At 35.7% G+C, this 288,358-nt stretch overlaps 4 protein-coding genes across 13 annotated transcripts in view; 1 reads left to right on the forward strand and 3 right to left on the reverse strand.

Annotated features, from left to right (window-relative positions):
* Positions 1–11,356: 11,356 nt before the first annotated feature.
* IntS1 (integrator complex subunit 1) lies at positions 11,357–116,464 on the reverse strand. 3 transcript variants are annotated; one of them, XM_081742886.1, is made up of 35 exons: positions 116,030–116,464; positions 112,004–112,213; positions 106,392–106,894; positions 105,639–105,892; positions 104,470–104,605; positions 100,201–100,397; positions 97,014–97,176; positions 95,658–95,939; positions 90,589–90,702; positions 88,816–88,962; positions 85,382–85,557; positions 82,973–83,125; positions 80,223–80,400; positions 74,638–74,849; positions 71,966–72,239; positions 69,982–70,251; positions 67,231–67,362; positions 65,288–65,444; positions 61,566–61,797; positions 58,621–58,793; positions 54,347–54,433; positions 52,801–52,982; positions 44,876–45,046; positions 41,867–42,059; positions 39,670–39,968; positions 34,042–34,196; positions 32,206–32,335; positions 31,503–31,687; positions 28,623–28,741; positions 26,746–26,896; positions 26,244–26,436; positions 21,188–21,312; positions 17,951–18,156; positions 15,431–15,703; positions 11,357–11,700 (listed from the first exon to the last, which is right to left on the reverse strand). In XM_081742886.1, the coding sequence occupies exons 2-35, from the start codon at positions 112,167–112,169 to the stop codon at positions 11,585–11,587; spliced, it is 6,504 nt and encodes a 2,167-aa protein (XP_081599012.1). In that variant the 5' UTR covers positions 112,170–112,213; positions 116,030–116,464; the 3' UTR covers positions 11,357–11,584. The 3 variants fall into 3 exon arrangements, with proteins under 3 accessions (XP_081599012.1, XP_081599013.1, XP_081599014.1); XM_081742887.1 differs by having other exon boundaries at positions 54,347–54,415; positions 116,030–116,463; XM_081742888.1 differs by lacking the exon at positions 54,347–54,433 and having other exon boundaries at positions 116,030–116,461.
* Positions 116,465–116,547: 83 nt separating this feature from the next.
* Positions 116,548–170,214, forward strand: LOC145673304 (histone H2A deubiquitinase MYSM1-like). Its single transcript, XM_081742889.1, has 10 exons — positions 116,548–116,633; positions 126,553–126,847; positions 132,081–133,067; positions 144,423–144,579; positions 151,147–151,292; positions 154,373–154,552; positions 156,497–156,683; positions 159,359–159,575; positions 164,177–164,378; positions 169,953–170,214. The coding sequence occupies exons 1-10, from the start codon at positions 116,566–116,568 to the stop codon at positions 170,091–170,093; spliced, it is 2,580 nt and encodes an 859-aa protein (XP_081599015.1). The 5' UTR covers positions 116,548–116,565; the 3' UTR covers positions 170,094–170,214.
* Positions 170,215–171,372: 1,158 nt separating this feature from the next.
* Positions 171,373–230,596, reverse strand: LOC145673305 (cystathionine gamma-lyase-like). 7 transcript variants are annotated; one of them, XM_081742897.1, is made up of 10 exons: positions 230,572–230,596; positions 218,133–218,291; positions 213,871–213,952; positions 204,195–204,400; positions 196,000–196,131; positions 190,481–190,616; positions 180,733–180,885; positions 178,479–178,653; positions 174,619–174,757; positions 171,373–171,499 (listed from the first exon to the last, which is right to left on the reverse strand). In XM_081742897.1, the coding sequence occupies exons 2-10, from the start codon at positions 218,280–218,282 to the stop codon at positions 171,470–171,472; spliced, it is 1,203 nt and encodes a 400-aa protein (XP_081599023.1). In that variant the 5' UTR covers positions 218,283–218,291; positions 230,572–230,596; the 3' UTR covers positions 171,373–171,469. The 7 variants fall into 7 exon arrangements, with proteins under 7 accessions (XP_081599023.1, XP_081599016.1, XP_081599020.1 ...); XM_081742890.1 differs by lacking the exon at positions 230,572–230,596 and adding an exon at positions 230,304–230,540; XM_081742894.1 differs by lacking the exon at positions 230,572–230,596 and adding an exon at positions 230,266–230,540.
* A 46,083-nt stretch (positions 230,597–276,679) lies between these two features.
* The window catches only part of LOC145673307 (cystathionine gamma-lyase-like), a 183,845-nt gene continuing 172,166 nt past the window's right edge, over positions 276,680–288,358 (reverse strand). For both annotated transcript variants that reach the window (XM_081742899.1, XM_081742900.1), the window contains 5 exons: positions 288,323–288,358; positions 283,083–283,235; positions 280,422–280,596; positions 279,913–280,051; positions 276,680–276,822 (listed from right to left, as the gene is read on the reverse strand). The exon at positions 288,323–288,358 is cut by the window's right edge and continues 100 nt beyond it. In XM_081742899.1, the coding sequence (XP_081599025.1) occupies positions 276,814–276,822; positions 279,913–280,051; positions 280,422–280,596; positions 283,083–283,235; positions 288,323–288,358 (512 nt within the window). In that variant the 3' untranslated portion in view covers positions 276,680–276,813. The remainder of the gene's footprint in view (positions 276,823–279,912; positions 280,052–280,421; positions 280,597–283,082; positions 283,236–288,322) is intronic.

The following is a 288,358-nucleotide window of genomic DNA, read 5'->3' on the forward strand; positions in this document are numbered from 1 at the left end:
CTATTCCAGAAACTAAAACGTAATTTTACATAGTGTTGACTCAAACCGCTATGGAATAAGGGTAAAAACTGATTTTTCTTGTTTAAAAACTGATTTTTCCTCTAGACAACAAAGAAATTCAGACATATATTCGTGCCGCTTTTCGAACCACAGTCTACTAATGTGGAGCCATGGTTTCTCAAGCCGATGGAGATGTTGAATAATCCTTTGCACTCCAATTGAATGCTTTCAATGCCTTATATACAGTATTTAACCATTGTTGGTTTGAATAGCCGCCTTCATTGTCTCGTCGAAAGTTTGTGGACATCTTGTACGTGGTGTGTGTTGAAGCGATACATTACCGTTGTTATATTTGTTAAACTGCAGTTATAATTTTTGCTCATGTATCACATTCATGCCGAATGATCAGTCTTCGCTGATTTGGAACGCTTGTTAAGAACTTGTTGTGATGAGTTTGTGAAAAAAAAATGCAGAGTATAGATGATTCCAAAACGCATGATTTGCGTCACTGACTTAATATCATAAAATCAGTACGCGATATTGAATACTACAAACTAAAACGCAGATTGTACGTTGCGTTGAGGGCAAAGCGATACGCAATGAAGCCGCTGGTATATTTTCCTCCAATTTCATTAGCATGTGTTTACATGTGAAGTATAAAACTGGTAATGTAATGGTTTCCATATTTGACCTGCTATCGCTGATGTCCCTGGCGACCACAACCAATTCACTTCAAGATAAAACTCTCACTGACTTGTTTTCTTCCTTTTTATTGACCTCGAAACGAAATTGTAGGGAGCACGTTCAGTACCTCTACGTGGAATTTCGATAGAACTGTTTTGGTCACCTAATAATAATGGGACTGAGATAAATATTTCGTTTTGCATTATGGTTCTCTTTTAAAACCTGCAACTATTGCATTTATTAAGATACCGCAGACGCTTAGTAATGTGATTGTGAAAGATTATTATTATATAGTTTCATTTATTTGCTCAATTTGTAGTCTTACATTTATGTTATTTAGTGTGTAATGTGCCATATATCTTTATATTGCCATGTGTACTGCATACTGCAAATATGAAGTACTTACATGGAGAAGTCAAGTTTTTTAATTTTTTTAAGGGGGTACAGTTTGACGTGATTCATTGCTTTAAATGTATGATCAAACTTTTATGTGCAAATAGTGGTTGAAGTTTTTTTTGTGTGTGTTAATTATCAATATTATAAGATATATGTGACTATTGATGAAAAATGTAAAACGTACTTAACATTCAATATGTCGAGAAAATGTATTTTCAGAATAAATGTGTACAAAGGATACTATATTAAAGAATACAATTAATTTGTTTTTAAGCAATACGGGCCACAGTACAGTGAGCAAAATTAATGTGTAAATCAACGAAACTAAATACAGTACATTACTCTTAATGTACTTTTTGTTCTTTCTTCATGAGAGTAATGCGATTGTATTTGGTACTCACGTTGTCCTGTTTGTGTGGAGAGATGGTTGCTACGCTGTAAAATAAGACTTTTACCTTTTCTGAACTTATACTTTTCTTTGCTTTTACAATTATTGAATTTCGAAACTGTTTCGTAGAGCGTAAGAAAGCTTTTACCATTCGATACAACCGCTGTTTGCGATCTTTGTTCCACGATAACACTCGTGAAATTTATCCGATTTTAATGAAACTTTGGGTGTGCTTTTTTCCAACTTGAAGAAATAAACCTATTTGGATTGAAATCCATTAAGGGAGAATACATCCTATGTTGCAAGTTAACATACCAGGGTGTCTATCGGTCATGAAATCAGAAAACGGTCATGAAAGTCACGAAAAAGTCACGAAATTTAGCTTTTGGGTCACAATTTTTTAAAACTGTACAAATGTTCTATAAAACGTCAAAATTCACCACTAAAAATGTCTATGGTCGGCTTTAGATGCTACCAAATCGCAAGCAAAGTACGTTTCTGTCGCATGGATGAAAATTTGGCCTAATTCGCACCCAAATTCGCTCTTGAAAATGTTAGAAAATTTTGTGATTTGGTAAAGAAAAGGCCACGAAATTTCATTTTGGAATTTTAGTAGACACCGTGCATACATAATGTGATGACCATTTTCCAGTGTAACCTACGTAAAATTCATTTTAATACAATTTACCATGCATTACATATTTTTTAGGGTTCCCTGGGCCGCGATGGCTCAGTGGTAGAGCGTTCCCCTCTAGTGTGGGGTCCTTTGGTCCATCCCAGCTTGCAGCAAGTGATCTTTGTGGTGAACAAACACTTAGTGCGTGGATTTTCTTGGGGTTCTCCCGTTTTCTTTAACCTACATGGCATAAGCGTGGGACATAAAACTTAAAGATTCCATTTAATTTTTTTCTTTAAGGCCTCTCAATCATCTGTACTGCTTTTTATTTAAATCTATGAAGAAAATAGTTAACCTTCCTCCCTTGATTTTGGAAAATATTATATGATAATTTCTATTAAAAATATTTTCGAGTTTGATCCAATATGGTACCTTTTCTTTGAGGCTCGCTAATCATCCCCACTACACGGAGATAAAACAAGATTAAGGAAGGTAAAACTATCCTTACGTGGTTTTAAGAAATATGTTTCACAATTTTTGTAAAGCTATATGATTCTGATGCATTGTACAGTATATGTTTTTTGAGGCTTTCTCATAATCCCCGAAACTTGGGGTTGAAGGCAGTCAAGAATGTAAATTTCCCTCCTATCGATTCAAAGAAGTTGCACCATAACTTGTTAAAAATTACAATATGGAATATATATTTTGTTTAAAGTTCCCAATCATCCCTTCACTCAATAATGAAGGACTGAATGTCCCTGCATTCAAAGATGTTTCACGAAAATTTTGTAGAGCAACTATAATTTTTATGACGTAGCGTGTATTTTGTTTGAGATTAGAGACTTGTTACTACTTTTTAGGGTTGAAATTAGCCAAATGGAAGATTGTTTTACTCGCAGTTTTACTCCATTTGTGTACGCCTATGGTAACCACAACTTTTGTAAAAATAATTCTATTTTCATTACACAAAGCATTTTTTTAATGCTTCCCAATAGAGCATATTGCTCTTGGTTGATATCAAACAGGGAGATAAATCAATTTCTAATTTTAAGAATATGTTTCAGAGTAACTTTCGTTAAAGAAAATATGAAATTGGTTTTGTTTCTTTTGAAGCTTAAGAACTACTCTTTTAGTGGTTGGGATGGATGAGATTATGGGAAATCGTCAACTTAAAATAACACATAAAATCACTATTTTTACCTGTTTTTTTAGTAAATCAATATTACTTAGATATATTCACAATTCATTCTAACGTCTGAGTTGGCTAAAATTGGTACGTAATCTCTATTCTTGTTCCATAGCATTTGACCATGTTTTATTTGTATAATGGGTTCACTTTTAAATGACTTCTCACCGAGAATCTAACCTGGGAGCATGTGCACCGAAGGTGTACGCGCTAGCTATTAGACCAGCAGCCAGAACTGACCACGTTTTATTTCAACACAGTGGAGTATTAATTTGCATACATTACGGTAATTCGGAATCCACCTTGAACTGTAAGTCCACGCCTCAGCCTCGGTGCTGAAAATGGAAGCTAAACTTGAATAAACAGCAAGAGCGGAGCATAAACTATTTTGTAAAGTGTTAGTTGGACTATTTATGGTGGAACCTTTAACCAAACTTTGTAATTCTAATCCATTACAGATAATTGATATACACACAGCTGAACACAATTAGTACTGTGTGTTGGTTTTAGCTAGCTCAAGATGATATTGCAAATTCTTTCTTTCATATTGAATCAAATAACGAACACTCATTGAATAGAATAAATCTTTCGTTATAATTATAAACTCAAAATAAAATAAACTTTTATTATTATAAAATTTTCTAATTCTTTTGTTAGTGCAATTGTGAACCACTTATTGGTTGGAATCTCAAGCAGGTTATAAGGTGGTATGTCCCTTCAGCTTCTTGGAGCTAATATATAAAGGTGGAAGATGTTGTATGAGAAACTGGTCATTACGTGGAAAGGTTTTAAATTATAGGTTTTTTCCGGACTTTTGGGAACAAAGACAGATTTTGGTATATGAGGACTTCTTGATGAAATGAAAATGAAATATTTCAGTTTAATGTCCCACGATTATCCCCCTTAGGCTAATGGAGACAATGATTAAGGCAAGTGAATGATGGAAAAATGTGGGGGAACCGGGAGTATCCCGAGAAAACCCACGGACACAACGATGCACACAATACGAACACCTCATTTACATACACGAATGCTGGAAATTCCACCCCAAAGAGTGGGGAAATTTGATTTTATATGTTTCTTCTGAATCTTAGGCACAAAGCCACGAAATTTGGTGGGGAGAGAGTAATACATAAAATACAACTACGAGGTGCACACCAAAAGTACGTCCCATTTTTAACTGAGTCTACATTTGTTGTCATTTTAAGAAAGCAACTGCGGCATTTGAAATCTCCATCCTTCGTCTCCAAGCTGTTAGGACTTGGTTTACTAGGTGGCAACAGTTGAATCACAATGCTTGAACAAAGACAATTTCTAATGCTGCCCGGGGACATGGAATTTTCGGTTGAAGAGCAACGCGTAATTGTAAAATTCCTCACCGCAGCTGATATTCATCCCAATTAGAGGGTGTGTGTTAGTAATGCTCTTGCAGAAAATACTGTTAGGAAGTTGGCGCGTGAGCTCCAAGGAGGGCGAACAAGTGTGAAAGATGACTAAGGTCCGGACGTGCAAAAGCAGCATCAATTGACGCTAGCATTGCCCGTGTTGAAAATTTCATCATGGAAGATATGCGTGTCACCATGCAGGATATTTGTGATACACTGGGGCTAACAATGAGAACAGTACAACGAATAATTAGGAACGAATTGGATCTAAGGAAAGTTTCTTCCAGTTGGGTTCACGAATGTTTAATTACGGTCAAAAAGAGGCAAGGATTCGGTCAAGTGTTGCAAATTTGACATACTTCAGAAGAGAGGGACGGGATTTCTTGGAAGGAGTTGTGAAAATGAATGAATCACAAATGATTATTGAATCCAGAAACAAAAAGACAATTGATGTAGCGGAATTACACAGTCCCCCCTCAAAAAGATCGTCAGGTAGCATCCAATGAGAAGGTGCTGTATGCTATCTTCTGGGATTCCCAGAGAGTGATATTGTCCCACCCTGTTCCGAAAGGTCACACAATTACGGGCGAGTATTTTCGTATACTTTTCAATACAGATTTTTTTTTTTTTTTTTTACCAAAATCGACTGAGGAACGACCACAAATAGTAATTTCATCCTCCACATGGATAATGCACTGCCACACTATGCTAATGTTGTGTTCTCATTCTTGGCTGATCACGGTATTGAATTGCCACATCCACCCTACTTACCAGATTTAGCCGTTAGTGACTTCTGGTTGTTCTCAATCCTTAAGGATTCTCTTCGTGGACGCCATTTTGCCAGTAAATCAACCCTAGGAAGTGCTATTTTCCAGTATCGAAAACATACTCCAAAGATGACTATACCACATGTTACACAAAATGGACAGAGCGATGACAACTGTATATCAATAAAGACGGAGAGTTTGTTGAGTAATCGACACAGGTTAGTTCCCTGTATGTCCTTGTTCTTGGGAATTAGAACGATGTGTCACGTACTTTTCGTGTACACCTCGTATATCGTTCACTTGAATAAATTCAATATGGTGGAGGCTTTTGAACTGCTAAATTGAGGAGCAGAATTCGAACTCAACAAAGTTCCTAAACTAACGATCTGAGGGTTGCATACTTTGTGTTGCAAGCATTTTGCATTAATCTTCTCTCTTCGTCAACAAAGAACAGACGCGCTTCAAGTATTTTATAAAGCTGTGTACAGTTCTGGTTGCAAAAAGTCGGATTGCCTTCCAGAGACTAAGGCCGAACAAATGATCTTAGATCCTTACGAATTCCCTTTAAGTATGGCTCTTTTATCCTGCATTTTTGCTACAGTTAGGGGTTTGTTTCACTGCCAATTTGAGTGTCCTCAAAACATTCCTTTGTCCAGTTACCTTCCTTAGAGCCATAACTACGGAGAACTTACGAAAAACCCATTAAAGTCACCATGGTAAAATCAAGAATATTTGAAAACATTGTTTGTTTTTTGATATAATAACATGGGATTCATCCGACCGTCTTTTGAATAGGAGAGTGAAACTTTCAGAAACAAAGTAAAATCACATTTACCTCCAATGTCAGTATTACAATCTAGCAAAAAATAAACCAAACATGAATAAATTTTACAGCGCATACGACGAGTTACCTTTCTTTCATATTTTAAGCTGGGCTCTGAAAACGATATTTTTGTCAGATAAAGACTTGAAATTGATTTTCTGTAAAGTCCTTCAGCAATTAACTCTGTAACTAATCAAAATAAATATACGAACACGATGAGAACAATCTTTAAAATTATGAATCTGTACAAAACATTTATTGATTTGTTTGTTACTTCCATCTCTGGTGCGTGAGGTCCCTGAACTTTGTGGTGAACAACACCATGAGCGTGGATGTTCTCGGAGTTCTCTCGTTTCCCACCACTTTCTTCATTTTACCATTATCTTTCATCTCATTACCACCGTCTCCTTTAGCCTCGGTGCATATACGTAGAACGCAAAACAAAAATGTTCTTCAATTTTTAAATTAGACCCCAAAAGCTATTAAGTTAAATTTCTTAACAATTCTACCTTTGCCAGGAAGATAAATTTAAATATTTAAAATGAAAGAATAATGCTGATGTTTCATTATCTTAAAATAACCCTTACGCATTTTAAATTATTAGTATCCATCGATTGAAAGTAGGATTCTTATAACATTTCACACTGTAAATTTACCATATTACAATACTCCAATTACATACAGCGTAGTACTACTTTGAAATAATTATTTAGAAAATTAGTGGAAGATCATTTTTATATTTTACATGCTGATTAATGAAATATCATCATTCTCTAAGCAAAGTTAGGATGCTTCCTTCGGAGATCGATATGTTTTCATTACACTTTCAAACTATGCTATATAACGGCTGTCTATCTCTGAATAGGTATCAGAGCAAATACGGTAGAAATAGCGAAGAGCTTCTTTTTTAATCAATTCAGCGTTCCAAAAATATTTTCTATTTCCGGAAGGAGTAGGAACTAACCATTTCTGGTTTTAAACTTATCCCTATAGACCAAACACGATAAGAAATAGCGAGAAGGATTTTCTTGGAATCAATTCAGCGTCCCAACAATATATTCCCTCTGCACCTTCTCTCTCTTATAAAACTGGAAGTGGTAAAAATTCATTCCGGATTTCATGCTGATCTCCATGGAACAAAAACGGTATTATAGTGAGAAATAGCTTAATATGGACTCAGCATCCAAAGAATAAATTTCGTTCCGACCTTTACTTCTTTATTAAAATCTGAAGTGGACATTCAAGTTTAATTACCTCTGGTGATTATGCATCCAAGATTTGATGCTGCTGCTTTGAACTGTTTTAGCATAATGCTGCACCACATCATACTGGCGTCTTTTTACTCTTAAGTTCCATTGTAGAGGATCCAACGAGAACACAACTTTTTCACATGCCAATACCTAAATGTGCCTAAATTTCGCGACTGTCCGAAGGACAAGTTTCATACCAGATCTTATCCCTTCTTCTACAATCGGAAGTTATAGATCTATTACTATTGTTTGCAGTATTGAATTCACATAGTTAAGAAGTCTATCATAGTTTCGCACTGTGAAACGAAACTCGCCTGTCGATTATTTTGCAATCTTGATCAACGAGTGAACGATATATCTTCTCGTGTTTCTAACAAAGCTTGCAATCTGCTTGTATACCATAAAAATTGCAGAACTTAACGGCATTTACAGGGGTTAGACAAAAAAATCTAGAACGATTGCAAATGTGAAAATCATACATAGTATAGTGTGGGGCCTCCTTTTGCGTCCAAAACAGCTTTGATCCGACGTGGAATGGACGTATACAGCTCCTGAATCGTGGTGTGTGGAATTTTGTACCATTGTTCCTCCAAAATATGCTCCAGTTCCTTAAGGGATGCTGGTGGAGGGTAATGAGACCGAACACGCCTTTCTAACTCAGACCACAATGACTCAATGATGTTCAGATCTGGTGATTGTGGGACTCAGAGGAAGTGTGATAGCTCCTGGTCATGCTCCTCAAACCATGATTTCACCGTTTGCAGCGTGACAGGGTGCCAAATCATCTTGGTAGATGCCATCACCATCAGGGAACAATATTTGGGCCATGGGTAGAACCTGGTCCCCCAAAATGGCCTCATACGCCTTAGCATTTATCATTCCATGTAGGGCTATGATGATGGGACCTGCGGAAAACCACGATATCACTGCCCATACTGTAACAACCACCCCCATGCTTTACAGTTGGAAGCAGACAGTCTGTATCATAGGTCTGCGACGGTGTTCTCCATACGTAAACACGACCGGTTGTTGGAAACAAGGTGAAGATCGATTCATCGGACCACATTACATGTTTCCACTATTCATGAGTCCACGCCTTGTGGTCCTTGCACCACTGGATACGTCTCTTCGCATTTACTGCTGTGACCAGGGGTTTGGCGATGGCGGCCCTGCCATGAATTTTAATTTTATGAAGTTCCTGTCGCACTGTTTTCGATGAAACCGGGTTCTGTAGGCCGGAATTGAGTTCAGACGTAATTCTCATTGCAGTGGTCTTCTTTTTAGCTGCTACAATCCGTTTTAATGCCCTCCGATCCCTATCTGACAGGATTGTCTTTCGACCACTGTTGTGCTTTTCAGACGTCGTTTGCCCATGAATTGTGTATGCCCTCGTGACATTGGACACAGTGCCTTTTGATACCCCTACAATGTTCTCCACTGTTGCTACTGAAGCTCCAACCAGACAGGCACCAACGATCATGCCTCTTTGAAAGTCTGTCAGGTCGCCCATTTTACCGCACCACTTTCACACCACGACACTCACATGTGAACTGGTTACTGCTGACGGAAGAGAAAGGTCCACGACAAATTGAAAACAAACAAACGATCGGCAACCGCAACACGTGTTATACAGTGGTGGGCCAAACTTACGTGTCCTGTTTTTAGGTTTTTTTGTCTACCCCCTGTATTTGACAATATTGGGTATCTATATTAAAATGCTAGGTTTATATGTTTGTCTCCAAAGAAAAATGTATATGTTTGTGTCCAATCCTTTCAAAAATGAGATCTCGGAAACCACAAGTGCTAGAAACGTGTCGTTTTCACTGGTCGATTCCAAATTTTGTGTAGATTGTCAGTTATAATTAAATATTTAAAAAAATGGCCGTTATTTCTTTATTACATTTTTTAGAGGTACACTCATGTCCAAAATGATTGTCGCATATCTATAGCTGTCTTCTTATAAGAATATAATTTGATAATTATTTTGCAGGGTACTTTTAATACTAATATTATGTGTATAATCGGGAAATGTATATTTTGGTAAATTTCATAGGGAAAGAATTATAAATACGAAAATTAGAATGAGTAAAACAAAATGTTGCTAAATGGATAAGAAAGTTTTATTTTGTTTTATTGTACTTATTTACTGCTCTTTTGACATGAAGTTTGTCACATACATGTCTTTGCCGATTATACACATACTAACATTATAAGAAATACCGGGCGAATTCGTTATCAAATTATATTCCTACAACAACATATTTATAGACATGCGACAATAATTTTGGACATGAGTGTACATTGGAAGTTTGAAATTTAAAAAGAAAAAAGTGAAGCAACATATGAGTTATACATTTCAACACAACATAGTTGTGTATCCCTCAGGCGTACTTTCATGGGCAAATGAATGAAAAACAAAGGATAACCATTTCTCCAGTCTCAGCTGAATCTTTATTGTTTGGAGTGTTTTGCCCAATAAATACCATATAATACACATCAGTGACATTATATGATGTATTTGCTTATTATATACTGCATGCAAGAAGAAAGAAAATACTGATCATACATGAATTAGAAATTTCAACCGGAAGTAGGCTCAATTCTTGCAAACGGTGCGAGATATTGAAAAAAAATCTCCCCTTTATGATACCCCTTGCCGATTTTTATCAATATGTCCTTTATTTGTGTCTGAAAAGGAACATGTACAAATGTGAGGAATGACAAGGAGATTCTTGCTCATATGTGAATGATGCGCTGTGTAGATCGTGCAGGTTCAGCTAGTAATATATAACTAAATAGTAATTATAAAAGAGAAACATCTTACGAGGGGCAGCCGAAAATTCCCAGAATTCTGTTGTATCTCTTTATTACGAAAATATAAGTACATATTTACTTAATCAAAGTTGACGCCTACACACAATTGGTTCCACCGCTCCTGCGATTGGTAGAAACACTGACGAAAGGCCTCTTTTGGTATATTCCAAAGTTCAGTCGTCGCGTTAGTTTTGATCTTTTCTACGTTGGCGAAACGGAAAATGTCAATTTTGAGTTTTGGAAAGAGTCAAACATCCGATAGTGCTAAACTGTTTTCAAGGCTATCATACTCTCTGAATCTGATTTTTACCAATTTGCACATGAACTTGATGTTTGCGCGTTGCTCGATCTGTGAAACTGCATCGACTGATAACTGCACACTCCTCCGTTCAGCTACACTACTCATCCACTGCCTGTTACGACCTGTTCCCATTTGTCAATTTCATAATTGGGCAACCTAATGACTGTACTGTATAAGATTCATTGTAATTGCACCACAAATGCTAAAACTACAACAGCATTCCGGGAACTTTCTTGACTTCCTCTCGTAGTTTGTTCGTCATGCCAATAGCAGACGCTGCCTGCCTGCCTGACGTCAATACATGTTGCTAGAACGCAATAAATTTGATAACTTAGAACTATTGTGACGATTTAATTGCGGCTTAAAAACTACACGTCTCAATTTAATTATTTCAAAGTAGGACAAGGGTTGTAATTATATTTAGATTTTGAGTATTAATATTTGTGTATTTCTACAGTACTACATTGTGACGATTTAATAACAACTTAAACTGTACTGCTTTAATTCAAAATGCGTAGTGATGATACTGAACAAGAAAATGCTTTGCTATTTCTTACTACGACAAGACCTATAACCATATTTAAGTTTAAACATTAGTAGTTGTGTAACCGTACGTTGATTGGTGGACAAACAAAAAGTTAAAAGTAAACAATTACAGCTTTTAACTAAGCATCATTTTAACTTATTGTACACAGCAGGCCGATGACTTAAGCGCAACAAATAGTAGTTAATAATACACAGGAAAGTAACATATTTACAAAGTTTATTACAAAAGTAATACAAGAAAAATACTGTAGTTTTGGAATTATTAACATTACTCTCATTAATTGTACTCTAGTTAGGTCGTTTTTCTATTACGTAATTACAATGTACAAATACACAAATATCTTCATATCGCAATAAATAAAAGTATTTTTAGATGCGCCAAATTCACATCCAACCAAATACTAGGAATACTTTGTTCCTGAGTCCAATTAGCATCCAGTCTGCAGGTTCAACATGGCAATTGCTTTACTGATGTGAGGGGCTGTATTTACATTCGAATACATGCCCAACTGGAAAACTTTCTGGAGCAACATAAGCGCATATTCTAGAAAAGGGAGAGAAAATATTCAGAAATAGTAAATAGATAAATTTCAAAAAGGAACACTTTCAAATTTAAATTGTTGTGAAATCTATTGAAGGGAAAATTTTGTTTCTCACTCACATACATGGTTTCTATTTGTAAACTTAACACCGACAATACCGTACCTTTCATTTACTAATGAAATACAACATTATTGTTATATTATACGGTACTCTACGAAATAATTGCGAAATTCATTGAAATATCTTAGGGTACATAAATACATATCTGCAAACGAAAAATTAATACATACAATACAACCTCATTTATCCGGACTAACTGGGACCAAAGGCAATCCGGAAAATCGAAAATCCGGGTAACATAGGTAATAAGCATTTTAAACTTGTACACTGCAATATACTCCCAAACATTCTGCTAAAAAAAAAAAATAAAAGAAATATCTACATAAAAATATATAATAAAAAATAAAAACCACTGTTTACATAAAAAAAATGTAACCAGTAATCGAAGTTAAATTAAAATTACACCTGTAAATTGCAGCAATAAAGTTACACAAAAACAATTCTGTTGAACCATACACGATAAACAAATTCAAAGGTGCTATTTGAAAACAGCAGGAAAACGTAAGGAGATTGAGGGAGGGATTCAAGGTCAACCAAAGTCCAAGTTATTTATAGCTGGTGAGTCAATCCACTTCAACGGCCTGTGACACTGTAGTAAAGCTTTCTTAAACTCGACAAAAAGCATTTTATGTACAATATTACTGCAATTTATTCTACCATCTATGCATGAACTGTACATTAAATCAAAATAAAAAGCGAATGTTTGCCGTGCTTATAATTACGGTCTTGCTATCCTCGTTAAAAATTATTATCTATGTGAATATTAAATTTTTAAAATGTCTACAAATCTGATTTGGATCAATGAGGGCTGGATAAACGCTCATCGATCTATCTATCTATCTATATATATATATATATATATATATATATATATATATATATATATATATATATATATATATATATATATATATTTGGTCTAGGAATTAATTCGTGCGGTTGGTACGCACACATTGAAGCTGTAGTACAAACACAAAATACATAAATACCTTAAGAAAAATATTGTCCATCGCTAGCCACCACTTTCGCCCATCTGTCAGGCAATGTACGGATTCCGTGGCGAAAGAAGTCCTCATCCTTGGAAGCGATCCAGTCAGAGACCCATGTTTCAATATCTTCTGAAGAAGTAAACCGCTGTCCAATCAAATCGTTGTTCATGCAATCGAACAAGTAGTAGTCCGAAGGAGCAACGTCTGGTGAATACGGCGGGTGGGGTAAAACTTCCCATCCGACATTTTCTAAATAGGTTTTGACCGGTTTTGCGACATGTGGGCGAGCGTTATCATGTTGAACAATAAGTTTATCATGTCTGTTCTCCCATTCTGGTTCTGGTGTTCTGGCCAGAGCTTGCTTCAAACGCATTAATTGTCGTCGATAACGTTCTCCATTCATAGTTTCACCCGGTTGCAGCAGCTCATAGTACACCACACCTTTCATATCCACCATATGCACAGCATAACCTTTGCACAGTGAATATCTCGTTTTGGTTGTGATGGACCTGGTTCACCTAGGCCTTTTTTCGTTTAGGGTTCTCGTAATGGATCCACTTCTCATCACCCGTAATAATTCGATGCAGAAACCCCTTTCTGCTCTGTCGTTGAAGCAGCAATTCGCAAATGGTTTTTCGTCTTTCAACGTCTCTGTCTTTCAATTCATGTGGAACCCAATGGGACATCTTTTGAATCATTCCCATGGCTTTCAAGCGTTTGAAGACTGTTGTTTGATCAACGCCTAATGCTGCTGCAAGTTGTTCCTGCGTTTGACACGAATCCTGCTCGAGCAATGCTGTCAATTCTTCGTCTTGAAATTTTTTTGGCTGTCCAGCTCGCTCTTGGTCTGCCAAGCCGAAATCACCACTTCTAAACCGTGCAAACCACTTCTGACACGTTCGCTCAGCTAGAGCATGGTCACCATACACTTCCACCAAAATACGATGACTTTCAGTCGCACTTTTCTGCATGTTAAAGTAATGCAGCAGGACACCCCGCAAAAACACTTTATCAGGCACAAATTGCGCCATGTTCACTTAACTACAAACTGGTGTTGTTGACGCTTTAATCCACTGCCCTATACTACGAACGATACGCGATGACAGGGGTTTGCAACACATGTGTGGATACACGGAACTGTGGGACGCTCCGTTCGTTGCGCCATCTCTTGTCCACCCGCACGAATTAATTCCTAGACCAAATATATATATATATATATATATATATATATATATATACTTACTTTCTGTAATTAATACATGAGGTGATACTGTTGTCATAAACACGCCACGGGTGTGTTCAGAATATATGTATTTAAGAAAGGCCCTTTAAATGTATTTGTTTATTAAGCTCAACTCAATCTACTTTTTGGGGCCGCGGTGGCTCAGTGGTAGAGCGTTCACCTCTGGTGCTTGGGGTCCCGGGTTGGATCCCAGCCCCCGCCAAGTGAGCTTTGTGGTGGACAAATACCGTGTGCGTGGGTTTTCTCGGGGTTCTCCCGTTTCCTCCCACTTTCTTCATTTCACCATTTCATTCATTACTCATCATCAACGTCTCCTTTACCCTAACCGGCATAACCGTGGGACGTAAAACTCAAAGATTTTATTTCATTTTTTCAATCTACTTTTTGGTTTCCCATTTATCTCTGGAGATTACCAGTTAACTACAGTAGAATCCCTCTCGACCGCCCTCGGTTGGTCCGCCACTCCAGTTGATCCGACTGTGCTCGAGCCAAACTTGTCCCAACTCGTCGGTGCCTCACGAGGTCCATTGTCGTTTACTGCCACCGTGGTATTGTTGTTTACTTGCTGTTACCGCATATCTGCTTTTGTCTTGTATCGTTTCTTTGGTTGTGCGTGTTTTCTGCGCTGTACTGTGCAGTTTTAGTGCATTCTGTTCGCTTGTTTTCACTGTAGAAAACAATACAGTCATTTTTGAGTTCAGAGATTGTTTATTTTACTGTAAATCCGCATTTTTCTGTATTTTCTGATACTCCGACCTTTTTTGTGTTCCGACCATACCCCCAGTCTCAAAGGTGACGGATTAAAGGGGTTCTACTGTATTACTAATCCTGAAGACATTTTGATACCAAGATCGTGTGTTTCATATTTCATCTTAATACTGAAATTGAAGGTGTCTTAATAAAACCTTGCCTTTCCTTTTATGTAAATATCGACTATGAAATCAGAAAAGAAAACGATTCGTTAAATCCATCCTAGCACATACGACAGGTTAGAACAAGTTAATTTGTAATTAAATTAGGAAAATATTCGCGTAAGTTAGTGTATCTTGTTCGACAGAAAATATTTATCATAATTAGTATCTAAAAGGAATGAGGCACTATTCATCAATTCCAAAATTTAAGTAAACTTTGTACTGTATTACGGTATCTTAAGTTTTACCTAAAAAAAGGAAAAGTGTAAAATATGAAAGTCAAACAAATCCATCCTTGTAGATCTTGCTTATAACCTTCTATGGTTGTAACTTTGAATTTAACATTCCTAAAATTTAAATGTACTCATTCTTATAATACAAATATTCTACGAAAAGTTCATTGAGTATGGTTAGAAGGCCTTTGATATCCAAAGTTTGCAAGAATTATTTTATAAATGTATATCTTACCTTGTGTGCAGAGCACGATTTCCGGAAGTTTTTCGAGGGCAGAGTTTAAAACATCAGATTGGCCACTGTCCAGGCAACGCAAGAAAGCCGCTAGCCCAGCGCTTGCAGCTGAAGGGTTTTGTCGTAAATGCCTAGCAAATAACATATGGGCTTGAGAACGCACCGAACTACTCGGACTAAGCAACAATTCGGCAATTGCATCGAAGAAAACATCCAAAACGGAAGGTACTCGAGATGACATATGCTCAATATCTTGCAATGTGGCCAAAACATCTGAAAGCAAAAAGTTAAGAAAATAACTAATTGAACTAGGACATTATTTACTCCAAGTTACAGCAGTCTGTGTTCACACTCTTGCTGCCAACTTTGATTCTAATCAAAAATGCATATGGATTACAAATAGAATATCTATGTAACTTATGTTCTTCAAGAAGTTCTTGATTGATTATGATTGTAAAAACATATCTAGATGTGCATACTGTTTATTTCAATTCTGTTAATTCTTGAATGCGCTAAATAATGCCAATATAGTTTATATATATATATATTTTCAAATTCTACATCAAACACTAAATAACGTAAATACTATCCACTTTATCCGACACGATACATTAATAAACATGGAGTACATGAAGTCCTACAGGAAACTAGACTTCAATAACGTTGTAACTGTTATGTTTATGGGTGAGGGGAGGAAAGTTTAAAGTTTCGTCCTGACCACACTAATCAATAACGTTTGCAGTGATTCAAAATGGCATCAACACAGGAAAAGGCATAGTATGTGCTGTCGAGTTAAAATTCTGCGTTTCAGTGCGGAGAAAATACCATATAAGTTATAGGTAACTATTCCAGCAGAGACAAGTATCAAGAGATGGTATGAAAAGTTCAAGGCTACAGGAAGTATGATCGAGTTGCCACACAGTGGAAGTCAGCGTTACACAGATCGTAAGCAAGATTGTGAACGCCCGGCCCTACAAGTTTAAATTTGAGCACGATCTGATAGAGGAAGACAGTGATATGAGAATAGAATCAATGATCATCCTTTACAAGCTGTTAATAATCTTCTGTCTCGGATTTTGTTTTCAGATGAGGCGACGTTTTATGTTTTGAAAAATGTGAACAGGTACGACTGCAGACTCTGAGGTGTTGAAAATTTATATTAGTTCGAGGTGCAAACGCAGGACAGTCTGGAAGTCAGTATGAGGTGGGTGTTCCAGTTTTCTTCGAGAAAGATCAGAAGATGCTGGAGAAATTTCTTGTGCTAGAGCTTAAGAGGTAGGCATCATCAATGAAGTCCACGTGCAAGAAGATGAGGCCACCACATTATGCTTTTGAGATTTGGCAGTTTCTTAAGAAGCAATTTCGGGTGACCCACACTTGTCTTGCAAATCACCACACTTAAATCTTGTGATTACTGAGTGTAAGAACATGTAAAGACGAAGTGTACGAAGAGGAACCAACTAATCTGGGCAACTTGAATAACAAGATAAAAAGGATAAACGTAATTTTGAATATCCCGGACCAGCACTTTCAGCACGCAAATCTCGATTTCTGAAAAAGACTGCAACAGTTGTTAGACATGAATGGGGCACAATTGGAGGTTTGATGATTAACCTTAACAAGCAGAAAACATTTTGAATCTTACTGGAAATCTCCCAAACTTAATGGTTTTCTTAATTTCTTACTGCACTTTCGATTGTATACCCTCTTAAAGATAGTAGATGGATTTTCTTTTTAAAAAAGACTGTATACTCTTGTGAGACCAATTGCTTTTCGGTTGCCTTTCCTCAACAGAAGAGAAAAAGAAATAAAGAAAAACTGGGTGAGAATCTTCCATATGGAGATGATTTGGATTGCTCAAAACGTCTAGTAGTTTTAAGACAAATAACGCTACAGTGAACGACAAAGACGCTGAGCCAAATTTAATGTTTTGCCACCCCTAGACCAAAAGGTGTTTGCTGCCCCTCATCTTGATGTACAAAATTTTAACACAACAGAAGATTGAAAAAAAAGTTTATTATATTAAAAAAAAGTTTATTATATTAATACTTTTGTTCAATTATTTGTATAAATTTTAATGAATTTTGGTATGGGGATAGGATGTTGTGAGGAGCACATGCAAAGGACTACAACACACCACCACAACAGCGTTATGCGCTCACTTCTACACAACTGTCCACTGCAAGTACGTTAAAATTGTACTGAACTTCAATCATCAATGATCGAAACTAGTACACTCATTAAAGGAATGATTACTAGGACAGACTTTAATCGTTTATTTTATTATTATTATTATTATTATTATTATTATTATTATTATTATTATTATTATTATTATTATTATTATTATTATTATTATTATTCAAAATTTGCAATCTTTTTCGTGTTGCTGACGAAGTTTTCGCCCAACGTGCGCCCTAGTTGGGTTTAGTGGGAAACCTGACTACAAAAACGGTTTCTTTCACTTAGATAAATTAAGTGTTCTTATTTACAAATGTAATAATACATAGATGTACTTACCATCGCCATGTGACTTCTCCAGCTGCGCAAGAATAGGAGCAATCTGACTCTGAGTCCAAGCAGTGATATTTTGATCACTATTACTTGGTGTAATAGCTGCTACCAGAACCCCACCTTCTTCGGAGGAGCCATCTTGCTTTGGCAAAGAAATTCCAGATAATAGTGTTCGAAGACTGACTAGAGAAGGATGCATCATCTGTAGTTCACTGCAAGATAACCGAAACCCAGAAGCGTCAATTAAGTAATACAAATTAGTACAGTGCAAATTAGGTTTAACCCCGGACATTCACAAAATAGCTGAAACCTTTTCTAAAATGATCATGATATTCCATTCAGCAACTCAGAGGAAGCCCCAAAAAATCCCGCGTCGGGTTTGGACACTATGGCCGCCATATTGGGTAGCCTACTTCCAATGCCAAGAGTTTTCATGGAGACCAAGCATTTATTTTAACTGATTCTAATACAGGTTGTAAAGACAGCAGATATAAATTATACTTTGTTAAAAAGTAAATCAGTTTGTGTGAAGATTGAGGAGATTTACACTTTCCCGAAAGGGAGAAGAAAAGGGAAACAACCAGAACTCGACCGGAAAGGTCAGAAAGAGTCAAGAATGTTCACACTACAGTGCTACGTACATAATTATCCTTTGTGAAATTGGGATAGACCTATGTTCTTGAAATTAATTACTACAAAAAACAATACCAATTTATCCAAATTATCTTTAAATATAGACCACACTAAATCTGTCAAATACATGTACAATACTCAGATATATAAATTTAAAGACAGCATACAAAAGAAACTTCATTTCTAAAATATTCCCATAAACAGTGACGACAAAAATTTTTCTTCTTCTATTCTATCTATCCATATTTTTTTCCAATCCACTTCTCGTCAAAACCATGTTACATTAATTCATCTTCTCAACATATATACAACAACGTAACTGAATTCAAGAACGTGCTGGGAATAGAATTTCTGTTTGTTAGCACTAGGAACTTTTAGGGTAATTTAGATTATACAGAACATCGAGTTACTGAGACTCAAAATTTTGAGAATCCATTGTATTTAGATATCTTGATTCGATACCAGTACTTGAAAAGTCAAATAACTGTTGTATTAAACTGGTACAAAAATAAACATACTATGTCATAATAAATCTCTAATGAATGAAAATACAGGATGAGTCAAAAGTCTTTGGACACACATTTATTTTGAAACCTGAGAAAATACTATCAAATATGTTCATGAAAGTTGATGAGTTGATTTTTGAGTTTAACGTCCCGTTCAGCAGCCAGGCTATATGAGACGTGGACCTACTGATTAACGTGGAATCCGAACCACATGAGCTCCTCTGGGAATCGAACCCGGGTCTCCCACGTCAAAGGCGCGTACGATAACCGTTTAGCCACGGAGGAGCTCTACATGTATGTTCATGAGAGATGGTAGAAGGGGACCACACTTGTAGGATATATAGTGACCATTGCCACCATTTTGAATGAAAGTTCGAAATTTCAAACGCGAAGGGAAGCATGTTGCATCTGAAGTCACACTGGCTTTAGTTCAGGAATCCAAAAGTATAACTGTTTCTCTCATATCTTGAATGATTTGAAGGTTATGAACATTTTAAGTTTGAAAAGTCTTATTGTTAGTAACATATTTTCTTATTGTTGCTCTGATCTAAGATGCCTTACAACGGAACAAAAGACAGAAATCATCCTAATATCCGGGGAACACAGTTTCAGACACACTGCAATGGACTACAACAGACAGCGCAATAACAGACATCCAGTATCGCACAGCACGATCGTCTACGTAATCGGCAAATTTCGAGACACTAGCATTGTGGAAGATAGGGCATGTAGTAGGGGACCAAACACTGCCACTGGTAAGGAGACGGCAAAATCTTGTTTGTGAAGAGTCCCAAACGTAGTATTCGTCGTCTCTCACTGGAAAGTGGTATTTGCCTGTCTTCCATTGTCCAAATATTGCACATATTGTCGACATTCTTATAAGCTCTATACGCAACATTAAATAAAGATGACTTAGGTCGAGGGTAGAGTTATGTACGTGAGCTATGAACTCTAACTAAGTGGATATTTCGTTTAAAACGTGGATAATTTTCAGTGACGAAGCCTATTTCTGTTTGAATGGGAAAGTGAAATGGAATAAGTATCGGTACTTCCGTGTCAGTAATCTGAATTGGGTTGATCCGAGAAAGGAAAGTAATTCTGCAAAGGTAATGGTGCGGTGTGGCATATAGAACACGATATAATTGGTCAGTTTTTCATCGACACTACCTTAATGGCGCAACAGTACTTGACGTTAGTGCAAGAACATGCGTTTTCTTATCTTCTGAACCCAAATGGCTAACTTCTCTCTTATTTCCAACACGATGACGTTCCCTTCTACTACGGGGTTAGTATGCGTCAATGGCTCCAACTCCCAGGGAACTGGATTCGTCGCCGTGGTCCCGCTGAATGGATACCCAGATCACTTGACCTCATACACCTTGATGTCTATCTGTAAGGCCATGTAAAGCAGATGGTGTACAGTCCGCAGCAAAAAACTTGCAACGAGCATGTAAGTTTATTGTGAAACTACGCCTAACAGCGCAGGGAATCAACATAACGCTAAGTGGCACGAATCACCCAGGAGAAATTTCGGCGCCCTCAGCTGGACACTTATTTTGGAGCAAGAGGCTTCGTTGTTTCACAATCAACTTACATGCTCATGTTGCAGGGTTTTTGTTGTGGAGTGTACCTAAGAAACCCTGCGATATAAGGCACCTACAGGAACGTATTTAGCATCTGTGTGACCATATTTCACCAGACATCCTTCTGCATGTGCAGTGGGAATGGATACGGTGACTACAGTTGTGCATTAGACGAGATGGTCACTACATAATATATGTGCTGTAGCGTGCCATTGATAGGTTATTTTCAAACTGTCAATGTATATAACGTGCAAACTATAGACAATATGAAAGAAACAATTACATCTTTAGGTTCTCAGCTCACGCTAGTGTTACTTGATATGCGACATGCCATCTTCCCATTTGTAATTTCGAACTTCTATTCAGATTATCATGTGTCCTAAAAATTGACCCCTTACCCCTTGCATTAACTAATTTTACACTTTCCTCTTAGATTTTAAAATAAAAGGGTTTCAAAAACTTTTGACTCAACCTGTATATTGATAAAATTCTTTGTTACTCGTTTAGTGCATAATACTTACTTCAAAAGTGTCCCGTGCTTCTGCAGATATTTTAAAGCCCTCTGCGCGTCATGGGAAATAAAACTCTCAAGCAATGATACGCATCTGTTTAATAAATAAAACATATCCTTCCCCTGTCCATGATTCTGGAAGGAAATCAAGAACATAAAAAAATGTGATTCAGGAAAACCTGTTAATTTGATTACCTGCTTAATTTAGTCATATACCTTTGGAAACATGCATATACACCTATGTGGTATTACCTCTATTTTATATTGTGGCCAACCTCAATATTTATGTTTCACGACAATGATTTTCTTTTTATATTTTTTATGTATTTTCCTTATGTTAAGAAGTCTATTCTTATAAAACTAATATTAATTTTGGTTTAAAAGGAGTTTGAAATTCCGATGATTGAAATTAAGAATCTGAACTATTCTTTAAATCTTGTGAGACCTTGCTTTCATACAAAATTACGTATGTATGTTAAATGTTAGCGTATCCATGTTGCTATGATTGTAACTTTCTCTAGCGGAGTTTCTGAGGTCGAGATTTCATACTGAAGATGAAGATTGAATCCCCAAGTTGCGTAAGCTTTTGATCTTTAGAAAATTGTGGATACTTTAATCGTAAACAGTCACTAAAGCTAAAACATTGCTTTCATTCAGTTTAAGAAGTTTATTACCAGTTCTGAACAGTACATTTAAGCATAATTAGAAAAAAACAGCACCTCTTTTACAAGTTAAACATGTGGCTGGACATGTTTTCTATATAGTGAACTGAAATGTCAGGGAAGTTTGCATTTGGTAATTAAATAGATTTCGGATATTCGACTTTGTTGATTTCGAGACCAACAGACATTTGTTGTCCAATCAGACCCCTCCTGTGATTGGACAATCCTGTGTCGATATACCGAACACTCTATGACGGTTGTAATTCCGTATATATCAATCACAGCAGGGGTCTGTGGTACAATCCACGTGGCCCGAGATGAGAGCACCGACCTCGAGAGTGAGTGGCTGTTCTGGGAAGCGGATTGCGTGGCGTAGTGTGGTTAACGCATCGGCACAACATGCCGGAGGTCCCAGGTTCGAGTACCGGCCCATCAATCACTTTTTGCGTTAGAATCAGTATTAAATAATTATAAAACACCATGTCCAGTAATGATATAACCTAATTTATTCAATGAGAAACAAAAGGGTTTTGGTAGTTCCAAATTTACAGTTTATATAAAAAGAAGAAAATGTACATTACGATATATTTTGAACCACATTTCATAGTCTGAATTATCTCAAAATTGAAACAGAGAAAAGGTTAAGAGACATCATTACCTATGGAAATGTTGATGCAGTTGTCTTTTAACTAATTTTTCACTTTTAATAATTAACTTTTAACAATTTCCTTTTATTTTTGATAAGAAGAGTATTTACTTTACATGTATGCTAGCCTATTAGGCTATATGTGTAGATTTATTTTCTGACGCTAGAAAGAGTAATTAGTTAATTTTTATTCTGTGATTAAATAACGTAATGACAAATATGATGGTTACGTAAAATATGTATTGTATGAGAATTAGTAATTTAAGTTAACATTACAACGTAATTGAAGTAAGGAATATTTAATTATATAATCAGCTGGTATACCTATACGTTTATATTGCATAAATTTGTTCGTGGAAGCTATCAAAAAATGCAGTTAATGCATTTGCTTGATTTATGATTCATATGAATAATGTCCACTTAGAATGCTCTAGCTGTACTGTACGTATTCTTATTTTAAAATCATTGAAATATGAAAAAAAGAAAACTATTTGAATTAAAAATCTTGCTTTCCAATCGGTTGCTATGGTTATAGAAAATTAATATCGCGCCATCTGTTGTAAGATCTGTAATTAATTTATTGAAAAATTTCAATTTACTCTGTACCAATTTAAGTTTATTTGCTTTCCTACAGGTTTTTCTTATTTCTTTTATTTTGCTTTTGTAAAACGATTTGGATTAGTAGAAAGGTATATTTCATTTGAATTTCTATAAAATATATTTATTCAGCAGCAATACAGGGTCCATTCAAGTACTGGATTTGGATAAATCAATTTCTGATTTTTTTCTCTCTCACAAGTATAAATGAGGACGACTTAAAACAGTTATTGAATACGTTCATTCATTTGTTTATCGAATTTCGCTTGGATAATCCTCTAGTTTTGCATATGGCTAACAAAGTTAGGTTTCACTGTATCAACGTACATTATCTTTGTAAAAAAAAGTGACGAACTTTCTTTTACATCTTTATACATGTAGTAAGTCATGGTTAATTAACGCCTAGACCAAAGTGCTTAGGCATTTGGACAGTTCATATTATTTGTGACGTAAAGTACCACTAAGGAAGGATTTGTGGACATTCAACGTAGACAGGACGGAGGGGAACATGAGTTGCAATTATTATAATAAGATGTCCACATCTCGAAAGTTACAGGCATAAACGTAACTTTTTTTTTTACTTTTAATTTATTTAGTTGCTTATTTGATCTAAAACGGAAGAAAACAGCTAACGAGAAAACGGGGAGAATGTGGGTTGCAACAATTTGATAAGTTCCATATTTAGATCGGAATCCTTTAAGTTTAGAGGCATGAAATTTGATATTTAAACTTTTGTATTAAAATAATTAAACATGTGTTTCATAGTTTATTGATATTCTGACCGTTTTCCTCATGGAAACTCCTGCGAGTATGATTATATTTCGTAAGTAATGTTAATTGCAAACACGATTTGAAATTTAAATCATTAATTACAAAACTAAGTATACATAAAACACTTCAAATTCCTTAAAACGAGATCTATACTTACTTCTATTACTGACTAATTGAAGAAAATATAAATAATAATAACAATAATAATACTAATAATAATAATAGTTAAAAAGCACCAAAAGCGACATAGGTCCGTAAACCGACATACCGCCGTTTCTGGGCTGGAACACGCTGCACTCTGGCGGAGACATTATCAGTAGTTTCTACTCTCACCATTAGGCGGAGCAAGTACAGTTAAACCAGTTGTGAGGGTGGGTTAGTGTGTAAGGGGCATTGTTTTGTTTTTCATTGTACTAAAATTTCTGTTGGTAATTCTTCACCATCAGAAAACGAGAATTATTTAGAGGTAGGTGATTTACTCATTAGATACTTTCATTCTTTAAGTTATCAAGTTTGCAAATCACCGCCGTGGTTATTGTGCAAACTGATAGTATTTGGTGGTGAAACATGTACACATATGTAGGAGTAGGGTGTTCTATAAACCGACATACCCTTACATTTACATATCTCTAGTTCCTGGGAAGCGAAGGAAGATGTCAACCAGAGGCCGTAAAGCTACTCAAGTGGCAGTAATAACCTCGTCATCGTATAAAAAAGATCTATTATGCACGATGGAAAAGAAGGTACAGAGAGAAACAAAACGGAACCCAAGTAGACTAGAAGACTCAAAAGGAAATGCAAGTAGGGCTGAGTTCCAATCTATGCCCAGGTCAAGGAAGACGCTAGGTATGAACAAGTAGACAATGATTCATCATCAGATGAAGTTAAGTTTTAGTGTCCAGTGTACCAGAGGGTAATGATGCATTCTGAATTTTGCGAGAGACTTTTCAGAAGACACCAGGGGAGAAGAATGGGTTCAGTGTGTATCATGTGAGGACTGGGCACACACAGAACGTGGCGGTCTGGAAGGGGTCATTTACTTCTGTAATTACTGTTATTGATTTGGACTCAATCTGTATCACTTGTTTCTATTTTTAAAAAGCAAAGTATGGTGCAGATCTAATTATATCTTACAAATAAACCTACTATTGTGGTAACAGGACTTGTACAAGGATATCAAAATACAAATTTACTCTTCTTCTTCTTCTTCTTCTACTACTACTACTACTACTATTACTACTACTACTACTACTACTACTACTACTACTAGTAGTAGTAGTAGTAATAATAATAATAATAATAATAATAATAATAATAATAATAATAATAATAATAATAATAATAATAATAATAATAATAATAATAATTTAAATGTAATAAGGAGTATGTCTGGTACAGTCAGAAACAATATTTAGTATAGTTTGGAGCTATCATTTCTTATACCTCCAACCCAAGGGCACCCATTAGGGGTGGCAAGGTGGGGCGCTCGCCCCCCCCCCCCCCCAAGAGGAAATTGTAATTGGGAATATCGAAAGCCCAATAGAATTTTTACATTAGTTAGAGCAAAATTTGAAACTATATTTGAAACCTCGCTTATATTTGCCCCCATTGGAAACCACAACATGGGCGCCCTTGCATACTTAATATTGTTTCTGACTGTATACTGTTATTAGTTTATTACCCTTATAGTAAAACTTACTTTATTATGTCTGTATATTTATCCTGTGGAAACTTTCAAGAACCTTTCTCTTCCCTTTCTTCGTAGTCATAATGCATGAAGAAAAAAATAGCACAACAAAACACTCATTCCTAATAATCAGGATTAAATTCGAGATATAGCTCCGTCATATGAAAACACGAGTACTTTTTTGTCTAGAAAGGACTCATACAATTAATTTCTCAACACCTGGAACACACAAAATTATACAACTGAAAAGCGAACAACGATGAGCATTCACTGACTAGTAAGCAATTAAAGAACATAAACGCAGTACGTGTCGTACTTTACATTTTCTTAAGTCCAGTTGCTCCTTTGAGCATTTCTTTCTCAGAATATGAAGGTGTAATAAACTTTACTTAACTTCGAGTAAAATTGTTGACGATGACTATCTCAATCCTTAGCCAGATTTAATTTAGGTTTTCTTGTCCTAATATATTAAGATTCATATATGTTTCTCTCTATTGAAGGTGGAATAGAAAGATTCTTGAAAATTCTCAGAGGATAAATCTACAGGCACAATAAAGCCAGTTTCATTACAGGTACTTGGTTTCGGAAGATAAAAGACGTAAGTACAACATGCAACACATAGAGAGTTACACTAAGATCATCCAAATTAATGCAATGAACTCATGCAACTTTCTCAAATTGTTAGCATTAGGTTACAATTTACCCTAAACAAGGCGAAGTATGAGTCCAGTGTGTCTTCTAAAGCAGCTCCGTATTCTTTAGCAAAAATATGTGGTTGCAAAAGTTCTAATATTCCTAAAATCTGGACAAAGAGATTCCAATGATTTCTGTTCCGGAAAACGGACGTTTCCAAATGCACACGTCCACGAAGAGAAGCTGCCAACATAGGCAATTGTCTGGAACGAATAACAAATATATCTCATTGGTACATTTATGTAGCATAAACAGTTTATATCCACCACCAACAAAGTCAATTTTATTATATTCATTACCAAACAAACAAACAAAAAGAACTAAAAATTAAAACTACTAACTTTTGATTAGTGCATATAGAAACTGAACTACAGTTTGAACTTTACAGGAAAAAGAAAATGAGCAAGCCCACTCTAAACAAAATTTCTCACATGAAAATTCACCAACTACGAATACTTTTCTGTCACATTATTATTATTTATTTTTTCTTGGTGCATCAAGTAAAATCTTACCGTAGTACTAGCAGCGGATGAACAGAAGCCATTTTTCGAGCTGCTAGTTCAAATTCTTGAGATCTACGTGACCACTCTTTTGTTGCAGGCGTAGATGTAAGTGCTGTTAGCAGTGTGTGTGACATGCCATCCAGTATACTGCTGTTCCAATCTGAAGATGATAATATTTAATTAGTTACTTAATATAAAAGTTTTTCTTACTCTATGTTCAAAATTCCTGAACTACTTGCTACATTTCGATTACATGCCCTATATTATTCTTCTGGCGAAAAGGTGAGAAGTGATACTGAAACTACTTACTTCGATAATACGAATATAGGCACAAAATGATTCTTAAATTATCTTCTATTCTACAACAAATTATTTACATTGATTTTCCTTTAACATATTAAACAGTCATTTATATAAATAAAAAAAATGAAATATGGGTTGAAACAACAAAACGTTAATGAGTGATAGTTTAAATGTTTTAGAAAATTCAATAAAATATTAGTACTGTAAATGACTTTTCTTTTAGTACGTATATTATCGAAGTTAGTTCTTCTATCAATCCTCGTTTCTTCGCCAGATGATCAGAGGATATGTAATAAAAATATAACAAGAAATGCAAGATGGAAGAATTCGAAACACATAGTAGGGTTAGAAAAGGCTTTTTGGATTCAATATATATTCCTTGCGTTCAATCTAAAATTAATTATGTAACAAATATCTGGACAGTAAACAAGCAGAAAATTGGCCACATCATATCAATTTTGAAAAAGGAAAAAAAAAAGTTTTTAATGGATAAAGGCGTTCTTTCTTAATAGAAACTAAAAAAGAATTATTATATTTCTTCCATAATCTCGCAATGGAGGCCCTAGTATTATGTAATGTAATTATTGAATTATTTAGAAAATACCATATACAGGGTATATCAAAAAGGACTTTACAACTTTGAAAACTCGTATTGATTTATTCATTTACCTTACAGACATGATTTTGGTGTCATTTTGTAGCAAAATACATCAAGATTTGACTCACGTAGTACGCTAGTTCAGAAACAAGCCATCGCAAGTGCTAGCGGCAGTTGCAGCAAAGATGGCTGCATTTATTGGCCCCGAGCGTGCTAGCTGTGTGTTTTGGTTTGAAGAATCCAAGTCTGCAACAAATGTGCAACATAATTTTGATACAAAGTATGGCAAAGATCCTCCCAATAGGCCTACTATTTATCACTGGCATAAATGTTTTATTGAAACTGGATGCTCGGTAAGACACAATAAATTTTCAGGTCTGAAGACGTAGAGTTAGTAAGATGGATTTAGTAAGAGTTAGTGGATGTGTGTCGCATCACCAATGGAAGCCAAATTGTACCTCTTTAGGTATATTAAATATATATATATTGCTACAGAATGACTCCAAAACCATGTCTGTAGGTTAAATAAATAAATCACTATGAGTTTTCAAAGTTGCAGTCCTTTTTGATACACCCTGTATACAGTACATAAATAACATTTTCGTACAGTAAGTTTAATATAGAATTACTAGCCTCTTGATCTTCTAGTTGATACGCAAATTTCTAAATAACGAACGAAATTCGCTATCTTCAAAATTATTTCGTTTGGCTCTTAATATCATGTGGCTACGTAACAATGTTGAAAGAACACACCAATTATCTCACTGCTAGACCGGATTTTGATTTACCGTCAGTTTAGCATTCGGAATTTTCTCGTATTATTAATTTACCTTTCCATTCTCACATGGCTATAAAGTACCTAGGTATATTAAATTTATATTTTTAAAAAAATCTTTCATTCACGACTTTAGTTATAAGTTACCCCATCAACGACACTGACCTTACCATTATTTTGAAAAATATATTATTTTTGCTTTGTGTTTACCTGAAAGCACAGATCCAGTAAAAAATTCGTCTAACTCTATGTCCATTAGTCCTGAGATGATGCCCGGCAATCGCAAATACAACTGCAGTAAGAACTGACGTGCCAGATCTGATTTCATGCTGAAAAATAATTTAATACTTATTCATTTTACACAAATATCAGAAGCTGTTCATAACGTGAATTCAAAATTATACCACAAAAACATCGGAATTGGTGACTCAGCATTCACTTTTGAATTGCAGGGTCACGAGTTCAATAAAATCACACTATAACGGTAAGCTAAACATAGTCAGTTTTCCTGTGCTCTCCAGTTTCGATTCTTATTTCTCATTCTGGAAGTCATTCCAGTTGGCATTTAACACAACCACCTTTATCTTATATAGCACATATATAAATTTAGCACATATATAAATTTAATTTCTATTTCAGTTTCTAAAAAATAAATAAGATAATGTCTGACTTTTTAAAAAAAAAAATTTAACGACCACTAGCCTTTTTCATATCTGCACTGAGATTTCTATTCTAATCATTAGCAACTTAATGCGAGGTGCTGCTGAAAAATTCGCAGCCCAAGCCAGAAGGAGTGCAGGTAGAACGATGAAATTGTAGTTTTAAAAAACATATTTTCGTGTGTACAAATACAAATTTTGATATTAATAACGGAATTCTTATTGTGTTTTCAGTGTCCAAAGTGATCATGTGTGCCCAACCAACGAATATTACGAACATCAAGATCAGAACTATCATTAAACTTTTTTCCCCATCAAGGATAGTCACAGAAACCAATGAAACACTATGGGATTACCCTCTGTCATACGCAATAGTAAAGATCAGTTTAAGGTGATGAAGCTCCACGTGCACGAAGACCAAAAACAGTGACTGTCCCCAAAATCGTGGATGAAATTCACGAATTATACCTGAAAATTGCAGTATCTCAGCAAAACGTGTGGCAGAAATTGTGGGCATTTCTTGAGAACGCGTCGGTAGCATAATTCATAATAACTTGGGCATACGCAAGCACTTGGGAAAATGCGTTCCCAAAAATTTATCAGCAGATCAAAAGCGTGAAAGAGTGAGGGCATGAAGGGAAGTCATCTCCCATTCTGACAACAATGCCGACCAGTTTCTGTCACTAATATTAAACAACAGGCGAAACATGGTTGTACCACTATAATTCTGAAACGAAACAACAGTTAATGAAGTGGCGGCACTCAGGTCCCCCTCGCCCAAGAAGTTCAAGAGACAGAAGTTGGCTGGGAAAATGTTTGCAACATTCTTCCGGGATAAGGATGAGACTGTACTCATAGACTACCTGTCCAAAGGTCAGATATTTAATGCAGAGTATTCATGTGTATTACTCACAAAACTGAAAGTGCAACGCCGCGGAATATTGAAATAATAATAATAATAATAATAATAATAATAATAATAATAATAATAATAATAATAATAATAATAATAATAATAATAATAATAATAATAATAATAATAATAATATAATTTTATTATTATTATTATTATTATTATTATTATTCTGTTCCTTCAAGACAATGCTCCTGTCCACAGAGCACTACAAACACAACTGATATTGCATAATCTAAGGTTTCAATGTTTGGATCATCCTCCTTACTCCCGAAAATTAAACACTTGAAAGGACGTCATTCTGTAATTGATAAGGAGATGATTAGTGTTATGGAACAGTCTTTAGATTTTTTAAAATTGGTTTGTAAAAGCTGGAGCACCGTGCAAGGAAGTGTATTGAACTTCGAGGAGAGTATGTAGAATAACTGTAAAATTTCATCATTCCACGTCGACTCCTGGGTTGGGCTATGAAATTTTCAGCAGTTCCTATTATTTCAGTAATCAAGTTGCTATCATCTGGCAGAAACTAATTGAAGAACGTTCGTTTCTAACGATTATTACGTTATTCATCTTTAACCTTTTCCAAGAAAACATAGAGAACAGTCACTGTTTTAACTACTGACGATCACCTACACACAACTTAAAGCTTGAAGATGATAGTTATATGTATAAGTACTTTTAAACCAATATAACACGGAACTCTTTATAATTTGAAATACTACACTTTACTTCAGGTGCTAAATTTCACCTACAGACAAGCCGGTAACTGCAAAATTGAATTACCTATTCCACTTGAAATTGCTGAGACGGCGGTTTTGAATGAAACTGTTCATAACTTTATTCCAATTCATTTTTAAAGTTGCACTCTTCAAAATTTAACGTTGGATATTTGGTTCTAATATTAATTCAGACACATTTCTTCCTACTTGGCATTTCACTAATAATTTTGATATTCTTGAAGTTGTGTTTGGATACACCTAGGTACTTAGATACGCTAGAATTCACAGAATCTTAATTCTTTGTATATCTCTTTATGTTCTTTTATGCTATGCTCTATATTCCTCTTAGAGATCCAATGTAAGAACTATCGTAATGACAAATAAGCTACTAGATCTTTGGAAATACAGGGCTGTCAACAAAATAATTTGGGTTTGCTTGGTTGTTTGGTTTGGAGTTTAGAACTCCTTTCCAGCACCGAAGCTATATGAGACTTAAATCTACAACTTACAGCGAGATTTTAATTATATAAGTAACAGCCGGGAATCGAACCCGGTTTCCCGCAATGAAGGCGCGTACGCTAACCACCATAGCCATGAGGGAGCTCAAAATAATTTTTGTAGTCTGAAGAATGCCTTGGGGATTTTCAGTTAACCCAGAACCCATGTTTTATCGCAACTTTGTTTAGATTGACTGACATTTCAGATCAATAAGGAAAGGAGACCCACTTATTTTTGGACTTTGCTGCACCTTTATCAGCTAAATTGAGTTATTTAATATATTAATAGCAATTATACGTACCCAGATTTAGGAACTATGATGGAGATAAGATGTCTCACTGAACTTGCAGCTATATCCATGTCCTCTCCAAAGCATTGCAGTAACAAAGGAAATCTACTTTCCATTACAGAAACAGCTTGAGTTTTGCCTTCTGCTGCATTGATTGATATACCTTCTTCGATTATATATTCAATCAGAGACAGAACCTACAACAAATTAACAGAACTCAACAAGGTTATTTTATACATAATTCTTAGTTACTTTTACAAATAAAATCGTACATAAAAAAGATATAAGAAATAAAGAGAAGGATTTGTTTGAAACAACTGAACCTATATCCCTTCCAATAATAATAAAAATCAAGAAAAAGATCTTTTTAGTTTTAGAAACCTTCCCAAATGAATACAGATTTTTCTTTCTTTCTTTTAAAGCTTAAACTCTTATTATGATGACATGAAGAAAGACAACCAATAATCTCCTCCTCCCCTAGCAGCAAGTTAACTTTTAGTTTAATGTTAGCAGTACTGCCTAACTAGAAAAAAAGATTTAAGTGAGAAAAATATACACTTAGTTGCTTAAATTGAATAAGAGATGATTTACGCAAAATGCAACGGTCAAGCAACTTTGATTTTAACATGCCAGATACTTTTTAATCGGGTACTTTTCACATGAGAAAAGTATGAATATTTAAACAGTAACACATTACGAGTTAAACGTTATATACCTGTGAAAGAGGTAACCGTAATACATCTTCTGGTGAACGATGTTTAGGTGTGTATTTATCCTGACCTTGCCACAGTTTTGGATTGCACGTCAGGGCCCAGAGAAAATCCAGAACAGCCGATGGATCGTATCTACAACAAAAATATACAAATATATTTGTCAACGAAAGAAAAGACAAAGAATATTTTTCGTTGGAGGTTCCTTATCCGTATGCATACCTATGCTTAACCTGTCATCAGCATATCACTGCGTAATTTAAAGACAGAAAACTTCCAAAGGTACTCACTCATCTCTATACAAGCATTGTACAGATTTAACGTGTGTTCCATTTTAGTACCTTTCTTTTTCACTGAACACTCCCATATATCAAAAGAGAGACGTGCTAATAATAAGCATAATAATCCGACAAGCAATACTTTATCTGTAATAGTTAATGCATACATTTCACCCATTATTTTCCATTAAAAATAAAATTTTATATCGGTGTGATACGATGTACCGTTTGAAGAAATGACTATACTGTGTTGACTTTATTCTTATCAACTTTGACTAGGGTTGCCTTTACACCAACTACTATTCCTCTGAAAATAGTTTTTACAAATAAAGAGAGGATTTAGCTATGGACAGCTCCATCTCCTAACTTCTGTCAAATATTGTAATGAATCACTACAAAAGCAAAATACTCCAAGAAAAATTCAAGTTCGTTGACTCTATAAGCAAGCAGATAACTCTTCTGTCTACAAAAAGGACAAGGATCTACAGAATCCATTTTCAAAGTTTAACAAAATTCACTCTACAAAAATGTCACCACAGAACTAGAAAATAACAAAAAATCGATTTTCTGGACATGATCATCATCAGATTAATTCGACATGAATATTTAAAGAAAACCGAGTTAAACGATGGCGCATTCTACTCAAATAAGGTCAAATATGTGGAGTTTACAAAAATGATCACAAAACATCGATATTGATAGACAATTAAGTTTTGTTTACAAAACTGATCTCCAAAACGGTGATAGTAATTACTTTTTACATAAATGAACGAAAAAGCTCTAATCATTTACAGGGAACGGCAATATTTAAAAAAATGAAAAAAAAAAGTGTTTCTCGTTATGGTCCAGACTTTCCCACAGAATGCAAAAAGTAATAAAAAAACAGTTTTAAAGTTAGAAAAATAACCGATATGTACGATGTAGTACGTAATCGTGACCAAACCTATAGGAATGGTAAAGAGAAACATCGATACTAGAATCGAAATTACATTAGAGGGATTAAGAAAAATTTAGCAGTCTCAGAATTATCGAAATACCTAAGCGAATCCAAGCATAAAACAAATATTTTGCAATATTCTTCCTCGTCTATACAACGACAAGTTTGTGAATCCTACTACATCAGAACCAAGGACCCAGACTGAATCTGGATGAATGCAGCCCAGACAAGCAACAGGACTGTATCATTAACTACAATAAACACGAAAATACTACACTTATCAACAATGTACTACAATTTCCGTAGCAGCGGAATTGATAAACTTCTTACAACCTCTATCTTGTTCAATGTCAATGGGTAAGCAAACAGTACTAGTTTGATAAATATGGAAACCATTTTATATTCAGTATATAGTGTTTTATACTTAAAGTACCTCGTTTCAGAAGTGGACAGGCTACAAAACAATTTATTTATTGCTTTAAGTGCTGCAAGATACCTTTTCTCTGTATATCCTAAGAAATACAGATTTGATATAAGCAGTAAGAAAATGCTAGTCGAGGTTGACAGAGATGAACCACACATCTAAAATAAATAAATAAATTATTTTTACTCTATTATTTACTTACTCCGTGTTACAGTTTTTGAGTAAAGTCTCGACACAGGAATGTAAAGTAGCCCAACTAGCTCGATGTGTCAATAAAGTCAGAAGATATGGTCGACATGAATGCGAAGCTGGCTTATCATCTGATTCTTTTCCAGTTTTCGAAAACAACAATTTCATCTGAAAATGAAAAAGAAACTAATTAGAAATTAATTTAAATTCCGCCGTTAATACATGATTAAGGATTAAACTTGTGATTCCCAACGCGGCGTACACGCCCGCTTCAGGACTATTCGAAAATTGAGATACGTTAAACAATTCACAAAATTAAAAACGGTAGTTAAAATGTAATAAATACAGTGATGTAAAAATAAATAAATAATTTTTATTTTTGACACAGATATATATATATATATATATATATATATATATATATATATATATATATATATATATATATATATATATATATATATATATATATATATATAAGTCGTATTTATATAAACATAAAAGCAATGGTGAAGAACCTTTCATTGATGTCTTTACAATCGGTTTCACACGTTTTACAGCCAGAAAATTTATATATATCTATATCTATCTATTTATCTATCTATATCTAATATATAATGTACGATTATGACTTAGAAAAACCGAATTCGGTTGTAAAATCACAAATAAAAGGCGTCGTCACTATTCCCTCTATGGATACCTAATAACCAATGTAGTAATATTTTAGTTGTTTTGGAAAGAAACCTTATTACAAACACCTTCTGATTTTCAAAGGATACAATACTATTATTTCTATTTTTCCAGTTATTTCTATTCTAGTATTTTAACATTTTTAGTGCTTTATGTACTATAACATATACATATATGTAGTAAATATATGCACATTTATTTCCTTCAGTCACATACCCTTTGATTAAAATGGGTACTACAAGAAAAAAGTGTTTACAGTCGGGGACAATTATTTCGAGAGGCTTAGGTTGGTTATGGCCAAAGAAAGATTGAGAACCACTGGATTAAACTATTTATGGTTTTAAAACTCTCATTTCACTAAAGATATTTTTCTCAAAAACATGAGAAAAAAATATCAGCTTAATACTTATATTGTTACGATCACAAGCTGTGACCTCGTTCCAAAATACACTTATATTCAAAATAAAGACTGAAAGAAAGGGCAATTAGAAAACAGAAAACAGTACATCTGCACATTTTTCTAAAACTGGCTGTATTTAATGGTCTTTTTAAAACAAGAAGTTTAACAAGAAGCCAGCTATCAATTTTAGAACTCTCTCACCTAAAGAGCAAAATGTTTTCATAATATAGTTTGACCTTCATGAGACTGACTTCACCTGTTGAGAAGTATCACAGAAAATGAAATCTTTCTGTGTAACGTCCCACGATTATGCCCTTTACGTTAAGGGAGACAGATGATTAAGGCAAGTGAATGATGATGGAAGCATTGGTGGAATGATCATGTGGGAGCAAATGGGAATACCCCGAGAAAACCCAATGGACACAATGTAGTCCACCACAAACCTACTTGGCCGAGGATCAGGAAGATCACAGAATAAGTGACTGAAACCGTTCAGGTCAACTGTTTCGGAAAACACAATAAACAAGGTAGATTCATACCACCACTTTTAAAATAATAATTCAAAATGCGTCATTTACTTTCTCTAAGTAAATACAATTATTTCAAGTTACCTTTTTCCTTTTCCTGCATTGTTACTTACTTCATTTTAACATTATCTCTATAATCTACCATGTAAAGTTAATCTCATTTCAATTATACGCTGAATGACTACTTGTGTTACCACATCATCTTCTCTTATCGCTTTTCCGAATTCAGATTGTATCAGTGTTGTCAGAACGTTAAGTAACAAACTGAGGTAATTATAAGTAACCATCTATTTGTGATAAAATAGAAATCTTTAAAAAAAAATAATAAGGTGTATACCATTATATTTCATTCATTATTTTAATTTCCGGTCTTTTTATTATGATGCAGATTTTTGGCTCAAAAATTAATTAGTTACCAGTGAGTAGTGAATCATATTTTTTATTTATTTCTATATTTTACTTCGCGTAACCAAGCTATTTGGTATTCGGAGGTTTAGTTCAGAATACATAGATTCAAAATATATTATGCTGGCGCTACTTGTTTACAACTGTTTACAACAGTTCAAGAATAATTTTCCACACACAATATACTGTAGTTGCTTATACAGACACACACACACACACATTGCATTAAATTGCATATTAATTAAACAAAACAAAATTAAATGTAGAAAAAACGAAAATATTAATATTTAATACATGAAAACGAATAAAAACAGAAATTCCTGACTGTTCTCTTGAAACGCACAATATTTGTTTCATTTCTGAAGTCTGCAGGAAGATGGCTATAAATATTGATTTCTGTGTTCCGTGGACCTCTGTGTACTAAAGTGCACCGGCTAAAAGTAGGTTTTAATAGATTTCTATTTCCTGTGTTATGGTGTGCTCAATTACTGTTAGTGTCAATTGTCTTTTGGTGAATGCATCTAATTCTAGGATTACAATGATGGAACAGTGAGCGTTCCCCATTTTTTGAATAACCGTTTACATGTATGCGTGCGGTTTATGCAGCGATTATACGGATTCTTTTTGTTTTCTGAAAATGACTATGCTGTTATTATCGTTACCTTAGAAGACCACCCCACATCTTAATAATGAGTGAATTAGGCTGTAATAGACTTATATTACGGATTTTATATTTAAATTTTCTTTTAAAATTCGAAGATCATATAATTTTTTGTGATCTTGTTGAAAATGTACTTTTGGCATTGTTGATAGTATATGGTTCGACAAATCTAAGTTTTCGTTTATTTTCAAAGCCAAAAATGTAATTTCTGACACAAAATTGTGAAGTGGCTTATGTTGAATTAATACTTCTTTGGCTTTTTCTGTTTTGTTTGGAGTGGAAGAATACATAGTGTGTTTTTGACCATTTAATATCAATCAGTTTACTTCAAACCACCGTTTCATATTGCCTGTCATTTATGATGTTTTGTTTTAGGTCCTTTATATTTCTCCCCTTAACAAGCAGGATAATATCATTTGCATACAGTACAGTTCATACGGTTTTTGCGTTTGCTGGAAGATCATTCATGTAAAGGAGAAACAGCAAAAGTCTCAAGCATTAATCTTTACGGTACTCCGTGGCTTTTGTATTTGTAAGTTCATTGATATGTTTTCCCTACATTTATCATGTGAGTTATTCCTACTGTTTGTCTTCTACATTCTAACTTTCTTAGCAGAATTTTATGGTTTAAGGTCACTTAATTTAGTTAAGCGGTAAAATATTCTCAGTCATCATTTTGTTATCGATTACTTCTAATATATTGTTTATTAGTGTGTAAGGAGCAGTAATTGTGTATTTATTGAATGTAAAATCATTTTCTTGGACTAATATTTTACGCTTTTCTATAAAACTCATTCGCCTTCTTTTAATTAACTTTTCCAAAATTTTACTTAAGACACGTAATAAGGAAATGAGTATAATTTTCAGTAAGCTTCCTATCTCATTGTCTTGAAGACTACCTTAACTCTTGCTATTTTCACTTATGATGGAAAAAATTCTGTTTTCCATACATTCGTTAAATAAGTAAGTTATAACTTCCAGGATATGTTAGGAACTTTGTGTAAGCAATTTCACTAGGATATTATCGCCAACTGATTTTGAATCCCTTAAACTATTTAGCTCTTTTAATATTTCCCCTTCGCAAGTTGGAGTAAGGAAAGTGATATTCCTGATTCGAGAAATTCTTGATTCTAGCATCTCGAATGTCTCTTCATGATGGATTTTCCGCCTCACTAAAGTGTCGACTACATTTGTGTAATACCCATTAAAATGTTCAGTGATTTTCACAGGATCATTGGTTAGAAAATTATTTACTAAAGAGTCTTACATCCCGTTATTTAATTTGTGGACTATATTACCACTTGTAATTATCTGGCAAGCGTGGTCTGGTAATCTAATAATAATATCATTTTTTAAGTTACCTATGGATATATTTGTAGGGACATTATCTATTGCAGTCTTAGAATACTGAGCTGTTCTTTTCGGTCTATTAATTATGTGATTCATATTGTAAGAGCCAACTGATGTAAATGGCTGTTGTTTCTGTGTAGAATTCTTTTCAAAAGTCGATGTTGTGGTCACCGCAAAAGTGCACTTCTTTTTTTTATGAACATCACGAATGCTATTTAATGTGACTTTCAATTTTTTAAAAAAATATTTCGAAAGAACCCAATTGACTACGATAAATTGACGTTATTATAAGGTTTATTGATTTTACTAACACTATAGAGCATTCAAAGCTTAATTCGCAACTTTTAGGGTTAATTACATTGGATAACATTTTTTTTTTCTTAACTACGATTACTTAGCTCACCCTGATATATGCAATTCTACGGAAACTCTAAAACAAATATTCAATTAGTTACTGTGTGAAATTGTTTTCACTGCTGTTTAGTAAGTAATTCATTGTATGTATGTGTAGAGACGTTCAAATGAGTCCCGTTTGGTGAGCACAGCATACCTCGTGAGAATACACTGATGTGATTTTTTAATACTATGTACTAACAAGCGTACAAGTTAATGTACAATACTAATTCTGTATGTTACGTATCTCTTCAGGAATACACAGTGAAAGATGCCATTCGTTATCCAAAATTCCTCCAAAATAGGAGCAACGTGGCGATCTTGAAATTTCTCATTGTGGAAAGATGTCAACCCTCTGTGATTAAATGAATGAAGAATGTGTATGGTGATGCATGCGTCTGCAAAATAACTGTCATTGGTTGGTCCAGCATGTTTTGCAAAGGACGAGAAGAAGTAATAGACAAGCCCCATCTAGGCCAAATCCAAATGGTTGCAACAGACGATAGCCGTACAACGGTGAATGAAGCAATTCACTTCAATAAACGAGTGGGCATTTGTTCTCTCTGGAGCAACTGAATATGAGCGTTGGTACTGCTCATACGATAGTGAAGTAACTTGGATATCACAAAGTTTGTCACACATGAATCATCCACCGAATTCGGCGTTAGTCTTGCAATGTGACAATATATTTTTTTTCCCGATAAAGAGATGGAGGGTCAAAATGCTTCAATATTAAAATCCAAGAAGTCACTTTCATTATTTGATTGGGGAACGAGTTACATTTGAACCACTTGGAACTCTATATGCAAATTTTGGTTCTTTAGATCAATTAGGCCTAATTGATAAGTTCTAAACTGTCAAATAGAAACTGCAAGATCTGATTTAAATTTTCGTCAACTCCTCTCGATGAAATTATATTCCTCAAATATCCAAATAAAATCATATCCTTCGAATATCCAAGTTATTGATAATTTTTCAAGAACCTTTCTTTTTTCTTAAATACTGTTGAGCAAATAAATGATCCGATTTTTGCTATACGTCCTTATGCAATACCTAAATTAGGAACGAATCTAGTAATAAAGTGAGATCGGAACCATATTTATAGTTGGTATCCGACACAGGGTTTAATCCTGCGAACACTCACGCCAAAAACTATTGCACTACGACAGCAGTCCAATCTATAAAGAATTCTAATGAAATTAAATTGTAATTTACCTGAAGATTAGGACAAGATCCAATCATTTCCGGTTCAAAAGAACCTAACCAGTCAATGAATAAACCTGTTCGATCTGGTTTACTAGCCCATCTAACTACACTCAATCTACGTTTGTTTGGGTCATCTTCTGAACTTTCTTTCTCTGATAAACTTCCAACGTCTTTCTGGAGATGTGTATTTTCCAGGAGAAGTGTCGACATAGCCTCCACCAAATGATCAGTCTGTTTCTTTCTTAGGCCTTCGTCTAAAAGCTGTTGTCCAACATACTCCAACCTTGCTTGGGGACTTCTGCGCAACACTGGAATAAAAATATATATATATCAATGCATCTGTAATAAGATGAAATGGATTACATTACTTACTTGTAAGAAAAGTAAATTTACTTTTTGTTAGAATAATCTTTTAACTACTACTCGGATGTTCTACTAATTAAACTACACATCATGTGTTTGTGTGTGTGTATTTTTGGCGTTTTCTCTTTAAGCCCTCCTGACCAGTCATTTTGCTGACAATTTCTAGAAACAATTCATTAGCTGCGGAAACTTTTAGTATATATATACTTAAATTATTTTCTCGAATACATGTAAGTACAGAACAACACAGAAAAATCTAACAGTTATATGTCATTTGTAGCCCGATTTGGTAGAATATCCACTCGACAGGTGAGAGGTCGGGGTGAGAGTTCCTGTTACTCCAGTGGCCAGCTTTTCCTCTGTGATTCTATCATTTTTCTGTATTGGTACTTAATACACTAGACTTTAGTACAATCAACTCTTGAAAAATATGAACTTAAAAATGTGGACATAGGAACTTTGAAAATACAAACTGTATCGAGCTGTAAAAGTATAAAACGGGCTTCGCAACTGGAACCTAAAACTTATTTTCTACATTCCATGGTATCACAATCTACGAATTATTCTGGCTGGCTAGACAATTTGTTAATTAAGTCAGTACATCAAGTCCTATTACTTATATACCAGAGTTACGATTTCTTGATGTAAGTAGATTTTGTTTGTTTGTTGTGTCACTATGCTTCAACACAGAAAATCCTCTGAAAAATATTTCCATCTAACAACTGGTATCTTTGTCCTAGAGAAAATATGAAGTCAGGAGGAAAGAAGCTTAGACATATACATTTTCTTAATTCTATAATTGTTAGGAATTAGTTTGAAATAATACATCCTAAAATTCTGCTTGCGTACCTTTTGCGCGGGAGAACCGGCTTCGATTCTCGGCGGGAGCTCATGTGGTTTGGATTTCAGATTAAGCTATAGGTCCAGGTCTCATACAGCCCCGCTACTGAAAGGGATGGTCAATTCACATCCAACCAACCAACCTAAAATTTTGCTGCCTTTCGTTCTTAAGAAGTCTTCCCCTACATTTTCAGTGAATCTCAGGCTCGTTCCAGAGATTTTGTTATTTGTTTAATTTTTGTGACATTGTAAATAGGCCAATCAGTTTGCTAACAATATCCCTAGGGATCCAATATGTAAGATACGTAAGTGCGTATCTTCAATATATAAGTGCGCAAGCAGAATTTTAGGATGTATTATTTCAAAGTAATTCCTAACAATTACAGAATTCAGAAAATCTATATGTCTAAGCTTCTTTCATCCTGACTACGTATTTTCCCTAGGACAAAGATACCAATTGTTGGATAGAAATATTTTTCACAGGATTTTCTGTATAACCGATTTTATATATATACACGTTGCATAACATTAAAACTTCCGAAGATTTCAATGCATTTATATGAGATTAGACAACAGAAACCTTTTATAGGCATTGAAGTGGGAAGGGGAACACTAATGACATTAGTGTATCTAATTAATTTGAATTTTCCAATTATGAAACAAAATATGACTTGATTGTAGCAAGAAACTTACGTTCTAGTAACAATATATAATAAAATACAGTTTTACGTTTACTGAGCACCACGGTTAACCTGCTGCTATTGGAGAGTATGTCAAAACCATGTCCCCCTGTAGATATTTCAATCGCACAAATTTTCGTAATTTTTTATCTATCAGTTTAAAAGTTACAAAGAGATTTCAAAATGGTTCACCCTATATATTGATTATACATATAAATCACTAATCTGATTTTTTAACTTTCAAATAATATTGTTCTAACTATCTAGTTAGTAAGTAAGTAGTTTTTATTTTATTTATTTATTTATTTTCTTTTTCTTTTTACCTGACAATGGATCATTTGGTAGCACTTGTTCTTCCTGAGAACTACCTATGGAAATATTCAAAGAATGCTTCTGCAGGAAGTGTTTCAAAATGTTAGCTAATGGAGATCTTTTCTCGCTGGTATGATTCAAAATTATTCGACTAATTCTTTCTACTCCAGATACAATATCAGGAGAAGCCGGATTCCAATTATTCTGTAAGTAAGAAAGTACGCTTCACATGAGAAAAAACAACAATGTTACAATGAAAAAAATACACAAATCAAAACTAGTAACAATGAGAGTAACATCATAATAGCGCACGTGAATGTTGAATATTTTTTTTCCTAACGAATTTATTTATAAACTGTTACGTTATAGCTTCCTGTTAAAAACAAAATTAGTTGTTCTGCTCAAGTCTTCGACCCGCTGTACACTATAGTGTAAAGCTGTGCTTAATTAAAAGCTCTAATTCTTTACATTTAAGTTTTCTTTTACTTTGCCTAGCGTCTCCCTCGTATATACAGTTTGTTTCAAAAGTCCGGGAACACTTTCAAAAAATTATTGTAGCCAAACTACTAGCTTTGTGAACTAACGAAGTAAATAATTTGAAACATTGAAGTTGTAATTTTTTTTCATTGCAGGTGTAACGTGTAGTTCCATGTATCGCCACTAGGTGGTACCAAAATCTAGATGGCGCTTTCTGGAGGTGAGAAGGCTTTCTGCGTCCTACAATTTGACAAAACAAAGAGTGCAACAGATGTCCAACGAAAATTTAGGTTGAAGTACGGTAAAGCAGCACCAAAAAGAAAGGCAATCTACAATTGGCATGAGAAGTTCGTTGAAACAGAGTGTGTGTGTGCCAAAAAGAGAAGTGGTAGGCCAAGTGTGAGTGCAAATGACGTTGAACGAGTGAGAGAAGCTTTCACAAGGAGCCAGAGAAAATCGTTACGCACTGCTTCACTTGAGTTGCAAATGTCAACAACGTCTGTGTGGCGTGTTTTGCGTAAAAAGTTAAACATGAAACTATAAAGACTACAGTTAGTGCAAAAGTTATATCCAAAAGACCAAGAGGAGCGATTCCAGTTTTGTTGTGCATTGCAGGACAAAGAGGATGCTTTTGTGAATTCAATCATTTTTTCAGACGAGGCAACATTTCATACAAGTGGAAAAGTGAACAGGCACAATTGTATAATTTGGGGAACACAAAACCCTCATGCAATTTTGGAACACGAGCGAGATTCTTCAAAGGTAAATGTTTTCTGTGCCATGTCCCACAAGAAACTGTATGGACCTTTCTTCTTTGAAGAACAAACTATTAATGGAGAGTCCTTCCTTCACATGTTGCAGGACTGGTTATTGCCATTGTTGCAAACTGAATCAGAGAACTTTGTCCTTCAGCTGGATGGTGCACCCCCCATTTTCACCGTGATGTTAGGTCATATCTGAACTCAGAGCTACCAAATCGTGGGATTGGTCGTGGTGGATCAAAAGACCAATTCGTGTTCAAATGGCCTCCTAGGTCTCCAGATATCATCCCTTGCGATTTCTTTTTGTGGGGGTACGTGAAGGACCGTCTATACGTCCCTCCTTTGACAGGTGATGTTAGGGAATTGAAAAGAAAACTTGAGCAAGCAACAGCAACAGTTTCGGAAGACATGTTGAGTCATGTGTGGCAAGAGTTGGATTATCGCGTAGACATTTTATAGGGTCACACGTGGTTCCCACATAGAGTGTCTGTGAAATAAGCATTGTTTAAAACAAACTTTACAGTTTACCCTTTACAATTATGCAATTCGTTACTTTCCAATGTTACTAGTTTGCCAACAATAAAATATTAAAAGTGTTCCCGGACTTTTGAAACACGCTGTATATATATATATATATATATATATATATATATATATATATATATATATATATATATATATATATATATATACTACCGGCCAAAAGTATTGCATCACCCATGGAAATGCTGTAAATGGACAATGATACGTACAATGTGTACCTATTTTCATGCATATATGGTGTAATGTTATACATAAATCTTCGTGATCAATACTGAGTTCAAAATGAAGCAAGACCTTATACGCACTACAAAAACAAAAGTTCTTGATAACCGGCGGATAATATTTTTTAGCTAGTGTAAATATTTACATGAATATTTGTTTGCATGCAACATAAAATGTCCTTGTAAGTAAGAAACCATTACTAATTGTGCTTAATTTTCTTTTCCTTTCCCTTTTAGGGACCAGTGGTCATCAAGAAAAGTGGCCAGGTAAAATATACTAAATGAGTGACTAAATATACTAAGTGAGTTATAGAATGTACAGAAAAGTTTTCGATACTCTCTGCAGATTTTCTCCATAGCTTTGGAAAGTAAAAGATATCAACTTACGAAGAAAGTGAGCCATATAAACGAAAACTCGACATATATATATATATATAAACTAAGATGTTGCAACGCAACTTTTAATACATCAATCGTAAATTTCCTTTCCTTTTCCTTGCTAACTGCGACGAAGAACGAAACATAGTTCATAGCAAATTCAGTTGCTGAACTCTAAATCCTGAAACACAGCAATTCCCAATTCGTTAATTTTGTCTAATTTATTCACGTCAATTGCAAAAGCCAAATTATTCATATGGCACACAAGGTTCCAATGGCTTTTGTTTTGTGGGTTTTTGGTACTTATTTCAAACTATGTTTTGCAAAGAAAAAAAAAGTATCTGGAATGCCTAAAATATGTACACTTCGTTATATCAGAAAGTATTATCTTATTTAACCTCAGCTGAACTTAAAATAGCTAACCAATAATCATTCAATAAATGAGAATTCTGTGTGTTAACAGTAAAAATATCCATATAACTTTACAGATAACATAATAATTATGTTCATTACTCCTATTAACTGTTGCAAACTTTGAATGCAATATAAAACGAACAACTTTACCTCAGTTTCTTTCTTAGTTATTCCTAGCAGCAAGTAAACATTAATGTAATAATAAAATTTAAAGGTAACAACTTACCACGCCCACTGTCATCAAACGTAACAGCGGACAAGAGTACTGAGGTTTTCCAATCAAAGAATCCATAAATTTGGTAGATTTTGAGGAATCTAGCATCATATTAATAAAATTCACAGTCACTCCTAAAACAGGTTTGTTTTCTGAAGCTTCATTTAGTTCCATGGCAAGGGTCTGAAATAGAAAAAATTTAATTTTAACATGGGAGAAACTTCACGAATGAAGTAGGAAATACATTCATTTACTTAATGAGTTTAAGGAACCCAAAAGTTCACCGTCTTAGAAACAAAAGTCTGGCATTACATTGTAACTTGAAGCACAATATAGGATTTCCCTCCCTAAGATGTTTTAGTATTACCCTCTCATCATTATCTTGACTTACCTAGTGTTCTCAAGCAAAACTCTGTGCATACTACACGTTTTTAATGTAAACGCAGTGTTCCATCCATGTAAGACGCCGCAAGAATTACGACCCGTACAATATCCGATTACCTGAAGTCACAAGCAAACTTGGGCATGCAAATCTAACATATTGTTTTATCAACACCTTCAGTACAGGTCGACCAATTTTAATTAAATATCCTTTGACGTAGAGAGAGAATGCAATTTTGCATACAGAACTTGAAAGTTCCAATGTATTGCAATTGATTAATTTGTTCGGATGTTGGATCATTTCACCGAGTACCAGCCTGTTTCCCACAAATGGGTTGCATTACCATTTTTAAATATTCTGATAGTTTACATACAATTTCTTATGTTTTTCAGGTAGTCAGTGCGATTTTATACATTGGATTTCTTTGTATATGTCCATGGTGACCGTATTTCCAGCACAGTGTGCCAAATTGTAGTAAAATCAGTATTTCACAAATAAAAAACGGTACAGTGATCAAACAAACACTACTGCACAGGCAATAAACTGACATCTACTGCAATACTACAAATCTCAATTCGAAGTGTCTCAAAATATGTATTTGCCAAACCCATGGAAGAATAAAAAAAAGGAATTCAGTTGAGAACTTCACATATGGATGTATATTGTTCTTCACACTACCTATAAACGTATGAAAAACAAGATCTTAGAAATCATCATTGTGGTGTGTCAGATATGGCCATGTATGCTTCTGAGTTCGGTTCACTGACTATGTTCCCGTTGTTATAGTTCATCTTTAAAAAAATCTATAGTCAAGGTCAAAAATCTTACTTCCCAGATGCTCTATATTTAACCCTACATAAGATTTCAAAATATTAGTTATATCCGGTATTTATCTTTTCGATCTCTTTCTCTGTACCAAAATTTACAAACTATGGTTGCGAATAGAAAGTATTAAACAAGAAAACGAATCTTCAAATGAAATGCATACAGAATGACCCACACTGTTTGAATGTTAATAACAGAGAAGATATTAAGGACAAGCTGACCAAATTATTATTATTAGGACCTATCATGACTAGTGTGTATAGTCATTTATTTGTTTTTTCTTTCCATTCATTTTTTATTTCTCTTTTATTTTCAGTTCAGATTCTAGTAGCGACAAATAATTGACAAGGTGGCTGGGAATATCTTCTTTGAGCAACGAAATTGGACTTTAAAGTATTTCTGGAAATGTGAGAACATGAAAAAGTGCACAGACGATGGCAGGCAGAATTTGATACCGCGCTATCGTCACGTGTAATAATTATGGAATTACACACAAGTTTTAGAAGGAAGGAATTGTTTGTGATCTGAAGAAGGTACGGTGTGGCAGAAAGAAATCGGTAGCGAACGAAAGAGGAGTGGAAGTAGTATTACAAACTTTCACAAGGTCACCTCAGAAGTCCATAAGGCAAGCTTCGTGTGAATCATGTGAAAGCAAAGCAACTCTTCACCGCATTTTAAAGTAAGTAAAGTGAAGGGTAAGGGGAAAAAACAAGGAATGTCCATGTGAGTGCTTTATCGGGTCCTTTGTCCTATCTGTTAGTGAATCTTGGTAGTATTTGACTGTATATGCCATGAATACGTAGATGTAAAAATGTCCATGTAAAAAGGGTCAAAAGATGTAACTAAGCCTATTCTTCTTATGCGGTTTTCAATATTAAATCGCAGTTTTCTCGAAAATGAATTTTTGTGACATTCCTTCTTTTTTCCCCTTACCCTTCAAGTGGAAACTCTACATCCTCAATTTGCTTCACGCAATCAATGTGGACGATCCGGATCGACATTTCCAATTTGGTGCATGGATTTGTGATAATGAACAGCTGACTGAATTCATTGTTTAGTCTGATAAGGACACTTTTAAACTAAATGGAAATCGATCGCCACAGCCATGGATACTGGGCAAGAGATAATCACATGTTATGGAAGGACGAGCTGTTAATTTTTCCTGGGTTATCAGTGTGTTGTGGTATATTTGTCAGACTTGTCTGGCTATTTTTCTAAACGAACATGCCAGGTGTAAAGTACCTTAACTTTTTGCAGGAAAAAATGTGTCAGCTGTTCATCAACTGTACCCAGATGAAGACTTTTTTTCAAACAAGATGACGCACCACCACACTAACATCGAAACATGCGATAATTCCTGGATGAAACATTTGTTTAGAGATGGCTAGGCCGATGAAGAAATGTCGAGTATCCACCTAGATCTGCCGATCTATGCTGTTAGACTACTTTCTGTGACGAACTGTAAAGAACACTGTCTACGCCACAAAACCACGTACATCGGATATCATGAGAAAGGCGACTGAGACTGTCTGTGAATCTTTTCCAATGGAAACCATATCGCATGTTTGTCAGTCTGTTCCACAGCGCTGTCGACGATGCAATGCTGCAATTTGCGGACATGTTCAACCTATTCCGCATCAGAACATTATATTAACGTTGAATTCTCCACAAACTTTTTCTTTGGCTGGGCATGTAAATATTCAGTATCAGCTTTCTTTAGTTACACGATATTAAGCGAACCACTGATGAAATTTGCTAACAAATAGAAAAAGAAATACTAAGCCGGCCTTTCGTTACAGGTTCATAGAAGTCATCGGTTCGTTCAACTGGGTGATGAGTCTTCAGCGCATCGCCCTCAGTTAACTCCAGTCCAAAAAGCCAGAAACTGAGGGCGATGCGCTGAAGACTCATCACCCAGTTGAACGAACCGGCCATAGACCTTTATGAACTGTAACGAAAGGCGGCTTAGTATTTCTTTTTCTATTTGTTAGCAAATTTCATCAGTTTCTTAATATCGTGTAACTAAAGAAAGCTGATACTGAATATTACACTGCCCAGCCATTTGTGGCGCACACCACTGTTAATGATAGTGGTCAGGCCCAAATTAGCGCCTGCGCTAAGTTTGCTGGAGCCTAAAGCCACATATTTGACTTTCACTCTCTTAGACCTTAGATATTACACAATAAATTGATTTATTGTACTAGAAATTTCCTGTATGGGCGTTTCCATATTACAACGCTTTTCTCTTCTCGAACGATCCTGCCGTATACAACACGCATTTGACAATGATATTTTGTGTAGCCACGACTGAATGTTGAATCCATTGTCGGTAACAATTTGGTCATTGTAATTTACAACACAAGAACTATATTTTCCTGAAGTATAATCTTGGGCGCCAGAGTGTATTGATTCGGCCCTGTATGTGGTTAGCTTTTGTTTTCAAACTCTATATTTCTGACCTTTCCAGGCCGGTATATGTAATGGCTTCGATATAATTCTTTGCTATATATTACGGGCAGGACATGAAATTTTAGGTCTGAATCCAGTAGCCAAACCAGAGAGTTTGGTCGCTATTTTTTACTCGCACAGATGTAATTGATGCAAATGTCTATTGCCAAACTAAAATATTTAGTCTTCAATGACGACCGAAAATTTCTAGCTCGCGATTAATTTGATACATTGTCGTACATGTTTTGGCCTTAAATTATCTAGGCGCCAGAGAGCCCTATATATACATACATACTTGTGTGAGCCCCCTTGATGAGTTTCTGGCTACCTGCTGATATGAAAAAACATAAGTATTTCTAAAAATGGTCATAAAACTACCATCGGGTGAATTTCGGTAGAATAACTCAGCTATTAACAAAATAACATGTGAAATATACATATCTATTTTTGCTGGTGCCCATATTAATTACAAAGTATCCATTCACTCATTTTTCTTTTTCCAGTAAGTATTTTCCTCAAAATTTTGTTCTTGAAACTCCTTTTTAGTCTATATTCGTGTCCATGTCATAGTGACCAACTTTTTACAACATAATACGACAGGCAAAGTTATCTTTTTATAGATTTTCTTGAATTTCGTTTATAATGATCGCAACAATTGGTATTTGTACAGACTACTGTCATGTTTTTCCACCGTTAATATATATTTAATTCCTCGTTACCTTCGTTATTACTTGCTTTTACTACACCAATGTTTTGTTTTGATTCACTTCATCTACATTATTATTTATTAACCAAAATATAAAAGTATTAAAATACATCTTCAGATAAATAAAAATTGGAAATTACTTACAGACGTCTAGATTATTTTTCAGATTATTTCTGCTTCCTCTGCTGTAGCCTCCCGCTGGACTATTTACAAATGTTTGTTGATATCAAATGTCTTCTACACTCTGTAGTGATTTTTTTCTTAGCCCTTTCAGCCCTGATTTTTTGTTCACTCACTGATTTTATTTTTATTTTGTCCTATTATTCTTTTTGACTTACATATTGAGGGAATTATGGACGTACAACTTTGCGTGCATTAGGGTTGAAATACGTATGTAAAATCAAAAAGGCATTAATCGAAAAGATCATAGTGATCTACATAGTTTAGAAACTCAAAAAACATAACTAAAGCAGGAGGATGATTTATTGCAAATAGTTTGTTTCGCCAAAAATAAAACAGCCTACGTGGCTGAGCTTCGTCCATCATGATAGTCCCTGCAGGTACTCTACAAGAAATGTGCGTAGCTTTTGGACAACAGATGAAAGCATCAGAGAAATAGCGGAAAGTGATTTCGACAGGTTCAAAGAATACTGGCATGAAAACCCAACCATTTTGAATCCTCCAGAGTAATTATATTAATCTTAAAATATGATGTACACATATGTTACCGCCAGGGCCGAAAGAGTAGTGTGGTATAAACACTGCAGAGTTTATTTCACGATGACTGAAGAATAATTGATTTACTTAAATTAAAACTGTACAAAAATCAGAAATATGTTCGTTCCTATCGTTAGAACGAAAATATAATTAATAGTAAATAACAAAATAAATGAATATTAACATTTAAACGCCTATTGACGCACATGTGCGTCATGGCTTTAAACCATCATAGCTCAGCCCCTAATTAAGACATGAACATAATTTTGGTATCAATGTGTTCGCGAAGGATGAAGCTTTCCAAGGACATGTGTTTTATGTTTGTGGAGAGTGTCACGGCAGAGGGACGGAAACATAGTTTTTTTTTTTTTTTTAAGTTTTCTTGGGGGGGGCATCCTCCTTCCACCATTGGGGGTACAGTCATAAAAATTGATATACGAAACAATAAAGTAGTCCACTATACGCTAATGTCCCGCAAAAGTACTTGTTGGTTATGTGTGTGGAATAGGGGAGGTTCAAAGTTGACCAATTTTGGGTTGCCAAGGTCTCAAATTATATATTTTAATTTTTTTTCCGGATTTTTCTTTCTTCTTCATCTTTTTCGTCTATGAATGAAACGATAATTGCACAAGTGTTACCTCAGAATTTGTGATCCATAAGCTTTCCAACGACGTATGAATCATGACTCAGTGATAATTAGAGGGCTCACCAGGGCTGACAACGTGAAAATTTTCAACCGCCCTTCGAAAAAGATATACATGGCGTTTTTATTAGATATTTGGTTCTGAATTTTTTTTCTCGCTTTGTATTGCAGCAATGGCTATCATGTTTCCATATTGCTGTCACAAGTGTCTTGCCTACACATAAGCTTCATTTTGTCAGCGTAAGGTGATTGTAAGGGTTGCCACGACCTCCCAAATTCTACTTTTTAATTATTTTTTTTTATTTTTCTATTTCTTCTTCTTCTTTTCCTTCTATGAATAAAGCGGGAGGTGTACAAGTGTTATTTCGTTGAAATTTGCGATCCAAAAGCTTTCCAACGATGTATGATTCATGACTCTGTGTTAATTACGGGGGGCACTAGGGCCCCTAAGGTGAGAGTCTACGATTTCGTTGAAATCCCTGGCCGGCGCACAGTGGGGCGAAAACGCAAAAAGCTGGCCAAAAGTGAAAAAAACGAAAGTTAGTAATATAGGATTTTTTTATGTAGTTGGCTAGAGTGATGTTAGGAGGGCCCAAATCCATAAATAGAGTAGGGTTTTAACTTTATTCCGACTACCTGAGCCACTCTTAAGTAGACCCTTCAGCAGGTCCAATGCGTAGAGAACAATAGAAGAATTGTGACGCGTCCGTTGACTTTCGAACGCGTTCATAGTTTTTAAATCTGTAAAGTTTTCCTATATCGTACTGGTGAGTAAAATAAGTGTATGAAGTGAAAAATTAATAATAATGATGTAATAATTTATAATTTGAATCGCAAGTCAGGCAAAATTTTCACATTGTTTATATATTTTATTAACTTAAAGCGTTGAAAACATTATGTGCACCCTCGTGCACCACGTTCATATTTTGTAGAATGGTAGTCTGAAAATTAATTAATGCTGTCGACAAAAACGTAGCTGCCAAAACGTGCCAATTACGAAGCGTGTTGATGTTAATTATTGCTTATTAATGTTACAGTAACAAGCCGTTGCAGTTATCATAACCGAATCAAATACCAATAATTTGTGTCATTTAAGTAATAATACATTTCTAATAAATAAGAACGTAAGTAACAAGTAATTGTTCATCAAAATATGTGAAAAAAGTGAATGTTGTTAAAGATACATTGTGAAAATTATGAAGTATGTTGACATTCTTGTTATTCCGCCATTTTGGATCCGCCATTTTGTTTTTTTCAACTTTAGTTGCAGAATCGTAATCAGCAACCTCAATAACCCCTTTATCGCCACTTTTGAGAACATTTCTACGACTTTTTCGACTGTTGCAAATTTTATTCCGGCATTTTGGATCCGCCATTTTGTTGTTTTTCAACGTTAGTTGCAGAATCGTAATCAGCAACCTCAATAACCCCTTAATACTAAATTTCATTCAATCTGAATATAGCTACCATATTTTGGCCAGCTTTTTGCGTTTTCGCCCCACTGTGCGGCGTTTAAAGGTTAATAAAGAAATAAATAGGATTTACACAGAATCATGCTATATGCTATGGTAACATTGGTAAAATGACATTATGTAAAATTTGTACATTGACGTCCTACTCTTATGGCATTTAAGCTAAAGGAGGTGGATTGTGAATGACTGTGAAAGAATTGGTGGAACGATAATTTAGGAGGAAACGGGAGAACCTCAAAGAAAACCACGGACACGATGTTGTCCACCACAAACTCATTTGGCCTGAGATTGAACCAGGGATCCCTCACACCAAAAGTGTGCACTTTTTATTTTAGTTTAAGTGGTTCAAGTTATTCTTCAGTTGCCTAGAAATAAAATTTACGGGTTCAGACCACACTACTCTGTTTAAGGAAAAAAGTTACTAAAGGATGTAAACGAACTTTTTTTTGATATCAACAAACATCTGTACATAGACAATCGGAAGGCTACAGCAACGCAAGACAAAATATGGTGTGAAAAACAATTTAAACACATGTAAGAAATGTGTAATTTTCATTCATTAAAATATGCACACAATACGAATATTAACTTATTATAATATCTTCGGACGCTATTTCTTCCTCTTATTAGAAGAAAAAATAAATTGTCAATACAATACATAACCGAAATACTTATGTATTATATAAGACAAAATGAAAGGAAATGTAATATTGAACAAAATTAGTGAATTGCCAGCACTCATACCTTCTGTAGAGTACGGAATGAATTATGTTTTTCTGTTGCTGTCCATGAAGAAGGTTCATTTGCCATATCCAACAGTTGTTCCAGTATGGTCGGTATCACTGATGGACTTGCTCCCTCCTCTGTCAGTGGAAGAAGAACAGGAAGCGGCTTACGCGCTACAGGACGCGATATAGGCTTTACCTCTAGGGAAGAAAAAATGATATTATTAGCAACGTATCACTAACGAAATAAATACATCTAAAAAGTTTTGTACAGTTCCTTTAAGTGAAACATTGACTGACTTAGCATAAATATTAGTATTTTCACAGAAGGTTCTAGGGACAATTAAAGGCTTATATAATGTGATGTGTGAATTATTCCTTGCCTTAAGACATATTCGGTAAAGCATGCTCCCTCATGGCAATATATTTAGCGTACGAGCTTTAGGTGAGGGAGACCCGAGTTCGATTCCTGGCGGGAGTTCACGTAGTTCGGATTCCACGCTAAGCTGTAGGTCCACGTTTCATATAGCTTCGATGCTGAAAGAGATTCTAAACTCCAATCGACCCAACCAAACAATACTTAGTAAAACCGTGGAAATTAAAAATAAGAATGAAAAAGCTACCGTAATGCTAACCCCAATGTTGCGAGCAATTATCACGCTGTTATTCAGCTGATACTGTTGTTATTGAGATGGGATATCGGAACAACCTCCGTTCAATACCGATGTGTTACCCATTTTATATACAGTAATTTTGGAGCAATATCAGAGCTTTTTCACAAATGGTATTGAGAACTAATATATTTTGGCCTTAATGCTGAAGGGGACTAGATTTTGACTTACACAATCCCAATAATATGTACACATTCGGTAAATCCCTTCGTGAATACGGTGCACTGGAATACCATAAATGCTCCTAAATTCACTTTCGGTCTATTATGTATCGCTATGATCATTTTCTACCGTAATCTATTTCAATAGCATTATTTAAAATAGGGATATTACTTAGAAATTACCAGAAAAATCAGCGAAGAAATTTCGATCAAAGCTATGTATCTCTTGTTATCCATATTTTTACTTTCTGTACAAGAGATTCAGGTCCTATGAGAACTTGTGATTCGGATATCATATAGAGCTTTAAATGGTTTTCTATTTAAAGGTACGTTAAAACTAGAAACAAACTTGAGAAATGGTACCGTCAACGCTCTTACTATTATTATTAATATTATTATGTTTACTTTTAAAAAATTATAAAACTCTAATTGCGAGTGACACTGACTATAGTAGTCAGTTTCTTTTTAAGCTTCTAATTATCATCAATAATGATTAGAATACGATATAAAAGAAATTAATTTCGCGAAAGCTCTCAGCCGAATTACAAGGGTTTACTATATCTCGAGTATAACGCCGTTATCGAAATTCCAGGTCATAAAATTTACGTAACTCGATAATGAAGAGGAAATGAACTAGAAAAGAAATTTGATTGTACAGTGCTAATCTTCCGGCCCGATTTATTTAAGAAATAGAAAAAAAGGAAAATAAAGGGGAAAAAAACATGATTATTACCATCAGAAGAATTCCTAGGCTCTTGTATTGGGCAGCAGACCCTGCTCTTGAAACTCCTTTCTTCTTTATCTGTCAGTACATATGTATCTATATTGATCACATTTTAATCACGCGTTCGGAAAGAAAACAGAGCATTATAAAAATATATACATGTATATATAAATAATTTATGTTACCCAATGACCACGTGCATATCTTTAAAGAATACGCGGAAATGTGCGAAATTCGATAAGATCTATATTTCATTTGACATATCGTTACTTTTATGGATATTTAAGAATGCTTAAAAGGATGTTTATTAAAGTCACAACAAAACATTAGCTCTTATAAAAACCCTAGAGAAAGAAATACATGAAATTTTGGTAATTTCACTGTAACATATTACGTATTCACAAATTACATAATGATGTACAGAAATGACTTGTTATCTTTAACGATAAAGTTGATTCGCTGTGTAACACAAGACCATTCGCTTAAGGCACGTTATTCTTTAAAACAATAATTTTATGCAAGACAAAAACATCTTTAACTACATTATTTGCAAATAGAATAATGACATTACAAAACAGAGACGAAGCATTACGAGAATCGTTCGAAATATATGGTACGGAAAAGAATGAAGAAAGAAAGAAAAAAAGCTAGGTAAAACGGAAAAGCAATGGAATGAAAGATTGAGGAGAAAGTTACAATACTGGTGATGGCTGAAAAATGTTATTTGAAAGCAAACTGTCCTATTAGAAATACAGAGTGGCTCAAAAATCAATATCCCCTACGAAAGAACATAACTGAATCGTTGAGTTCGAAAACCGGTCATCTCCATCGAAGCTAATTTCAGAGGAGTGACAAAACTAAATTAAACAATATGTATCTCACATATAGGATTATTTTCATTTTGGGAAAGTGGAAAAATGTCAGTTCTACGGTCCGAAAATAAAAACAGCCCCATATGTCAAATACATATACACTAATTTAGTTTTGTTTGTCACTCTCTCACATTAGCTTCGATGGTGATGGCCGGTTTTCGAACTCAACGATTCAATTAAAATACTCATAGTTAAGGGCAGGAGTTTTTTCGCAATAAGAATTTGAAAATTTCGCGTTTCCTTTTTCATATTTCGCGTTTTGTCGCATTTTCCAAATAAAGTTTCGCATTTTGTAGCTCTCGTGGAAAAGAATTCCCTCACATGTTTAGAATTGTTTCTTTTATTCATAGATCACTATAAAAATAAACCATTAATTACTTAAAAACAAAATACACTGAATATTTCATTTGACATTGTCAATTTCACTTATAGAAAATTATATTTTTTAAAATCAAACTGAAGGAAAATCAGTAACTAAACTTAATACGAGTAGAAAAGTTGTGCTATCTCCTGAAAACACATTTAAGCATTAAACATAAGCATGTTATATGTATGTTTCCACATTTGACTCATTCATTTTGTACGTCTGTCACTTATCACCAGTTCATAATCGAAAAACTCTCACAATTGTCATTGCTTGTTGGAAGCCACACATATGTAAATGCATTTACAACAAACTTCAATCAATCATCACTTCGGAACTTCCCATCCAGCTGTGATGGTGATAGCTAACGCGCAACATGCTCCCTGTAGTCGTGTCCGAATCACCCAAAATGCACCGTTCATGCCGCGTTCTACCGTTCCGTTAGCGGAAAACTAGCGTTTTTAAAGTAATGAAAACGTATTTTTAAAATTTCGCGTTATATCGCGCAACGGAAACCAATGAAAACATACATAGAATATCATAAAACGTCAAGAAACTGAAAACAACTTAATTCTGACGCATTTTGTTTTATTGCGCATTGCGAAAAACTCGTGCCTCTACTCATAGTAAGGAAACCTGTATTTAATCAACAATTATAAAATATGTTAATTAACTGACACAACGTGACAATTATTATGCTAATTATTACAATGTGTTACATGCGCTCAATGAATAACTAAATCTGTATTTATTGTTGGAGAAAGGTAAAAGAGCCACAACCTACCCTACATGCTAAATATGTTTCCCACCATTAGCAATATTTTCTAAGCAATAACGATACACAGATTCACATATCTTTGAAAACAAACCTCTATTTGCGTTTAGTTTACCAAAAGCATTTTCAATGTCCTGTCGCAAATCATTCTAATTATGGTTTACAATGAAACTGATATTTGATTTTTCTCTGACCTGTGACACCACGAACTTATCATTTACGAGTAGGTTAGAAAAAATCATTTGTTTAAAAATCGGCCTACTGCATTCCCACAGCCGTCTAACGCTTCCCTTTTTACTTTTTGAATACATTCTAAATTTACTATCTTATTGCAAATACTTATTATGGGTCAAATTTTCTGTATTAATAGTACCACATAATAATTATACACTAACGATATAAACATAAACATACAGTTATAAACAAATTCATAATATGGCCTATCTCTTTGATCATTTACAACCAACAAACTTTTTTTTCTGTAGCAGTTAAATTTTTCATTTAATTTATTATTTTAAACCTTAAGTTTTAACACTTTTCGGCGTTCTTCACGCTTCTTTATTTCTAAAGCTAATTTTCGCTTTTCAGTCTTTTCCTCGCTCCCCTCCCCCTCTTTTTGAATCTGCCTTGATTCTTTCAAGTGTTCTTTATATCTTCTATGGGCAACTCTAATGTTTGTTAACGTCGCTTGAATAATAAGAACTTTCTGAATACTTTAGTGAAATCTGATGGGATTTTGCACTGTCCTCCTAGACACACCTAGACTATGTTCATGTAAATTTTCTGTAACTAATTTTTTATTTTGGGAAAAAACACTCATTACTACAGCGTTTGCATGTAATAATCTGCCACAGTTCCTAGTAAGTTATATTTTCTACGATTATAGGAGAAGAATCGAAATCATCATGTCCTGAAGATGGACACCAATTTCCTACAAATGTTTTGACGCTCAATTCTAAGATCGCATGAGTTTGATTAAAATGCAACTTACCACTGTATATTCAATTTTCATTATAAAGACTTTTTTTGCATTATAAAGACTTATAAAGACATTTTTGCAAAAACAAAGTTTTAAAAAATAACTGTTTCTTCTGTAAAATATGCCAGATTTCTCTGAATTTCGGCATATTTTCAAGCATTTCCAGGCTCATTTTGGTTTCCTTGACTTTCCAGGTCAGTGTGAATCCTGTTAATTATACTTCGTAAGGCAAAATCAAAAGTGTAAGATTGCTTGAGTGAGGAGGTCATCTGAATGTTCCGCAGCGTTCGATCCAATCAGGGAAGTGTAAATTGCGAACGGAAACCATGTAGTGCAATGGGGCACCATCTTATTGCTAGATAATAGGCAGAAAGTTCTGTTACATAGCATTGTTTTTAATTTCTGCATATCACATCCTGTACCATATGAAGATGCAACTCTATGTTACAGATGTAGAGAAAAAGTACAGCTCGATCAAATTATATAAGCAGTTTTTCTTTGAAAATTTTGGGCCACTCTGTGTAATAGAAGGTAGAAAACAGAGAAAGGGTATGAAGAAATTGCAGTTATGGGACACTATTAAGCGCCAAAACAAAGAGAATACGTGAGCTTCGTAGTGCATGAAAGGTTCCAAATAGTAAATAATCTGCTAGTAATGGAAGAGTACTTATGATGATGATAACAGACATTAGCTCATACATAACTATTAAAATATTATAGTGCACGTATAAACTGAAACTATGCCACAGTTATTCTTAACTTATATTCACAACTAGGTACCTGAACCTTCATAAGAGTGCGTTCCTTCGCTCTGAGTTAGGCTTAAATATCTGTACAAAACCAATTATAAACACATCATTTACTCAAGAGATATTTCTTACTCTCTACTTCCATATTCCACAATAGAGTTTCTGTTTCTAAACTTGCTTTCTCAACTAATCTTCACATAATTATATTAACGTAATGAGAGAAAGAGATTTCACTACATGAGAGAACGTAAGAGATTCGTTGAGTCCTAATCCATCTTGATCGGATCGCAATCCAACATGATTTGTTTGTACAGAATCTAACCTAACAACACATATTCAATGTATAGGCATGTGTCATTATTCCGTAACATTACGTGTGGGTAGTTTCATTCCCAACAATAACAAAATTGTAAGTTCATTCTCTTTCTTATTTACCTAATAAACAACAAAATTATAATTGCTTGAACTCAAAGAAGGAAATTTAAATATGTCAAATAACAGAAAACTTAAAGCTATAACTACATAAGAGAAACTGAATATAAACCTGGTAACTTGGGTTCCTTTAGCTGCAGAACTTCAACAAATTTTTGACCCCCTGTGGCACCTCGATGATGCTGCACCTGTACAAGTTGAGCCATGTATGTTTTATCTAATACAGCTTCATCCACTGAATATTTGTCTGCATGTACGGCCACATCCAAAGTATGAAGCAGTTTACTGGAGAGAAGAAATTTGAAAGTTCATCAAAGACATAAAAAAAGGAGACAGGAAAAAAGAGATAGCGACCCTATATCTGCTCCACTGGTCTCAGTTCCGAATATGCTAGAATTTGCCCTGGAGAGGAATACCTACATATATCCTTTACAACAATACACCTAATATAAAACTTCAATAATTTATATTAGACAGAAAACAGAAATTGCATTCCTGTAATTATGTTGCGGTCGTTAGAACATTTTAACACAAGGTAATTCTGCGCTGTTTCATACATTTTACTTTTAAGACTAAATTATGCATTTGATGATTTATAACTGACATGCAGCCAAATCAATTTTACGGGGAAAACACATAATGAAAATAAACTGAATTTTAAAAATGAACTCACTCGTAATTATTTAAACTTGATTTCTGTATTATTGTTATTATTATTAAAATGTGTAAAGTCAAGTACGAACATGCACTCCTTTTATATTCTTTTGCCAGTAACTCTTAAATGAAACTAGCAATGGCAGTAAATTCTTGAAGTCATAAATAACGACTGTCAGTCAAATGAAAACCTTAAAAGTGCATTATAAATTTGACATGTTAGTCTGCTCTTACGAAAGTTAACAATATTGTTGCTAACAATGTTCTTTTTCTCCAGTAGGTGACAGAAAAGTGTAGCGACACAAGCGCCGTCACAGGAGCAGTTTAAAGATGGCCGTCCAAGATGACTGCACGCATTTGTTCCATGTAAGTAATAATTAGAAATTCAATGTAATGAAACCTTAGTACACAGCTTACAACTAAGAAAATGACTATGATTCATTCTAATATTTGATTGTACAGCGGTGGACACTTCTAAATGGTACAGCCATATGGAGATTTACGGCTAAGGTGTACCATTTAGAAGTGTCCACCGCTGTACAAGCGAATGATTGTACACCATTACGATACTTACATAAAAACATTTATTACATATAAATGAAAACTTACAAAAAATCAACTTAAAAGCAAGCACTTTGAGGAATGACGTACTTCTGCTATCACTTGTACCACTTATCAAAACATTTTAACAGCTCATTTTGGGTGATCTAATTTAGGGTGAAATCGATTTGAGTTCTTAACGACCCATACTATTTTTAATCTCTTTCTATCTTGCGACACTGTAACCTTTCCTTGTGGCATTTCTATAATATACGCATTAATACGTTTGGATTTGCAACATTTTTTCCTACATCTTCATTTTATAAACCCACAAAAATTTGCAATCCTCCCGCCACAATCTTTCCTTACAGACTTGTGATCATTTGTAGTCCAGCAATAATTGACACAAGGGTGCAAAGAGAAACTTCCTCAGTTAACTTATTTTACTGTTACCTTGAACATATTTATAGACAACCTGTAACTGGCTATATATTTGAGTGCTGGAAACCCTCAATAGAGATTCAAAATGGGAGCAAAAAATAAAAAAGCGGAAGTAGCTTATTGAAGATACCATCTTGGTATTTGATTTCCTATAATTAGAAAAAAAAAAAAAAAGACTGATGACTTGTTTTTTAACTACCACAATAATACTCGTACTTTAACTATACCACTACTTCAAGCTACTTGCTAAATCCGAGTAGAATGAAATAGTAATTGCTTCCATATGCATCACAAGCAGAAAGCATACAAAACGGAATAAATTAGTGATTATGAATTTTTCGCGATACTAAACTGAACTGCCAATTTACGACAGCAAAGAGCAATAGGAATCAATGCTGACGTTTGAAGTATTTATTTTAAAAATTAAAAAAAGAAAAAAAAAAAAACGTAAAAGCAAAATTGGTTTAAGCAACAGTGATTTTACAAAAACAACTGGTTTAAGCCGTGGTGATTTAAACCAATGAATCCTGAAGCAAAGGAATAGAGCAATCTCCTTTGCAGTAAGGGAGCAACTCAGTTCCCACCATCATAGTGTCCCAGCATATTCGTCGCTTTTAGTGAATAAATACGGCACCAAGAACAAGACACTTGAACATCCAGTCTCCGTAGTCTCTGGATATCACTCCGGCTCATTATTACCTCTTTCACAAACTTACAAACTTGATTACCTGGTTCACTCATCGGAAGAAGTAGAAATATTCACGATAAAAGCAGTTGAAATTATACATGAAATGGCCTTCTGGATTACCCTGATACGTAGTACTGGTGCCTGCATAAGCGTGTTGCTGCTTAAGTACTAAGACAGCTGTTCAGGTTATGCTTTGTAAAGGAAAGATAATAAAAGCTTGCGGAAGTCATTGGCGGATCTAGAAGGTAAAAACTAGGGGGAGGGCAGCAAGAACCCAGATTATGGTAGGTATATCATAAGTTTACTATAAACTTTCAAAAATATATAAATAATAGCTTAAATTATTTGTCACTCGAAACACTGGGGGCATAGCCCCCCCCCCCCGGCCCCAGGTTAGATCGGCCAATGGCGGAAGTCTTCGTTTTGACACATTATCTTCCACTGCTAGGAATTTTGATTTTGATTTGATATTTAGTTTAACATTCAGCAGCAAGGCTATATGAGACGTCGAACTACAGCTTAACGTGGGATCTGAACCACACGAGCTCCCTCCGGAAATCGAATCCGGGTCTCCTACGCCAAAGGCGCGTATACTAACCGCTTAGCCCCAAGAGAGCTTGCTAGGAAATCTTTATTTAGGAAAAAACTAAAACCATGTGTATTAGAATTACAGCACAAGTTGGAAACAAAAACTAAGCGTAATCACATTTATTCAAAAAATGGTTAAAACGTACCTCATCGAAACGACAGGTATTCCAAATGATTGAATAAAAAGTACCAGCTGATGCGGTTCTAAGTCAATCAAGGCAGCATCAACTAATCTTTCAACATTCGATCGAATCATTCGTAGCTTCAGCCAATCTGGAATTAACAGTGCTTCTTCTGAAGTGTCAATCAGGAAAGCCTTTGGTGGATCCCGACCTTCAGGAAACCAAGCATCCAGGAGCTTCTCGAACAACTCAGAATCTTATATGAAATGAAAAAAAAAAAAAAAAAAAAAAAAATCATATACTTCGTGTTGAAAAGGCTCTATACCTATCTATCTATCTATTCGTCCTTATTAATACAAAAACATATTAACTTCAAAAAGCACTTACTTGCTCTTCTAAACTGTTCAAGATCTTCAAAAAATCACGATAAACGTCGAATTATCAATGGCAGTTGTCAGTATTATTAAAACATGGATAAGAAAAGGTTTTAGTACAGATATGATGTATGGAAATTAATTATTATATATATATATATATATATATATATATATATATATATATATATATATATATATCAGGTGTTCTAAAACTGGCACCCACAGACTACAGAACACTCTTCTGCAAGTCAAAATAAAGCGAAAAATATGTATTATTGTATACTTTTCAGGTCCTCGTCCGGAGACGGAATTGCACTATGTGGCAACGTCGCAGATAAAGAACCATATAATAGATCTACCAATCATCAAATAGTTACATCGATTCTTTCCAGGTGTCAGCTAAAGTTGATAGACGTTGACACTACTACTTATTAGCGTAACAATCGATGTACGAGCGTATTCGATTAGCGTAACAATCGTAACTTCTTGATGGATTAATAAAGCAACGCTAATGGTTTCAAGTTAATCTGCAACGTTGCCACATAGTGAAATTTTGATTCCTCGTAGCGGCTGAAGGGGGCTTCGGAGGGTATACCATTATATAGCATTTTCGCTTTATTTTGACCTGAAGACTAGCGCTCCGTTGTCTGTAGGCGCAACGTTTAGAACAGCCGATATATAACATATATATATAATTCTCACACTAGTAAATAACAACTGTTTGTTGCTCCAGAGAATACATCGAACGAAGAGATCAAAATTAAGTTTGGACAAAGCAATTTAACAAAGGTTGGCATAATATCATTGACATATTTACAATCATCATTACTACTGAAGAAGAAAAGGCACAAAGATAAGATCTGCGTTTTGTGGAGTAAGAAACTTGTTATTTACTGGTGTAAAAACTTTTTTTTTTTTTTAAATAACAGATAATTCATTCCCGTACATCCTATATTCATTAAAAACATTTTTTTATCTACGTCCCGACAAAGCTGTCAGCCGTCACCCACAATTCGACGTTTAACGTGATCAATCTATAATAGTTTAGAAAAGCAGGGTGAGTTAATTACAAGACTGTTCTTAAGCGGCTGACATAATATTGTATTAGGTAATAACTCTACAAGTAAGTGGACATCTATGAGTTACATTACGTAATACTATTACATTATGATAACAGGTAACTCGAAATAAATCAAGGGTTTAAGCGCTTAGTGGGAAAATACATAGTATGTGTACATTTTATCAAAGTTCACTCGCTTCCTCACTCTCTCTCCATTCTTACTCACTTGTATTCTCTAACATTGAACTCAGATTTTATTTTATTCAAAAAAAGGCAAATATACTGGAAGACATATTAAAATATTTAAATGAAATAGTATCCAATCATATTCTTTCAACATTGTTATACACGCTTAATGTCTTGTAAATATAATTATCCATTAAACTTTTATAAGTCCGTTAAGCTGAACACACTAATACTAATGATTAATGTTAACGAGCGTTGCAGAAACTGTCATCTCCCTTATTGAAATGTTAACTAATATTTAAAGTTATCTATTAATGATCTTTTATTTACGAAACACAAAATGATAACCTGTAGTGGTACTATAGATATTGAGGTTAGAGTGAGTTTTTGTGGTTTAAAACCTTATGCAACACCGAGGTTATGAAAGACTATTAAAGTGGGAAACGATACACGACCAGGGCTTGCATCTGGTGCAGAGACCGTCATGCAAGATCAGTCCTCATAGTGTAGACCGTTTTCCACAACCTCCCTAACACTTGGATTACAGGACCGCGCCACTGTCCCGACTAGACATTGTGAAGATAATTCTTTATGGTTATGCACTATAGGGTAAAGACAACTCGAGAAGGATGAAAACTGAAAGTGAACGAAGAAACAATGATTCTTACATAAGAGAAACGATAGCACCTCGAGAATATACCGACATCGTGTCTGCCCACTAGAAAATCCATTTGACCAAGAACATGAACATAACATTTTGCTCAAAAGAGGCGAACGCTCCATTGCTAGACAAATCCTTTCTAGTTTAATATTACATGACTTACCCTGTATGCTAATGGAGGTCACTCAAGTGAATCTCTAAGAAAGAATAAAAATTATAAAGTAAATAATATAGCAGAGAGCAAATACTATTATTTTATAGTGCACCTTGGGGTATTATTTCACTACAACATTTCGCAAACCTCACTGCTTATTCATGTAGTCTTATTCTCCGGATTACTTCTTGAACCGCTTCTTAATCCCAAGATGCACCACACATGTAAAAATATTTGATCTCTTTTATATACATTAGTGTGTTAACATGCATACATCGATGTATAAAGCAAATAATACTGTATGTACTGAAGTATGACTCCAAAAAGTCTTCATATATAGAGAAGATTTCAGTTAGGAATAAACTAAATGAAGTCAATATTCGGGAAATTGCAAATACTAATGCCGATAATATTATAATTACATGGGCGCATGAAGGGATATTCAAAATTAACAAAAAATTGGCTAATTACCAATGAATCCTCCCTTGAAAAATGTAAAGATTTTGACGTTTCGGAACTTTTAAATTTTTCAAGGGAGGATTCACTGGTAAGTAGCCCATTTTTTGTTAATTACTAATGCCGATAGTTTATTCTCTTTTAATACAAATCCACTTTTACTTAAAAGTAAGGCTCGAGAACGCGCGTTTTTTTAAGTGAGCAATTCATAATTTTCCCCTACGCTTTCAAATGTCAAATGAGAGTCCAGTAGCGTTACTATTGGCATTCATGCCTATCATTCCAATACCAAGCACGGTCGCATCTGTCGTACTGACGGAACATTGTATTAGAAGAAACTTGAAAATTCGCTGGTCTTATTTAGGACTGATAGCATGTGGGTTTTTCCAGCATACTGGTTGAATTTCTTCATATTGTATCAATAAACACTAGAACACCAAATCCATCACTATCGTATAACCCGGAATTAAGTTTTTTCCCTCTCCGATGGAGGTGTCGCTCCTATCTCGCAGTTTAATGATTAACTTCACCACTTATGTAAAGATTTTCTAATCCCGAAACAAGAATGCAACCGGAGGAAATTTTGAAAACTAAATTAAATTTCCTCGAATGACTATTCGCGAGGGTCTATGCTAGGCTCTAAAGTTCTTTTCCTAGAAAGACTTCCGCATGATATATTCCAACAAAATACTCACTGTAAGGAGACGTTTTTACCTTATATTTCGTCCGAATACTAGACAGTATTTTTTTTTATTTATACATATATATATATATATATATATCACTGCCGTTTTTGAAAACGTAACACACAATTAAGTGTAAAAACAATCGCAAATTTTCACAGAAACTTACCTTGCCCCTCTCCGTATGTTAGGAGAATAATCATAGCATGGACAACCAATATGTGCATTGTTGATTCCTCTGTTGTATCTTCTCCAGTACTCCAAGTAACAAGAATTTGGTCTTGACTTTCAGACCACGTGTAAGTTCCTCTCCTTGGTTCGCGAGCCTAGATGAAACACAAATAGTATTTTACATTACAAAGAACAGTGAAATATGAAATATATTACACTGTATTTTATGCGTAGAGGACATTTTTAAACTGTAAAGAAAAAGTATGCATCACTCAGATGAAAGAAGAAACAGTTTTCTGAGATATTTCATCTTTTCCTAAAGTCTTCCGTCGATTCAAAACGTTTTTGGATCAGACTTTGTTTTAAAATTTAAGAGGAGGTCCTTAAGAAGACTAAACGACTTTGCCTTTAATATTTTTCGATCAGAACGAAAAGAAAGAAAAATATATACGACTTATCATACAAGAAAGTCAAAAATACCCCGGAAAACAGATTTTTCTTTCTGTAGAGTGGTGAATATCTGTTTAGCTATGAAATCCAACATTCTTATGATTACTTTGAATGAATTCTCGGGAACCACGGCTTAAAAAAACGCGTAGAAGAAAACATGAACGAGAGCACATAGAAGCTCTTTGCTATGTGTCCATTTTCTTCTATAAAAAACTTGTGAGTAATGCAAAAGGAATGAAGTATATACGATCCTCAGTATGTACAAAATGGTATTAAATTAACAACAGGTAATGCCAGATGTTTTTATAGCCCGAAAACCTACCAAAACATTTAAAACACCACTCCTGTTAGGCATCAACATTTTAGTACCACATAAAAAAATCTTGAAGAAATGTGTTACTTATCTAATCCAGTTTAAACATCTTACTTTACACATATGATAAATGGCATATGATAAAGAATGACACAATGCATTACTGGACCAAGAAGCGAACCCAGGTTGCCAGCCTACCGTGCCCATATGTTAATCTACTGCGCTATCCAGTCCGCTCCCTAAGCTGCCACACATTCCATCTCTCAACCAATCACACTACTTGGTTGAGAGAAGGGCAAGATAACGTATGGTTAATGCATCGCTACTGTAAGCCGGAGACGCTATGTTCGATTCATCATCCAGTCATGCATTTAATCACTCTTAGCATATCATTATTTCAGGTAACTGTTACATTGTTCACTGTCGTTGCAGTACAGAAAGAAAACACAATGGGGAGCTCTAACGAAGAGCCTTAATAATTACAGATTTACACGAGATTATGTAAGTGTATTTAAAATATATATTATTGCGTAAAGGATTAATCTACGTACGTAGATAATTATATAGGATGATATGAAAGAAAGAGATCTTCAAAATGAAAAATAAAACACAGTTCCATAAAGTTCAGAATCCGGGTTTACAAACTTAACTACTAACTATTATTTTGCAGTCTTTATCATGCCTAAAATTCATTAAATGTGAAGTTCACAAGACCAATAACTTCAACGTCACAAAACCATAAGATCGACTTTTGATCCTATTCTGTGACAAGCGACACCGGTCACGATTAGTGACGACATCAGTTTAACTCAGGGTTATTTTTAGCCTCTTCTGTTGTCGGCACTGATCCAGATTTTCTTATCTGACAATGCAGAATAAAAACAGCACTTATTACCACGGAGGATGGAAAATCCTGAAAACTTAAGATGCAACCTTTAATAATAATTAAAAAAACGATACTTGTCAAAGATTATTTCAAGTTTTCATATGAACAAGTTTGATCTACATTTATTCCTTTAGCTTTATAAATATTTAAAAATACTCTTCCTTTCCTTATTGGGATTCATAATTTTAAGGAATAATTGCGTGTTTGATAGCTCCAATCTGTTTTCATTTCTCACGAAAATCTATATAATATATCAAGAAAAATCTCTCTAAATAAGAAAAATAATACAAACTTTTTGTAGGTACGACCAGAAGATTGACATCAAAGACTGAAGTGTAGAATTTGAATTTGAAGTAGAGTAATCGCTGGATGGTAGTACGGCTGCTATGATTGTGCTTCTCTCTACTATCAACTGGGCCATATCCTGTAAGATAAATTTTCATTTGTCACTTACTGTACATTACGAAAGCCTCAGTGTATGTTAATTATTACTAATTAAACATATAAACTTAACCAAGGAATAGGACTAAGAATTAGATTTCTGGGCTTCCGGCATTTATGACCATGTTAGCCCGTCATATATGAGGGAGGACGTCCCTCGGCAATCAAACTGCACGAGGAATTGGAGAGATGGAAGGAAATGGGGAAGGAAGGAAGGAAAGAAGAGGCCTGGGACCATTATGTGAGGTACCACCCCAACATTTGCCTGGTATTGATGAGGAAAATCTTACTCAGGATGGCTGGCCTGAAAACGTTTTTACACTTCTTTATCCAAATGTCCTCACCGGAAATCGAGCCCAGTACCGCTCGGATCAAAGGGTAGCGATACGCGGAGCTACAGAGGAACGTATATCAGCCTTAATTTTATTTCTTTGTATTTTCCACCTGCTTTCCACTTGCAAAAATGACATTACTGGAAACTACTAGCTACTGTGTTTTATTACTATCAAGGGTCCATATTAACGAATGTAAAATGGTTTTGTACACTTTACTGCCATTCACTAATAATATACACATTTAGTAAATAGAAATATACCTAAAAAGAAAAAAACTTTTTCGATTTTAGACTGAAATTCTATATTTTGATACACCTAGTACTTGTTCACAGAGACAAGTTGCAAATTAAAAAGTGAATGTAAGAAACGAAGAAGAAAATTAGAAGGACACTCTCCTACGCTCGCCACTACTTTCTTTAATTTTAATAGCTATCTTTTAGTAGACACACGAGCAAAGTGCTACTAAATGTACTAAGACAGTTATCTACAAAGTGCTACTAAATGAACAAAGACATTATCTACAAAGTGCTACTAAATGAACTAAGACAGTAACTACAAAGTGCTATTAAATGAATTAAAACAGTATCTACAAAATGCTACTAAATGAACTAAGACAGTATCTACAAAGTGTTACTATATGAACTAAGAAGTGATTCCAGGTTTCGTCTTAAACTAGAAATCTGGGGGTACATTTTATGATATCAAAATTGTCGTGTACTCAACTTCCTGCAGAATACGAAAGATCCTAAAAACTATTTTTAATTCGGCTGATAGTATTTACAAAGCACTAATATCTACTTTGAATAACTGTCATATTGTTTGTTATTGAGTTACTAAAAATAAAGTGGTGCGAAAAGTATTGAAGACAGTCAACAAAAACAAAAAATAATTTATGTAAAGAAGTTGGCACGGACTACATACAAGTTTCCAACAAGTGTATGACAAAGTATGTCTTGACTTTTCCAGACACAATTTCCCCATTTTCCCAGGTTTTAAGTAAATCATTAACTGATTTAGATAAATGGCCTGAAACCTGCCTTCACGCAAAACACCCAGTCAAAATAAGTCATTTCAACTTTAGTTACTCCAGTGACAACTATGAAAATAACACTTAATTTCTCTATTAATGACAGCAGGTTCGAAACACAAGTTTAACTATGTACCGTGGTGCACTACATAACGCTTTTCTTTTAGTGTTGACGATACGAGTGTCTACACGATCTTCAGTTCACAAAAATCTTAAATACTTTTCTTTACTTTACATTCTATAGTAAGTATTATCTCCATTCTTTGTACTGACCAGATTTGATTCCCGGTGGGGACAATCTGCCGAAATGATGTTAAAACATTTTTGGGTTAGCCATTATGAGTAACTTTTCTCCTGGGTTTTCCTCATTCACACCAGGCAAATGCTACAATGGTACCTAACATAACGGTCCCAGGCTGCTTCTTCACGATAGTATGCCTGCCGATGGACGTCATCTCTCATACGTGACAGGGTAAAATATATAATTCCTAATTTCCTTTGTACTGACTGATGGCCATATCACATTCAATGCATATTATGTCAATATCCTTTCCAGTCTCCAAAAGAAAGTATAAATATTAAAATTACTATGTACTATTAAACCAGTATACATTTAATTACAGTCAAAAAAGCACTTTATGTTTCTAAATACAAAACTTAGAAATACTATCTGCTCAGAAGTAGCGTTTATGAATAAATATAAGTAGGACTACACTGTTACGAATATTAAATTTTCTGTATAATAAATTCACTAGCAGAAACATTTTTTTTCCCTGGGAAATTAATGCCCTTATCTTACCCAGTTAAAGATATACCAGTATATATTCAAGGTATCATTTACAATTGTCTGCTGAGGTTAAGAACCTTAATATGGAAGTCCTGCCAAAGCATTCGAATTCTGAACCTCCCAGTTGCAAAGTGAGAGCGGTAACCTTTTACCTGAATCTGTTCGCTAGCAGGAACATATTGGTTGTGATGATTAACAAGTTTATTATTATTATTATTATTATTATTATTATTATTATTATTATTATTATTATTATTATTATTATTATTATTATTATTATTATTATTATTATTATTGACATTTGTTATAAGACTGAAAGCAATTTTTCAGCTGGGCAGTTCTGTTGCAGTTTATTATATTAAAAAAAAAAAACACCTTTTTAAGGCAGGAATATACATATAAAAAATCGCCGCTTTCGCCCACCAAAAATGTTAAGAAGCTAAATTGACGTACCACCACTAGATCACATAGATCAGAGAGAGGATCATTTGTTGCATGTTGAGCCAAGAAACATATATAAGCACCAACTACAGCTGGATCATTCTCCACCTGACACGCCTGTCGTAATGCTTGTACAATTTGAGGCCGCACAACCTCAAAGTGTGGAAGAGAGGGTAGTTGTTTCAACAGCCATGCGTGCTGCGATGCATCACCGTCCTGATCCACCTCCATCGGTTCTTCTTCCACAATTTGAGGCAAAGAAGAAAGAACCATTCTTAAGCCCTAGAACACACAAAACAAGAATATACTATTTATTATTTGATCACATTTATACTTTTCATTAGTTCAATTTATTAACACTTTTTATTATATTTTCTTCTATTTCTCCCTACTTTCTTCTACCGCTGTTTTTATCTCTCTTCCATCTCAGTTTACTTCCTATCTTGCTACTTACATACTGGCCGCTATTTCATAAAACAGCTATTACATCTACAAGTTATTCTAGAATGAATTTTTTTATCGGCACCCTCCTATCCTTTTATTTTTTCTTTCTTCTTCACACCTACTCAAACTTTGATTTACCACAAACCAGTGTTAGTTTGAGAAAATTTCCAACATGTATAAATGGCAACTTCCTAAATAATATCAGCATACAGCAACATCTACAAGATTCGATAGATATACAAACAGTTCAAATTCACAACTGATTGAGTGTATAGAACACATTATAAATTCTACAACAAAAATAATACCCTTTGTGTTTCTACAATGATGAGTAATTCAAACTCTTAAACTTCTCATCACTGTAGGAACACACAGGTTAGTACTTTTGCTGTAGTTACATTGTGCTAACTTTAATGTTTTTACGATATATAGATGAAAGCGACAATACTTCTACATAGCCTCATACTCAGGATGTTCACTAACTTCAACCAGGGAATGGTAAGGCTTTAGGACTTTTCTTTTCGCAACTTTACCAGCATTATTTTTCCCAATTTGAAACAGGACATTATAGCCTTACTTTTGTCATTATTATTCTTTTCTATCTTTGAGCTTTCTCATATGTATATTGTTAGCAAAAGCATCTGCGGTGCGGAGACTCGGATTCGATTCCTCATCTCATGTAGTCTTGGTGTTGAAAGGAATATTACATTCCAAACCTAATAATCCACAATAATCTTTCGAAATGAATGCACTGGCGGCAGTACACGAAAGATTATGCCGCCAAAATGACGTAGTGAGGGCCGCAGTAGTTCAGTAGTAGAACTTTACCTCTGGTGCACTGTTTTGATCCAAGCTTTCGCAAAGTAGGCTTTGTAGTGGACAAACATTGAGTCGGTGGGTTTTCTCGGAATACTTCCGTTTCCTTCCAATTTATTTACTCCACTATTTTCAATCATCATCATAATCACCGTCTACGTTAGCTTTGGGGCATAATCATGAAACATTAAAAAAAGGCATTACGATGGAAGATGACAGCTTTCTAGTTCAAAATTCGACCCAGTTACCTTACCTAACTCGGCTCATATCAAAATGTATTTGTTCCCAACGCAAATCAAATGCGTGACCTCGTACTAACTATACACTTACCAGGGAAAAAAGTAGCAGTGTTACAGTATACAACACATGATGAAGTTTGGTTTGTCACATTACCCTCATCCTCAATTTCCCTCTTAAAAACTTTAGTAAGATGAATGCACATTTGAAATTACAAAATACAGCACTGTGAGAGGTCGGATGGCATCCATATTTACTCCCATTGGAATACATGGAAAAGAGACTTTTGCTTGTCCATATCTTGAGATCAACTGAATGGATCAGCTACATCAATGAATTCAATTCCTATCGTTTGACCCTCGAAATCCTTTTCCAGCAGTGTCACAGTATATATCACGTGAAGTAGCAAAAATTGACAGTGATCCATCAAGTAGTTGTCGTTTTTGGTAAACCAAACTCTTTAAGAAAAATAAAATAAATACTGAAGATACCTATTTACCTTAATAGCCTGAACTCGGTTCGCCATTTGATGAGAGCTTAATCTTCGAAGGAAATATTCCAAAACTTCACATGACGCTTGAGGATCCTGTGTGGCGTCTGTGACAAGAGTTTGCAAATGTAGGAGCAACTGCTGTTGCTTATGATGCTTCTCTTGAGCTTTGGACTGCTGCTGTTGTGGGTCAGTAGAAGCACTAGCACGGTTTTCCTCTGAATCAATACTCTGCATCCCACCACTCAGCAAGAACTCACACAGGCACTGTACTGGAAGATGACTGAAAAAACAAAATAAATTCAGAATATCAAGGTTCTAAAGCAAGTGAAGGAAACGACATTTTTGAACTCTTAAGATAACGTATAAAATTTATATGTAAAATCTCACACTTTCCCGGATATCTGCAGGATTTTCAATGACTTTTAAGATTTCTCCAGAACAAATCATCACAGCACGATACATACTGTGCAGAGGGGAGATGCCAGCTCTTGTAGCTCAAAGGAGAACTCTAAAATTAAGGGAATGAAATTGACATATGTCTTATGCAACATTAATTACACCAATCACGGAATGGAAAGCATAAATGAAACACAACAATTACAAAATATGAGAAAACAGACTAGATTTGGTGCAAGGTAAAACGGAGAGTAATGAGAAAGAAGTTAACTTAGGATAAGTTTTAACACAGTACCACTACTCAAGTGCAAACAGAATATCCGTTCATTCTACCAAGTTTCAACAAGTAATCGATCTCTTCATTTAAGTGACTCCAATGAAGTCAGTCTTGTAGCACAAAGAAAACCGATTTTCCAACACGCGCTTTGGTCACCGACGAAAGTACGGATCTGTAATGTATATATTGGGTACCAGCAATGCGTTTATGGTGGACTTTGGTGACAAACAGGTTATTGTTTATATATATATATATACTAGTTGAACCTGCGCTGTTTACTCAGCACATCGTTCTGTTATGACCATGAATCGCCTTCCCACTGTGCATGTCTCCTTACTCACACAAGTAAAGGATAAGAGACTCACAAAGGAAGTGAATTGCTATGTATAGATGTTGGAGTAAGTTCATAGCAAATTTGTAGAAGTAACACGATATCAAGTGGAAATATTTTTTTTCTAATAAATCCATATCCGTCCCGAGTACACCTCATTGCGTCTCTTGAGGGCTTTGAAGTTGCCAGCGTGCAATAGGTTTTGCCATTCAGATTTAAGCAAAGCGCCTGCAATGTACGTCAACCCGCCGTACGTAACTTCTCTACTTGTTGCCTAACACCGTAATTTCGGCCTGCAACTATGTTAATCTTATGGGCTCAAAACAGTTCCTAAAATGTTGAATAGAACAATAACGACACGATTTTTGAAAATTTGAATGAGAACTGGACAATCTACACAAAATTTGTAATCGAGCAGTGAAAACGACACGTTTCTAGCACGTGTGGTTTTCGAGATCTCTTTGTCGAAAGGTTTGGAGACAAACATATAAACCTAGTATTTTAATATATACTAGCTGAATCTGCGCTCTCTACACAGCACATCATTCACATATGAGCATGAATCTCCTTGTTATTCCTCACATCTGTACATGTCCCTTTACAGACAAAAGTGAAAGACGTCTTGATAAAAATCGGCAAGGAGTATCACAAAGGGGAGATATTTTCGATTATTTTTTCTCAATATCTTTCACCGTTTGCAAAATTTAAGCCTATTTCCGGTCAGAGTTTCTAAGTCATGTATGACCAGTGTTTTCTTTCTTCTTGCAGGCAGTATGTAATAAGCAAATACGTTACATACATAATTAATTATAATGTCAGTTTATATATGCTGTTCATTGGGCAAAACACTCCAAAAATAAAGATTCATCTTAGACCGGAGAAACGGTTATCTTTCCTTTTTCAGTATTATTTGGCCAGGAAACAAATGCCTGAGACATATTCAACCCATATATACAACAATGTGGTGTTGGAATGTATAATGCGTAGGATATGATGCTTTAGTGTTTTTTTTTTTTTTTTTTTAATTTCAACACTCTCAGTGTACCCGTAAAAATGTAATAAAGAAATTATGGCCATGTTTTTTAAATATTTAATTAGAGCTGGACAATCTCTGCAAAATTTGCAACAGATCAGTGAAAACGTCAACTTTCTAGGGCTTGTAATTTCCGAGATCTCATTGTCGAAAGGATTGACCACAAACATGCAGTTTAAAAGAACTCCAAAGATGGCAGCACAATTTATTTGCACTGATTTTGGAGAAGGCTTATTAAAATAAAAAGGCTTTTAACAATAGCTTTAAAACATAAACTTTATATAAAAAAAAATTGCATTTAAATAATTTATTTAAGGTACACATACTTTAAAATATTGTCTTTGTTAAACGTGAAATCACAAATAATCGTAAGTCAAAGGTTTGAAATCCAAAGTTAGAGGTTGGACTTCAGGCGTTTTTATAGCTTTTGTAGCATTTTAATACATACATATATATATATATAAAACGTCTAAGTCCAAGTAGGAGCGCAATGTCTACGGTAAACTTCGATTTAGTGTGTATCTAATCTACTTTGCTTACTAAGAAATCCAATCAACATCAACACGACAATTTTACTAAATACATGAAAAAGATGGAGATGTTATGTGTGATCACGAAAATTCAACTACAAAACTTCTTACCTTAGTGCACCTTCTGAATTCTCAACCAAATCAGCAAGCCAAGGCATTGACTGGGACGCTCCTTGACGCTGAATGATATCTAGGAGAAAATCTGGATGACGACTGCGACACAGTAGATGGCCCATTCGATGTGTAACATTCAATGCTTTCATTTGCTCTAGTACAGATTGAGGCGGCTTGCGAGCTGTTCCTGTAGGGTCCATTGTTATTAACTACAATAAGAAAGTCCAATTTTAAGCTTCTCTGTAGCTCATAACACAAATACACATTCAACAATATACACACAGTAACATAGGTGTCGCTAGGCGGAGTCGAGTCATTTAAACAGATTAACACTATATAGTTTCATACGCGAAAGTAACCACTTAGCAAACTGAAAATATGTAGTATGGTCTAGCGAGTCGCATTTTTCTGCCTTCCAATGATGCAAGGCACCAAGCGCACCGAAAGCTCAATGAAGCATTTTACACGCGTATGTGGTTAAGCTGGGTTCTGTGATAGTGTGGATGACTTTCGTATCATAACTTAAAATCACACATACTGATGAATGTAAACATGAACCAGCACGCTTATTTGGACATTCTCAAAACTAGTGTAACATGTTCTCTAACATCATCATTATGAATAGCAGTGGGCACTCCCATTTTACAAGATGACAACTGCCGTGTCAACAAGGCTCAAAGCGTTTGTACATGGTTTGAGAAAAATTCAAATAACCTGCCGCACCTAGTCTCGCCTGTAAAGTCTCCACATTTAAATCCAGTGCCAACGACTCCCCATCTAGATATCATCATTACGAAAATTGGTGCCCTGAAACCACACGGAGCACCACAGAATAAATTACGGAAACTCGGATCTGAAGCAAGTTTTATATTTAACACCAGCCTGATTTTTCAACATTCCATCATGTTGGGTAGTTGCGACTCTCCGAACTTCATCTGCATCCTTAAAGGAACAACTGTCCAGTCTTCTATCACAGAGAAATTAACTCCTCTTTCGATCTGCAACAAATTACCGACACCCCTACAACGTTTAGATTCCCTATCTTCACTTCTGTTTTCCATTCTCAATCATTTATTTGTTACATATTTTACTTTCTAAAATTTTCATTCATTTCTACTATTAATTATAGATTTTTTATTTTTGATTATTATTACATGATATTATTGCTAGATTTCTTTTCCATCCACTATTATTCATTTTTCGATTAATATCCTTATCGACGAACCATTCCACGGATTTTTGTCCACTGCCGCTAAACTCTCCAGTTTTAACGTAGCAACGCTATTACGTGAACCTAGAAGCTGTCATGACGTGTACGTGACAGTCTTTTAGTTTCCTCTTCTTTAACAGATTTCGGACAGGCTACGGGCTTAACACGTGGTGATTAACGTAAACACTTCCAAATGAAAAAGCAATTATTGTAAGTACAAGTTATATAACAAGTTCTGAGAGCGCAAGCTTTTAGTTTTAAGAAATGCCTTTAAGATAAAAACATTTTTTTTAACGAATATTTGAATAATACCAGAAAACTTTTGTCTGCTGGGAAAAACACGTTCGTTCGCAGTTATTTTTTCTTCAACTTCTTTCTCTCTTGTCTACAGGAGAGTCAGCAAAAAGCTTATATTTCACTTTCCTCCGTGTAATTTTTCTCTTTTCTGGAAAATATGTAGTTTTTCACACTTGATTCGGAATTTCTTTTTTTGCAACTATGTACAGAGTGTTTCATAACTCCTATTCCAATGTTTGGGAGCTAAATCTACTTCTAAAAACAAGTCATATGTCTATGTAAAATAAAAGCTGAAGTCAACTTCGTTTGTAAGTTAATGCAGGTATATTTCGACTTCCCTTCACCTGCAATTTACGGCTCACTTTTGTGAGTAGAATCGCCTCCTAATTGTTGTAAAATGAATTCTAGAACAATTGTAACCAACAAAACGATAGCTAGGAGACAAATGTACATAACTGTCTACAATGTCTATCAGTTACATATAACTGATCCTCATTTCCTTTTCACCGGTGCCGGTTACGTAAACCTGTAATCAAACTTTCCAATATAAGGAAAAATACACTTTTGACATCATATAACACACTATTAGCTTTACAAGAAGCAGTATGAAAACTTTTAGACGAAGATGGAAGTAAATTAATTAACAGTACCCAATTTAGGATCTTGGTAACACTACGGATGGAACTTTTTAAAGGTGGTAGAGGATCTGGAATAATCTCTTCAGTAAAAGGTACAGCATTATAAAAAGCTTCTTGTGAAGCATTCTTACCGTTTCGACTTATTCGTATAATTGATTAGTTCATATGTAATGTGATTTCAATGTTTGCTTTTCCGCATACTGCGATGCTCTATTTCAGAAAATGCAGGTATATTTCGACATCCCTTCACCTGCAATTTACGGCTCACTTTTGTGAGTAGAATCGCCTCCTAATTGTTGTAAAATGAATTCTAGAACAATTGTAACCAACAAAACGATAGCTAGGAGACAAATGTACATAACTGTCTAAAATGTCTATCAGTTACATATAACTGATCCTCATTTCCTTTTCACCGGTGCCGGTTACGTGAACCTGTAATCAAACTCTTGGAGACAAGATAATGCAGTAAGAAACGGATTATATTGTATAAGTTGATCTTGCACGACGGTGCACCGACAACTGTAAAGGATTCAATCCCTAGTCGTAATTCGGAACCCACGCTTATAGTAAGTATCTATCGTCCTTCATGATCTCTGTTCTCGTGCACTGAGTTACGTTAAGGATAAAAAAAATTCCAATTATTTTCTTTGTCTTCGTGCACAGAGTTACATAAGAATGAAAAAAATCCGAATTCAACTTTTTTCTTTTTTTCTTCTGTTTGCTCTACACACTGACAATAAAGCACAATGATGTTCACCGGCATACAGCCCATATGACAACCGATTTTCAGCAGTCGTTTAACTGGGATGTGTTTGACATCCACTGTATAGCCCAGATCTTGCTCCGAGTGATTTTTATGTTATTACACTTCACGAAATTCCTGTTCGGTTAAGCATTTTCACAGTGATGACTAATTGCAGACAGCTGTCATACACTGCTTCCACTCTCAGGCGACTCACTTTTACGATATCGGAATACAAGAAGTGATTCCACGGTATGATAAGAGTCTGAATTCTACTAGTGAATATGTTGATAAGTAGTGTCACATGTGCTGTATCTGTGGCAATAAATGCTTCAAGGTCCCTGTGACTTCTTTGTGTTTACCGCCCTAACGAAATTTACTTTTTGGACACGTCTCGTACTATGTGTGTATAGTATATAGACAAAGGCCAATGTGAACACGGAAAAGTACTCACTTCTGAGAAATTATGGGAAATATCACTTCTCAGAAATTAAATAAATATAGATATAAATACAAAAAGGGCATTGACGTAATACAATTTAACAAAAACAGAGTATAATTGTAAGCTTCCCGAAATGCAACCATAACATGTACACAAACAGAAGTAAACTATAAATTCTTCTGTTTACCAGATAGGATGGGTAAGGGCAACGAAAGATACATTAAACAACAGTGCAATATGGACGGAACGTCAGTTTGGAGCCATATTGACCTCCAGAGTACCATGTTAGTTTCGCAAGTTGAGTTAAACAATTGTTCTCCCTAATTTTGTGGCAGCTCACGAGCTGCCTTTGGTGCACGATGACCAGAATTCGATTCCCCGTGGGAGAGTATCGCACGCATTAGGTTGGTTTATATCCTACTTACAATGTAGGTCTCATCCTATATAACCTCAATTCTGACGAAGGATGTTAGTGCAAATCAATCAGTCAACCAAAGTTAAAGAAATGCAATAGAGGAAGATAAAGGAGCGAAGAATCAGCGAAAGTATTTATAACCGTCGTTGTGCTCGACCAGTTTGGCAAGGAAGCATTCATTATACGATTCCTAATAGCAAAAATCCTAACATCGTTATCGTAACGTGTAAGCAGTATATGGTACGGTATTTTCCATGCCGTGGTATTTTCTCGGAGTTACAATATGCTGTATATTTCGTAAGATTTTTCGAGGGATTTCTTGGTTTGATAGCAGCGTCACAGAGCGTGGAATGAGATTATATATTGTATTGTGTAGGTGAAATGAATCGGAAGAAAAAGGAAAAATGAGATGGACCAGAGAAACTATTATTATTATTTTGTTGTAATAGACACAATAACCTCTGGTAACCATGGCTGTCCTCTTCTCTAATGTTTCGATATTTTATACGACACGAGATGACGCTAATCAAAATTCTATCGTGTAAAAGCTCAGCCAGTGTTTGGTGCTATAAAATATTGTACGGCTTTTATGACGGTATATTTACTATGAGCAATCGTACGATAAATGCTTCTGCATCAAATGGGCCTTATAGTGTTTCTACATGATTTCTAGCAAGTAGTTTGTCTTCTATATCCAATTTGCGATTCCTTTGTTTCTACCACGTGCTATGTAGCGCATATAATAGTAATTTGTATGAAATTAGTAACTGTAGTTCTACAAATATTTCATTTTATATATAAAGAAGTGTAACTCCTTGTAACGAACCAAATCGTGGCGGTTATTCATTAATAGGGGCACGAGTTTTTCGCACTAAGTATTTGAAAATTTCGCGTATCGTTTTTCATATTTCGCGTTATGTCGCATTTTCCAAATAAAGTTTCGCATTTTGTAGCTCTTGTGGAAAAGATATTTCCTGACATTTTAAAAATAGTTACTTTTATTCATAGATTACTACAGAAATAAACCATTAATGACCTAAAAATAAAATACACTGAATATTTCACTTGACATCGTAAATTTCACTCATAGAAAATTATATTTTTTAATCAAACTGAAGGAAAATCGGTAACTAAATTTACTATACGTAGGAAAGTTTTGCTGTCTTCTGAAAACACATAGGCACAAGTTACATTTAAGTATTAAACATAATCATATTACATGTTTCCACATTTTTCCCTTCATTGTTGTACGTTTCTCATTTATCACCAGTTCATGCCATTGGCTAGCTAATTAAATGGCTCCTTCCCATCCAGCTGCGATGGTGATAGCGATGGCGATAACGCGCAAAATGTTCTCTATAGCCGTGTTAGAATCACCCAAAATGCACCGTTCATGCCACGTTCTATCGTTCCGTCAGTGGAAAACTGGCGTTTTTAAATTGATGGAAACTTATTTTTAAAATTTCGTGTATTGTTAGAAATTTCACTCAAAACTGCTAATTTCGCGTTTTATCGCGCAACGGAAACCAACGAAAATACACATAAAATATCATAAAACGTAAAGAAACTGGAAATTACTTAATTCTGACTCATTTTGTTTTATCGCGCATCGCGAAAAGCTCGTGCCTCTATTCATTAACAAACAGTTGAATTATTGCCACAATATGCACACAACGATGAAAAGGGTTGACTGCATTTGTCTGCTTGTAGTTTAATGTCCACTTTCAGCACCAACATTGCATGAGATGTGGATCTGCAATATAATTTGAGATTCGAGGTCCCCCGGGTATGGTAATAAATTGTATTGGAATATTTTACGAACTAGAAACTGTACGTACCTGAGCAAGTAATAGACTTGTCTGTTCTGTAATTGTAGCTTTAGTAGATGCAGCAGCTAAATGGGACTCAAACTCAAGAATTTGTTGTTTCTCTAACGCTGTAATTTGTAATTCCTTTGCTCTGATTTCTTCAACTCGTTCTCCCATTGCCATAGTTGGAGGTGGAAAGGAAAAGTGGCTATAAAAATAAAATAAATAACTTCTCAAGATCTGTATATTTGCTATCGAATGATAAGCAATGCTAGCTAGAACTGAGAACTCTACTTAGTAGCAAAATGAGAATGCGTCTCGGTGTCTTCACAAAGTTTCAACACAATTCTGTGGCTCATATCGTGCATCACCTTTTGAAGAAAGTATAGGACAAAGAATGAGAGATAATGAGAAATATATACTATAAAATTAACAAACAAACAAACAAAAAAAAAAAAAAAAAAAAAGAGAGAAGTCTATAATACTAAACTCACGTTAGTGTTAGAGGAGTGTTCTGTCAAAATCACGTTTATCAACTGTTAGCTCTAGCATTAAGTCATTATACTACGTAATGGAGAAAAACAAAGAAAAAAAAAAGCGGGACGATTACTAAACGACCACGAAAATCGTTAAGTAATGTATTATTTGGACTGCCTGTATCGAGATTTTTTTTTCTCTTAATAGAAAATTATTCGAAAGCTATATTTATGATTCACTGTCAGTCTTCTTTAACTTTTTATTGATTTCATGGAAATGCTTTTGATAACCATGAAATAGTCACACTTTTATTTCTCGTATCTTCCCTTATTCGTATCGTAACACATTCCCTTATCCTCGTATATACACTTATTTTGTTTATGCCAATATAAGCCATTTCATAACCGCAAAATGCATTATAAATGCCGACGTGAAGTCTGATGTTACCGAAGTTACTCTTCTATTCCATAAAATATTTTTCAAAAAATTTCTTGGTGGTTTAATAGCAACTTGTATATCAAAATTCTCCGTAAAGGAACTTATCTGATATATTTGTAAAGTATCAGGTACGAAGAATTGCTTTTTCGGGGCTTTATTATCAGTATGAACTTATTGTCCTTAATAAGTTTATTCTGTGCTATTAAGAGCAAACAAAATGAAAAATAGCCGCTTTGGAAGTAGTTATTCTGCTAACAGCTGACTTGTATAATTTTGTCAGAAACTTCCACCAACATAGTATACATAAGTCTGTTATTGTAAACTTTTATTTATTTACATTTCTATAATCCATGTATTTTTGACAATTTGTACCAATTTCACCCTACATCTACTACTTCCTTGTCATATATTGGCGTTTTACTAACAGTATTGAAACAAGAAAAGAAGATACTTTTTTTTTTAAGTATAAATATGCACTTGTACAAATAAATGTACACTGCAGCTGTATAAAATATAAACTGTTTTATTGAAAGTGGACTGAATAAAAATCCGCTTATCAATTCTCTTATTCTATTCTTATACGAAATTTATTACACAATGAGATAAAGATTGCTAACGTAATATAAAATTAAAGTACAGATATTAACAGACACCCTGAAATAGCCAAGTATTTTTTAAAACTATACTAACGTACGTTCCATGAACATTAATGTCACCTAATTTTCTGGTGTTGTCTACATACATCAACGGATAGGATGAGAATTGTGATTATTTCAGGTCACAAGAAAATTCAGAGGAATATTTTTGATACCTCTAACATGTCCGCTAATCTTGACTGCACTTTCGTTATAGAAAACCAAACCATTTGGAGTAACGGCCCGATTTGTGGGCCTGAGCCTCTCCACGCCATCTGTTAGCGATTGGTGTTACTACGTCTAGCATAGTGACGAGAGCGTAGTGTGCGTGTCGTGTCGCCCTATCGCTAGCCCGTGTATCGGGAGTTTTCTAGACCTAGTGACCAGAGTTTGCCTTACAACGCTGGGTGGATGCCGAAAATTGGGGAAGCACCGGCAGGGAATCGAACCCGGGACAACGCGGACATGAATCCAACGCTCTACGGTGTCCCTTACTTTCGTTATGCCAATGGATTTATTCCTATTATTACATGTTTTCTTATTATTCGAAAACTGTTGGTCTCCCCTCCACCTAATAAAAATTGTAAATATTTACAATATTTACAGCAAACTATGTGAAAATATATAGCGTAATCCGGAGAACATGGGTTGTGAAGAGTAGAGGGTTTATATCTGAAAAGGCTGCACAAATTGGAGAACAACTGTGCTTTGAATAATAACAAAACAGGTACACAAATGGTATAAAAATATTTGTATGATAAAAAAGATGGAAGTCAGGATTAGGGAAAATGTTAGCCAAGTTGAAAATATTCCTCTGATATTTTTTCCTATAATCTAAATAACCAAACGACATCTGAAAAATTGGATGAAGTCATACCTTCAAGGAGAAGGTATGTACTGTTAATAATAATATGCTTTATTCTCTGCATTACACTCAAATATGAGTCAAGTTATTATTATTATTATTCACACTTCAAACTCTACTCCATCTTGTCGTTTCGCCTTCTTTCATAGTCACTATTTGCGTAACAGGAATACGGTAAATTTATACTTTTGTAAGTATGTACTGCACGCTGAAGAAATGGCTTTAAGTTAGTGCACTTCCATTCAACAGAATGTCACATTCTGAGATCTAGTTCAAAATGCTTTCTTGTCCGCGGTATTCCAATGGTATACTTAAAAATTACATCTACATTTTGGAAATTCAAAACGCAGAAATACAGAACTTACTTGGTAATACACATTTCCATAAACGTTCGAAGAGTAGGGTATTTATTCCAGGCTTCGCTTCCAATAGTAGCGGGATTGTGAGCTGAAAGGACTAGAAGCATTACCCAAGCTTTCCAGTAAAGATTTGAGATTGCCAGTTGAGGTGGACAGTATCTGAAAATACCAAATACTTTTATTTATTTTTACCAAGAATATATTAGTACCATATGTCATGTCAAAACCGTAGATTATGCGATATAATTATCATTTGCCCAGTATATCCTTCAAGTTCAACAGGATGTTCAATAAATTTTCGATGGAAAGAGTCCAGAATTATCCTTGTGAATATTTTTATCCTTGATAATGATGAGCAAAAATTAGAACTTGAATATTGAACATACTGTTGGAATTTGAAAAGTAAATCAGATAAGAGAGAATTATAATACTCTTCATATAATTATGTTTCGTTAACTACCAAAATAATAAAGTGATAAATAGTTGATGAATGCATAGGAAACACTCTATGAAAATCTAAGCGTTATCATATGATGTTTTTAATGGCAGCTTCACAAGGTTCACGCTAAATTTGTTAGATGGGTCAATGTCACACCGCAAGCGCGCTAAGTATTAAGAAGAGTTGGAGTTGAGTTGATTTTGAGTTTAACGTTCCTTCCAGCAGGGAGGCTATACGAGACGGGATCTACTGATTAACGAAGAATCCGAACCACATGCGCTCCAGCCGGGAATGTAACCCGGGTCTCCCACGCCAAAGGCGCGTACGCTAATCACTTAGAGACGACGAAGCTCTAAGCATTAAGAAAACTGTTGAGTTTCATGACAGATAGTATAGTGGCCCAATACCAAGGGCGCCGATCCTGGGGGGTCCGGGCCCCCCAAAGCTCATGTGGGCCCCCTATTGTATTTATGAATATACAATATTTGCCATAATTTGAATGCAATTTGTCTTAAAATTCTCATATATAAACCTTCTGCATCTGAATTCCCCCCCCCCCCCAAATTTACAGAGAAATCGGCGCCCTTGCCCAATACTAGAACAGACTTCTTTAGTATGCAAGATCTCAAGATGATAAACAGAAATGTGAACGTTTAAGTACTTCCGTTTTCTTCCACTTTGTCAAATCCTATCACTTTCTTCATTTTTACTTACATTTATATCGAAACCTATTGGACGTATTAGTGACAATTCTCACTGAAAATTTTAGCAACTACTATATGCATGGTAGCAATTTTGCAAATATCTCATTGCGTTCACTTGCAATATATAGTTCATGTTAGGATTACGATATGCTGGTATGAATACTATTTACTTTTAGGTTATTGAAAGTTACGCACAGAGAATTTATATATATCTTGCAGTAGAAAATCTGTATTTTGAGCTGACTAGTGATTAATGAAAATGTTTAGAAAAATATTCTTCCTAGATGGATAATTTGGTGATGCCATAATTATTGCATGAATACTAAAACCTCTTAAATCAGTACACATGTTCAATCTGGACGCATATCACTGGAATCAAGTAGATATAGCTACGTACTGTAACTCTTGGAAATAAAGAAACATGGTCAATGGATACAAACATGGCCAACTTATACAGATTAACTACCAGTACTATGATCTTTTGCTTTAATTTCTTCACTCAAATTCTATGATCGCCGCTCAAATTAAGGGACGTTCGTTAAAACAGAACGGAAGGACACTCAACGAATTGTATTTTGTAATTGTTCAGCGCGGTGCATATTTAATAACTAAGCAGAAAAGTACTTACCATCCTACAGCAAGGGAAACGACTTAAAAACAAATGGTGTACCTAAAGTCAATACATATTTATCGCTACTTAGAACAGAGTGATGTTTCTCTAATAGATGATTTTACGTAGCCAAACGCAATGTAGTCACAAAGAATCAGTGTTACTAAAACCCAAATTTTTTTTTTCGACGGATGCAGGCTTGCGGGAACGTTGAAATATCTAGAAAATCTCCATGGCAGTAAGTAGTTTCTCTACTTTGTTACAGAATATGATCCCCGCACGTGTTAAACTGTAATGTGTTGGGCGTTATTCCTCCTTCCTACTCCACCAAAATCCTTCGATAGAATGAACATTAAGATATAGCAAAAAGTAAAATGATAGCCACGGCTTGCTGATATTTTATAGTGTGTTAAAAACAATTTTTCTCATAAATTTTGATATTTATAAACTTTCCTTAAAAATACACTTTATAGTTTACGAAAAGGACACATTCAGCAAAACTGAACAAGTTAGTGTTCAACCTGCTTTTGCGGAATTGGCTTGTACATGGGTGTTGAATATTCAGCTAAAATAATCGCCGAAGATAAATTAAATTTATGCAATATAAGATAAGTTTTATTCTTTATTAAAGTGAATATATATATATTAAAATAAGTACTTACCCTGCCGGCAAAGTAATATTCTCAGGATGATGATACGCACACAAATTAAAAATGAGATCAATTATCTCTAACTTATCAACTTCCAACATTGGAAATCCTTCGCTTTGTAATGCTGCTGCTCTTTTTACAAGCTGATCTGCGAGTTCCAATATATCAGGAGCAGACAGTGGTCGTTCCTGAAATTTTCCACCACATTTTATGCAACGAACATACATACACAATTCATTTAAAATAAAATTAGAAACGAGAGTTTAAGAACATAAATTTGTACACAGTAACCCCTGACTTGCGTGACTAATGCGTTCCGTAAACCTTTAGCTAAGTCAAATTTGTAAATTATTAAGTATCGGATGGCGCATGAAAAACCGGCCCGCCACAGACAGGCAAACTGCGCATTATCGTTTATTGTTGCGACAACTTTTTTTTATCGTCTATTGTGGCGCCAACGTTTTTGTAGCGTGTTATCAGTTTTCAGTAGGAAAGCCGTAAAGACTTAAAACGTATGAAGTAAATCTCAGCGAGATATATTCTCTACAAGAAAGAATTGCAATACTGGGGGCGTACATGTCTACCGGTTCATTTAAGGAAACGCAAAACATTTTTGCAAGGAAGTTTTCTGGCGTTTTCGTACCGGAAAGAGCAGTATACAGGATTTGGTGAAGAAGTGGCGTACTACAGGTAGTGTGGACCCCCCCCCCCCAAAAAAAAAAATCCAGCTCCGTTTGTTTGTACACCTGCTGTGATCGCGGATATTCAAGAGCGAATGATCCAGAGTCCAAAGAAGTAGACACGGAAATTGTCGTATAACAAGTGAACATTTCGCGTAGGTCTCGTAAACATGTCTTAAAAGATCTACGGATGAAGCCGTACAAAGTAATATATGTCCGAGAACTGAAGGAGGGAACCAAGGATAAGCAAAAACTTGAGAATTACTGCACGTGGTTACTTGAAATGGTTCATAATCGAATGCTGGACCCAATGCTGTATTTTATGAGTGATGAAGCCTGGTTCCATTTGACAGGACATGTAAACACCGAAAACAGCAGATACTGGTCAACAACCAATCCCCATAAGATTCATGAGGAACCTCTTAACGATCAGAAAATAGAAGCCTGGTGTGCTGTGTCAGCAAGTCGGATTGTGGGTCCTATATTTTTTGAAACAACAGTAAACAATGATGTGTATATGTGAATATTTGAGGAATTATACGCGCAGTTGACGTTCCATGAACGTTCCTATGCATTCTTTCAACAGGATGGGGCGACCTGTCACACTTCACGCGAGTCACTAACACGAATTCATGAAGGATTCACAGAAGAAAGGACTGTCAGCAAAGGATTGTGGCCGCCGCGTTCGCCGATCCTGACCACTTCTGACTTTTATCTGTGAGATTATCTAAAGGGAAGAGTATACGCAAATAATCCAAAAACATTAGAAGACTTGAAGGACAATATTCGTAATGAGATCTTGGCAATTGATGCGGCAGCATTGCGCAAAGTGTATAATAACATGTTAGTGCACGCACAATAATGCGTTGAAACACAAAGTGGTCATTTTCAGCATCTACTGTAAAAGAAACAAAATCACTTCAGTAAATAAATAAATAAAGTAAGTAAGTGAAGTAAGTGCATTTCACTAACCAAATCTTTGCGCTTTGTATGTATTTTTGAATATGCTCGTGACGTGCTGGGTCGGTTTTTCGTGCGCCACCCGGTATAACTTCATAAGAAACTGCATTATATATGTAACTAACTGAAATACCCATTCTTCGCGTGGGTCAGATAAAATACCTATGTGAACAAACTGAACAACGAAAGAAAAAGATATCAGTCATTTTGGATTATTTTTATATGTCTCGGTAACCCCCTGCAGGTGACCCCGTGCCCGCATACAATGGTAGGTGAATTTGAAAGCCTACGCTAATGAAGTGTCATCATTGATCTCAGCGATCGCGAAAACTATGGATTTGACACACATATCGGTATTTTGGATTATCTTTACATGTCTCGATATCTCACCCCAGTGACCCCCGGCACGCAGCTGAATGGAGTGAATTTGGAAGTTAATGCGATCGGAGTTTCACCATTGATCTCACCGACCGTGAAAACTATGAATTCGAAACTAATATTGGTCATTTTCTACAACTTTTACATGTCCCGGTAACCTCCTCCCTGAGACCCCCTGGTTCGAATTTTAAAAAAAAAGAGAAAAACCCGCTTCGTCTTGGTCTGGGGCCTGGGCCAAAATTTGGCAACTCTTCGTCCACTCGTCTGGTCCCCAAGCCGCACACAGACAAACAGACACACAAACTCTTTATTTTATTTATATTAGATTAAATTACTTACATAGTATTATTTTATAAATGAAATATCATGCAGCAGTATTTATTCGGATATAAACCATAAAATTATGAAAAATATAAAATTATATAAAAAATGACAGTAAAATTAAATATTACTATTGTGGACAGAATTTGGATTTAAACGGCATCGTAAGTTTCACTCTTCATCTCAGCGACCAAGAAAACTATATCGGTCATTTTCGATCATTTGTATATATATATCCTCCTTCCCTTCCCCTACGTTGTACCGTCAAAGTGAAATGATAAAAGCACTCCCTGGCCCGAACTTCATCTAGGCTGAAAATTTGATCGAGATCGGTGATTCAAGCGGTGCGAAGTCACATGGTGACTTTCATTGATATATCTATATATAAACTCATTTTTGTTGGAGAGTATGGATTAATGTTTTCGTCTATTTTTTCATTATAGAAAATGCCATTCGTTCAATAACAATCTACATTTTACAGAAACGGAACAGCTTAAATTGTAACTAATAAATTACAATACATGTATGAGAGAAGCCATTAATTAAAACAAAGTAAATTCTGAATATTAGTTCAACTAATTTAAAATGTTATAAAATCGAATTGTCATTACGATGCTAGAATGCAGAATAATACTGATAAACACAACGACAAATGAAAATGAATACATAATTTTTCGATTACATTTGTCTCTCAATAGAAATAAAATGAAATCTTTGAGTTTTACGTCTCACGGTTATGTCGGCTAGGCTAAAGGAGACGATGATGATGAGAAATGAATGAAATGAAGAAAGTGGGAGGAAACGGGAGAATCCCGAGAAAACCCATGCACAAGGTGTTTGACCACCACAAAGTTCACTTGGTGGAAGCTGGGATCGAACCCGGGACCCCATGCACCAGTGGGGAACGCTCTACCACTGAGCCACCGCGCCCCTGTCTCTCAATAGAGAATTAAGAGAGACTTATTAAATGTTCGTATGTACTATTGTCCTGTATGGGGTAAATAAACTGGTTCTACTGAAGTCAGTTAAGAATTTGTTGATTTGTGAATTAGTATGTAATTTTACGTAGAAACCTGACTAATCCCATATTTAAAATTAGTTAATTACCTTTGAGTGACCAATAATAAATATCCTTAACAACGTTTCCTGAAGAACAGGAACTTCAGATGCCAACCGTAACATCATCGATCGATCACTCTCAATTGGCCAATTATCTTTATTGTAGTAGTGTTCCGGTTGTTCCATAAATAGAACCTGTAATAGAAAAAAACAACATGCTTACTTTATGTTTACAGTATTTATCGTAAAAATTAACATCATAGGTGAACTCGTAAATCGGAATGAAATGTATAATTTGGATATACTCGATATATTCAAGTCCAAACCAAATAAATAAATAATGATATTGTGAACAGATCAGAGTTGTTTACGAATGTTTATCTATAAATATTTGTTCATGAATATTCATCTGAAAATGTATGCTTTACTCGAACTTCGTTTTGAATATTCAGAGTTCATTCATAGCTTACCATATCTTAAACATACAATACACTTGATCTTTCACTCCATATCTTTGTGTAGCAGCATCATCTATTCTCTCTTTCCCGATTTGAAGGCGTGGTTAAGTAGTAGAACTTCTGATATGACACATCTTAGTTCGATAGGAAGTTTGTGGTGAACATTTGCATTTGATGAGTTGTGAGGGGAAGGGAGACAGTTCTCTCGTTTATTATTATTAAAGATTCAACAACTGAACCAGTTTCTATAGTAAAAACAGTCCTTCTTCTTCTTCAATTATTCCCCACTCAGGTGGGATGTGGTGTGGGATGGTGAAGAGAGTTCATCATAGTGATCTATTTAATGCCACTTAGGCATTCATTTTTTTCCTCTCAAATCCTCGTCCACTAGATCCTGCCATCTTCTTTTAAGCTTGCCTCTCCTTCGCGGTCCAGATGTCTTAATTTGCATGATTTTTCTCCCCACATATTCATCATTATTTCTCAGGACATGTACATACCATTTCAATCGCGATTCTTGCACCTTCATTCCCAGTTTCGTAATCTCTGTTGATCTGATATATTCGTTCGTGATGTGGTCCTTTCTTGTTACTCTACACTATCCTTGTTACTCCACCTCAGGATTCTCATTTCTGCCATCTCAATCCTATAGTTATATTCTTCTTTCTCAACGTCACAGTTTCTAGTAAGTATATCATAGCCGGACTCACTAGTGTGTCATATACTTTTCCCTTAAGCTTGATCGGAACTTTCTTGTTGCATTAATACTCTTGAAACTTCTCTCTTTTCTCCAGTTTGACCATCCCGCTTGAATTCTACGTGCTATTTCCCCTCTCCAAGCCCCCTTCCTTGCTCCTAGATGCACTTTCACTTTCTTCATTATATCCTCGCCCACCTTCAGATCGTTCTCATCGCTTCCTCCTTTCTTGCTACACATGTACTCCATCATTCTTCGTTTCTATCACCCCTCTTTCTTCCGGAGTCTTTTCCCGTTCTTCCATTTCTACTTTCTATCCTCCCTTGTTTGTAATGTATTTTTCATAATAATCTCACCAAATTTTATAATTCACTTTCGGAAACCACCCTATATTAGTGATGATTTTGAATCATCGTTATTAACTGATGAGTTAGTTAATATCAATCTGTTCTTCTCGATGTACTAAATTTCAGGGATGCTGAAGAACAGATCGCCGTTCATTTCTATTCCAATTTCTTAACCTGGGATAGTAATTGTTACATACAGCAAAAACAGCTATGTAGAATACAAAAATATAGACTACTACACTAAAAACTAATGAGTTGCGAGCCACCAGCAAACAATAAAAGATCAGGAAAGGTAAGGGAACAAAGAAAAGGAACTTACCTTATGCAACGCATGAACAAACTCCTTAGTATTTGGTTTATACGTTCTAGGAACTATTTCACACAGCCACCATACTGCGTCCCTCTGAATAGTAGCGACTTGCATTTGAAAGCTCTGAAAATCAAATACGACAATCAATTTGTTAATACGACATGTTTATAATGGTGCACGGAATTCTTATTAGAAATCAAAATCTATAACTACTATCTCGTAATACATAAACTCCAAACATAAGATGTATTCAAATCAAGGGTTAGTTTATTAGAAAATGGTACGTGACAGTACCAGATTAAGATATGATTACTTTGAATTATGTCAAGGATCTCGATTTTCGATCATATAAAAAGAAAGAAAACATTAATATCTTTAAGTTGTATGAAAATTGACACATGCCACTGATAATATTCTGTGTAATAAAGTCATAGTTGTTCAGTTCTTGTGGGAGTACTCAATTTGTATACATAATACCTCTAATTCTCATTCTCAATCTATCCTCTATTTCAGGTATTTATTTCCAGTTTTCCATATATCCTTTACAATCACAGCGAAGACGAACTGAACATCCTACTCCTGTTCTGCTGGCTCAGTAGCCTCATCTAGAGTCTCTAGAAGGAATATGACATCGGAGCTGACGTGCCTCAGTTACTCTTCTTTAATACACGGCTTTTTTTTTTTTTCTTTCTTTCTTACCCCCTTCCTGTCTGACGAAAAGTGACACCGCTCCTCACAGTAAACGTTTGTTTGTCTTGTCTTTTGCAATACTGTTTCTACTTACTGCTTTGGGTGTAACATTCCATTACAGACTCTAGTATATTTTATGATCTTCTCGAACAGTCATTTTATTTAAGTTCGAATTATTTATTAGTTTGTGTTCTATGCAGTTATTTTGTTCTGGCTTAAATTTATGTTTCAAGCCAGGTTAAATTAAGAGGCCAGACTACTAAATATTTTTCAAGAGCTAACAATTTTTCTTTTGCCTGTTTTTCATAAGTGGAAAGAGGTAGTAAAATGTATAAAATACGAATCGGAAAAATCTAGGTTAAGGCAGCGACTAGAAAAATGAAACATGAAAAATGAATTTAAAAAGTAGTTAACAAAGAATATAGACAACATGATAAGTCATCAATTGCCGTTGAGTTCATTTTTGTAGTCGCTGCCTTAACTAGATTATAGAGTAATTCAAATTCTGCTCACACTGTAATTTCTATGTATGGCAACATTGAAAATTCTTTCGATTCGTATTTTCGGGTGTAGAATAACATTATGTATTATTGTGGTAAGATACATTTTATTATCTCTTTTAACTCACGAAAAACGGGCAAAAGAAGAATTGTTAGCTTTTCAAAAATATTTAGTAGTCTGTTCCCTTAAGTAATTTTATAAATATTTTGTACCATTTTGTTGTTCATTTAATGTCATCTTTTACTGTGAGATCACTACTATGGCGTAATTCACTGCGATTAACGAGAAGACTCATAATCAAAAGGATCTATGGCTTAATAATTTCAGAAGAGAAAAGGGATCTTAAATGAACAGGGCCTGTTGAGCACATCCTCGGATAATGAGACTCACGCCGTCTTTGTTGACGATTAAACTCTCTTCTTTGCATCGTTTTTCTATTGCTGAATAAGTAGTAAATAAGTGGCGTAAAGTCCAAAAATGATCCCCCTCCCCCGAAAGTTGTCACTTTTACTTTCCCCGTTCCACAGAGTATCCTCAACTGATACTTCTATCAAGTTCAGGCCCTAGTATAGCCAACAATGTATTAGAACAAAACAATGGTTAAATGAGTCGTTCGGGAAGGTCATGAAAGGGAACTATTTTTATTGTGGGTAACATTCTGTATTACATATAATGAGGTCCAATTTATCTTGTACTTATGAATCAATACGATAAACTTAGCGAACGTGCGTACTAACTAAAGTGGGAGGAAAAAACATCTCTTTTCAACATCGGGTAATGAGTGTCGCCAACACAATATGAAGATGATCATGGCACATTAGCTTATTACATATTTTGAATTTACATATGAAATTACAGCATATAGCATTCCAAATGACTTGTCGTTATACATGCTGATATTATTACTTTTGGTGCATGTTTTTATACATATTTGTACATTTTTGTTCAATGATCTTTATTTAATACTTGTATGTTATTGTATGTTATTTATATAGACGAATGAGTTCTTGCTATTCGTTAATTTATATTTACATTCCAATATTCTAATTTATTACATAATTTTCCCGGAAAAGAGCATTTATATCAACGCCAGTGGTAGTTTAGATATTTCAATGGATGTTATTGAAATAACTATTTAATTATAGTCTATTCAATCTCTTGGTTGCAATGCTATTCCTTATTTAACATCTTCAGAATTAAATTAAGGGAGCAGTTGTAATCCAGTTGTTATGATATTACTTAACACTTTCTAGGCTAAAGAAGGCGAAAATGGGTGATAAAACATCTGGTAGAATGAACAAGTAGGACTTACACAGGAAAACACACAGACACGATACTCTTTATAGAAGTTTATATGACCTGGAATCTAACCAGAGACTTTTTGTAGATTGATTGTTTTAATAGTAACGTCCTATTTCAGAATCGAACCTATAGGAGACAGAACTTACTGTTTACAGTGGGATTCGAGTCACTACTTGGGCTTATTTCCGAAAAAGTACCCCACTCGGGAATCAAACCAAAGACTACGCGACCTGGCCACAGAACAGTGGTACCTTTGCACTAGAGACGAGGTTTTATGAAGCACTATGCTTTTGCAGAAGGAACAGATTAACACACATACAATAGAATGAGACTAAAGCTATTTGTATCGAAAATTACATTTCTACCGAGCTAATATTAATTTTCTTACAAAGATTGTGTAAAACAAATAATCATATACATCATCTTCAAAACCCAAGGCAACCTACTTTTGACTGTGAAGCTACCTACGGCCATCTATGAGTAAACTTATCAAAAATAATGAATGTTATAAATAATACTCTAGATTACCGACGGGAGCTCAAGTGGTTTGCATCCCCCGTTAAGCTGTAAGTCCACGCGTAGCATATAGCCTAGCATATAGCGCTCAATCTCAGCCAACCAACTAATGCATTATACTGTTTTCTCCGTCCAAGTAGGTTATTCTTTTATTATTACATTTCAAAAACAGCTTACAGACTTCTTACTGCGGAAACTCCATATACTATACAAGGCGTGTATTATCTGCATGTTTCATATTTTTATATCATATCTTTATCAAAATATCCTCACTGATTGGAAATAGAAGATAAAACCCTCAATAAACAAGGTGGTAAATGACTATAAGTTTCCCAATTCGTGAAAAAGTACTTCTTCATTGATTTGAAGCAAATTTTTATTAAGGGTTTTCGCTAAGCTCATTACTACTGTTTTGAGTTTTAGCAGATAACTTAAAGACAATGAAGAATGTAAAAAATGTAGAAAGTGAGCCAGATTGTATTACAAACCTTTCCTTATAGACCAGAAATTTGGATGTGCAGTTTATGACGTCTTAAATGTTGAGCACTCAAATTTATACATTATGTGAACGGTCTTGAAAACAATCATCAGATTATATCAGTGGTTCTCAAACTTTCCGATAACGCGGACTCCCTGTTCATTCGGAAAGTGATCGGCGGACCCCCTTGCAATGCTATCTGAAATTTCACATGGTATTAAAAAATATATACACTAACTAGAATTACCACTGACAAGAAAGAGATCAAGAAAAATAGTGCAATAAGTAATTTATTCTAATGATTGTTCCCTCTAAACGAAATTTCAATTGAAAAACTTTCAAGACTGTTTATTATTATTATTATTATTATTATTATTATTATTATTATTATTATTATTATTATTATTATTATAAGGAAATCCACTTGATAAACAATGTTCTCAAATGTGGGGTCACTAAAGTGAGGAATGGAATTCTTTGTTTTTTTCCATAATTGCATTGAAATCTGCAGTAAGTTTTTTTACCATCAATCTTAGGTCCGATTCCACATTAAGACGATTTCGCTTTAATGTTTTAACATTGCAAAGAGCAGAAAATATCTGCTTACATAAGTAAGTGGTAGAGAAAGGCATCACATGTTGCAATGTCTTTTTAGACAACTCTTTATACACACAGTGCACATGCAACCAAAAGCACAAAGTTCATTTTCTTTGAAAATGTTTTTCCATTAAGTATCGCAGGATAGTTCCAACAGCTGTTCTTGTTCTGTGTTAGAGAGATTCATACCTTATGTGTCATGGATTTCTACATTAGTGAAATTATTTTTAATCCAACCTTTACCAGGTTGTGGGACAGGGAAATACTCTCGAAAACTTGCAGCTAATTCTTTCAAGTGACCTACAAGTGTTTTGTGCATTTCACCAAAGAGTTTTTCACCCGAAGAATCAATGAAATCCTGAAGCACTGGAAATGATGAATAGTTATTGTTTTGTACTCGCACTGCTCACAGCTGCAGTTTCTTAAAAATAATGCTTGCATAACAGTTGTGAGTTCCATTTTATTAAAACATATTTCAACTTTTAGCCATCGCGGACCCCCTGGCTAAGTTCCACGGACCCCGCTTTGAGAACCACTGGATTATATAATATCGTTTTGAAGATACTAGCTGCTCAGTTTCTACATTTTTTATTTTTTTCATTGCCTTAAGCTATTTTCTTTATATATATTAAAATAAGCATCCTTAGGGAAGAGTCTTAAAATTCTTTAAAATTTTCACTAGGTCCAAGCACCAAATTTGATAGCTCATAACTCGAGATTCGAACTTTGCATACCATAATACTTCATAAACTTGTTTAACAGGTCAAGGTCTACCACGATGCCAAGTTTGATCCAGATCGGATGAGTTCGGTTGCATTCTGATATTGTATATACTGTACTTGATATTTCAGAAAAAAAAAAAAAACAATCAAGGACGAAAAGACAATTAGTAGTTATGACCTTTTTTAAAAATAAGAATTCATATTACTATTACTGTAATATTATACTTTAATAGCATTTTATGTTTCAACCTTAGCAAATTAAGAATAGTTACCTGCAACACAGCTATTTCTCGTTTATCTCCTCTTGCAAGCAAACCTGCCGCTTCACGTACCGTAGGTGAAATGGCTAAAAACACACATAATGTTATCAAATCTGCAATGCTGACAAACATTCGTTCCTTATATTCGAAGTCTCGAAACACATGATCAGTTCGCTCCTGCATGAGGCCTCGACACAGCGCTGTTAAACTTATGTCATGCCTTAGAACACGAACAACTTCACGCAGAAGAGCTCGCAATGAGCGCAAGTAGTCATCTCGATTCATCAGCAAATCCTAAAACGACATAAATTTATTTTTAAAAAAAACAAGATGAATGTATACCACGTGGTAGAACACAAAAATTAGTAGGAAAAAAGTCCATATGAATACAGAGAATCGTTGGGGCTTCATTTAAAAAAGGTATAAGATTTTTTATTTATGAAAGCACATCTAAAATTATTGTATCTATCTATGTCGATTCAACTGGAGACGTAGCCCTCCCCGCTGGTCTAGTGGTTAGTGCGTGCGCCATCGGTTACTTTCATTAATCATACATCATTTTTAACCTAAGGGGCATAACCGTGTGCGCCTTGACTACTGAATAGGGTTCTCTACTATCTGCTATTCAACAATTACTTAGCAATGATTAATGCTGTAGTTGATTTTACAATTACGGTTTCCTACGTTTGCCAGTGAGTCAACATAGTATAGAGAAAAGTGTACAACACGTGAAGGAATTTGGTTGTATGGCGTAATATTTTCTTAATTAATATTGAAACCGAAGTGAAGAAGCTTTTTACAACGTCTTACAATTAAAAATATATCACTGTGACACTTAATTGAATGAAAAAATAAAACGTTCTTGCTATCTATTACCGTTTTTACACTATAGTGATCAATGTATAAACCGGAAATGGATGATTACCACTTCCAGTTTCAATTATCACCTTTATCAACGAAAATAATTCTTAACTTTTCACCCTCTACATCCTGGCCAAAATGGATGGTGTTCCATCATGTAGGTTTTTTTTTTTTTTTTTTTTTTTTGGGTCTTCCGGACGGATGAACGGACAGAGTACATAAACTAAAGTGCTTTGGTAAATCAAACTCCTTACAAATCTGAAAAAGCTAACTTTTCAGTATTCGTAGTTATTAACACCAGCGGGCAATTTTTGATTTCTTTTTCTTCTTCTTTTCTTTTTGCGTATTATTGTAGGTACACTCTTGTGTGTGCTGTTTTGTATTTATATTACGAATAATTTTATGCATTTTAAAGTCAATTATGATCAATACAGTAAACCTGTTCTCTTATTATATATATATATATATATATATATATATATATATATATATATATTTTTTTCTTACCTGAAAAACTTCTGCAAGGGTGGCTGCAGCTGGATCAGGTGCTGCCTGAAACATAACTCCCAATATGGCCATATTATTAGGATTTCGAGCAGTCGACAATTCATTATAAATAGTATGCTTCAATACCGTTGCTAGATTATCCGGATGCGCAGCAATCAACTCACTGAAATAAACGTGTTATCAGTTAATATTTGTTTCATTTATTAACAAACAAAGAACGTTTATTGAATAGACATATCAGCATTGAAATATACGCTCTTCTACGTAGCAGTTAATGACGGACTTCTGTAAATTCATCGAAAGGTACTCATACAATTTAAAAACAAAGATTTCCATTTCTAGTAGTTTTAAGGACATTTCAATACTATAGCCTTTAAACGCAGCTAAACAGCAAAATTAAAATCATACACTGTGTAATACTCTTCCACATTCCTCGCAACTTGTAAATTTTAGATCAATTTGGGTTATCTTATTCGTTCAGCAAATACATATTTAAAACAGAAAGTTAAAAATCATAAAAATTAAGTTTCTTGAAGCCGGAACATATTACCCTACTTGTAACAATTACTTAACAAAAAATAGCACCTAATAATATATATATATCTATATATCTATCTATCTATCCATATATATATATATATATAGAGAGAGAGAGAGAGAGAGAGATGGATGAATGAGTGTATATTCCAACATAACTCTGGAACGCCTGGATCAATTTCAACGAAACTTGGCACTTATATAACTAAAGGTCTGGAAAAAATACTATGGGGAGAAGCTAACCCTAGCGCCCACTTACGGGAGTGTAAAGAAGTGACGTATAGAAATATCCGAAAATGGCCGATACTAGCCGAATTCATAGTTTCCGGGATCGCTGAGATGAATAGTGGTCTCCTAATGCGCACCAAGTTCAGTTTCCATTAGTAAGAGTGATAAAGGGTAAAAAAAATGTCCAAAATGACCAAAGTTAGTGTCGAACCCATAGTTTTCGGGATCGGGAAATAGGCTGATTCGTTTAAAATGATTTTTGGAACAAAGTTATTGCCCACTTCAAGCTGGATGCTTCTCATGCCACTTTGATTAAAAAGCGTACTCTCGGGGGATGTTTCAAAATTTATTGCAAAAGTAGAGTATTTCATGAATTTTTGTCATTACATTTTCATTGAAATGCGTATACTAAGAATGAAACAGAACCAAATATTTTTCATAAACCTATTCTTCCCGTCCGATGGACGGACATTTCAGCTGGTAATAATAATAGAAACTAGTACAATTTTTATAATGGAGTCATGTTTAAAATATATCGAAAACTTATCATCCTTTCAGAAGCTCTCTATTTACCCGCACACTTAGCATGTTTTTAAAAGGTTTCAGAGTGTCATTTATTTAAATTCCATTTATACAGGGTATAGACTTTTTCAGAGAAATGTGTGTTCACAATTTTAGCATAACTGCATAGTCACTTTCAAAATCAATAAAATTCTCACACTGCTTTTGAAAGTTCAGTATGAACTTTATGTAGAATTAAGAACTTCAAAGACGATTATTTTTTTCCTTTCTCAAAATCATATTTTATATTTTGTAAATTAAGTATTTTGCGTATAGCTTAGTACAACTAAAAAGACTTATTTAAGGATAATTTTACAACTTTGCACAAAACATTACTGACTTTTTTTTTTTAAAAAAAAAAGGATAGTTTTCTCAACACTGGAAAGGGTTGCATGTAATTTCCTGTTACCATTTCTTTGCAACTGACATTATATATCTATTGACACACTCTTATGTACATTTCAGCTCTCCCGTAGCCATTCCTCTTTTGTGAGACATACCCTGCATATGGTTCAAATCCCATACTAAGCTACAGTTTCGTATAGTTTTGGTGCTCACAGAAACGTTAAACTAGAAATCAAAGTAAGTTTAGTTGCATTCAATAGTTCTGTACTTCCATTCATCATATAGCAGTTAATATTTTATCCTGAAATGCCTGTACTTCGTACGGAAAGGGTAGGTTTATGGAAAATATTTGAATCTCCTTCCTCCTTAGGATATGCTTTATAATGAACGTAACTCAAAAACCTGGCTTCAGCCAGCCAAGTATTATGTTCATAAATTCATTTCAAGTGGCTCAGCCGTTTTTCCGTGGTGATGAGACAGAGTGTCAATTATAGAAATTGCTTCTCATCCCACCCCTTATAAGAGAAATTTCCGAAATCACTGGAACATGGATGAAAGGGTCGTGAAAAACTTATTTTTTGTGTACATTTTTAACGCTCTCTTGCCCCTAAGGATATGAGTTTTAATGAAAGTAACATGATAAAAACCAGATCTGAGGCAAAGTCCTAATGGTGTTCAAAAATTCATTTTAAATGCTTGGTTCAACCGTTTCCTGATGATGGCAGACAACGTCACTTTCTTTTACATATATTGAGAAAAAATAAAGAAATTGTACCCCAACTCCCACTTTAGAAGCAGAATTTCCAAAAACGTTGCAGCATGTGTTCATTTGTTTCTAATAAAGAGATAATATACCAAGAATTATTTCCCTAACATGAGAGGCTCAAGAGATACTCTATTATTTGCATACATTTTAAATCCCCTTCCTCCTTCTTACAATATGCATTTTAATGAAAGTTACGTGATAAAAACTCGGCTCCAGGAGTGCTATCTTTAAAAATTAATTTCTAAAGATTCAGCCGTTTTTTAGTGATAATGAGACAGACGTCGATTTGAATGTAGAAAAAAATATATAAAATGCCCCTTCGCCATTCTCCTCACTAAAACCATAATTTTCGAAACGTTGGGACATGTGTTCGCACAGTTGGTCATATTTCGATGTAGTTTCCACTAATCGAATAAGCAATTTCCAAGGCCAATAATATATGCCTTGGAAAGAAGCAAAGAAGCGAATGAAGAGCTTATATACTGAGTTTCATCTCCCTAACTTTAGGGCTTCCTGAGATACTTATTTTTATCATATGTTTGGAATGTCCCTCCCAACCTTAGATTACGCATTTTGTTCAAAGTGATATGATAAAATCCAGTTCAAGATAGGCATTAACTGTCTTCAAAATTCCATCAAATGGTTCACTTTTTATTCTGTTATGATATAACAGACAACCTAGATTTTATTTTTATAATATATAGGAATTAATGTTCGTTATTTACCATATCATTACATAATTATACCTACCGAATTCCACTTAAATAGAGATTTATGAAGGATTTAGTCTTTAGGCGAATTTTAATTAAATGACTGATAACTTCAACATCCTTTGGTGTATGAGTGTTGCAATTCATGCAAACAAACATCAACAACTCTTGTGCTGCTCGCATCAATTTTGGATTCTGAAGCCACATTTCCAAACGAGATGCAACAACCAGTCGTACCTATATATAAGGGAGAAAATATAAGCATTATAAAATATAGGAATAAATTAATAAGATAAAATCGATTACAGTTTAAAAAATAAATGTATAAAATATAAGATCATTGTGAAATGTGTAAGTATTTACATATATTACTGTATTTATTCGAACGTAAATGCTCTCGATAAGATAAATAAAGAAAATTTACGTAACTATTACTAAACAAATGGTTTATCATTAGATGCAAAACAGTGATGTGTTAGAAGTATTGTAGTTATAGTTATCAGTACTATTTCTATCCATTCTGAAAACTACTACGTTTTAACTTCCAGTCCAGCTAACCTATTAAAATCTCTAAACTTAAACTAAAGTGATCCCAAATCCATCTAACTATGTATTATTTTACTAACTCTTCTCATTTTTGCTAATATAATTTCTACTTGAATACTATGTGATATAGCATCCCAGTTTCTTCATTGCATTAACAAATATCATTTTCCTTGCGTTTTATTTTATGTAGCTTTCTTGGAGTAAGGGCGTTATTCTATTATGAACTGAAAAATTAAAAGTCGATCATGGAATTTTATATTGTTAAAATTCTCAAATCACTGTTATTGTTTACAATTTATTATTAACAACAATTAAAAAGCATCTACTGGTATCTACCGTTACTTCTGTCATTGTCCAAAACCGTATTATGTGATTCCACAGGGATGCAAATAACCACTCGCCCGGACGTGCGATTATCGGTGCGGGCGAGAGTATTTAATATCATACCGAAGGTAAGTAAATGATTTCTATTGTGGGATGTGGACTAGTAGCTTTTTTTTTGGGGCTAGTAAAATGTTGTTGCTTATTTGCATCTCTGGACTATAAGCTCCTCATAAGACTTTTAGCGTCAATTACAATAATAATAATAATAATAATAATAATAATAATAATAATAATAATAATAATAATAATAATAATAATAATAATAATAATAATAATAATAATAATAAACGCTTATATTTATTATTATTATTATTATTATTATTATTATTATTATTATTATTATTATTATTATTATTATTATTATTATTATTATTATTATTATTATTATTGTGTAGATTGCCAAGATGGATGTAGATTGCATTTTTCAAATGTTCTCATTACAACTTATACATTCTTTTGCTATCTACTCAAATTAGTCTTGAAAACACTGGATACGTATAAGAACATACCTGAACTCATTGTTGAAAGAAATGTGCTTCAATTACAGTTTCCTCAATTTTAAGAAATATATATATTTAACATGAAGCAAACTTGAGCTGTCGTCATTACCTCAATGTCTGAATGTCTTAAAAGCTCTATGTTTTGTGATTGCGTATAATTATGATTACGTATAAATTTTATGCATTGCAGATACTGTGTGAAGTACTCCTGACGGCTAGAAGGGTGCAAAACTGTGAAGAGTCATCAAGTGGGAGTTATCAAGGTTGTGAGATGTATCGAAGCATGTCCAAACATGTTGAAGTCCTTGGTATCATTCGAGTGTTATGAAATGAAAATTAGCCGACTTTCATCTTAAACTGCTTGCTGGAAGTATATGGAGAGGTTGTGTGTCGGGAATAGCGGCTTCACCGGTCCTCATCAGCAACGAAGAGCAGCATGTTGAACGGGAGCGACAATTCAGGACACGAAACATTGTTGAAGATATCAAAATTACTAGATGTAAATAGTGTTATTAATTGGAGACTTATATAATATTATACACCGAGACACAGAAATCGAAGGTTGGCGCCCGATATGTACCAAAAGCTTAACAGAGAAATGCAAGGGCTTTTGACAGCGAATGCTTTGCAGATGATATGGATACATTGATTATTCTGGATAATGAAATATGTACTAGGACAATATTGATGCTTCCGTAATAATTATGTTTGTATATGCCCGAGTATAGTCTTGTATGTACACTAAATAAATGTATGACCAGAAATCATGTTACTTGATTCCTGTAGAACCCTGAAGGCCGAGAGAGCTCAGTGACAGTGTTCACCTCTGGGGCGCAGGGACGCTGGTTCGATCCCAGCTCACGCTACGTGAACTTTGTGATGGACAAACACAGTCAAACGGAGTTCCCCGGTTTTCTCTCGCTTTCTTTATTCCATCATTTTATTCATTCTCACCATCGTCTCCTTTAACCTCCACGGCACAACCATACGATGTAAAGCTGAAAATTTTCATTTTTCCTGTAGAACCCTTATACTACTTACACCTCTTCTGAAGCATTGATCGCGGTGGTTAAAAATAAAATTAAAAATAAAACAAATGAAAACGAACTTACGAGGAAGAGCGGAAGAATTTTACTAATTCACTTCAGCAAACATTTAGAACAGAATATTGTTCCAAGTGGTCGCTGAAATAAATTAGCAAAATTTTGAACATGCCTCCATACCGATATTTTTTACTCGTAATCTTATTTATACAAACCCTTTTATAGCATTATATATATCAAAAGATTTGTTTCTTTAATTGCTATAAAGAAACTAAAGAAACACAAATCACCGGGTGTAGACGAAATTCTGGTTGGGTTAATTTTAGCTGGGGGTGGGGGGAAATTGTGGAACAAGAAATACAAACTCACTCTTCTTATCTTGAAAAAGGAGGAACTGTTCCAAGAGTGGAAACAATCAATAATTGTTCCACTTCACAAGAAACGTGACAAAACTGACTGTAACAATTATTGAGGCATTTCTCTTCTGTCAACATCCCAAAAAATTCTTCCAACATTTTGTTAGCAAGATTGACCCCATTGGAGATTATCAATGCGGATTTAGGCGAAATCAATCAATTATCGACTAAATATTTTCAATTCGACAAATACTCAAAAAGAAATGGAAGTACAATACCCGGTACATCAATTATTTATTTATTTGAGAAAGGCCTTCAACTCGGTTAGGCCTTCGAAGGCATTGTACATTCTTACAGAATTTGGAATTTTATAAAAATAAATTATTTAAAAAAAAAAAAAAAAAAAAAAAAAGTTAATTAAGGCGTGTTTAAATGAATCCTAAAGTAACGTCCGAGTAGCAAAACATCTGTTCAAGAGCTTTCACGTCGAGAATGGCCTGAAACAGGGAGATGCGTTGTCACCATTATTATTTAACTTCGTTCTGGAGTATGCTATAAGGAAAATCAAAGATAGCAGTCTGGGCTTAGAGCTGAATGGTCTTTACCAGTTTATGGTGTATGCTGATGATATAAATTTGATAGAAAATGATGGGAGAATAGAAAGAAATGCAGATTTTATTAAATGTTTGTAGAGACATAGGTTTAGATGTAAATGCAGAGAAAACTAAATACATGGAAATCTACCGTGATCGTAGTACCGCCGTAATTATGGAAACACCAAAATATCAAATAATATTTTTTGATAAAGTGGATAATTGTAAATATCTATGATCAATATCAACAGACCAAAACAATATCGACGTAGAAATTAAATGTCGACTGAAAGCAAGAAATCGTGTTATTATTCAGTTCAAAATCTTTTGTCTTCGCGAATTCTGTCGAGAAATTTGAAGCTTAAAATATATAAAACAATAATTATATCTGAACCCAACGGAAATGGCAATGGGGAATGACTGAAATTTCATGAAGAATTGTATAATTTATACCATTTACCAAACATTGTTAAGGTCATCAAGTCTAGGAGACTTAGGTGGGCAGGCCATGTAGCCAAAATGAAAACAAGTAGGAACGCTTTCAAAATTTTAACTGGAAATCCAATCGGAAAACGACCATCAGGAAGACCCAGGCGCAGATGGGAGGACAATATTAACATAGATCTTGCAGAAATAGGAATACGAAGTAGAAACTGAATCCAGTTGGCTACGAACAGAAGTCAATGGAGGGCTTTTACGAACGTTGCATTGAACCTCCTACTTCCATAGGCCATGGAATGAGTTAATTATATAAAGCAGAAAGAAAAGCAAACATAAATGAATTTTAAAGCTTATTTGTTTGAAGAATGGAACATGAACTTATTAACTTTGTAATATAAAGAAAGCATATCATAAGAGAATAATAATACCGATGCCTCAATACTCACTTCAATGAGTCCACATGTGGAAGATAAGAGCTTCAAGAAGTTGCGAGTAATATTTTCCGGTGGTTGTCGCCTGTTAAGCTGTTCTCTTATTACATCCATCACTGTTTGCTCCACAACATCTTGCATACCTGCATACCTAAAGAGAAAGAAAAAATGCATTAGACTGCACTCTCATGTAAAATTCTTGAACATGACAAGATTACAAAGCCATTTCACTGGACACTACTTCCAATATGTAAAGTTAAAGACAAATAACTACGTAACCAGTCAAAGGATTGCTTCCGAAAATTAGCATGCTTGTTACTGGAGATGTTATATTACAACTGATCCAATTTGACCTCAAATGATTATTACGAGAATTTAAATTTATTATTACATACATAAACAAAATGATTTGTTGAAATTTTCTCCTGTACATTTTTCCTTTTATTTACATTTCTTACGTAAGGTATTTACAACGGATAATGAGTGAAAGAAATGAATTGACGTATGCTGCTGGACAGTTAAACAAGTGGTATCGCTGAAACTGTTTGGGACCAAGTTCAAGACGAAGCACCTACAAGCAAGTTATTAAGTTGGTTTAACTATTAAGAATGAAGTTTATACCTAGGTACACTGTATAGAATGTTTTTAGGAAATTGTTTGTCTTGAAATGGGGAACAATAATAATAATAACCTTCCTAGTGAGTGAGCAGTAAGCGTTTTTATTATCTATGCGGAAGTACGGTTAGATTCCCACTAGTTTACATATTTGGGATTCCACATAAATTAATAGGTTCTTGACTAATATATCTTCTTTGCTGAAAAGGAACGATACAATATACCACTCGCCATGGACTGAAATTGAACCACAGATTTTTTGCACCAAAAGAGAACGATCTGCTACTGAGTCACTCTGTCCTAATAGGGACTGAACATTATTTTATGTATGGATTCGCGAAATACACAGTGGTCGATATTTTTACAGTAAGTGGAATAGAAAATTATACGGAATTATTGTATACTGACTATATTTTATATTAGAAAATTTCTTATCCACTAAACAATATGCTTTTTTCTCGATGAATTAAGTTATAATAGTTGTGCCATCTACATAGTCGATGCCCGGAACATGCATAATATTAAAACAATAGTAATAATAATCCTGATTTATAAAAAAATGTATTTACCTTGGAATTACAGGAACATCAGTGTCATCACTCGTTTCAACAGACGGTCCAATTTCCTCTATTTCTTCATCTGTATTACTACTGCCACCGATTGTTGTTGGAGACGGACATGAATCGGATCTCCCACCAAGAACCATTAACAAAGATTTCGGAGGAACACGAGTATTAATCGCAGTACAAATGTTATCAATAAATGGTTTGCATTCTTCATGATCTACCCACACTCTCTCTCCAAGGGAGTCTTCCACATAAAGCTGTAAAATATAAATAAAGCTAGGCTTAACATATTTATTTATTTATGAGTAAGTGTATAAAACTATATGTGAATACATAACATCTGTAGCTGTTTCAATATAGCATAAAATTATCTCAAACAACAATATCTATAGAAGCATTATGACACATATACAAGCATAAGTAACACGTACATTATTTAAAAAAAAAAAAAAAAGTTTACTTATATGCAAATAAGCGAATAAAAGATACAGCTGAGTGAACGTGTCTCCCAACTTCCAGATTCAATACAATTATTGCAGTAATTGTAAGAGGTAGCGACAAAGTGTTTTCAATATGGATTAAGCTGGTTCCATCTCTAACATTTTCCTCTACTGCAACCGGAAGTTATATTTTGTACTTCCGGTTTCAGTAATGAATTCGCTGAGTTTGGACGCCTACCGTAGTTTCACAATGTGAGACGAATCTCACTAATTAAACTAAAAAGAGGCGTATAAAGATCAACAGCAAAATACTTACCTTGACAAATATGTCTGGCCACGACTTTTTCTCAGAATATCCTTTGAGAAGCAAGTTAACAGCCAATACAGACGCTAAAGGATTTCCTTTTGTCTTGAAGTTTAAAGCTGTATCTCTACGAAGTAAACTGCACAAAGCATCCACAACATGTTCTTGTGTAAATATATAAGGGCGAATCTTAGCAATATATAAAAGACTAAAATAAAGAATCTTTTCTGGCTTCGCACGCTGAATGCGTAGTTGCTTGACTGCTCCACAGAGATATGAGACTGCTTTGTCATTATCATCAAGATCACAGGCTTCAATGACAGAAGGAACAAGGTCTGCGGGATCAATTTCGGTGGCGACATGTTCCCAAGCCTCTTCCGAAGTGTCTGCGGCCCTCCCTCTTTCGGCTCCACTACGACCGAGAGCTAATAATGACGATGCTCCGGAAATTTTGGGTTTCTTCGCCCCTAAGACAATCGCTGGGCCAGCAACTGGGCTTTTCCGCTCAGATGTCCCTGCAACGAATAGTAAAACGAACATATAAATATTGCTGTGTTTTCTTTAAATATTTGTTTTGGGACAGAAGCCCAGGTAGGATGTCAATCTGAATTCAAAAATAACATTTCATGAATTCGCAAGAAGGTTAACATACTAATAATGTCATTAAAATAGTTTCTCATACATCAGACATCAAGTATAGAATATAATAAATTCTCCATTTAACGGATTAGTTGGGGTGAAAGAATTCTCGTAAAATCAAAAGTCTGTTAATCGCGAATTGTGTTATGACAAATATTTAATATAAGGATATAATCTTGAAATCGTGCTGTATAACGTAAATGTAAAATATTTAATGCACATCCATACTAGTAGTAAAAAAAGAAACTTCTTACAAGACCATGTTAGGAGAAAAAAAAAAAAAGAAACCTCGAGCTTTAGTTGCATTGCGTTGAATGTTGTTTCTTAAATTAATGATTTGTCTTTCAAAAATCTACTCGAAATATTTGTCCAACTGTTTATATCTTTTAATTACATTCGCTACAATATTTAAATTCTGTCCTTTAAATCGAAAGTTTACTGTAATTGTAAAACTAACGACCTACTGATGGTTGTTTTCATGACACCAACATAACTTATATTATCTAGTTATCCTTATGTGGAAGGCTGTACTACTCACCTACAAAACCACGTACGACACTTAATTCAACCATTTTTACTATACTGAACTGAATCCTATGCTTATTATTATTAAGGGATTTATTACTAGAGAGAGTCAGCTTGACCCCCAGAAACACCTAAATTCTAAACTTCTGCGTCTCTTTTGTTATCTTTTTATTCTAGTCGTCCGAATCCGACCAGCCCTTCCAGGGCACATAATAGGGGAGTCTAAGAAACCAAGATCGCAAAGAATATGGAAAAACGGGAGGAATCAACAAATTTCCATTACATCACACTTTCTGTAGACGTAAATTCAATGAAAACCCAAAGAGTGAAAACTCGCAGGACTGAATAGGGAATCGAACCCGGATACCCAGCTTACCATAAAAATGGATTAACCATTACGGTAAACAATCGGCTTTCTGCATAGTCACTCACTCTTTACTCTTGCGGTTAGTTCTCATACTTTAAGAATGACGGGTGTGTCTACTTAGGAAGTAGATTGGTTAATGCACAGGACAGTACGTCAGATCCCAGTTTGATTCACGGCTCAGTCTCGCACGCTGTGATACATCTTTGAATTTACATTATTTCAAAGATGTCCCCTTCGTGGACTAATATTCAAGAAAAGGAATGGCAGCAAGAGAAGAGTTACTTAGGAAAATCTCAGAAAAAGTCGAAATTATATAGAAGAAGAAATATTCTTTCGTAATACAAGACTAGTATTGAAGAGAAGAATTAGCTAGGAAGATCCCGGAAGATCGACATTATACAAAAGAAGAAATATTCTTTCGGGTTACAAGATTAGAGCTTATTTTAATTTATTAATATGTTATCATACAGCGTCCATTAGCAAATATCCCACGTGTATTTGTTGACAATCAAGATCCCCTCATGAAATGAAATCTTTGAGTTTTACGTCCCACGGTTATGCCGGTTAGGCTAAAGGAGACGGTGATGATGAGTAATGAATGAAAATGGTGGAATGAAGAAAGTGGGAGGAAACGGAAGAACCCTGAGAAAACCCACGCACACGGTGTTTGTCCACCACAAAGTTCACTTGACGGGGGCTGGGATCGAACCCGGGACCCCTAGCACCAAAGGTGAACACTCTACCACTGAGCCACCGCGGCCCAAGGTCCCCTCATGAATCTCTGACAGCACTTTATTTCATAAGAACCAACAAACCAGAACTACACATGGATAAGACTGTCTTGACAAATAGTAGGATTACATTACCCATATATAAATTACACTAAGCCTCAATATTTAAGCCTCGTGCCTACTCAACCTCAATTCTTCAGAAAGATTTGGCTCATGTCTAAAAAGGTTATACAAATGATAACAGTAGTAAAATGTATTATATTAGTACATTTTCTAAATCTGGAACAAATAGTATTAATACATCTTTAAGCAATTTGCAGCGAATTTGTCGAACTCAATACTACGTAACAAGTTAGGCCCGCGTCTAATACTACATAACAACTTAGGTATTTGGGTCAATAACTATGCATCATTCAAATATAACCACTGGCAACAGTGAACACGAAAAATCGAATATAAAACACATTCTAGTAGTGGTACTGATATGTTTTCAGTGTCTTTTTCATAAATTTAAAGTGTGAATTGTAGATACAGAATTAAAAGACACTGGAATGAAAGAAGATGAATTCGCACTTAGCTGTAAGAAGCTGAAATTCTAATGACGGTAACGTGACAATATTTGGTCCGTTGAAGATGAACGCAACAGACAGTAATAAAGATTTTATTTTATTTAATATTACTACAAACTGCGTACAAATGAAATCGGCAACGTTTTATACATTCCATTAAAAATGTTCTCTAAAAATATGAGTTAGTTTCCATTTTTATACAAACAAGGTGTTCCAGAAATAAATCGACAAACATCGTTCACGTATACAGGAATACAAGAAAAAAGTTTATCTGCGACTTTGGTCGCGAACGCCTAATTACGGAGATAGGACCAAATTAAGGTAAGTAGTAGAATTGGTCGTAGGATGACTACACTGAATACAGAAGGATGGTTCTCATTTATGGAAACGATTTTGTGTCCCTTACGCTAGGGCGTAAAGCCGTATTTCCACCAGCGGCTGTGCTCGATATGACGACCCTGACTATAAACTATAGCCCGACACCGAAGTTTCCATTGGAGTAGGCTTCTTATCAGAGAAATCAGATCAAGTTTGGACCACTCCTTGCAAACTTATCACAAGCCAGTAAATGTGCGTGGGCGATGTAAGGAAATCGCTCGCTTCAAACACCCGAAAGCACAAAAGTCCATTGGTGCAGCGTCGGGAGACTTGACAGGGATATCTGAATATGGGATAGCATGAATTCCAGTTTCACGCGCTTTGCAGGCCATGTATACCACAGTTGTTAGAGCCGTGTGGCTAGCTGCTTTGTTTTGATAAATGAAGACTTTCGACATCTCAGCACCATACAATGACGGAATTTGCTGCCGGCATAATGGCTCCAGAACGCAACGTTGATAGTATGCTGCGTTAATTTTAACATTTCGTGCAACTCTATGCAGCGGAAGTTTCCCTTTATGACGAAAACCTGCAACCACCACGAAGCCACGGGGAAGACTTTCGCGGCACGTGCGGACCAATTGGCATGGTCCTTGGCATCCTTGGGACGATAGCAAATGGCTCGAAGCCGCTTGCAGTTTGACAAATAGATCCAGGTCTCGTTTAATGTGACCACATATTTCCACTTGTCACCCACTAAATACCGTTCATAGAGACGTTTGCAATGGACCCTGCGTTCCCGGATGTGTTTGGCTGTAAGTGTGTGAACACGTGACTTATGCTTCACTTGCAGGCGTAAATCTTGGCTGATTATCCTCTGCACAGTTGTTTTGGATCTTCTAACACTCTAGGCAATGTCTCTTTGTGGCGGTGAATTCCCCTGGGTCACTAACTTCTGCACTTGTCGAACCACATAAATTGTACGTTTGGGACGGAGATGATATTTGCGTGCACACACCCCCTTCCTCTGGCTATGCATTTTTGTTGCATTTGAGTACATTGGCAATACCCTTCTTGGAAATGGTGAAGCCCTTGGACGAACACTGTTTCACAATTGTACTGTAGCTGAATCCGATGTCGAAAAGAGCGGTGATGTATCCCTCTCAGAATGGGTCACTTTTGGAGTCATTTTACACTCAGAGCACTTCACTTCCTGCTACCGAATTCTCCACACAACTGGTTTCTGATTGCTCTGCTGTGCTTACTGCCTGTGCGATTCTACCGACCCTGGCGGACGTTCCACTTCGTTTCCATAATTTTGGACCGACCTTCTGTAAAATAACGAGACAGACTTCGATTACATGTTCAGCACTTTAATAGATGAAAAAAGTTGATGTGCAACTTTGACCGGAAACGCATAATTATGGATAAGGGGCAAATTCCACTAATCTTAAACTGACCACATCTCAGTAATATATGGGTTACCGAAGACAGAGATGACAAATAACAATCTTCACTGAATTGACTTGTCGCGCGATAGGATTTGTTCGTAGTAGCATACTTGTAGTTTTTTTAAGTAGATAAGTTCCTTAAATAAAATTTAAAAAAATATAATGAGTAATACTTCTGTTAGCTCATCCCTCATTATCTTCTCAGATCACATGACAATACTTTTGGTAAATAATAAATTGTTTTTCAGTAATTCTCATCAAATGGGGCCATCAAAACATTACATTTCTCAAAATAATGGTTACAATAAAGAGTATATGATATTCTTGTTTTGATATGGCAAACGTTATCTTGAGAAATATTTTCTTCAACTAAAATTTATTATAAAGGAATCCGAATATAACAGACCTATAATAAACTTTTCATGAATTCTTAATATTTTATTTTTCATTACAGAACAATTTTGAATTTTTATTTTAACTAACAATGGAAAATTAAAAACGTACTATAATATATTGAATAAGAATGCATTATCTAGGTCTTCTTTTCTATATTCTAAGCTATTTTGTTGGAAGCATTTAAGAAATTTTAACATCAAACCTAAATCAACTGAAACAGTACTACATAAAATGTTAAATATCTCACTATTATACAGAAATAGTCTGGTATTAATTTTGTAAAGAATAACCACCACTAACCTGTTTATAATTTATATGCCTTGTGATTCCCTTATTAATTTGAAAACTGATAAGAGTGAAAACTTGAGAACATTCTTTTATAATCATTAAACCACCAGTGAAAGAATAGCAGGGCATATAAACAGATAAATGATTTTTAAATACTTTTATTGTCAATTGTATATTTCTAATCACCTTAAAAAGTTTAATTAATTCAAATAATAAGAATAATAATAAATGAAACTTGTGATTCCTTAATTGTATACTTGAATAACAAGAAATTATGAAATCAACAACATCCACTGTTTAATTTTGTTTTGGGTCTAACGTAAGAATGAACATAGCCTACCTCCGAAAGAATGACTTGATCCACGTTTACTATGAGAACCAACTGGCTGTTTCGCTTCTGTGGGCTCTGGTCTTGTAGTTTTGGATCCCAAGGCAAACAAATCAGCTGGATATTGAGGTGTTTTGGTTTTTGCGCCTCGACCTTGGGATGTTTTACCTCTTTCCATTGTTAACTTTTATTTGATATTAAAGGAATGAACAAAAGTCACACCTGAAAAAGAAACGGAGAATCAACAATAAATTAAGTCTTTAATTCAATCTAATTATTACTATGAACTTTGAACCGACAGGAGAGCTGATTAGTTAATCTTTGATTTCTTCGCCAACATACTATTCTAATGACTCCTACACTCTTTTGTTAGAGCATGCCAATATATCCTAATTGGTACGAGGGTCACTATTTATATTTTGAGCCTAACAATGAAAAACAGTAATTTGTCATTAAAAACTGATTTATTATTTTTTGAAATATTCTCCTTTATGATCAATACACTTTTGCATTCGTTCGAACCATTTGTCAAAATATTTTTTTTTTTTTTTTCAATCTTCTTGAAACACCTCCATAATATGGTTTTTGAACGCATCAACGGCCTCTTCCGCCGACGGAAATCGTTGTCTACGCAATTTATGCTTGACATTCGGGAACAGAAATAAGTCATTGGGTGCCAAATCAGGACAGTACGGCGGATGACCCATCAATTCGATTTGTTGAGTTTTCAAATAGTTGGTTGTTAGACGAGATATGTGACAGTTCGCATTGTCTTGATGAAGAATGATCCGACGGCGCTTGTTTGTTTTCCGTATTTGACCGAAGACATCCGGCAAACAAATCGTTGTGTACCATCAGAGTTGACCGTTCTACGTTCCTCTAAAGGCATAGTTGCCACACGACCAGTTTTCCCGAAAACACAAGCGACCATTTGTTTCGATGTGCTTTGAGCGCGAACAACTTTTGAAACACCCATACAATCCACTGCTGTTTATGTTCCGGCTCATATACATTTATCCATGATTCGTCACCTGTTACAATCTTATATACGTCTTTTGAAGCACCACCATTGTATTTATTGAGCATTTCAGTAAACCAATAAACAAGAGCTTCATTTTTGTCAAATTATGTGAGATTCAAGGAGAACAAGCCTTTCTCACAGCTAAATGATCATGTAATATTTTATATATGCTAGTGGAACTAATGCCTAGGATTGCCTCAATCTCACAGTATGTCACATGACGATCTTGCAGTATTAGATTTTGCACAAAATCAACGTTTTCTTGAATAACAACTGATTTTGGACAACCTACGCGAATTTCGTCAGTGAGTGAATGGTGGCCACAAGTAAAATCGTTATACCAGCGTTTCACAGTGGCAAAGCATGGGGCTTCATCGCTAAAAGTGGAAGTAAGTTGATCGATGCACTCTTGTCTTGATAATCCACGTCGAAAATCGTAATAAATAATCGCATAAGAATTTTCACGAGTTAATTCCATTTTTCTAGTCACACAATCTTCCGAGTTAGGGCAAAAGCGCAGCAGGAGGGCCCGAGATGCAGCGAGGGGGTGTTAGTATGGAGCAGGCGCGTAAGCGGCGGTATGTATACGCATAAACGAGGACGGGAAAAACACTTTATATGTTATAAAACGCATGGCTTATGAGTTGGAGATACTAAATGTCATTCAAAAAAGCACCATAATGTACTAAATTAGGTTAGATTATATTAGGATTGGTTAGTGTTCCTCTTCTTCTCTTTAGTCTCAATTCGTTTCCACATGTACGAGAAACTATTAGTCTGTTTAGTTTACTATTCTTTCACACGATTTTAACAACTGACACTTCTTATTTTTGTACGACTCAATAAAACTCAACGAAAGTCTATGTGACAATCTTGTCATACTTTCACTTACTCTTCGACGCAAACCAAAATAAATTCTCCATTCATCCGGTAAATTTTCTAAAATTGGTCCGGCGATACAGCAGTTAACCCTTTTTTACACTGTTATGATTTAATGGAGAGTCAGCAGAGAGGCTATTTGTTATTTTTGCACTCTCAGTTCCATAGCTTACGTCCGTACGTTGTATTTATACCTATAACGGTTAAACCGTCGTAAAGTGAGCCTGCATCCAAGAATGTAACTCCTTTTACAAGGAGCGAGTTGACAACATATTAGGAGTCGATTTTGCGATTAAGAAGTAGGATATATGATTCATGAATTTAAGAATTGTCCCATAAACTGCTTTGCACCTACATTAAAGGAGACGGATGATTATCGAAAGTGAATGATCATGAAATAAGTGATGGAATGACAATGTGGGAAAACTACGAGAAAATCCACGCACTAATCTCAACCACATGTACACTTGGTTTGGGATCAAATCAGGTATCCCTAGCATTAGAGGTGAGCGTTGCGTGTTATTCCCTTTTAGAGGGAAATTTATATTCATGAAATATTGACTTTTCTTAGTGCTCTTACTGCCTTAGCATTGCATCAATGAGTGCCGATTTACGTTAGGAGGGCAGGATATGAATACATGTGGACACATGGCATAAATCATAAAACACGAATCAATAAGGGTATCAGTGCAGCGGGATGCCCCGCGTGGTGACACAGAGGTGCGTCCGTACATAATAGACACGTCAATGACGGTGGGTATACACATACACAAGGATAGTGAAAACTTCATATAGTCTTGCGACACTTCTGTCATCCCTTTGTACACTGCTTTCACATAGCATTTTACTTCATCATATCCTTCTTATGAAGTATTACATGGTAAGGAGCACACTTTAAGTTTCATATTTATACTTTATTATACATGTAGGCGTACAAGATATGATTTCCATATATTTTGATTATTTATAGAATTGTATTATGAAATCATCTAGCATTTCTTTCGTGCGTTTGGGATAGTACCAAACAATCTTGCACTGAGTCCATGTAAAGTTGGCGGGGAGTACCAGAAAAATTACTCAAAAATTAAACTCCCTTCAGTTATGATCATCTCTGGAAAGGGCATTTATTCCGGTTGGTCGTCCGCCCAGTTTTCGACAACAAAGGTTTTAACAGCTACGAAAATTTAAAAATCACCTGTTTTTAGGACTGCTTTAATAGGGTATAATAGTCAGGCAAGGGTAGAGTAGATTAAGGTAGGGTAGGGTCGGGTTAGCTTAGGCTTAGACAACTTCCGACCCATTGTGTTAAAATTAATAGAGTGTAATTTCTCGTCTCTGCGTAAGGATACTAACTAGAGCGTCTCCAAACGCCTGCAGCCATGTTCAGAATATAAATGCTCGTTACTTTTTCACAATTTAACCATTTGTTAACCTTGCGCCAAGTAGTTCCCTTCGCTTCCCAAAAAGTACCATGTTTATAACTACTTAGAAAGAAAAATAAACACAACTTTCTTTCTCCTTCCGTATTATCAAACACACAAACGAGCAAATTATCCATTTCTTCTCGGTAAATTTTCAAAATTTTGCTAGAAACGGACGAACAACTTTGGAACTTAACCCTTGGAATGCCTTCTAGATTAAGCCATAAAAACAGTGTCGAAAATCTACCAACCTGTTCTGGGTGGTCACTAAAGCTAGATGCTAGATTAGTGTATCTATATCTATCTATCTATTTATTATCGATATATATATATATATTCACGTTCAAAGCAGGGAGAAGCCGGAGTACCTGACTCCAGTGGATCCGTAGCGACAGTGGGTATGCGCATAGAGAATAAACATACACCAATTTAAATTAGGACAATAAACCAATTTAAACATACCCCGAGGTAGCTTTGCATTTCAATTAAACAGTAATGAACTATTTTTAACACAGTGTTCACAGATTATTATGTACTTCACGCCTACAGAATTAATATTACTTCCTTTTACGAATTAACATCCTGTAAATTTTCAAAGGAATTATCATGTGCTTTTACTCTGAACAGTTACAGCAATACCTCAACGTAAATTAAACAAGTAATTTACCAATTTAAAAATACTGAATAATTCGAACTCTTTAGCATTCATTTCCTTACCTTTCCATGGATTGGTATCTTGACTAGTGTTAAGTCTACGTATCGACTACCTGTCAACTACTGTTTATCCTTCAAGTTCAGAACACAGTAAAGGCCGTGATTCTTTTAAATCCTAATTATTAGTACAGTTAGAGTGATGTTTACATCTAGATAAACGATTAATATTTCGGAATATTAAACATATTATTATGTTATCTCCGGCTTTATGTACTACAATTATGTACGGTTTCCATTCTTCTTTTGTTTTCCTCGCTTCGCTTCCGAAGAACAGAATCGGAGCAATAAATACCAATAGGAAACAACTTCATTACGAATCACTTTCTGAAAAATATAATTTGTATTTAAACTTTATGTTTTATATTTTATTATCTTGAAATTATATTAGATTACTCTATTTCTGTTGCTGTGTATTTACAAGAAAAATGAATTGAGCACAAGTGTTGTCTGATTAAATAATATTTTATTTGATTCGTTCAAGAATCAAGTATTTGGTATTACAGGAACGGAACTCCACTTTAAATACGTATTCCGTTTCTATGTTGTTTAGTAAAATGGCTGACGAGGATGAAGTTGACATACTTGGGGATTTTGATTTAGATATTGGGTAAAATATAAATTGAGATTTAAAATGTTGTTTTATCAAATGTTATTCTGTAACAGTAACAGTGTGTCCTTTATGCTGTTTGTGGCTATGAATATGTTATATTAACTACTGAAGCTGAAATTTCCCTAGTTAATTTTTAATGTTTACAAACAATAAGGGGGAGTAACTTCATATAATTTAAATTTTTGAATATTATTTTACAACAGTGGGTGTCTACTTTCTATATGGTCAAGTATAAAACACTTCGAGCCTTGATATGGTGTGCAGTCTTACAGTAGTGAGTCATATTTTAAAAAAAAGTAATTTGTTTTCCATGATTACCTAAGACATTCTTTATAGATATTTTCGTGGCACGTTCCCAAATAATTGCATACAAATTGATAATACGCGTACAGACTGATGTGCCATGAAAACATTTATTTTTGCGAAAAACAAAAACAAACCTGTGACGGGTGGCCGCTACAAGAGGAATTTTACTTGTTGCGCGTCGTAACAGGGTGAAGCTGGTGGACATGTATAGAAGTGCATCCGTAAAAGAAGCGTAAAGCAACGGTGGGTATACAGCAAAACGATTACAAACGGGAAAAACAAGCAACAATCCTTGGTATGTGGGCACTACAAGCAAGAGTTTTACCTCTTCCACATTACGAAATGGCGGGGGTACATCTGTGGGAAACAGGCACAAAACGATAGTGAGTATGCGCAAAACAACTATTCATTAGGAAAAATACGCACTAATTCATGATAGCTGACCACTACAAGCAACAGTTCGATCGTGTTTGTATAAACATAGAGTTACGGTAGTTGGGGATATTTTGAAACACAAAATAAAGCTTTTGCCGTAATTCCTGCATATTAATGGTAGGAAGAGAGAAAACATCATAATATAGTGAATGAGACTTCTCTGAATGTTATATTTCAAAAGAGATCCTGCGTTAAAAAATAAAAATAAAAAAACAGGCCATTACGGGATATGCATATTTCTCTAGTGGTCACACGAATGTGAGAGGATTCTTGTAAAAGGTCGCAAACATTCTCTGTCCAAAAAAAAAAAAAAAAAAAAAAAAAAAAAAAAAAAGTGACTGTGATGGATAGGTGTTTTTTGACAGTATTTATAAATCAGTACTACGACAGTTCAGAAAATAATGGAGACCTTAACTGTATGGAGTTTAAGCACTTTTTAAATATGATTTTCTGTTTCAGTTAGAATTTATTTCGCAGTGTTTTCGTTTATTTCTCTTAAGTTTCTCATTTTAAAAATTGAAATTAACGTGATAAACACGCATAGCTCTGAAGAAGAGGCTAGCTGTTATTGATGATACATAAATTACTTGTTCATATAATGGTGTTATTTATCTGAATAATAATACATTTTCGATATTTTTATAATATGAAAAACAGAAATTTAACTTGAATGAGTATTTTCAGAATTTGAACATTTTTTTTCTTAATAAGAATACTTGAGGCGTATAGTTTCTAAATCCGCCATCTCCAATTTTCAAAAAAAAATGAGTTAAGTAGATTTACTGGTATTCCTTTCATGCCCTACATGATGGGGAAAAGAGTTGTTTGAAATGTCGGCACCTCCACCCTCAATTACTGCTTTAAAGTTCAGGGTATTCTTCAAAAGCCGCCATCTACACTCAGCAGTGTGTTTGTAAACCCCATCATCTCGATTCTATTCTATTCTTTGCTATGAATTGAAGACCGACGTTAATGAAAAAAAGTTGCAAGATGTTGTTCAACTCCTAACGAAACACTTCGGGGAGAATTGGCGTGCTAATTCAAACTTAGCCATTTATGTTGATGCTGAAAAGAGACTGACTGCTTCAACAGAAGAAAGTGTAGATGAGGATTAGGCTGAATGCCAGTGTTTCGAACATGATTCTGATGAGAACTATATCTGAAAACAGTGTAAAGATCACTTTCAATCCTTTTCTTGTTGGTAAAGGTGGCATTTATTCCGAAGTTCTCATCCTGTTATGTCAGGCTATGTTAGGTTAGGTTAGGTCCCAGTGGGTTAGATTAGGTTAGTGAGGTGAGGTTAAGTAAGCTTATGTTATGTTAGGAGACGATATTTCTAAACGGGCTGGGAACTTCGGAAATTTACCCGTAAATGTAGCTAACGTACTATAATTATAGCTTCATTTTTTTTTTCCTTGTTTGTGCACATTATAATGTCACCCAACAAGTTAATATCGTTGTTTAGATTCAGTTTATCTCCATCTACTGTTCTGTTCTGAAATAGTTATCAGAAATTATAATAGTAATGACTTGGAAGCAAATAAACCCCAAAAAACTTAAGTACGTTTGTTTCAAAGTCCTCCATCTCCAAAAGTTGTTTTCAAAATCCGCCATCTCCAAACTGCTTCCTGCAATAACCGAGAAATGGGATGAGAGAGATTTTTGTCATTTGGTAGTTTTAATGAATGTCCAGAAAGCAGTAAAGTATTTATAAAAAGAAAATTTTATCTCACATAATCTCTGAGTTACCAGTTTTTCCTGTTTTTCTCGAAACCGTTTATGAAGGAGATGGCGGATTTAGAAACTATACGCCTCACTTATCGATAAACATGTTTTTTTTAGACAAAATGAAATCTTTAAAGATAAAATTGTAAATTTTTCTATGCAATTAACTTGTTTTTGTTTAAAAGAATTTCTTTTTGCAAAAATTCAAATAAAACCTTACCTATTTGCTAATGAAAGTCTGCAGCGTTTTTAACAAATGTTTACGAAATAAAAGTAAAAAAAAAAAAAAAAAAAAAAATGTGTTATCTAGCAGGTTTGTTCCATAGCCTCAAAATGTTGTCACAAGCTTCTTAAACTGATATCGTACCTATCTCCTGATGCAACAACCTCTGGTTTCGGATGTATACCTATGATATCCGATTCTTCTATTCAAGAAACATCCCATTCTAACCACGTAATTTTTTTTTTCTTCCATGGATTTTAGAGCCATTACTTCGAATTCGTCGTTCCTTAACACAGTAATAGCATACCTAAATAGAAACAAATAGTAAAAGCATTCATATACAAGCAGAATTGTGTGATATATGTACGCAAACAGAGAAGAGTGCATTTTAATGATCATAACAACTGTTTCACAATAGTGTTGTAAACTGTTTCAACAGTCCCATGACTTTTTTGAAGTGACCCTTTAGTGTATATAGTTTAATTTAACCTTCGAGTAGTCGCGCCGCGGTCAAAAGCACCGCAGGGAAGTTATTTTTGATCGTGTGTCCATTATGTTCGTCCGACAGACTCCTCCGTCTAGCTAATCTTCCCCCTCACCTTCCCGAACATTCCTGCTCAATCACTCCGTTATCCGTTGTTTAGTTTAACTATTAGTGATTGTTTAGTGGTTCTGCGGTGCTTTCCACCGCGCGCGACTAACCGTGTAATGTTTTTTCTCAGTGTTTCGCTCTGCACGTGAACTTTGCTTTGGAGATGTTTTAAGCTTTATAAACATAAATATTATTTTAATGGACGGAAGAGAGGTCTACAGAGTTAACAAACTGATACCAAGTGTGAAAAAAGAGGAAATTAGAAATGAACAGCTTAAAAGAACGGAGGGAAATGTTAGGAATTGACTATTTGGATAAATCAGCCGAAATGATCTCGTGGAAGCTTTGAAGAAGATCATAACATATATATATGAGTGAGTTAACACGAAAGGTGAAGTGAGGAGTCTGCGAGCAAGTCTGAAGATTTTAAACCCAGAAATGATCAGCGATTCCCCGAATGTAGTCAGAGCAGGAGAGGACGAAATAAGCGACGACGAAATGTAGAACAGTGTAAATTTGAAGATAACCTAAAATAATTCAATGTAGTACTGTATAGGTCAAGTTTCAAAATAACAGGACCGTAAAATAATTCAATGTATATTTGATTTGATTTCAATTTAGCGCCCCTTCAGCATCAAGGCTATGTAAGACGTGGACCTACAGCTTAACGTGGGATCCGAGCCACATGAGCTCCCACCGGGAATCGAACCCGGAAGTCCCATGCCAAAGGCGTGTATGCTAACCGCTTAGCTACGAGTGAGCTCTAATTGAATGAAAAATGCGCTGTGAAGCTTTGTTTTAGTGTTATGTTTATATAGTATTTAGTTTACTAATTTACTATTGCATTTCTAATTTTAGATGAACCAAAGAGTTGACAAAAACAAAACATCGTCATCAGATTTAGAATTTTCAAAAAAACCAGTGCGTAGCTATCTATCTAAAGAAATATGTAACGAAAAATAACATTTTATTCCAAATAAGAAATGAAAGAAAACAGTACATGTGTAATTGTAGGTTCCTCTAATAGTTATTACTGTAAACCTTATTATAATAATAAAAATGTTATTCCTTCTTAATCAGAAAATATATAAATTACGTTAAATGTTTTAAACGATATTTCCAACACATGATGTTCGTGCGGTCCTTTTGACCGCGCGCGACTACTCGCGTTACTTTTTCAGTGCGACTTCTCGAGGGTTAAAAATGAGAAGTTTTTGTATGTATTACTAGTTCATAAAAAAAATGGTGCCATATAATATTTGCCGTGACGTGAGTACGTATTGGTTATTTATCTTCCCGTGGAGTTAAGGAAGCTACATGAATTGCGTTTTAGTTGCCACGGAGAATGGCCTAAAAATTAACCTTTTGGAGCGCAATAATTCAAGCGTACTTTCATTTCTTCTTGCAAGGGTTCCATATGTTAGTCAGCCGCTTTGAAACTAATTGAGAGAACATTTCGCAAAACAAGAAAAGTCTTTTACAGGTTATTCTTTAATTGCACAAAATCGACAGTTCCTAAAATGTCTTGTCTTCTTTCTAATAGTAAGGAATATTGATTAAAAAGAGAGTAATAGGAATCAGGTTTTTCATTGTTTTGCCTACAGCATTTATGATATTCCGCAGTTACAAATTGGTGGTGAAAGATTTTTTTTTTAACTAGCAGACGCAACAATGCCCTTTTCGCAGACGCAGCAAAGCCCTTTTGGTTGGCTTTTTTTCTTTGAACAGAAAACAAGAAACAGTTCAGAATGCTCAAAGAGCATTGCCAGAACGAACTTAACCCTTGTGTACTATTATGGGTTCTTTTGGGACCCTAGAGGTGTTTATCATGATATATCTTTTAAGCAAATGAAATTACAATTCAGTTTTTTCTTGCATTCTATCTCGAGTGTATGCTAAAGATGCCTACTAATAATTTGTCTGTTTGGTGGTTCTGCGTAAAGAACATAATTTAGAAGGGGTTTTAGAAAACACCATGGAAATTCCTGTGTAACAACGTTCTTGGTAGTACACAGGCGTTAAAAAGAATTATTTTTTTCGAAATTAAAAGAAATTGTATATTAAATTTTTCTGTTTAAAAACAATAGATAATTCATTTACATATTTGGATCCTCCGTATTAGAGAATCTGTTGAATTAGTTATATTAAGGTGTCACTTGTTATCACCGTATATATATATTGAAAATTGAGATATAACTAGTGGCCACCGGTTACTGTTTGTTAACAAAATGTTCACCATCCTCTTAGGTATTGATCAACACCAATATCATCTCTCTAGACTTATGGTTCCCGAGATATCACTTCTTTCTACCGATACATGTAAGTTTTCGAAAACTGTGGTGATGTGGGGAAAATTGTGCTTAATGCGATGTTTACAATCATTAATAAATACCAAATATCAAATAAAATCCACGTAGTGTCGTTTGGAAACAAATAAAAGATTTACCAAGTTGGCAACACTGCCAACCGAATTGTAACGCACCTAAAAATCATATTGATACAAATCAACTTTCTGAACTTCATCAAAGCTTTAACACGTAGTTTCTGATTTAACGCGAAATATATATATTTTATTTTCTATTGTCTCGGGTCGATTTTGGGTCCCGAGTTGGAAACCCTGTAACTCAAAAACGAAGCGAAGCGGACTCATGTTTATAGGAAGTTTTCTACTGGATTTGATGTCAGGATTCATCTCTCAAAATTTTCATACTCCCTTTCAATTTGCTTTGTGTATAGGATCTAAACGCCCATAGGAAATATTTACATTTCAAGTACAAAAATCGAAATTTCAATAATTAATTGCGAATGTTAGGGGCTGCAGCCGCATGAACGGTTAACGGATATTAAATACTTAGGTACTTCTCCAATACATGTAAAAAATTCAGATTTTTAAAAGGTGGGGTTTTTGAGAAAATGGCTTCCAAACATGGCGTCTTAATGAAATTATCAGCTTTCCATCATGCTATAACGTGGGATGTAATAATCAGAAACGTAAGTCCTTTACATTTTCAAGAGACCTTATGGAGTAGATTTCGATGCTAGAAGCAGATGGTTGATGTTGCTTGTAAGGAGAGAAAAAAAATGTAACAAAAATTTCACCAAAGTTGGCAACATTGCGACTGAATTGCGCGAATCCTTTTGAATTTTGGCCCTCCACCGAAACATACAACTTTATACTCTTCCTGCTATTGCAATTATGTTACTTAGTACACTCGTTTCTCTACAATAAAATTTTTAATTTGACATGTTTTTCAGTTTTTCGAGCAATCCGAGAGGAGGGCAGCCATTTTGGAAGGCTGTATATCGAAGAAAAATTTTTTTTCAGCAAAAAGAAAAAAAATATGGGTCTAATTTTGTATGTAGTTTTTTTATTTTAAAAAATAAACTAAATCTGAGACAGTCGTGTGGACTACCCTGGACGATCTGAAATGGAATCTCTTAAGCACTTGCTCCAAAAAATGAGCATTTGCTCGGTTTTATTTATACCAAATCTAGAGCATTTGCTCACCAGCCAAGGACAATGAGCATTTTGCTCACGAGTAATTTGACACAAACTAAATACAACTTTCTTTTTTTTTTCAAGGCTGCCTATAATCTTTATTATAAATTAACTACACATGTTACAGTTTCGGAAGTATATCACCTCCTTCTTCTGACTACTACTCCAACTGAAGTGATATACTTCCGAAACTGTATCATGTGTAGTTAATTTATAATAAAGATTATAGATAGCCTTGTAAGAAAGTTGTATTTAGTTTGTGTTTAAGATGGACTCAAGGCCTTTTTAGAGTAATTTGAGTAGAATTATTTTTATTTATACGAACCTGAGCATTTGCTCCGAATTTGTGAGTTGAAAGCACTTGCTCACTTTTATTTATACGGCCCATTATCACTAAATATCAATCACTGACTCTTAGAATTAAGGTTACACTATATAAGTATTTGCTGCTTTTTTTAAGTTCATTTTATGTAAGCTGGATTAAATTTAGAGGAAATATTTTTTTTTTGTGTGTGTGTGTGTGTGGAACCTAATATGAAATTCTGCTTTTTGTATTTGTATGTCAAATTTTATCCTTATATTAATATACCCTATTACAATGTTGATCATTTCATTATTCTGAAAATTCCTGACAATATATAAGAAATGTGTTCAAAAGTATCTGTATCGGCAGTATCGGTCTGTTCAGTATCGGGTGTCGGTACATCCCTATTGTAAGTGCTTAGAATTATCAATAGGCACACGACTTCTGATAGCACTTGAAATGCTTTCTCACTAGTAACTTTGCTTTTGTGAAAATAAAATACAGCTGTGCACAAATACTCCTACTCCCCTGTTCGAAACTAATATCTTAAACGCTTTATAATCCTCTTTTATATGCACTCACTCATTTTACCGTAAAGTCATTGTTATAACGAACTATTGTAAACTTACACAGTATAGATTGATAAGTGTTTTGCACCAGTGTTGCAAAGTCTGTCGAATCTTAATTTTCTTCCCCTTATTTTATATTACTGTGCCAAAGGGTTATTATTATTATTGTCTTCTGTTTTTATACTATTTGGCAGTTGGAAACTATACCTAGAAAAAGAAAAACCCACAAGTGAGTTCACACTTTTACTTGGTATGTTGTTACATGGAAAGTACCCATCGTACTTTACAAGAAGGTGTAGGAGCTGGAGTTAGTGGAATTCGAGTTTTTGTACCCTAATGGAGTACGGAGGTTATGAAGGACCGGGGCCTACTATTAACTAGGGCCTCGAATTCGATACAGTTGGTGGGATCATCGTTCAAGGCCAGCTCCCATGGTGTACTCCATTCCTCACCATCTACCTCGTCACCAAGAGAGGCCTGTTTGTAGAACCATGCTACCGGCCCGGTTAAGGTAGAAATTTTAGTTTTAACATCAGATATTTATACTTTTATAGACTAGAGGAAATAGGTAATACATGGTACTGAAAGATTATGAAAGAATTAGTGGAATGAGAATGTGGAAGAAAAGTAAAAAGCATTGAGAAAACACAGTATAGCCCACTAGAAGCTCACATTGGTTGGGGTTGACTGTTACGTAGTGTGTGTATATAAATTTCTAAGTGAAGTAAATATCTTTTACAAAGGAAATTAAAAGTAACAGAGGAGAACCTAACCTGAATCTACACGTAAGCATTGGAATTGGAAAGAATGTATATGCTTTTATTCAGAGAGTGCTACAAAATATGAAAAATACAATATTTGAAATACTAACTAATGTCCAGATATTATTCACATAAATTGTACAGTTCGTATTAAAGTCAAATTAAAACAGGAATTCCGATTGACGAAAAGTAGTTATAGCTCTTAGCTCTTGTTAATACTTACATATTAGTATTCACAGTCGAACGAATCTTTTTTTACATGCCGAATTACTTTCTACATATCTACATACTTTTCTTCCCATAATATTTACAGCCGTAGCAAAAATCACGAGAAAAGGAGGCAGCACTGTAGCTTAGTGGTAGAGCGGTAACATCTAGTGCAACGATTATCAGTCATTTGTGCTGAACAACTTCGTTTCCATGGGCTTTACCATTGTTTTTGTTCCTTCCGCAGATTTTTACATCATTATTCCTGTGTATTCCCGTTTAATTCAGTCTACAGGATATTAACGTGAAACGATAATTTCAATAAGAATACATTAATTGTTTTTGTTTATTGTGAAATAATAAAATTAATGCAAACCTTGTATTACTGAGGAAAATTTCGGAATATTTCCAATATTTCGGAAACCTTATCGAGCTTCCGTTAACAAGAATCGTCGAGACTAGTAACATATTCATCAAAGAGGTCTTCACATGTTTAATACTTCGTCTTCAATGGATATCTTCGATTCTTTCAAAAATATCTTATTTTTAATGGTAACTTCTTTAGATAGCTCACTTTAGTTTTGGAGCTACTCAGAGTATACAATCCCCTGTTTTATAAGTCACGCTTAGAGTAAGTGCACTTAACACAAAAAAGATTATATCTCTTGCACTTTGTATCTTTTGCAGGTAAATAGTAGTATTTCGTCCACCAATTCTTAACACTTCCTTCGGTCTGCCAGCTCATGTACTATAGATTCAAACAAGTACAATGTTGCCATATCCTTTATCCATATGCATTTATGATTATTAATTTTAGTAGCAGACGGCAACATTGTACTAGTTTGAATTTCTTAGTAGAAGACTGAAGAAAGTGTGGAGAACTGAACAAAATATTCCATTTACTTGCAAAATATTAAAAAATCTAATAGGTGTAATATTTATAATGCTGAGTGCACATATACTAAGCTTAATTATTAAAAGAGGAAGACTGTATACTCAGAGTAACTTCGTCTCCCCAAATAAAGTGACATTTTTACAAAAGATACCAGGTTAAAAATACAGTACGTTGTTTTTAAAAAAAGAATTGAAGATGAACGTTTAAGCATGTGAAAACCTCTCTGCTGAATGTATTATAAACCTCAATGGTTCTTGGTGATAGAAACTCGACGAGGTTTCCGAAATATTGGATGTTAGTCTCTTCAGGAATACAAGAAGGTTTATACTAATTTTTTATTAGTAGTATGAACTCCATTTGCAGTATTCATAATAGAAATCAACTAATTTTTGTATTTTAGAACATCCTGTTATGATTCTGGAGTTCTTGGTTCTCAGACATCCGACCTCCTTCATGACTATATAGCACCGCAGTGGCTGTTGGAAACCACACAAAATTGGTATTCAGACCAGACAGATGATAAACCACAGACGTCGAGCGACAAGTTGCTGCAAGATGAAAAGCAATTTGGATTTAGTAGTCTACCGTCAATCAGTGTTCTCAGTCAAGGAGTTGGTACCCCTGAATCTTCTCAATGGGATAAAAACGACAATAGTTGGTCCGATAAAGAAAAGTCATTATTCGAAAAAGGAGTGGTAAGTTTGTTTTCCAGGTTAGCACATTTTGTATTGTAAGTGTGGTACATTCCAGCAAAAGAAATTGATTATATATCGACAAAATAATTATATTCATGGCCAAATGAAACGCAAGGAATCAGTGCATAGTGTGTGTACCTGATTCGAATATGATTCCTGTTGAAGTAGGGTGGATTTACGTTGACTCCGCTTGATTTAGTGTGGTCATCGTAAATCACAGTGGAATAAGGAACGTTCAGTTCTTAATTTTAAAATAAATAAATAAAAAAAAGTATGAAATCTCAGATTTTTGGGAGTTCATTTTTGGTTCGACCAAGTTAGGTTAGCATCCTTATACACCACACTCTCGCTAATCAGCCGTCAAGCACCCGTTTTTTTATTATTATTATTATTATTCTTTTATTGTTATCAGTCTCGACGTCAGCAATATGTAAAATTTTAAATCAGTCAGAAAATCGAAGTGAAGATGTTGACATACGAAATTTGGAAGTGACAAATTTCGCTCACTAATGAAAATGAAATTGTTTACTGAAATCCTATTGGATCTTTACAAATCATGTCACGTTTAGGTAAGCTTCCATTTCTACTCATTTATATTCTTTATTAAGATTTGATGATTAAGAAAATTATTGTCACTAATTGGTGGACATCCGAAAGTCTGTTCAAGAAATTGTCCGTTTGTTTGTTGTTTATTGTAGTTAGCGTCCTTCGGCACCGAGGCTCTAATGTGATGTGGACCTACTGTTCAAGGTAAAATCCGAATCATTGTAATGCGTTCGAATTTTAGTGTTTTCCCACTGGCATCAAACCCGTTACGACGTACACCAAAAAGCGCGCATGGTAGTCACTAGACCAACGGGATGGTTTCAAAGAATCAGAGACCTTAGATAAGTTAAGAGGATCTCAGAAGCCATTACAAGTAAGTACAACACATGATGTGCTACTGTTTATGAAACCAAAAAGGGGGGGAAAATCAAATTCGATGGTACGCACATCAAGTGAACAGTGAGTTGGAAAATCGCAGTTATGCGAAAGAGTGGAAACGAGCAACTAGATGCATCTTTATTGGAATAAAGCTCCCTTTACTCGACTTAGGAATTCGTTTATCCGGGTGCTCCTCCGAGATGCCTGAACCTTTCTTGGGCCGAACGTCCCTATCAGACATACTATTGAGGAATAATCACTGAAAAACGGAATACTCATAAACTTAACCTTGGGAAAATATTTGTTGCGCGAATTCTGTTTGTAAACAATGGAAAATAGGAATTTTCAGCATTAGAAATAGGGCGAAGCCCTTTTCGTGATTGGACCGAGACTCGAACCGAGGAACTTCAGCATACCGTGCCGATGCGTTAACCACTATGCCACCCAATCTGCTCCCAAAACAGTCATACACTCTTCCACTCTGACTACGTGACTTGCAACACAACCTAACTCTTGTGCTTATACAAATCCAGTGTCTATTTTCAGAACAGCGCTAACGATTGTAGTATCGTTATATTAATGAAAGAATAAAACAACCGATTCAAACTAATTTTTAAGCATTAAATCCTCTATAGGCGAATTCAATAATCGCAAATCGGACGGTACACTGAAGATTCCGGGTTCGAGTTTCGGTCCAGTCGATTGTATTCGCACCTACAGAGAATTTGGTGTGTAAAAGTAAGTTTAAATTTGTTGTTTACTCTTTTTAATAATATAATGTTGCCAAATTATGTGCCTTTAATGTAATATGATATATATTATTTTGTAGAAGTGAAATCGTATGTTGATATTAGTGAAATTGATAAATAAAACCATGTTGACTGTTCTGGACTTCTCCATTTGTTTATTAAATAGTCCGATGTGTCTAAATCACTATTATCCAATTAACAAATTAAAATTATACTAACTGAAGCATCAAAATATTGACGCTACGTTTTAAAGACCTCCTTTTCTCCTTCTTCATGTGTGCGTTGCATACAATCTCTTATGTCTGATCAGTTGATAACAGCAGTCATCAAGAATAATACACAGTAATATAAAGATTAACTTGCTTCAAATTAAAATAGGCGTAGCTATCGGTAGATCAGCTAGAAATATCACAGATTAATGTAGATTGAAGATGTGCAGATACAGGGTCTCGACACGCATACGACTCCCTCTACTGTATATTCTTATAGTAATCACAATATAATTGATTCTAAAATGTAAATAAGTTGGCAGAAAAAAAGCTTATTTTATTAATTGTGCATTCGACATTATGGCAGAATTTTACAGGTGATCAAGGAATTTGGGCCACATTAACAAAATAAATTGGCTTTGTTGTAACTAATATCTTGTTTGGATTTGTGTATATTACATTTTTATATTTTCTTCCTTTTCTTCTCTTTCTCTTGTACGCTGATCATAGGTACTTTCGAATTGAAATATTGTATAACTTTAGTGTTTTAAGTAGTCTGTCCGCCATTTTGGTCAGCGCGGTAATTTTCCATCAACGCTTGGATGCATCATCTAATGTAGTTTCAGTTTTTTTAATTATTAATATGCACACTATTATATTATGGATTGTTTAAATGTAGTCCAGGAACAGTAAATAGGGTGCAGTGCTAAGCACTGTTTTTCCTTTTAATTGTTACAAATACACCATTTGCAAACTTCGGTGTGTAGTTGTTTTCGTTTTAATTTCATTGGTAAAAAATAATATTTAACCGAATTTTTGATCACTATTTCAGAATTATAGGTATTTAGACACACTACATAAAATAAAAATCTTACTTTAATTAATCTGTCAGCCAGTAATCAAATCTTTCAGTTTTGCGTCCGACGGCTATACCGTTTAGCTAAAGGAGACAGTCATGATGAGAAATGAATGAAGGAAGTGGTAAGAGACGGGAGAATCCCGAGACTCTCCACATTGTATTTTCCCACCACAAATTTAATTGGCGCTAGCTAGGGTTGATCCTGGGATCCTGCGCACCAGAGGTGAACTCTACGACTGAGCCACCGCAGCTCTATTCAGGTAGAAAAAAAAAACGGAAGCGTGTAAGTTCAGTTTCTTAAGGGACTTTTGGTCACCCTGAAGATGCTGAAGTCCATCCTGTGAAATGATCGAAAGAAAAGTTACTTTAATCATAGTACTTCTCCGTAAATTCTCTCTGAACAGGTTTTTTGTAAGTTATATATGTCAAGGAATTATATATTGAAATATATGTGTTATATATTTCAAGGAAAACCTCACAACTCATCCTGTAGCAGCGACGATTTGCAAATTTGCATGCCCCTAAATACTATAGGTTATATAACTCAAACATGAATAGTTTTACTTGGTAATACGAATTTCCGCACTTCACTCAGACGCTTTCAGCACTCTCTGGTACTTCTATCGATTACATCTGTCGATTAACATATATATTATCGATTAATATATACAGATGGTGATCAGAAAAATGGAAACACCTGTAGTTGGCAACACGTCAGATGTATGGGTTGGCAGTGGTGTCGTGGCGCCCGCAGCGCCGGACAGCTGGTGGTGGTGTGTTAGGTCGGTCTCCATACTACGTCAGGCGCAGTGGAACAGCAGTGTCCTGTGGCTGCAGCAGACGGAGGTAGTGTAAAATGGGAGACCTCTCAGATTTTCAAAGAGGGCAAATTGTTGGTGCGCGGTTATGTGGAGTGAGTGTGACGGCAGTGGCTACTGTGTTAGGTGTGTCGCGTGGGACAGTGTCGAAGGTGATGACGGTCTACACAACACACGGGAAAACCACATCGGGGAAGCGGAACAGTGGGCGGAAGAAAATCATGAGTGACAGGTCACGCCGGGTATTAAAGCACATTGTCACGCAGAACCGTCGTGCCACTGCGGAGCAAGTGACGGAGGAACTCAATCAGCACCTCCCCCACCCTGTTTCGACAATCATAGTCTGCCGCGAATTACATGACATGAACTTACGGGGTCGTTTTGCGCGGGCCAAACCGCTCATCAGGGATCATAACGCTTTCGCACGCCGCAAATGGTGCCGCGACCATGCAACTTGGACCGTTGAGGACTGGAAACGTGTGATATGGTCGGATGAGTCATCCTTCACCCTATTCATCCTTCATCCTTCATCCTTCACCCTAAGGTTCAACCACGGGCCGTGTTTATGTGTGGAGAACGCCCAAAGAAGCGTATAATCTGCAGTGTCTCTGCCCAACTGCGAAACATGGCGGCGGCTCGGTGATTCTGTGAGCCTCCATATCATGGTTTTCATTGGTTCCTGTGGTCACACTTAGCGGACGAATCACTGCCAACGATTATGTCGCAATTTTAGGAGACCACTTGCATCCTATGGTCCGGATGTTGTTCCCGGACAATGACGTCATCTTCCAGGATGATAATGCACCCATTCACACAGCTGGCGTTGTTGCAGCGTGGTTTGAGGAACATCGAGATGAAGTTCAACACCTCCCCTGGCCCGCCCAATCCCCAGATCTCAACATAATGAACATCTGTGGTCCGTCTTGGAAACACTACTCCGGCAGCGATTTCCACCTCCATCCTCTCTCACAGAACTGGCCGATGCCCTGCACGAGGAATGGTGTAAAATTCCACTTGCTACCATTCACGACCTCTATGCCTCCATCTCACGTCGCATCAACGCTGTTCTGAAGGCGAAAGGTGGCCCGACACCATATTAATCTGGTAAGTTGCCATTTCGTTCAGGTGTTTCCATTTTTCTGATCACCATCTGTATATGTTAAGGTTCAACTTATATGTGTAATCGATAAAAGTGCCAGGAAGCAGTAAAACCTTCCCAGTGAAGCACAAAAATTCATGATGTAAGGTAAGACTACTCATTTACTTCTGGATAATTGTGTTAAAAGAAGCTCTCGAACTACTTTGTGCATCACATGCCTGGGTTCTTTTCAAATCTACGCTTTATCTCGAAGTACGCTAACAAATCTTATAATCTTTGTTATATACAGTATCTGTAGAATCAAATAGCATAAAGTGGACTTCTGCTTTCAATCAAGGGAATTCTGCAGACATTCAGAAATGGAACTAATCAAACTTGGGAACTGGCAACATTGCAAAAAGTGTGATGTACTACATCGAAGAACGGGAATACTGATTGTTAGTTACAATTTTAAAGTTATAATGTACAAATAAGATAAATATAATTTTCATATTTGATTATAAATTAATATATGTGTGCGTACAATAGTACGAAAACATTAATATTTTATCCAACTTCGTTATTTTCTGTTTCAGGAAATGTTCGGCAGAAGTTGGTTAAAGATTGCACAGTTTATTGGTACGAAGACATCTCATCAAGTGAAAAGTTACGCAAAAACAAACTATGCTAAGACGACGTCTTACCTGGACGAAGGAGGAACAACAAGTTATGGTGATAAAGCACCAATATTTAATTTTTCAGAAATCATTGACGATATGCAGATTCCAGCGTCAATGGAGGAAGTTATCGCCGTCGTTACTACCGCACAACCAACTGTTACTGTAACCAGCTCGTCGAAGGGTGACAAAAAGGGCGTCCAAAATCAGAAACATAGACCGGTACAAAACAAGCCAATGCGAAAAGCATTAAAACCTAGAGTACAGAAATCATTACTGAAAAAAAGCCATTCACAAAGTAGCAAGCTTGGTAATAAAGTTCCTATTGAAAGACAGAATTCCATAGTGAAAACAGAACCTGAATTAAATTATTCGTTAGATTCAGAACAAGTGTCTTCTGATAATTCCATCAAGTTGTTGCAGCGAGCAAATTTACTGTCGAATAGTCAAGAAGTTGTTCGAATCAAAAAGGAAGCTGAAGAGTCAGATGATGAAATTGAAGTAGATGACCCCGATGATATAAAACAAAGGACTCTTTTGTCTGTGAAGAAAGAGGTGGAAAATGATGGGGGTACAGGTTCGAGTGTGTGTGACGTAAATTTACCTGATAAAGAGGAAAATATTAAAAGTGAAGTAGTGTCAATGGAACCATTAGAATCTCCAAAAAAGTGTAGCACTGAGAAAGATAATGACTACTGGGATAACGTACAAGAGGCGGATGAAGACAATTGTAAAGACGGGAAAGATAAGCCATCTCACCATGAGATTCTTCAACTTATTTACCAGTTACCTTCTGCCAAAGAAGAATGTCACCTGGATCCTGATGTTATAACTGAGGAAGAAATGATGATTCATGCTGAGTTTTTTGAGGGGCGTTCGACCAAAACACCGAAGAGATACTTGAAGGTGAGAATCCAGTTTTATACTTCTTGTACAGCGTTTTTTCTCAACAATTTTTTCTTTCGTCTTGTTTTCTGTTTTTTAAATAGTTTAGCGTCCCACGAGTATGCACCAAGGTTAAGAGAGACAGTGACGATGATAATGAATGATATGGTGGAATGAAGAAAATTGGGAGGAAACGGAAGAACCCAGAGAAAAGCCACGCACAAAATGTTTGTTCACCACAAAACCCATTTGATGCGAGCTGGAATCAAATAAAGGACACCACACACTACTGAGCCGCCGCGTCCCTACAGTGCATTTCGTGCCAAAAGCTCCGTGGCTAAGCGGTTAGCGTACGCGCCTTTGGCGCGGGAGACCCGGGTTCGATTCCCGGCGGGAGCTCATGTGGTTCGGATTCCACGTTAATCAGTAGATCCACGTCTCATATAGCCTCGCTGCTGAAAAGGGACGTTAAACTCAAAATCAACTCAATCAACTCGTGCCAAAAGCTAAATATTCTACAGGTTGTAATAGTGATTATTCTGAGTAAATAAGTGAGTTTCGTTTCACATTGTAAAACTGCAATAGACTTCCCTACTATGTGAATTCAATAGTAAAACCGGAAGTAGTAGATTCGTAGCTTCCAGTGGCAATAAAGCGGTAAAGTCAGAGATGAAACCTGTTCTTTGGATGCTGAATAATATCAAAAAAGTTTTTCACTATCTCTTTAACAATTACGAGGAAGAACCAAATGAAAACCTTAAAAGTGCAATACATTTTAGAATGTAACAATGAAATGAAAATCTTACCTCTTATTTTTCAACGTACTCCCCTTGACGTTGAATGCAAGTATTCCACTGCTCCGCAAGTGCATGGATACCACGTTGAAAGAATTCTTTTGGTCGAGATTGTAGCCACTCCTGCACCGCATTTTTTACCTCTTCATCACTATTGAAATGCTTGCCTTCCATCGCTTCTTTGAGTGGTCCAAACACATGAAAGTCACTGGCGGCAAGGTCTGGTGAATATGTTGGATGAATGAGACACACAAATTTGATGTCATATATAGTCTCAACGGTCAAATGGGCAGTATGCAGTCGGCTCAGACGTTGTCATGCATTAGGAGGACACCTGAGAATAGAAGTCCTCGTTATTTACGCCTGATTGTAGGGCGAAGTTGATTTTTCAGCAGGTTGAATACGACGCACTGGTTACTGTCACTGCCTTTTCCATGTACTGTTCCAAAATTACACCTTTTGCATCTCAGAAGAGTGTGAGCATGACTTTTGCTGCTGATGGCTGAGTGCGATTTTTTTTATTACTATTATTTCGGCGAATAGCTATACCGCCATTCCTTGCTCGCTTTTTTGGTTTCTGGTTGATGAAAGTGAACCCAGGTCTCATCATCTGTAATAATCCTGTCTAGAAATGCATCATCCTTGCCGTTGAAACAACGCAAAAGTTCTTCACAGGCGTCGACGCAACCATCTTTCAATTCGGCAGTCAACTGACGTGGGACCCATCTTGCAGACACCTTATTCAAATGCAAAACACTATGCACAATGTGTTGAGCTAAATCATTCCTAATATTCATAATTGTGGCGATTTCTTTCAGCATAATACGCCTGTTTTCCTTTACAAGCTGTTCCGCCAACCCAGTGTTTTCGTCGGTCAAGGAGCATCTTTCACAAATGTTATTGCCACTTTTAAACTCCAACACTACTCATATACTTGTTGCAGGAACAAACACTAATCACCATACTTTGTTGCCATCCTGTGATGAATTTCAATTAGTTTTGTACCTTCACTGCTCAAAAATCGGATCACCGAACGCTATTCTAACGCGTTGCATATGGACAGTGGGGCGGCCATCTTGATACTGATGCTGCCACGTTCATCATTCTTCCAGCAACACTGCCACCTATCGGTCATTAAGTGCAACTCAAGGCATTATTACTGCCACGTATTGAAGCAATCATCCAACTTTACGGCATTTGATTGCATTTTTATGGTTTTCATGTGATCCTCCCTTGTATTACTATATGGAAATCAATATTGAAACCGGATGTTGTACTAACTTTTTCTACTTCCTTTTTCAATTCGAAGTAAGGGCTGAGATGCAATCTAATCTTGCCTTTGGCACGGGAGACCCAGGTTGAATTCCCGGTGGGAGCTCACGTAGTTCGGACCCTACGTTAAGCTTGTAGGTCCACGTCTCATATAGCCTCGTTTCTGCAAGGAACGCTAAACTCCAATCTAACCAACCAAGCAATTTATTCGCGGGATTCTGAATCTATCAGGAAGCCGTTCGTTGCCTTTTATTTCAGTTTGTTTAAACAGAAGAATGAAGGTTGAAACGAAATATCGGGCGCTGGATCCACTTCAGAAAACCATTTCTCTCGGTTTCTTACCGTTTTTATTCTATGGAGATCATAAGACCGAAAGTAGTAGTGAATTTCTGCAACTTTGGGTTTAACAGAGGAGAAAGAGTGAAGATAGAATCTCTTGTTGGGAGCTGTGGTGATTCCAGGAAACCGTTTCTCGCTTATTGTCTTTTTTGTTCTGTGGTAACCAGCATTGAGTATGTAGCTTCGACTTGTTATTTTCCAAGAGGTCACGGTAGATCAGTGGCAAAGTGCTCACGTCTGGTTGCGAGTGTGCCCTGGTTCGACGTGTGTTTGTAGTAGACAGCATCGGGTCCGTGGGTTTTCTCAAGTTTTGTTTCACCCAGATCCGCATTTCACCAATTCTTTCATGATAGTTCAGTTTCATTAATCATCCGTGTCCTTTAGCCCAAAGTGCGTAAGAAAGAGGGGACATAAAATTAGAAATTTCATTTCACGGTTATTGTCCGCACAGGAACGAATAATGTAGACAAAAATATGATAAGAAATAAAAAAACGTGGTGGTTGCAACTGAGTGATGGATGAACCTGAACAATGTTTAAAGTTGCCTAATGAAGCTGCGGTGGTTTAGTGGTAGTGCGCTCACCTCTGACACAAGAGCTCCCAGATTCGATCCCAGCTCCCGTAAAGTGAGCATTGTGATGGACAAAGACATGTGCTTAGGTTTTCTTGGTGTTTTCCCTTTCCTCTCACTTCCGTCATTCCACCATTATCATCAATCTCATCATCACCGTTTCCTTTACCCTCGGTGCAGAATCGTGGGACGTTAAACTATAAAGATGTTTAATAGAGCAATTTAAAAGTTAAAAGACACACCTTACCCATTAGCTTACTTCGGTGTTTATCAGAGTAAGTGTTTATTAAAACATTTATTTCAGCAAAAATATGATATAAATGACATACCATATTTCAATAAATCTCGTTTGAGGCATTCCATATAGGTGAGATTTAAATAAAGATCGGGATACCATTATTATACCAGTTTATTAACAAAAAGAAAAATTAATTGTACAGTTCAAATTTTACAGTATACCTTTATCACTAAAGCTTATACGATTTTATAGCCTTGTCATCTTCATGCAGGCTATCCAGTTGTGTATGATACTCGTAGGCCAGAAGATGCTTAAATATTGTGACGATGCCCAGATGTCCAAAAATATATCAATAGTAAATGATAATAGTTAAAGTTAATGCACAAAGAACTTCAACTGGGAAATTAAGGAAATCCACAGATAACTCTCAAAGGTGGAAATACGCCAAAAATGTTTTATTTAGTAATGCTAATTTCTGCAGTTATGTTCTAAATTCCTCCGTCACGGGTTCTCCTCACTAATAAAGTGAAATGTAAATTTAATATTTTGTACTAATATGATAAATTTAAAAGTTCAAAAATTCGATTATTGTTATTTTGGCATAATGTTTTGGTTTCCTTTTATGCATTTCCAACAATCATTTTGCACATTTCATCAAAATAGTTTAAGTTGCTGCTCGTTAATAATACTGCTTCCATCTGATTTTCTCCCTTTACTGGATGCACGAAATCAACTTATATGATGTTTTATTCCACGAATACATTTCAGGGTTTGCCTCCCTTGTTGGGAGAGTTTTCAGAAAGTTTGGAGATAGGAAAAGCGTTCTACAGATGGAAAATAAAAGAAATAAGCAGAATTTTTAAAGAAATATAGGGAATTAAGATAGAAATGGACAAAACATAGACATTAAATACGAAATAAAATCCTAAACCTATTTTAATGCACTTCCTAACTTAATCCTACCTTCTAATATTACAAGAAAAATTAAATGACAACCTTACATCCTTACACATCCTATATTATATTATTCTACACTATTATACAGGGCGTTCGAAAATTTTCAACATGATAACTCCATGTTGGGAGGTATCATCTTCCGGGGTCCTTGGAAGAAAAAAATTTTTTTTTCTTACATCATGAATACACTAACATCATTTATCTACACTAAAAGGAAAATAAACAACATTTATACTAATCTAAATCTCTTAACCTAATCAAAATCCTACAATGTTTTATTTACGCCTTTGAGCTTTCATGGATTCTCTGCCCGGCAAGAAGTTGTCGTCGTTTCAGATCTGAACATCGAAAAAGTTTTAGGTTGTCGTAGCTTTGCACTCCAATATTCTCTCCTGATAATGTTTGAAGTTGAGCTGAATTCCTGAAAAGTTTGGTCACCAAATATGGTCCCAGATATGTGAGCATGAATTTTGAGAATACCTTCTTTGGTACCGATGATAAGTAATGGGTTTTTTAACATGACCAGAGAACCTTCTTTTATCTCATCTTTTTCTTCTGGAGTCAGGAAATCCATCTCGCAGTTCGCAATCTCCCCTACTAAGAACTGCGATATGCATTTCCCGTCCAGTTTTCATTCGTTTGACTTCCGATTGACGTTGATGCGAACGTCGGGTAACATGGGCACGATCCCGCCACAGTCGCCATGTTCACCCCTGGGGAAGGTGTTGTATGGGGTACACTACCCCCTCCAGGTGGTGGTACACCCGACGCATATGGCGGATTCGCACGCATCCCACCAGAAGTTCCATTTCCATTTGGGAAAACCTGGGATCCACTTGGGTAATTCCCGTATTCTCCACTATTTCCATAGCCATAGGCTACTCCTGGGCCCCCTCGGTATGGGTCATACCGCGGTCTTCCCTGGCCACGACCTCTCATATTTCGGTTGTAGGAATTTCCATTCCTCCATCGATTCCTGCAAGGATATCGCGATTTCCACTCTTCCGTACTGGAGGAATCTCGTGAGTTACTCGTCGGAGTTTTTTGTTTAGTCTCTTCCGTTTGCGAGGACGACTCCTTGGTTTGTTTCCCTCCTTTTCCAAACTTCTTTTGGACCTTTACTTGTCGTACAAAAGGTTTCCTCCATTTTTTCTCAGTCACAGCTCCAGTGTGTTCTGGATAACCCTCTAATTCGGTTAATTTTAAAATTAACTGTTGTGTGGACTTGGGTTCCACAGCTCTTAATAGCTTAGACTCATTCGGAGGCAAACAGTCAAGCAGAATTTCGATCAGTTCCCCTTCATTCGGATGATGCACGACCGCATAATACTCTGCTATCACCTTCCAGGCGAAGTCTCTCAAACGAGGGTATTTCGACCGGTCATATCGCATGTTTTGTAGGAATTTCTTCTGTAGGCGCTCCATCCGTAAGGAGAGAAAACTGTCCCTGAATAATCGAACAAAATCATCGTAGGTTCGTATCTGTTCTTCGACCGTTTTATACCAAGCTCTAGCCCCCTCTGCCAAACAACGTGGCAATAATAATAATTTTTCTCGGTCAGAAGCCTCTAGTAATTGGAAAGTCTGTTCCAAGTTTTCGAGGAATAAACTAGCTTGTCCGAATTCCCCTGTAAACATGGGTAAGTTCCGAATTTCTGATAATCGGATACTAATATGTTTGTTGCAGTTTGCTGTGTCCGCACGTCCATTGGTGTTCTGAGGAGTGCCACACTCTAATACAGGGCCCCTTTCCGTCGGTGAATTTTGTCCAAAAGTTATAATATTATTTAAATTTTGACCTAATGAAGATTTCTCGGAGATGGTAGTCCCCGTACGATTGTGCCCCTCCTCCAGAACTCCAACGCTCGTACGCACCCCACTCGGAATAACCTGAGCTGACATTAGTGGAACATGCGTGAGTTGGCAACACTGATGTGGCAGACAGGTCACACTTGTCAAAGGAACGCGAGTAATTACCCCTTCATTTCTCTTTCCATCAATTCTTTCATCCATCCGTCTCACCACCTCATTTGGCATATGCATGTGACTGGAAGGTTGGGTGACATTTCCACAAATTGCATCCCTGGCCGTTGACAGGCACCCTGACACCGCCACTGTAGTGATGGTTCCAGTTTCCCCAACCGAAGATACTGGAACCTCCACTACAGCATCAGAATCCGAGCCGTCTGAATCAACGGATCCAGTATACAAACGTTTCCTATTTCCCTTAGGTACTCTATTCATGACGCGGTTCGTGAGTGTCTGTACTTTGATCTCAAGTTGCCGATAGTCGTCTTTTTGTTGTGATTCGAGACGTGAAATGTCCTTAGCTAGAGAGTCACATCTACGATTCACGGTGCCTTCCGACAGACGCAACTCCTTTTCCACACCCAGTACGCGCTCATCCATTGTTTCGCGGTAATTTGTGAAAGTGGACTGAAGGTCCTGGACGTCTTGACGTACCTCCTCCACGTCTTTACTTACACGTTCAAACTTCTCTGTGATAATGGTATTTGTCTCTAGCTTGAACTGTTCAAACCGATTATTGAGATCCTGAATACTATCAGTCACTTTGGAAAACCTGTCATTTATCTGCCCTAACGCCCTAACGCAAAGTTTACATTTTCAAATCTAGTATTCACATTAGCATTAACCTGCTCTAACTGATTATTCATATTAGCATTAACTTGTTCTAACTGATTATTCATATTAGCATTAACTTGTTCTAACTGATTATTCATATTAGCATTAACTTGTTCTAACTGATTACTAACATGAGCATTTATATTAGTATTCACCTGTTCTAATTGTGTATTGACATTGGCAAACTTTTGATCAAAATTTTGACTTAATGTTTGCGCAAATTGCTGTAAAAGTTCAGCTAGGTTAGACGTGGACTGTGACTCTACCAATTCCTGCACTACAGTATCATTTCCTGCTTCGGTCACCTGCGGAAGAACTACAAGTGAACCCCTCTCCGTGTCATTTTCTCCATTGGACACCGGCAAGTCTACCTGTGCCGCGCGTTTTACAGTGCAGTATTTACAATACCACGGTTCCGTACTTTGTTGCAGTTCGGTGACTTCCATTTCCGATAATCCCTGGCATTGGGAATGAATCCACAATTGACAATCGTCACAAAACACGCTTACTCCTTCTATTAGTTCGTCACAACAACTATACTTGTCCACAGACTGATTGGTCTCACTCAACTTTTTACACGACATATTTTCTCTTCCCTTTTTACAAACTTTCATAAAATTCCCGGGATCTACCAATTACTCAGACAATATGCAACTATTCCTGCTCATCTAGAAAGATTTACCACTTTCTTCAACTCGCTTTTTTTCTTTCTTTCTTTTTTTTTTTTTTTTGTGTGTGTGTGTGTGTGTGTGTGTGTGACCATCCTTCCTTGAGAATGATATAATCGAAACATTAAAAGTTCCATCACCGAATATCATCCTGGCTGGCGTAGCCAAATTGTAATAAAATTAAATATTTATATGTGGAAATGTATGTTCGTGTCTACTGTTGTTCTCAGATGTTCGCTTTCTCGGGACCAAGGTGCGTTTGAGTATATCACCAGTTTAACCAGCTACAAGTCTATGTGGCCATCACAGAAGAATAGCTCGCAACCAGGGATGCACTCACTCGCTCCATAGTCATGGGAGAAAGAATCGGAACTCAGAAGACCTGCCCTACAAGTGTATTATCTAAATGAAGTTTTGCGCAACGGAAAAAAAAAAAAATAAATAAATAAATAAACTCGAAAATTTTGGAAAATTAAATTTAAAAAAAAATCTCAGGATTCGTGACATTCACTGATGGGTTCCCCGTAACGTTTCACTCATATCATTTTTCCCTTCGATGATTCGTTTATCACATTGATAGGAAGACGCACTATTGATCTTGACCAAAATCATGTTTTACTATCCAAAAGATTATTCTATTCTACTGTATCCTGGCTATATGAAATAAAACATAATTGTCAACCAGAAGCTTTTACTTGTTTCACCGAAGCTCTTCGTTATACAAACTGTTTACATTCAGTTTAGGGGCACAACAATACATCGCACTATGCTTTAAAGAACCATTTTACCGTGCATGTCACAATTCGTGACCAGACATTTTAAAATATTACACGCACACAAACTCTCATAACATTCAATTTATTATATATTCCCAATATTCAATAATTTTTTTTTATTAATATTCACTTATTCTCAACATATCAAGGAATGTGCCTCTTATTATGGCATTCATATCTTTCATTTAAAAAAAAAAAAAAAATCATAAATCTTATGTTTTGGCTGTTCACAGCAGCTACTATTACCAGGCACACTCTTCACATATTTATTTATTTATTGCCTACACATACCATTACAAAATACACATGAAATTATTAAATCCTTAACCTACACTAACCTAAAACACATTCACACTACACACTCACACCAACAAATTTGTTTATATACCATAAAAACGTTTTGGTTGGCAGTCCAGGCCAAATTTCTTTTAACGGGAATCGAATTTGTTATTTTTTTAGAAAATGAATACTCGCACGGTGTAGAAAACCAATTGCCCCTATCGAAAACTTGTGACAAAACGACCTATCGTGCTTCTTTTATCAAGGTACAGCTTCGGTTTATTTTCTAATACTTTACGGATACGTTATAGGTTTAAAAAAAAAAAAAAAAAAAAAAAAAAAAAAAAACTTTAAAATATATATTGTGTATATGTTCTATATCGGAGAACGTCATTCCTATCTTATTTGTCTAGCTCGGTTACAATAGACAGCCAAACGATGCATAGCCAAATAAAAAAAAAATCACAATAATAAAGAATACTGCATATAACCTTACACAAGATTTAGGCTTTCTTTGAATGAATTTAGATGGTCACTCTAAACGAAAATTTTACACTCGCATGTATATATTCCGTCAGTAGTTCGTTCTACCTTTTATTTCCCCCCCTTTCTAGATAAGTTTAAGCCGTCACATATTGTCTCAGTAATTGTATAGATCCTACGGGAAAGGAATTTACGAAGACATGGTTATATTATTATAATTCACTGAACACCATATTCCAACTGTATAACTTGGTGAATTTCGAGGTTTAAAAAAAAGTATTTCCAAATCCAGGCTACCAAGTTACTTCGATTGAAACCACTTCAAAATAAAATAGACATTACTTACAGTTTGGATGATTTTCTAAGCAAGAAGAATCCAATGGTTGTCCTTACGAGTACGAGTTCATATTGACGAAAAATGGAGCTTTCTTGAATATTTCAGTTTCCAGAAGAACTAAAACATCACACTCACACCTCTTATAATATTAACTTGATATGAACCAGTTAAAATTTATTAACCATCACGGTTCTTCAAAAAATTCAGAGTTCGATTTATGTCGTAATCAGCTTTCGTCCATAGTGTATACAGACGACAGTTCACAACATTGGGCGGCTTCGCTTCACTAATTCTCCTCGCTACTCGCTCCGTTCCGTCCAAACAAATAACATAAAAATATCGCAAATTTTGCAATTGAACTCTTTTAGATCTTTTAGTAGAAAAATCCGTTCTGGAGCGACTTCCTTTACCACTTTATGCCGATAATATTTGACGGGCAGTTACTGGGGACTGTTCTCTTGAGGCTGACGCCATTACAGTACAACAACAATGTGACGTAACAGTACGAAGATTGAAAATGAGCTAATTATCAAAGAGTTCAAAGGAAAGCGACCAATTATAGATAATTCTGTAAATCTGTGCTACTGACGTCACACAAGACAAGATTGAAGATGATGCACCAAAACCGAGTGAATTTTGACGACTTTCTATCAAGATGGCTGAAAATCTAAAGAATTTTATGAAGAATAATTTTAGAATAAAATTTTAAAGAAATTGTTGGGAGAGTTTTCAGAAAGTTTGGAGATAGGAAAAGCGTTCTACAGATGGAAAATAAAAGAAATAAGCAGAATTTTTAAAGAAATATAGGGAATTAAGATAGAAATGGACAAAACATAGACATTAAATACGAAATAAAATCCTAAACCTATTTTAATGCACTTCCTAACTTAATCCTACCTTCTAATATTACAAGAAAAATTAAATGACAACCTTGCATCCTTACATATCCTATATTATATTATTCTACACTATTATACAGGGCGTTCGAAAATTTTCAACATGATAACTCCATGTTGGGAGGTATCAAGTAATTTGAATTTGGAACGCAGAAGCGTTTGCATTTCAATTAATATTATTAGGAATAAAGATGCTTACCTAATGCGTCATGTTATTTATTGAGAGCCAAAATAGTTTGAGCTCTTGTCACTTTCCTGAGTTGGCAAACATTCATGGAGACTGCTTGTCATATTCCTAACTTATATGGCAATATCATCATTTCGTTACGGATTATGGTCATTAATCTGCTGTACGAGCAAAACCATATTCACCTGCGTATGTTGTTTTTTCTTCCTTCCTTACAAGTAATTGTGATTATTTTGTAAATATTTTAAATGTGTTCAAAACTTTTCCATATTTTTTCGCAGTACTTTGTGTAAAATATTTAGTTGAAGATTTTCCGTAATTATATTTTCAACCCAACTGAGATATTTACTGTTAGTGTATTGGAAGGAGATTCTTGGTTTGATTGCAGGTCATTCGAATTTGTGGTGGATACATCGTGTCCATGGGTTTTCCCAGTGTTCTCACATTCTCATTCCACTAATTCATAAACATTCACTTCCATTAATCGCCCGTCCCCTGTAACTTACAGGATTCCATATTTTTGTGTTGGAAAACGTCATGCTCACGTGAACAAGTTCTTGTCCAGGGACAATAAGTTAGTGACTGTAATCCGTAACTGAAACAAAGATATTGTCATTCGAATTAGGAATGTGCAAAGAATTTTGAAAAAAAAAAAAAAAAAAAAGCCAACTATGACTGATAGATGTCACTGGAAAAATCGTATTGGCTCTTAAATAATATCACGCAATAGGTAAACGTCCTTAGTTTTAATTTAAAAGCATGCAACAAGTACGTGTCTTTACTTGATATGTTTTAATTAACGGTATCATAAATTAATGTAATGTTTTCATTATAAATATTTGAAGATTCTGTTTCATGAATTGTTATCTTAACGGTGGAAGTAAGTGTATTCATTAGTATTTAAACGTATCAATTGCGCTCTTCTGTTATTTCCAGATACGTAACCATATACTGGAATGTTGGCAGAAAAGTAAACCGACTTATGTCACTAAAACTTCCGTTCGAACAGGTTTGAAGAACTGTGGAGATGTGAACTGCATTGGAAGGATCCATACTTATCTTGAACGTATAGGAGCAATTAATTTTGGCTGTGGTAATGTTATTCAGTTTAATATTGCATAACATTTTTTCTTGTGTATCCTTATAATAAGTTTCTAAATTTGAATGAAAAAGTCCCATTGAATCAACGAATTTATGTATCAGCTTTTATTTATATCAAGCTTTTAGGTAGCTTTCGTCTTTTCTCGTTGTGCAGGGTTACAATATGCACCACGGTGGTTCAAAGGTAGAGCGCTCACTTCTGGTGTGAGAAGTCCCTGGTTCGATATCTGGCCACACGAGTTTGTGGTGGACAGCATCGTGTCCATAGACTTTTTCGAAGCTCTTCTGTTTCTTGCCACATTCTCATTCCATTAGATATTTCATGATCATTCACTTTCATTAATCATCTCTTTGCTTTTACCTACAGAATTATGAGAACTGAAAGATTTCATTATCATGACGAGAAGAAATAGCCTCGCTGCTGATGTCCCCATTAAGTTGCAATCATTCATTCATTCATGAAAGATTTCCTTCATTTTTGAAGTTACATTTAAAAGACGACATTCTCCAAGGCTTATTAATAGAATTTATTCATAACTAGCTAAAATTTAACAAATTTAACGATTTTCAAGTGTATAGGATTACTAAAATGTTAGACTTGTATTTGCAAATTATTACCTTTAACAATGACAAGTGTATAAGCAACAATAAAATTGGCTGCAGGTAGCCCCTGTTCTCCTTTTGGCTAACATTGCAGTGAATCATTTCGATTTCCCTATTTTACAGGAAGAAGTGTCTTAAGTTTGTGAAATACTATCACTACATAGTCGATTGCATGTATAAATAAAAGGAACAATCGCAAAATACTTGACAGTATAAATGATAAAATCAGATTACTGTGGAAGATGAATAGGGTAAATATATTAACTTTTTGACCTGAGTTTATTTCAAAGATGTTTGCAAACCGAGGGCTAGTAATTTATTACAAAATTGAAATTGGCTTATTCCGACAGGATAAAGTCCAATGTATGAATCACATTTTTTCTGAGAACGTGGAAATTGGTGTCGACAGCAAATCTCAGCAACCAGTTAGAGTTAATTTTAATTTGAGTTTTTAAAAAGCGGGGGCTACAATTGGAAAGCTTGTAAAAGCTGGAGGAAGCAAGCTCACAAAATCTGCAAATAAAATCATAATAATACAGAACAAAATTCAAGCAACAAGTCAATTTCTTTTTCTTTTATGGCCTAACCTGTCAGATTCATGAAAGTTGCCACGAAATAATGGAATGAGGGAGTAAATAGCATATACAGTAGATGCAGTTGTTATAAATCACCTGTAAGCATGAAGAAAATCTCTCACTGATTTTAATAATTATGTCTTAGTTAGATTAGTTAATTTAGAGTTCCATGAGACCAACTTGTGAATGTAACAATCTCTACATAGAAATGTTAAAAAGGAACAGGAGCGAAAATTGAGGAGCATACATATAGTTGTAAAAATAGTGGAATTACTTATATATTGCAACACATAATTTGTGAATTGGTAGCACTAAATTTCATACGCCCTGACTATTTTGTCTTAGTGCTGTATTTAGGTAATAGTAAGACAACGTGTGAGGATTCGTGTGTGTAATAGGTAATACATGGTAGTGACAAATGGAATACCTGTCCAATTTTGAATAAAGGGCAAATTATGGATACGCAGTTAGTTGGGGTAGATGCAACGAAGACTAACAGCGTATTAGCGAAAGAGAAAATTCCAAGGTTAAGATAGCATGTAGAATTCGTGGCAAGAAGTCACTAGAGAAGAGAAATAGCAAACGAAAATCAAAATATCCAAAGAGGTGTATTTCTAGATTGCCTACTTCTGCTATTAGACATGATGGAGCCCCTGTGCTGGTGTGGAGAGCAATTTCACGATATTCTGTTGTCCTGTTATTCTTCTTAAAGGACAAATTGTTTCAGTGTTTATGTGGATATGTTAGTTGATCAGTTGGATCCTATGGTACAGTTGTTATTTCTCATAACAACGTTAGTGTTGTTCAGAGATAACATTGTACCAATAACGCAGCTTAACCTGTTCAGATGGAGTTTGAGGAACATCAAAATGAATCTCAATACCTCATATGGCACGCTGAATTCCCTGACTTGAACATATTGAGCATCTCTGAAATGTTTAAGAGCAGCAAGTTCAGCTAAGATTTCTTCTTTAATCGTCGCTAACACCGTTGAGTTCTACGTTGCGCGAGAAATTGTCCACTATTCCTTTTCCTCGATTCTGCAAGAAATCCAGCTAAAGCACAGACTAATTGTGGTCAAACACCGAATCAATCAACTATATTGCATTTTTTTTTTAAGTTTTTCCATTATTTTGATAAATATCTGTATAAGGGACCTAAAGATGGTGACCGGCGATAGCATATTTAGGGTGAATATTTCACACAGAACGTCCTCTCGCCATACGTATTTGTGTCGCTTTTTATGTTAAAAAAAAAAAAAAAAAAAAAAAAAAAAATTAAGAAAACTTGGACAGAACTGGAGTTGTATTGAAAATTACATGTTTACTAACTGAAAATCTCCTCAGTTTTCTTTTGCTAAATATTCGTCTTCAGATATCTCATTGTCATCATCATCATAGGTATTCTGCCTTTATTGGCAGGTCACTTGCCGCAGATATCTCATTGTAGACCTGAATAAATAAATAAATACTGTAAATAAATATTGCATATCTGAAGATCTGGCAACGATTACTTACATAATTCCAACCTGGCTGTAGATATTCTTTCTAGTGAAGTGTGTGAATCTTTATATTGTGAAATTTGTAATATTTACAATTTTATTTTAAATGCTTATTTAAAGGAATTTTTCAATTTCTCTAGTAATGAAGCAGTTAACATTTCTATATAAAGCCTTCCGGCAGAAAGATATTTACTAGGCGTAGTGTACTCAGTATTGAACTACGTAATATATGAGATGTAACTACATTCAGAAGACACTTTTCCGATGCGATCGTCAGAGCGACCAGGCTCTCGAAATTAATAATCGTTTACAAGTAATTCTTAAAGCATTTTGGGAGATCTATATTCATTAGTGACAGTGTGCCTTGTGCCTATTGTGAGCTATCTCTTTGTTACTCATTTGGTAAAATTTTAATCAAGTTCAAATATAATATTCATTGTATAAGCGTTATTTTGATTTCTTTTAGTTTTTACTGTAGTAACTCAAGAACCGATCGAGAGATAAAGATAGAACTAACACTGGAACCATATCGTCAAACCGAAGTGGCAAGAGTATGAATATAAAAGCAGTAGGGAACTGATCAGCCATTTAGGCAAAAACTGACACAGTCATGGTGCAGGAGGCACTATATTTCAAAAATGTTCAAAGTGTTTCTGGCATGTCCCATTGTTTCGGGAGATGTTGCGGCTTGTGGCGATGTATTTTCACCGTACAGTTTCATTTATTCGTAGGTTTCCATCACACTTATCGAAATTTACAGTTTGATGCTGCTTGATTCTGTCCTGAAACAAACCCCACACAAGAAAGTTACGAAGTAAAATATGCTCAATGACAAATCATTAATCAAAGTTATATAGATTACATTAGAGGCTTCACGTAAATCATTTCTGCCGCTGGCTGAAGGATGGTGACTTCTAGGCAGTGAAAGGAAAATATCAGTTTCGAGAATTGGTACATTCGAGGCCGAGTCGAAAATTCTCTTTTTACAATTTATTTATAGAAAGGTAAGGGTTCAATATGTACATCATCTTTCTGCATAATACCTCCTTTGTCAGTGTACTTGGTCCCATCTACAAACTTGCGTATTCCCTTCAAGAAGTAGGCTTTTGATTGGTCTTGAAGTCACTTTTGCACCGCTTCCTGCACGTCTAAATCAATGGGCAGAATATGGCTGATGTTTAAAGAAAACAGTATCTCATCGATGGTAACTTGCCTATTCATCAGAACCATCTTTCGAACTTACTGAATCTTGTCGTTCACGGAGGAGGTTGACAGGCTCACATTCATCTGGCCTTCTTTGCGTCACATTCATCTGGCCACTTTTAGACTTCTAAATTTGCAGGAAAACGTGTAAGTGAAGAAGTACTGTGATAAAAAAAAAAAAAAAAAAAGTCTACACAGAACTTCAGCCCTCTCCACACCCACTGTCAAGAAAGTTTTTTCAATACTTGTTGTTCCTTCTATGTGCAAACTGCTATCGGAGGGAGCATGTTTATTCTATAATAGCCGGAAAGCAGATGATGCGATCAGGATCAAAATCTGCGCACTAACTAAGCACGCATGCGCAGAAGGTAATATGGTAATCTTGAGGATGTGTTATGGCGAAAGTATAGATAATGTTTGACTCATTCTCGTAAACGGCATATATATTTTACAGCAATAGAGAAACATTGTTTTACAATACGAATGGAGATCCGGGTTCAATTCCCGGCGGAAGCTCATGTGGTTCGAATCCCACGTTAAGTTGTAGATCCACATTTCATATAGCCTCACTGCTGAAAGGGACACTAAACCCAAAATCAATACGAATGATAGATGTTAAGAGTTTATACTCGTTTCCAAATCTAGTTCGTTGTTAATAATACATTTATTAGGACGAAGCGTCTGCATAATTGAGGCTTATATTGTTTTACACCAAGACATTACTAAATACTAGTTTTCCCCCGCCCAAAGCCTTAGCCTGCTGTACAGGGTTTAAAGTATGCTAAATGAAAAGCTCTAATTGTGTACATTTTAACAGATTTATTTATTTTTAGTTTGCTCATACTATATTTATGTAATTATTCAAGAACTTTGTTATACACAACATTGTGTTGAGCTAAATCATTTGAGTAGCAGCGGTAGCACAGGTATTGATATCCGTTATCATGACTGTTTATTAGGAATTAGAATGATGCATAGACTAAGACGTTTGTCTTTAAGTATTAGGATAGTGTTCATTCCAAAACATAACATATATAGATAGATAGATAGATATAGATATAATGCTCCAAAAGTGCGGAAACACCTTAATAAGTGATAAACGATGCAAGATATAAGCAAAGTTTACTCTAGCGCTAACCATTATGAAGTTGTGACTGTTTCCTTCTATCGTTGAGGGTGATTGCAGACGATTTTAACCGCCATAACCGGAAATAACTCCCGTCAGCAGTGGTACTTTGTTCAAAGTGCTGAAGAAGTTCTGAGAAACCGGATCAGTCGCAGATCGATCCAAGACTGGTAGACCACGCACGGTGTCAGACGAGCCAATAACTGTCCCAAGAGAAACGCGCGTAATGTAGCCCGTGAAAGAATTGCTGTTAGTCGCACCTCAATTATACGCATTATGTCAGTGAATAAATAGCACCATTTTTAAGCTGCAACTTCACCAACACCTTACAGAAGATGGTCCAGATCGTCGTCGAGAATTTGCTTAATGGACCACAGAGCAGCTAGGACAAAATCCCACATTCGCCTCTGACGTATTTGAAGCGAACTTTTACGTATTGGGCGAGGTTAATAGAACGCGCGGATTTGATCGAATAGAAATTCAGATTGGTTTGATACATCCACAGATGTTCCCAGCAAGGTGATAGTGTGATGTTGCGTCTAGGGGCCTCGTGGTCTGGGTCCACTCTTCATCAACGGTACCCTAATGATGATGAATTTTCGGCGCATGTTAGAATACGACATGTTGGGGATGGATCACTTCATAAGTTTTTCCAGCACTATGACACCCTACCCCCATTACGGTATCTGTGTCCGTGAGTACTTCGATCAATAATTTTCTAATGAGTGGATTAGTTGAATAAGTGCTGTGAAATGACCCCCTCGTTCCCCTGACCTAACGCCACTGAACTACTGACGTTAGGTGGGTGAAGTCTGTTCTGTAGGCAGTGAAATTAGGGTGTTCAACATCTCAAAGAACGAATGTGTACGCTTGTTCAAACATTTCAGCTGACACTTTGCGCAAGGTTTTGCGTGACTGGGAACTCAGAATCCATCTGACAATCGGCCAGAATGTGGAACACATTGAATAGTCCTGTAATATTGCGTGCTCTTTGCCGTATGTCTAACCTCTTTTGTTGGGGACGCAACAAAGAAACAGTCGTAACTTGGTAATGGTTTGCGCTAGAGCGAAAATAACAGTGACATTCAATCTCTATGAAAATTTGCTATTAAAATGATATATCACATACTATATTTTCCTTTTTAAGACAATTTTGCATAAAATTCAAGATGGCAGACGTCGTGTTTTCAGACATTTTCCCCCATCTCTGTTCCACACCTACATTGCTACTTGTTACATTTTGCAGCGTTTACCACTTATTAGGGTATTTCCACATTTTTTGAGCATCCTGTATGTATATAAATAGAGCACTTGTTTTTTTGTTTTTTGTTTTCTTTCTTTCTTTATATTTCTGTCACACTCAAATTAGCATACAAGTTATTCTTACGGATCTCTTATGGATGAAGGAATCAGCATATCACCCGAAAAACCCTTTGTTAGCACTGTTTTCGTAGTAGAAGAAAGGAGAATCATTATGTAATATATATAATAGATAATTAGTGAGATCAATTGAAATGTTTATCTGAAATTACGGTAATTCATCTATTTCAGAACAAGTACGAAGTAACAAGCAGCTAATCATTGTGCCAGCTGCTGGGGAATCTTCGGCAAGAGAGCGTCCAAGTAAGGAACAGTTAGCAGCACAACATCAGGCACGAATTGAAGCCATGAGACCGCGGAAGAAAAAATATTTACAGGTTAGACTTTTTCTAGCTGTATGAGCACGAAGGACGCTATTTAATGATCCTCTCAGTTGTTAACTATCAAAACGATTAAGAGAAAATAAATAAATTTATTAATACGGCGGTATCTTGGAATGGAAAGTCATGTGATAGTGTTATTAGGCTAAATTTAGGAGTTCAACGGAGAAAGACTAATTGAATGGGTGGGTCGGTAAGGGTGAAGGACTTACCAAGGAATGATAAATGAAGAGAAAATAGCATTGTAGTGTATTTACTAGGGTTGTGTGATAATAATTTCACTGTTCTCTGGCAGGTATAGATAAAGAAAGTTCTATTCTATACTCATCACCTCCACGCCGCTTCAGTGGTTAGTGCGCGCCCGTTTGGTGGACGGGATCACGGGTTTGATTCTGAGTGGAAGAGCCTTAAAAAGTTTGACCTTATTACGATGATTGGGATTCCATCTTAAACTGTAGGTGTACGTCTCATATAACCTCGGTTCTTGAAAAAGATGCAAAACTCCAATCAAGCAACTCAAATTACCACCTTACCAGAAACTGGAAGGTTTTTTCGTCTAGACCTTATTACTGAAAACTCTCCAACATTCACACTCTCATTATGAGAAATGTCCGATTGAAACACCTTTCACTTTTACCTAGAAATGTACGTGGGTGCTTTTCTTTTTCTTTTCTTTCATAATTTGATATCAGTTTGACCTTCCGGCATCCCATCACCGCCAATACGCTTTCTTCCATTTTGAAGTCTCGTTTACTCCTTAAAGACACCCACTTTTCAGCTTTGTGTTGGAGAAATTATACGACCCCTTGCGATCCGCATCAACAATCATCAATATTACTACATTGTCCGAAATACTAGAACATACAACTTTCCACAACAGTATATCTGACTACACTTCTCTCGTCTTCATTGATGGTTTAGTGGCTAGCTTGTATACCTTTGGTGCACGAGGTATCAGGTTCGATTCCTGTGGGGAGAACATAAAACACATTTCAGTGGTTGAAATCCTATTTTAACTTAAATAACTTATCTTATATAGACTCAGTGCTGACAGTACCTGATTTTATTTTATTTTATTTTGAGTTTAAAGTCCCTTTCAGCAATGAGGTTATGTAAAACATGGACCCACAGCTTATTGTGGGGTCCAAACATGACCTCCCGCCGGGAGTCGAACCCGGGTCTCCCACGCCAAAGGTGTGTACGCTAATCGCTTAGCCACAAGAGAACTCATACATCTACTGCGTAACAACATCCCTACGTGTCTCTCAGAAAGAAGTGGCATTTGTATTCTATACGCGAGCCGTCCACTTAGTTTTAATAGCACCCACCTCAGATCTATTTTATCCTTACCAATTACTTATATATTAAGTGATTCTATGTAAATCCTTTTTGTTTTATATTAGCTCTGATTTTTTTCTTTTCGTTTTATTCAGTTTTAATGAGTATTGAATTTTCTAAAAATTTCTTTTCTAATTTTTTATTATTATTATTTTACGCAGTTACAAATGAATTTCTCAACGTATTAGTTTGAGTGTGAGTTTTTGTATCTTTATTCAGCACTGAAGTTGTGAATGATGGAACCTACTATGAACGTGGCCTTGGAATCACTACAGGATTTACATATGGTGCAATTCGCGACTGCACAGACCATTGTGAATAATAATAATAATAATAATAATAATAATAATAATAATAATAATAATAATAATAATAATAATAATATATTATTATTATTATTATTATTATTATTATTATTATTATTATTATTATTATTATTATTATTTAAACACAATCGAAAGAACTATAACACGAAAATATTACCTATTTTGTTGTAAACTGCTTCATCGCGTGAAGAAATTTATACTTTTGTATGTTACGTGATTTTTTTTTTTTTTTTTTTTTTTTTTTTAATGCTTGTTGAACACATACACACACAAATATATACACAGATACAATCTTGTTACTTCAGTAAATGGACGCTGCATGTAAAATTATATATGAAAATGAGGGAAAACAAGTACATAAAAATAATTTATCAGAAAGAATACTAAGCCATTGAAATCTTTTGATCTGGTTTTGTAGAAATTTTAATTGCATTTATTGAAGCGAGCGTTAGCGAAACTTCTACCATTCGACTCAATTTGCATTTGTGTCTGTCCGTCCGTCTCTTTCACGTTAACTGTCGTAAAACTTACCCCAATTTAATGAAATTTAGTTGGTTTGTGCTTCTTCCACTTGCAGAAGTGCATGTTGTTTGGGGTTGCAATCCATCAAGAGTGAGAGAGTAAAATCGCACTATGTTACATGTTTGCACATACACACACACTGTTAGATTGATAATTTGACAAATGATTGTATCATACAAAAATGAGATATTGAAGATATACAGTTCATCTGTGAGTATTGATTCTATGAACCTATTTGTGAATGTTTCCAGTAAAGCAAATATTACCACTTAGGTTATATCGCAATTGATATTTATCGATATAATAAAGGTAATTAAGTATTACGTTGATTACTTCTGTTCTCACTAGCACTAAATTAGCTTGGCATGTTCGAATGTTTATTACTAGCAAACGAAGATATGGTGCAGATTTTCAATAGGGGTTTCACTAGAAATTTATTACATGTACTTTACGTTTGGATATAGGTGACGTGGAAGGTAAACTTTAGGAGTGCATAGCCGCTATAGCTATTAATGCAGCGTTTTATATATTTATAAAAGTATATTCGAGCGAAACCTTGCTCCAACCTGTGCTAGGTAGCCACTGCAAGTACAATTTCAATATATTCTGGTTCAGAGCAGGGAGAAGCTGTTGGGCTCCCGATTCAATATAAGACATAAATTTAAAAAAAGAATCTCTCACTTCTACAATGCACAGCATCATCCGTTTTAATATTGGAAGCTTTACAGCTAAGTTATTATTATTGTTATTATTATTATTATTATTATTATTATTAATTTATTTATAATATGCTCTTACCTAAAAATCTAATTCTCGTATAACTTTTATACTATTTGTTAAATTGATTTAAAGTAATTACAGGCTTAAATATGGCTTTCATTTTGTTCACAGGATGCACAATTTTCGTTGGATGGTGAAGGAGGTTGTACAATTACTCATAATGAAGATGGAAAAGTTATAGATACAACTATGTTCCAGGAGCAGTCGAAACCCCCGAAAAACAAGAAAGGAAAAAATAAATTTGAAAAATATAAACTTATATATTGTAATAAATTTTCGGATGTGAAGCCTGTAAGTTTACATTCTCTATATTGTACGATTCCTGTGTTTCTCGTAACATGTACCCAGATATAATATACAGGGTTAGCATAAAAGATTTATTCGTTTTGAAGAAGCTATATTTTCAAAAGTATTTACACGTACACACATGAAAGATATATAAAAAGAACCATAAACTCACCAAGTTTGTATTGTGTAGTTTGGCACCTCCTCATTGGCACATCCCAGTTTGTGACTACCTAAACGATGAACTTCCGCATCGCTGGATCGAGTGTATTGGTGACATTGACCTAGCTTTGTTCCCCTGGCCTCCGAGATCTCCTGATTTAACGCCCTTTGACTTCTTCTTGTGGGGGTGCGTTAAGAACCTTGTTCACGTACCCTCCGCTACCGCAATCCTTAGTCGAGCTCAAAGAACACATCAGTGTTGCATTGCAGACAATTGACAGACCTATGCTACAAAATTTATGGAATGGGCTCGAGTATCGTCTGGACGTATGTTGTCACCAAAGCTGCACATGTTGAACATTTGTAGAAGGTGTATAAACTTGGTGAGTTTGTGATTCTTTTCATATAACTTTCATGTATGTACATGTAATACTTTTGAAAATATAGCCTTTTCAAAATGAATGAATCATTTGTGCTAGCCCTGTGCATAGTTTGATGCATTGTATTATATCTGGGTATGTGTAATTGTGTAAACTAGTAGTTAATTCACAGTCTTTGGTCTCGTTGTCTCGATGGTGTGCAGAATTTTAATTCAGTCATGATACGGAGAACTTCCTCGTGGCTATATGGTTAGCGTACGTGCCTTTGCGCATGAGACCCGAGTTTGACTCCCTGTGAGAGCTCATGTTCGGATCCCACGTTAATGTGTAGATCCACATCTCATATAGCCTCAAAGCTGAACGGGACGCTAAACTCAAATCAATCAACTATCCTGGTAAGGAGTTCTAGAATAAAAATGTTGCGAAATCGATGTTAAGCCAGAAATGTTAACATTAGGAATGGATACACATACAGTGCGTTACGAAGTTGAATTTGCGGTATCTGGCTGACCATAGCATGTCATGAGCTAGAGTCGGAGTATTCGGAAATAACACCGACATATTTTGGGGAATTAATTCTCATGAAGTTTGCTAACATGAGTGTACTGGTGCTTCATTTCTGAGCTATGGACTTCTCCTACTCCCCCCTTCCCCCCCCCAAAAAAAAAAAGTCTGTCTTTAAGTCCAGACCAAAAAGTTGGATCGAAGTTGGGGAAGGTTCTCAGTGGTTATTTTCAGCTGTAGACATTCCATAAGAGCAGCAACGTTGTTTCGAATGAGAGAAGAATAATAGTAAGAAAGAAGAAGAGTGAAGAGAGGGTATGGGACTTCATTTCATAAGTAATTTTATTTTAAAATATTATATCTCAAATTCAGGATGATACTTTACTAATCTTAATAAGAAAACCTGGCCGGGTAGTGATTAAAAAGATGAAGTGTTGGAAGATGTGGAGAGGAGAGGGATGGTTAAAAAAGAATTACAGAAAGAAAGCAAAAAGATAAGCTTGATTTACGCATCTGTCAAAGAAATGAATAAGGATAGGGGAGGAGAGGGGGTGGAGGCTCAGTAATAGAGCGTTCACATCTAGTGTGTGAGATCTCTGGTTCGATCACAACTCGCGCCAGATGGACTTTGTGATGAACGAACACGTGTGAGAGTGGGTTTTCACGGTGTTCTCCTGTTTCTTCCCACTTTCTTAATTCCACCATTGTATTCATTATCGTCATCATCGTAACTTCGGTGCATAATAGTGGGACGTTAAGCTCATTCAAATGAATAAAGGGATCGGATTGTGTTTGTATTATATTATTATTATTATTATTATTATTATTATTATTATTATTATTATTATTATTATTATTATTATTATTATTATTATTATTATTATTATTATTATTTTATTTTTAGGCTCCGTTTGAGGTGGAAGTTGACATCGAAGCTTTGATAATGATGGATGTTCATTCACATCTTTGTCAGACAGAAGTCATTGGTTTGCTTGGTGGGGGTTACATTAAGCCTAGTGATTTGTTACACATAACAAAGATTTCGCCATGCAAAAGCAAAAGCACCGGACTGAACTGTGATATGTGTCCAGGTATGTTTGAATTGATACTGAATAGAAGTACTGTTTTTAAGTTGCATGCAATGATATAACTGTATTTAATAGTACAGTGCCTTATGGGTTAATAGGGTTCAAGCGCAAGCGTACTGAACAGAAGACATGGAAGAAAGAGGGGGATAGGTTTTACCGGATTTCTTAAGAAATAAACTTCAAGTACGATATAGGCTAAACTATTAACTTGTAGCTTCTGGAATTACTAGTAATTCAAAATTTTGTTGCGTGCTACAGTGACGAAGAGTAATGCTTTTAAACAATATTTCAAAATCTGATCTACTCAAAACAAATTAGTCATTTACCTCGTTGTTGATAACACTTATTGTGTGACAGAGGAACAGTTTGAATGCAATAAGATCAAGCATTTGTTTCATTCAGTTTTGCATATGTAGTCAATAGCAGCTTACGTAGCGTCAAGGGTTTCAGTAGTATTGAAATGTTTTCTGTGTGTGAGAATGTGCCACATGCTTGCAGAGAAAAGTATAGATTTACATAAACTTCACGACTAAGGAAAGAAAAGTTTTTTTTAAAAAAAAAGGAGGGGGGAATTGTCACCTAAAGTGAGAAATATAACTAAGAATCTACCTGAAAATGTGCGGATAACACATCTCTAGCGTCATTGGCGAGTCAGATAAATCAGTTCTGCGCTAAGATAAAAACACCTCTTGCCATGAAGAGGTTGGACTTGAACTGTCCGTGTATGTGGACAAACGTATTAATTTATGAGTGAAATTATATAATTTAAGTAAATTCATAGTTTTAACCCTGGAGTTTTTAAAAATAATACTTGACAAACTCAAATGTTTGCACACGTGACACTCTTCTACTACTGCTTATTCATATTTATGTTACTGTCACACAATAAGCTTCATGTTTTGCATGATAATATTATAACTACACATACTACTAACGAACCTGAAACAAGGCGAAGTGCAAAAATCTTTATAGTTCAGATTTGCAACAGTTATCGTATTCATCATCATCAGGAGAGAAAGAGTTAATAAGTTAGATTATTTTACAAAATACAAACAACAAAATGTATTCTAGCTGAAATGGCTGTTTTTCGCACGGGAAGAGTAGGTTTATGGAAAATATCTGAACCCCCTTTGCCTCATTAGGAAACATATTTCATTGAAAGTGTAATGATGTTTAATGAAAGTGGCATGATAAAAATCCACTTTGAGATACGTACTAACAATGATCCAAAACTAATTTCTTTGCCTTAAACGTTTTCCCGTGGTGTAATTACAAATTACTGATAACGTCGATTTCAGTTGGTGAAAAAAAATAGAGAAAATGGCCCTATAAAACGGGGATTTTTTAAAATTGTGGGACGTGTTTTCGCTTATTTTTAATGAGGAGTTTACGTACCGAGTTTCATCATGCTAACTTGAAATAGTTAATCTAAATAATCTTATTTTTCGCATCAATTGTGAGTTCCCTTGGGGTACTCCCTTTAATGAAAATGGCATGATAAAAGCACTTAATTTGAGGTGAGTACTATGTTCAAACGATTCAGTAGCTTTCCCGTTATGATGAAATTAACGTCATTTTCATTATTTTGTTTTCGTATGTGCTTTCCTATTTATATTTTTCGTGAGTTAGAGCTGTAAAGATTTTTGTATTTCTTGTTTGAGGATTGTTATATTGTTCTAATTTGTACTGATTCATCCCACGATTCATGATGGTAATAAGCAAAATAATTTGCTCATGCTATATTGTGAGTCTATTTGTAAGCCATTTGAATTAAAGTTAGCAAATTCTGGTCTAGAAAGCTATATAGAAAAAAGAAAAGGCACATATGTGTCATCAAACAAATTAGATGACACATATTGCTCAAGTAACAGGTCGTTTGGCTAGCTAGATGTTTTAGACTATAGTATTATAAGATTTCTTTGACAATATAGAACGCTTTTTTGTTTGTTTGTTTAAAATTTTTGTGAACACTATTACCGATGATCAAGACTTAAGCTATATTGAAGAAATTGTTGGCTTTCGTGAAATTTCAGCGCTTTTTTCGGAACAGTAAGGTTTCTATTATGTTGATTCTATAGTCGTGATTCACTTTTAAAGAACCCTGTAGTTCATGAAAAGTATATATTCAGTTTCACTTCCATGGTAAACACTGTGGTGGCAAAATGGTTACCATAATTGCTTTTGATTGGGAAGACTCGTGTTTGTACCCCAATGGAAACACTTACAGTGTAGATTCCATGTTGAACGGTGGGTCCACGTCTTAAAAAAACCTGTGTACTGAAAAGATATTAAATCTCCAAAGTAAACAACCGACTGATTTAAAGAAAAACGAAAAAAAAAAAAAAAAAACTTCGTTTTGTCTCTTACGGTAATAACTTCATGGCATTACGGGGCATGAAAAGCTTTACCTGTCCAAACGGAGTATATATGTTAATTGAATAATGTGTAATCAGCAGATTGAGTAGAAAATAAAGAAGAGTAGTGGTTATAATTTGTACCCCCTTAAGAACAAGAAAAGAATAAATACAGTAGTTCTCTATTTGCATGTAATGTATCTCATAATACGTAACAGAAGATTCGTAATCGAGTACATGAAATGAATAATAGTTTAAATATAACTCGTGTTTGAAAGACAAAAAAACATTGAGTTAAAACTTCTGTATTATCTTTATATTCAGTTTCCCAACTGGAAGCATTTAAGGAATTTAAACAGGAAGGACTGGATGTAGTTGGGTGGTATCATTCCCATCCAACATTCTTCCCAAACCCTTCTGTGCAGGATATGGAATCACAACAAAAAATGCAAGATTATTTTGCAAAAGCAAACGCTCCGTTCGTTGGTATCATTATTTCTCCATATTGCTCTTCCAATAAATCATTGGCATCTAGGTATAGGTAAGTACTTTATTTGTTTTTTGTTCATGTATCCAACTGCAATGCTTCGTGTTATATATTGACTTATTGAACGAAATCTAATAAAGTATCTAACGTCCCTTTAAAGCAGCTTGTAACGTACCGTGGGACAGGGCAAAATAGGAATCATACTTATGGCCACGCTCGTGAGGTGACGGTTCACTGAATGTGCATAAGTTATACATTTTCTGAATCTTTGTTTTTTCTTGATATCCTACTTTTTGTTTTATGTGACTAGGCCATGTTAGGGCGTGAACTACTAACACTTGAAAGTAAGGAGCGGTCCCGGCTTCGATTCCCGAAAAGGTGTAACATCTTTTTTAGGGTAGCCATCCTGAGTGAGGTTTTTCCAGGGTTTTCATCATTCACATCAGGCAAATTCAGGGATGGTTCCTAACGTAATAGTTCCAGGCCACTTTCTTCCTCTCCAGCTCCCCAGGGAGTGTGATCGCTGAGGGATGTCATCCCTCGTATGTGACGAGCGAACATGCCCGTAGATGCCAGAAGCCCAGAAATCGAATTCCTAATCCTAATTCCCTAACTTGAAAATAAAGATAGGATAATGAAATACGTATTATCCTAAAAATCGGCCTGATACCAACAACCTTACTTTGCAAAATGGGTTTGGTAACCGAAAAATTACAGAAAATATTTTCAGAGTTAAGTCTCTATTCAGGTATATTATGTGGATTATATAAATAAAAAATGCTTAAAAAAAAGCTCCATACTAAACTAGCACAACAGCCCTTAGAGGGCCAGAGCCTACCAACTGGCTTATGGCATTCATGTCTGTGTGGTGACGTGTAGTCAGTATGTCGGCTTCCCCTTGTCATTAACACAGCATTCTCAACCAAAGTTCGTTACATCTTTCTTTCAAGTAGCCTCCCAATTGTCTTCACGACAGTGGGTGGATACCACAATGTCAACACTATCTGGTAAGTAATGAAGATCGCCCATCTTTCCTCGGACCAGGCCTGGCACTGCTTGATTTCGCTGATTTCACGAGAAGCGGTATACCAGTGCGACTATGGCGCTGGCGTTTTTTAATTCCATGCATATCAGAAAGAGTGTAGCTGGGCATCATAACATGTGCCAAACTACACTCTTTCTGTTATAAATCATAACATTTTTTCACTTTTACTCGCGTATCATAGTTTGGCCATCACTGCTTTAGAGCAATAATTCTCAAATCTTGTCGATTTCAACCTTTCTGTTAGTATAGTCAGTTATTAAATTCAGGGGGTCTCGAGCTGGCTGAGCCCCCGCATCAATTTTATGGAGGGAGTGTTGCCCCTTTCCCCTTACTAAATCTCTCAAGTAAAACAATACTATCTATCTATGATATTTATATATAAAAGTACGTCTTCTGTACTAATATTTTTAACAGCACCGTGCACCTGTGATACGTGTGAGAGACATTTTGTTAGTACAAGGGTTCTTTGCTTCTATTTGTTTCCCTTCATATGTTTCATCATACATTGTGTCATGTGCCAATCTAACATAAAACTGTATGTTGTTACTATGTTGTCACATTGCTATGCATCTGCAGCTACGTTGCAGTAGAACAAGGCATCAGATCGAAGACACAGGTAAGGAGATGGTATTGAGGTGATACGATTTTGCGCATGAGAAGAATGATGTTGAAGCAACAACTGACAGTAATCGATGTTATTTGTTTAGCATTCGAATACTTAAATAAAACTAAATTTCAAAATCTTTAGTTCATTTATTATCATACTTATGCACATTATATAAACTTCCAAGCCTACTGTTGTACACAATTTATCAGCTTGAGTTAACTTTAATCTGGGATTCGAGTATTCAGTTGAGCATAGTTTGTTAAAGGTATTTACAATTTCTAGTTTATCAAGGGAACGGGCCTAAGAAGCTTAGCTGAAGTTGATCATTACACTATATATGTCAACTAATAATACAAAATATAAACTTAGCTCCAATATATTTTAACAAATAATGACCAAACGACAATTATTTTCCAATCTTATGTGCACTAAATAATCAAAAGAAACAACGGTAATTATGCTGAAGCAAAATATTCTAGGAAATCTTATTACTTGATGGTAATTGAGTACACTTTTTATACAAATCATAATTAAAAAGAACAAAATTGGCATTAAATTCATAGTCTAGGGGGGGACAATTCTTATTATGTGGTGCAGATAGAGAAAATATCGGCACGCTAGAAACATTACGAAAATTAATTATTTAACATTGAAAAATTATACCACCATTTGAATAATTCAGGCAGTAATTAAATAAAATTACTGGAAACAAACTGTAACGAAATTAGGTCGTTACAAATGTTCATTTAATATTTAATACATTATGGTCTAACATTGGAATAGGGGTACATGGTTTAAGCTACCATCTTGCATCAAGGTATCATTTGATCGAGGAATCTCCCAACCGACTACATTAGAATTTAATTTCTGTCTATATTGGACAAATGAGTATAACTGGAGATGATATACATGGCTCTTTTTATTTTATTATTATTTCGCAATCTTGTTCTTTTGTCTGCTTTCTGCCTTCGTCTCCAGTGACTTTGTAGAGAAATTCTTAAAATATAATTTAGTGTGTCATAAAGAAAGAACCTATATCTGCGAATTCTTCCACTACCTGTTAGATCCCCCACCGTTTGTAGAGAGGTCTTTGAAGATGTATCCAATGGGAAACTGATTATCTTCATGTAGAATGTCATGTCCTCCACCAGTCTCTACACAATTTCTCAAACGTTTCATCTCGTTTTGTTAATTCTTTTCCAGTGCGTAAAGCTCCAAAGCAGCCATTGTAGTTGCTGTCTTCCAGAGATGATCCAGACCCCGAATTTCCACATCGTATTCCTCAGATTTCAAAATTTCCCATATGGCAAATACTGAGCTGTTCGGAGATGAAATAGAGTATAACAGTAGTTTTAGTACATAGACAGAAAGTACTTTAGTTTGAGAAACTAGCCTTGTTTACATAGATTTTAATATGTATTTGTCTTTAGGAGTTCCTTTATAGTAACAATTGAATAGTGGAAGTTTGAGCAATGGATTCAAAAAGGACGTTTAGTACTTTGTTCATTTGAGGGTGTTAAAAGATTTAACGACATTAGCACGTTTGTCCTAAATTAATAAAATGTAGAATTGTAATGTATATATAATATTCCAGTTGGTGTGGTGGACATGCTGGAGATATGATGTATATGTTTAGTTGTTTAAGAAGTACACTAGAGCAGTTGGTGTAATAGACACATTGGTATTATAGGTGAAGATGTGTAATACTTAGACGTAAGAGATGTTGTTCACAAATGTGGAAAATAAAAGTGCATAACCCGAAGACATTTTTATGTATATAGAAATATGCACAAATATATTTCTATGGCCTAAGTTAAATGGTAGAAAATAACCAACATACCGAGTAGAATGAATATGCCGTTTTGAAGACGTACGGCCAAAGGTTTTTAGGATCAAACAGAAGCCCGAGGCATCCATTTTCCAAGTCCAGTGTCTGGAAAAACGTGTCATCGTGCGAGTGGCTTACCATTACATCCAGACTTACAGTAATCCTTTGTTTTAGTAAAAATTACCTATATTCATACATGGCGCTCAAACGCAACTAGAAATTCACAAAATGTTGGTGACGAAGGGTAGAGTTACACAGTGTTCTTTGTCAGTCATACAATTAAGCTTTCCTTCAAAAAAATATAGGGATTAACCACTTTTAAATTTGATCATTTTTACTTCTGTTTCGTGATAAGTGTATGATAAATAAAAATTTATTTAATTATGTGCGACTTTTAATTGTTTCTTGAGCGACAATTTGAACTTCGAGCGGTATTGAAGTCGTCTTCGTCAGGGGTAATTGTGGTAGAAGAAAATTTCAAACTGCTTATCTAAATCCCTGTAAAGTTTAAAGTGGTGTGGTTTTCTTGTTATGGTCTAACTCAAGATTGAAGTAATTGGTTGGTGGGATTAAGAGTTTAGCGTCCTATTCAGCATGCTATATGAAACGTAGGTCTACAGCTTAATGTGGGATCCGAACCTCATGAGCTTCCATCTTCAGTCAAACCCGGGTCTCAATGGAATATAGTATTATAAGCTCAGATATTTATTTTATTCTCATTATATTACTTCATAAATTCTATAGACATAAGACACAACAACGAAACGCGCATGTCTTGAGTGTAATCCTTAAATTCTACAGATTTTGGATAAAATAGTAATCTAAGAACAACAGTAAATTAAGGTTTGGGATCTAGATAAGCAATTTTAAAATTTATTCTAATACAATTAGTCTTGACAAAGGCTTCCGTATCACTCGAAGTTGAAATTATCAGTTAAGGAATAAATAAAAACGCAAAAAATATGGTCAACATTTGTATTCAGTTTATACTTATATGAGTATGTACAATCAATATGAAAAGTTTCTCATTCCTTGTCGTTGCTTTTTACTGTTTCGTATTTTAGATTATTTAATAGTTCAGTGACCTGTAAAGTCTATTACTTATAATATCAAGTTAGCTTTGTAAACGTGTTTTATTGACATACTTTTTTTTCCCCTTCTTCCTTATATTTTAGGTGTATAATTGTAAGCTCGGACAAAAATAACGTCAGAACGCCGTACAGATTCGACATTAAAGTTGTAAATGGAGGGATTGACGTGAATGCTCTAATGATGAACATTAAGACAATATTCAGACAACTACATGGAAACCAGTGTCTGGTTTCAATGCAGAGCGCCTTTAGGACGGAACCACGTACGATGACGTACCTCGATAAGGTAAGATCATACAAGTACCAAATAGTTTCTTGATCATTTTAGGAATAGCAGTAAATATTTAAAATTTGGTGAGTATAAGTAGTGTACTCTCTACAACAACCTGTATCATCCCACAGCGTGTCTCAGCGACTGGTATCAGCTGGATTGCTGGTGCATAGTCTCCTGCGTAGGTTGCCATTAACAGCAGTTCATACACAACAGCGTAAGGAGTGGTGTTGCAATCGGGAAGCATGGAATCCTCATGAATGGCAACGGCTCGTGTTCAGTAGTGCATTTCGCATCACCTCGTGTAGTAATGCGCGGAACACTGACAGCACAGCGATATGTGGGTGTGATTCTACGCCCGCATGTTTCTCCTCCTGCAAGAGTACGCTGGTATAATCTTTCAACAAAACAACACTCGGCACATGTGTCTATGAACTGTCTACGTCCTATTGGCCAGCAAGGTCGCTGATCACTCCTCAACTGAACACGTTTGACACAAGTTTGGACGCCAACTTCGCGCCACTCCGATCTGCAAGATCTCGAGGCGCCGTTGCAACATTATGGACTGATTTGCCTCAGGTAATAATACAACGACTCCCTTCCAAGCCGCATCAACCCATGTACAGGGTCAGTCCTTAAAATAGTAGGACTGAGTCAATTAAAAATAAGATATTGACAGAAATAACACTTACGCTTAATATTCTTCGAAATATGATCCTCCTACATCTACACACCGCTGCCAGCGGGATTTCCAGTTTTCATACGCTTCCTGGAAGGCGGAAACTGGAATGCTGTTCAGCTGCCTCGTCACGGCCTGTTGTAATGCTTCCACCGAGCCATGATGATGCCCTTTCAGGGTGGTTTTGAGGCGGGGAAGAGGAAAAAGTCTGGTGGGGCAAGGTCGGGACTGTAGGGTGGCTGAGGCAAGGTTGCAGTGTTATGTTGGGCCAGATACGCCACCACTCGAAAGGCTATGTGGCTCGGCGCATTGTCATGATGCAGTCGCCAGGAGTTGGCGATGGCTGGGCGGAGGCGGACGATGCGTTTCCTCAGCCGTTCCAGGACCTGGAGATAAAAAAAACTGCATTGACAGTCTGTCCGTGTGGAACAAATTCCCTGTGGATCACTCCTTGTGAATCGAAAAAGCAAATGAGCATGCTTTTCACTTTTGATTTCGTCATGCGCGCCTTTTTGGGGCGTGGGGAATTTCGGGTGTGCCATTTCGCGCTTTGATGTTTGGTCGCAGGGTCATACTCAAACGTCCACGTCTCGTCCCCAGTCACCACATTGTCTAACAAGTTTGGATTTTCGCTCACTTCTTCGAGAAGGTCCTGGCAGATCCGTTTGCGAAGGTTCTTTTGCTCGCCTGTCAGCACTCGCGGCACCAACTTTGCACAAATTTTCCTCATTTGCAATTGTTCGTGCACAATTTCGTGAACTTGGGTTTTAGCAATGCCAAGTTCATCGGCAATCATGTGAACAGTTAATCTTCGGTCACTGCCCAGCAAATTCAACACCCTTGCAACATTTTCCTCCGTTTTGGAGCTCGAAGGTCGTCCTGACCGTGCAGCATCTTCAACTTCTTCTCTCCCCTCCCGAAACAGCTTGTGCCACTCAAACACACTCGATCTTCCAATGGCGTTATCACCGTCTTGATCATTTCATGAGTCTCTTTCCCAGTTTTACCGAGCTTCACGCAAAATTTGATGCCGTAACGCTGTTCCAAACGATTGGCCATGACGCAGCATGACGAGGGTCACTCGCAGAGGTTACGAGGACGAGCGATCTTGACCCTGCTACGGCTGGCAGCCGACTGGTGCTGCTTTCTGTCTTTCCTTAGACCCACCTCAACCAACAACAGGTGGAGTAACAGCCGTCAGTCTTAAAAAAAAAAAAAAAAAAAATCAGTCCTACTACTTTAAGGACTGACCCTGTATTCGTGCCCTAAGAAGATGCTACAACTTACTAATATGCAACACATATTACTCTCGTATAACCAAACCCGTTGTTGAATTGACCTGATATTGTAATCATTACAATAAAATTGTATGGCCTTGCAGTCCGTGAAGTTTTTTTTTTTTTTTTTTTTTCCCCAGTGACACTGTATATTTATCTAACCTAGACTCGGGAGCAGCTAGCTTGGCAGATGAAATTTGAATGCGCAGTAGGGAGCCTTGTTTTCTCGTTTCTTACTGGAATATATCACGATCATTCTTCAACGGATGATCATAGTGTGTGGAATTCAAACGTAATTATTATTTTAATTTATTCCTGCAGGTAGACGTGGAATATCAGGATTCTCTTTTTAAATAATGGAGAGTAATAGTTATAAGCGTGAATGGTACACAAATAGGATCGTAAAATTGTCTACAGAATGTATAATTATCTTAAAAACAAGGCCGAGCAAAAAGTGCCCGATCTCCAGCACACCGATCGCTGCGTTGCCATATTTTAGAAGAGAACCGTAGCTGCATGCGGTGTAAATTTACGAGTGCTGAAGAAAATTGTAAGCGAGAGGAAAATTCGGGAGCAGGTCTCCGTCAACTTGATGGCTTCTGTCCTGCTCAGTGCTCACACGTATCTTTTAAAAATACAGTAGGAATAAAACAAGTTACGAACACGCAAAATATAAATTTTTAGCCATCGCTGGTGTAGCAGCTAGCGTAAGTGCGTTTGGTGCATGTAGTCCCAGGTTCGATTTTCGGTGGGAGCTCTGAAAACTTTTAACGCATTACGGTGGTTCGGATTCCACCTTAAACTGTAGTCACTTCTCATAAATCCTTGGTGCTTACAAGACACGCTAACTTCAATAAACATTTCATTTCCATCCCAATTTTATTTAATTTCCAAATCATTGTAATTGAAGCGAGCGTCAAGGAAGCTTCTATCATTTGATTCGATTTACATTTGTGTATTTATCCACTGTCTGTCCGTCTCTTTCACAATACTGTCTCGTAAAACTTAACTGATTTTACTAAACATGGTATGTGTCCTTCTTCAACATGCAGAAATGGGGGTTCGTGGTGGCTCAATGGGGTCCAAGATGCATGGGATCCTTGGTTCGATCCTAGCTCGCGCCAAGTGAGCTTTGTGGTGGACAAACACCATGTGCATGTGTTTTCTCGGGGTTCTCCCTTTTCCTCCCATTTTCTTCCTTCCACCATTTCATTTATTTCTCATCATCACCGTCTCATTTACCCGAGCCGACATAATCGTGGGACGTAAAACTTCAAGATTTCATTTCATTTCTTCAACATGCATGGGGTTCGAGTCCATGAAGAATAATGGGTTAAATCGCACTCATGTTGAAAGTTTGAACATTTGCATAGAAAACAATTTTGCAGGGTAATCTACGCTAAATTTTTTCGGTTTCGATATAATGGGAGTCCGATGATCCTCACAACATGGGGTTAAAATCTGCCAATAATGAAAGGGTGAATCTCGCCCCTAAGAAATGTTCGACGAAAATTTTATTTCAAAAAGCTGTTTTATTTTGATGCAATATGCCAAATACTTTCTTTAAGGATTCCGGATCGTCCCCTCTGGATGGACCTAACATTACGAAAGAATAGAGATGGATTAGACCCCCTTCAAATTTACTTTTGAGAAGTTCCGTGTTACTTTCCTGAAAATTATTTGATTTTGTTAGGATGTATGAACGTTTTCTTTGCGGCTTCCTCATAGTACTCAGTCTTTGGAGAAGGATGAGTGGTGAATTGCCCCACTGATGGAAAGTGAATACTCCTCCCCTTTGATTTATATGTTCCACGATAAATATTAAAAGAAAATCATACAGTATGGTAATATTTTCTGAGGTTTCACAATCATTTGCATTACTTGGATGTAAAATCAATAATGGGAGAGTGAACTTTTCTCTCCTTCTATCCCTCCCCCCTTCTATGTAAAAACTATATTCAGCGATTACGCACGTATTTTTCCATTTTATACTATGTGTATATTTAAGTTTAAGGCTTACACGCAATCTTCATAGTGTTTAGCGCATAGGGGACTTGAACCTTTAGCTCCCAAATAAACGTAAGGTTAGAGGATAGCCTATACATACTTACATGATTTTAAATATGTATGAACAGTTTACTAAATTACCATGAAATCAGCTCTATACCTATGTACCGGTATGTTGAAAAACTGAACACTGTAAGCAATAAATACTTTATTTGGGAAAATTTATTCAAGACCTCAAAACAAAGAAACATTATACCATAGTAATTTGGAAAATTAATAATACAAGATATGTTGTGATATTATTTGACCAAAAATAAATTTACAATACAACCAGCAGAAATCTTTTTATTCAGTAGTTAAACTTAATGAGAAGTGGAAGCTTTTTCAATCTCTTACAACGTGGTTAAGGTATTGTATCTTTGTTAGATGTATATTGCTTATAAAATTCAGAGTGCGACAAGATTGAGGATCAACCCGATTCTACGACTTAAGATGCAGGTGCACTAATTATACGCTTTCGAGACCAGCCATACATTTTTACTCATGAGATCGGTCCTGAGCCGTTCAGATCACACGAACTGTACCGTAACTAATGTTGTACCTGGAAAACGCAGTGTATAGTAATGAAAACCTATGACTATTAAGTTATGTATGAGAAATGGAGGTAGCAAACCATTTTTCTTACACTACATCTATATAAATGAGAATTCAACGAAATTCAAAGAGTAAAAATGTTAGCAAGATTTGATCCGCGGTTCAGTCTCACGAATGCTAATTTAGACACTTGATTGTCCGAGTTGTAGTACATTCCGTTGATAGCCATTGAATGGCCGACCACCGATTTAAGAGAACGCATGTGGTTGGTCCAGGGGTGTACTGGGTAACGTAGTGATTAGTGCACCGACATAATAAGCGAAGACATGAATTCGATTTTCGACCCATTGTACTATTTCCTTTATTGTATTCTTACCATATGAAATAAAAATAGTTTCTTACATTTGTCTTTTCATATAATTTTATTCATGTTCTCTGCTTCTTTACTGCGTCTAATATTTAATGTGTACTGAATCGATGTTCCCTAAAAATAAATAAACTCAAAAACATCACACTTACAGGGCAACTTGGTAGTAAAGTGGCCAAATTTACTATATAATATAAATATTTATATTTGATCAAGTCCAGGGCAAGTTAAAGAAGTGTGTAAATCACCGAAGTTTAATGTAGAGGTAAGATCGTAACAGAATTTTCACTCAGTGCCTTTTAGAAGAGCATACAAATTAGCACAAAATTATGTAAATCTTCATAAAAGATCTGCATAAGTTTTTCACAGGAATAACTTACAAAAGAAGAGGATTCCAGTGAAAGAAATTCACACTGTCAAGTTCCTTGACCTCATTGTTTATCGTTTGTACGCAATAGTGGGAGATAAAATTTAAAGTTGGAATAAATTTCATGTGAGTTGCCCACATCTGCTGAGGAAGATGTTAAAGAACACCGAAACAGTACAGTAAATATCAGATGCAACGAAAAGGAGTACGAAACTATTATAAACATGCGTTAAGTCATGTCCTTAAGTAAGTTGTTATTGTTCATTCATTTTGTGAGATTGAGCTACTCTTGTTTCAGATGATCGAGAGTGTGACCTGTCATATGAGTACAAGTATTCCACCGATTCCACCAGAAATATGCTCTAAAGTTGTTGAAACATTGTCTGAAATCTCAGGAGAATTTGTAGAAAGTAATAACTTCCAAATAGATATCGAGTAAAATAGCATTTTTTAAATGTAAATAGGATGACTTAATTACTGTAAAGATTTTGTACAGTTCCTTGACATCTTATGAATATTTTATAGTATTGTTATTAAAAAATTATATATCTGTTACAACATTCATTGTTTTTTTTTATTTCGGTTACATTTGTTACCATGAACATGCAACAGAATGAATGGATTAGTTTTTGATTGTTGTAGATCATTATTCAACTCCACGGAAATATTTATAATTAGAATATTGGAAGCAGTTAAAATTTATATATGTACTTATTTGTATCTTAACGTGGATGGATATGTATATTAACATGGATTCAAGTTGTATACAGGAAGATTTTTGACTACTGAAATGGTAAGTTATACTTGTTTTTAATTGTGGTTATAGTTACGTGTGACATAATCAGAATATGCTGATGAATTTTGCAGCTATACATTGTTATCGTTACCAGGTGTACGAGAATCCTGTTTCGTTTAAATCAAAATAGTACCGGTACTCTTTAATAGGTGAAAAATACGTGGGTTGATAATAGTAAAGGAGTCGATGGGCGTAAATGAATTCTGTTCGGTTCCATTAGCATAAGTGGGTTTTGGTTCCCCGGAACTGATTTCTCCGCACTGCAACGACAGATCATTTTATATGTCCGCAATACTGATCGAAGGCGGATTTGTATAGACAAACAGTGAAAATATATAAAACTGTTGGACAGAACGAATTGTAGATGTTTTAGCGTAAAACTCCAGACATTTATTTATTTATTTTTTCCTGAATTGGTTGGCAATTTTATCCAAAATGACAGGCAAGTGCAGCAAATGAATAGATTTTTTTTTTCTCGGCAAAAGTCAATTTGTCATAGTTTCGCGAATCCAGTAACCACCACCAGTAATTTCAGCACTCATGTTTATGTATGTAAGATTATTAAATGCTACTAATGAAGCAATAAAATTTAATGCATAAAGATTATATTAGTACGCATTCCGTTATGTCTTTTAAAACTAGTTTAACTGTGTTAAAAGCAGATTAGATTAGAATTTAGCACTTTTTAGCAGCAAGGCTATATGAAAGGGACCCGACGAAAGCTAAGAAAACACAATGCACTCTGACGTAAGAAATCTGTGTATATCGATACAGCAAATCATTCCACTACTATGACAGCAAATTAACTAAAAACCGGAAATCGAATAAAGAACACTCATGTGTGAAATATATTAGCATATCGCGAACTAACCTTTTTTGTGTGAGATTCTTCACTTAAAATTAAGGGGAAAAAAACGTACAATATAGTAAATATTTTTATTCAAATAACAATTTGTTTAAAACAAATACAATAAAACTGGAATTTAGAAGAACAAAATTCAACACAGTCAACATGCATCTCAGTATTTTAAAACGTTCTCTTCCTGTACCTGAAAGAAGAAAAACGTTGAAAAATATTATGTTCATATTCACTCTATTCTTTATAGCAGAAATAATAATAGTAATGCACTACAACATACTCCTAAGAAAAAAATATTTTTCTAAACATATAATCAAATAAACTTTATATACTTCGGATACTTCACTTGCGGTTTATACAGTATACCCACAAAATTCATGAACAGCTTCGTGGCTACGTTCTATTTCGTGAATATAAACACAAAATTCATTGCTCTGAGGTTGATTTCGTTAAGAGTGTCGCCTCACACAACGAACTATTTCCTTCCTAATTATTTTATTGCAAATAGGAAGTACAGTAGTGAGTATATCCGTTAGGGAATACTTATATGACTATATTTCAAAGGTATACAGTATCTTGCCTATTTTCTCCGGCCGATAAAATGAAGATATCCTTTTGATTGTTAAAATATCTTGTTCCAATTGATCAACAGGATGGTTTAGGACACTTCTACGTTTATTTTTACTGAACGGATGAAAAAGACAAGATAGCCTATGAAAGTCTAAGATTTTGAAAACCCTCAATAGCGTTTATTACTTTATGCAAGAAGGTACTTATGTATACAAATTATCCTATTAGTATAATCTAATTTCTTCTTATATAACAATAAGAAACAAAATTAATACTGTACATAAATATGACATAGTTTTATAAACATAAAAGTTTGTTTGTTGTCTTCAACTGCTAGAAAGTTTTGTAACCAAAACCGTTCTACACCGTACAAAACTAATATGTAGTAACATTTACACCTTAATTATTTCTCCTCAACAAATACTGATTACCGTCAGTCACTATTTTGGCAATTAATTACGTTTTCTTGTTGGTATTTGTTTTATGAAGTCTGTCTTATGCGCTGGCGAAGAAATGCCTAGTTAATTTTGAATGCTTGATGGAAATAAATCATACTTCAAAATACCAAATGTATACGAGGGCGTATCAGAAAGTTCGTGCAATTACCTAGAAGAGAACTCTGACACCATGATAGTATTAGTCCTCTACGTAGTCATCGTGCCTAGCGACATTTTTTGCCAGTGATTCTTCACTTTCCTTAAGTCCGTTTTCTAAAAGTCTACAGTTTGGCTTTGAAATCACAGCTCAACATCAGAAATACCTCTCAAAATGGTTTCCTCTGAGTGCACGCTTCATTTCTGGGAAGTCATTTGGTGCTAGGTCTGGTGAGTATGGGGGGTGCGGCAACAATTCATATCCTAATTCTATGCCTTCATCATGGGCGGAATGAGCTGGTGCATTGTCTACCAACAGCAGCACCCGTTTTGTGACCAATCCACGACGTTTCTTCTTCAGTTAGTAATAGTTTGCCCTTGTGGTAGGTAAACTGTCATGACCACCTCTTCACAGTCCTAGAAAACGGAAAGCATCAGTTTGGCGGCAGACTTCTACACTCGTGCCTTCTTAGGGACGGGGAAGGAGGGGTGTTTTCATTGTTTGCTCATTTCTTTAGTTTCTGGGTCATAAAGATAAACCCAACTTTCATCCATTGTCACTAGTCTGCCGAAAAAATTCTCTTCATCTACCTCACAGCGATACATTTCTCTTGCAGCGTTGTCGTGACTTCTTTTCTGGAAAGGTGTGGGCAGTCGTGGCACCCACCGCGCTGACACTTTCTGAAGACGCAGCTGGTTATGAACGATATTCCAGGCGGACTCATAACTAATACCTTACACATAATACTTTCAATGGTTAATGGTTATCCTCCTGTCTTACATTATGATCATCATAACTTTCTCCATCAAGACAATCATCCAGATCTAGAGTTATCTGCGGTAGTCATGTGTCCAGATGGGAATTGCAGTCTCCATTTGTATATTATCTCATAAGATTGGCTTTCTTTCATCTCATCTGTTTTGCTGATTTCCCCTAAAGATGGAGGAACTTAATGACGCTCTGTACTTCAAGCTTGTCAATCATCGCACCTTCAGTGAATTACAAAGAAAGGGTTGTAACGAGTGCAGAATTTATATACAAGGACCAAACTATAAAATGTATGTCCGAGGGGGTTCGTAGTTCGTCACCTTCTGCACGCACTTTTTGATACCCCCTGATATGATTTCAATTATGATACCGTCAAATTAACTGTAAACATTATTGTATTCATCCATTTCGTAAAAACTGTTTCAATATATTAAATGTTACAAGTAACTTTACAACTCACAATTACAGTAATTAGTATGATAAAACAAAGGAACCATAGAGAGCCCTTGGGAAATCCCTATAAAACTATTTACATGTTACCTACACTACCACATCACTCCGCTCAGCATCACTTCGTAGTTGTCCTAAGGAAGGGCATTTTAAAAACAGTTTAAGACGATTTCATAACGACTATCTACGATTCCTTTATCAAGTTATCATAGTATTATCCTAAACACATGTGTTGTAACTTACATTATGGTTTTCGACAAAGGGCTACAATAGTGTTCCAAATACCAAAGCGACGCCAAAACGTTTAACAAGTTATGAGTACAGTAATTTGTTTGCTAATGATATGCTACTCGAACGCAAGATAATGTTATGAAAACTTCTAATTACTGGCGCAATAATAATTCAAATAATTGATAGAATCACTGTATTCGTTTTACCGTAAATATATTATTGATTTCGTACAAATCACATACATAATGTTCTTCATTTACATTTATAAAACCATTTATCTCTATTTTAATTTTTTCTTACAATAAATCCGCATGTTACAAATAATTAAGCACTTACGGCCAACAACATGTAACTGTAGAACACGTAAAACTATTTTGACTTTGAACAGTTTGCTAGCAGAAAGCATTTATTGAACGGCGGTACTACCCATGGGTTTTCATGAAAGTAACGCTAGCAAAGCATGTGTATTTCGTTCGCGAACACGTTTGACTATTTCCAATCATTCCGTAAAAGAACAACGTTCACGCATTTATAACTCGTTAAAGATTTTCGAACGCATCGTAAAATAATGAAATATACTCACGTCTTCATTCTTTCAGCTATTGCAGAAAAGAATACACTAAACGCAAATTGCAAATATCTGAGAATATGTATAAAAAAAAAAATAACAGCAACTAATCACGTATTCTTTCTTACCATTGCTTTCAAAGCTTGGTCCAGATCATTCAACAAATCCTGCGTAGATTCCAGTCCAACAGAAAGTCTAATTAAGTTGTCTGAAATACCAATCCTTTCTCTCTCTTCAGCGGACACTGAAGCATGCGTCATTAAAGACCTGAAATTAGAATCGGTTTCAGATCTTAATATCCATGTCACTATCATCTTAAAAATAAAGCTATTAAAACTTTTAGCTTGAACTAGATACCGCTTTTGAAGCTCAATATTTAACTCAGGAAATTAGTTTAAAAGATGATAAGTCACAAGCAAAACTAGGTTAATAAGGATAATTCTTTATTCAGCATGTACTCATAATTGTCAGATGTAGAATGATTCCAAGTAAATAAGTAACTAGGTAGGTAGTAAGTAATTAGTTCTGATGTAATAATAAATATCACATCATATAACTCAGGCAACGAGAAGTCTATTTTCCTCTGCCCAGTTCAAATATATTGATTCAACTTGTCTAGTTTTCAAGGAGTTGATTTACCAAAACTCCTTTATATATTTAACCTGTCCGTGTGTTCGTCAGTTCGGGAGACAAGAAATCTTTAGAACTACTTGATGAATAACCGCCAAATTTGGTTAGGACGTAGAGGGTCGCAAGTTAAAAATAGAGTTCACCGAAAATGGTACAAATCAATCATCTCCTGTTCATACGAGAAAAAAAAATGGTAATAGGTAGCGAGAATCTGTTTTTTGCAATTGATTAAGCGTCCCAAGAATACATTTTACCTTCATTCTAATCTCTGTTAAAACCAAAAGAACCAGAAAATTTACCACTTCCGGTTTTAACGATGATCGCTATACAATGAACACCATATAATATGGCAAGATGCGGTTTTCTGCAACCAATTAAGCGTCCCAACAATATACTCCACCTCCACTCTAATCTTTCTATTAAAACCGGAAGCGGTAGAAATCTACTATCACTTTCGATTTTAATATTGAGAAAAATATCGTGTCATATAAACCACTCTTTCATATAGTGTACACACGACAATGTTACTTGTTTAAATCATGCCAGCATACACCAAGTTGCTTTTCCGTTCAAGCCAATTACCCTGAAGTCCTTTCGAGGGATTCGGCTTTATTTAATCAGGATTTCGTATCATTATAACAGTAAACCATAAATAAATATACTTTGCATTTTAGACAGAATCCTCTTTCATAAAACTTGCAATTTGCTCAAGAGATTAGAGGAGACAATGAAATGTAAGTACTGACTTCACTTATTAATAAGATCTATTTGAATAGAAAACAGCCAAAGGATTTTCTTGATGTTACAGTGGTTGCAATATCCAAGAAAAAAACAAGTAAAAGATACAGCAATCACAGAGCCCTTAGCCTTATTTCCCACACTGAAAAGATTATTGCGCGCATACTGAACAGGTAGCTAAAAAGTAAGACAGAAGGGATATGTTGGTGAAAGATCAATTTCTATTTCGGAAAGGACAAGGTACCAGGGATGCTATTGAGTTGATGAGAATTATATCAGAACGAGTCTGACAAAAAGCTTTCGCCAAGTCAATTTGACCAAACTTCTGAACATACTTAAAGGAATTGGGGTCAACTAGAGACCCCTACGACTCATTCGCAACCTGTACAAAGGACGAGTGAATTTGCGCTTGCATCAAGGAGAAACCAATAGTTCGGAGATTGGAAGAGGAATCAGACAAGGATGTAGTATGCCGCCTCAATGATTCAACATTTACAGTGAAGTTTAATGAAGGAAGCATTAATGGGAACTGGAGATTTCAAGATTGGAGGGCAGATGATACGGTTATTATAGCTAGAACCGAAGAAGGACTACAACAGATGATGGACAAAATAGTTGACACTGGGAAGATATATGGAAGGAAATCAACGTCAAAAGTCACGAGAATATCCCTTGGAAACGCGCCGTTAGGGGTCAGATTAAAACAAAGATAACTTGAAGAGGTAGATAATTTTAAATATCTGGGAAGTATTTTGACAAGAGATGCTTACTGCACCAAAGAGATCAGGTCAAGAATTGCCATACCCAAAGAAGTACTGAACAAGAAAATATCACTCTTAACTAGCAACCTTAATATTGGACTAAGGAAAAAGTTGGTCAGGTGCTATATATAGAGTATTGGACTGTATGGTTCAGAGACTTGGACACTATGGAAATTAGAAAAGTACTTAGAGAGCTTCGAAATGTAGTGTTCGAGGAAGATGGAAAAGATAAAATGGACGAAGAGAGCAACAAACGAAGATATTTTAAAATGGGTAGGGAGAAAAGGATACTTTTAGCTAGTTTTGTCCGTAGAAAGGCCAATCGGATTAGACGCATGTTGCGAAGAAATTGTCTTCTTCATTCCACCATAGAGAGAGAGATGGAAGGAAAGCGAGGAGCAGGAAGAACACAACTGAAGGATGATTTGAAAAATAGAAGAAAATATTGGGAGTTAAAAGAGGAACCTGAAGATAGAGAAAAGTCGACGAAACATTTCCAGGCTCAAACATAAATAAATTAAAATAAATAAATTGTTGCAAGTTTGATTTCAATGTACATAATCCCCCAATTGCCCAAAGAATGGAAGTTTCTTAAAAAAATATTTTAAAAACCTGAAACTTACGATCAATTACTTTCAATAATGCCGAATTTCATCTCCCTATCTTAAAAAGCCCCTGAGACTCTATTCTTGGGAACAAAATAAATTGAACCCCTTAGGATACATATTTCAATCAAAATGAAATGATAAAAACTCAGTTTGACCCAAATGATATGTTCAAAAATTCATTTCAAACGAGATATCAGGCATTTTATCAATACAAAATTAGATATTCAAGTATTATAGAAAATGCTCCCTTTAGAAGCATACGTTTCGAAAACGTTGGAACAATTATCGTTATTTTTAAAGAAGAGTTTATATATATATATCCCCAGTTCCATCTAAACTTCAGGGGATCATGAAATACTCTATTTTTGGCATACAATTTGAATCCCTTCGAATAGGACCCTCTTAGGATACATATTTTAACTAAAATGAACGATAAAAACCTAACCCAAGTGCTAATTATGCAAAATTCATTTCAAAATGGTTCAGCATTTTCTCGTGAAAAGAAGATATACAATGTCAATTATATGTTTATGCGAAAATACAATAACACGCACATACACATTATTTTATATAGTAGTAAGAATAGTATTAAATCATGTGGCTGATCCATTTCCACCTTGAGAAATAGTATTAATAACATGTTATTTTCCATGTATATACATGGTTAAAAATATATATATATTAGAAACACCACTGAATATATTTCTGGAATCTTTTGACAGGTGAGGAGTGAGTGATGTTGTGGAACCAGAATACTGTTTATCTTTGAAACAATTTCCTAGCCACTAGACCAGGAAGTAGGACTAGGAACTACAAAGATTTCGAACTTGAATCAATAACTTTGCTGAATTGGAGACCAGAAAGTTGTTGATGATACATTCAAGAAAGTGAGGATCAAAAGACTAGTGGATTGACAAAAATAAAAGAAAACGGATAAACCGTGAGGAAATATGCCATAATTCGTAGGCTGGAACTGAATTAGTCACTATTTTCTACTAAGCGGTGAGCTTTTTATCACTAAGTCACCTTACTTATGAACTCTAAGTTAGAAGTTGTTACATTGGATGGCTGACAAGATCCCTTTTACTGTCTTCCTTTTCTACCTGAATCGTTATTTGAACTTGAAATTAACAGCGAACGAGCGAAATAATGTAGAAATTATTGATTTTGTATCTCTCAATATATTGTAAGGCATGTATTCTATGTTTTCTACATTTACGATTTTATAAATACACATTAATTAATACATACGGTAGTTCTGCTAAGCTTGAAGTCGCTCCTAAGCTCTCAGCAAGAGTAAATACTTTGAGAGCTTTCAAAAATTTCCGAGACTCCTCCAATTTTCCTTTCAAATAAAACGACACCATGCCACTGTGGCCGCAAGTTTGTTTCTTCGTCAATTCGTGCTGCGGATGCGAAGGCAGGCCTAAAGAGAGAGAAGAAATATAATCAATAGCCATTTTGCTTAGAAACTGCTATTTTGTAACTACAAACTTCAACCATACAAAACTTATTTTCGAGCTATTTACTAGAAAAATTACAGTACTTCGCTGGAATGAAAGCAGTTAACTTTCGTAAATCTGTTAGCTTCGCTTCTAGAATTTGCCTCCTATCCAAATTCTCGCTCTAAATCCTACAAGAGAGAAGTCTTCCTTTTCAGACAATGTTCCCCTCGTGTAGCTTTTCCACTGAATTGTGTGTATTCTATGAATATCAGATAAGAATGATCTCCGGGAAAGTTTACTCTTACAGCATTACGCAAACCTACTGGTCCGCCGTTCATATCAGTCTTTCTGAAAGTAAGAATTTGAGTGAATTGCAGTATTGATACAAAGTGTTGTTGCTATGTCATTCTAACAACTTTGAAAGACTTTTATCTTTTTCTGTTACCACATGACGGTACTACGATTCAGGATCATCCATTACCGATACTGTTCTTTTCTTTTTTTTTTACTATGATACCGAAGGCACGATGACAGATGAGATATATGACTCCTTACCTTGTAGCATAATCTTGCTTTGATCTTTCTGTCCGCTTCCTTCCACGAACTGCTGTATCCCAGTCTATGCTGATAGTGCCCTGAAGAACATGTTATTGCTTCGATGTTTTAGGCTGTGCACCGTCACATTTCAAACGACTCATTGAACTTTTACAACACTCAGTGGCGTACGCAGAATTTCATCAAAGGGGGAGGAGTAAAGCATTCAATCTCATATCCTTACAGAACAAGCATGATTTTTGTATATACACCTTAATGTAGTAAAGGTTTATTTTTCCATCATATCATGTTCAAGCCGTAACTTCCCCTTGCGTGCGCTATTTAGAATACTAAACTTTTTTTTTCTAGCCAAGGCTAGCTATCTGCTTGAGGATTACACCCTTCATGAGGCATTAAAATAATTATGTTTTGACCTTTATTGTGCAGGATGCATCAATAGTAAGTAGGTAATAAGATCTATTGATATACATACCCCACCCTTTAGTACTTGAATATTTATTATCGTAGTACAGTCTGTCTCGAAATTTATTTTAACCTATTATTGAAGTCTTCATGCTAAAACTGAATGTGTCGTATGAACTCTCATAGGCTATCTGGATGACATACATTTATTTTGAACTTCTCAAATTTTCCGACATACTCCATGGAGCTGCGCGACACATCGGCTGGGCAAGCTTGTTATATAAGAACAGTTAAAAATATTGAAATTAAAATTCTTCAACTTACATTACAACTAGCATTACTTGATTGTTCTCTGTAAAGGAAGATATTTTAATTTATCTCCAGATCAAGAAGGTCAATTTTAGTTACAGAACGCAAGGAACACTTTATTTAAATTTTTCGTTCACCTCCATGTTCCCGAAAGACAAATGAAGCACATAAACATCTGCAATATATCAAAAATTACTCAATTTTTCTTCTTCCAATAGAAATGGCTGTTACTTTTTTCACATGTTCCTATTTTTTTACGTATTTTACTATTAAGATTCCTTATAAGTGCACAACTGTCGTCACACGTACTCAAAAATTTATAATTTGGAAAATAATTGATGTATCTGAATTTATATATTTACGGTTTTTCGATGATATTGACTTACTTGCATTTAAACTTTTTTTCTTTTTCTTAAGTGCACCTAAAAGCTCACCGCTTCTTTCACTTTAAAACAAACATTGTTTTCAAAACCCTTTGTTTAAACCATTTTGCAATATCGTTCCTTGCCCTTTATTAAATCATTTACTAAGAACAAAATCATTCAAGTTAGTTATGTTAATCATTTAGTTATGTCTTACGAAAAACAAAAAAGTAAGATGGCAGCATGTGTGTGGATGACTTTATTCTTCTTTTCCCTGTCTGATGAAGCATCAGTGGAAACGCTTACAATATAATTTATTTTGTATTTATCATAGCATTTAAAATTTATTTATGGTAATTTTTTTTCCCATGCCGTTTCGAAAGTTTTCTTCAAACTATATGCATTAGGAATTATCTACAACAAAACACGTACCTGGATGCAAGACTTTCTCCACTAAAGGATGGTTTTCAAGAAATTTTGCAACAGCAAACCCATTTTTCTGGTGTTGTTCCATGCGAAGATGAAGTGTTTTCAAACTACGATTCACCAAGTAGCAATCAAATGGCGACGGAACGGGCCCAATCGCTGTAAAAAATCATAATCGCACTATAAATTGACCCATATTTACTTGTACAAAGTTCGCTTAATTTCTTCCAGAATTTTTTCGATTGTATGATAAACCACAGCAATTAGAATTATGAGTTTATAGATTTTAGTTCTAATTTCTTAAGAATGGGCGTGAGGCTAAGAAACTGTACGGATTATTAACAGACATTTCCCACTATTTATCTACTTTCTTAAAAATTTCTTCCGTTACCACCACGTCTAAGTACTTCAATATATTAATCATCTCTGCATCACTATTATTATTATTATTATTATTATTATTATTATTATTAGTAGTAGTAGTAGTAGTAGTAGTAGTAGTAGTAGTAATAGTAGTAGTAGTAATAGTAATAGAAGAAGAAGAAGAAGTGAATTGAAACCGGTGTTAGAGTGGGTGAGTGACGGACAAGAGACAAGAGAGTTAAAGACTATAGAGAAGTAATAAACTACACCAGTAATGCTAAAATTAATAATGATTGTATTTTGTTTAGTTTAGATGTTAAAGCCATGTTCCCCAGTCTAAAGAGAATTGCTATACTTGATACGATTAAGTTATGGGGGGAGATGTGTTAAAGGCTGGAAATGGAAGAAAGTTAGGAAAGCCTCAACTTAACATGGGAGTTTGGTTTCTGTAAAGTTAAGAATGACATATATAGGCAGGCCCGTATTTATATATTGTGCACCCCTGTGCTCTAAATAATTTGCCGCCCCCTCCCCCACAAAATTTGCAGCCTTCTCCCGGAAAACGACCAAGATTAAAGTTGAATTCATAGTTTTTGGGGTCGCTGAGATGAAAGTGACAGTTTTAATCCAATTCAACCTCAAAGTCATACTCCATTCCCCAGGGAGGGCTTGAGATTTTAAAAGTAATCGAAAACGACAGATATTAGTGTTGAATTCATAGTTTTAGAGGTCGCTGAGTTTAACGGTATTAGTTTTCATGTTGTTCAAGTTCATCCCCACCCCGGGGTGAGAGAGGATGACTTTTAAAAAAAATTAGATAAGCTAGCTAATTGGTAGCCACTGTAATTAGAGCGAATTAAAACACATTAAAATATTTTCTCGTACTTGCGCGGGGCTCTGCGGGTTGCTAGTTTTAAATATAACTTGATTGTGAATCTTTAAAAATATCCTGAGTGCTGCGGTGGCGCTGTGGTAGAGCGTTCACCTTTGATACATGGGGTCCTTGTTTCGATCCAAGCTCGCGCCAATTGAGCTTTATGGTGGACAAACACCGTGTACGTGGGTTTTCTTGGGTTCTCCCGTTTCCGTCCATTTTATTCATTCCACAATGCCATTCATTTCTCATCATTACCATCTTTAGCCTAGCCGTGGGACCTGATACTTAAAGATTTCAAATCACTTTAAAAATATCCAAAATTTTGCCGCCCCTAAATTCCGTCGCCCTGTGCTCGAGCACAGAATAGCACTTACCTAAATACGGGCCTGTATATAGGATTAAGGATGGTTTAAGTATAGGATCTAAGGTAAGTCCGGTATTGTCTGATATCATTATGAATGTGTGGGAGAAGGAAATGGTAGAAAAGGGGAAAGAAAAGATTCGATTTTTATGTAGATTGTTTTGGGATATGGGAAGGATCAAAAGAAGAGTTGATAGAGTTCGTTGCTAGTACTGAAGATAAGGAGAATTAGAACTAGAGACAGAACAGGGAGGTGTATTATGTTACCATGACATTTTAATGAGTAAGGAAGGGAAGAGCATTAAGACTCAATGGTATCAAAAAGAATGTAATGCTGGTATTTATTGTAATAAGAAAAGTAATGTAGATGGAAGCACAAAAGTTCATTTCATAAGAAATATGTTAGAAAGAATTACCAAAATTTGTAAAAAAATGTAGAAGAGAATGTTGAAATCTTTAAAGAATAGCTGTATGAGAATGGTTATAGTAAAAGGGATATCGTTAAAGGATTTGTGGTCTCTGGGAAAGGTAAAAGTGGGGAAGACAATGAGGGGGTGTGGAAGGGCATTGTAGGGTTAGGAAAAGATACTGAGATTTTAAAAAAGATGTTAAGAAACAAGGGGTCAAGGTGTATAGAAAAGGTAGCAGAGCATTGTTGGACATGGTCAAAAGCAAAGAGAGGAATAAGGGAAAAAGAGAGCAGAAAGGTGTCATTTATTGTGTAAATTGTAAGGATTGTGATATGAAATATATTGGAGAGACGGGGAAATTATTGAAAGAAAGAATTAAACAACATAAAAGTGATGTGAAATATGGCAGAGAAACTAACGCAATCTTTAAACATGTAAAAGAAAAAGGACTGTGTGTTTTATTACATAAGTGCAGTCTTGTTCAGCAGTGTGTTTATTTCTGTTGTTGTTGTTGTTGTAATAATAATAATAATAATAATAATAATAATAATAATAATAATAGTAGTAGTAGTAGTAGTAGTAGTAGTAGTAGTAAAATGAAATGTCTAGTTCAACGTCCTATGATTATGCCCTGTAGGCTAAAGCAGACAGATGATTAATGGGAGTAAATTATTATTAAAAATAGTTGGAATGAGAATGTGGAAGGAAACGGGAGAACCGCGGGGAAACCTATGGATACGATGTTGTCCCTCACAAACTCACATGCCCCAGGGATCTCTCGCACCAGAGGTGAGCGCTGTAACACTCAACCACTGTACCCTCTTATTATTGATTGCTATCGTTTAGTACATAGTTTTTACAAACTGTGGGCTTATGACATTATATAAGGTCGAAGTATCTTTATAGCGGATAAATATTAATTGATGTGTATACGTGACTGGGTAATGAAAAACAATAATTTCTACTGTTTTTCATACACGGTATCTCTAATCCTAATCATCAATCTATCCCTCCGCTTCAGTTCCTTAATTTCTTGATTTCCTTTCTGGACTATACAGAAAAGAAATTAGCCACCCTGTAACCCTCTTTTAAGTTTTACGTCCCACGGTTGTGCCGGCTAGGCTAAAGTAGACGATGATGGTGAGAAATGAATGCGAACGATGGAATGACGAAAATGGGAGGAAACGGAAGAACCCCGAGAAAACCCACATACATGGTGTTTGACCACCACACTCACTTGGCGCAAGCTGGGATTGAACCAAGGACTCCATGCACCTCCTTTGCTGCTTAGTGGTCCCACCTAATATCTGCCCCGTCTTATAGCGCTTTCTTTCAATATCGCTTTTCTATCCATATCACTTTTCTTTCATTATTTTGACAGATTTACTAAGACAAACCTTCATTCTTTGCTCTCTGTAGAAAAAAAATCGAAGAACTTTTGACCTTGCTTCATAATTGGGCGTATAATGAATAAAGTTTTTCATTCATTTATTATACATCCAATAATCCATTATACATTAATTATACACACTCATACACATGACATCATCAAGGACATATTATACAAACAACTTCAAGTTTTTATAATAGCTTCTGATTATTAACTGAGAACAGAACCAAACACGAATACGGTGAAATCTGTATTGCACAAATTCCACGCAGTACAGTATTTTATTTTCGTTGTCAATAAGCTCTTATGCATTATCTTTAGAACAAAATAAATAAATAACAAGCACACCAATGCTATATTATTTAAACTACTTATATTTACTGTACTTGCTCATATGAATCTTGTTTTGGTATTTTCAACATATGCACTAAATAATTCTAGTACACGTAAGAATAACAAAGAATGTCTCAAGGAAGGTAGATAAGGAAGAAGAAAGAGACGTGTTGTGTTATCTTGATTGTATTCAGGCTTTCGCTCACTCTCCCTCTTACACGATATAAAGAGAGGGAGTCTCCATAAGAAAAGAGTACTGTCCTCAACGCTATAATATAAACTACCACTACGACAACTTAAAAAAAAAAAAAAAATGCATGAAGAATTTTATTGTAGTTTTTCAATGCTTCGATTGCGTAGGAAAAAAAAAACATAAGTAACACATCTTGATGTTAAATAATAGCAGTTAGCGTACATATGAACATTACAAAGCAGAAATATAATGTTCTATACTTTGAATCCTATCATTGGCATACAATAGGAAATTACATGCAGTATGCAGATCTAAGCTAGCATGCATCCGTATTAATTCGTATCTTTCAACAGGACAACGTCGTTGTACATTTTTCATACATTAATCACACAATATTTCATATAACTTCGCCGCATTTATAAGTTACATCCATAACAAGAAATATTAAAATTAAACTAACAAATCTATGGCCTATGGAACTCGGGGGGTTTAATGCCATGTTCACAAAAGCTCTACATTGACCTCTGTCCTTAGCCAACTGGATCCAGTTTCTACTTTGTATTTCTATTTCTGTGAGATCCATCTGAATATTGTCCTCCCATCTACGCCTAGGTTTTCCTAATGGTCGTTTTCCGATTCGATTTCAGGTGAAACTTTGAACGCGTTCCTACTTTCTTCTATTCTGGCTACATGACCTGCCCACTTGAACCTCCAAATTTGATGACCCTAACAATGTTTGGTAAACGGAATACAGTCGCGGCCACCGTTAAGCGACCCTTACCCATACCCTTCGTAAGAAACAGCTCCTTCCACAAGCATGACCACAAGTGACCACAAAAGTGTTTTCTGCACGTGCTGAGGGACAAGGTTGTCACATTTTTTCTTGAAAATGTCTGGACACCATATGTTCTTCCTTCTAGAGAGAGCCATTGAGAAAGCCGTAGTAGAAACGTACTGACTTGTGAATTGTGTAATAAAAAGTGATCTAAGAAATATGTTATGATCGGGTGCCAACAAAATTCAAATAGGGCGAAAATACCAAAATTGAACACGAATTATTTATGAGTTTTTAAAAAGATATATACACTATTATATTTTAAAAATTAAAAAAAAAAAAAAAAGATTATATCTAAAGTGACTTACTCATCAATACTTTACTCAAACTATTATAGATAGAAACATGGATTTGTACAGAATATTCCTTTGTCAAAAGGCAAGGGCTAATAAAACAATTTTAAAAATATATGTCCTATAGGAGACAAAGAGAGTTTTTTTTTTTTAACTTAAAATAGAATATATCATAAATTCTTGAAGTTAAGAAGATGGAACATGGAACTAGGGGATAAATTCTTCATTAAAATTAACAGAAAACACGTTTCAATGATTGCGAAAACTTCGCTCCTATAGGAGAAAAGAGGGGGTTTGTATTAATATTCAAATTTCCGATTATTTGTTTAGAAAATGCCGAATGTGAGGATTCGCTTAAGAAGGAGTAAAATTCAGCACATACACTTCTCATTAAAAAAAAATTACAGGCCGCGACCTTCGGATTTTCTTTCTTTTTTAAAAAAATTCTGTTCTTGAGAAGGGGAAATGGGGTCAATTTCTATAATATTATAATTTTAGTTTTACTAAAGAAATATCCTCAGGCAATTAGAAACAAAGATTAGTGCAAAATGTCAGCAAAATTGCAAATTTGATTAGCACTCGCTTGATAAATCTGTCAGTACCGAAACTTAAAATAAAATTGAAAACAAGCTGTTGAGAATGATATCTGTAAATACTTTACTTTTGTATTGGAATCAATGTAATTCAATTGAGTGCAAGTATCTTACATGAAAACGTATCCTAAGGTTAGTGACGTGGGCTGGGTCTATGGTTTCATCATTGAAGCCAATAAACTGGTGATATTAAATAAATGTTGTTTAGAATTATTTTATATTATTCCAATATGTGATCTTCTTTGATTAAAGTAAGGTCACTGGTTTGGGACGCGCAAAAACTATTTAACTCAGACTTGACTAGTGTTGTCCACGAGAGGAGATGTCTTGTTAAGGTTGAAGAAGTATCGTCTTGTCTCGATTCTCAAATAATTCTTTATCCTCTCTTTCGAAAATGTTCTCGTTTTTTAAGTAATTTTATATCCTTGACTTTTGAGAGTAATGTACGTCAATTTTTGCACTTAGTAATAAGAAAATTAAATGCTTTGTGGGGATAAGTGTTGAATAATTAGCATTAATTAAGAAAGATACATATCGCCCGGATTTCTTAACCAATATTCATATCGAAACCAGATCACAGCTAGGGCTAGCTTCGACCACCTTCAGCCCCCTGAAACTTTTGTGTTTTGCTTCCTCTGCTTTGCTTCACTTCCAAGTACACGATTCTTTTATTTGTTACTTAGACTTTTCTGGCCAGAAGGACCAGATTGCTTATCATCTGGTACCGCCGAAAGAAATTAGACATTTCCAATCAGCAAGAAAATACGTAGACACCACAGCATACTACAATCTCTTCGAACAAAATCTCAAGGGAAAGTAGAGAACTAAAACTTACCAACTGACAACTGTGAAAAACATTGATGGTCATAAACAATAAATTGAAGCGTTCTATAAGGAATGAATTTTTTTTAGAAAGCATTCCAAGCTAAGATTTTCACTTCCTTCTCTTCGTTTCTTTAATTTTCAAAACAATACCAAAAAAGTTTTAACTTTTAACTTCTTTTTGTGTTGTTACTCAATCGTGGATGAAGACGTAAGACATATACTGTCTTTCCTTCTTTCTTTATATAAACTTAAAAAAAAAAAAAAAAAAAAAAAGCTTAAATTTACAAATATATGATTCATTTTATTATGGCTTGCAAAAATCGGAAAACTATAAAGGGAAGAAAGGAAAATCACTCTACTACCTGCCTTTAGTTGTAAACTATAGCGCCAAAAGTTAGGCTCTTGCACAAATTGAGAATAAATACCTTTTAAGTGCGTAAATTTTTACCTTTCAATACTTTTTTTCCTTTAAAAAATGTCATCCTGAAGAAAATAGAATCCGTTTTAAAAAAATGAGATACTTCGTTAGCTCATTTTCCCTACAGATCTTTTATGGGCAATAAATAAACATATCACTTTATCGAAAACTTTCGAATACTAACATAATGCAAGTTGTGTCTAGGTTGAACTAAAAAATAAGTTTTTACTTCTGCTGTTCCCATATGACAATCTGGAATGGAAACCTTCAAAACAGAGAGGAACCAGTTCATTCAGTTTAGAAATCTGGCATCATTGAGTCCTTCGCGACCTCCAGTGCAGTTTGTGGTTGCTAAGCCACAGGGGGTAGAGGAAAGTCTTCCTTCTTCCAGGAAAAATAGTCGCTTATCCATGGCCCCGACAATAAATTATGCAGTTCCTCGTTATGAAGTATCTGCCGTTCCCCATTCCCGTTCTTCTTGGTTCCGAATATTCGTCTCAGGATTTTTTCATATTAGCATTAATTCGTAATCGTCATATACATCGACTGCTAAACCGTTCAGACGAATGTGTTATTAGCTATATTCCCTAGGATGAAATCTACCAGTAACACAATCGCATCATCTTACTGTGCACTTGTATATTGCAATAACATATTATTTTCCGTTCAAACGTAACAATATTGAATGGGAGAATTAAACAGTCAAATCTGTATTCTGATTAAAGTTGGTACACAACAATCAAACTATCGGCGGTGCGGATCGAACTTGTCTACTCAGTCATTTAAGATATTTCGTGACCCATTCACAAAATATATTATTATGCTAATGAGTTACTGCATAGGAAATTCATTGGAATTCAATATTATGTACAACTAGCACTGAAATATTAAACGAACTCAAGAATTTTAGTCGTCATAAAAACTAGGTTTGTTCTAAAAGCAGAAGTTCGGCTTCAGTGTATCAATAATATCATTTACAATACTGAAAAGGAAGATGATCAGCCACGAAACAGAAAGCCAATTGTGCCAACTTTAGCTATTGAATCAATTACAACACTATATCATAAATTTCAGTAAATTAACAGAATTAATTGGACTGCAATGCGAAACAGGGTGTTTGAAGACGTTACAGATGTCTTGTTTCTAGTTCACATTATATAACCATGAATTATTGTAATTAAAAAAAAAAAAAAAAAACGCTGCTGCAGATTACCTATAAATAGGCACAATATAAAATTGTACATAACTCGCACTTTAAACAACAAAATAAGAATAAACGGATGTACAATTACAACAGAAATACAAAAACAAAAATATAAACAAGGAAGAAGTACATGTAACGATTAGAGTCATTACATGTTACAGTTACTGGTAAGTGTGTTAAAACAGATTTTATAAACATATTTATTTTGACCTCTGTACATTACTTTTGACGAAATCTAATTTCCTCTTTTATTATCTTTTTAACTTGGCTTTCAACTTTGAGTTCCTGTAGTCTCGATAAAAGACAAAATAAAACATTCTTTGGGGGTGTTCATTTTTTTTAAATTTATTTATTCCTTTTTGCTCTATGGAAATAAGTAAGTAATGAAACCGGAAGTACTAGTGTTCAATGTTTTATTATTATTATTATTATTATTATTATTCCTTTTTGCTCTATGGAAATAAGTAAGTAATGAAAACGGAAATACTAGTGAATTCCAAACAGTGGATGGATCTTGGTAGTATTGCGGATAGTGACGGTATGTTCTCTTGAGATGCTGAATCGATTTCTGAAATCCGCTTGTCGCTCCTTATTACCGTTTTAGTTCTATAGCGATCAACGTTAAAACAGAAAATGGTTGATTTACCACTTCCGATTTGAACACAGAGGGTTAACGGAAAATTTAAGACCTATTCTTGGGACACTGAATCAATTGAAGAAAGAAAAAAAAAAGTTTCTCGATATCTCTTACCGTTGTCGCTCTACGGAAATCAAAATTGGAAACGAAAGTATAAGTATTAGTAAATTTCATCTACTTCCGAATGTTGCATGTGATGATAATATGTTTTCTTGAGACGCTGATCCCATTGCAGAAAAAACACTTGTTCCTCTCTATTACCATTTTTGTTCTATGGTGAAAAACGGCGACAGTGAACATGGCTAATTTCAATCACTTCCGGTTTGAATAACATGTTAATGGAGGAGCTGGAGTCTATTCTTGGGACGTTGAATCATTTGCAGAAAACTGCTTCTTGATATCTCTTACCTATCGACAGACGGGTGGCATTCTCACACTATAATTTAAGTGTAATTTCAACATGCTAATTATGTACACAACACTAGGGCACTTTCTTTGTTGATCATTTTATTTATTCAAATTATGACGATAAATGCAGGTGTGATAATTGGTTAACCGTTTTTGTTCTGATACCTGTCGACAGACGGGTGGACGGACATAGCCGTTCTACAAGACTTCCGACATTGATGCATAACATAGTTTGGAACTCTAAAAGAAAATTAATTAAAAGAAATGTTTGAAAATATGTGGAAAAAAGTAAACAGCTAAGAGAACTTCCTGCTACCTTCCTTCAGAATACTTTTTAAAACTCTAAAGAGGACAAAAGGGTTGTAAGACTCATACTGTTATGTGCCGTTAGAATTTGTTCCACTGTGAACCTGCACGCTACTATCTACCTATCTTTATAAATATAAAAGTTATAAAAGGAAAACGAAAATATTGATTGTATACGTATATACATGAAAAACAGACTGCAACTAAGGACAGAACCCATTACATATAGATTGCATTGTACTTATTTCTACAATCCAGCGCACACAATGCGAACATTACGTTCTTATTCACTAGGGAACCAGACATACCATTTTGAAGAAAACGCAAATTCTTGTGAATGTCTTCATTATTGGTAACTGCTGCTCCCATGATGACATCTTCATGTCCATTCATGTATTTGGTAAGAGAATATATCGCAATATCTGCTCCTAATGATAGTGGGCGCTGCAAATAAATACACTTATGAATGTTCATGATGAATATAGGATAAATATAAATTCAAGCTAATAGGCTAGTTCTAAGCTTACGACCGAATGAATACTATAAATCTACGGTAATACCTATTAACTTGCTATCTCGCTAAGTTGGCCACTTGCCTAACTTGGCCTTAGTTTTGTTGAACCGTATTCTTCCGTTATTATTCTGTCAGCTGGCTACTTGTCTATCCGGACTTGGCTGTAATGAAGCAATGTAGCTTTAAGCTGTTAATTTAACTCCTGAATTTTCGGACAATATACCTGATCATATTCATTTTTTAGAAACATTTGCAGAATATATTTTAATGTTATTAGCTGTAAAAGATCAGTGAATCCAATGGAGAAGGATAACTTGTCCATTTAAAGCAACTTCTTCAAAAATACAGGACGAATGATGATGTTCATTGCCTTTTATGCTTGTTCTCGGCGAGCGTATGAAGAGGTGCCTTTCTATTCATATTCTTTCTATTTTGTAAGAAATTTGGTAGTATAACCCGGAGAGATGTGCTCAGTTATCGATGAGTGGCTTTCATTTTTCCCACAAGTTACAAGCCTTTATCCTCTGAGAAACTTGGCAGAAAATTTATGACCAAAATTAACCGATTCACGTTGCGAAGTTAAAGAAAATGATAATAACACAAGTCTTTGCTAGTCAACATTCATTAACAAGGACCACTTTTAATCCACACCTCAGGACCCCAGTTGCTGTTTCATTATTTAGAGGGACGAAACAGCACAGATGTTCTGTGTATCTCCTTAAACCAATTATCACACTTGCATTTATCGTCATAAGTTGAATAAATAAAATGATCACCAAAGAATGCCTTAGCGTTGTGTACATTATTAGCATGTTGAAATTACACTTACATTATAATGTGAGAATGCCAAACTAACAAGATATTTATTACATGCAATGTTTTTATATCGCAGAGGTAATGTTTACCTCTCTATAAAAAAGAAGTCCTGGTTAACTATCTGACTGACTGATTGATCAATAACCTCAGGCCAAACCGCTTAAGCTAGAAACTTAAAATTTGAACAGAGTATAGAATTTGCAATGCAAGGTCCCACTAAGGAAGAATTTTTGGAAATTTGACGGGGAAAGGGGGCAGCAATTATAATTTTAAAATGTTCATATCTTGGAATCCCTGAACGTTAGTGACACGAAATTTGGCATATGGACTTTTCATTAAAATAATTGGACAAATCTTTCAGGTTTATATATATATATATCGGGTGTCCACGATGGCGCCCACGGACCACGGAGCATTATCCTACAAGTCAAAGTAAAACAAGAAATATATACTTGTATACTTTTCGAGTCCTCGTTTGGAGACACAAATTGCACTATGTGTGAACGTCGCAAATAAAGAACCATAGATTAGATCTACCAATCTATCAAATAATTTTATCAATTCTTTCCAGATGGCTGCTGAAGTCGATATTAACTGGCACTAGCATAACTTATTAGTGTAGCAATCGATTCAGCTGCTTGTTATATTCGTAGAGTAATGCATATGGCTCAAAGTTAATCTGCGACGTTGCCACATTGTGAAATTTTGATGTCCCGTAGCGGATGAATGAGGCCCCGGAGGGCATTCCATCATATGACATTTTCGCTTTATTTTAGCCTGTAGAATAGTGCTTTGTGGTCCGTGGGCGCCATTTTTAGAACACCTGATATATATATTTAACCTAGAAGGGAAGAACGAGGTGAGAAAGAAAAGAGGAGAAATACAATTATAATAATAAGATATTTATATATATCGGAATTTCTTAACGTTAGAAACATGAAATTCGGTATTTGGAATTCTCATTTAAAATAATTAAAGACATGTTTCAGGTTTATATATATATATATATATATATATATATACGAGGGCTGTCTAAAAAGTATCCGACTTTTGACCAGAAAAATAGTTGCGAATACCTGACAGATTTGGGACCCTAATCTCCTTCAAAGTAGGCCCCTTGTGCTTCCACACACTTAGCCCACCGATCCTTCCACTGCTGGAAACACCGCTGGAAGTCTTCTTTTGGAATGTTGTTCAGATCCGTCGTCGTGTTCCGCATTATGTCTTCTCTACTCTCAAAACGGGATCTCTTCAGAGGCGTCTTCAATTTTGGAAACAACCAGAAGTCACAAGGAGCCAGGTCTGGAGAGTAGGGAGGTTGGCGAACGGTTGTAATTCCATGTTTGGCTAAGAACGTGTGGATCAATTGGGATGAATGTGCTGGGGCGTTGTCATGATGGACGTGCCATTTCTTCGCTGTCCACATGTCTGGTCTTTTGCGCCGGATTGCGTCACGGAGTCGCCTGAGAACATCTTGATAGTACTCCTTTGTCACTGTTTGTCCTTCCTGTGCGTACTCTTGATGCACAATTCCACGGGCATCGAAGAAAATAGTCAGCAACACCTTGATTTTGCTTCGCACCTGCCGCGCTTTCTTCGGCCTTGGAGAATCGGGATGCTTCCATTGAGACGATTGTTGTTTTGTTTCTGGGTCGTACCCGTACACCCATGACTCATCTCCAGTTATCACGGAATTCAGATACCCAGGATCAGTGTTGGTGGTGTCCAGAAGGTCCTGTACAACGTCAAAACGGGTGTCTTTTTGTTCCTGAGACAACTTGGGTACAAATTTAGCAGCCACTCGTTTCATGTTCAAATCGTCACGCAAAATTACATGTGCAGAATCTTTACTCACTCCAACATCTTCTGCAATCTCCTGCACTGTCAAACGGCGATCTGCCATCACCAAATTTCGCACTCGCTCAACAACAGCTGCATTCCGAGCAGTTTGGGGCCTGCCGCTACTCTGCTCACTCTCGACTGATGTGCGGCCATCTTTGAATCGGTTGAACCATTGTTTAATTTGTGTTACACCCATCGCATCTTCTCCAAACACCTACTGAATCTTACGAATTGTTTGGTTTTGAGAATCACCCAGCCTTTGACAGAATTTGATGCAGTATCTTTGCTCAATTCGTTCAGGCATCTTGCGAGAAACACTAAATCCGACGAACACTACCAACAGCACCTCACTTCGCGACCACCAGCTCACGACTGGCACACGCGAACACGGTGAGAAAATTCAAGCATGCGCATTAAGCTTCCTCCTTCCACCGTGCACGGTGGCGCCGCCTGAGAATCACTACTTTGCGTGGAAAAAATTAAGGTCGGATACTTTTTAGACAGGCCTCGTATATTTGCCCTAGAAGGGTGCAAAAAAGGTGGGAAGAGGGATGCAACTGTTAAAATAAAACTGCTATATCTTGAAATCCCTTAAGATTAAAGGCATGAAAATTGGTATTTAGGCTTTTAATTTAAAATAATTAAAGAAGTGTTTTAGCGTTTTTTTGATGTTTTCCTTAGAAGGGAAGAAAAGAGGAATGCAATTGTCAAAATAACATGGTCATATCTCGAAATCCCTCACGAGTAGAGACATGACGTTTTTCAGTGTTTTTTTTTTTCCTTTTTAATGTTTCCCTTAAAAAGTAAGAAAGGGTAGGGTTGCAATTGTTATAATAATATGGTCATACCTCGAAACCCCTTAAGGTTAAAGATATGTTATAGATATGAGAAGTAAGAGGCCGTAGGCCGAGCAAATGCACGGGACTGGACAGTCCCCAGGTAGCCGCAGGCTAGTAATATATTATTTATAAAAACACAAACTACCACGCATGTAGTAACTAGTTACATTAGAAATGCAAATATTATAATTTATGATAGTTTTTGCCTCAAAATACACTTATTTCTTGTCTAAGTTGACCAATTTTCAATGAAGCTGATGGTGGCTAACATAGGTTTCATTGTGTTTCGTCTTATATTTACATATGTAAGCCGTAAGCCACAATATATATACTTACTAGGGAGTAAATTTATACTTAAAACTAGGGAGTTCTTTTTCAAACACTTTGTATATATATATACAAAGAGTTTAAAAAAGAACTCCCTAGTTTTAAGTATAAATTTAATTGGGAAATGAATGAAAACTTACATCAATGAGTACATATCATGAAAGAAAATTCCTTCAAATTTTGTTTAATGTTGGTAGACTTCAACGTGGGATCCATTTGTGGCCCTGCACACGTCGAGACGATATTCCACTTCTCGCCACGTATTCACCAACATTTCAGGTGTAACTGTCCCAACCGCCGCGACGATTCTTTCCCGTAAATGATTGATGTCTCTGATCTTTTCACTGTACACAACATTTTTCATGTGGCCCCAAAAGAAAAAGTCCAGTGGGGTTAAGTCTGAGCTTCGTGGTGGCCAAGGTATTGGGCCAACCCTGTCTATCCACCTTCCTGGAAAGCGAGTGTCAAGAGGCGCGCACATATGGTTACTGTAATGGGGTGGGGCGCCATCTTGTTGGAAAAACACAAACCTTTTTTTCGCCTCAATATCGTCCATTTGGGGAAAGATGTACTCTGTCAGCATGTTATAATAAACGTCCCCGTTTATTGTTTTTTCTACAAAAATGAAAGGACCGATCACACGATCTTCCATCAAACCGCACCAGACGTTAAGTTTGGGAGAGTCACATTAATGCTGAATAACTTTATGTGGATGCTCTGCCCCCAAATTCTGCAGTTATGACGATTAACTGTTCCACTGATATGAAATGTAGCCTCATCAGAAAAGACAATCTTTTTTAAAAAATTGACCGCATCATCAATTCTGTGTAGAAAGTCTGCAGGAAACTCATACCTTTCGATTTTATCAGTAAGTTTAATTTCATGTAACAGTTGCAATTTGTAGGCGCGCAACTTAAGTCTTTTACGCACAACATCATACACAGTACCTTTAGGTACTCCTAATTGTAGACTACGTCTAACCAATGACTTCTTCGGGCTCCGAACACAAGGAACACGGATCTGTTCAATAACATCTTCAGAAGTTCTAGGTCTACCTGGTGATTTTGCTTTTAAAACACTACCGGCTTCCTTGTAAGACTTTAGCCAATGACGGATAGTTTTTGCTGTAGGTAGTTCACCACCAAACTGACGTCTAAAATTACGTTGCACTGTTATGTTATAACTGACTCAGTTTTCACAAGCAAATAACACACTGCACTTTCTGTTGCGGAGTACACATTGTTGCTGAGTTGCTCTGCACTGCACGCCTGCCTGGACAGAACTGAAGAAACAAAGGAAAAAAACAGCACTGGTGCCGTCTCAACGTCAAGCAGACCTGCCAACTGCAGAGGAGCCAAACTTGGAGAGTTGATAAATCAAACACCACAAACTAGAATAGTGTATGTCACTTTGTACAGATTCTAGGACACATTAAAACTACGGAGTTCTTTTTCAAACACACTATATATATATATGGGGTGACACATACCTGGAAGTACGGAGTAAGAAACGTATTGTCAACAGCAACCATTATATCTCCTTTACTATGAACCATATCGGATATCCTTTTAATATCTACCACTCTCATAAGCGGGTTGCTTGGTGATTCTAATAATATTAACTGAAACAAAAGAAAGTCCTTGTTTAATGTTTCAATGTGTACGAAGGCAGACATGCATTGTATTTCTCATAATTACAATGGCAACAACAACAAAATAAAATAACAATAATGTGCACAATATAACTTAAATACAGCATTACTATAGTGCCATTTATATCGAGTAAGTCAAAGATACATACAGAAAATTTAATATCTCGTATTGTTTTCGAAGTTGAATTGTATTATCATTACAGTATAGAGTACTGTGTTTTCTTAACAGATATGGCACTCTCATGGCTATAACACGTGACGTGTGAGATATTATATTAAAACAAAATGAATGACATATGCTTAACATTTGAAGAACGAAAGTTCATTTTACAGTGGCATTTCAGTTTGAAAAATTCGCCGAAGTTCAACGTCAGTGGAAGTGAGAGTTCGAAACAAAATCTTCTAAACGACTGACAATTACACACCTCTGTAACGAAATTCAGACGATTGGTTGTAATGGACCCGTTTTGTCTCCATTACAGAATAGGATTCATTTTCTTTTAATACGCCCTTATTGTTTATCTTTACCATTACCAAAAATGTATTAGTTATTGTTAGTATTGCATTTATGCTATTATTTTTGTTTATTATGTTGTATAAGTTAATGTTAGATTATAATTAATCTGCGCCATCGGTTTATTGGCGTTAATGGCCGAGAAATTATAGCCAGTCATCTTCTTTTTCCTCTGTTAAATTGATATTTTCTGCTGTTTTATATATTATTAGTGATTGAAATTGAAATAGCTGTGTGTATATAGTAATGTCGTTCAGAAGGAAAGAAAACTTAAATATGTCGTACTAGATTCAATAGTCCGGAATCCGTGAGGATTCCGTAACTGGATTATCTTCTCTCTCCTGTCTATAAATAACGTCTTTTGCATCAGGAAGAATAAGGTATATGTATTGCTAAGTTCATCACAAAGTTGACAACAAATGTCTATACACATTCATACTTGTTTAATCGGTTATTATATGTGTATGTTTTAGCTATCTCAAATGATTCAGTTTGCTTCCTGTAATTAAGTGATCATCCTTCTGCTGTTAGTATAAATATAATATAAATGTTTATTGATATATACAGTATATATGATGAAAATGCGACAATTTGAAGAATTAATTGATGATGTACGATGAATAAATATTAATTATGTGCATTGGGATGAGTCAGATCTAGAACAGGAATGCTATTAAGTAACCTAGATGTTAATGGGGATAACTTTGGAGATATATGAATGTTTACATATAATTGTATTGGCATAACGTCTTGACTATACCGAGGTGATGAGAGGACAACTGTTTGTGTACTATATACATTAATGATAATAAAAGCAGGTCAATATTCGATACTTGTATTCGATTTCCATTGTCATCTTATGGAATGCATTGCGTATTTATTCCTGATGTGCTAAGGTCCTGTTTCCTTTCTTGTTAGCCTGTTCTACGTTGGCAACGAATCAGCTCTTGGAAGTCCGATGCTCTAATGTTAACCATAACACTTATTGTGGCATTGCCTGCGCCGTACCAGAACGGTGAAAGAAAGGGCACTACATGGTATAGTTTGTGATGTACACAAGGAAAGATCTGGAAGACCTACAGCTACAAGTCCTTTTCTTTGGCTTGGTTTTAGAAAAGTTTGAACCCACGTTGAGCACCTTTTTGTACTGTACAGGTGCAGAAACTCAGTATATTTTGAACGAAATTCCCACTACAGAGTGTTGCTACTGATCCTAGTTTAAAGGTCCCAGCACATCGGTTACCGTGGGTGGTAGGCTGATCGTAGTGTCTCTAGAGAAGCATACTGCTAATAGTTTAAAGGTTGTTGGACAAAACGACAGAATAGTTATTTGTGGATCTATTCTCTATTTGCAATCGCAGGATACACCGGCAAACGCCTATTATGCAATTGACTCTGACAATGGCCGTACATTAGGACTGCAAGACATAGGGTGATCGTGACGTGTCAGTGATACTGTACATCGGTGAACTATGCGATGCGAGGTAGAAGTTTTCTTTTCGACGCACCGGATACCGCTTGGACACAGGATCATTCCATATTGTTACATATGCTGATGGCAGGTATACTTTTTTTTTTTCCCGACGCACCGGGGACCATTTGGACAAAAGGATCTTTCCATATAGTTACAGATAATGTTAAGGTCAGTAATGTACGTTCTTGAATATCCTGTGTGAACATGTTTGGGATTTCCCACAGGCGCCATGCTGCTACCATTCATTCATTCTTTATTCATCCATTTCATACATTATCAGTCAGAGACCAGTACATAGGACTCGCCAAATAATATTAAGATATTTCAATATAACTGATATTACACTAATTTTGCAAAGTATCACCCAAATATTCATTAATGTCATAATACATTTTGTTACATAAAAAACTGAACAGTTCATTTTTGAATTTCGATATGGTTTTGATATCCTTCAAGTATCAGGTTGTAAAGAAAGTTCTTGCGGTTTCCAACCTTTAATTTCAAACGAGCATATCTCAATTCAAACAAACTTTTATTACCAACGAGAAACAAGTGTGTTAATGTCGGTAGCATAGAATCCTGGAGTTCTGGACGCGACGAAGTCGTTGAAGATCGCTTCGGTATGGTCTCTGCTTTTGAAGCATTTCTTGCGGAGGAAGTTGTCGAGATGACTGAAAAAGTGGTAGTCGGTGGGCGAAAGGTCCGGCGAGTATGGTGGATGAGGCAGAGTTTCATAGCCCAATGCGTTCAACTTTTGCAGCGTCTGTTGTGCAACATGGGGACAAGCGTTGTCGTGGAGCATGATTGGTCCCTTTCTGTTGACCAATGCCGGGCACATACTTCGAAGCTTCTGGTCATTTCGTCGATTTGTTGGCAGTGCTTCTCCGCCGTAAACGTTTAGCCCAGATTCAGGAAGCTGTGATGGATGAGACCGGCTGCAGACCACCAAACAGTCACCATGATCTTTTGTGGGTGGAGTTTTGGCTTCGGGAACTGATGAGGAGCTTCGCCGACATCCAATCACTGCGCCGAACGTCGCCAATTGTTGTAAAGGACCCACTTCTCATCACACGCCACAATCCTGTCGAGAAACGGGTCCTTCTTGTTCCGCAGAAGAAGAGAAGACGACACCTCAAAACGACGATTTCGATTATTTTCGGTCAATTCGTGCGTCACTCATTTATCGTGTTTTTGACTTCCTAATCTCTTGCAGGTGGTTGGAAATTGTCATAGGTGTTACACCCAAGTCTTTAGCAAGCTCCCGAACAGTTGTGCGTAGATTGGCTTCAACTAAGGCTCTCAGTTGATCGTTGTCAACAGCGGATGGCCGATCACTGTGCTCGTGATCTTCCAGGCTCTCGTCACCGCTGCGAAATTTCTTGAACCACCATTGTGCCGTACGTTCGTTAGTGGTTCCTGGGCCAAACGCATCGTTGATATCACGAGCTGTCTGATAACTTGAACTGGAACAAGAAAATCGTGCGAATTCGCCTCTTGTCCATGCTATCTTAAGTCCAGAAAAAAGTGAAAAAAAAAAAAAAGTATTTCGAAACAAAAACCAATACAACGAATAGATAGAGCGAAAAACGCGCTTTAAACTTATATACATAGGCACAATATTATAACGACACTTGAGTTGAAAATACATCACTGAAAATGGAAGTAAAAAATAAAACCGCAATAACTTTCTTTACAACCTAATATATCGGAAGCTTATTATAGGCCTACAAGTAAGTAGACATAGGAAGGACATTTCTTTTGGTGCACGTATAGTTTTGATATGATGTGAATATATTGTTCTTTTGTCATGGGTTGTTTGAGTGTACAACGTTAACATGAAGAAAACTACTTTCATTTCTCTTTACATATATGACACTTTTGTACATGTACAGGCAAGGCACAGTTAAAATTTTATTTGACTGAAAAACCCTTTTACATGAGGCTCTTGGTGAGATTAAAAATACATCTTATTGTCTTTTCCTGCAGGCGAAAAATAGTAATGCTGAATAGGAAGCTCCCCAGAAAATTATTCCACAAGGATTGAAACTTACCACAGTACAACAAGGTTTCTTTTGACACAGAACCACGTAGTCTATAAATCAGAAAACAGATAAGGCTTAATTTGCTGTATAGATTAGTAATATCAGGGCGCTTTAAATTACAAGTGGTGCAACTTCCATAAGACCCCGTAGTTAGACTGAAATAGTTCCAAATTCCAACACCATGCGGCGCGCCGTTCGTTTGGTGAAAACAGAGGGAAAACAAAGTATATACTACGTGTAAGTTTAGTGCCGGTGAGGTTCTTGTGTGAGTTTTAAAATCATTTGAAATAAGTCTTTTTTTATAATGCCAGGTTGTTTTGTGCCAGGTTGTAAGTCAGGACATACTAAAGGCGATGGTAGGCATTTTTTTAGACCTCCAAAAGATTGTTTAGACGAGTGGAACAGAAAAATTCCTAGAAGTGACCGTGCGTTAACCCTAAATGATCGTGTTTGTGATATACATTTCAGTGATGACATGTTAGTGAAAGTAGATTCTTTTACAGTAGAAGGGAAACTAGTGGAAATAAAACGTGACAAATGGAAACTAAACCCTAATGCTGTGCCGCATAATTTTCCCGGGATTCCAAGCTATTTAAGTTTCAACCCGCGTAAACGAAAAATCCCCTCTAAACGTCGGCGCCCCACTTCTCCCCGGAAGAAAAAGAAATCGGAAGTAATTTCGAACCCAAAACCAGGTAGTGCGACACCAGTAGTTTATAGTGCTGAAGAAAGCTCAAGTGCAAGTAATTCAAATAACCTTGCAAATGAAGTAATGCGTCTTCGTAGAGAAGTGAAACGATTAAAACACATGCTCACTCGAAACCAGAAGAAGCGACGTGATCACATCAAAGAAATTAAAAAATTACGAACTATTATAAGACAGTACAAAACGGAAAGACTACCGGACAAACAAAAACTAGTCGTTCGTACAATGACAAAGAAGAATGAATCAAAGAAATGCGGAATGCGCTATGAATCAGAATTCATTTTGGAAAGTTTGCTTTTTTTAATAAAATCAAGGAAAGGATATGAACATTGTGCGAATCATCAATTGTTACCGTTGCCTTCCGTTTCTTTACTACGTAAATTATTGCGCGGTCTCAAGTGTAATTATGGCATAAATCCTCATGCTCTCTCAGCTATAGCTAAGGACATGGAAGATAGTGATGAAAATGGTCGTAATTGTGTTCTGATTTTTGATGAAGTAAAATTACGTGAGGATATTAGATACAATTCCAGCAAGTGTAGTTTCGATGGTTTTGTGAACATGGGTGAATTCACGAAAGAAGAAGATAAGAATGTTTTAGGCGACCATGCTTTAGTGTTTTTTCTCGCTCCTCTTATGAAATCGTGGGTGCAACCCATTGCAATTTACTTAAGCAAGAATGCCACTGATGGTTATACACTTGCAAAAATCATCTTACAAGTAATTATCCAATTAGAAAATAATAACGTCAGGGTAGTGACTTTCACATGCGATGGTAGTCAACCAAACAAAAAGGCTTGGAAAAATTTAGGAATATCAGGAAATTTAGGCAATATAAAGAATTTCATTTCTAATCCCTGCGATGCCAATAGACAAATTTTTGCAATGGGAGACATTTGTCATATCATCAAATGTATTAGGAATAATTTTCAAAAATTTGGAAGTGTAATTTACAATGGTCGTTCTGTGCGGTTTGATTACTACAGAAAACTATATGATTCCGAGACCAAATCACACACTAGTAAGAGAGTAGTTCCGAAATTAACTTCTTCTCACATAAACCCTAACGAATTTCAGAAGATGAGTGTAAAATTAGCCACACAGCTTTTCAGTAGAACAGTTGCAACAGGTATGAAATTTTACCGAGAACTTGGAGTGCCCGGCTTCGAAAGCAGCGAAGATACAGAGTTATTCACGCAAGACATAAATCAAGTTTTTGACGCATTGAATTCCAAACGCCCAATAGAAGGACTTCGGAAAGGAGACAAACTTCACAATGTATTGATACGTTTCTTCGAAATTCTTCAGCGTTCAGACAACACCTTTGCATCCAAACAAACTTTAGAATCTCTTCGAGTAACAGTTAAAAGCACTATTGAATTGTGTGAATTGCTTTGGTCCTCAGGCTACAAATATGTTTTGACAGCTAAATTTAACCAAGATCCTGCTGAAAGACATTTTGGTCTTATACGTGGTTTGAGTAGTGATGATCATCCGACATCAATTGATTTCTTCCACCTTCACCTGCTTCAGTCCATATACGTACCCCTGAAAGGAGCACTTTCTTCAAAAGCAAATTGTGAAGATTCCGTTGATGGAAAGTTAACATCCTTTACGCATCAGATAAGATCTATGGCTCAAATGGAGATAAACAAAAGCAAGGAAATAAAGGAAGGCATTCAAGACAACATAAAGAAATCAATTACACTAACTGACATTGAACCGGAATTAGACCCTTTTAATTTATCCGCTAGTGATCAGAGCACAACCGCAAGGGGGAATAATGTAATTTATTATTTGTGTGGCTACTTGCTTCACAGTGCAAGTAAACAACTTGTTTCGTGCAAAAATTGCTTGGCATCTTTGCAAAGTGATTCTGAATCTCCAAGCGATACAAATGCCGTTGATATTCTTACTCGGTTAAAAGACTTTGGGGGCAACGATTATAGTTACCTCAAATACCCCTCTATAGCATTTTATGATGTAATAAGACACGTCGACAATGTATTGGAACAGAAACTACAAAAAGAAGACGCACTTTGGGGTGACGTATTTTCTGATTGTGTGGAAATGTACGAAATACCAGTGTTCCGAAATTTATGTTGTTCAGAGGATCACCTGTTCATGTATTTACCAAAGTTAGTATTCCACTACATTAAGTGTCGATTCATTTTTCGCGCGAAAGAAATGTCAAGGGAAAGAAGATCTGCATCAGTTGCAAAATCTGCGAGAAAATTGACAAAACTTTCCTCCAGCTAGGGTAAGTAGAATTTCTCAAAACATTTGCCTTTTTAAATTTAAATTTAAAATTTCTTTTTCTACATACTGAGCTTCAGTTTGTTATTTTGAAAAGTGTAAATGATTTTTTATGGTTACTATTTCTTTTTTCATCTAGTGTGTGCATATGGGCAAAAATATTTACTTGTTTTTCTTGCGCTAAGCAATGCATTTTCTGGCATCTCCTCCGTTTCTCTTTCACCAAACAGCACTAGCACCACCAAGCGGCAGAAACATTGTACTTCCCCAGTTCCACCACTTATAAGTTAAAGCGCCCTGGTAATATAAACAACCATGTAAGTCTATTGCTTATTATAACTCCTAAAAATTTAGTAGACTTTGAATAGTCTGCAAAAGCTGAATTTATCATAATGCGAGATACTATTCGAGGTATACATGTGTAATGAAAATTTAGTGCTCTTGTTTCCTTCGCAATTATCATCAGTGATTCTGAGATGCCCATTTTGTCAAATGATCCACAGTTTGTTTTAATTTACTTTCTAGTTCATCTGTATTGTTTGCTGTTACAAGGACATTTACATCATCAGCATATCACCCACTTCACGTTGAGCATGTCCATGAATTTCTACTGGATGCTCTTACTTGCACAACGCCCCCCCCCCCCCCTATATATACGTGTATGAAGAGTTGTAACCTTAACGAGTTTTGAAAATTGAACTGCAGACTGAAGGATTTTTCACAATAGACTACATATGCAACTTAAGGTGAAGTCGACCAACGGGAAAAGCGTCAACTTGAGTAAAACTTGGATTCTCAGTAGAACGTTTAGACTTGGGCTTCCTTTACTTGTCTGAAGGTCTGTTTCACTGAAAAACTAGCAGATAGTTAAATGATACAACGGACACGTGCACAGTTCATCCTAAATGGGTGCAGCATGAGCTGTAGTTTTTAAAATTGCCTCTTCTGCACAAAAGGGCTCTGTGGCGCTTGTTTCGTTGTTTGACCACATAGCTCCAATTACTTTAAATTTGATTAAAATATGTCAGAACTATATATTACCTTCGTGTTGTTTTGAATTGCTCGCTCAACCTCTTCTATGCAAGTAGCATCCACGTACGTTGTTTTAATATTCATTCTTGAAGCAACTTTGTTAAAGTATCTACTAGTACCACCATATGCATCATCACAACACACTATATGGTCACCAGCATTCAGAAGATGTGTAACAGCTGTTATGCAGCTCAGTCCAGATGCAAATGTCGTAGCTATACAAGAAGATAAGCAGAACGCACTGTTAGTAGATACAAGAATTTAAAACACAGGATTCTGACAAAGTACAATGGATGAATCAAGTAATTTCGTCTCTGTTTCGACCTACGTGTAAGGTTCCAAAATTCACATTTTGGATTCCAAACAACAGATAAAGAAAGCATATGTAGGTGTGTATTTCACTATTTTTTCATTTTACCTTCCTTATCTTTGATCCGTTTTCTCTTTAAACTTTCTTCTTTCGGAAATTAAAACAAAATTGCAATTCTCTCTCTCTCACTATAATATCCGTAAGTTAATACTAAAAACAACTATGTAAGTTCCACACGTAACTGATATCTTTGGAACCGACTAAAAAGAAATAAATGCTGATAGAATTGGCGGAAATATGCTTGACCCATCCATTGGGAGACAAAAGGACATTTGTAGGATATGTTTGTGTATTTAGAGTTCGAGCTTGTCTACAAGCGATACTTGCTCTCCACGTGAGTTTAATTCCCTCTGTCTTACAACAATTCATTTAAGTCAATCAAATTCGCTTGAGTTACTTTCTAAGACTGTTACTGTGTGTTTGACATGGGAACTACTCATATTTATTATTTGATTAACATGTATATATCCCGTTAATGATTGAGGTTATGCACTTTTATGTACTTTCATCTCATGTGTCAGAAACATTACATTTCAATGACAATATATATACACAGACTGCCGGATATATATATATATATCAAAATAGAAACCAAGACCTCAGAAAACACACAAGTTTGAAAGCAAAGCAAGGAAATGACAATAGTTTAGACAAGTACGGAAGATAGAGTAATGACAAACAAACAAGATACACAAGATTGTTTTATTAAATGTTTGCTCATTTTTCTCCTCTGATACAAATTTCATCTGACGATCTTCTTGAAGAAAGAAAAACAAAACAAAAAAAAAAAAAAAAAGAAAAAGAAAAGAAAACGTCTTACGTATCATATAAGAGAGAGAAAATTATTTCTCATTTTTCAAGAAATGTATGCCTAATTATACCTTTTGGTGATAAGAATCTGATTCTTTTCCTTTCCATATGCAATAAATTACATCGTGAGATGTACCTACTATTCTGATTTTTTTCCTTCTTAATGCTTGGTTGGTTTTATTTTATGACGGCATGATACAAACGAAAAGGGCGGAAATTGGTATAGAAGTTGTAATAAAACATACATACGCATACAAAAATTAATCATAGCTATTCAAGTCACGACACAACATAGAAACAAAAACTATAATACTGTATGTAGCTTTATTAAAATAATAATCATTGCGAAAGCTTGTTACTCATGAACGAAATTATTTGAAGTGCACGTAATTTCTGTTTGGTCAGTCGAGAATTTTTTTCCCGTGCGAAAGTACATACAGTACGGACAACATACCTAAAGAAAGAGATGGATGGCTTTATATCTATATCTATCTAATATATATAATATCTATCTATATTTATCTATCTATCTAATATATAGATATAAGCGAACCGATCCGTGTACACAACGGTATACGAAAGTTGAGAAAAGTGGTCTGAGTGGATGAGCACCCACTTCAAGAGTGAATATATAGTTGTTCAGTGAGAGGACTTGATAACGTAATAGTTAACTCATCAGCATGTAAAGCGGAAGACTTGGGTTCCTTGTAACATACCTTGTTTGTTACAGATAAAATAATAGGCTCAATGTGAATATCAGATTATATTACTCATATTATTATCGTAATTTTATAATAGGGCAATTTAAAGTATCCTTATGTTTATTATTCTTTCGCAAACATTGCGTTGAAATGCAGATTTTGTTGTGTTTAGACGTTGGTTCTCTTAGTAAACTGCTCTTGAGTTTGTTATCAATGTTCTTCTTCTTCTTCTATTGAGTCGTCCATAGTAGGAGAATATACAGGCATAGGAGCATTACGGAATGAGGCCAGTCTTTAACGTTGAATTATAGTTCAAATTAAGGTTGTAGTATTCTTTCTTACTATATCTTTTGTTCATGAATATCTATATTCTATGCGAATTATCTTTATTTTGTTTAATAAAGCTGTAATAAAAGTTTCACCAAAATTTCCAACAGCGGGAACGAGAGAGAGAAGCGAAACGGTGAAACGACTGTCTTTATATATTCTGTGTACTTCACCAAAAGCCGAACAAGAGTGGCATCGTAATTTTCTTTCTTCTGTTAGAAGAAATTTTATTTTGTGATGGACTGAGAGCGAGTTCGTCGTTTTACTCTGCATAATAATACGCTCCAAGGAGTGAAATTATAGTGAGAACGTTATTCTCCCTAGGTTTTGGATGGAAGGGAGATAATTCTAACAGATAAAAGGTGGAAGTTGATCACGCACATGGTGATTCTTGTGTAAACTGAACAATGGCGTAAAAACTAATTACTTCTTCTAGTAGCAGCACTTCAGGTAACGTGACTAACTTTAAGTCTATCTACAATGACTATTCTGCATGTGAGCCTTGAAGTAAAGTGAACTTAATCTTGTTTTATGGGAAACTTCAGTAGTAAAACTCGAACTGCCAAAGGTCAACGGATATATCTATATTTAGTTCAGTTGAATTATTTTGGAACACGAACCTACTGAATAAACTATTCTTTCTTCGTATTAGCTACAGTGGTTTATCAGAGTTAGAAATTAAATCTACAGTTGTTTATTAGAGTTAAGATAACGAAAGCACTGGTGTTCTTCAGAAGTATAAATTAATATTTGTGAGTACGAAAATGTATAGTTCACGAGTGTATCTTATACACGGCACAATGTCCGAGTAAAGAGTTCCTATGGGGGAAACCTTCTCCCAAAGGGGCCCAGCCCGTGCGCGGCCTCGAATAGTCTTAGCCAGCCCTCTCATTATGTAAGTCGTACGTAGCGTAAATCTCTCTCTCTCTGTTGTGAAGTTCATTAAGTATTGAGTTAACCGTATTAGAAATGTATCTGAATATTTTCTATTAAAGCTTCAGTCCATGTGAAATTTCATATAATATATATATATATATTGATGGTATTTATCAGTGCTTCTTGCTATATGTGTTTAAAGTTCAAGTGATTTCATGGGTAAGGTTGCCATTTTACGAAGATTGTCTGAATAGCATCTATAGTTCTCCAAAGTTTGTCCACCTTCGGTTATCATATGTTACAGTAATGAGTTGAACGTTGTCCCTCTGCTTAGATTGCTGGTGTTTCTAACTACGTTATGTCGAATTGCTGTTTGTTCAGTAACTGTCTGTCTATAAAAAAAATATAAGCATATCTCGTCCATTCGTCCAATATTTGTCTAGTTAATATATATATATATATACAAAGTCTCATCCAATTGTCCTTTATGAAGTGTTATATACTATCGTATCCGTTGTCTACCTAATCCAGATTGTCTATTATTACTGTCCACCTGACTTGTCCGCCCGAAAGGGAATATTATTATTACTAAACGTCCTAGTCATTGGTTGCTGTGTCTGCCCAATGGATGTTCGGCTGTATACATTACTATTTGAGTGGCTACGGCATATTGAGTTATACGAAATGTGTGAACGGAAATTCTATCATGCTGAAGTGGTGATTAAGACGTCAAGTGTACTATATTTGACTTCGTATAAATTGCATTACATTATAATCGATAGTAGGATGCGCCCATGGTTGGAGCTGCCGAACGGGGATGTCAGTAAGTATTACCTCCGTTCCTTTATTGATTGTGTTTAGCACTTGAACTGAACCGGAAGCGGTAACACTTCTTTCAGCTGACGCTCGCTCAAGCGAGAATCACTCTGTTCTGTTATTATGTCGTACCTATGACGAGTGATGTGAAACTCTTAACTTTATTTAGTTGTCTGTGACTGCAATATGGTTGTTTCTCTTAAGTGGTGTGACGAAATGTCAGGTAATAGTTTCTAACAGTTACAATACAATCTACTTCGACTATTGGTCTATGGACAGTTCTCTGGTGAGAAGAAAAAAAAAAGAAGTTAACAATAAAATCTGATAATGGTTGATATTGTAAACAAATTGGATATGAGATTGACAGACAGAATTCTAGATGTGTTCTATTGAAGTTTTTTTTTTTTTTCCTCACAATGTTATGGTACTATAATGAATATACTGGCACCTTATGTTAATTGTAGAAGTGTGGTTAACTACCACACCAGTCTGAGTTGAAGCATTGTTAATAAATAGTATCTGAAAATGATTTTTTTTTCCCCTTTTCAAAGTACTTAATATAACTAAGGTAAAATATTCATATATACGTACATGTTTAAGTTGAGCTTTATTAAAGGAGTTGAGTGGAGCTATTACTCTCCCTTCTAATCTGCATCCACCGGAGGTAAGTTTCTGGTTCTTCATTCTTTTTGTTTCCGTTTTCGTTTATTATTTTTTCTTTCCGTTGCGCGATAGATTCCCTTCTCGATTCCTTTCGAGGTTGCTAGGACTTCGAATTAGGAATCAAGAAGTGAGTTCAAGGGAGGTGGTCGTTAGTATTGGAAAGAATCAAAACTTCCCTTGAACTAGGCTTTTAGATTGTAGCAGTCGTTACATCCTGCATTATTTCTCTTTGTATACCAATGAATTGGTACCTATAGAAGAATAAGTGTGATATAAAATCGGTTATTTCTTCCATTATCACATGTAAAGAACTGTATATATGTTTATAATACACCCTCTTAAAGGAAATAGCCGTCTTGCAACGCTTAGAAGACTAAATGTCACGAAATGTTGAATGTAAAATTCGGTTAATAAGTGTGCACATGTTTGATTCATTTGCACCGGTCGATACTTACTATAATATTAAGAAAACATGATTGATATTATATATATATATATATATATATATATATATATATATATATATATTCGATTAAACTGAGAAAAATGAATAGAAAGGTTGACCACTAAAACATATAAAAACAAATTATATTCATTGCAATGTGTATTAATATACCATGATAATGGAACTGGTAGTATCGGTAGTATAGTTATAGTGCATTGCCTGTCACATAGAGACCATTACCCAAATGATTCATAACATTTCATTCAGATGTGACAGATTGTGTAATAAAATAAATTGAATAAAAATAATAATACGAATGCATAATGAAATTAAATAATATTTTGAATAAAAGAAACAATTACATATAAGTTGACAATCAAATAAAATGCAAAAGACGAAACAAACAAACAAACAAAATCTCTCTCTCTCTCTCTCTCTCTCTCTCTCTCTCTCTCTCTCTCTCTCTCTCTCTCTCACACACACACACACACACACACACACACACACACACACACACACACACACACACACACACACACACACACACACACACACACACACACACACACACACACACATATATATATATATATATATATATATATATATATATATATATATATATATATATATATATATATATATATATATATATATATATATATATATATATATATATATATATAAACTCGCTTACGCCCTTATTACACTAAACTCCTCAATTATACTTATTATTTTCTTTCTGAATTTATAATTAATATCTTGTTTGCTACTCAGGGACTTTATGACGAAGCTGTAAAAAGTTGAATGGATCCAATATATAGAATGAATGCTGGAAATGGAATGATCCCTTGATTTATATAATCTATCTTTTTATAGTCGTAAATGTCCTTGTTTGTTTCAACTATTTTTGCTTTTTGGAAATTTTGACAATATATTTTTGAATCTTAGAAAATCCAAAAAATAGTTCCTGATAAATATTGTTGTTGTGTAGAAAAATATAGAGTATTGGTTATTTCTGTTTTTCTGTCCAGTTTCCTGAAATTCGTGTGTTATTCGTCCAAATTACGACGTCAAATTTAAGTTTTTATTTTTTCTTGAACACAACAGATCACAGAAGCACATATCGAGATCAGCTAGATGTTATGCTATAGTTTTGGTTGTTGTGGGAAAATTTAGTTTCCAGTTCACACAACCTTGGCCTCAGATTACTCTCACTTTTGGATGCTTTTAACTATTCCTTCACCTTCCGCGTATGCAAATATTCGCACTGAAAAATATTATTTTAATTGCCCATTCTGTTCCATGTTAATAATAATAATAATAATAAGTTTATGCACAATTAAGTGATAATTCACTTATTATATACCATTTAAATGGAATTCAATGCAACGACACATACCAAACAAGATTGCTCTGCCTTCTTCAGGTACATTTCCGAAATTAAACTACAACTACCTACACACTCTTCTGTGATTCGATCACAACTCATTCCCCGTAGTAACTAAATTTTACTGGAAGTGGCGCTTATCATTACTGGAAGTGTCGCCCGAGTCGCTCATCTATTTATCTATCTAGTTATCTACTAATGAACTATACTGACAAACTAAATGATTCCTTACATCAAAATAAGAGAGAAAGTTCATTTGGAAAAGTGCATAGTCTCAGAGCTAGGGCTGCCCAAAATCGTGAAAAAGTTCAATTTTAACATGTGCTATTTCGAATTCGAAACACCGTGGAGTGAAAAATAGGGAACTTTTCCCTTGAGCGATCCACGTGCATATATATGGTATAAATGAAATATTTACCCCCTAGGTATAAATGAATTATTTACCAGAAAGTAGTAAAAAACAAATACAACACTAAAAAGTATATTATGAGCCTTAATTTCTAAACTATGCACTAGGATACATAGCTCAAATCACAAGGAGTGCATAAATTGTAAGTAATATAATATTTATTCTATAATTTTGCAAGCCCTTTAATAAGAGGTTTAACAAACTAACAGCGATTGGACATTAGGAAGTAGTAAAGAAGAAAAAAAAATGAAAATGAAATCTTTAAGTTTTACGTCCCACGGTTATGCCGGTTAGGCCAAAGGAGACGGTGATGATGAGAGATGAGTGAAATGGTGGAATGAAGAAAGTGGGAAGAAACGGGAGGACCCCGAGAAAACACGCGAGCACGTTGTTTGTCCACCACAAAGTCCACACGGCGCGAGCTGGGATCGAACCAGGAACCCCAAGCACCGGAGGTGAACGCTCTACCACTGAGCCACCGCGGGAAGTAGTAAAGAAATTAAGGCAAATGTTTTATTTGGGAAAAAACAAAAACTAAAAAGTACTGAATAGAATTAACAGGACTCGGTGCCGATTTGCCTATTTACAAGTCTTGGAGTGATATATTAATGTAATCATAAATATTTTCTTGCTTGCGTCACACCTGTGCTTGAAAATGGTTCCAAAGAGAACTGAAATACAACCTAGAAATATTTTTGTAAACACGAGTAACAGTTTATGGCAATAAGGAAGTACAAGTTAAGATCTTGAGTTTTATACTAGAGCCCTTTCGCTAAATTTAATCATCAGGCAGAAAGAAAAGAAATAAAATATTGAGTTATAGAGAAAAACGATAAAACCCTCCTACCTGATAAAGAAATTCAGCGAAGATGCTCATGGTGTACTTGTGGGTGACTGTACCAAATACTCAAAGAGTTGTGATTATGATTTTGTTGTTTTCTGGCAAGTATTAATTTTCCAATTTAGCAGACCTCTTTGTTCCAACTCTCTCTATATATAACACATCAAATACTCGGTGCATTACACTACAATAATCACAAAATTGCGCCTTAACCCTATAGAGCAAGGAAGGACAGAAAATCACTGCATTAAAAAGATCTTCATGTTTAGGTTGATAAGTATTTCTTCTAGTACTAGATGTTTAACCGAGTAAAGTAACAGTAAAAAGCAACTTAATGATGATCGAACCATAATTCATTTGTTACTAGTTACGTTCCAAACTATCTGATACAGTATTTTAACACATATACATGAAAAACTACGCTTTTGTTCGTTTTTTGTTTAACGTCCAACGATTATGCTCAAACTACGTAGGAGACAATGATAATGGTGGAATGAAAAAAGTGTGATGAACGGGAGAACCCGAGAAACCCCATGGACACTGTGTTTGTTCATCACAAAGCCCACTTGGTGGAAGCTGATATCAAACCACGGACTTCACATACCAGATGTATGCACTCTACTCCCATCGCGGTCCCTTCATGTAAACTTATTTTATAAGAAAAATGAAAAAAAAAAAATAGAAAATTTTTACATAAATAAGAGAAAATTGAAATTTATTGTTGGAATGAGAATGTGGGAAAAAACGGGAGTACCCAGAGAAAATCCACGGATACGATGTTGTCCACCACGAACTTACTTTGACAGTGGATCGAACCAGGTTCCCCAAGCACCAGAGGTAAGCATTCTACCACTGAGCAACTGTGCGCCCCATTTTGCAACAAAGAAATAATAAAACGGAATCCTGAAAATGGAAAATGTACACAAGAAGCTAATTCAGGCAGAAATACACAATTTTATACATTCTTTGAAAATAGAATCCCATAATTTAGAAGTGTCTGAAAAGAAGAAAAATCAGCAGTATACAGTTTATAGAAGATAGACTAATAAAGAAAGTTGTCCCATCCTTGAGGATAATTTAAACATTATCTTTCCCTTGAATTCTTCAAACTGCGAGGCACACTACCTTGGATCAATTTAATTAATTCTACCAGACAGAATGCAGACAAGCATACAAATAGATGAAGCATCAAGGAGGAACCATGGAAATCATCAAGCAGGTAGAAGAATACATACACGTTAATGATAGAAACAATTAGAAGAAATCAGATGAATTCTATTGATTTATTAATATAATGAAAGAATAAATCAACGTACCTTGCGTTTTCTTGCTATTTTATTTATCAGGTTCGTGATTTCGACACCTTTATATATCTCTGATGTCTTTATTGAAGAAAATGTCTCCTAGAAGTAGCTCAAGATGCCCGTCACCATATTCCGGAATTTTAAGCACAATCAGTTCGTTACAAGCAAAAATACCTACTGATATACTTCGTTTAGTTGTTCAGCTTATGTGCCAGTGTTTAATCCCGTGAAAGTCAACTGCTTTATATATATATATATATATACTTTAGTTCTTCCACATATTGAATTGAAACATACACACACACACACACATATATATATATATATATATATATATATATATATATATATATATACAGTGCTTTAAGATGTTTCAATTCAATATGTGGAAGAACTAAAGTATTGGAATATAGACAGACAACCTGATCTATTTCTAGGACACATTTGCTTCAATAAATACACCAAAGGTATTTAAAGATGTCGAAATCATCAACCCGATAAATAAACAATAATATGCAAAATACGTTGACTTTACTCTTACTACAATAATTGCGTATTATACAAAATTAAAACCTTAACGTTTTATGATTTATTAGTATTACTGTAAAACCCTTATCTACATAATTAAGAAAATTTTCAGCGTACAGCAGGAATAGGCAGATGCAGTAAGCGATAGAGTTATGTTCATTAGTACTACCATACTATATACTTCAATAGTTTACACAATACGTGCCATATTTCCCATCATCCAAGGAAGCTAGACATGCTTCTAACACAAATCGAGTAGGATTTGCACTGCGGCCATATGCATATCCCTGAAATACAGAAATTAACTTTACAAAATTTTATCTTTCTTTTAATCTATATATATAACTAATAGTGTATCTACGTAAAAAAGTGGGTCCAAATATGAAACGAAATATGAACAATATTTGAATTATGTCTCTGTATACCTTACGATTAATAAATGTTTAGAAACCACACTACCAAGAGATAGAACCATACAATGTGACCTTAAAAGCTCCAAAGACAATAGAATGGAAGCTCGCAACTGGATCGTGTTCCGTATCAATCCGATCAAGATTGTCGAGCAATAACTTCACAATGAGATGAAACTGCTCTATTCAAGGTATAATCTCTCGGAAATGTGTACAATTCCGTACTGTTTCTTCTAATAATATTTTTGAAACGGATAGAATTTTTTAAATAATAATGTATGCACCTCACATGCTGTTAAATTAAGAGAAAAACAGATCTACCCACAAACGCACCTCTTTATTGGATTCAATGCAGTTTCACCGAATACTTTCACCTTCCTCAGTTGGTAAAAGACTTGTTGCTAAATGCTTCTAAGATCCCAAAATTGGATGTCAATATCCCATTCCAGTTGTAGATTAAGGACACTAACTTCTTCACATGCCAATGATTTTATCTCCTAAATTTAAGCTAATGCACTGATCGTTAATATGGCACTTAAGAAAATATAATTATCTAGCTGAAATACCCGTTCTTCGTACGGAGAAGATAAGTTTATGGAAAATATTTGAACCCTCTTCCCTCTCTTGCATGCACATTTCAATTAAAGTATAATCACAAAAACTAATAAAATTATCTATTTTTGGAATAAATTTTGAACTCTCGTACACTAATTTCAATGAAACTATAATTATAGAAACCTATAAGATAATCTATTTTTTGAATAAATTATGAACTTCCCTACTACTTAACAATGTGCCATAATATAAATTTTTGATGTAGGTACTAAAGACGTTCCAAAATTCATTTCACACGAGCAAGTCATTTTCCGTGATGCGATCACATATACAACAAACAAAATGAATCAAATGTGGCGAAAAAATGTAGAAATGCCCTCTTTCCCTTTAAAACTGGAATGCTGGAAAATATTGAGTCACGTGTCCCCTTATTTGTAATACAGTTTCATCTTCCTAACTTAAAAGGCTCCTGAGATATTCTATTTTCCCCATTAATTAATTATTTCCCCACTTTACCCCTCCCCCATTTAAGGCAAGCACTTTAATCAAAGTGATGATTGAAGCCTAACTTGAGGTACACCCGTCGCAAAAAAAATCTTCGGACCTCCTAGCAAAAGGACATTAAATACAAAAAAATTATGTGAAAAGCTATTATTAATGTATCACATACAACAGAAAACGCATGTATTAGTACGGATTCATGTACTTTTCAGAACCATTTGACTGCGCTTGGGCATGGAATCACTAAGACTTCGGAAATAATGTAAGTCCATGTCAATACAGCACATTTTCTTCAATTCTGTTTGGAGGGTTTGCAGGTTCTGAAGATTCTTCTGTCCCAAGAATATCTTTATATGTTGCTAACAATTTTCGATTGTAATTAGGTCGGGGCTATTCCCAGGCCATTCTAACATCTTGATATGTTGGTCCTCAAGAAAATTCGATACCTCTTTAGCTTTTTGACAAGGAGCGTTATCATGCATTAACAAATCACAGTCGTGGATATGAAGCATATCTAGTAAATGGTCCTAAGGAACGTTGATATACCGATCTGCGTTCACCGTTACATTTTGTGGTAAGAAATATAAACCTCCTCTACCCTTTTCACTTGAAAAATACCCCCAAACCATTACAGACTGGGAGTGCCTAATGGTCGGAACCGTATACTTTGGGTCGTACCGATTTTAAGATGATGGACCTCAAACCTTGTCAGCTCCCATTCGGAACAGTTGGAATGTATTTTCATAGGAAAACATGACTTTCCTCCACCGTATTGGTGTCCAGTGTGCATATTTGCGAAAACAAGACGTGTTTCTTCATGCGGTCGGTGAGTAGAGGTTTCTTAGCAGAAATACATGGCAAATCCAGGTGTTTTTGCAAACGGTGTTGAACTATACGAACACTAACGTTTTCCAACAGATTCGAGTGCATTTCTTGAAGTTCGGCCGTTGTCAGTCGAGGGTTCTTCTTTATTTCTTTCATTAGGAGAGTGTCTCTAGATTTAGTTGTTTTTCTTGGCCTTGCACTACCGAATTTGTTCTTTGGAGCCACAGTCAGAGGCAGTCCTCTGGCGGATGCCAGAACTTTCATTATGGTTGATTTTGCACGACCTGTACGTTTGCATATCGTCTTTATAGGAACGTTTTCACTTCGCCATGCAATGATGCTGGCTTTTTACGCACTACTACAGTACTTTCCTGGCATATCATCAATGCTTCACACAAATACAGTACTAAATTATCAAACACAAAGTGCATCATACAAAAACAAATCAATTCATAACACACATATAGTAGAAAGTCACCCTTCATGTGTTAACCAATGATACAAAATGAAGTGAACTCGCGTATCAGCAGTAATACACCGTTGTCAGATCCATTCATGCAGACACAATCTGTGTTCGAAACAAAACAACACTAGATACAAGAATACAAAGCGAAAAGATCTACTACGACAGCTTTCATATGAGATCCGAAGAGTTTTTGCGGCGGGTATAGGTACTAAATATGTTCTAAAATTCATTTTAAAGTTTTCAGAGATCACAAGCAATTGACAACGTCGCTTTCAATACGGTAAAGAAAATAGAAAACGCCCGTTTCCCCTTAAAACGGGAATTTTCTAAAATAGTGTGACACATGTCCCCTCATTTTTAATGAGGAGCGTATATACCGAATTTCATCTCTCTAACATCAGAGATTCATGTGGTACTCTATTCTTGATCAAACATTTCAATTCTCTTTACCTTACTTAGCATACATATTTCAAAAATATCCTTTCTTATTCATTGTTCTCGCAATAAAGGTAATTTTCTTTCAAAATTTCATGTTTCTAGACATACTAGTATAGCCTGAATTTTCAGTGAATCAATTTCACTCTTCCATATTCTGTTTGTAATAATTGTATTCCGGGTCTTCTGAAGGTTTCCTTTTTCTATCTTCAAAAATGAGCTTTTTGTCCTATCATAATAATCTTCAAATGCATTAGTTTCAATATTTTAGGGGCCCCATATAACATTTTTACCTTTTGTACTGAATGTTTTGTTATTTTTAAAATGTTTTGGTAGGACTGAAACAGCTTGCTTACTCTCGCACGACTCTTTGATATGTTTCTTCTCTAGTACCAATACTTCTTTTGGTCATTCCAATATAGGAAGCATCACAAGCGTAATAAGCATGACATATAGCACTTAGGCTGGTTTTCTCCACGAACCAATTTCGGTACTGACTTAAAAAGTTTTTTCCGCGTTCTTGAGGAGATTAAAACTAAGATTGTATCTTTTAGCTTTTTATTTAGTTTGTGCGATATCCTTGGACACAACAGAAATGAGATCCACAGGAGGCAGTCTTGTTTACGAATCTTTTCAGACCCATTTTCTCACGTCTTAAAAATATAGTGGGTCTTTTGTTTGCATGTTTCCATCATAGCGGGACTGCAACCGTTAATATACCTTGGATTTTATATTCTATTCAGTACTTCATCCACATCATCCTGAAGTGTTACCAATCTGAAAGTCCCAATAAACATGTTAATCCATAGTATTGTTACTACTTCTCAACTACCATTACTATACAAGTACCTAAAATTTAAAGGTGGAGTTCGTATCTTGCCTTAAAAATAAAAAGGGAATCCGCAACTCAGAAGTAATTGAGAATCACTGACTTAGGAGATCAAATTACCCACATATTCAGAAGTTAGCTGTGTCCTTAATCTACAACTGAAACGATGATTTTGACACACAAATATGGAATTGAGAAGTATTTAGCCAGTTTTAACCAACTGAGGATGACAATAAAAGTATTCACTGAAACTGTATTAGACATACTAAAACATTATGATTTTTGGGTAACTTTGCTTTTCTTAGAATTCTTTGAATTCAATTTATTTCAACTTACAATAAAATAAATTGGACAACGGGTACTTTAATACTAATGGTATTCATTCAAGGCTTAACCCAAAATAATTTCGACCACTTCTATCTATAGGCGAATATTTCTCTACTTACCCTATGCTGAGCTGGTCCGTCCTGCTTATATGTATTAGCGAGAGATATGGGAGGTACAAGGGCGCAAGATTTCCATTGTTCTGGATCCTGTCCTGTATGAATGGCTTTAGTTGCGAATCCTGGATCCTGAGGAAGGAATTCACCTGACATTTTTCCTGTCTGTAAAATAAAAATGAAAGAATACCTAAAAGATCAAGCGCTACTCATCAAGGGTAAAAGTACATATAGTTGTTATATTATTTATGAAAATCGTTATTCCTCTTCTCCCAAAGCAAGTAAGATTTCCCAAAATCAAGATCTAGCTAAACTGCTTTGATGCACTATCATATTTTATGAACGGTGGGGACACTCGGTCGAAAGGTCGGTAAATCACTTTCTCGCAATCGTAAACCATGGAACTGTTTCACAAAAATTGTTACACGACTCTGAATAAAGCTTTTCGGAAATCAAAATTTAACGAATAATTTTTCTTGTATCCAAAAACGTTAGTAGAATAACTCAATTCTACGTTAAATTGTTAAGCGCTCCCAGAATAAGCTTCCCCTAAATCAAGCCTGTCTTCGAATTATTATTTACAACAACTCAAGTTAGAACTGCTCGTTTTACAACAGAGAACATAAAATCATGTTAGGACTGCTCATGTTACAGTAGAAAATATGAATTTTTACAATTACTTTCAAATACAATTTGCCTTAAACAAAAATTCTGTTATTCATTGCAGTTACCGAGAAAATCAAACATTTTTGGTCTGAAATACAAGCCTTAAACTCTATTTAAGCACTCGTATTATTAATTTCTTCATATACGTTTTGATGACTGTCATCATCGTCACTATGTGATAATTAAGGAATATTTACATTGATTCGTAGTCTCAAATAATAATAAATTTTCAGTTCTTAAACTTTAAATATTTCTTTACTAGAACCAAACTTCCTGCATAGACAAAGGCAGTATAGATAAGTATTTTCTTTCCACACATGAAAATTAAGCTAGATAGTGAGCGATTTGTATCGCCTGAAGCAGCTGTTGATGTATTCCGAACAGCAGTTTCTGAGGTAGCAGGCTCGGATGAAAATATGTTTTCAAAATTGGTTTGAGTATGCAAAGTATACCAATCTTAAAAGTAAATACTTTGAAAAACAATAAAGCTATTTCCAGAATTTGTTGTCTTTGATGTTATAGATTTCAATAACTTTCCCAGCAGCCATGGACTCTCCCCCGCTGGTCTAATAGCTAGAAAGTGTGCGTTTGGTGTCCATGGTCCTAGTGGGAGTGGAAAAAATTCAATTTCACGAACGTTCACTTTCATTAATCATCCTCTCCTCTAGCCTAAAGGGCATAACCGTGGGGCGTTAAACTAAAAAGATAATTTTCCAACATCCCTTGTATAAATCTCCACTAATATTTCGACACCATCCTGGTTTATGCAACAATAGATTTGTAAAATTTTATATATACCTAGGTATATAGGCACGGAATACTCCACAAGGAAGCTAAAATTAACTTAATTTCTATCTGAATACATTCTATTTAATCATTATCTGAAACGATAGAAGCATTTGAAAGCTTTTGAACACTTAAGGCATAGTAAAGCAATGTTATTTCACAATCTTAGTCATGTGCATACCCATCCTCGCTGACGTGCCTGCTCCCTCCAGCCGCACCTCGTCTAGTCTACTAGCTTACCCTACACTTGCTTGAGTTAGATGCAATTTATGCTTTTAGTGGCCACCTAGCACAGGTAGGTTGTTCTTTATTTCACTACCTTTTTACGATATATGCCTGCACGCTGTATTTATATTCTACATTTAAACCCATAACAATTAAGCTCTCTTAAAGCTAATCTGTACCCAGCAATGCAATTCCTCTGACATGCAACAATTTTCAAGATAAACCTATTAGGAATGTATTTCCTGATTTTAAAAAAATATACATAAAGCATTAATTTACGTATGGCTGCATAAACTGGCATAGCATCAACAGTTCTATTGTAATACTTTAGATTTATTCCATAGCATACATGTTATAAGAAAACAGAAAAGAAAGGAAAATATTGTTATTCGTATCCAAGATGAATGCAGAGAGCCTTTTAAGTTTCTAGATTTTTATCTCATGATTTGAGCTATTACTATTCCTATTAATGAATTCACAATAAAAAATATACATATATATAATTTATAAAAATTCAAAGAAATTATATACATATAGAAGCATTTACGGTACCTAATTATTCAGCAAATCTTAGCACAGTTATGATAAGAAAAATGTTCATGCAAAATTGTTATCAACACAATGCATTTTTTAATCATTTATTATCATCTATCAGATTTTTCTTTCTTATCTTACGTTGATAAATAAGCACTTTTAACCATATCAGAATTGCAGTAGTACTTAATTAGCATTACAAGGACTTCTTTGTATGATGAAAAGTGTTCTTGTTGAGTGAAAGTCTATTTTAAAATAATTAGTACGGACTCAAACACATTTTACATTCCAACAATGCTAATCAGCTTTTCAATTCCACACACTGAAGTTTATTACATGGCTAAATGATTCAACTCACATCTTTGGTGCGGGAGATCTTATTTGATTCCAGTTGGAAGCTCTTTTTTTATAAAAAAAAAAGTTATATTAACGGTATCGAGTGCCTACGCCATCTTTTTTTCTTTTTTTAACCCATTGATGTATATGAAGAATTATTTTTCTGTTTTATTTGAATTAAATTACAATTTAATTAAATTATTTTTACTAATTTCTTCTTTAGCTCTAGTTAAATGTCTCTTGCTTTTCGAAGATCAATTTGCATTATTTATAAATTTAATACCACTTAAATTAAATAGGATTATTAAATACTACAATTATATATAACAAAATATAATTTTCACCAAATAAGGGACACTTAAATAGATTTCAAAAGAAATCAGTAAAATCAAACTACTAAAAGTTCCAGTCAGGACCGGCTCTACCATATGTACAACACGTGCATTTGTGTGGAGCGGCAAAATCTGTAATAACTATATTATTTAAAATAAGCATTTCTTGTTGAAAACAGACTTCATGATGATGATTGTTAAATTTACTAAGCTGACCAATTTGAATACTACATTCATATTCTAACATCTAAAATCATCATCTAACACACCTCAACATATGTTTAGGTCGTATTAGTTTAAGGTCACATGGACAGTGCTAAAGCAAATGCTCAAACAAATCCCAGCATGAATTGCTTGATTATTGTCAAATACAAGAACATAACTCTCGAACAGTACCGAACACCAGTTCTATTTAGACTTGTTTTTAGTTTTGATATGAAAACAAGTCTTGAAGGTGGAAACTATCTTCTTTTGCAATTTTTTTAACGATGTAGAAAGAATATCAAGAAATAAAGATAAAAGATCTAACTGCACTGGAATTGCAAACTGATATATTAAGACTGAAGCTCGATATTGAATTCTATAAAAAGGATTACCATCTTTCCTCTACAGGTGGGTCTGCTTTATCTTTCACTAACATAACAGATTATTATTTAAAGAAAAAACAGACACAAAGAGATTGTATTTGTAGTGTTCAGGCCTTTCTAAGTGCGAATGCACTTTCCCTCCCCTTCGTTGTTCATGATGAGGTAGTGTATAATTAAAATTGTGGTTTCTAAGATTTGTTCTTTCTGGAGAAAAGAGGGCGGCAAATTACCTAGGGCCACCCTTGGTTCCAGTTCATTTGAAAAAAAGAAAAGAAAAAAAAACAGAAAAATTATTCTTTATACGAATCAATGGGCTAAGAAATAGAGATAACGGGGATATTCAAAATAGTGTTAGGATCTAGATCCGTGTCTCATATAAAATCGGTGCTGAAACTGGAGGCTAAACTACAATAGAATCAATTCAAATATCAAAAGGCAGATACTATGTTCAAAAGTATTATTATTTTTTTTAATGTACCACTAACTTGTCATTATTAATAAATTTTGTTATGGAGTACGCTATAAGGAAAATCAAAGATAACAACCAAGGTCTAGAGCTGAATGGTAATCACCAGGTTATGGCACATACTGATGACAGCGGATGTTAGACGAACAATAGAAAGCAATGTATAGTCTTACTAAACATGCAGGGACATGGGTTTGGAAGTACATGCAGAGAAAAGTAAATACATGAAAGTTCGCCAGGATCGTAATACTGCAATACTTTCGACAAAGTGGATACTTTCAAATATCTAGGATCAATGTTAACAGAACATAACCATAGCCAGGAAGAAATTAAACGTCCAATGAAAGCAGGAAATTCGTGTTATTGCTCACTTCAAAATCTTGGATCGTCGCGAATTCCGTCGAGGAATTTGAAGCTTAAAATATATAAAACGATAATCATGCCTGTTGTGCTGTGTAGTTGGGAAACATGGTCGCTTTGAGGGAAGAACGCAGACTGGAAGTATTTGAAAATAAAATCCTGAGACGAATATTTAGGTCTGAAAAGAACGGGAATGAGGAATGATGGAACCTTCATAATGAGAACTGCATAGTATATACCGTTTACCAAACATAGTTAGGGTCAAGTCTAGGAGGATCAGATTGGCAGGTCATGTAGCCAGAATGGAAGAAAGTAGGAACACTTTCAAATCCAATCGGAAAACGACCATTAGGAAGACCTAGGCGCAGATGGGAGGATAATATTAAGATGGATCTCACAGAAATAGAAATACAAGTAGAAACTGGATCTAGTTGGCTAAGAATAGAAGTCAATGGATAACCTTTGTGAACGTGGCACTGAACCTTCGAGTTCCGCAGGCCATATAGTGAGTTAGCAGCACGCACATTTATGATTTTCTTGGCGTAAACGACTCTCAACCGCCATCCGGAAAAAATCCTTCCCATTAAAAAAAAAAAACTTCCTTGCTATAGGGTGAATCTGCCAGAACTCAGCCTCCTAACTCTTAATTTTAAGCTTATTTGTGAATTTTGATGTCAATTTTCAACAAAATAAGTCTACTTTATAAGATTTGTATACATTATTTAATCCGGTTTATAATGAAAGGAATGATTTTTTTGTTACTCTTTAGGACCTTAAGAATATTTATAAATTTAACGAATATGCCAAAATATACCAGTATTTAGCCACTACATTATAGAAGTCAGCTATCTACAAACCTGAAGTCAGCATGACAAGAACAACATGTAAGATCACGGAGGTTTAGTAACTTATTACACGACACTACAAAGATAACAGATAAAATTTCAATTTTCTAGCAAAATCACAAATGGAAGTGTATTGAGTTCTCTCTTTATAGCATGTCATTGAAAAATAACATTTTCCAGCTTTACGTCCCACGATTATGGCGACTAGGCTGAATGAGACGGTGATAATGAAAAATGAATGCAATGGTAGAACTAATAAAGTGGGAAGAAACGGGAGAACCCCGAGAAAACTCACGCACACGGTGTTTGTCCACCACTAAATCACTTAGTGCGAGCTGGGATCAAACCAGGGACCCCACGCACCAGAGGTGAACGCTCTACCACTGAGCCACCGCGGCTCCGATAAATCATGAAGTGAGGCCGAGAAACACACTAAGTTCCATAGTTAGATGGGTGTGATGTACAGCAACAAATACAATTACTTTTTTGTCAACTTTTTTATATTCCAACCATTTGTGTAAAACATTTACGATATATTCATGAAAAATGCCACTCCTAATCCTGTCTGATTCTCATCTTTCGAAACATTAGTCTTTTGTCACAGGTTCCTATGGCATCACATGGTGATCCAACATACAAATTAATAAATAAATACACTAAAAATAAATAACCATTTGAAATAAAGTTTCGCCATTTGCAGAGAAAACTAGGAGACCACTAATTGTTTTCTTTATTACTTTCAGGATGGACATCATGAATACTGTTTCAACCATTCGGTCCGATAACTTCACCAATTTAGGGACAGAATCTAAAACTAAAGTAATTTCATCATCATCAAAGATTCAGATGGCTTCTTGAAGAATATCGGATGCGTTAGTACTTTGAAGGTATTCCTCCGAGCTCTTTAAACCAATTCCGAATAAATTCTTCAGTAAATCTTCCTGTTGCATAGAAAACACCATCAGGAACTCTGGAAATTAATACCAGATTATTTCTTAAGAACAATTTCAACTATCCCTGTCCTGGATAGCTATTTTTGAACTGTTACAATATTGTGTGATGTATTAAAGATATCCGTTTTATTTCGTAAAATCCAACATCAGCGATTCAAATAATCCACTCACCTAGCTTTCCTTTCGCTATTTGTTAATGTTGGATCTGGTTTCATTTTTCTTCTTTTTAAGATGCTCAACCACAAATTTTATCTTGCATAGTGCAGCGATGAAGTTTTTTTTTTTGTTGTTTTTGTTTTTTTTCACCTTTCACGTATCGTAGGGCTCTCAGTTTAACCGGGAGTCCCGGATTTAAATTATCTATCCCCCCCTCCCAAACATTCAAATATCCAAATATCCCGGTTTCTCTTCAAAACTTATTTCACTCGTGGAATACTTTTTAAATGTTCCGCTTTTGGTGACAGTTGGCCAATATATTTTTTTTTAAATTAATTTTTCTATTCCAGCAAGAAACAAGCTCATTACAATAAAATGCTGTAAAATTTTATAAAATGTCCCGAGTTTTTTTAGTCTAGAAATGTGGAAGTTCTATGTATAATCATTTCACTTTCTACTGCTTTCAGTGCATTGTAAGAGTATCTTTTCAATACTGGTGAATTTGTCTAAGATTCCCTGTCAAAGCTTCCACTTTTCTTGTATTCATTTCTATTTACTTACATAAAGGAGTGGGTGAAAAAATAAACATCAGGAGCTTCTGGAGTTGTCGTAATAATATTAATAGCTGACTCGCTTTCGAGATACCAGTACTCAGCCCGTGCACTTTTACGGGAGGCTGACTACTGATATATATATATATATATATATATATATATATATATATATATAGTACAGAACAAGGATAGAGTTTTTTTTTAAAGGAATTCTGGAAAACCTCTAAAAACTTATTTTGTGACACGTGGTAGAGATTTATAAATCCTGCTTGTTGAAAACCAATGTTGCCTCAGTTTCCGACCCTCTAACCTTTTTTTTTTTTTTTTTCAAAAATGCTACGTTTAGGTCAGTTTTCGATAGAAACCATAGTGCGTGTTTATGTGAACGGAAAAACTACAATACCGAGAAGGATGACACCTCACATGCTTCCGAGGATTGTGGGGGTTTGAATAAGGTTGGAGAACAAGGTCTTTAACTTTGTCCAGAAGTGTGTGCGAGTGAGTATATATATATATATATAGATAGATAGATAGATAGATGGCTTTGTGAATCTTACTGTATATTATTAACAAGAAAAAAAGATAATGCTTAGTATGGGCATGTAATAAACGAAATTTCATGTATATATTATAGAACCGGTTGTTTAAAAAATTAGAATAGCACCACTGGATGGATATACATGAAATTTCGTTCATCACATGCCCATACTAAGCATTCTTTTTTCTTGTTAATAATATATAGTAAGATATATTAGGGTGTTGAACTATATATGTTGGTAATGAACTGTACCAACAAACTGTAAGAGGTGATTCCTTACATCAAAATAAGAGAAAAAGTTCATATGAACCTGTGGGGAAAAGTGCATAGTTTTAGAGTTAGGGCTGTTCAAAATAGTGAAAAAGCCAAATTTCAAGAGGCTCTATTTCGAATTCGAGAAACTGTGGATGGTGGTCCTTATCAGTGTAAATGAAGTCATGCATACGCAATCCAAAAACGCATATTTTACTACTATTCAAATGGTGTACAGAGTGAAATTCCCACACATGTCATAAATTGATTTCTGAGATATGCTCTGACTTTATGATTGGTCCAAAGTATTCAAAGGATAAGCCTTGACAACAGTAAACACGGACTCCTTTGGCGGAATGTTGGAAGTGTTAAGGATCGTCAGCAGCATAGTCTCTCGTATTCGGGAAAATGTATGCTGCGATGTCTTCTTTCACGCTTATGACTGAAGAAAACATGAAATATAACATGACGAAATACATCGCAACACACGTTATTCCGAATACAAAAACACATGGAGCTGCTGGTTCCTAACACTTCCGACTTCTCTCCGAAGCATTAGGTATCCACTGTTGTCAAGACTTACCTTTTGTCTAATTTGGACCCTCCTTGAAATCAGGGCATATCTGAAAATTCTGTTAAGAGTATATCTCACAACTACATTCTGTAGGGAATACCCTGTACTCGTATTGAAAATTGATGAAACACCCATTTATAAATTGTGTATGCGTGACTTCCTTTACGGTGATAATGACCACCATCCACAGTTTCTCGATTTCGAAATAAGAGCCTGTTGAAATTTAGCTTTTTTCGCGATTTTGGACAGCCCTAGCTCTGAAACTATGCACTTTTCACCATAGGTCCATATAAACTTGTTCTGTTATTTTGATGTGAGGAATCACCCCTGACAGTTTGTCGGTATAGTTCATTAACACTCTGTATGTATATATATATATATATATATATATATATATATATATATATATACAGGATGTCCAATATACAATGCAACCTGGAGTTTGAGCTAGTAGAACTTCTGAACCTGAAGCAATACACACACAATAGTTATACCAAAATGAAGCTTTGTTCATGCATATATTTTTAACTAGGAAGCAACGATTGAAGTAACTAGAAACCACACAATGTTGCCAGATGTAGCCGAAGGTGTAATTTTTTTTTTCAAAACATGTAAATTGATTCATAACTCATACATATGGATGTTCTGTCGTTAATTTTCAGTTTGTTTAGTTGGAGTAGTTTGGAAACTATGGATCAGAAAAAAGAATTTTTCGTTTCCACCCATAACTAATCGGATGAGGTCTCTGTAAAGGGGGAACTAGGAAAATCGTAGTTTTCATAAATTAACACTCTGAATTGGCAACATTGCTGATGTTTCAGTACATCAAAAGATGTGTCAAAGATCTCTCTACATTATGCAATTTCTGAAAACAACGAAAAAGAAACTTTGAAGCAATTTCTGAAAACAACGAAAAAGAAACTTTTGAAATTATTATGATAAAACTTTTACTTACATGCACCCGGCAACATTGCTATTCATTTCTATGGGGCTACTTAAAGCAAGAGATACACAAGAACAATTCTGGAACTGTACAAGACCTGCAAACGAACATTTGCAGTACCATTGACATTAACACTTCTACTCTTCCTAAAGTTGCTGCCAACATGGTGAAACGTGTCAACCAGTGTTTGAATCAAAACAGGCGGCACTTCCCTTCCAGTATCGCTGTAGAGCTGATAACTCGTTTCGTGATAGTAGCAGTGTTGGATTTAGTACAGTGTTGGTACAGAGTCTGATTTAGGTTTGGTGGGGCCCTAAGCTATTGAAGATAATGGGGCCCTTTAAATATCAAGATGAACGTAGGCACCCTATATACAGAAATGATGGAACTAGTGATATTTTAGGAGGCAGACTAGCAGAAGGGGCCCCCATTACTTACATCACAGTAATATACATAAAACGAAGCACTGTTGCTACATGTAGATTTATTATTTATTTTTTTTCGAAATGTATATCCAGTTGTTTCCTTTAATTTTTGGTGCCCCCAAGATAGCGGGGTCCTAAGCTATAGCTTGTTTAGCTTATACGTAAATTCGGCACTGACAAGTTAGATACAAGAGTTCTTACGTTGTAGAACGCAACACCAAATTACCACCGTAGGTCTGTTTCTATTATGTTTTGTAGTGCCACGTTCAAACAAAACCTACTCTTAAGGAGGGAAAAACCTATGACAATACACAATAGTGTATTTTTGTTAGTGAGATTTAGTACATGTAGCTTCAAAGCTTTATTAAAACCAGTCTTTTGTTGTCTGAAAATTTCAAATGTTTATTCTCATCGCTACAAATATAGAGCACTCAAAAAAATTAACAATTAAGAGTTGGAAACAAAGTTGCTTGTTTTCACAAGAATGCCAGCGAATGAGAGAAGTACAGAGGTGTTTTCACAAATTTGTTTTTCTCCTTTTTTTCACTCGACTAGATCATGGCATATGTATGCATGTTTGAGTTTATGTCTGGGAAAAACCAAACCAACAGTGAGTAATTCCCCGGTGCAGAATTGGAAGAATTTTTGAAGTTACCATGTGAGTGTACTGTAGAATGTACATCATTGGATTGTATAAAAGAGTGTATAATATATTGGAAACCAGACGATATTTGTATTTGTATTGCATGCGGTTTTTTTGGAAGGTGGACAGTTAAAGCATGATTGTTTGATGTTGGATACGGAATCGCTTGAACGGAAAGCTATAGATACCATAACAAAAGTTGAGGTTCGTAAAGGATTATTATCAATTTACAGAAAGAAGCATGGACATTTGTTTTTGATTACATGGAACTTTATTGAACGTTTCCGAGATCTTGTGTGTGACTTTGAATATAGGCCCACTCTATTAAAAATTTTACTAAAAAAAAGATTTTGGGAAATATACTGATATGGTGTAAAAATGTACAACAAGAATGTACGAAAGTACGTGCGAACTCAAAATATTTTAACAACCGGTTCTTGCGAACCGGCTAAATAGCACCACCGATAATTCCAGTAGTCATCTCTGGGGTCTATCAGAAAATCACTCATTTTTTATCCTAATACTCCCTTCTTTTATACAAATGAAATGCTCAAAATTTTCAAGTTATTATTTTTACGGTTTTCGCTTTCTTAACAGATATACAACAATAACAAATATTTGTTATTTTTACGTTACGTAACAAATGCATAGCTATAACTAAAAGTCTTGTTAATGCCGATTCATGCATTACATTGAGTGTCTCCATCATTGTCTCCGCTACCTACTAGTTCATATTTCACTGTAAAACGTGATCAACAGGATGTACGACTGAAAGGCATGGTTCAAGTTGCTGAGAGCACATCCGTGGCTAAGCGGTTAGTGTACGCGCCTTTGGAGTGGGAGGCCCGGGTTCGATTCCCGGCGGGAGCTCATGTGGTTCGGATTCCATGTTAATCAGTGGGTCTACGTCTCATATATCCTCGCTGCTGAAAAGGGACGTTAAACTGAAAATCAACTCAAGTTGCTGAGAGTCAAACTGGAACGTTTTCTTTTTTTTTCACTGTACGTAAATGATTTGGTTCCTGCAGAAACGTGCCCTATGAAGTTGCTAATAAAATAGATGATGTAATGAATAATTAAAAAAAAAAAAAATACTGATTAACACTAGTCCGTCATAAAAATGGTAAATATACGATTAAAATCATTGTGTATATGAAAGAAGATTGCGTAGGAAATTAAATTCCACTCTCGGAGGAATGTTTCGCGATGTGTAAAACAGATTTCATGTTTACAAGTCTGATGTTACAAGCATGAAACCATTTCAAGGGCTATAGTAGGATTAAAATCAAAGACGACTGTGTAACATACTATTTCTCACCGGCGTACTACTCCTGCACGATGTAGGAAACCTGTATCTTATGCTCGCAAATATGAAGTTACATGTGTGAAGCCATTATAAGTATTCTAGCCTATGCGAGTCCCCTTCCGTGCTCCTCGCCTGACTGTTTTAGTGGCCACATAGTACAAGTTAGTTTGTTTTGCACAGTCTTTTCATGGCAGTTCGAAAGCGTATTTATACTCGTACGGAAAAGTCATTGCAAAGTTAGCCTGCATACACGAATACAACTCCTACCCTACAAAAGAGTTTCTAAAGAACTATTAGTGAATTTCGTAATAAAATGCAAAGTCCAGGGCACATCAGTTTGTCCACATATTAACAATCTGTACGCAATTATTTGAGCATGTGCCAGGATAACGACAGTCCGGACTGACTTAACAAATTATTTAAACCAAGAAAAAAGCAAGTAAAATGCTTTTGCAACTATCGGTCGCTCCATTGACACGACTTCTACTGTGCTTGGCAACAGATCGATAATAATGATGGATTTTACGTAATTTTCTTCGTGCATTTATAAATTAAATATAGAGACGGTATCGAAGAAATAACATAAATTACTTTGTGTACCATACAATTCTCAACTTTTGCCAACAGCTTGTCAATATGCACCAAATACATTACGTACGGGAAGAACTTATTACAGTAACAAAACAAAACCTTCACCTTAATGTACTTGCCACTATTGCGGCAATTATATAGTATTCTACTGTCGCAATTGATGATGAATGTTAGACTAGCATATTAATGAACACGTGGGTTAGAAGAGCAGTTTATAATCATTATGTAATAGAGTAAGTGATTTGTTAGTGGTTATAGCCGGTATATGCTTGCTACTTCAATGTCATTTTACGTCTGTCTGTCTTTTTCTTAGATTATTGCTAAAAATAGATTTTTGAAAATTGTTTGTGCTAATTATGTCCAATACTAATACTTTGTGCTAATACTTTCCTTCCGCTAAGTTATTTAAAACTTTTAAATCCAAGCACAGTGTTGCTAACGAGATCACTCAAAATTCCCCAGATTCGCGAACGAAACTGCCATAATTCACGGCTAGAAAATATGGCGATTTAAAAATATAATCATGATCCGGCTATTGCTGAGCAAGAAGCATTTAGTTTACAGTTTACATAAGAATAGCAAAATTAGAGAAAATGCTTATCGCTAATGCTATCGTAAAATTGAGTAAGTTGATTCGTACATCTTCCCGCGTTTCCCCTCACTATTACCCCACGGTTACCAACTTTTCTTAATTAAAAATCGGGACGGGACAATGAGTGTTGAATCCCCCGGAGACGACTACACGTATGGCGAGTCGTTGAAAACAATGTAAATAATTAGATGAATAACACGAACTTGAATGAATGCGATACCTTATTTATTTTTTAATTTTACCGCCCACTGCTAGATGAATAACACGAACTTGAATGAATGCGATACCTTATTTATTTTTTAATTTTACCGCCAACTGCTCATCACTAATGGGGCGTTTACACTTAGTCGATTTAGTCGCACGACTAAATCGACTCGCTGCATTTGCCACTAAATCGAAGCAACTAGGCCGAATCAAATTGATGGATGTGTTCAATTATTTCAACCACAGAAAATAGAACGTCTTTTAATTCAGTTGCCAGTCGATTAGTCGCCTTCGATCAACAAGCGATTAAGTTGAAGTCCCGTTTACACGGTCGATTAAGTTGAAAGTGACGTCAATTCAACTGAATTGAACGCAAATCGACTAAGTGTAAACGCCCCATAAGTACAAGCAATATATTCAACAAATTCAAACTGAAACAACTGCAATTTATTTAATATAAACAAAGTTTAGAGAGAAAACTATATAGAATTTGTTAACTTGATTCTACACATAGAACTGTGCGTGTAAAAGAATGTTATTCCTTTATAAAATGGCCCAGTAAAATATTAATTAACTTTGAAAATCGATAAATCGGTACAATACGCGACCCGACGAGTGTCCAGTCGGGACAAATAAGTCAGAAATCGGTACAGTCCCGACAGAATCGGGACGGTTGGCACCCTTGCTTTTACCCCTGCTTGCATCAATATTTTCACATTAGAATCGACCCGATTTATCCTTGCATTCAGACCTTTAAATTCAGGCCACTTTAGTCTTCCTACGAGTATCTTACTTTTTTTCTTTAATATTGCAATAGCAAAGCTATTCAAAGAATGTCCAAATAATAATAATAATAATAATAATAATAATAATAATAATAATAATAATAATAATAATAATAATAATAAATCTCATACCTGAAACACGATTTGTTAAGCAACAAAAATGACACATACAGGGAGTTCTGTGGGTGAGGCAACAACAAAAAAAGCAGTTGCTCCAATCCCCACAACGAGCCTTGTGCTATAGGAATAGAGTTAGACCCTTCACAAGAAGAAACAGATTATTTATGATTCATTCTCAGGATTCAAAATATTTAAAAGATAACAAACCATCACTGTAAGATATTTTTATGACGCTACACTTTAATTCGCAAAGTACACTCATCAGGCCCGTATTTATATATTGTGCGCCCCTGTGCTCTAAATAATTTGCCGCCCCCCTTCCGCACAAACTTATGTCTCAAACAAGGAAACAAGCCGTGATTCTGCAAATACATAGGGTGTTTCCGATCTATGGTGACGATTTCAAACTGCATTTAGCTTAAGGGAAACCATGTCTACACCATTGAGAATGCTCTATTTGGTGGCCCTCCATCTGGGCAATTGCCCGAAAGCGAAGTTTCCACTGTAGAGAACTGTGGAAAACTGGCACGCAGTGTAGTAATGTCAAGCCGCAACCACTTCTCCTGACAGGCTTTCCATAGCCCTCCAACGGTGCGGAGTCTCCTGTGAAACAAGGCTCGACGCGGGTTGAGCGAGATGTGTGACTTGACGCCTTGTCTTGATGCATCCACACACGATTATTGTTCCTCTCGTAAAGATTGGAAATGTCATGGCGATAAACGGGTGTCAGGACGTTGGCCTAATAATATTCCGAATTCACCTTTGTATTTTTGGCTACATGATGTATGGCCAGCTTGCCCTGATACAAGTATCCAGCAGTGATCATGAAAACTTTGCCAAAACTTTCCTTGCATTCACTAAACCATCTTTGAAAGTTTCTCGCACCTGTCGATCGATAAAAAATTACACGTGGCTTTTGACAGTCATCCAGATAAACATGTGTCTCGTCCAGTGTTACAACAAACTTCCATTTACACAGGCCTAGTCCCGCTTATACAGATTTCGACAATTGGTGGGACTTTCCTGGATGTGATTTAGCAAGAGCTTATGAACACGCCCCTTCCGTTAATTTACAAACCTCAGATCGCGGTGAATCATGGTGTGCACTATCTTCAGTTATGTCTGTAGCCAGTTCGCGATACTCCCCTATGTGTGTGGCTTCTCCCTGGTAACCAGAGCCCCGACTTTCCGAATTTTAGCTTGTGTGCAGTTAGTGGCAGGTCAAGGGTTGGCCTGTTTCTGCCACAGGAATCATCCCACACTTCGCCTTACCTGCCCCTTTCAACGCCTGTGATATGCCATTTTTGGACAGTGAATCCACGCTCCTTGCACAGTTTGATAATGGCACTGTAACTGTAGTTCACGTCGAAAAGAGCAGTTCGGAGTAACATTCCGTGGCGTTTTTACCACGGGCCATTTCGATTTTATCCATGAACGTTGTTCTAACTTGGAAAACATCACCTTTAGAGCGGTGTACTTTGCCAACCTGCATTCAACACACTTTACTACGATCACTGCCGCGCCTACACTAGCGCCACCACCCGCGTTGTATAGCTCCACCCACCCGCTACAAGTGTTGCCAACTGCAGCTTGCTGAAAATTCCCAGTACGGGGATGGAACAATGTTGCCACTTTTTTCTTTCCAGCCCTCGTATACATACATACATACATACATACATACATACATACATATATATATATATATATATATATATATATATATATATATATATATATATATATTGCTTTATTTTGACGTGAAGAATAATGCTCTGTAGTCCGTGGGCGCCATTTTTAGAACACCCGATATATATACTCATTGTTAAGAAAAATTTTGAATTCTTTTAACAGACATATATAACGGAAACACGGAAAATTCTGAACGCTGATTGGCTGATCAATAAAGAAGAATAAAGAATCATATCACACTATTGCGACCAGTGATTATATTTAATGAGAAAAAGCGGAAAGGCTATTATTCACCGCAAAAAATATGCAGCCGAATATTCTTCTACTTGCAACAGGTAGCGCTTTCAGAAGCTGTTACTTCCTTCATCAGCCTGTGGTAGACTTCAAAAAGGGTACAAAACATGAAGAATGGTTAAAAAGTTAGGATATGTAAAAAAACAAATCTGTTAAACATTAACCGCTTTTTGCAGAGTCGTTTTGACGTATGATTAGCGTCATGCTAAATGCCTGACTACTGCATGAAACATATGTTAGTCGAACTTTTTAGTAAGACACTAATCACGCGTCAGAACGACTCTGAATACGGCCCTAAAACTCACGGGAATGGACAATCACTTATATTGTTCACTCCTGTTCACTGTTTTCTGTTCTTGCTTTCCAAATTGTGAAAGCATGTAGTGTAAAGATTACTCCAAATAACATTTATTTCTCTTTTATCTAGATTAAGTGAGGGATGTCAGTGAGTTTCTATTGCCGTGAGTTTTAATGTTTGACAGAAGGTTTGGGTTTTTTACATATCCTAACCTTTTAACCATTTTTAACCATCCTTCGTGTTTTTTATCCTTTTTGAAGTCTACCACAGGCTGATGAAGGAAGTAGCAAGTTCCGAAAGCGCTACCTGTTGCATGTAGAAGAAAATTTTGCTACATATTTTTTGCGGTGAGTAATAGCCTTTCCGCTTTTTCTCATTGAATATAATCACCGCTCGCAATAGTGTGATATGATCAGTGTTGCCACAGTCCTTGCTCTGGAGTGGGCTGAAAAATAGTACCAAATTGAAACAAAAAGGGCTGAATTCATTATTTTATACTATGTCAGCGTGTAGCCCCCCTCACTCCCATTCCATTTTAATTTTTCCAGTTCTTCTTGGCTGAATTGGAATAAGGCTCCATGTACTGTACGTCGACGCAAACTGTGTTTTAGTTTTATCTTTTTCTATGAGTTGGCAGTCCTGTGAGTGGTGACTTGTGCTTCCTGTTCACCGAACAAAAGGGATGTGATGTGGTCGTGACGTTCTAAAGAAATAGTACGATTGAATCTAAAGCAATCGAAGAACATTTTTACTATTTTCAATATTTTAATCATCTTATTATAATAGAAAATACGTCTAAAGCCGTTCAATGTATATATTCCTTGTAAAGAATGCTTCTTATGGATATTTTTAAAATATTTTTCTGTCGTGACTAGCGCAAACTTACTGACGCTTAGTCTGAAAGGCGCGAAGGTGTGCTTGGTGATGATGGCTGTATAAACTGTCCTACATATGTTGCCTCAATCGAAAAATCCAAGATTTCCTTTACCATCGTTGAATATATTGTGAATTTAATCATGGGAAGACCAAGTAAAACCTACATAAGTGTTTAAACGTAAAAGTTTCTCAAAATCTATGTGCGTGTGTTAAAACAGCGCCTAATATGCAAAGCAATGAAAATCCACGATGTATTAGTAAGGAATCCATGCAGGTAAAAGGTTGATTATATTCGCAGTCGAAAAGCAATAACTACAACGGAGCCTAAATCATGACCATTCGACGGACAACAAGAATCAATAAGAAATTTCGTTGCTGAGAATAACTGCATGACCCCCCCCCCCAAATCCATCAATCTACGGTGCAGTAAAGTGTGATGCGAATAAATAGCGTGTGTTGAATGTTAGTGCATCGTGTAATGTAAATTCTAGCCAGCATCTACAGTGCGTCATTTTCTTTAAAGAAAGAAAAAAATCAATTATATATAATCATTCCTTTGTATAAATTCCAAATTAGTATAAATAAGGGCTCACAGAGTGTTAGTACATGTTGAATAAATTTCTTAATAAAATGTTGTAATGTTGTACACTTAAGTACTATACATAACCTGTGTTAATTGAATAAAATTTACATATTGTATATATTTTGTGTGCAATTACCTTTACAGTATTTTCTGCACAAATCACTACTGGAATGGTGGATATTATGTCTGACTACTTGTGTCTATTCTGTTGATGCCAGCAGGCGTGGCGAGGACGGTGGGCACCCGCAGTCGCAACCTCAATTGAAAGTTATATTGGTTCGAGACCCAACTTGGAGGTTTGCGCAGTCTTCATTTTAGTATTGTCAGTTGTGTAGCGAATGTCCTTTTCCCACCAACTACTAGAATCCACCATAGGTAAGACGTACCGAACAAGTGTTGTACCCAGTAGGGTTATAAGAATTACTCATCCCGAATGGGAATAGGTAAGAACCAAGTGAAAATTGAATACTTTGTGTTATGAAAATGTCTTCCAGATAAGGACAATCAAGGATCGAACCCATATACTGTCATAAAAACGACTTGCCCGAACAGGAATACGAACCCTACCGGTCATAACTATCGGGGGTAAAAGTGTGGAGGAACGCGGGAGACGTCGTCTCCCCACTTCCAGAAAATATCTGTGGCGTCCCCTACTTCTAGAAAATTACAATGGGCAAAGATAGGCAGGGAGGACAACGTGACGTCATGCGTCCCCCTACCTTTTGAGATCCACTTTTACTCCTGAGTGTAATACATGGCTCTATAACATTAAACTAAAAGAGTTTTAAAGTTCTATAACACCCCCTTTTCCAAGAGTTCAAATGAAGAAAGTGCTCTTTCTAAAAATTTATTTAAAAAAAATCCAAATAGGACGACTAAAATTTCTACCACACTGTTTCTTTCTCGTCTCCTTCATGCGTGGTGCGGATGCGCCCATCTAGCGTCATTTGTTTTTCGGTATAGTTCGAATTACGAATTTTCTACACAAACTTCGTTGCGTTATGCGGTGCAACGTTACAGTAATGAATGTTCAACAACAATTGTAAGAGTCTAACACACAGTATGAGTAACGTTAGATGTAGGAACAGTCTTACTGACACTTTTGAAAATGTGACAAGTATTTGTTAAATCGTGTTGAATTGGGTAGAATTGCACCAACTTTTTCACAAAAGGGGCTGAAAATACCAGCGTGGTACCAACGGGCCGGTGAATGACAAAAAGGGCTGAATTTGGTACAATTGTACTAAGTATGGCAACACTGGATATGATTCTTTATTCTTCTTTATTGATCAGCCAATCAGCGTTCAGCATTTTCCGTGTTTCTGTTATATGTCTGTTAAAAGAATTTATTTTTTCTTAACAATGAATATATATATATAATATTAAAAGAAATTAAATCTTTATTAACAATGAATATATGTCTGTTGAACACTATATAACTTATTTATTGCTATGATATTATTTTCATATCTTTTTATATTTGACATTTTTTTTTTACAGAAAGACAAACAGTAAATTCTGAACAGTCAGTTATAAAAGGAAAACTTCTTCAAATAATTTTCCAGGAGGTAATGTACCTAAAATGGATGACACATTTCCTCGCTGAACTGCTATGGTGATACGTTGTATCAGAATAGTAGTACCCCGCTTGTCACCAGTAAGATGTGCAATACGTTGGCCTACTTTGATGAAATTGAGCCCATCGAGGCCCCAAATGCCGCTCGATTCAATGGATACGGCACGAACATGTATCTATCGAACAGATCTTTATATTTTCTTCTTTTCTCGCATTCTCTGCGGGCTGCAATAGCTCCTTCTCGAGATGAAGAAAGAGTGCGATTAGATGACGCGAAAGTGTCAGAGCAGGTGAAATCCCAGAGAAGAATCCTTCCCCTCTTCCACTATACCAGCGTCATGCAATCTGGTCTTTTGCCATCAGATCTGTTACACCCCACAGGGTCACGAACAGATGGAACTTCCGCCGATGTGAGTGCTCTCCAGATAATGTCATTCACGTTCGAATGCCTCACATGTCTTCCGGAGCTACTTATACAAGACAGACCGTGTAGACCATTCTGCTTGACTGATGCACCACATTTAGAGCACTTGTGTGATTCACAGATGTCTACTCCTAGGCGAAGTGCAACTACAATACGAAAGCTTTCGTTTGGAAGGTGCAGTCCTAGGGTGTGTAAAGTTAATGCTTGTAGCCAAGCACCTGAAATTGGTGATGAGGAGGCGAGAAGTCTAGCCTTATCCTCTTGACTGTCTGCTTCTTGTAACAACACTGATTGATATAATTTGATGATTGGCTTGTCCCAAATTGATTGCGAACTTCTACCCGTTATTTCAGGAGGGCTTAAACCAACTGGGTTAGACCAGTCAGATATGCAGTCTTGGACATCGGATTCTATGTGAGGCTCATTCAGTTCGTTGAGGAGTATCTCAGTGGTATGCCGGGAGACATAGAACGAAACTAAATGAGAGATACGCCAAATCGACAACCCGACGAATACCAAGACCTCCAGAATCAACTAGAAGGGAGGTCTGTATCCATGCGTTGCTATTTAGGTTACAGTTGAGTAACGATTCCAGTCCACATTTCAGAACGGTGTCAAACTTTTCTAGTAAATCGACTTCACGCCAAGAAGTAGAACAGCGTAAAAAAAATAGATTATTCTTGGTATGGAGAACGACGCACGAAGGAGATAAAAAGCTGAATGTGCGGAGACTAGGGCCAGACGTGACAAGAAAAAATCTAACTTTTTAGTTTTCTCGACTAACAATTTACGTGTTGCCTCAGGTGAAAGGGCTGCACCAAGTAGGAAAGCTGACGAGGTTGTAATAAGTTGTATTCCCGGTGCTGAATTTTTAAATTGTGAATATAACACTTCCATTTGACAGTGTTGGGCAAAATCAATTGAAAGTAATTGTTCTGAAAATTAATTGTAATTGATTTCAATTGCAATTGATTTAAATTTGTAATTGACAATTAATTTCAATTGCAATTGAATTCAATCATAAAATTTGTAATTAAATTTTCGTTAATTGTTAATTGTTAATTGGTCACCAGACAATTGAAACTTTTAATTGTTAATTGTCAATAGCAAAGGGTGCAATTGAAACATTTAATTGTTAATTGCAATTGACAATTGAAACTTGTAATTGTTAATTGCAATTGAAATGTGCAATTAAAACTGAAGATAGGAAGATGTGTGTATATTGTGTTGTCCACTTGTTACTGTTTTACATATTTCAAATAAGGTACTTATAAAAAATGCTGGATAACTACCATCCCTTCGCCCCCCTGGGAAGAAAGCCGTGAAACTAAGTATTTTTAAACTATATTATGTTTATGGTTTTATCCCCCTCGAAAGAACTTAATATGCCCGTCATGCATACAATAGGGATGGACACGAGCGAGTTTTCTTTAAAACTCGACTCGACTAGAAGCAGACATCTTTGAGCTCGAATCGAGAACTCGGCTTGAAACATTTCTCCCAACTCGACTCGAATTCGGATCGAGTTTCGAGTCCAGTCGAGCCAAAACGAGCAAATTCGAGCTAAATCCTTTGTGTAGTTCCAAGTTCTACTCTCTTCAAGTATCCTACATAGATAATATGATTATCTATGATACCACTACTACTACTACTATAAGTAATTATTATTATAACACCGTGTATAAACATGAAATATAGGCGGTTTGTATCTGAATGCTAAAAATTAGTTGACTGTCAATCTCGGTCATTAAGAAATCTTCAGGAGGCAAGGACATCGGTCACGAGGTTCTAGGTTTGAGTTCAGGAGGAGCAAGTATTCGGGCTCGAGCCAAAAATTGTTAAAAGTTATAGGACTCCAGCCAAACATGTTCAAAACTGCTCGACCCGGGTTTAGGGTTGTCAATGACTCAAGCGGCTCGCTCACAGCTCATTCACTTATCGAGCCGAACTGAGAAGTGAGCCGAGCCAACAGCTCAATCAACCGAGCCAGCTCGAGCCGAACCGAACCGGGCTGATTGATTGCCCCAACCGAGCCGGTTCGAGCCATCGGCTTAGTTGAGCTGACTTGAACCCAGCCTATGGACTCATTTCAATGGAGCTGGTTCGAGCCATTGGCTCCAATCGAGCCGAGTCGATGACTCGTCCCTACCGAGCCGGCTCGAGCCATCGGCTCAATTGAGCCCAGTCGATGGGTCATCCCAACCAAGCCAGCTCAAGCTGTTCGCTCAGTTGAACTGAGCCGAGCCGGTTGACATCACTATCCCGGTTGGGCTTCTACTTTGGCTAAAAAAATTGGACCGTGCAGTTCTCAGCCTTGATGGTAAGAACTACAGTATGCACTTATATTAATGCTCACGGCGTCATTAACTTGTTCCGCCACCAACGAATTTCGAGGTACTTTGTTTTGCATCTTTTGTGCGTGTTTTGTGTCGCTTTATGCGCCTATTCCCATATTTTGTGCGTCACCGGAAGTGGGTCAAAATGGGCCTACAAATATGGCGGAACAAGTTATTGCTATTCCGCCACCAATGAATTTTGAGGTCGTTTCCTTCATATTGTTTTGTGCGTCTACTTCCACGCTTTGTACGTCATGGAAAGTGGGTTAAAATGAGTCCCCAAGGTAGGACGAAAATGAATCACTGTTTCGTCACCAACGAATTTCGAGATCGCTTCTTTCGCATCGTTTAGTGCCAGTTTCTTACCGTTTTGAGCGCGTATTTTCACGTTTTTTTGCGTCACCGGAAGTGGGTCAAAATGGGCTTCCAAGATGGGACGAAAATGACCAACAGTTACGTCACCAAGGGCGCCAATTTCTTTGTAACTTTGGGGAGCCCATTCAGATGAAGATTTTAAGACAAATTGAATTCCAATTTTGCCATATATTGTATATACATAAATAAAATTCGGGGGCTCACATGAGCTTTTTGGGGGGGACCGTCCCCCCTCGGCCTCTCAGGGTCGGCGCCCTTGTCTGCCACTATCGAATTTCGAGGTCCGTAATTTCACATCGCGTACCCTTTTGTGCGCCTATTTTGATGTTTTGTGCGTAAATGGAAGACGGTCAAAATGGCCTCGAAGGTGGGACGAAAATGATCCACTGCTCCGCCACTACCGAATTTTGAGGTCCTTCCTTTCGTATCGACTAGTGAATGTTTTGTGCCGTTTCGTGCCTCTATTTCCACGTTTTGTGCGTCACCAGAAGTAAGTCAAAATGGGCCTCCAAAGTGTGACAAAAATGACCCACACTCCGCCACTATCGAATTTCTAGGTCGTTTCTTTCGCATCGTTTAGTACCTTTTTTTTAAAAAAGTTTTCTGCACCTATTTCTCGTCTTGTGCATCACCCGAGGTGAGTTAAACGGGCGTTTAAAGTGAGAGTTAAATGGCTCACTGTTCCGCCACTATCGAATTTCGGGGTCGTTTCTTTCGCATCGTTTAGTGCGTGTTTTGAACGTTTTGTGCGTCACCGGAAGTGGGTCAAAATGGACCTACGAATATAACGAAACAAGTTAATGCTGTTCTGCCACCAACGAATTTGGAGGACGATTCCTTCACATCGTTTAGTGTGTATTTTGTACCGTTTTGTTCGCCTACTTCCACGTTTTGAGCATCACCAGTAATGCGTCAAAATGGTCCATCAAGGTGTGAGGAAAAAGAGCCATTGTTCCGCCACTATCGAATTTGGAGGTCGTTTCTTTCGCATCGTATAGTGCCTGTTTTGTACCGTTTTGTGCTCCTATTTCCACTTTAGTGCGACAACGAAAATGGGTCAAAATGGCCTACAAGTATAGCGGAATAACTTAATGCTGTTCCGTCACCATCGAATGTCGAGGTCGTTTCCTTCACATTTTTTATGCATGATTTGTGTCGCTTTGTGCATCAGTAAAAGTGGGTCAAAATGGGCCTTGAAAGTGGGATGAATATGTCGTTTTCTGCTATATTTGTAGGTGGTCTTTGACCCACTTTCGTTGGCCTACAAAACATGAAAATATGCGCAGAAACGGTAAAAACATGCACTAAACAATGAAAAAAAGCGACCTTGAAATTCGATACTGGTGGGAGAGTGGATCATTTTTCTTCCCACATTGAATGCCCATTTTGACCCACTACCATTGATTCACAAAACATGGAAATAGGCTTACAAAACGGTAGAAAACACGCACAAGACTATGTGAAGGAAACGACCTCGAAATCGTTCCTGACGGAACAGCATTAACTTGTTCCGCCATATTTGTAGGATAACATTGACCCATTTCCGGTGACGCACAAAACGTGGAAACACGCGCACAAAAGACACAAAAATGGAAATTTAGCTTAATTACTTTGAAATTTTAAGTTTGTACGGTACGCTTAATTATATGGAAAATTTTATACATTTATCCTTTACGTTTGTCTACTTTACATTGATTTGGGATTTTCAAATTTTATTCTTTTTTCTGCTGAAAAGTATCTATTATTCAACAAAGAAATAATTATCAATGATAATTATAATAATTATCAATGATAATTATAATAATTATCTATATAATTGAATTCATTGTAATTTGGTCCATGACAAACACTTTACCATTTCGTACTAGCTGTTATGCCCGTTCTTCGCACGGATCAGATAAAATATCAATGTAAACAAACTGAACAACTGGAGAACAATTAAGAAACATTTTTAAAATTGGATATATTTTGTGTGAATATATATCCAACAACGTACGGTACATGTGTTTTCATTGGGAAGGCCGATGGGGGCTGAATTTGAATGTAAACACTATCGGGGGTGTCACTATACATCTGAGCAACCCCGATAAATATGGATTCGACACAAATATTAGTCATTTTCTACTACTTTTACATGTCCCGGTGAACGCCCCCTCAGATCCCCTTGGTTCGAATTGTGAAAAAAATCTCTTCTGGCCCCCAGCCGATACGGCGAAAACTATGAATGTGACACTAACATCTGTCATTTTCTACTACTTTTTATATATCCCGGTAAAAGCCCCTATGATCCTCTGGTTCCAATTTTGAAAAAAACAACGCCTCTGGCCCGCAGCCGATGGGGGGTGTATTTGGAAGTCAACACCTGTGGAAGTATCACCATTCATCTAAGCGACAGCGAAAACTATGGATTTGACACTAATATCGGTCATTTTCAATTATTTTTACATGTCTCGCAATTCCCCACCCCCGGTGACTCCCAGCCCGCATACAATGGTGGCTAAATTTGAAAATCATCGCTAATGAAAGTATCACCATTGATCTCAGCAACCGCGAAAACTACGGATTTGACACTAATATCGGTTATTGTGGATTATTTTTACATAATGCACCCGTTCCTTAGCTGATAGGAGCTAAATGTGAAAGTAAACGCGGCCTTGAGTTTCACCATTGAGCTCAGCGACCACGAAAACTATGGATTTGACCTTAATATCGATCATTTTTGATTATTTTTACATGTCTCGGAATTCCCCCCTCTGGTGATCCAAAGTCCGCATACAACGGTAGATGAATTTGAAAGTCATCGCTAATGGTAGTGTCACCATTGATCTCAGCGACCGCGAAAACTATGGACTTGACACTAATATCGGTCATTTTGGATTACTTTTACATTTCGGTATCCCTTCCCCCCTCGTTGATCCCCGGTCCGCAGCCGAATAGGGTGAATTTGAGAGTTAATGCGATCGGAGTTTCACCATTGATCTCAGCGACCGCGAAAAATATGAAATCATTTTCTACTACTTTTACATGTCCCGTTAAACGCCCCCCTGAGACCCCCTGGTTCGAATTTTGTCTGAAACGCTTCGCCTTGGTCTGGGACCTGGACCAAGACACCCGTGACCAAAATTTGGTTACTCTTGGTCAACTTGTCTGGTCCCCAGCCCGGTCCCGATAAACGTCCCCCTGAGACCCCTCTAGTTCGAAATTAAAAAAAAAAAACTCTTCGTCTTGATCTGGGGCCGAGAACAAGCTACCCGTGACCAAATTTTGTAAAAATTCGGTCCGTTCGTCTGGTCCAACAGGCCGCACAAAGATAGACAGACAGACACAAACAAACTTTATTTTATTTATATTAGAAAGGTCAGATCCGCCGTTATTGTTATAGAGCGGCGCTTGAGCGATTGATCGTAGAAATTCAAACTCCGATGAGTGATAATTTCATAGGCTTGTTTTGTTACAAGTTTAAACTCTTTAGTCAGTAGAGAAGAGGGCATGAATCATGGTTCATTGTTGATGACAATGGGTTTTAGTGGGTCTGTGGATCACAGTGGGTGAGAGTGTTTCATGGTGGGAGGTGGGTCAGAGTGGGTCACGGTGGGTCATGTGTCACGATGGGTGGTGAGTCAATTGGTCGTGGCTAAGGTTTTCATTGCCCCACGCCCTCTCTGAACTAGTGTTGAAAATTAATAAGTGAAAATCAATTGCAATTGATTAATCAATTGAAAGTAATTGCTGTGGAAATCAATTGCAATTGAATCAATTGACAATTAATTTCAATTGCAATTGAATGACTGAATTCAATTGCAATTACTTTCCACTGCAATTACTTTCAATCAATTGATTAATTACAATTGATTCTCCATTATTAATGGCCAATTGCAATTAATAATTAATCATTACTTACTTCAATTGTTAATTGCAATTAACAATTACATTTACAGATTAATTGTTAATTGTTAATTCAATTGAAATTTGTCCTACACTGCCATTTGATCTTGCGAAATTCCTAAAAATCCTACTTCACACTTCATAAAATGTAAGTATAGTCCGATGTCTGCTGCCACAGTTCGAATATTGTGTAGTTCACTTATAACTGTCAGGATCTCCTGCTATCGTGCCATCATCTAAGTACCAGATATTTAATTCAGTGTTAATCCTAGACACTATGAACTGAATTGTCATGGCGAACAAAGCGGGACCTAGAGGATCGCCTTGTTGTACTCCACGTTACGAGACTATAATCTTATCCCCTAGAAATAGGTCTGTTGAAGAATTTTAAAATTTGTGATAACAATGACTATATATATGTATGCATTTTCATTTATTTTCGATAATGTCTGAAGAAGGATATGTTAGATATCCGAAACTGTCACATTTATTACATTATTATTTCATAATAAATGTTGCTTTGCTCAGCATTTGTATTTTAGTGCAAGTTATTGAATATAGCAACGCTAGTATGAATGAGTTAGTCATTTGTATTGCATTGTATTGTACTTATTTTCGTCCATTTTGCATACATTTAGTACTGTATTACAATACATGTGAAGTGGACACGTTATTTATACATTGATCACAAGTTGAATTAGACATCTACCTAATAAGGTGTAGCACCATCTTTCGCTCTGACAACGGCGGCTACCCGCCGCTGCATCGACTCCATGAGGTGCCTGAAGTGTTGTTGTGGCATCTCAGTCCATATATGTTGCAAAGCCTCCCACAGAGCCCACAGGCTGGTCGGAAGAGGGTCCACAGCCCGAAGACGTCGTTCATGGCGTCCCAAATGTGTTCGATGGGATTGAAGTCCAGTGACCGTGATGGCCAGGAAAGTGTTGCAAGATCAGAGGAGTGTTCATGAAAACCGTTTGCTGCCATCCTAAAGCGATGGGCCGGCGCCTTGTTCTGCTGAAAGATGATATCACCATCTGGATGTTGCAGCCGAGCGAATGAGAGGACGTGTCATCCAGAAGATCGCAGTAGCGTTTACCTGTGAGAAACCATGTCAAAGTGTTTGGAGACCCTTTTCAGTCCACATAAACGTGCCCCAGATGAGAATACCTGCCTGTAGAGTTCCCTGCAGATACGATGGATCCATTGACTCGTTCGGCTGACGACGCACCCATACCCCTCCATCGGTACGTACACTCAAAAAAAAAAAAAAACTGTTGTCGCATATCTATAAATATGTTGTTCTAGGAATATAATTTGATAACAAATTCGTCCGGCGTTTCGTATAATGTTAGTTTTCTATAATCGGCAAAGACATGTATGTGGCAAATTTCATGTCAAAAGAGCAGTAAATAAGAACAATAAAACGAAAATAAAAATAAAATGCCCATTTAGCAACATTTTGGTTTACTCATTCTAATTTTCGTATTTATAATTATTTTCCTATGAAATTTACCACAAATATACATTTCCGATTATACACATAATATCAGTATTAAAAGTACCCTGCAAAATCATTATCAAATTATATTCTTGATCCAGTGGCAGTGTTCCTTTGTTGTTTCCTGTGTTGTGTGGTTAGAAGGAGTACTCGCGTGGGCTTCTTTACCCCATGGCGAGTAGATGGTTGTGGATTGTGTGGCTGCTAATGCAGTATTGCTATCCTGCATTGAACCTCTCCGCGATTTGACGCACTGTGGCCCGTCTTTCGGTTGTTACGATGCAGGCCATTCAGCGCCTATCCCTGTCATCGATACGCCCGTGACACGCCCCTGCCTCTGTGGGTGCGCTTTTACCGCAAGCCAGTACTCACGACACAGTCTTGACACAGTTGCCTTTGAAAATCCGCGTACCACAGCCACTTCCGAAATCTAGCTACTTAGTCGTCTGGCCCCAGGTCCTTCATCTTGCCCATCACACACCATAGATGGCCATTTTACACTGGGCTCGCTCGGGCTCGCGATTACCTGTCTCAACTGGGCTCGCTCTCACTTCTCTCTATTGAGCTCGCACTCACTCGGACTTGCGCTCATCTCTCTGGACTGGGCTCGCACTCACTCGGACTCGCGCTCACCAGTCTCAACTGGACTCGCGATCACTTCTCCCAACTGGGATCGCGTTCACTCGCGCACGCACTCACTGATCTCTGGGCTCGCACTCACTCGGACTCGCGCTCACTTCTCTCCACTAGGCTTGCACTCACGGGCTCGCACTCGCTTGTCTCAACTGGACTCTCGATCACTAGCGCTCGCGATCATTTCTCCCAACTGGGCTCGCGCTCACTCGCGCTCGAACTCACTGATCTTATCTGGGCTCGCACTCACCCGGGCTCGCGCTCACTTCTCTCCACTAGGCTTGCACTCACCCGGGCTCGTGCTTAGTTCTTTCAACTTAGCTCGCACTCACTCGGGCTCAAACTAACTTGTCTCAACTGGGCTTGCGCTCACTTGGGCTCACGCTCCCTTCTCTCGACTGCGCTCGCGCTCGGGCTCATTTCTCTCAATGGGGCTCGCGCTGATTCGTGCTCGGGCTGTTTCCTCAATTGGGCTCGCGCTCACGTATTTCATTGGGGCTCGAGCTCACTTGCACTCCGGCTCACTTCTGAGTTGGGCTCGCACTGACTTGTTTCATTGAGGCTCGGGCTCAATAATTGATCCCGAGCCCAGTTGAGCGCAAGAGCCATGCTCGCGAGCTTGTACACCTTAATGGGCTGATTAGTAGCGTATGCCCCCTCCAATTTCAACCCCTGATGGAGTTGTTACAATTAATCGAAGTTTTCTAACTTTTCCTATTTTTTCGGCAGCCCAAACTATTATCTAAATCGATTTTTGTTAAAATAGTCTGAGTCACTTTTATATCGATTTTCATTATTTCTGTTTGCAGAATCTACGTGGATAGAGCTATCATTTAGTTACAAAATAATGTTTTTTTTTCTTATCTCATAGAAATACCTGACACGTTAATACTAAACTTCGTTAAAACAGCTGCTTTAACAAAATGAACTAGTCCTACAAGTCATAGGTTGTTTATGCAGCTAAAATTTGAAATGCTGTTAATTGATTAATTGATTATCTTTCACCGTCTCCTTTCATGAGCGAGGCTATATGAGACATGGACTTATAGTTTTAACGTGGAATCTGAACCACTGTCGTTCAATACTTTCCCACAGGGAATCGATCACCAAAGTCGCGCGTGCTAGCCACTAGACCAGTGGGAGGCCTTGTAATACTGTTGTCCAATGATTTTTGTTAGGAATAAATTATAGGTGTTTTTTTATCGTTTAGTCTGTGTAACGAAGATGTCCAAATTACCGTATGATATACTGATTGTAAATGTAATAGTGCTAGTGTTGAACCATTGTGTGGTCCACAATCCAGTATACACATTCTGGATCCCTGTCACCAAGGCATTCAAAGTGAAAGTGTTAGTGCTCTGTAAAATGTTAACCCTCTTACTGTCCCATCCCCATTGTTAAGAAACCAACTATCCAACCCCGAGTCAGTGAAGCGGAAATCGACCTTGGCAGATAATTTTGTGCTCAGGAAGTGCATGAATTAGTAAGTACAACAAAATTAGTAAATCCCAGGCAGTGGCGGCGGTTGGACGTTAAAAGTGGGGGGACAAGACATGATCTTAACAATTGTATATCAATGTTAGATTTCCTGGTTGTTTCTAACAATGGTTGATAAAAGGTTGCATAACTAACAGGATACTATCTTTTTCACTTAAAATGCCGTATATCGTATTTCTGTTTTATTAAGTAAATTCGTAAGAGCAATACAGGTAGGTACCTAGCCCTTTATACTCTTAAACAACGAAAGTACAACAAGAGATTTTATTCCTTGCTCATGAATATCTTACAATTCTGTCTTGAAAATTGTGTGATCAGATTAGCCTATTTAATAACAAATTTGTAAAACAAATAAATAGAAAGGATAATATTAATCATAGTAATGAATAATGATGCTTGTTTTGCAGAAGTTATATTAAAACTGGGAATTAATGAACAACTAATACTTTTAATTCCACACATGCCATTAAATGAATGTTTTTACTCTTAGAAAATGAAATACAGTAAGTACTGCAAGCCAGAGATGTTCACTCTCGCGAGGGTGGCCCTCTCGAGGGCATCCTCACCCTCAAGTTCCCTCGCCCACAGTGACGCGAGGGCGAGGGAGCGCGAGGGCGAGGACAAGATTTGGCCGCGAGGGCGAGGGTGCGCGAGGACGAGGACAAGCTTCGATGGCGAGGGTGAGTGTGCGCGAGGGCGAGGACAAGATTCGATGGCGAGGGTGAGGGTGCGCGAGGGCGAGGAAAAGCTTCGACGAAGAGGGCGAGGGTGCGCGAGGGCGAGGACCAGTTTCGGCAGCGAGGGTGAGGATCCGCGAGGGCGAGGACAAGCTTCGATGGCGGGGGTGAGGTTGCGCGAGGGCGAGGGAAAGCGAAGGCGCGAGGGCGAAGAATTCAATAACGAACTTTTTAAATGAATTAAATGTAGACACCGTAAATTGATAACACTTAGTGTAATCCACTTCATCGAAGTCAGTTATTAGTTGATCAATAATTTTAATTGATCTTAAATTAGGATTATCTTATAAATCACTACTGTTAATGGTTTAATTGAATTGTCAATTTTGTAAATAAAATCTCATTCTAAGATAATTACGTTAAGTGTAAATCGCAACTATCTAGACCAGCCCACAAACAGTTTTTAATTGAAATCCTATCCGTTTCACAAGTACCCAGTTGCAAAACTATTAAGTCAATACTGAAAACTAAAAACGAAAATATTTATTGCAATTAAACGATTAACACGATTGGTATTATTGGACGGGAGCACGTTGGCTTAGTGCTACAGCCAATCTCTGATTTCAGGGGTCATTCGTTCGATCCCAGGCCAAGTGAGTTCCTGGAGGACGATAGCGTATACTTGGGTTTTCTCGGGATTTTCCCGTTTCCTCCCGTTTTCTCATTCCACCTATTCTTTCATCATCATTCACTTGCAATTCCATCAGTATCCTTTAGCCATCGAAGGCATAACCGTTGGATGTTAAACTAAAGATTTTTTTATTTTATTTTATTTTATTTTTTTTAAGATTGGTATCTCTGAAAGCGTTTTTAATATAGTGTAAGAATATGCAGCGCACATTCTTGACAAGGGAGACTATTTTGGGCGTCCAGTAGGCTTCTTTCTGTGATCTGTTACCCTTCATTATCGACGTTTTTATTATTATTACTTTTTTTTTTTTTTTTTTTTTTTTTTGCTAAATAGGATATTAAAATAGAATGATTTGGTTCTATATCGCAAGTTTTAAAGCTCCCTGACAACTGATATTTAGTCAGCAAAGCATAGGAAAACTTAGAAGTAAAGAAGCAAAACTACCTGAAGTATTCGGCTATGGTTCATCTAATCATGGGCGTCGTAACGAGGGGCTTGGGTGGTCGCGTTCCTCCCAGATTTCCGTCACACGTATGTAAGCAAACTAAGAAAATAAAAGCATATATTCAGGGGTGTAGTCGAGAGTATACGAAGGTGTATTGCTCAATCTTAGTCATTTGCGCATACCTTCTGCTTCAAGGCGTGTAGTACTATATTCAAAACTAACATATATAACCTGTGAAATTTTTAAGACTAGCGTATACTCTGTGAAAATTTTAAGACTATTGTGTACGCCGTGTGAAATTTTAGGACTTGAGCAGGAAGTTTTTGATAGTCTATTATTGCAACACAGCCCCTGCCCGCTGCAGCCCCTAGTTATTCGCCTCTACTTTCTAAACTCTTCTATATATTTTACATCCCTGGAATTGGTGGCCCCGCATCGTGGATGTTGTGGGGACATTATCTAAGCCTTTGGTCAAGTGACCTTACATTTACATAGATTACTATTGAGATAAGTGGGTAAAACTGCATTCAGGTTTACAGCTATAATTTCATGATTCTTAGTGTTCATCCTCCCGAAGGGGAACTTTCAAGGATGTCCTCAATTCTAACTATAGAGAAACGTTCTCACACAACAGAATAAACAATTTCAAACCATTCATGATCTATATTTAGAAAAAAATAGCACTCTACTAACGTAATTTGCTGTTTTGGAAAATATAAGTTTTACTTATTAATATCTGGGAATCAGTCGATCTGTCTGTATTTTGACGTATTAGAGTTAATGTCCCTTTATAATTCATCACCGATGCCGATGCTAAATGGTACGTGAATCTATAGTTTATGGTAGGATCCGAACCACCATAATGCGTTCAAACTTCACTCAAGGGAATCGAACCTGAGACTTTTGCTGCAAAGCAGACATGCTTGCTAGACACTATACTAACTTCCTTTGTATATTTCAATATCATTAACTTTCGGTAATCACCGGTAATCAACCTATAACCAGAGTCTAAGTCTAAGAGGGAGTTATTGAAAATGTTTAATTATCTTAATTTTTATGTAAATATTTCACTTTAGAATATTAGCGTTTAAATACTCCTCTCCCCCATACAACCATTACACACGCTAATACTATGTAACAAGCAGTAATGACTACATATTATCAGGTGCAACATTTAATCAATCAACATATAACACATAAAGCTTATAAAATTTTAATTAGTCAGCTGGATTACATCTTATGAAAAAAGTTGAATAATTTCCACCTTATATGTTAGTTGTTTGACGTAACGTAAGCATGAAGATAAGCTTAGATCTCTGTTCGAAATTCACATTGAAATTATATTCGCAAAGAATCTTCAGTGGGCTGAATCTCTTTCGTTCCAGGTTGGCTACAAGACTGCGATAATCGTAGGACGTAAAAATGAAGATTTTATTCCCCAGTCAGAATTTTTAAACTATCCTATCTCTTCAAGTCAATAATTGTCTGTTTTGCATTATTACTTTTCAACCACAGAGCAAAATAATTCAGTCACTCTACTCCTGTTTTAATGATGTACCGTATGGCAGCGTGTAACAAATTGTTGCGAGGTCCTGGGCAAGAAAAGTTTGTGGTCGCCCTTTCAGTTTTTAATTGCTAATTATAATAAAATTTCTGGAAATCAATTAATCTACACATTTAATTATGTGTGCTAAAGAAAATAAAGGTTTGTTCTCTTACTTTCCCGTTGCACCATTTCTTTCATCATCATTCACTTGTAACTTCATCCATCTCCTTTAGCAGTTACATAACTCTGGGGCGCTAAACTAAATATTTCATCTTTTCTTTCATTACTACAATCTTAAAGTTTGCACGTATTAAAGTTTGCACGACATTATTAATTGTTGAATTGGTGGATTTATAAAAGTCAGTGCTAAATCATTTTAGGCTCGATAATCTTTCCAAGGCCCCTGGAGGCGCTAAGCTCTGAGCGTGCCATTTAGGGAGGAACGGTGGCTCAGCAATAGAGAAATTACCTTTGTTCGAAGGGTCGCATGTTCGATTCCCGTCCAAGTAAGTTCGTGGTGGAGGACATCGTGTTCGTGGGTTTTCTGGGGATTCTCCAGTTTCCTACCACATTCTCATTCAACTATTTCTTTCATCATTCACTTCTGTCTCCTTTAGCATTTAGCTTGCATAACCGTGGGATCTTAAATTAAAATAAGGAATCCTTGAGACAACGTTTGAAAGATATCATTTCATAATTGTGGGAATTACTGAAAATAAACTTTCCAACAATGATAGCTGCCAAATATGAACCAAGACCAAAGTGATAAAGTGCATAAATTGGCCCCTAGGGTAGTTTCTTAAGACAAAGTTTCATATTTATGCCAATTATTGAAAAAAAATTAAAATTTTAACATTGTTAAGGTAGGACAAATGTATCTCTATTAGTGGTGAATATTAACAATATTTGAGCATCGAAATTAACCTTACAAGCACGTTGACACATTTCAGTTTATATTTCAAAATACCAATTAACTTAGATTCACATTCAAATCAATGAAGTCATTCATGTTATAGGTTAGAGTGGGTATATATTTCCGAGTGATAATTCAACAATAGTGTTCTGAAGTATTTTATTTGTTTGCTGACGAAGTTTCAAAATTAAGCTCTTTAGACCTTTCCCTTTGAATTTGTTCAAATTCCTCAGTTACGCTACATACATCAGGGATGGCCAACGTGTTGACTGTCAAATTCTGACAGATAGTCCGCAGCAGTCACTCTACCGCCACTCATCAAACCTTGATTTCACCCTCACCCTCATGAGAGCCGCCCATGTGTGCCTGAATACTTAGGCTTGCATCGTAGTTCAAGGAACATTTTGAAGTAAAGGCATTGGATACTGTTGATAAATGATGTAAACGTTACTATCGACCGAGATCTCCATTGTAACAGTTGTTCCATTTTAGGTGTTCCACAGTAAGTTATACGATGATATGTTTAGTTTCCTTTCTTTAGGACGTATGTTAAGCAAGGGCGGATCCAGAACGGACTTCTGGTGGGGGTGGTGGGTTGTAATACTGCTACTTAGAGCTACTTTTAAGAGCTCCAGACTCTGGGATGCGTTTTATTTGTGTATATAAAATAAAGAAGTTTCCTCTTCTGGGGGGTAGCGATCGCCCCGATCGCCCCCCTGGATCCGCCACTGACGATAAGGAAATAATTCAACAAATAGGTTGAATAATTGATGCTCTGATCCTCACGAAGGAGGCCCTCTCGAGGTCTCCTCACCCTCAATTACCCTCGCCCTCAATGATATGAGGGCGAGGGTGCGCGAGGGTGAGGAAAAGTTTTGAGCACGAAGGCGAGGGCGAGCGAGGATAATGGACAACTCCTATCGCGAGGGCGAGGGTGCGCGAGGGCGAGGACAAGCTTCGATGGCGAAGGTGAGGGTGCGAGAGGGCGAGGAAAAGCTTCGACAGCGAGGGCGAGGGTGCGCGAGGGCGAGGACAAGTTTCGGCAGCGAGGGCGAGGGTGCGCGAGGACGAGGACAAGCTTCGATGGCGAGGGTGAGGGTGCGCGAGGGCGAGGACAAGTTTTGGCCGCGAGGGCGAGGGTGCGCGAGGGCGAGGACAAGCTTCGACGGCGAGGGCGAGGGTGCGCGAGGGCGAGGACAAGTTTCGACAGCGAGGGTGAGGGCGCGCGAGGGCGATGGACAATTCCATTCGCGAGGGCGAGGGTGAACGAGGGTGAGGGCCAACTGCTACTGCGAGGGCGAGGGTGAGTGAGGTCGAAGTAAAATGAACATCTATGCTGCAAGCATATGCTATGACATTTAAGGAAATATGCAATTGCAATATTAACTGCTTTGAATTGCAATTAAAACGCAATTCCTGTAGCTTTCTTAACTCCACGGGAAGACAAATATCCAATACGTACTCACGCAACGGCAAATATCATATGGCACCTTTTTTTTTTTTTTTTGTATGAACCAGTAACACATACAAAACCTTTACCAGAGTGTCCACATTCTTGTAAATAAGTGAAAGCCAGTGATAGGTCAGGGAAGTAAAATGTGTCAGGTGAAGTCAGGGAAATGGCAGATTGGTCAGGGAAAGTCAGGGAAAAATCTATTTAGGTCCGATGTTCAATTACTGAATTTATGAAATAGGGTTGACTTCTTTACTGTTACTGAATGCAAAATGTAGTGTTCTCTGATATAGTTGTTGAAACTAATTTTCTGCGAAAAACATATCTAACTGCATCCTGGCATATTTGCTCAAAAGAGTAGACGCTGTTCTAGAAGAATTGCATGGTGCCAAGAGGATATCTGAACAAGTGGCTGAGAACGCGAAGAAATATTATCTCCAGCTCACAGTAAAAGCTCAGAATGAAGAATTTAAAGAACACTCAAATGAATTCATAACCAATGATAGAGATTGTATTGGACTTGATGAGTTTTTTACTTAGTCTTAGGAAATGGGAAGAACTTCGTTGACTTATGGTCAGTTATGAAATTGTGTTTTATATTCTTTCACGGAAACGCATTTTTTGAAAATGGTTTCACAATAAATAAAATTCTCGTTATTGACAACTTACAAGAAGAATATCTGGTGGCTCAACGGATCATATATGATTCTGTGATGAGAATAGGTGGATCATCAGGATTAATAATTACAAGAGGTATGATAAATTCAGTGAGAAGTTCAATGAGACAGTACCATGTGTATCTGGAAAAGAAAAGAGAAATAAATGCTGGAGGCGAGAAGAGGAGAGAGAAACGGAAGATTCAGCAACAACTAAAGGAGCTGGAGGAAGAAGAAAAGAAAATTAAAATGCGGAGACAACAAGAAGGATATTCATATCAATGAGAAGAAAACTATGCGAGAAAGGATGAAAACAAATTTCTAAATGTGTTGCACTTAACAACTGTCCCAGCAAAAGTGTGTGTGTCTGTGTGTATTTTTTAATAATCAGTAAAATCATGTATGAACTGTTTATTACTATAGGCAATATTATAATGCTGTGTAATTGGTATTATAATGTGTAAGCATATAATGTATATTTTTTCATATCTTAAGTACTCTGTATACTGCACACTTCCGTTTGTAACTTTACATTTTGTGTAATATGTAGGCCTAATCAATATCGGCCTAATGCATATGTTTGTAAATTTACATTCCTTTGGAAAGAAATTGAAAAAAAGAAAGAAACAGAAGCGGAAGAGAACAAGGCCAACTATAGGGAGTGTAGAGGCTTGAGTTTCCTTCTTTTTTTCTATATTTTTAAGTTATTCAGGGGTCAGGGAAATCTGGAACTTTCGTCATGGAAAGTCAGGGAAAAGTCAGAGATCCTTTCTCAAAATTGTGTGGACACCCTGTTTACATTTCCAAATGAAATTATATAAATTAGGGCGTCTCTTCAAAAAAGTGGGGGGGGGCAACTGCCCCCTCTTGCCCCCCCCCTAATCGCCGCCCATGATCCCAGGTATGTTAAAAGCAGACCTTCACCTTCAAGTTTTATTGTATTGCCAAGCCTCGAGGCTCATTCATTGTCGTGCTTTGTAGATAATAGCTATGTGTCCGAGATCATGCTTCAAATCCATACACTGAGAAAAAAGTGTACGTGGCGTACCTAAAATCGTATGCTACATTTGTAAATCCTGTAGTTTTTGGGCTGCAAACGTACTACAAACGTACTGGAAACGTATAACTGAAAACGCATGATTTATAATACTTTCTGTAAGCGTTCCATGTGTACGTACTTTCCGTATGAAACAATATGGGCCGTCAGGATCTCATACAAATGGACGTATATAACTTACATATATGTACAGGGCCGGATTTAGGGGTGAACCGGTGCAGGTGCACCGCCTTCGTTGTAAATATACACTATCTAAAATGAGAAACTAGCAGTGAAAATAGCAACACTTTCCGAAACTTTCTGCCGTCATGGTTCCGTTTGGAGATTAAAAGAAAGAGGAGTTTTGCAAAAGCAATAGTTTAAGTTGATTTTCTGAATGTTCAAGGAAACGGATTCACCAAGCAACATTTGTTAAGGAGGGAAGAAACAAGCCAGGAAGGGAGAAGAATTTTTCCTGCATATCGTTTGCGACCCTCTTTAAATGTCTCGGACATAAGCTCACCTATGTTAATGCAAAAGCGGACATAAGCTCACCGCTAATAATATAATTGTGTTATAAGATAATTAATGCAATAAAGAATACTGGTACAGTAATGATAACTAACTACATTTATAGGTTAATTAATTTAATTGCAAAGGAAAATAAACTTGAATAAAATAAATATAAGTAAGCAATGGAAAAATGGCAAACGGAAAATATTACAAAAACGAAAACAAGACTGAATATTAATATGAAGTAGATTTTGAATATTAAAATATAAATTGAAAACGGATTTGGACAAACAAAAGAATACTACTTCCTTTTACGAAAGAAAACAACCCAACCCCCTCCCCTATGCTGAAACTTTCGGTGCAAAAATTTTGCAGCACAGAAATATCGGAAAACAATATATTTCATTTCGCTTTAGAAAAACGTATGATGGGTATAAAGAGGTATTAAAATCTAGACTTTGACTGGCAGTAGGCCTAATTCAGTAGAAAATAGAGCTATATCAGTTTTCAGATATAAAAATAAAATAATAATGATATTGCAGGGTTTAATGTATTAAACGTTGGCGGACTTTAAGGAACTTGAAATAAAATGCTACTGATATTTAAATCTGAGCTTTGACTACTAGTAGGCCTAGTTCCTCAATAGAAAATAAGCTATATGACTAACGTCATATAGGAGTTATCAGACATCAGAATAAAATATTAAGTGTGTTGCAGAGTTCAAGTCTTAAGGCTGTCATCACACTTGCAAACCAATACTCATCAAATGAATCTTCTTATTTAGGCTACTAAGATCAAAACAACTTATGAACCAAAAAAAAAAAAAAAGCTTAGTGTTAATAAATGATAAAGAGCTTTGTTTGAGTGTTGGTCTGCAAGCCCGACGGCAGCACTAAGAAGCAAGGCCTAAATATATATGAGTATGATAATTTCGTAAAAAAAAGAAAGAAAAGGAAAAAACAGAATCACCAGTCCTGTTAGCAAACAAATTCTATTATGTAAGTATTCATGCCTAATCATGAAATTATTTTTATGCAGTTGATAAATTGTCAGGCTTAGAAGAAAAATTTGGTTCGAAAATTTCCAGGGCCAAAATTAGGCTTACTGTCGCCCATGGTTCACACATTAAACTTGCAACATCCCTATTTTATTCTGATATCTGATAACTGCTATACGACATTAGTAACTCTACTTTTTACAGAGTTATTTGGCCTATTTGTAATTGTAGTCAAAAGCTAGATTTTAATATCCAGGGCATTTTATTACAGTTTCTCAAAGTCTGCCCACGTTTAATGGGCCATTCCACGCGAAAGTGAGCCTGAACCCAAATTTTCGAAAACTGTCAAAACCAATGCATTTTTACGTATATATGAAGTAAATAGAACAAAATTTACTTTTTCACAAAGAAAAACTTATTTATACTTAGAATTCACGTAAAATTTTAAATCTAAGTTGTGAATTTGTAACATGTCAGCTGCGAGGATTTTTTTATTCTTGTTATCGGCAACATTTTACGGTATATTGTGCATGTTTGGCTGAAGTAACTTCGAGCTATTCAAGATGGTTCTCTTTGCTACAAGCTGCAGTTGAAAAAGTGTTTACAGGATAAAAATTGTTTATAATATCATTAAAGTTATAAACGTCAACTTGAATGTCCTGCACGTGACAGAAAACTACCAAAAGTTATTGTACTGAATTACTAAATATGAGAATGTGGTTCGCACTTAGTGGAAGTAACAATTTGCACGTGTATTTCATATTTACCAAATTTTAGACTAATGCAAACAATATATTTCGATTATTTCAATTTGAAAACTTGTCCTGCCCGTGACAGTGGGCATGCGATTGGTGGGAAGGTTTGTGTACATTGGTTATTCATGATAGAAAATGATTCAATGTGTACTAAAATAAAGTTTTCTAAGCATGAACATTATTTACTTAAATAGAGGATTATCTATTACTGTTAGTATGATGTTTTAACTTAAAATAAGTGTCATATAAATATTATCATTAGCGTCACCTATGGGATTGGAGTACGTACAAAACGGCAAGTATGGAACTTTGTGAAACAAAAGAAAGTAATTGTAGAATGTGCTGCTGGTTTCGTAGCAGCTTTAAGCTCTTCGTTTCAAAAAATATATGTGTTTTACTACTATCATCAGCAGAAATTGATAAAAAAAAGAAGTTTTGAATAAAAGACGGGAAAATGCTCTTGTCAATTGAATGTCCCCAATTAAAACAGTTTTTCCTTTAATTTGACAGCGAAAATTTGGTAGTTCGTCGAACTTTTAAATCAGAGCTTCATCCGTATAAAATCTTTAAATTTCTAACAGACTATTATTCAGATTCTGAAAATGATGATTCCGAAAGCCATCGACGACTTAGGATTGTATGTTAACAAGGCTTATGTTAGACCAGCTGTTGAAGACATAACACAAGAAACATTTTTGTTGATGGAATTTTTCTCTGGTGAACAGAAAAAGAAAACAGACATGCAACTATCGCACAAAGCCCAGTGGAAGAGAACAAAGAAGTCAAGGAAATTCGTATGAAGACCGTAAGCGATTGCGGTAAAATTTTCAAGACTGATGAAGATGTGTCTTACGTGCATTTTGATCAAATAATACCTTTGATACCAGCAGTGCTGTGCCCCCGGGAGGGGGTGCGAGTGGGGTGACGGCCTCGGGCGTCAAAGTAAGGGGGCGCAAAATTCAGGAGGATATATATATATATATATATATATATATATATATATATATATATATATATATATAAAATGGAAGGAAAACAGTATTGAAAAGTGCTCAAAATCAAGGAAAAGCAGGGTTTATTTTTTGAAAATTTTCTTACGCGTCGTGTCAACCATGGTGACACTCTGCGCCTGGTCTGTCGACCTCACTCATATTTATGGGGGCGCCGTCGCGACGCGTCGTATACTCTCGCCCTGGGCGCTGATTTTCCACAGCACGGGCACTGGATACCAGCACCTATTTTATATACTGTTAGACCGTGTTTTGTACGAATTTCCCTACAGGGTGGGTGTAAATGGGCAAATAAAACCATTTCCTAAAGTGTACGTGGTGAGAAATAAGTGTACGACATATTATTATTTTTATGTGATAAAAGCGAGCCTCAAGTAAAGTAAATATAATTATTTGTGTAAAATGCTGTAACAGAACAGCAGAAATTGACTTATTTTCGATTTTATTTCATTTTTGAAATCATTCTTATTGAGATGTTGTGTTTTGATTCACACGGTGTCCTGTCCGTGACAACCATGTGTCCTGCTCGTGACACAGTAAAGTTTAGTTTATTCATTAAATAAATATTTGGCAAATTTCTCTTATGTTAAGTTTGTTTTAAAAATTCATCATTTATACATTTCCGTTTAAATAAAAACACTTTGAGCTAAGAATTCACAGTTTTGTAACATTCACTTGGTATGTTTAAAGTCAGTTCTCTTTTTTGTTCCCACCCGTGACAGACGCTTAGGAATTAATATTTTCTACTCTAAACAGAAAAAAAATACTGAAAACATCAGCTACATATTCTCCTAAGTCTGTACTGCTCATATATCATACAATTTGCAGAATTTATATTGTACTTTTAGAAATATACAACTTTAATGCATCAAAAATGTAGTGTAAATGTTCTGCCCGTGAAGATGGAATGGCCGTAATACAACGCAACTCCGCAACGTTATTATTATTTTTTTTATACCTGATAGATAAGTCATATAAGATAGTAGCTCCATTATCTGCTTAGGAAGTAACTAACACCTGAATTTCAAGGTTCGGTGAATTTTACTACAAGTCCCTCTAGGAGATATGTTTGCTATCGGTGAGCTTTTGTCCGTCCCTGTAATATAAGACTGTCGGTGAGCTTATGTCCGGTGAGCTTTCTGCCCGTGAGCTTATGTCCGACACCCACATTACGCATAGATATCTCTTGTTTTTAAGTAACACACAGATTCTTAGGTTTTAATTTTTATTTATTTATATTTTTGTGAAAAGACAGCTTTAGAAGTAAAATTAGAAGTAGAAATTTAAATAGACATTACAGGTATTCAATATTCGTGAAATTACAGAACTTATAATAACAAGTGCTAAACGTTTCCCGAAAGTCTGCTAAAGGTTTGGTAAAGGAAGTAACAGGATCTACTGTATATAGGTATAGGTACATATAAAAAATTACAAACAAAAAATATATAAACATAAAAATATATAAAACATCGCAAACATCAAAGTACCAAAGTACATTGTCGGACCTCTTTGGGGGGGCGGCCCCTCCGGCCCCCCCTTCCCTACGCCACTGGTTAAAACCATTTTATAATAAAACAGGTGCCTCTGCGGAAGCTAAAAGCAAACCAAAAGGTAAAAGGGAACTTTCTCTGACCCCTTTATATCGGTTTGAATGTAACACTTCAATAATAGTACTTCAGAGGGTATTGCAATATCAATGGTCTCATAGGCTCCAGTAATACTTGCAGAAGTTCCGGCCTATCCTACGGAGACGTGCTAATCAAAGCATTAAAAATTAGCGATTTTTGAGAAGTTTTGGTAGTGTATACCTCCAGAGCAATAACTTTTATATATAGAAGGGAAATGTAGAAAAATATTTTTAATTTTTTTAAAAAAACGTACTTTTAATCGGAGGGGGCTTGTAAGAGAAGTAACACGGATAAAAATTAAAATATTTTTTGTTGCTTCAAACTAAAAGAAGAAAACTTTCCTACTATATTAATTGTCGTATACAACAATCAGGGCCGGACTTCAGCGGATTGGACCGATTGCTCACAGTCGGACCCCGCGCTAGAGTGTAATCTACTATCCAGTGCCGTCTTAGCAGCATAATGTTCCCCTGTGGAAACCAGTGTGGCCCTATAACTAAATTCTGCAAGTAATACATGTAATTAATACATTCTGCTCGCGGGACCCTCAGTCAAGCGATCATCAGACTGTTAGATGGCTCTGTTACTCTTGGCTTGTGAAGTGCTCACAATAACATATTGTAATACATGTATACTCATGTCCAAAATGATTGTCGCATATCTATAACTGTCTTCTTGTAAGAATATAATTTGATAATGATTTTGCAGGGCACTTTTAATACTGATACTATGTGTATAATAGGGAAATGTATATTTGTAACAAATTTCATAGAAAAAGAATTAGAAATATGAAAATTAGAATGAGTAAAACAAAACGTTGCTAAATGGACAAAAAAGTTTTATTTTCGATTTATTGTTCTTATTTACTGCTCTTTTGACATGAAATTTGCCACATACATGTCTTTGCCGATTATACACATACTAACATTATAAAAAAAATACCGGGCGAATTCGTTATCAAATTGTATTTCTACAACAACATATTTATAGACATGCGACAATAATTTTGGACATGAGTGTACATCCATGAACATAAACAAGGGACCGTATAGCCTGATGGCCTGTATCTAGATTTGAGGGAGTGAATAGTTTGTATTAACAAACAATCAACATTTTCTAAAGTTAATTCTGCAGTAGTTTCTTTATTTCTTTACGTTTCCAACTTGATGAAAAAATAGGCCTATTAAGTGATATGACACCTTCATGAATATCGGGATGATATATTCTTACTGCGATTTCTTTACATATTTTTCTGGAACCTGAAGCCCCACAATAGTGTTCCCATTCGGGCCTGCATCTTCCAAGTCCATTAGATTACTTTTTCCCCTTACTTTGAAGCAAGAAAAGTTTAATTTTTAAATTTCCCTCAGGAGCAAACTCTACTTTTAATTATGTATTTGAAAGCATATTGCCCTGCTAAAATACATGAAATATGAATATTTCTTAATTTAGACCAAGTTTAAGAGTATTAAAACTGAAAATTGGAAAGTATGTGTTGATTATAGCCTGTATTTTGTTAAAACACCAAAGAAAATTAGAAGTTAATGAAAGCTCAATAAAGATGTTTATGAATGAAATTTACGTCATAACATCAGTTTGAGTCGAGAAGTTATGTGTAATACTTTCGAAAATGGTAAGCTTATTGTGGTTCTAGTTTTCAATTCATCTTTACATTTCCTTATGTATATTAAAAACTGGTTCTTTAATGGTGTAACATAACAGGAAAATAGTACCTATATAAAATGAGGGAATATTAAGGACTGCGTTAAAAGAGGAATTGTAATTGTGTCAATTTACGAAGTTATCGTGAAATTTAGAATGTTTGTGTTTGTTTGTTTGGAGCTCAATATTCTTTTTCATCAGTGAGGTTATATGAGATTTCGCTCGTCTGGAAGATGAGAATGCCACTTATTCACAGTGAATCAGTATGAATAAGTGTCTGGTAACCCTTAGCTATTTCATCAGGTATGTGCTAATCTTCACGGTAATAAGATTTGATAAATCCGCAATGAAAATATTGTGTCAAACAACATCAAAATCGAATTGTAACCAGGGTTAAAAATGGATCTGAAAAGGTTGGGGAACGATGACGTCATGCCGTCCCCTGTGCCTATCTTTGCCCACTATATTTTTTTAGGAAGTAGAGGGATGCCATAGATATTTTTGGAAGTGGGGATGACGTCCCTCCTGTTTTCCCTCACTTTTAACTCTGGTTGTAACAAACGACACGCCATCGTTTCAGGGTAGCTTTTGAAAACAGACTTTAATGAAAGGAGATGTGTGTGTGGTGTCATTTTTTTGGATGTTGAATTGCTATCTTTCTTTTTTTAATAGCCCATTGACTTATATGAGGAAGTATTTTTCTTTTAAATAGACGAGATTTTAATCATTCATTTTTACTAATTTCTTTTTCTGGCCTAATTAAGAGTTCCTTGCTTTAAAAATATTCAATGTAATATTGTTTTAGTTTTTATTTATACATATTAAAATTACATAATACAGTATTTAAATTTCGCATAGAATACATTTAAAGATCTCAAAAAGAAGTAGTCAGTAAAATTAACTGGCTAAAGTTCTTTTATTTCCAAAAATTAAAACAATGTTTCCTCATATAAATTAATGGGCTGAATAACCATTATGGTGCAAGTTATCAATATTCTTAAGAGCTACTCCTGTTTATTGGATTTAAAGAAGCTACAATTAAACAATACATAATTATTTCTCTCGACTTTTCTATGAACGCACAGCTTCATTAGTTGCTAGTAAATAAATTTCCTACTTCGCAAGGTCAAGTAGTTTCCTTACTCTATGATCTCACAAAAAAAGCTTGGGCCATGGAAGTTGTTACTAAAGGACCATTCCACGCGAAAGTGAGCCTGAACCCAAATTTTCGAAAACTGTCAAAACCAATGCATTTTTACATATATATGAAGTAAATAGAACAAAATTTACTTTTCCACAAAGAAAAACTTATTTATACTTAGAATTCACGTAAAATTTTAAATCTAAGTTGTGAATTTGTAACATGTCAGCTGCGAGGAATTTTTTAATTCTTGTTATCAGCAACATTTTACGGTAATTTGTGCATGTTTGGCTGAAGTAACTTCGAGCTATTCAAGATGCTTCTCTTTGCTACAAGCTGCAGTTGAAAAAGTGTTTACAGGATAAAAATTGTTTATAATATCATTAAAGTTATAAACGTCAACTTGAATGTCCTGCCCGTGACAGAAAACTACCAAAAGTTATTGTACTGAATTACTAAATATGAGAATGTCGTCCGTACTTAGTAGAAGTAACAATTTGCATGTGTACTTCACATTTACCAAATTTTAGACTAATGTTAATAATATATTTCGATTATTTCAATTTGAAAACTTGTCCTGCCCGTGACAGTGGGCATGTCATTGCTGAGAAAGTTTGTGCACATTGGTTATTCATGATAGAAAATGATTCCATATGTACTAAAATAAAGTTTTCTAAGCATGAACATTATTTACTTAAATAGAAGATTATCTATTACTGTCAGTATGATGTTTTAACGTAAAATAAGTGTCATCTAAATATTATCATTAGTGTCACCTTTTTGTTCATTTCAAGGGAGAAGTGGATGGGATTGGAGTACGTACAAGAAGGCCAGTATGGAACTTTGTGAAACAAAAGAAAGTAGTTGTAAAGAATGTGCTGCTGATTTCGTAGCAGCTTTAAGCTCTTCGTTTCAAAATATATCTGTTTTACTACTATCATCAGCAGAAATTTAAAAAAAGACGCTTTGAATAAAAGGCGGGAAAATGCTTTTATCAATTCAATGTCTCCAATCAAAACACTTTTTTTCTGCAATTTGACAGCGAAAATTGAGTAGTTCGTCGAACTTTTAAATCAGAGCTTCATCCGTGTAAAATCTTTAAATTCCTAACAGACTTTTATTCTGATTCTGAAAATGATGATTCCGAAAGTAATGAAGATATCCTGAGCGACGACTTAGGTTTGCATGTTAACAAGGCTTGTGTTAGGCCAGCTGTTGAAGATATAACACAAGGAACATTTTTGTTGATGGAATTTTTCTCTAGTGGACAGAAAAAGAAAGCATAGACATGCAACTATCGCACACAGCCCAATGGAAGAGGACGAAGAAGTCAAGGAAATTCGTATGAAGACCGTAAGCGATTGCGGTAAAATTTTCAAGACTGTTGAAGATGTGTCTTACCTGTGATACCAGCAGTGCCGTGGCGTTGGGGGAAGGGGAGAGCGAGGCGACGGTCCCGGGCGTCAAAGTATGGGAGCGCAAAATTCAGGAGGAAAAAATAAAAGATATATAAAAATGGAAGGAAAAAGTATTAAATAGTGCTCAAAATCAAGGAAAAGCAGGGTTTATTTTTGAAAATTTTCTTACGCATGGCGCCAACCATGTGATGCTTTGCGGCTGGTCTGTCGATCTCACTCATATTTACGGGGGTGCCGTCGTATACCATCGCCCCGGGCGCTGGCACTGGATACCAGCACCTATTTTATATACTGTTAGACAGTGTTTTGTACGAAGTTCCCTACAAGGTGGGTGTAAATGGGCAAATAAAACCATTTCCTAAAGTGTAGGTGGTTAGAAATAAGTGTACTATATATTTTTATGTGATAAAAGCGAGCCCCAAGTAAATAGAATTATTTGTGTACAATGATAATACGGAACAGCAGAAATTGACTTATTTTCGATTTTATTTCATTTTTGAAATCATTCTTATTGAGATGTTGTGTGTTGATTCACACGGTGTCCTGCCCGTGACACAGTAAAGTTGAGTTTTTTTATTAATATAAATATTTGGCAAATTTCTCTTAAGTGAAGTTTGGTAAAACAAAAAAAAAAAAAAAAAAAATCATCATTTATACATTTCCGTTTAAATAAAACATTTTGAGCTAAGAATTCACAGAGTTTTGTAACATTCACTTGGTGTGTCGAAAGTCAGTTCTCTTTTTTGTCCCCGCCCGTGACAGACGTTTAGGAATTAATATTTTCTACTCTAAACAGAAAAAAATACTGAAAACATCAGCTACATGCTCCTAAGTCTGTACTGCTCATGTATCATACAATTAGCAGAATTTATGTTGTATTTTTAGAAATATACAACTTTAAACCATCAAAAATGTAGTGTAAATGTCCTGCCCGTGACGATAGAATGGCCCTAAAACAAAAACAAATACCTGCCTCAAACAAATACCATCCTTTCATAATAACCATGAAAAAGTCGGTTCTCTATCGAAAGGTGTTTGAAGTCCTCTGGATAAAAATGACAGCTCAGACCTCAAAAATGTGCTTTTTTCTTTTTGTAAAGTTGTTTCATTCTACCTTTACAATTCTGCACATGGAATGAGTTTCCTATTTTTTTTTTAAACTCTAAAGCAAATGAGTCCACGTGAGTGTAAAGTGAGCGCGGGCTCGCATTCAATTTAACTCGTGCTCGCTCGGGCTCACGCTCACTTCCCTCAACTGGGCTCGCGATCACTTGAGCTCGCGATCACTTCTTCCAACTGGGGTCGCGCTCACTCGGGCTCGCGATCACTTCCCTCAACTGGGCTCGCGCTCACTTGAGCTTGCGATCACTTCTCTGAACTGGGCTGAACTTCTCTCGATTGGGTTCGCGCTCACTAATCTCAAGTGGGCTTGCACTCAATTATTGAGCCCGAGCCCGTTTGAGCGTGAGTCCCGAGCTCACGAGCGTCGGGCTCGCGAGTTTGGACACATATGTCACACACCTCACTGACCGAGAGAGGAAGCACACGGCAGCAGTACACGCGCAATGCGTTTCGTTTATATGCAGCAGTGAAGCTTCTGCAGGTCGATTTCTGCAACTGTCCGGCTGTCTCTATTTCCACTGGTGATCAGTGTATATAAACAGAAAAGTAAAAGGAACAATAATAATGCAGATTACGTACACTAGCTTAATAATTATGCCATGAAATCATTATTATACTTTGAATTTTGCGAGATATCATTATTTAAAATTTTAGTGTTAGGAACCCTAGACGGACGAAAAGAGGACTGAAACATGTATTATTGAAATTCATTTGTCATAGAAATGTTTTGCGAATTAATTTTAGAATATCTAGATTTTAGCCTACTCGTTTATGAATTTTCACTTCTAGACGCGATTTAGTGGGAGACCGATAAAGTTGGTAACAGTGCCCTGATACTTGCAAATTAGCATGTGCACACACATGTGATTTAATGAATCTTTTTTTTTTCCCCTTAGAGAATGTAAAATTAATTTTCAAGCTGTTGTTTCCGACTCGCAGCGAAGGAGTATGAATCCTCTTCATTCCTCTATATCTGCTATTTCTTAGTTTACAGTTTCTGATTTTATGACTTATTGCCTTCTTTCTTCAGAAGTCATGCATTAGATAGTCACTAACTGATTGCAGTTTGTATCCGACGATTTCCTGAACACCAAGGAAATGAATAATTTAATCATTTTTTTCTTTTTTAAGGGCACATAAATGCAACTAATTGTTACTAAAACAGGGTCCTGTATATTCTTCCCAGTGTGCGTATTGACGGGCGCATGCCAGATAATTTCCCCCTGACAAAAATATATGCCCCCTTGAAGAAGAAACCTTTCACATCCCTAGCACGGATAACACTTCCCCACTCTAGAACTTTCTCGAATCTTCATGGGGATAGAAACAGGGAACAACTTATTTTGTAGAAGAAAATACTACAATGAGGAACAATTCTTGTTAAGATTGGTTTACCCAAAGTCTGGTATATAGAGAGATTGGTTTTCAAAACTCTGTTATACATTTACCATGTCCATGTGTCTGTCAGTCCGTAAGATGAAAAATTCTCAACGATTACTTGATAGGTCACCACTAAATTTGTTCAGTATATACAGGAATCGAGTTCGATTACGAGGTAATATTCACACCGGCAGTAGTGAAAATAAACAATTCGTGGATTTTACGTTACCACTAAGAGCAAAAACGTTAACATATGTATATGGAGATGCGGTTTACATGGTGAAATGAATATACTAGAATATAAGAAAAGAAAGATAAATTACATGGTTCGTTTTGCAATTTTTAACTATATTTTCACCTTTCTAGGACGTTTCTAAAAGTTTAGATTTCTAGTTTTTTTTCGCTCTCTTACGTGTGTTTTAACTCGGGTATTCTAATTCCTATAGTTCCTTATGAATCACATACATATTACAGATGTCATATCTCTTTTTCTCTTGTCTCTACATCATGTCTGGAGATAAATGATCCGACAAAAACGCTACCATTTTAAAAAGTAAGACGATGTACGCTACCAGAGTTTGAAAGGAAACGAGTTTTTAGTAATAATAATAATAATAGTAAAAATAATAAACTTTATTTTACGTGTTGAGAACAGCTAAAATACAGCACTTTGTCTTATTATACATTATTTTAGTTCTATAATTTATAGTACTAGTGATAAAATTAATTACCTCTTAAACATAAATTATTGATGATAAAAATACTGACAGTTGTGTGTCAATTACTAAAAACAATGAGAAGTCAAGAATTAAAAGTAAAAATAAAAACTACTAAGTTACATTAAAAATTCCTAAAATAAAGTCATGTTTTAAGATATGCATTCATTATGGCTTGTTAAAATCCTAGAAATTAAAATATATTTCCTATTATGTGGTCCCAATAAATTTTTTACCCTTGTACCATATGTTGGAACTTTAAAATCTACATTTTAAAAATATAGTCCGAGGTACATTGTTTATCAAGTATCTTTTGTACAAACACAGACTCAATCAATTTTCTCCTATCAGCCAGGTGTTCCAATTTAAAGTACGTTTTCCAATATTCATACGTATGTGCTAGAATAGTAGTCCAGTCGGACCATTTCAAGTTTGTTCACGAGAGTATTTGTTAGGCTGTTCCAACTCACCGATGCATATTATAGTTTCGACCTTATCAATAATTTATATAAAAGTACATATGTGTCAGACACAAAAAGCAGGCCATTGATTGAACAGGATTTTTCTTGCTTCATCACATACATTTTGTACATGACTACCAAAGCGTAATGATCTGTCAAACGTTACGCCTAAATCCTTCATTGTGTCAACTTTCTGTACTATGGTACCTTGTATTTCGTATTGACTCGCATAATATTGCGATTTGTTACTGTAGGTCATACACTTAGTTTCCAAACAATTGATATTCCAACCGTTATCTTTGCACCATGTAATGATTCTGTTTAAGTCTTCTTGTAGCCTAACGTTGTCCTCAATTTTGTTTCCTACTCTAAAAAGCTTAATGTCATCAGCATAAAGTAAGATATTGGAATGATTTAAAACTTTTGGTAAGTCATTAATAAATTATAAAAGTAATGGACCCAGAGGAGAACCTTGAGGAACACCGTTACTGATAGTGGATGAATCTGACAGGACATTTCCAATTTTAATTTGGTGTGCTCTACCAGTCAAATAGCTTTCAAAAAAATTAGATACAAGAGTGTTACGCCTATATTCGACAATTTTTTAAATAGTAATCTATGAGCAACTGAATCAAAAGCTTTATTCATGTCAATGTATATGAGATCAGTTTGTGATCTACTTTTCATTGCATAATAGGCAAAATCTGTTATTTCACAGAGATTGGTTACAACTGATTTCCCTTTGTAAAAGCCATGCTGTGATTCTTGCAATATATTTTTTACATTAAAAAACAAATGTTTGTGAATGATAGTTTCAAAAATTTTGGAGAATATGTTCAATAAGGTTATCGGCCTGTAGTTGCCAATTTAACTTGTCATTGTTCTTGTAAACCGGTACTACATACACATGTTTCCATTTAGATGCGAATAACCCTGTTCTTAATGAGGCATTATATATTTTTGACAAAACTAGAGTTATTTCTTTCGAACATGCTTTAAGGATATAATTAGGAAAGCTCCCAGGCCCTGAAGATGCTAATGGCTGAACTTTACCTATTTCTTCAGCAACACCATTTTCACATATAACTGGAATTGTTATATTGTTGCTGCTCAAATTACTAGCTACAGCACAAACTAGTGCATTAACTTTTAAATTAAATTTATTATAAAATACTTCTTTAAGAACTTCAGCAATTTGCTTCACTTCTGTGACAATGGTACCATTGAACAAAATTCTATTTGGTACACTTTTGTCTTGGGACTTTTTAAAATTATTCCAAAAATACACTTTATCGGTACAAATACTATTTTCCCCTTCTCAAAACAACATTTCTTAAATTTATTGTACATTCTTTTAACATTTTTTCTTAAAATAGAAAATTCTTACTGTACATTCTTTTCCTAAACGACTAAATTACCAGTTTTCTTAAATTTAACAAAATATTTTTTTATTAATTAATGTTTTTAACTCTCTAGTAATCCAAGGAGCTTTATATTTCCTCTTTTGTACAATACGCTTTTTCGGTAAATTTGTTTTTAGTATATTTTCCAAGTAATCATGCAATAATACCGTACTACTATTTACATTTCCTGAAAACCTATCGACTTTCATCTCATTGTTAATGTCTTCGTACAACTGGTAAAAGTTTGCTCCTACATAGTCATATCCCTCACCTTGAGCATTATCTGCATTCAAGAAATTTAACCTTTTGTCAACCTGCCATTCGAATATGAAAGGTGAATGAAATCTATCTACTTTAACTAATAGATTCACATCAAACCATATTGAACATTCAGTAATATTAGTTAAAACAAGATCCAATGGCAACTGAGAGTCTCATGGTTGATTATATTGCTTTAAGCTAAATATAAACGCTAACTCTATAACATCATCTCAGCTTTTGTTTTCAGATGAGAATGCTTAGTTTTTATGATTCCATTATGCCAAGCAATGCCTACAGAATTAAAATCCCCAAGGAGCAAAATTTTCAAGTTTTTCTCAATTAATAACTTATTCAGCCAATCACGATAATTTACAAATTCTTTGGGTGGCAAGTTAGGTGGAAGATAATGTAAACCTATTAATATTGGGGGATTATTGGGTATACATAACTTTATATTAATCACATCTAGGCTCGGAAATGGTACCTCTACTACGTCATACATTAATCTTTTATTTATCAACATAATACAACCTCCACCTGTACTTTCTATTTGTTAGTTGAAGGTTTCTCTCTTTACGTATGACGTTATACTGCTCAGCAAGTTGTTCAAAATGAATTTTGTCATGTTTAAACCAACTCTCATATATGCATATTAAGTCATAATCAGTGCAATTAACTTCAATAAAATCTAATTCTTTACTATTTATACCATTAAATTTTGATAGAACAATATAATTGATCTATCTAATTGTTCATTATAGTTCAATTTAGTTTATCCGCACAATATTATCTCTCAGGCTACCATAGAATTCAATAAAAAGTACTCCTTCCGTCCATACAATAGCATTGAAGATATCAAAATTATTTGACAAGACAAACATAAAAAGAGGAGTAGCTATAATATTTTGTTTTCAATTTTACACATTTTTGTACGTCTATATCAGCACTGTCTTTAACAAAATTCAACAATTCTTTACATATAACAGTAGAATAAAGTCTTGTAACAAAAACTGCTTTTGTTTGTGTTTTCTATTTACTTTTAGCTCATCACTCACCTTTTTTCCTTACACCAATGCTGATCTAGTTTTGACAGTACCAGTTGGTAGTACTGGATGTATGCTATAACCAAAGGGGATTTCCCCGTCATTCCCCTTGTAATTCGCACACTATCCACAAATATAGACACGAAGCGTCAAGAACATTTTTTACACAACGACTGTGGTAATCATAATATAGCTCGTGATATTAATATATTTGCGGAATAGCTTACATTTTTTTGCTAGTTAACATGTTACATTACAAGGTTGCAAGGTTTAACAACTGATCTGAACATTTTTATTGTTTTATGCATTATAAACATATGGTGAATTAATATTTTACTTGTAGTTACAAATGGCTATTTTATTGGTTAAAGCAAAAAAAAAAAAAAGTTGACTCGAGCAAGGATCGAACCTGACCCTTAGGACGCGAGTCGCAATCTTCTTCACTCTGCCACGCCGTCACTTTATAGCAACATGCGTTATATCATATATGCGGCGAGTCGGAAACTTTAAGACGCTCTTTCTTCACTATTTTTGGTTATTGCGCTCTTCCAGTTTGTAATATTAACACTTTAAATGTGCACTACTGTGTCGCGAAAGATGTCCCCAAAGTTCATTTACCAAAGTCTGCTTTCTCGTTGTAAGTCCAATGACCTTACTCATCAGAAATAGACGTAAAAAAAAATAAATCATTGTGGGCCTTATGCAAAGTCGTTTTGGCGAATGATTCGAGTCATACGAAAAACCTGACTATTACACGAAACATATGTTAATCGAACTCTTTAGTGTGGTACTAATCACGCGTCAGAACGACTCTGCATAAGGTCCTGTATGTTTTTGTAAAGACTCAATGTTAAAAGATTTTTTCATCGTGTTTGTTCATTTTGAATACTAATTATAAAGTTATTTGCTGAAGGAGTTTACAGAATAATTACAAAAATATCGTTTTAAGAGGGCCAGCTGAAAAGAAAGAAATGTAAATCGTTTTATGCGTAACGAAATTTATTCAGGTTTTGGTGTATTTTCTGCTAGGTTGTAATAATAATACGATTGTTTCCTGGAATATAGTTCTCTCTCAACCTCCCATAGTTCGCTCGCAAAAGTCGGGCCGAATGACTGCTATGTTACACTTAAAAATAGCAAAATGTTTTCAAACATTCGTGCTTTTATCCTACTGACCTCAACGGGTGTTTTATAAATTACTTAGTTCTACCTCCAAGGAAGGTATGTGAACAAAGGTGTTTTGAGGACCCTCCAATTGGCAGTGAAACAATTTTTAAAAAAATCGCGTGAAGCAGATAAGTAATCATTGTAGTCTGTTCGCAGTTACGATATATTTCCTACTCCCATCACTTATTTAATCTTCCTAGATTAAAAATATATAACATTTGTGATTTAAAATTACCACAATTTTCTGTATTGTAGTTATATTTTGTTTACAAAGAAATTGTTATATTGATACTTCAATGTTAGGACCCATCGTTGAATTTCCACCCCTTACTGTAGCAAAATGCACGGAAAAATTCCAGACCTTGAGAAAATCCGTAAGGATCTATTTAATAGAGTCATTTTTTCGGACAGTCTCTGGAAGGCAGTCCCACTTTTTGTAACCAGAACTGTACCATTAATAGGTTTGGATTCTTCCGTCTCCTTTAGCCTAACCGGCATAACCGTGGGACGTAAAACTCAAAAATTTCATTTCATTTTCAGGTTTGGATTCTTGATAATGCTTTATCAGCATACAATGTCCTCACCATTTGCAACATTTTGGTAAAAGATTTATCCGATTGCTTACAAACCTTTGTTAGAATGATGTTCTACCTCGATGTTTTTTGTACGAAGCTTTACAATACAGGGTGTCCAGAAAGTAACGAGCCTCACTTTTCTCTCACAATTTATTAATCGTACACATACAAAAATTTAATATTCCTCAAAGTACATACCTTCCGCATCAATACACTATTGCCAGCGCGATGCTCATGCTGTCCTTTTGAAAGTCCTCGGCCGGGATGTCCTTTAGAAGAGCCGTCATGGTTGCTTGGATGTTCTCCACAGTGCCCAGATGATGTCCTTTAAGCACCCGTTTCAATCGAGGGAACAAAAAGAAGTCCGCCGGGGCTAGGTCGGGACTGTAGAATGGGTGGGGAACTGTTGCTACGCCGATCCGGGTCAGGTAGGACGTCACAACAAAGGCGTTATGAGAGGGAGCATCATGATGATGAAGTTTCCATGACCCTTGGAGCTCCTTTCGGACTCGGGTGACCCTGGCGTTCACTCTGAAGCACTTCCTTGTAATATTGAGCAGTGACAGTCTGGCCAGTGGGGACAAACTCGTGGTGCACGATTCATTTTGCATAAAAGAATGACCATGTACAATACTTGACTTTGGATTTGCTCATTCGAGCTTTCTTCTGGCGTGGTGACTATGGCGTCTGCCATTCGGAGCTTTGCCTCTTTTATTTTGGATCATACTCAAAAATCCATGACTTATCACAAGTGATTACGTTGTTCACGAAATTGGGAACTTTCTCACCTAGTTCTTTCAGTTCTTGACACGTTTCCACGCGATTCACTTTTGCGCGTCGGTCAAAACTTTCGGCACAAATTTTCCGCATGCCCAATTCCTCCGATACAATCTCGTGGACAACGGTTTTCGGCAGGTTTAATTGTTCCGCAATCATACGAACACTAATGCGACGATCTGTGTTGAGCAATTGGCGCCCACGGGTGACATTTTCCTGTGTTCGCGATGTTGAGGGGCGTCCGCAATGGGGACTCGTCGTTGACGTTTTCCCTACCTTCTCGGAACGCTTTGTGGCACTTTGCCTGTGAATAGGACATGCAGTTATCCCAAAGGCCTCCTTCAGCATGTCGTAAGATTCCTTTGGCGTATTGTTCAGCTTCACCGCGTAACGTTGCTCTAACGTTTTCTTCATCGTAAGTACGACAAGGTCACTGCACTATTTCCTGACTTGTCGGCAGAACGAAGGCGACTAACTCCGGTACCGCTGGAAAGCTTAAGGTCCCTTCCATTCTTTTCACCGGTAGCACCGCTCGGCACTGTACAGTCGCTTCACAGTCAAGTGGGGCTCGTTACTTCCCGGACAAACCCTGTACTTCTATTTGTCGCACATTTCCCCAGATATAAACTGCATCAAATCGGATTAAACAGGAACTAATAGGAAGATTAGACAAAGCTCTTTCCATGTTGGCATACTATGGTAACTTTAAGGGAGTTAACTTTTTGAAAAAAAAAAAAAAAAAAAAAAAAAAAACTGCTTGACTGGATGTAGAGGGTCAAAAGTTAGGAATCGAGTTCGTTGGTCGAGGTGATATTCAAACCAGAAGTGGTAGAAATCAAATATTTCCAGTTTTAACGTTAAATACTAGAGTAAAAACGGTAATAGATAGCGAGAAGAGCTTTCCTGTAACCATTAGTCCTATGAATACTTTTCATCTCCATCCGTAACTCTAAAGTAAAATTGGTAGTGACGGAAATCTAGTACAATTTTCGGTTCAATATAGATCTACATAGAGCAAAAATGATGACATAGCAAGTTTTTTTTTTTTTTTTAATCGATTGTGTTCTAGGAATAGGTACCATCTCTCAACTCTATTCCAATTGGAAGAGCCAGAAATCAACCACTTTCAGTTTTAACGTTGAGCGCAAGAATAAAAACGGTAATAGATAATAAGAACCTGTTTTCTGCAACCGATTATATTACATTTCCACTCTAATCACTCTACTGAACCCGGAAGTGATTGAAATCTACTACCACTTTCGGTACCAATATTGAGAAAGTATCACACTGTACAAACCGAACTTGTTCACGTGGTGTACACGTGACAATGTTACTTGTTAGAATAACAGCGAACACAATCTGGGTCATATCTCACTACAGATACGTATAGCGTACATATACACAGATAGTTTTACTATGAGTGGGCTACTTTCAAACAGTAGAGGAGTATTTGATTTAAGACAGCGATAGCTTACAAGGTAATAGTTGAATGTAAGTCAACCACTGAATAAGTAAATGTACCACATACAGACTTCCATACCCTCAAAAGCAGACATAGGCAAATAGAACAACTCTATTGATACAGTAACATCCACATTCAATAAAACATTATATATTTCTTCAATCATTATATTCGTAGTCAAATTATAAGGCTTATTATTTATTAATTAGAATTTCTCGTCATACCATCTGTGTACGATACTTTGTAAATTCCATATGTTACTTCAGCTGCTTCGACAGAATATAAGATTATGTTCATACTAGCAGCGTTCACCCCGCTTCGCTGCGGTCACCCCGGAACGCAATAAACTTTGTTACTTAGATAATTTTTACTTTTTCGCTTTCAAGTGATATGATAAAAACCATAGAAGATTGCAGTAAATCTTAACATTATATCGCCTGTCATTTATGTTAACCCGCCCCGCTTCGCTGCGGTCATCCCGGTGCTGGCATATTGTAAAAGTGTCTGTAAAAATAAGCAAATCAATTAAAAAATTTTAAACAGAAGATTCAAGCTATTTTCCGCTGTATATCGCCTGTCATTTATGTTAACCCGCCCCGCTTCGCTGCGGTCATCCCGGTGCTGGCATATTGTAAAAGTGTCTGTAAAAATAAGCAAATCAATTAAAAATTTTTAAACAGAAGATTCAAGCTATTTTCCGCTGTATATCGCCTGTCATTTATGTTAACCCGCCGAGTGACACGGTCATGCGGGTTGCATATAAATACGTTTATTTTTACCTATGATGAACTAATAACAAAGGATTTGTACGTTATGGACACTTGAATGGTCAATTATCTCAAGACACTGGTAATTAAAAATTAAAGTGATATGATAAAAACCATCTAGGGTCCAAATCCTAATAACCCCCCAAAAATGAAAGAAATTGGTTCAGCCGTATTAGCGTGATGAGCGGACAAAGAATTGTACGTTCTCTTTTATATATATAGATTTTAATTTTAAGGTGTTGACATATTCGTGCTATTTGTGTTGTATAATTTGTGCTATCCGTCATAAAGCTTATAACCAGAAACTAATATAAAACATATTCCTACAGAAAGTAGTAGTATATTGTTGAATCGTAGACATTTAAATTTAGATGTATGGTTTTAGGACTGTGTATTTGTTTCACGTAAAATGCACTTTAGAATTATTTAAGATTTAAAACTGCATTTTGTAGAATATCCACGAAGTAATTAATAAGTATGCCAATTTGCAAAATTCAGGTCAGCAGAACTTTAGGTATATTTTGGCACTATTTTAGAAGGGTTTTGTAGTTTGGTATTTGTTTTTATTTCAATTATGTTTATTTTCTTTTATCATAATATTTCTGTCATAGAGATACAAGTAACATAGGTTAATTTATATGGATACAAAAGATGTCTTCCAAAGATATTGCATACTTAATAGATGGATAATAATAAACATAAATTAGCAACTCGTACGTAACGAGCAGACTAATTAAACACAATTAAATTTAGAAAAGCTACACTGGGATGTTACAATATATTTGGCAATTTTAAGTCTCAGAATATTTCAAACAAACCAAGCAGTGTAGAACAACAGTGTAACATTTGGCTAACACAATCCTCTATGGATTTGCAAGCAACTGTATGTTTCACGTTAAGTAGAATAATTAGTCATTTTCCACTTCAATTGCAGCCTATGTTCATCGCGTCTCTTATAGGGATACCAAAGTTGATCCAATAATTTTAAGAACATTATCTTGACGGACATGTAGTGTGTGACAGGATAACACATGAATCTAATAAAACTTTTCGATACAGAGCATGAAACAAGCAACTCACTCAACCCCCTTTAATGTCTGATTCTTGGGTTAAATACATGAACAAAAACAAATGGAAATTATATTAAACTTTTTATTCCCACATTGCATTTATAAATACAACTGTATGTAGGATAAAAAAAAGATGGATCGGAATAATTCGTGCTGAACATAGTCAATGCGCCTTTGCACAAGTGGCTTTTGTGTTAACACCTTACTGCACCTGAAACGGAAAAATATAATTAAATTACTACAGAAAATTAATTGCTACTTCTTTATATGAAGAAATAATTCTACAATAATATTACCGTTAAAGTAAAAAAAATGTTCAAAGATGACACCTATACTGCCGTGCTAAGCAGGAGTACCGTATCTATACTAAACTTGAAATTGAAATAACGACCATCAAAATTTTTACTCTTGGCGCTTGAAGTCTCTTTAAAAAATTCATGTAACACTCTCTACTAAAAAATATATTGAAAATCTTCTGACTCATAAGATTTTCAATACATTTTTTAGTAGAGTGCTACATGACTTTTTAAAAGAGTTTTGCATACTTGAAGCATCAAGAGCAAAAACTTTGATGGCCGTTTTCTCAATTTCAGGTTTAGTGTAGATACGGCACTCTTGCTTAGCACGGCAGTATATCAATCGATACATATTATTGATATGCAAGCAAGACTGTACAGCTTCATGTATAGTGGTTTCGAGAAAACTGTGAAGAAACTAAATTCTTTATAAAGCTACAAAATGATGCTGTACGAGAACCATGCCACTTACTCAGGTGAAACCAGGGCCGGATTAAAGGGGAGGATTAGGGAGGCTGTAGCCCTGGGCATCCAGATGGACAGTGGCCTCTAATCAAAATCTAGTACCCCCTCTTGGCGTAGTCGCTAACGCTCTCGCCTTTGGTGCAAACGGTCCCGGGTTCGATTCCCAGTGGGGACACTCGGTTGAAAAATTGTAACAGCTTTTTCAGGCCATTCAAATGCCGGGATGGTATCTAACATAATGGTCTCAGGGCGCTTCCTTCCTTCCCTTTCATCGGATAGTGTGCTCGCCGAGGGACGCCATCCCTCATATACGTGACAGGCTAAATGGCCTTAGATGCCGAGATGAAACTTATACTGAAATATATCCTCATTAAGCTCTCTTCATTATTTATGACACCACCAAGACGACAGAGGTCAATGAAATGAAGCCTAAAATTATCATGAAGTCTTAAATTTTAATTTGTTTTAACTAGAATATTGTCCTAATATAAAACATATCAGGCACTACATCACATCGGAACAAAATGACATACTTGAGGGTTAATTCTCATGTGTAGTTTTCGAGATAATCGAAAAAATGAACATGTTGGCGCTAAAATGTAAGCCGTCCATTGCCAATAATCTTCGATAGTTTTCATTTTGCGGGAAAAAATTATTAGGATCACGGGTCTTATAACTTAACGTTAATACATCCGCCACTGTATGCGATAACCTTTGAACAAAAGGGAATTTTTAAATTCAGCTTTTTACAACAGAGAGCAAGACTGACTACCTCAGCCGAGTTCGTTAATGGAGGCAATTCCTTAACATCTTCATGGGGTAACGGTGACTTTAATGGGAGCTATCCATATCCCACTTTCTACTACTGAAACAAGAATGTATTATTCCAAAAAATACTAGAAGTCATATATCGCGCCGTCATGTAGCAACAAACATCCTTTTTACATCGTCACAACTACCAGACGAAATTCGAACTTCTAGCCGTGGTTCTCTTTACTGTATTTAGCAACGGTTATTTATTTATGTGCTGTATATGTTAACTAGCATATTTTATCTATTATTTGTCTTTTCCTAAGAGTGGCACATACACTCCTTTATACTCATACACTACTTGTAATATTCTGCATTAGCGGGTTATTTTTAAACAATAATAATAATAATATATACGCTATTTAACAAGTAAAATAACTAGATTTCACATGGCGTAATATTCCCTACATTATTCTACATTATCTCCTTCTAAGTAAGAGCAAGCTGACCTTCGTCTAATTGCGTAGCTGTTAGATGGTGTCTTATGATAGTTAATTGCATAGTGTTATTCATTTTCTGCAAAGGGTACACTATCATATAAAATTCAACATCAAGCTCTTAGGAAGTACAGTTTTAAAGTTAGGTCATGGAAACGAGAGAAATTTGATGCACTGAATTCGATAGCGGCAGGACAGATGTGCAAGATAAGCACATATGTCTTGGCGAAATACATCCAGCAGAGATGACAACGTGTGCCACATTAAAGGTCTGGTTCATCGACATCATGACTTCGTGATATTGCTGATTTAATTATGCCTGATTAATTCGAGTTTAACGTTTAGCACCGAAGTAGGACTTACTGCTTGAAGTGGTACAACTAACTGGATTTGTATCAGAGGCAAGCACTTCCACTGACAAGTCACTTTGTAGTGGCTATAGGGTTGATGCTAACTTGTCTATGTTAGCATAGATGCCCTAGTTCAAAGTTAAGATCAAATGTTTTAACAAGTATGTGGGCTATGTGGAAAAATAAATCTGCATCAAGGATATGTTGATTACAGATACAAACACAGCCATGAGAGTTCGTTATTTTATCTATTGAGCCACCTTCTAGTTAAGAAACTTCATACACTCTATAACTGAGTACATTAATTTTAGTCTACCGCTACTTCAAAATTCAAACCGAATTCCGAGAAAATTTATAAGTTAGTCACTCACGGAATCTCTTTTCAATAAATTTCCAAGACTAAACCCAACGAATTAATCTTAATACTATTTATTTATTTATTGAAATGCTTAAGATTACAACTAAGATCAAATTTAATCATTTCAATCATCAGAATTATAGTGAAAAAGTAAATTCACTTTTCAAGACCTCTAAGTACTCGAAAATTATTTCAAGTGGGGAAAGATGTTTTTGTTTGATGCATTTCAATTACCATAAACACAATCAGAAAAGAAGTTTAAGGACATAAATTAACGCATGTTGATAATGATTTGCACACATACTCTTATTTACTGCGTCGAAGACTACGAAGAAACACTAAATCATCATGTGTACAAACACCACAAAAAGATAAAACAATACAGAAAAAGACATTAGTCTTATACGACCTCTACCAAGTGTTCGTGAATCCTTAAGAATCCGGGAATATACTTAGAAAAGAACTGAAATAAGTGAAGCTTTGTTTTTCTATTTAGATTTCGTGGAGATTTTCAAATGATTTCTGTGATAGACACTCATAAAATAAACGGAGATTAGAGCCAACTGCTTAGATACAGTTTCTTACCATTGCTTTCAAAGCCTGGTCCAGATCATTTATCAAATCCTGAGTAGATTCCAGTCCAACAGAAAGTCTAATTAAGTTGTCTGAAATACCAAGCCTTTTCCTTTCTTCAGCGGATACTGAAGCGTGAGTCATCAGAGTGCTAAAATTAGAAACATGCATTACATTAGTTAACATCCATGCACAATATTAAATTAACAACTTTCTTTAAAAAATAAAGCTTTTAATCTTTTTAGTAGAATAACATTGTATTCAAGCTAAATTTGTCGGGTGATAAGATTCCATAAACAAAAGTACAACAAGATGCCTCATTCGAATTACAAAATGGAGCTATACGAGTTTATCTACCATACTTAACATTATATAATCCCAAAAATTATTCATAAATGAGTTTCCGTACAGTTGAGATCCAGTCGAGGAACGTCCACAGTAAGTTCATACAAAAACGCAATTAGTTTTTTTCCACTTTTTCAATTCTTCATGCTTAAAAAAATACACATTAAACTACTTACGGTAATTCTGCCAAGCTTGCATATCCTCCTAAACTTTCAGCAATAGCAAATATTTTGAGAGCTTTCAAAAATTTCTGAGATTCCTCCAATTTGCCTTTCAAATAAAACGATAACATTCCACTGTGACCAGAAGTTTGCTTTTTCGTCAATTCATGCTGTGGATGTGAAGGCAGGCCTACAAAAGAAAAGTAAAAATTTAAAGAACATATCGTAAATTGGTTTATTTTGTGAATGTTATTTTGAGTTTAAAGCAACACTATTTTAACTACTACTATTATATTTTCAGGTGAAGATGCAAGTAATGTCCCTCACCCCTATGTCACTCACTATTGTTATTAATAATTGTCGTTTATTAATACGGATTGATAGTTTGAGTCCCATAATCGGTAATTGTTTCACAAATTCAATCAGGATTGTTTCATTGTGTGTAATTGTTCAGCATTCCTTGTTTCAGGAGGCCTAGGTCAGTTAAATAATGTTCGTTATGTTTAAACATTGTTTGTAATGCTATAATATTACTTTATGTTTCAACTTGTGTTAATAATTAATGTTATAAGTAGAAATTATATTCGCGAGTCGTATCCTCTGAGAAAAGTTTTCCATGGATTCTTCATTCAATAATTTCTTGCTGCACACTAGTTAAACATAATCTCTATAGTACATGACTGTGCTAAATAATACATAGAATTAATAAAATCCCTCTTTTTTCTTTTGAGAGGAAAGGCCATGAAGTCCTAAGGGTTGTGTGTGGTAGTAAAAGCTCAACACCAGTTATTTCCAACTGAAAGCTCTGTGACGTCACAGTTTGAGGAGAAGAAGAGCCAGGTAACCTGACGTTGATAAGACAGTAGTGACAGGCAAACAAAGACATCGATAGCACATTATCGAGGTTTTGCAATCGTATTACTCGTGGATCCATAACTGTGAGTTTACTGCCAACATTTGCTCTTCTACGTCATATCCCTACCCTTTCTTTCCTTACTGAATTTCTCTCTACTCTTTAACAGATTGTAAAGCCGCGCTTCTATGTCACACAATAACAAGTTTTAAATTACTGCATATTCTGGACTTAGGCACTAATGCAGTTACCACCATGTTCCAGCCCCTTTACTAGCCCAGGCTACCCAAGTACCCATTTTGAAGAGGCTTGGTGAATCTCAGAGCCGCAATTGGAACGTGGATAGAGAAAAGGAAAATTTCCTGACCTTACCTATCAGCAAGTTAGCAGATAGACACGTTAACTACTACACTGCAGAGCTATTGTTTCACTATTGTTAATCCAATGAAAATTAATTAGCTAATATTTAAAAAAATAAAATGACATTATTGCGACTAAACTTGTAACAATTATAATATATCTAACTTGGTAAACTCTTTCGTAATTGCCCCATGTCTTGAACTTTCTTCACCAACTGCTACATTTCAAGATCATTTGTTCTGTTGCTATAGAGATAGAACTATTATCGCATAATGTGACAATATTTACAATATACTTCTCAGTAATTGCTTGCTTGCTTGCTACCTACCTACCTAAATAAATACATAAATAAATAAAAAAATAAACTCGTTTTGAAACTAAACGGATATTGATAAGAGACCTTAAGTTTTGGACGAATAAAATTACATCTGTCTTAGCCAACACATTTTATTGTTATGAAAACTGATTCGAAGACTTACTAACTTGGAAAATTGCTTTTACTTTTCGCTGGATATATACCTAAAGATGAATTTTAGACAATGTTGCAATAATATATGAGATTTTTTTGTTATACATTAATGTGGTATCACACCTTTCAACTTCATCTGCTAAAAGCTTGAACTGCTATCATATACTGTTAATAATACAGTAAGAAATACATCGCAATAGATAATTTAGCTATTGCGTACACAAGAACTTTAAATAAAACTCAAAGAAATGCAATCCACCATGACAATTGTACCTTAATTTTTTTTTCTTTCCGTTTAGAACATTGCCTTCTACTTCCTAGAGCAATTACGAGAAATATTTTAACCGTGTTCTTTTATTTTTGTAATATTATAAAACATGCAAATATGGGTTGCGGGACTTGCGTAAAGTCTCGGTCTGCCAACTCTTCCGTATTGGCAAAATTTTTCAACTTTCTTCCGTCTCCAAATTTGATTTAATCTGGCAACTCCAGTATATTTTTAAAAGAATATAGCAGCGAAATGGTGATTTCATTAATGAAAATCCAGATAAAATCTCAATTCTTGAAGCCTGTCTTGATTTTTCGTACAGATGTAGTCTTCTTTTAGAAACCTCAAAATACTTGAATATTTTATGCATCTCCAAACACATTTCAATCGTTTTTGTGTAAGAAAATGTTTTAAAATAAGCATTTTTTACTAATTCATACTAGCCGTAAGGTCGTAACAGTCTTCTTTTACTTCTGGTGCGTGGGGCCCAGGTTCGATCCAAGCTCCCGGCAAGTGAGCTTTGAGGTGGACAAACAGTGTGTGCACGATTTTCCCGCGGTTTTCCATTTCCTCCCACTCATCATTCCACTTATCATTAGCTTTCCCCTTATCCTCGGAGCATAATCGTGGGATATTAAACTGAAAGAAAGAAAGAAAAGGCCTTCCTTTATTTTTACAAAAACGTTGGCAACTCTAGTAGTCTTAAGTTTGTTATAAAAAGTATACCTGGATGCATGACTTTTTCCACCAACGGATGACTTTCAAGAAACTTTGCAACAGCCAATCCATTTCTCTGATGCTCTTCCATGCGAACATGGAGGGTTTTCAAACTACGATTCACCAAATAGCAATCAAACGGTGATGGAACAGGACCAATTGCTGTAAGAAATTAAGATAGCATTATAACTAAATGGAGAAAATGAATGACTTTTACAGACACTATTATTGCGGGAAAATGCGTAAGGGCGGGAAATTACCAGTTCCTCCAATTACTACTATCCCTGCAGTTACGTCACTAGGGGAACATTTAGGGATGGCCAGCACAAATAGAACCAACACATTAATAACATCATTATCATTGGCTTTAGAGACCAGAACAGATTTTATTCTATGACGTGTGTATAAAGGATATATCTACCTAAGTAGAAAAACTTGATTTTTGCCAGCAGAGTTGGCCTAACTGTTTTTCGCTTGTGAGTTTCTTGCAAACAGGATTGAAAGTAACATGCAGATCGCGGAAGTATACAGAGGACAATGATTTCCTCTAAGATGTCAGAAGAGCATGTGTCAGAGTAAATATTTATTAATTGATCTGTGGAAGATAATATCTATACAATGAAATCATAATTACCCAGTTTTTGTATAATTAATCTCCCTAGTATTCTTTTACTCTAGCTCTCTAACATCCGAATTCCTACATACTCTTTTGAATCACAGGGGAATCAAATTACCCAGTTTGTCTCAATTCTATTAATTAGCAGTTCCAGATGACTATGTTAGGTAAATGGAAAAGTATCTGCCTTTCGGAAGAACACCAAGACAACGCATGACAGAAATACTCGTAGCTTCCCTGCTTGGAAATGTGTTAAAAATATGCTCAAGAAAAGGTGAATACGCTCAACGAAACTCTAAACAAACATTTATGCCAGAACTCTAGTACCTTTACGTTCTACGTCTACCCATGGTCCAAATCCTTTGGTGAATAACCGCTGTTAAAGTAACACAAAATGGAATTAAGTTAAAGTACGGGTCGATTTGTATACACTTCATGCTGCACCATGCACTTAAGACTTCTCTGAATGCTCTTTTCATATTTTCTTTTAAATTATTCATCTGAACCTCTCAATGTCTGCAATGCCTTGCATAGCTGAAATGTTGATTACAAATAAAGATACAATAATTGTAATAAACTTCGTGAAGCTATAACTCAAAGGGGAACATAACCAGAAAGTGCACATTCAACTCGACAACGCATTATTGCGTAATTACTTTTCACGCTTCAGACTACCATTCATTACTCTTTAATTCAAGTATTAGTTGGGGAATATTACCATGATATTCGAAAATTCTTGCCCTAAGCGGGAATCTAACATTGAACAACATGCACTAACCTTCGACTAGAAAGTTATAATTGTTTCATATGTAGTTTTGAATTAACCGCTTTAAAGATTGTTATTTAGTGCATAATCTGAACACTGTTGCCACTGATTATAGGATCTACGGAACACCAGGTACTGCTATATTATTTTATGTCGTTAACAAAAATTGTAGTATAGACCAGTTTCGTACCTTAATTGTTTACAATAAGTCAAAGGTTCCACAAATACACAAGAATTAGCATTCCTCTATCTAGTAGCGACAGCGTACTGACTATTAAGAGTTTACGTAGTCATGTGGGTAGCCCCGTGTAGTTCGCAACGTTACTGCTAAGACAATAAACACGGACTTTTATCTGTCTCGATGAATTTGTTAAGTACAGTAAGAGATAATAATAAGTATTTTCCACTGGGTTCAGACCTTCTACACCATATTATTTTGAACTCAGATAGATACCAAGGAGGACTCCATCTGATTTAGAAATACCGAGATGGCACCAAAAAGACTGGGCGAAGTCGTGAGTATGACTTTGGTTTGTTAATTATATACTGCTGTAGTAGACCACTGAAATAAAATTATAAAATGTTTGTGTGCTAATTCTTATGCATTTCTTTATATACTTACAACTTATAACCCAATATTCACTAGGTTAGTAGCTTCAAAATACACAGATATTAACGTTCGACTCAATACAATCTTAGAACAGTCAAAAATGCATTTCGCTTATTTCTCAGTTTCATTTTCTATTAAACGATTTTAACATACATTGACTTGTTTAAAACAGATCAAAAGTTTTGATAAATCCCTAAATAAAACCTTAAATTATTGAACTCCGTGCGGCAATAGCCTTGAATATCCATCTCAACTACTTCTCATTATCTGATATATAGGACATCAAATTAGTAAGTGCCGAACATACGAGCTGAGATGGATATTCAAAGCTATTGCCGCTCAACAAAGTCTTTGTCATAGGATGATGAGATTACGTGATAGTGAGCATCGACTCTTATCTGTGCATCCTTAGAACTGTTTCTTTATGTTGTTTGCTTTGTGAAACAGAGATATGCCAAAGCCTTTTGGGAATAAAAGTGGTGCGCTGTATTCCTGAGCCTGAGCACCTGGTTTGAATATCAAGAACTGTTATAGTTTATTTTTCATGCAAATGTTCAAGATTTTATAGCCTTCAAAATGGTTACTCTTTAGTTACTGGTGCATTGTACCAGAAGCTAATTGGTTTCTTAAACACGAAGACACGCACGCAATAACGTCGAAAAATAATGCGACCTTGGGAAGTCAGAGTCGTATTACGGCACTTAACGTCACATAGTATTCACGGGAGTCTGCAAAATGTTGTAGTAGCAGAAGACACTTCTTGAAATATGCTGCCAATGTACCTTAGTATACACTGACATACATACCTAGCACAACCAAAAATTTTGTCCCAAATGTCCCTATATAGTTAAGCCAAATAATTCTAAATGTTGCAGTTAATATTTTGTTTAAACGCACTAATGTTCAACTTCTCTTTGCAGGTATATCCAAACGAAGCAACAATAATTATCGGCTCACAGAAAGTTGGCCGCGATGGACCAGCGATATTAAGAATTCTGAAAAAGCTTGGACTTACATATATCTGTAGAATTATATATATATATACAAGAACGTTGCAAGATCCAGTGAGATTAGCGCAACTAACGATAGGCAACAATCTGGCAGACCAGGCACTGTGCGGATTCTGCATACTACAAAAGCTGTGAAGGCCAAATTCCCTCTAATTCCTAAGTGAAACCAAACGATCATAGCCAGAATAAAAATATATCAAACAGTGTTGTATCTTATTCACGATGATTTTCGAATGCGTACGTATCACCGTAGAACAGGACAGCGAATTTCAACTTTGAGGCTCACAAGAGGAAAATAACAATTATAATCAAAGGTCGGTACGCTACAAACCGTCATCGTTAGATTCCGTTTGCAGATGAAAATGTATTCCCAAAACAGGAATCTTACAATCGCCAAATGATCGGATTTGTGAGCAAAACTCTAAAGAAGGTGCTCAGATGACTCAAAGATAATGTGGCGGAAAGTAAGTTACGATGGGTTAAATGTCCAGTTTTCTGAACAAAGAATAAAATTTCGGCAAAAGTGTATCAAGCAAATATGTTATACGGTAAACCCTTTTATAAGGGTCTCTTTGAAATATACATTGGGCTTTCCAACAAAAAACTGTCGGCAGTCGTCTTAATCGTGACGGGGACAAATAGTCTCGATACTGACGCCCCCACTAAACCTCAATCAATCAATCCAACAAAACTGCTCCCGCGCACAGGGCCAACACTACACAAGAGTAGCTAGCAAACAATATCTCCGAGTTTAACTGTGCGGGTTGCCAGCTGGGAATCCAGATTTTTATCCGCTAGATTACAGCTTGTGGAATGAGTTGGAGGGGGATGGCCTGTATTACTTGTCGCCCCAATGTGCAATCTCTATAATGATCATTTGTCCAAGCTGTGAAGTGACTCAAATTTCAAAAGGTATGTCGCTCGTAGACGTGTGTTCTGACAGTTTGAGACAATTAATGTTTCTCAAGTTGATATAGTTTGGTGAATAAACATGATACATTTTATTTCTTTAACCATATAATTTATGCTGATACAAGTCTATATTTGATACACGGAATTTATGGGAGTACTACGTATACCAGGAAATACTGTTTTGTCTTTGTTAAAATGAATGGACATTTTAAAGCTCTTTACTACACGGAGTAAATTACGGATTTGTTTTAATGCTTATTTTAATTTCAAAAATTAGTTTATGCCGCATATAGATTATAAATTATACAAAACGCATAAAACCGTACAATCAGCCCAAGTTATAATCCCATTTTATTTATAAATACAAGGGACGCTCAGAAAAATTTGAACAATGGACAATTCTTTTTTAATAGTAGCATTAGGACCATGAAATTTTGTATGCATGTACTTGTGTCCTTTATGTATATTCGCATGTTAGTCAATCCATCCTCCATACGTTAATGAGTTCTTGGTAATTGGTAAACTGTCTACCACAAAGGAAGGAAGGAAGGAAGGTACATAATTAACACAAAAAAATCGAACGGGGTCAGGTCCCGATTATAGGGGAGTTGAAGGACTACTTCCTATCCCATACTTCTGATTTTCTTCTTTGTGTGATTGGCAGAGTGGGTAATGGGTTTGTTTTCTGTTTTATTGTGGGCAGATGTGTTACCCAACGGGCACAGTTTCTTCTGTAACCTAAAGACTGTATCACTGTTAGAACATTACTCGCAGATAACCCAGTCTCTTCAGCAAGCTGTCGTGTGGTTACACATATGTCAATCTTGAGTTGATCAATGTGGTCTTTGTCAACGTCGTTCACCGTAACTGATGGTTTGCTGGACCATGGTTGGTCCAACAGACTGAAATCACCACTGTCGAACCTTAGTACACATCGCTGGACATGTCGCGGTTCAATGTCTCATTCCCAAACATCGGAAGCAATTTGCGTCGAATCGATGTGACTAAGTAATCGCCGGTCTTGTATAGGAATTCAATGAGCGACCGTTGGCAAGTGCGAGTCTACTTCCTTCTCCATTGTGAGCATATCTCACAATAGGGGAAGACAATTATACAACTTTAATTCAAAGGACAAATACATACAGAAAAAATTAATGGTTCTAGTGCTAATCACTAAATAGTTATGACCCACTGTGAAAAACTTTTTGAGTGCCCTTTGTAAATGCATTAAAGAAAAATTATCATCAGTAAGCTATTTAATTCTATTAGCTTATGCACATAGTGTGCGTGCCAAGTTAAAATCTTAAACAGAATCTAAAGAAACAAATACAATACCATTTTGGAGAAAACGCAATCTGTTATGAAGATCTT

This window comes from Thermobia domestica, chromosome 16, assembly GCF_964235325.1.
Source record: "Thermobia domestica chromosome 16, izTheDome1.hap1.1, whole genome shotgun sequence".
Lineage (NCBI taxonomy): Eukaryota > Metazoa > Arthropoda > Insecta > Zygentoma > Lepismatidae > Thermobia > Thermobia domestica.

Coding starts and splice junctions, on each gene's coding strand:
- IntS1 (XM_081742886.1), bottom strand. CDS start 112,169: ATGGAAAGAGGTAAAACATCCCAAGGTCGAGGCGCAAAAACCAAAACA. Junction 88,963..90,588: donor TTGTTCATGCGTTGCATAAG/GTAAGTTCCTTT, acceptor TTTCTATTACAG/GTTCTATTTATGGAACAACC. Junction 45,047..52,800: donor CATTCCGTACTCTACAGAAG/GTATGAGTGCTG, acceptor TTTCTATTTCAG/ACCCTTGCCATGGAACTAAA.
- LOC145673304 (XM_081742889.1), top strand. CDS start 116,566: ATGTTGTTTAGTAAAATGGCTGACGAGGATGAAGTTGACATACTTGGG. Junction 126,848..132,080: donor CATTATTCGAAAAAGGAGTG/GTAAGTTTGTTT, acceptor TTTCTGTTTCAG/GAAATGTTCGGCAGAAGTTG. Junction 133,068..144,422: donor CACCGAAGAGATACTTGAAG/GTGAGAATCCAG, acceptor TGTTATTTCCAG/ATACGTAACCATATACTGGA.
- LOC145673305 (XM_081742897.1), bottom strand. CDS start 218,282: ATGTCAGGTGAATTCCTTCCTCAGGATCCAGGATTCGCAACTAAAGCC. Junction 204,401..213,870: donor CTTGGATGATGGGAAATATG/GCACGTATTGTG, acceptor CTTCTTGTATAG/CTACGACATTTGCATCTGGA. Junction 178,654..180,732: donor GGAGAAAGTCTTGCATCCAG/GTACGTGTTTTG, acceptor CTCTCTCTTTAG/GCCTGCCTTCGCATCCGCAG.